Below are 226,158 nucleotides of genomic sequence, written 5' to 3' on the forward strand. Positions count from 1 at the left end.
TGAGTTGCTGTGTTAGTTTTTGGAGGAGACCAAGTTCAAACACACTATCTTTTCAATTTCCTCGTGTCTTACGTGTACACACACGTGTTTTTTTTATGGGTTAATGTCATATTTAGTATGTTTCAAGGTTTTAAAGTTTTATTTTTAATATGCTTGCAAAAAATCAAAGTAATGAAAGTACTGATACGCAAAGAATGTTTAATTTCAAAGAAATATGGTCTATGCGAAACAAACATGGAAATTGAATAAAAAATTGTGCAATGCAGTCATTCAATGCATATAAGCAATAATTCTGCACTGCCAGAAAAATTCAATTCAGAACATAAAAAATTTCACTATACATGCCTAACTGCCTAACTGTCTAAACTAAGTTTATAAAAATAATATGTTCCGTTTATAATTGGACCAGGTGCTAGCCTATTACAAAGCAGCGAATTCACAGAAATGGTAACAGTGGGTTGATATAAAAACTACTTCTGATTGATGTTATGATTATATGGGATTTAAAAGTGTCCTAACTTGTCGCTTGAATAACAGTACTATAGATAGAGTTCCTGAAGTACATTTGTCTGAGTCTTATCTAATTAAGGAGGCGGAGTGGTCAACAAACTACACATCAGATGTACCTTAAACTTTGAAATATGGTAATTATATTTGGCGATACTTACACTACTACCCGCATGAGGTTCAAGAGAAAGCATTTTATTGTTTAAGGTACCTCACTACATCAAGACTTGTATTCTTTAAGACTCTACGTCACAAGATGTTGATTTGAATTTTTGATAAACTGTTTGTATCAATCAATTTAGTTGAATATCATACTAGTAGCTCAAACTACAATGCCTGTGACCCTGCAGAGCTAATTTGACTTATGTACTTCTTATGCTTCATGCTACCAATCATAAAGAAGTAACTTTCTGCTGAATTGAGAAACTATTCAAAGAGTAGTGAACTACCTTAAATACGACATGGTTTTAATGAATAAAAACCAAGTGGAACAGAATTATGAGCTTTAACCTGAGCAAGACAGTTAACTCCATGGAACTTAAAAAACCGTTCGTAAATAGGTACCGGTATGTAAACCCTTCTATTTCGTTACACCCGATTGCACACCTGAAACTCGTGGCCGACGTGTAGTATTCCTTTCGTGGTTTTTGGATTTTATGCATTTATTTCTTATTTTATGTGCATAGTCTGTTTGTAAATAATGCATTGACCTGTTAATTTGATGTTAGTATTCTTCTTGCTTGAAGCAAGTGCGTAAAATTTGATTTGATGATTTTATCGCGACCGAGTAACATGGCGAGGTATATATGATGTACGTCCGCACAGGTGAGATCTCAACAGCAAAATACTATAAACTACATAGTGGTCTGCTGCTTCTACAGGGGTTGTAGGGATAGCTGTGATAAAGGAGAAATATGACGGACAGTGCCTATTTACGAGCGGTGATTAAACTGTGATCAAATATATTCCTCATGTAGTTTTAATATCACGAATTCAAATAACAAATATTTCTCCGTATTGTGAAGTAAGCAAAGTCGAAGTTTTTTCAGCAGGAAAGAATGATAAAAAAATAAGTTCATGGTGTATATCTACGTGAATATATTTCTATTATCAAACTTCTTTTCACATCTAATGTGGGATTTACGCCTTACACACATGCAAAATTGTTAAAAGATTAAAGGTCATATGAAAACAGCCAGATTGAATGTTTGAATGCTAAATACACCAATCAATTGCATGACATAGGTATTTAAATGAAACAAATTACACAGTAGGGGGCACATTGATTTATTATGATAACGGACTCTACCGATAACACACATGTAATACCTCTTATTTTTTGTGCATTTTTTTTTACCTTACTAGCTTATCAAAGAAATGCCGCTCTCGAAATATTAACTGCTTTTTGCATAAAAGCTAAAAAAAAAGTGTTTATAACAACTTAAAGAAGAGTTTCTAAAACCAGTGTCATCTGTTTCATTTTCATAGAAGTGATGTGTACGAATATGAAGATGTAAGAAAACACCACAAGACGAATGTTGGTAAAATTTCCCCCAAAAAAAAAATCTATTGAAATTGATTTAAAGGTTCATGTAGCATGAATATTTTATTGAGTCTCGGGATCCCTGAGTCGAGAGTGGGACAATATGAATTCTTCACTGTGTTATAAAAGCGAGAACAAAATAATTATTCTGTTGATATAAAAAGTAGTATTTTCCGAGACATTTAAATGTCCACCTTGTTACATGTATATAATGCCTAGTTCCGTACCAAAATGAATTTGTGACATAAGTGTATAGAAAAATTAAATTTTCTCTATCAAAGTTTACAATGAAACAACCTGCTTATCAGCTGGTTGCATAAAATCTTCTGTACTTTTACGATCACAATTGGCGTGTGTCAAATGATGCAGAAAGCAAACACAGAACATTAAAATTAAATACGTTTTAAACCAGGAAGGAAAAATAAAGTTCTCACAGTTAAGTCTATAAATTCAAATCACGATTTTTTTTTCTGTCATCATAACAATTCATTTCTTAACCGATCACAACAGAAAGTGACAAATCATCAGGTAGGTATGTTAAATTTACATAAATACGATGCGCGGATCCAGAATTTTTTTCCAAGGGGAAGGGTCCTCCGGTTGTTTGAGTTTGCCAGGAAAGGGGGAGGGGGGGGGGTTGAGGCATATTTTTGGTAATTTTATCATGTACAACAAAGAAATTTAATTTGTAGTGGGGTCGGAACCCCCCAACCCCCCTGACCCGCCCTATAGATCCGCGCCTGATGTGTACCTTAAAAAACCTTAAACATCACAAATACAACAAAGTCTTTGAAATACAATCATTAAAAAAGACTAAACATTGAATAGAGCATCTATACATGATAAATACTCTTTTGCATATTGATCACTTAATGTATCTTTATAAAATTAAAAAAAACAAATATTTTCGAGTTTTTTTTTTATAGCTACTTAAAGTAATTCTACACTTGACTTAAAAATGACAAAGAGTTAAGGCACAATTTTTGAAATAAAGTTGGTAAAATAGATTTATTTGCTGCAGTTATATGTTTACGTAATGAATATATATCCAGGGACAGGGACGGGAAATCAACACGGAATTAGATTTTTATTCATGCCATATCTAAGCTAAAATTCCTCCACAGAGCAATCATCAGTTCAAGATTCTGTCATGCCAACATCTCTCTCTCTCTCTCTCTCTCTCTCTCTCTCTCTCTCTCTCTCTCTCTCTCTCTCTCTCTCTCTCTCTCTCTTAAAAGAAAATAGAAGAGAAGTCGAACTGTATCGAAGGTATGTTCTGACAAAACACAGCCCCACCAAATAAAAAAGCCATGCGGTTTTTAACAAAAAAGGGAAGTTGGAATTTGCTAGATGCAGCACCTGAATTGGATAAATACATGCATCTCTCTCTCTCTCTCTCTCTCTCTCTCTCTCTCTCTCTCTCTCTCTCTCTCTCTCTCTCTCTCTCTCTCTCTCAACGTTTTACAGGTCAAGACATTAAATGCCTGATCGACGGACAGGAATCCCCTATTAATTTAACTTCCTGGTTTACCAGAGCCAGCTAAATTTAAAACCATTTCGTCTGCGGGTTAAACATTTATTCCGCAATCTCCCCTCGAAGGAAAGTAATCAACACATCTGCCGTCAGGGAGAAAAAGATGCGTCTTATTTTGTGCTTGATGTGTTTTGTTGGACTTGTCTCTGCTTGGTCAGGGTAAGTCAGTTGTACTTATGTATACATATTTATCTATATATTTGATATAAACAATTAATTTTGACAACCATTTTTAAAAATCATAAATGTATATTGACAAAGATAAAAACCCCTCCAAAAAAAAAGAAAGAGAAAAAGAGATTTTTTTTTTCGTGTAAAAAATCGAAAGACACGCATTTTATTAACATTACATGTGTATTTTGTAGATCTATAAATACTTTTCTATTTGATATTTGTTGTGCATGACAGAATCAAAACATGGATTAATCATCTGTCGAACGCATTCAAGTTCACACTCCGTGCCAAAATGTCGTCTGCTTTATTCCCCATGACACATACTGCGTACAATTCAGAACTATTTCACAAACCTGTTCTTTATTTTTATCTATTCATTTTGAATATATGATCAAAATATATTAGCGAAATTGATTGATGTGAAAGCATTGCAATATTTTACGTAGCCCGGGACAGAGAATTGGGCTTTGGAAGCCATTTAATCTGCATTCTATTAACAAAGAGAGCATGCATTTTTGCGCTCCTTGTGTTGGGTATGCATAGTGATGCAGTTCAGATGTGCAGTGATGCTATATCGAATTTTCGTTGTGCAACGAAACCTAATACACTAACTCCTCAGGCACGTAGCATCAGGGGTGGCCTGCCCCCCCCCCCCCCACTTTTTCCCGCAGCAACAAATTTTTTAAAATTTACATATAAAAAATGGAATTATCATGGAGTTGGCCCCCCACTTTTTTGGAGGATGTAAAAAATTGATATGAGAATAAGGAGTAAAATTGAAGTTATATAGTACGCCAGCCAAATTTATGGTTCCAGTATTAATGTGTCTTCCCTATTACAAGGAAATATAGGAGAGGACAATGTTGATCCTGACAAAGTTGGCACTCAAGAATTTTTATATCGTTACACAATGATAAAATTGATAATTCCGAAAACAAGGTGTAAATATTTCCCGTTCTTCGAGATAATCTAAGTTATCGCATTTTTTTCTGCAGAAAAAAGGCTTTAGGATTACCCCGGTTTGTGTTCTATGCACCCTAAGACCGCAGGCCGATAAGTGTATGAATTTCAACTCCCCGTACACCCTTGTTTGACTTGGATAATGAACTAATTTCCTACATAGGCGTCGGAACCGGGGGGGGGGGGTGGGCTAGGGGGGGCTTAGCCCCCCCACTTTTTTGGCAAAGTTAGACCTAACCACTAGGGACATAACATCATAGAGGGTTCAGCCCCCCCCCCCCCCCCACTTTTCTTCGCAGCAAAGATAATTGTTCCAAAATCTACCTTGAAAGATTGAGAAGTTGGAGTAATAGGCATACTAGCCCCCCCCCCCCCCCCCCCCCCCCTCACGGATTAGGAATTTCATGATTTTGGGGAAAAAAATTTGGTAAGTAAGATTTTTTTTGTGGAAGTATAGGTATACCCCCCCCCCCCCACCCCCCCGCACGGATTAGGATTTCCATGATTTTGGGAATTAATTTTTTTCCTCCATATTTCTGAGGATTAGTCTAGCCCCCCCCCCCCCCTCCCCACACTTTCAATTTGCTTCCGACGCCAGTGTCCTATGTTATACAAATGATAAAGAGAACCAATCAGATCTTGCGTTACAAGCGACATAGTATATATTTGGGTATATACTTGTGCCAGTGCAATCTTAGATTACTGCTTGAAAAATCACAGGCTTCCTGTTGAAACTGAAAAAAAGAATTGTATAGCATTAAACGATGCTCAGACGACGAGTTTCATACCGCTTTCGAAGACCTTTGTTTATTGTAATTGATGATTACATCCTTATTTGTTCTTGTAAAAAAAAAAGACAATCATCATCGCAGACCATAGAAAGTCCTGTGTTCTTGTCAGACGCCATGATGCAGATGTTCGAAATATTGACCCGGGGTCATTGCATAGATGAATATTTTTCATCAAGAGTCAATGTATAGAATTTCTATGCATTAAAGATCACATGTAAACAGCGTTAACAACTATTAACTAGAAAATAATTATTGAAACCCAAAATATGTCTGGTTCTACCAAACTTTCATCCATCATTTATTCCAAGAAAACTTTTCAGCCTAGTTTCGATTTCACTTGATATACTTTAAATATGCGTGGATGGACGTTTCCATTGTAACTTGAACAAATAAATTTACCACGGTGGATTTTAATCTCTCTCCCTCTGTGTGTGTGTGTGTGTGTGAGAGAGAGAGAGAGAGAGAGAGAGAGAGAGAGAGAGAGAGAGAGAGAGAGAGAGAGAGAAGCTTAACTATATGAAAAGGTAATGGTTAATATATCATGGTTTGAAACTAAACACCTGAATAAAATAGGTAAATCCAACGTTTAGTTTTAATCTAGGAAGTAAAGGACAGCAATCTCTTTGTTCTACGCCCTGCGTCGTTGGTGCTTCAAACGGTTAGTGTCAACTCAGTAGCCCTTCTCTGCGGGAGGACAGAAATAACGACAAAAGGAATATATAATTTGTTTATTTTCTTTATCATGGAATGTGAAAATATTTCCGTTCTTAAGCTACGATACGGGTATTCTAGGAAACAGCGAATTTCAGTTGCGAATGAAAGCCTTGGGGTCGGGTAGAGAGTAGAGCGGGTTATTGCGACTGTATTTGCCCGTTTATTTTAGTATCTTTATATAACCTGCTGAAAAAATATAAAACGACAACTATTATAAAATTCCATTTTGAATTGTAAGTTGACATAATGCGGAAAAATACGTTGTATATTCATGTATGCCACTACAAAGAACTCTATAGGAGACACGTTTTGTGTTGCTCTTCAATGCAAACCCCTATTCATAAGTACTTTTAGACTGTAGTATTAAAGTAGTTTGTAAATATAGTGGTAAACCAAACAAATAGAGGAGACATTATGTCAACAAAAAACTTAATGAAGCATATTAAATGATTATCTTAAGTTTTTGAAACATGCATGTCTGTTCTATTCAATGATACATATAATACTCTTTTTTTCAATCAAAAAAGGTTTTTTTAAAGAATTGCATCGGAGTGGGAGCAAATTTCATTGACATTCCCACACCACAAAAATTTTCGATTCTACTTAGTATATATCAACTTTGCAGAGACGTACGATTCCAGACAAATAAAATTAGCCAATGTAGGATTTAAAAAAGTCACGAGTGCTCTCTCTCTCTCTCTCTCTCTCTCTCTCTCTCTCTCTCTCTCTCTCCACAATTTGTCAGATTAAAATTTGGAGGGAAATTTTTGGTCGTATTTCCCCGAGTTATAGATAGGTACAATGTATTTACTGAACTACTTATAGTTTTAAACCCCCAAAAAACGTTATGGTTGGCCTATCAAGGTTTGAAATTAAGCACCTGAAATAAATAGGTCAATTCACCCTTAAGATTAATTAAAATCAGGAAGTAAATTTAGACAGTTTCTTTGTTCTGTTCGTTTCGTGTCTGGTTCCTTTGACTGGTCAGTAATATACCTCATCAGCTCGATCTTCTTTGCGGGAGGAATAAAAGAAACAAAAAAGAGAGCGAGATATTTGTTTTTAAAAAGCATGGAATGTGTAGATATGTGTAAGATAACTGAGTGTTGCGAAAGATCGAAAACTTTTGGATCGGGTAGAAGGTATAAAAGACTAATGCAACTGTATGCATGTGTGCTTTCTTAAAATCTCGATCCTGTTGAAAAAATATAAGACTACAACTATTATAGAATTCCAGTTTGAATTGTAAGTTGGCATAATACAGTATATACATGTATTTGGAACTGCATGTCACTATAGAACTCTCTGTAGGAGATAAGTTTTGTTATGATCTTCAATACACAGAACCCTATTTATAAGTTCTTTTAGAGAACAGTTTTAAGAAGCTTTTAGGTATTGTGGAAAGCCAGTCATTATGTCAACAAAGAGCTTATTGAAATATAAATATTCATACGATTTTATAAGGATGTTTATCTGCTCTCACAAATCGTATATGAATTATTCTATTCTGTATTATTTGTTCTTGCATCGGATTGGGAGTGAATTTCCCACACCACACAATTTTTATATTCTTCTTAGTATATCAACTTTGCTAACACTGACGATATCAGACATATGAAAGTAACCAATATAGGATAGTAAAAGTCATGAATGCTCTCTCCCTAAAAAAATGTTATGGTTGCTTTATCAAGGTATGACATTAAGTACCTAAAAAAATAGGTAACTATCATCAAGTTTTAAACCCGGAAGTAACATTCGGCAATCTCTTTGTTCTGTTTGTTTTGTTGCTGGATCCTTTGACCAGTGATAGGCCTACCCCATCAACTCGATCTTCTCTGCGGGAGGAATGAAAGAAAGAAATAAAGAAAGATTTAGAGGAAAAAAAATCCTGGCATAAAAAAGAATTTTCACCAACATTTGTAAGACATACTAGATATGAGATTCAAATCTGTGCACAAGAAGAACATTTACTGTCTTTGATATTTGAATAAGTCTTGTTGAAGCCTTAAAAAACTATATTGAAAGCTCTATGGTATTTGAATTTTTATATGCCTTATAAACCCCCCTTGATTGTTTGGATTTCCCTCAAGCCTGAATTATTTTTCGTGCTGATCAAGGCTGGATTTAAATACATGTCTATTTAAAGTGTTCGCGTTTCCAGAGCTGTTAATGTTAATGACTCCGGGAAATACCCTTACCTTTCCTTCTTTTTTTAAAAACCTATATAGAACAAGTAATCACTGTGATATTATTGAACTTTTTAAATCGCAGAATGTAAATATCCCACCAGATTTGTGTGCTCATTATCAGTAATTATGCATGTGCCAAAGATGTAGCGCAATAGAGAGAAACAACAATAATAAAGACCGCGAAAGACCAAGGTCTATAAATAAAGCTCTAACGATGATTTGCACAAGAAATTCAGTTCTGCATTTTTTTTTTACCTAGACGAGCAACAGTCGATCATACGCAAAATTGTAAATGGCGTAAAACAAATGTTGGTCTTTTTTAAGAGAAAACAAATATCATGATCGACATTGCTTGTTTGTGACAGGGTATAGCGATCTGTGAAGTTAATAAGTATCATTAAATTCTTCATGCAATTTACTATCTACTATTGTCGTCGTTTTACTTGCTTCTGATAATCTTTTAAAATTATCACCAGCCCAGTAAAATAAAGTGGTGCAGTTTGTTAACATGTGAAAATGGCGACTCTCGATATCGATGTAAATTTAACATACTTAATTTTTCGAGGTTAGTAGCGTGTTCCAGAGAAGGTCTGAGGCAAGTGAGGAGACGACATCAGTAGTTAATTGCATGAAGAATTTATTGGTACTAATTGTTTTCATAGAATTTGCGTATTAATAAGGTTAATCAGTCCATAACAAGCGCACGTTTTATGCGCAATTAATACACATATTTTCAATGGGTGGCACTGACAGGCACTCACAGTCTGACAGGCCTGTTTATTTACAAGATCGGAATATAGTCAGAAACATTAATAAAACTGTCTTCCACTTATGCCTTTATTTCTGAGACAAGACCAGTTGATAGTTAGCAGTAAGCAGTTGACAGTAAGCAGCTGGCAGCTGACAGCTGGCTGTCGTATATGGAATTCAATAATATATGATGGAATTCAGTATACGACAGCCAACTGCCAGCTGCTTACTGCTTACTACCAACTGCTAACTGCTCACTGACAACTGTTTACTGCCAATTGCTTTCTCTACCTCTTTATTTGGTTTAGCGCATGTGCAGATATTTATTTGAGGGTGGAGGGATTGATAAATATGTCTTTCAAAAAAGGGTACAGTCTATGTCACTAATTTTAAGAGTAATTGTAGGGACAGGAAATTGTTGAATGGTGTCAATTCACTACTTCGTGAAGACAATAACATGAATTCGCGGAAAACTGTGTTTTTATAGAGACTCTTTAATAATAAAAGAATAGAAAGATGGTTGCAAAACGTACATTTACTCCTGTAGAGCACTTTTGAAAGACATGAGAGAGAGAGAGAGAGTGGAGTTCTTGATTTGCCTGATGCTATCCATATAGGATGTCAGAGATTTTGTTTCATTCCTGTCATTCAGAATGAACTTGAAATAGTGATGGACACATTGAATATAGAATAAGAAAACAAAACACACTTTATCAATCGGGTTGTCCATCTTTTTTGTATAGCAACAAGAAGTATTTGGCTGGTGCGATTTGAAAAAGGATGTAGACTTAAACATTATTCATACGTTTGAAAATATTCAGAAAACCAAAGATGATTTTGTAATGGGCTCATCTATAGTCTGTCCAAAAGTATCGCTTCCATCACTTTTTGATGATTTTTAATAAAAATACACATACCTGTGGAAGAAGTACAGTTGAAATCGATGAAATAGAAATATCCAAGATATCTTCATTGAAAGCGTATCCCTTTGCACTCATTAATGTTTACAGAAACGAAAACAAATTTCTTTTTGAGATTTATAATGGGAAATGTTTACATCTTTTCTCCATTCGGAAGTACTCGGGACACCTCGCGCTATTTTTCAACGTTATCATCCGGGCTTATTAATGGCTGATGCAATGCAAAATCCCCGTAGACTGTCTATTTTGGGATGTGTATTAAAACCTGAAGCGGTATAGGGGGCGTTTCTAAACTGATAATTATAATCTGGACATTTTTAATATTAGTGAATAAACGTAGTTTGAGTACAAAGGTATTTATAATTATCAAAATATCAATCGAAAAGTAATGGAAGCAAGAACTCGGGAAAGAGTATAGCAAGTTTTCTGAAATTGCTTCGGTATTAATGTTGCATATACATTGTAAATCTATTGCTCCCAAGCACGTTACACAAGGGCTATGGAACTTTTTGGGAACCTTATAACCTTTTTTAAACTTTAACGAAGTAACATAACTTCTGTAAAAATAAAATCATAAAATCAATGTTTAACACACACCACACCACTACACTGTACAGTTTTAATTTAATCTGCTGAAACGAAGGTGGTCAAAACACTTTTTAAAAGCTATGGATAGTATTGGCGGTCATATTCTATCATTCCAAGTGCAAATTCTTTGCAGCAGGTTGCGCAAGGGGATACTATATAACACAAATTTGCGTACAGAGCTATGCAAATCAGGATTTCAAACTACAATAAAAACAGTGAGAAAAACTAAGGTGTAAATGAACCTCTGTCAGTCATAGCATATTTGATGTTTTCAAATCATAATCATCACATTTCTGATATACTGAGATATCGGCTGTTTACATTACGTTAACAAAAAGCACCAGATCTGTTTATTTACAAGATCGGACTATAGTCAGAAACATTAGTAAAACTGTATTCCACTTATGCCTTAATTTCTAAGACAAGACCATCTACAAGCAACTGACAGTAAACAGTTGGCAGTAAGCAGTAATCAGTTGGTAGTAAGCAAGTTGGCAGTAGGCAGCAGACTGTCTTATATTGAATTCCATCATATATTATTGAATTCCATATACGAGAGCCAGCTGTCAGCTGCCAACTGCTTACTGTCAACTGCTTACTGCTAACTGTAAACTGGTCTTGTCTCAGAAATAAAGGCATAAGAGGAAGACAGTTATATTAATGTTTCTGACTATATTCCGATCTTGTAAATAAACAGGCCTGTCAGACTGGTGCTTTATGTTAACCATTTTAAGCATGCATCTCTAGCTTTTTAATTTTGTTATCACCGTTTTGAAAGCGTCGTTACGTACATGATCATTTCGATAATCGTTACATATATGCTTTACATTATGACGGTCAATCTGTGATTTCATAATACAACCCGAAATTTAAACAGCCGATTATGATACGAAAACATCATATACATGTGTGCTATGATTGACAGAGGTTCATTAAAACGTAGTTTTTCACACTGTTTTTGTTGTTATTTGATATCCTGATTTGCATTGCTTTGTACGCGATGTTATTACTAGTATCCCCTTACAAACTTGCTGCATATAGTATTTGCGCTAGGAATAATAGATCATGAACGCTAAAATTAATGGCTTTTAGAACTGTTTTGACCACCTTGGTGTGAGCACGTTCAATTAAAACTATACAGTGTAGTGGTGCGTGTGTGTGTTAAACAATTATGATTTTATTTTTACAGAACTTGTTATTTCATGAAACACAAAAAAAACACGTTACATGTGTAAGTTCCAAAAAAGTTCCAAAGCCTCGTGCAACATGTTTGGGAGCAACAGATTTAGATGCAACATCGTGCATCTAAATCTATATCAGAAAACTCGTTAGATGAGCCAATTACAAAATCATTTTCATTTGCGTGAATATTTTCGAACATGTGAAGAATGTTGAAGTCCAAATCCTTTTTCATATCGCAACAGTCAAATACTTCTGAGTTGCTACACAAGGATGGACGACCCCTTGGACCAAGTGTGTTAAATTTTCATTTCTATGATTATTCAATGTGTCAATCACTCTGTCAAGGTCATTCTGGATGAAAGGAATGAAACAAAATCTCTCACATTCTATATGGATAGCATCAGACAAATCGAGAACTCCAATTTCTCGCATGCATTTAAAAGTGGTTAGCACGAGTTAATGTATGTTTCTTTAAGATATCTCCACCACCTTTTTATTTTTTGAGTATGAGGGAGAGAGCTCCCTGTAAAAATACAACTTTTTCGCAAATTCATCGTTATGGTCTTTACAAAGCAAAAGATTATGCCATATATTTTAAGAGTAGATGCAGGGACAGAAAAGCCCTACCTTCCTGATAGCTGCTGAATAATCGCTGCAAACCACACTTGGGTCGTTGTTTGTTTGACCCACTCACTCTGAACCATCAAACAAGGTTTCTCGACCACCCATTGACTGCAGCATGTATACAAATGCCAAATGCAAAAGGCTTTAGCTTGTCTTAAAAACTTCTATGACGTCATCTATTGTATTTAGTCAACGTTCATTTTCACTATTCAATCAGCAGTTGTTGGATATATAAATATCCAACTGATGGGCAGTTGAATATTTTTAATATCCAACCGCCCATCAGTTGGATATTCAAATATCCAACAGTGACGTGCTTAAAACAAATAAAAATGACAAAATGTTGAAACGTGTATTTCCAACATAAATCCAAATTTATGACACAGAATCTTGTCATCCATACATGTATATCTGATAAGCCACGAATGAAATTTCAGCAGAAATATCTCCTTTTTTGCTTAATATTGATAGATTTTGGATCACATACATGTAAATTACTTCCATAAACACTTTTAGACTTCGTCTTTGAACCTTGAACCATATCACTCCTTTTTACAATATAGGGATTGTTGTCGCACTTTGACTTCATAAGACCCTCATCAATTTTTTTAACATATCATTTCTGTTAATTTACGTCAAAATTTAGATTTGTCCTTTCTCCTTTCAAGTCTAAATTAAAATTAAACGGTATCTGTGGCTTTCCCGGAACTGTGAACCTGTATACTTTGCGTTAAAAAATTCATCATCTAAATTCATCTCTGCTCAGTACAGCGGAACGGTTTCTATAACATGCGCACCTGTTCACTCGTCCATGAATAAAAGGTGTGTTTGGTTAGTCTATTGTGTATGGTACTGTTGGAGTTACATGTATAAATGAGCTAGATGCTTTTGTATTACAGCACAGTTGGATATATGAATGGGTCAATGCTTCTTTGAGGTTCAATGGGTGGAATTTTTTTAAGTAAGATAAATAACTCGATAGTGTTGGATAGTTTAGAGAAAACATCCCCATCGGCCCTCGGAGGGAATGTTTTCTCTAAACTATTCAACACTATCTCGTTATTTATCCATTACATATCCATCGCAATGCCACATATGATTTGGTCCTTGCACCAATTATGCTCTTCTGCTGAACAGGCCACAGTAATGTGAACCCTTTTTAAAAAAATTCAAATGAATGTCTGCACATGCGCTTAACCCAATAAATAGGTAAAGAAAGCAACTGACAGTAAGCAGTTGGCAGTAAGCAGTTGGGAGCTGATCCATGACAGTTGTGTGTCGTATATGGAATTCCATAGAATACGGGAATGATCGCAGAATAATGTTACCGGTGACTTTCAAGCAAAAATTCCACCTGATGCGACAGTTTGAAATTAATCCAAGGTGGCGGTGATGTCTGCCTTGTGTATTATTTGATACAATGTGTATATTTTTATTTGAGAAAAAATTAAAACATCAGGTGCCTATGGAATTCCATATACGACAGCCAACTGTCAGCTGCCAACTGCTTACTGCCAATGGTTTACTGCAAACTGCATGTCACTATAGAACTCTCTGTAGGAGATACGATTTGTTATGATCTTCAATACACAGAACCCTATTTATAAGTTCTCTTAGAGAACAGTTTTAAGTAGCTTGTAGAAGCCAGCCAGTATGTCAACAAAAAGCTTATTGAAATATAAATATGCATACGTTTTTAACGACATGTTTATCTGCTCTAACAAATCGAGCATGAAGTATTCAAATATGTATAATTTGTTCTTGCATCAGATTTGGGGCGAATTTCCCACAACACAGAATCTTTTGATTCTACTTAATGTGTATATATATATATATATATATATATATATATATATATATATATATATATATATATATATATAGATAGCTATATATATATATATATATATATATATATATATATATATATATATATATATATATATATATATATATATATAGCTATCTATCTATCTATCTATCTATCTATACTTTGCTTACACGGACGATTCAAGACAAATGAAAGTAACTAATATAGGATAAAAAAAGTCACGAATGCTCTCTCCCCCAAAATGTTATGGTTGACATTAAGCATCTGAAAAATAGGTCACTTCAGCTTCAAGTTTTAAACCCGGAAGTAAAATTCGGCAATCTCTTTGTTCTGTTTGTTTCGTGTCTGGTTCCTTTGACCGGTCAGTGTAAACTCAGCAGCTCGATCTTCTCTGCGGGAGGACAAGAAAATAAGAAAGAAAGAAAAAATTGGTTTAAGAGACAAATCCTGGCATAAAAAAAAGAATTTTTACCAAAGTTTTAAAGCCAAAAATATTCTCTGATTCTGTTATCATTTTATCTTAATTTTTTTATTTTTTTTATTTTGCATTTCGACACTTCTTCAAATCAACAAAAATATAAGAATGAACAATGTTCCTTTAATACATCTCTATCACAATGAGAGAAACCCCACTGTCATTTGTAAGATATACTAGATATGAAATTCAAATTTGTGCAAACGAAGTACAATGACTGTCTTTTTTATTTGAACGAGTCTTGTTGAAGGCTTTAAAAAATATATTGAAAGCTCTATGGTATTTGAATTTTTATATGCCTTATAAACCCCCCTTTGATTATTTGAATCTTCCTCAAGCCTAAATTATTTTCTCATGCTGATCGAAGCTTAAATCTAAATACAGGTCTATTGAAAGTGTTCGTTATTCCAAAGTTGCTAATGACGCAGGGAAATTCCCTTACCTTCCCCTTATTTATTGAACCTATATTAAACGAGTAATTCAAAACAAGTTATAGTGATATTAATATGCAGTCAATGTTATTCTTAAGATTATTTATATCATTCTGGAATTTTTGTTGAATTCAAATCTCGAAATGTAAATATTGTGTCAGGTTGATCAGACCCCGATTTTAAAAAACGTGCCAAAATAATCCAACCGTTACTGGCGTGCGACCAGTTCTCGCCGAGTACCATTTCTCGCCAGTGCATTGTTACGTCATTTTTCGTATATGATTTTATGTGTTAATAAAATGACGTAACAATGCACTGGCAAGAAATAGTACTCGGCGAGAACTGGTCGCACGCCAGTATAGTTAATTTTAGCATTGGAACTCTGGAACGTTCAATTTCAATAACACAAATGGCATATAGACATAAGTTTACGTCAGCACGCGTTTTGAACATATTTATCATTGTGCGATAAAATAAAACATACAGAAGTGTTTTGAAATGAACTTTTGGAAAAATAAAAGTTAAATTATATATTTTTGATCTCAAAAAAGAGTTTTCCCGACAAAGTGCGTGGGACTTTATTTTAAGCCAAAGAGGAGCACTAATTATAGATAACATGTTTTATTACTGTTTCATCATTTATTCATATCCCTGACAAAAAAAATTATTCATCTCCCTGAAAAAAAGCGTATATAAGCGTATATAATACCTTTAAAGCGATGATAAAATAATATTTCATACAAATAGATATCAATAACTATCAAATTATATATAAATATAAGCATTATTAAATGGTTATTTTTAGATATCGTCGGTCCTATACACTGTAACACACCAAGTGTGCAGACAAATTATCATACCGTGCTAACGTGCAGTAATCAATTTGATGACTGCACGGCCTGGTGTGTTATGGGACCGATTATTTATGTATCTAAAATAAGCATTCAATGCTAAAAAGTCACATTTGTTCACATGTTTCGGATTATATAAACCAAAGTATAAATAAATGATACAATTTCATTCCTAATTGTATACTTCAATGAATCAATAACATTTGTTTCTCTATTTTTTCCCCTGTGATCATAAAGGAACAGCAACCAGTTGTGTTACAATGAGAGACTGAAGTGTATATGGGTGCGGAGATGTATATACGCAACTTGGATGGGGTAAGTCTTTAATTTCAGTACTGTTAACGCTTGAAATTTTGCTATGCATTTAATTTAGCGTTTTTGGCGGAAAACAGAATGCTTTTTTCTAAATCAAGTACATTGCTCAATACTTTTCATTGTATATGAATGTACACAAACGGATATTGTAGTTTGCGTTATGTATTATATTTCCGTTGACTAACGTTTTGCACATGCTTTATGTGATGCGTTTACAGTATCAATAATACATAAAGAAATCGTATTGAAACATTCTAATCCCATTCATGTAAAAGTAGAAAAAAAGAGGAAACAAACCGTTCGTAAAACTGTAACGCTATATATACAAATATGTAATAATAGCAAACAATTTATTTATATATTTTTTATTTACGACAAATGGTTTTAATTTATAAGTTCACAAAGATAATGTAAATATAACCTGCACATAAAAATTGTAAGTATAACACAAAAATGTACTTATTTCTTTATTACAATGGCTTTTACTTTAACATGATATTTAAAACTGTATAAAACAGGTATTGATATAATGTGATAAAACGACACTATACTGTTAAATACTGTTCATAACAAACTAGAAAGCAGAAGCTTAAAACGGGACTTTTTAAATCGTGAACATAAACATGACACGAACCTTGTGTACATTGTGAGTTCTGTCCCTATACTCCTCGATAATTGACGTTCGCATTTTGACTAACATTAAAAGTAAACCCAATGAGACATTTTTAACATCAAAAGTAGAAAACTAATTCTAAACTCAAAATGCGACAATATTAATGCCTCCTCATTAAGATATTGAATTATTTAAACAATCGGAAAGCGTATGTGTCAAGAATTTATGTAGCTATTTAAATAATAAATACGAAAATTCTTTATAATTCTATTCGTGTGATTATACCACTTAATTAGTCATGGACTCATTGACAATTAAAAATTGTTAATCAGTAAAAGACAGTTGTACAGATTTTGCAAAAAGTTTTTGTACTACATACAAAATAGAGTAACACAATAAGGATGATGTCAAAAGAGTTTACATGTACTATCTGTATTTTTATAAAGAATGGTTTATACTCAAAATTCAATGAAACATCTGTTTCTTGAAATAAAAAAAATTGAATCAAAATTTATAATAAAACATACACATTTATTTTTCAAAAGTTGTTGTGCCTGGGGAAATTTCGTTGTCGAGGTTATTGAAAGAGAATATTACTGCTGTCGCGGATGGAGACATAATGGCAATAAAGTCTGTAATATCCGTAAGTATAGTAGTTAATCCATCTCATATATCTTTTAAAACTGTAACGATTTCTACGTCTTCCTGGACAAAACCCACATGACTATTTAAAATAATTTATTCCATACGTGGGTTCAACATGCCCGGGACACGCAGATATTGGAAAAAAACCGTGAAATGTTCATATATTTTCATTTTCTCAGTACCAGCCTCATGTTGTACAAACTTCTTATTTTCACAGAAGTTTACTAAATGTAGAATGCATCTTTCATCTTTTCCTCAATTTTGTACACAATTAGGCAGGCAGTAAACAAAGACTTTGAAATGAATGCCCGTCCACGATTTACTATATAAAATCACGAATGTAGGCTGACCCCTACTATGTTGTAAAGTTACGTGCTTTTTAGATACACTAGATTCAGCGCTTAGATGTGTTGATTCTTATAGTTTAAATATCAAAACTTCGTTTTTTTTATTTTTTACCGGGGCCCAAAAGTGCACTTGTTCTTTACATATTGTTGATTCAGTTTCTAAAACACTCAGAAATAATGATTTCTTCAAACGGCGAAAACTATACAAATATCATAAGCCTTAGTTACTATACTATGTACACTATACTACATGTCGTATAAAATAGTTTCATAATTCTTACACGTTATTGTTGCAGCTATTTGCCGCTATAATTGCGGCGGTTGGAACCAAGGAACATGTGTTAGTCCAAACGTGTGTTCGTGTAAAGACGGTTACACGGGAACATACTGTACCAGTGGTAAGTGTATTACACTGATAAATTAAAGATTTTGTCATTGATTTTGATTTGTTATTTAAACTCTCAAAAAATAAACCACGCTGATAAATAGTGTTAGTTAACATCAAAATTTTGTACTTCGCAGATTTCGAAACAATCTGTTGAAAAATAACTGTTTTGAATTACAAAACTATAGTATTACAGAATTCGGGAAAGATAAAACTACAAATAGAACTTTTATCTTGAGCGATTGCTAAAAGCTTTATCGAATAATTGTAACCGAGTTTCTTTTCTTGATTTTCTATTCTTTTTATTTGCACGAGTATTCCAAATCCAAGTAATTCATATTTCAAGTAGTTTGCAAGATCAAATTTTTTTTTAAAATCAGAAACAATTACAAATTGATTACATCAAAGAAAATTGCAAAGTATTTTTACCAAGAGAAGCACGATTATTTTGTTGTTTCTTGGTATAATTGCAATACTTCTTTAAAAGTCGTAGTTATGAACAATGTTGTTATGTAAGTCTTTGCGATAACAAAATAATGTAACGTGTATATAACGTAGAAGTTTGCAGTCAGTATACAGTAATGTATTCAGTATACAGTAATGACCAGGCATTACATTCGATTAAAAAGTAATCGAAAAATTGTTAAACTCTTCAAAATTTCTTATTTTTCAGAGGCTGCCTGTTCCTATACTAGGCCTTGCTATCCGGGCTACTGCAGTAGTAATAAATGCATGTGTACCAACAGTTTCACCCCTGAAAATACAGGATCGCGGGGAGACTGCTTAAACTGTATGATGCATTCTTTGGAAATACTTTAATAGTCAAAGAGAATTGTGTATGATAGATTCCTTGAAAATAAAATGCATTTAAGGTATCTCACTCCAGAATGATGTTGTATCAAGCCTTTCTTGCAAATTTCAAGGAAATCTATAGACAATAGATACTTAAAAATTACAAAGAAAAAGGGAGGTCAGTATTCGTTCACCTAAATTATGGCGCATTTAGTTTGACCTTTTTGCACCTGAAATGCAATTTCAGCCCGATTGGCATTTGTTACCAGTATTTAAATCTAGCAAAATTGTTTCATCAAATATTGTTTTCAATTATGCTCAAAGATCTGATTGAGTAGAAAAATTACGAACAAATTCTGTACGAAGCTGTTTAGATTTTTCATTACCTTTTTGCACTTAAAATAGACAAGTTTTTAATAGTTACAATTTAATTTGAAATAAAAGCTTTCTGAATATCACGAAAAAATATCATAAAATTAACCCAATTTGCCTAGATATGTATTTATTATTATATTGATATAATAAATGTGGGGGTCAGTGATGACAAATTTTAGATAGAGGGTTTCGAAGGTAAAATTCAGATGATGTAAGATTTAATAGAAAAATAAAGTAAAAGATAAAGAACAGAATGCCTTTCCATATACGTAATGGTTTTAAGCCTCAGACTGTCGATTACATCAGATATCGTACAGTACGAGGCGCGGGCGTCAGAGACAAGGACAGTACAACATCTGACATAATCGACAGTTTGACGCCTATAACTTACTTTAAATAAACACACACACACACACACACACACACACACATTTGGGTGTTTGCTGCCCACACCAGACATATTATAAATTAATTAGAAGTAATAATTGTGTGTGAATTAAATTGTATAACTTGCAAAGTATATAACTGTTGTAATCTGATGAAAGGGCACGAACATATCTTTTTAAACCTTTTTAATATATTATTATCAGTAATCATTACTAAACATATCTTCTGTTCAATTTTGTTCTTTAGATCCACAGAACGAAATCGATTATCTTCCAATCATTGAACAAAGTACTCTGGACCTTGGATACTATCATCAAGCGAAAGCAATGTTAATATACAATATGACCATTGACTCTGCTATGAGCCCTGGTAACGTGGAAACGTTCTGGACAAATCGCAGGGACGCCAACAGGATGAACTTTACTTTTCAGTCTATTTTTAGCCCCAGCACCCTAAATCTTCCGGACAGGCCTGGTTACATAATCCAGTATGACCTTGGAATCACCGAGGCAGATGTCAAGGTCGTAGTGACCAATTTAGAAAATCAACGTAAGTTTGCATTAGAAACCACGACACGAAGTAGCAAAAGATAATATGTTTTGGGATTTTAAGTGGGTTGGTAAACATATTACCCATTTGATCTGCCTTAAACTTAAACAGGTGATATTTTTGCCCAAAATCTATTTTTCGAAACGTTTAAAATTTTCCTGTATTTTTATACAGAGTTCTTTGTGTAAAAAAAGTAAATATAATCTAATATTGCCGCAATCAGTAATCTTAACTGATTCAAAATTTTAGTCATTAGCCCGGTTACATTGAAGGTTGCCCAGTTTTGTTAGCACCAACATACAAGAAAGCCCATTGATTATATACTATTTGAATTTTGATGTAACTGTTATATTGTGACTTAAGAGCATGTCTACGAGAAAACCATGCAAAAGGTGGTGGGAGCAAGGTTCTCTGATCAACTTCATATTTTGTGTGTAACAGTGTGCATCTATATGAATTAATTTGCCACAAAATTTTTTTTTAATGTGGTCAGTCTAAGCTTGGTTCTGTAGCACTGTTACTAAAAAGAGCATTTTGACCCTTTCAAGAATAAAATTTTGTATAATTCACCAAATTATTGTTAAGAATTCTGAGTTTAGTTTAAATACGAATTCAAAAAGTCATTTAGAGTTAACACTAACAAAATATACTTGTGTAATTCATTTTGTTAGAATTCCCATATATTCTTTCTGTTAAGTGCAGATAGGTCACGAATATGGCATGTTTCCAACTTTTTGTAAAATTGTAAAAATTTACATTTTTTAAATGCTTAAAAGTCAGAAAATGGCACTTTAAATTCACTAAATCTGTTTCTAGTTATAAAAGGACATTTATCTTTACAATATATCAAAAATCTGTCTTTGGACTCTCAATAATATTGCAAATATGTTGTCTTAAAGTTGGACATTTTTCTACTTTTAACACTCTCCAGAATCTGTAGTTTGGCGTGAGCTTTACATTGTCACATGTGTATTGTGGGGAAAAAACCTGACATATTCGCGAGCCAAACAATATTTTAATGAACTAAACGGTTGCTTCAACACAATTCAGGTTTTTTTTAACATCAATGCCATTAAAACACGAGAAATCATTGGAAAATGGGAATTTGAATATACATGTAAGCTGAAGTGGACTTATTTGCCAGTGCTACACATTAAGACAAGCAGAGTGCCCATTAGATACACGAATGAATAATTACAGGTGCAATATTACAAAATTCAAAGTACTGAAGTAATTAAAGCCGGGCTCTTTTGGTGTGTAATTTTACATATTGTTTACTACAGATTGACAATCTCTCCTCTCCCCCCCTCTCTCTCTCTCTCTCTCTCTCTCTCTCTCTCTCTCTCTCTCTCTCTCTCTCTCTGCATGTATTATGCATTGATCTTTTCATTTTTTTATACTTGAACTGGTGATCTTTTAATTCAGGAAGTAGGACCAAATTTCAAAGCCCCCCTCCCCCCCCCCAACCCCCCCCCCCAAAACCCCCCCCCCCAAAACCACCCCCCCCCAAAACAAGCAAACAAACAAAAACAAAAGGATCACCTCCATGAAAAAAAAATGATTAAACATACCTTTGTTGAATTTAACAGACGATTTTTTAAAAAGTGGAAGTGGTGTGGAACCAATTGCCAATGAATGTCCATCACATTAAATGATCATAGAATCAGGTAGATTTGGTAATTATTTTTGTCCGACAGTATAAAGGATTGAACTGTTATTGTTTGAGGGGTAGAGGGACCCGATATCAAGCCAAAAAATGTTAATAAAAAATATGATTCATCATAAATTACGCTTAAAATTTGTAAATATCAGCAGAATATCAGCGTAATGTAATATAGAGACACATTTTATTAGCATTTCATTTTTTCAATTTTTTTTAATCACAAGACAATAAGAGAGTGTAAAAATTTTGACTTTTTTATTAGACTGCTTCATAACTCTGGGACCAGGTCTTCTTATGATGGGACATCCCAAAAAACAATCCCACAAAAACAAGTTATGATGTCTATATTAATATTTGGGATAACTTTTTTATAACGGTAGTTTATGTTTATATTTATATGCGGTTTTCGCAGGTTGAGATCCCCGGGGGAAAGGGTAACCTAACACCTCATTTTTTCCTTTACAACTATATTTTAATTTTAAGAAAAGGTACGAACTTTTCCAAGAGGAGATAAACTGCTTATAGAGAGGTAGGGAGTAAAGCTCTTTATTAATTTCAGATGTACTTACTGTTTTACATTTTTAAGAACTTAAAAAACCCTGGCCCCCTCCCCGTCATTTCAAGATTCCATGAAGTCTAACCTTAACATCTGAAGGGTAGTTTTTAGATGGCTAGTGAAATGTACACGTAAAGAAATGTGATGTCTGTTGCAACAGACTCCGATTATAAAGGTGAAAAATTGCACGAGGCATTCCTAGTGAATTCCAAATTATTTTAACATAGAAAGAATAATCTTAGCGTGACCAGGCTACGCTCAGGTCAAGCCAGGTCCGTAGGACATCTGTCATTTTCAACATACCCCATTGTAAATTAAATCTTTGTAAGAAATCAGTTCTCAATTTTTTGTGGATTTTTTGAGTAAAATATGATAATCTGTGAATGAGATTATCTTGGAAAACTTTCCCTCATCTATTTTAGTTGCACTTCTATCACAAGTTTGTACAGTCGTTTTACCGGTAACGAACCAGAATGCGGTTTCGTCGTGCATGCGACTAATATTAACGGAATTCCAAATGTTTTTATTTTTTGTTTAAATCACGTATCTTTGTCCTTCTAAACTGTAGTGTCAAACTTCCGAAAAAATAAAGGATGAATTATGGAGGTAGTAATTTCAACACCCCCTCCATTTTCATAGTTTCGAATTCGTTTTCCAGTGTCGAATCGAGCGCCCTATATTACTTCTGACCGAATATTTTGAGGCGAATTAATTTCAAAAATATACTAGAGGTACGTGTTAATAGACTTATAAATGAAGAAGGAAAAATAATGGTGGGAATATGTCTTTTAAATAAATAATATGATCGTTATTTTTGTCATACCTTTTTCCCGTCAAACTGTAACTGGACTTGCAGAATTTTTATTTGCGTTACTTTATGAAATTGAATTTTCATAGAAACACTCTATAATAGTAATTGATGATAAGTAACTTGCCTTTGCCTTTGTTTTGCCCGTATATCTGTCAATATATCCAGCCAAATGATGTTTCTATCGCAATGAACCGTTACTAGGAAAACGACACGTGGTTTTATTTGAAGTCGTAATTTCATTCAAAGCGCAATAACTATTTGATATGATGCATAATCTTATTAAATGGATCATAATTAATAATTATCCACTAAATAGGGGCCAATAACAAACTTATTTTCTTAGTTAGGCTTAATTGTTTTCACACTTTAGTTTTTTCTGCCTTGCACTTCCGGCAGATCGTATCAGGGTCACCTTTTTAATCTGTAAACAATACGGTAAATAATCGTGCAAATGTTCAACAACTTCACACACTGATAGAATATTTATTTCTGTTTTATAATTACCTTGCTTGGATTTTTTGAAACCTTAACTTCGTCTTCCACCAATAATTTTTCTAAAAAATATTCGTTACTAGCAAATATTCGTTACCGGTAAAACGACTGTATATTTTGATTAAAATTCGTCCAAATGTGCTGCTTAATTATATCGGGACAGAATATGGCAGTTTATAGACTAGATACAAGTCTCCATCAAACTTCAATATGTGATATAGCGAATAACACTAACAAGATGGGGCAATTTTTGTGCAATTAAAATCATTTAATATCATAACATATATTGACAACACTCACAGCATTTCTCAATACTTAGCCTGAACTTGAACTTGTATAGCTTTGTCAACATTCTGACTAGTTTACCTTCTCTACAGAAGAGCGCAACAGGGGAGACAATTCTAACAGTAGTAATGAAATGCAAATGTAATGAATAAAAATTCTTCGAGAAACAATGATAACAAGTATTTTTTTTTAATTAAAAGCAAAATAGGGTGTTTTTTTTCATTACAAATTTCATTTTCTATTACAAATATTGACTTCAGTGGATTAAAATCGCTTGTAAAATAAAATTTCAAAAACCAACAAATTTTTATTTTAATTGAAAATGGGATGTTTTTGTTAATTTATTACTTTTAAGTCCTTGAGAGTCCAAAGATGGATTTTATATATTTGTAACAATACATCAAACAGTTTCTTATTAACACGAAATTTAAAAAAATAATGTGCCATTTTCTGAGAAATTCTTTCTGAAAAATTGACATAAATGTATAATTATCATTTCTTGGCATCCTGCCAACATTTACACCCATGGGACTTCATGGTGTAAATAGAAATATGAAAAAAAAAATGCAACGCTTAAAGGTTTGAACTTCCTCCTTAAAAATATAGTCTTATTTTTTTCAAACATTGTTTATACATTTTGTAATTAATAACTGAATTTGACAATTTTTCTCTTAACTTTTCTGGATTTTAGAGGCTAATTAACCGGAATGCAATACTGGCCGTTACTATAAATAGAAACATCCAGTGCAAAAACAAACATTATATATCTGACTCTAGATGGGTATCCTTTAAATCTATGATAAAATTCTATTCATTCTTGAGACTTGCTGCCGCAGCTTTTTTCCATATTTGCATGGTTTTATCGTAGACATGCTCTTAAGACTAGTAATAAGCAAGCTTTGTGATCCTGTGAGCAAGACATTTTAAACATTTGTTACTGAAATCACATTGACGCGAACATTTAAGTCTAAATCAGAATCTATCTGCTCAAAGAATTTAGAGTACTGTAGTTAGTTACAATGAGTGTAATAAAATAGGGGAAACGACAACCAAACGTGTACGTCAATTTATTATTAATAGTAGAATACATGGATATTATGTACATGTAGGTATCAATATGATTATTGATATAAATTTTGCTATTGTTTAAAAGTACATGTATTCTACAGATCCGACTGATAAATTCTTTTATTATACTTTCATTTTAAATACTGAAATCTGATTGGTTTAGACGCAGTTGGTTATCCGTTCTATTACCCTTAGCGTTAGCAACACACTTGGCAACGAGTAACACAACGAATTGTTACATGCGCGTAAATTCGCCGTAAATACGGTTCGCCGTAGAATTCACTTCATTTCTATATAAAAGCAGACATCAGTATAATAAAATAAATGGTGCCTGTTCGGGAGGGTAACTGTTGAAATTGACACCCCTCGAAAATCATTGTCAAACTCCGCTTTGCGTCGGTTGACACTGGTTGTCTTGGTGTGTCAATTTCAACAGTTACCCTCCCAAAAAGGCACTATTTACATAGAAGAAGACATCATTTTAGAATGTTTAGCTTCAGAAAATTAAAAGAAAACCTCAAAAACTTAGTTAGTTCAAGCAGAAACCAGTGCTGCATATTCAATTTTTCATTGTTATGTTTTTAAATATATTTGTATTTCAGAAAAATTCACAAAGACGTTAAGTTGTTATGGCATCAGCAGGGATAGCCCAGTAAATGAAAAACTCTACCGCTGTGACACCCGCATCGACGATTTTAACATTCGGTTTGATTCCGGCGATACGTAAGTATATATACTGTACATATTTTAAAACAAGTAAACACAGGCAAACAGCAGGCTTTACGTTTGATCAGATAACTGAATCAGTCTCCTGCTCCCCTTACTCATACTAGCGCAAAATTCTCAATGATTTTTTGAATATATATTCTAATTTGTACTTTTTAAAATTTAAATTGTAACGTATTTGAATCTAAAAACCTGACCTTACCATCAATACCATGCTCGCACTCTCAGCAATGCTCAAACAACAGCTGGATTAAATTGAGAAAGAACAGAGGCGTACAAGGCGTTGTATATCCCCCACTCGGAGCAATGAAGACAAAAGATTTTCAATTCATGTTAGAATATTAATTTTTGACTTGTATGCATTGTTTTCATTATAAATTTTACGATGGAAGTCAATATTGTGATTACATTCTATTAACACGACAAGTATAGGTTTCCAAATTAAGCTGCACGCCGTTTTTTGCCTAAATCTTGGACCATTCACTGTTCTTAATTGCAAAATTAGGTACACTTTGTATGAATGGGTCCTGACTCCATCCTAAAGGTACTTTAATTTAAGGAATAAGTTTATATTCATTTTTATTATTGTTAAGTTAAACTGGAGTCTAGACCCATAATGGGTCAAATTTGTGATTTTCACCAAAAAGGTTTTACTTTCTTAATAATTGTCAAAGAGTTAAATTCATTCACACCTACTCCAATGTGTCAACGTACATGTAGCTCAGTTTGATAGGCGGAGGCTCGTAGTCCATCCTTCTCCATGGAGAAGGTGTTCGAATCGTATAGACAGCGTTTTATTTTTAATTCATTTGCTTCCAAATTAAAACATGTTTTGCCTTTTTATTGGATTATTATGAAAAAAAAATATCTAATACCATTGGTATAATGACAACAATTACGTAATATTCACAATCTGTACACACAATGTCGGATAAAAATAGCACTAGCACATATATGAGATCATGCTGTAATGCTAAGAAAGCATCAAATAAAACAAAGGGGATAAGTAGCAAGTGCATGTATTATTGTATATTATGTATTTGTAAGAGTGCAGTTCTATATTATACATGTACATGTACTGATGCACAGTTTCAAATATAAAGATTTTTTATATGTTCGTATGCCATTTCAAAATCCTGAGTAGAGGGGATTTGTCAGGCCTTGTACGCTGTTGTCCTTTTATACCCCATTTAATTATAACAGTGAAAGTATTGCTTACTTTTAGATCGAGATTGATCTTAATGGAATTAGAACATGGCATCAATTCATCATAAAGGTCTTCTGTTTAAACGAAAGACCTTTAAGTTAGCTTTTACTGATTCTTATTGTATTTCTTGTCATTGCCATTGTACATTTTTCTTTGTATAGGTACTCCGTAACATTCAGAGCAGAAAATGGTGGATATCGAATTGTGAATAATGGTGTTGGGAAACAGTATTATGTCGGTAGACCAACAGAAAGAAGAATTGACCTTAAGTTTGATACGGAGACACCTTACCACTGTAGTGAAAAAAGTAACGTCGCCTGTATTTCCTCTTCATCAACAATGATGACTATCCAGAACGATGTTACAAAGGTAATTTCCAAATTATCAGTTCGAGGTCCATGTTTGATATGTGAAGACGGTTTTTATAGTCTATACGGCATGATATAAACGCGTGAAGATATAATAAGTAATGCGCATGTCTAATTATAATGCATTTTTTCCTCTCAGAAATTTCAAATGAGATTTTTTTATATAAAAAATATACTTAAACGCCAGTTTTTTTCCATTGCTTCCAAAAATAATATTTAAACCAAATAAAACAATAGCAACAAAAATAGAAGCATGAAAAATTCAAAACTATTTATAGCTGAGAATTGCAAATTTTTATCAATTATGAATAAGAGCATGTATAATAAAACATAAATATCAGAAGTTTCACGTGTACATATATATAAAATTAAACTTGATAAAGATAAACTTGAACCTTCATCTGTTTAAAAATATATCATTTAAGATAAGAAAGATACGTGTTGTGCGCTTTTATTGGTAATGTCATGAAGATCGATATAAATTGTTCACCTAATTGCACCTTTAACTGCATGTATGATGTATTCTTCTTATTTCTAGTCACCTATACAAATATCATGGAGAGGGTGGAAGGATCAGTTATCAAAAGTGGCACGTTACGCCCTTGAAGTGTTTAAATTGGAGAAAGGAGGAGATGGTACATTGAAGGAACCATATACAGATTTAATTCCAAATCCCGTTCCCCTTACCATAACAGAGTTCTTAGAAACAACAGAAGAAGGGGGGCATTCCTTTACATATGAACCGGATCAACCTGGGGTCTACTCCTGGATATTGGAGATAAACGACAGAGCGAATAACTCGGCCTACGTCAGACGTTTCGTCATTTATGACCCAAATTCCAAGGTGACGTCAGATAAATCCAATCCGTTTTACGCAACATCCGGTAATTCAATAGCAAACTATGAATGGCAAAACTCAAACCCTCAAACATTTTCGTTTTCCTGGAAGAATCACTTTTTGAACAAAATACACGAAGACGGAAATTTCTTAGCCCGGATCAGATTGTTTCCAGATTCCCTTTCTGACGGCGGAGATCGAAATGGCTACAAAAGTATACCTACTAAATACGATGATACGGAAGGAACAAGATCCAGAGACGCCATACCCAATGAACGAGGAATCATCAAATATGACGTCGCCTACAATATTGGTAAGGACCAATCATCACCATCGACCTATCAGTATCCAAATCACGAAAGCACTTCGATTGAAATTTCGGAGGACCAAAATCTGCAAGATGGAAATTCTTTCACGATTTGGGTTAAAGCTTACGATATTCTTGGCAACACAAAAGAGGAAAGATTTGTTCTACATTATGATTCAAGCAAGCCATCGGTGGCATCAACAGAATTAAGGAAGAATGTCGGAGAGGACAAAATGGATTTTACCAGCAGGTAAAGACGTGATATATGTGATGAAACAATCATTTCCTGTGTACAAATATAAATATAATCAGCTTTAGTGGTTAAGACTTCCTACCCATATTTTCATGGTATTCGAAATATTAATGTATTAACACATTCACAACATTATATTAGGTCTCATCAAGAATAGTTCACCAACAAACACATTAAAAAAATGCGTAAAGAAGTGTTTTGCAGTAACTTTTAAAATTGATATTCTGTGTAGATTTTGCATATGTCATCCTTTCCTTTTCTCAAAAAAGGGTCTTAAGCATTGTGTTGGATCTAAAAACTCACTGCAAAGAAATCTTACTGTTTTAAATGTATTTTCGTTTTTGTTTGTTTTTTCCTTCAGTGTTCATATTTTGGGAGCTTCTGATCCTCATAGTGGAGTAAAGAGAATCAAGTATAGGTTTAAGGCTCAAAGTACAAGGACAGTGGTCGGTGACAAAGAATATGAATACCTCAATCCTTCAAGGGTAAGTTTTGGCTATAATATTATTGTAACCCGACGTAATTTCATAAAAACGATATAATTCTATAGAATCAAATGTGCGCCAAATATAAACGATAGGCAAATTTTAGTATAACGTCATACTTTAATCGCAAGGGCTTTTCTTCAAGTTGAAAAAAACCGGAAAATGTCTAACAGTGTTTAATCTGCATGTAAGAAATTGTATTAGTAACAAAGAAACATTTGTTTTCAGGATGGCAGTTATTGCAACAGATACCCATGCGACTCAAACCTGCCGACGGGGGAAATGTTTGGAAAAACAATTGACCTTCCATTCTCAAACTGTTACGCAATGAATGTCAGTGACGTCTCCACGGAAACTGTTACCATGGAAATAGATGTATATAACTCAGCCGGACTTTATGTCTCTAGAAGTGTGCAGGTACTTTATCGATTATCTTTTTTTTTTCATTCTGAAGTTTTTATAAAGTTGATTTGATATTAATGTGAACCATTAGAAAAAGCATTGGTTTCTCTGATATATACGTCAGATATTCTATTCAGTTTGTCATACAAGGTAATGCCCAAAAAGATGCTCTTTTTGATTTATTAGTTTTCAAATCAACGGTTGTTGACTAAATTCGTAAACATTCATGAAACAGATAGTCTTAGATATTCATTCGCGATTTGCTAATATTCATGAATAAACATTATACATGTTCGTTGACGACCAGATTTTTTTAAAAAAAATTATAATATCTATAAAAGTTTCCATGCTGTACTGCATAAAATGGTTTAAAGATTTTGTACCTTCATGTTACTTCTTTCTAAATATTCAGTAAATTCAATCAGATTCCTTCAAGATATTGACCATTTTACAATAATAGCTACTTCAGTCATTGTTTTGGTCACGAGTTAGTTTGTATTTTTTTCATACTGATATAAATAACTTAAGAACTAACGATTGTTCCAATGATCCCTTAATGCCATCTTTTTTTCAGATTTCGAATCTCACAACCTTAAGAGGAGTCAATGATTGTAAGTAACGAGAGAGAGAGAGAGAGAGAGAGAGAGATTACTTTTCCAATTCTCCGATTCACTATTAAAAGCGTTCGACTTTTTTCCAATAACATCAATGTTTTTGTTAACAAAATCTTTTCATTTCGTAGACTTTGGTCCAATGGAAATAAGAGTTGTCGAAGAGTTTGGACAAACATTAAAAACATTAAAAATCATGTGGAATCAGGCCCCAAGTTGCTACAAAATCCAAGGATTTGAGTTTATTTATTCGAGAGGTAGATAATCAAATTAGCAGTAAATAGAGAACAAGATATCCTATTTTCAAATTATCATTCTGACCAAATGCAATTCATATTTTATTTTTTCATTAAAACATTCAGCTGATGGCCAAATTTTGGAAACGGCAATGTTCCATGAGGTCCAGAACTGGGTCTTGATAAAAGACGTGGAAGAAAACACGAATTATCACCTCCGACTGCATACCCTGTATGGAAACGACAAGAATAATCCAATTCGCAGTGTTGCTTCCAACTTTACCTTTTTTTACCCAGCAAAACGTATGTTTGATGTTTCAAAAAAATTATATAGACAACATATATTTAATCTATATAATTATTTGGCCTAAATAAGGCCTACAAGGTTTTTGTTAGCTCACCTGAACTGAGCGTTCAAGTTAGCTTTTCTGAACACCTGTTGTTTGTCGTCCTTCGTTCATCCGTGTGTCTGTCTGTCCATCTGTCTGTCCTTCAGCTTAAAAAACTTTTACACTTTTCACACTTTCTACTTATTTTTTTCTAACACCACTTGGCTAAAGAACTATATATGATAAGAGTTAAATTTAGCCCCCATAATTCACCATTTTTTAAAGTGTTTCGGTTACAATAAAATGTTATGTTATAATTTAGAAGAGTTCATATAAAATATATTTTTCACATATTTGTTTGATTTATTTGCACTGACTTGCAGTATATGACGTCAGAAGTGACGCTATTTCAAAAATTCAATCAAAATCAGTCGAAATTGACATTTTTCTCATCTTTTTACGAATGGGAAATATAGAGCGCATGCTTGAACCAGGACAAATTTTTTGTCACTTATTAGTCTTGGCTAGATACATCTCTGATTAAAATATTTTGTTGGTTCAAGCATGCGCTCTATGTTTCCTGAAAGAAAATCTTCTTGAAAACAAGCTTTTTTATGCTAAAATGCAAAAATGGCGGGAAAAGGCTGTCTTAACAATGCCGTATTTCTAAATTGTGGGCACTTGAATCAAAATGAACATTAAGTTAAAACATCACATATATATCTGTACAAAGAAAACAAAGAATTACAGTAAAATAATGATATTCCTTTTAGGGGGCCATTTTAGGCCAATACCATATATAGTCCTTTAACAAAACCAAAGCATCGCTATGGGAAAGGGATTCTAAATTGTTAAAATAAAGGGCAAAACCCACTTAAAAGGAAGAAGATTGTACACCACTGGACTAGAAATGCCAATTTTTACACCAGAGCTTTATGTATAGTAAAGATTTAAAATTGCGAAAATCGTCACCTCCGGACAAATACTTCGGCCCCAAAAGGGGTTAAAATAAATGGGGAAAATATTTAAAAATCTTTTCTCAAGAACAACAATGTTGTAATTTGCAAAAAAATTAAATAATTTAGAATCTCAATTGTTAAAATCGTGACCCCTGGACTATGACTAGGGTCCTAAGAGGGGGTTCAAAGTTCAACATAGAGATATATAGGGAACATTTTTAAAAAATAGAATGATATAAAGGACTGTTGTTAGGGTAAGCGATGTGGAGCATGGACCTCTATTCTAGTTCCTTACAGTTAATGCATATATATGTATATGTGTATATAAAAAGTAATTAAATATCATTAAAATTATTTTATGATTGTTTGCCTTAGGTATTGGCTGATTCATAAATCATAACCCTTGCTTTTATATACAACTCAGATACATTTACGTTGTTTGTCAAAAATACTTTTTTTAATCTAAAAGAGATAAATTGAACTTAAAATTCAATCAAAATTCTGATTCTAAAGTTTTTAGAATCATATTAGTTATGTCGGTCAAAACGATTTCCTATTGAATAATGAGCAGGTAGTACTTGTACAATTGTTATTACATGTAAAAGTGTAGACATTTTTATAAAACTTTTTATAGAAAATGATTCAAAATTAATTCTGGTTTTCATATTTTACAGCTGAATCTCAGGTTGGTGCAGTTGCAGGAGGGGTTGTTGGTATGTTTAATTTTTGTATCAATGATAATGTGTCTTTTATTTTGTTTGTAAGTGTGTAACGCACAACACATATTTATACCCTTAAAATCTTCCTTATAATTCCGTTCGAGAAATATTTCAACAAAACGAATGTTTATTCAAACAGTCTTGTTTATCAGTCTGCCAGTCCAGCAAAAGAAAAAAAAATGTGAGACCACTACGGTTGTTACAACCGCTTTGAAAAATACGCACTTGGAAAAAACCCCAACTCAAATTGCGTTAAAGCTGGGACTATGTCAAAGCACTTAAAATATTTATATACATTTTCAGAGTTTGTCGATATCGTCGAAATTAAATTTGACTGTTTTAAAGCTTGTAAAAAGTACAATGTTGGGTTAATAGATATTCATAAAGACATTCCTTAATGATATATTAGTATGATTACAATTTTGTGATAATGAACAAAACTGTTAACAATCATAGACACAAATAAAGCTGATTAAATGAAGAAAATAATGTAGATGTTTTGATAAAAAAAAATGGCAATTTTTATATATCGTAAAAACAGTATTTGATATTGTAACTCACTTTGCAAAATACTTACGTTAGATGTTGTTTTTTTTGCTTTGCTAAATGTGCTATGTTGCTGCTACTTGAATCATAAAGTATTACAATTTGCAGGTGGTCTTTTATTCATCATCATTTTGGCGGCTGTCTTTCTCTTGTTCATGGTGAGAACTCGAAGAATGAGGAACCCAATAGAGAGATTGCGCTCAATGTCCACGAATTCCAAAGGCGGCCCCTTCATTGAGAACAACTTTGAATCAGTAGTGACGAGACCTAACAACAAGTCTAAGGCGTACAATGTGAGGCTCCTTTTTAGCTCACCTGAACCGAAGGTTCAAGTGAGCTTTTCTGATCACCCGTTGTCCGTCGTCCGTCCGTCCGTCCGTCCGTCTGTCTGTCTGTCCGTCCGTCTGTAAACTTTTCACATTTTCAACTTCTTCTCAAAAACCACTAAGCCAAATTTAACCAAATTTGGTACAAAGCATCCTTATGGAAAGGGGGTTATAAATTGTAAAAATAAAGGGCACAGCCCTTTTCAAAAGGGAGATAATTGCGAAACAGTAAGTATAGGGTGCATGTCTTTAAAAATCTTCTTCTCAAGAACCACTGCACCAGAAATGCCAATATTTACACAAAAGCTTGTATATATAGTGAAGATTCTAAATTGTAAAAATCGTGACCCTCGGACCAAAACTGGGGCCCAGGCGGGGTTCAAAGTTTAACATAGAAATACATAGGAAATTTTTTAAAAAATCTTCTTCTCAAGAACCACTGCACCAGAAATGCCAATATTTACACGTAAGCTTGTATACATAGTGAAGATTCTAAATTGTAAAAATCGTGACCCTCGGACCAAAACTGGGGCCCCAGGCGGGGTTCAAATTTAACATAGATATACCTTAGGAAAATGTTTAAAAAATCTTCTTCTCAAGAACCACTGCACCAGAAATGCCAATATTTACACAAAAGCTTGTATATATAGTGAAGATTCTAAATTGTAAAAATCGTGACCCTCGGACCAAAACTGGGGCCCCAGGCGGGGTTCAAAGTTTAACATAGAAATACATAGGAAATTTTTTAAAAAATCTTCTTCTCAAGAACCACTGCACCAGAAATGCCAATATTTACATATAAGCTTGTATACATAGTGAAGATTCTAAATTGTAAAAATCGTGACCCTCGGACCAAAACTGGGGCCCCAGGCGGGGTTCAAATTTAACATAGATATACCTTAGGAAAATGTTTAAAAAATCTTCTCAAGAACCACTGCACCAGAAATGCCAATATTTACACAAAAGCTTGTATATATAGTGAAGATTCTAAATTGTAACAATTGTGACCCTCGGACCAAAACTGGGGCCCCAGGTGGGGTTCAAAGTTTAACATAGATATACCTTGGGAAAATGTTTAAAAAATCTTCTTCTCAAGAACCACTGCACCAGAAATGCCAATATTTACACAAAAGCTTGTATGTATAATGAAGATTCTAAATTGTAGAAATCGTGACCCTCAAATCAAAACTGCAGTCCCAGGCGGGGTTCAAAGTTTAACATAGAACTACATATGAAAAATGTTTAAAAATTTTCTTCTCAAAAACCACTTCACCAAAAATGCCAATACATACACAAACGGTTGTATATATAGTGAAGATTGTAAAAATCGTGACCCCTGAACAAAAAGTGGGGCCCCAATAGGGGTTTAGATTTTAACATATATAGGAAAATGTTTTAAAATCTTCTTCTCAAGAACTATAGTGCAACTGTTTGGGATATTACTATGCATACATGTACATCCTTAAATAATGTAGATTCAAAAAATTGTAACTCCCGGACAATTGATGGGCACCAAGAGGGGTTCAAAATTTAAACATTTTAAAAAACATAAAGGAAAAGTTTAAAAATTTTCTTCTCAAGAACTACAATGTTTTTGTTTGTGGAATTTCTATGCCTTCGCTCATGTAGATTCCTAATTGGTAAAATCATGACCCCCGGACCAATACTGGGGCCCCAAGATGGGGTCAAAGTTTATTATAGAAATATAAAGGTAACGTTAAAATATCTTCTTCTCGAGAACTACAATGCCTCAATTTGTGAGATTACTATCATGCATACAACCTTGGATAATGAAGGTTCGACAGTTTTAAAATAGTGACCCCCTGGACTAATACTAGGGACCCAAGATGGGTTTAAAGTTAAATGTAGAAGTACCGGTATATATGGAAAATGTTTAAAAATCTTCTTTTCGAGAACTACAATGCATCAATTTGTCAGATAACTACGTAAGCACCCTCAAATAGTGTAGATTCGAAATTATAAAAGCTGTGACCTCAATCTAATACTGGGGCCCCAAGAGGTGTTCAAAGTTTAGCATAGAAATATAGAGGGAAAATGTTGAAAAATCTTTTTCTAGGGAACTATAATGCTTCAGCTTGTGAGATAACTATGCAAGCATCCTTAAATAATGTAGATTCCAAATAATTAAAACTTTAGCCCTGGACTAATACTGTGGCCCCAAGAGGGGTTCAAAGTTTAACATAGAAAGATATATTGAAAATGTTTTTAAAAAGTTTTTCTCGAGAACTATAATGCTACAGTTTGTGAGATTATTATGCAAGGATCCTCAAATTGTGTAAACTCTAATGTAGTGGAACCAAGAGTTATCTTTCTTGATGTTCTGTACAGTCTGAGAGTTATTTCTCTTGAAGTGGAACTCTGCTACGTTCAGTTTTTCAGGTTGTGTACGTGCGGTCCTACCGCAGTGCTACACATTTTCATTCCTATGTTACTGTTTATGTTGTTCAAGCCAACCATAAACCTCGGACCATAACTGGGTCCCCAGAAAGGGGTTCAATGTTTAAAATAGAAAAAGCATATGCTACGAAATGTAATGTTACAAGGAACTGCTGTTCAGGTGAGCGATGTGGCCCATGGGCCTCTTGTTTGAATTGCATATCTGTTGTCATCTTACCATAATGTCGACGTCTGTATAGATAAATTTGCGAAAATCAGTCGTTGCGAACTATGTTTATTCCCAGTAAATCGTGAATAAAAGTTGATTAACAGTAACCAGACCAATCTATATCTTAATAGTGTATACTTTAATAAAACTGACAAACCTGATCTTATATTGTTATAAAGAGGATGTGCCCTCTCTCTCTCTCTCTCTCTCTCTCTCTCTCTCTCTCTCTCTCTCTCTCTCTCTCTCTTAATATTCTTGAATAATATTCAGATCTTTTAGAAATTATATTTTGACATTCGTAATTTTCTTTAAAAATGCAAAATAACAATTTCAATATTTTGAAAAATAATTATTGTAGAACCGAGCATACTCCCAGGAATTCGAGGATGACGTGTATTATGCTGAAAACGAGACTCCGCTCAGGTACCAGATTGTTAGATCCAGGATCACGTTTGAGGAAGAGATCGCCCGCGGGAAATTCGCCATCATTTACAAAGCCAAATATCTGAAGGATAACTCATCGAATACCGTGGTAGCTAAAACAATGAAAGGTAAAGATACATTCAGTTGTAATTAGATTTCACCATAAAATCAATAGTAACTGTATTGAATTGCAATTATGGCAGTTGCGGAAATATACATACATGTACATGTAGTTTTAAACCAATTTTACTTTTTTTTCTTGCGACAAGACCTAAGAAGTTGTTATCATACATAAAAAAAATAATAAATTTGAATCAAGACCAAAACATCAATAGTGAAATTCCTAGCATTTACAAACAGTAACACACAATCATATTTCTTTTTTTTATACCTATCTCGCTTTAAAAAAAGTATTTCATTTGAAAATAATTTTTATGTAAATAAAGAAAACAACGTGTAATTTGCTAGAATAAATATGCTTTCCTCACAATTTATGCATGTGTTTATATGATAAGTTATTAAGCTAAATGGTTAAAGATCATTATTAAAAATTAGGTTGTATTTGCTTACATGTTTTTGCTAATCGATTCCAGCTATTTTAAGGGCAGGATTATTGAATCCTGTAGATTGATAGAGGAATTGACTGGATACTTTCAAAGAAACCCTTAATTCGCATCGTAAAACTATGAAATTAATCTTCTAAATCCTTTGCATCTTCAGAAAACCCAACACAGAGTGACATAGAGACAATGCACGCCAAAGTCAACTTCTACGCCATGAAGATAGGGGAACATCCCAACGTTCTCAAGTTTATCGGTGTCGTGGATGACGATGTCCGTAAGTATATTATTCATTGTGACGCATTTCCTGTCTTGCAATACCCTAATAGATATCAGAAAATGCCAAATTTGGACCACTTGGACGAGTTCACTTTTGAACTCGCTTTTAAGATAGAATTGGAGTGGAAAATTGAGAGCAAGCTCAGAAGTGAAAGTTAATAGCTCGTCTTAGATTTGGTGGGGTTTAGTTTTTGGCATTGTCGTTTGATGATGGTAAAACGGTAACCTTCGCAAGTAAAAAAGATAAAACTTACAGAGATATGTGACCTTCAATCTGTTATAACTCTATAATATCCATCAACAGTTTTCGTTTTTAAATTCTAACCAGCAACCAAAGCAATGATGATTTTTTTAATTCATAAAAATAAGAAATGTATTATTTTAAATCCCAAGTATGGAGAAAAAATGTTTGATGTGCGAAAAAATTATTATAACCTAAGTTTATGAAAATAATTAAGTTCATATGACATATATCAGTGATAATGGATCTTGAATGGGAGTTTCATTACGAAAGATAGAAAATGGATAAACAAGATTGAATATATACAAAGTGCATGTAGAAGTACTGTAGAAGTACTGTATAAACAAACTTTCAAAAATTCAAAACAACATGCAGGTTTCACGACCAATCTCATTAAAATCTAACTTATTTGTGCAATGTTGCACCCAAATGTTTAACCAATATCTTGAAATTAATGAAAGGATACTATAATTTAAAAAAAAATAATTTTCAAAGGGATAATATTTGTTAGAATGTTTACGGGTTTTATTCATTTTTTAGTTGGTCGTTTCATGGTCCTGGAATATTGTGAAAATGCTCAACTTAAGGAATACTTGAAAGCCAACAAACACAGAGTTAACGACGAGATGCACGAGAAACTGTACAGATTCGCCTGTGGAATCTGTAAAGGGATGAATTATCTTGCGTCCCAAGGGGTAATTTCACCATAATTTCACCATTTATATAATTATTTTTTCACTAACTTTAAAATTTATATTAAACTTTTGTATGAATTACTATTGCATTAACGCGGGTCTTTTTATACTAATCTAATCTTCTTTTATTCAAAATGTTTTAATACAAATAAACAGTTTTTAGCTCAAGTGAGCTATTCTGATCACATTTTGTCCGTCGTCCGTCTGTCCGTCCGTCTGTCCGTCTGTCCGTCTGTAAACTTTTTACATTTTGAACTTCTTCTCTAAAACCGCTTATCCAATTTCAACCAAATTTGGCACAAATCATCCTTATGGGAGGGCGAATATAAATTGCAGAAATAAAAGTTTGATCTGTATTCAAAGCGGAGAAAACCTTGAAACTGTAGAAAAAGGGGGGTGCATTTTTAAAAATCTTCTTCTCAAGAACTACCGAGGCAAATTCAACATAGTTTAGCATAAATTATCCTTATGGGAAGGAAAATATAAATTGCAAAAATTAAGTGGAAATTTTGTTTCAAATCTGAGTTATTACGAAAATAATAATAAAGGAAATGCGTGTTTCAATCAGTTTAATAGCTTCGGGTTCGGCATCCGGTAAAATGATTCCATACTTCTAAAACGAGGTTCTTTGTTTAAAGCAGCCATGACATTATACGAAAAAGGGTCGATCTGACTATGATGAATTTGCTTGTTGTGCAACAGTTCGCGTATGAAGGGAAATTTTGAAACATACAAAATATATTGGTGCCGATTTTGTGAAGTAAATTGAGGCTAAATATTTCAATGCGTTGACAGTTTTCACACATGACGTTGGTGTTAGCTTGTTCTGATTTTCGTTTCGTTCTCATTATGCTTTGTAACCTGGAAACTATCGTCTGTATTTCGTGATTTTTACGTATCAAATCAAACAGAGACTTCGGTAAATCAAACAGTTAACTGTTTACCTGCGCAAATTAAGCAAAATCGGATGTAGGGGACGGGTACTGAAATACAATTCATTCTATCGGTAATTCGGCATTATCTTTTGCGTAATGGTACATGTAGATTAATGCAATAGGTTTTGTTGAGATGCTCGGCATTTTTTCGAGTTTATTCAGTTTAAATAGAGTTTGATATCGCTGACGGAAATATGTAGGTAAATACATGTATATATATATGATTCATTTCGAAAAAATAAATTGTGTTCTTTATTTGTTATACATGTAGTGCATGTTTCTTGTGTTTAATTGTTTACAATTTCTATTTACTAACCATATTTGAGTGTTAAGCTTCGAATTATAAGCAAGATACAGCGATTTGCTCACAATTCTATGTTTGTACACAGATCTTAAAAACTAAAGCTTAAAAAAGTAAAATATTTGTCAATATTTATTAAGAAAATTTTCAAAGTCTGTTCTTCCAGAAACCAACTTTAACAACTTATTGTATTGTAAACTTAACCTTTTTAGCTCACCTGAGGGTGGGGCCACAATGGGGGGTCGAAGTTTAACAAATGAATATATAGAGTAAATCTTTAAAAATCTTCTCCTCAGAAACTAATCAGCCAGGAAAGCTGAAACTTGTGTGAAAGCATCATCAGGTAATGTAGATACAAATTTGTGAAAATCATGATCCCCGGAGGTAGGGTTGGGCCACAATGAAGGATCGAAGTTTTACATAGGAATATATAGAATAAATCTTTAAAAATCTTCTTCTCAGAAACTAATCGGCCAGGAAAGCTGACACTTGTGTGGAAGGATCCTCAGGTAGTGTAGATTCAAAGTTGTGAAAATCATGACCCCCGGGGTACGGTGAGGCCACAATGGGGGATCGAAGTTTAACATAGGAATATATAGAGTAAATCTTTAAAAATCTTCTTCTCAGAAACTAATCAGCCAGGAAAGCTGAAACTTGTGTGAAAGCATCCTCAGGTAGTGTAGATTCATAGTTGTGAAAATCATGGCCCCCGGGGGTAGGGTGGGGCCACAATGGGGGATCGAAGTTTAAAATAGGAATATATAGAGTAAATCTTTAAAAATCTTCTTCTTAGAAACTAATCAGCCAGGAAAGCTGACACTTTTGTGGATGCATCCTCAGGTAGTGTAAATTCATAGTTGTGAAAATCATGACCCCCGGGGGAAGGGTGGGGCCACAATGGGGGATCGAAGTTAAACATAGGAATATATAGAGTAAATCTTTAAAAATCTTCTTCTCAGAAACTAATCAGCCGGCAATGCTGAAACTTCTTTGGAAGCATCCTCAGGTAGTGTTGATTCAAAGTTGTGAAAATAATAACCCCTGGGGGTAGAATGGGGCCACAATGGGGGGTCGAAGTTTAACATATGATTAAATAGAGTAAATCTTTAAAAATCTTCTTCTCAGAAACTAATTAGCCAGGAAAGCTGAAACTTGTGTGGAAGCATCCTCAGGTAGTGTAGATTCAAAGTTGTGAAAATCATAACCCTGGGGGTAGGTTTGGGCCACAATGGGAGGTCGATGTTTTAGATAGGAATAAACAGAGTAAATCTTTAAAAATCTTCTTCTCAGAAACTAATCAGCCAGGAAAGCTGAAACGTGTGTGAAAGCATCCTCAGGTAGTGTAGATTCATGGTTGTGAAAATCATGATCCCCAGGGGTAGGGTGGGGCCACAATGGGGGGGTCAAAATTTAACAAAGGAATATATAGGGTAAATCTTTAAAAATCTTCTCAGAAACTAATCAGCCAGATGTTTCTTTATAATTGTTAAGACTTTGGCCCCAGGACAATTCTTTGGCCTCCCGAGAAGGTTCATAGTTTGATGTACGTTTATATCTAATATATAAACTATTGTTAAGGATCATTTTGAGAACTGCAATACTCAACATATGATAAGACTATAAAATCATCTTGTTAGAAAAGGGACTAATGATTATAAACATAAGAATATCCAGGGGAAAATGGATTTTATTTATACAGGATCTACATGTATTATTGTACATTGTCCAGATAGTTTGTATTATGACTCCATTAAGCTGATTTTATCATACCTATTGTTCCTCAGGTGAGCGATGTGGCCCATGGGCCTCTTGTTTAAAGTAAAAGCACGAATAAAAAAAAATATTATACTAATTATTGTAAATATTCAGCACTTGCCATTATTGAATTTAATAAAGATGTAAAAATTTATGTTTGGAAATAACACACGCCCTAAATTTCCCTGCAATTTGAATAAAAATAAAAACATTTCATCAATATAACATGTGGAATTTGGAAAATTCATCATTAAAATATGATAACCATTTTCTTTCATTCCTTAATCTAGGTTGTGCACAGACGCCTGGCAGCAAGAAACATTTTGCTGACGTTTCTGCTAGAAACGAAAATCACGGGCTTCGGGCCAGAGCCTCGGGAAAATGATGGCAGCGACACGAAGACGGTATATTGTTTTTTAAAGAATAAAATACGATAGCGAACGTAAGAAATAAAATATTTGAAATATTCAGTAACCCTCTTAGACGAGTTTACAAATCGTTAGAAAGTGCGGAATGGTCTTAGCCAAATTAGGCAATATCACAATAAGAAGATCAATGATGGTCAGTGATGATAAATAAAAAAATGATACAGAAAAATATTTAAATTTAAATAGAATGAAAATATCCTTACCTATTAATAGTTTTTGCTTAATATATAGTTATCTGTTTAAAAACAACTAAATTAGATGACTATTCGGTTAACCCTACCTCAAAATTTCCCCTCAACGATAAATCGAAACTCTGTTGAATAGTTTCTACAATTGTTTCCCAATTATATTTTGGTATTCAGTGGGTTGATGGACCTTTAAATAGGCTTTTACAAAGATTAAAGTTCAAAATTAGTTTTTTTTTCTGGTTAACATTTTGAAATTATTTATTACAGGAGCGAGTTCCCATCAAATGGGTGGCCCCCGAGTGTATCAAGACAACGAAACACGCCACAGAGAAGAGCGATGTGTGGTCCTATGGAGTGGTCCTCTGGGAAATATTTTCCATGGGTAAACCAACCATTGGCATTTGAAAATAAAACATGTCATAGTTCAAAATGTTTAACACTAAATTTCATGTTTATGATTTAATGATTAAAGTTTTTATGTTTTAACATCTAGTAGGGATTGTTTTTGTTTTCTTATGCTTTTAATATAGTGGCTCCATTATTTTCATGTTCTTACATTGTATTTGAGATTTTTCTGATTTGCAGGAGAGGCCCCTTATGATGGTATCAAGAGCATGGAGCTTGAATTGAAGCTGAAGAAAGGATTGCGACTAAAGAAACCAGAACATTGTGATGATGTGTATGTCCAATTTATTAGCATTCTTATATTCCTTAATTAATTACCCTTCATTAAGTTTTTAATGTTAAGTAAGCAATTTTACCTTAGTACCATTTACTTTTTTTATACTTTCATTTTTTTTAAAATCCAAATAGCCCTTTGCTTAATCTTATAAGAATACATGTACCTTTTAATAAAAACCGAAATCTTACATTTGCAGGTTCTACAAAATCATGAAGAGATGTTGGACATATGAATCAGAAAAACGTCCCAACTTCGAGGAAATCTTAGATGAACTGCAAACTCTTTTTACAGGCAACATCGATGGAGACGAATACTACTACTCGCAGAATGGACTTTACGACAACCGAAAGTGAAGAACATTCAGCTCGGTCGCTTTTACGGCACATGCAGCTCTGATCGCAGTCTCAGACAATCGTTATATTTCAAGTGTCTCAATATACAATTTTGTTTTGTACAAGTAACTCTTAAATTTTTACTCGCAGAATGACCTTGACAACAACCGAAAAAAAATCAATCTGTTTAATTTTAGTGCATAATATGAACTAACAAATCAACATCGTGTCTTTGTTATATGAACTTTTTTTACCTTTGCTGCACAGAATATACTTTATGACAAATGAAAATGAAGAAAATTTAGCCGCTCGCATTTACGGCATAAAGCCGAACTTTACCACGCAACATCAGACAAGATTTATATGCATGTTACCGTGTCTCAAAATACATCTTGGTTTTTTATTTGTACTTGTTTTTACACCTTTGTTACTTAAATGTATGCGGCTATTCTCATGTTCATGTTGATATCATTTATTGATAATGTACCAAATAGACTGATGATATAGTTTTCGTTAAATCGTTCATCAAAGTAACCAGTTTGTCCGTCACAAAAGTATACGTTTTTTAACATACCCATAAACATCCATATATATTATTCATATATTACATGTATTACTTTAATTGAATTCCATGCATTATATACTGGTACACGTATATGCTAGATATCTAAAAATGTGTATGTAACCGTGCAATTTTAAACAGAGCCCATATAAGTATTCCACTGGGGTATCTTAATATATTCTAGTATCACTAGTAGTTCCATCAGGTAAATCAAATTTTACATACTTAAATACGCTACAATGTTCTTTATTTTTTATATTGTGAAAGCAAGCAATACAATATACAATTTTACAAAAAATTCCATATATTATTCAGCAATGTTGCTAACAACTTTTATTTTATAAGGTGAAAATATATAGAGAGAGGATGGGTTAAAATTACAAATGCACTAAAAAGATTATGATAAATAGAAACCAAAAAAGAACTAATGAAAAGAAAATCAATTAATTAAAATGTAAGAGTCCATTTCTGTCAGAAAATGTTATTATTCATGAGTGATCACTGTCTGAAGTATAATTGTATTTCAAAATATTTTTTAAAAAATTGATGAATTGACAGCGGTCTTTATAGATGTACTGTTTTATTAATATTGGCATAGAACTGAATAGTTCTTATAGTGCATTCTTATTACATTGACTGAAAATAAAAGTTGCAGTACTTTTAATTTCAGGATATCTCGATTGACAAATGCTATCAAGATTTTCTAAAATCATTGAATAAAGTTAATTCAAGGGATAAAAGTTGATAGGTTTAATATTTAGTTCTTTATTGTGCGTTTTAAGTTTTGATATTTTTTCGGCAAGAATATATCTTGTATATGGACTTGAGGTATAGAAAATAGAAATTTTATGTGATCAGGAATTTTCATGTTTTACTGGGTTTTTTTTAATAAATTGTCTGTTATTTGTTCCACCATTTAAAATATGTCAACAACATGTTCACATGAAAATCAATCCACCTTTAGGAGCTAATAAACATTGCATTTGAACACATGATGTAGAATTATGAAAAGAATTGATTAAATTTTAAAATTAAAATTGTGTTTTATTTTGTTAATGTATCAGTAGAACACTTACTTTGTTGTTCTCCTTTAGTGTTCTCTTTTGCCTACCTTTGACTTTCATCTATGTTAGCTAAAGCAGAGATATTTTCTAAAATGTACAGTCAGGTTACTATATTTACTGAAACATTATAACAAATAGACACTGGTCATGGGGGCAAAAAGAATTCTAAAAAATTTTCTCTATAAAAAAAGAACCCACATGTTCATCAGCACAAAAAAGCCACAACACACACACACACACACACACACACACACACACACACACACACACACACACACACACACACACACACACACACACACACACACACACACACACAATTTCTCTCTCTCTCTCTCTCTCTCTCTCTCTCTCTCTCTCTCTCTCTCTCTCTCTCTCTGACCTGGCTGTATTAGCATAAATAAGTACTTTGTTCGATTTATATCATATTTTTTCCAACAAGAAAAAAACAAAAACTCCTAGTTATTGCTTTATTGCATTTACTCTTTAAAAAATACCGGGTTCGATCCCTACTTTGCATTTCTATTAAGATTTTGTATTGTATCTTCCTTTTATCTTAATTATAAACCACGGGGTCTATTGACCTGTTTTATTTTTCTTGGTTTTGAAACTCTTATTGTTCTAAGGTTTATTAGAATTCCTACACCAAAGATTATGGATATAAAGGGCCTATTACGGATTTTGATTGATAAAAGTAATTGATAAAGTCAAAAGGAAGGAACCTTAGTTTGTAAATTAAACATTTTTAGTAAAGCTGTAAGGGGATTTAGAATATTCAATAGGAGATTTTATGATTGAAATGTTTTTTTGTTTTTTGTTTTTTTAAATAAGGATATCTTTGGCAGCAATGGAGGAACATCTCATGGGTTTGGGTTTTCGGGTAACTTAAATGGGATAACTTTCTTTCCAAAGCAGAAAAAGATCAATTCGAGAGTGTTATAATTGTATGCTGATGGTTGTTGGCTGTTGTACTTTTGTCGAAAAAGTTGGATGTATTTTGAATGGTCATTTGATTGGTAGAATGAAGCATATAGTGATGAGATATATTACTTTTCTTGAGTTGGTTATCATTGCATTATCAGTCATGACATGGTATACGCACTTGAGTTCTAAAGAAATTCAGTTACATGTATTTATCGATAATATTGTTTTAGTTAGCATCATAAAAACCGTCATCAAGGTCCAAAAGAATTATTTCCCTAATCAGGAAGTTGGTCTTAATTACTACAAATACATTTAAAGCTAAACATAATCCTGGCATGAATAATTATGTATTAAATGGCGTCGATTGGCACCATCAACAAAGAAGGATCCGATAACAATCTCATTGGAGTTTCAGAGGCTAATCTTACAGGGGAAGCATCTATATCGGTAAGGGCAGACAAATCAACTAAAATATCATCTAAACGTAGTACATGAAAATTGACCAAAAAATTCTGCTTAACGGAATGAATTACAGCAAGCAAACAAGTAGATACATGTTAGTAGAGATTGTTACTTGAATTATTAGATATTTAATTTATCTAAACTGTAGAGTAAAATAAAACTATCATAATAACAAGCTGAACGTTGGACTTCGAAAGAGAAAATTAAAAAAGTGCTACTAGAAAATACAATATATACCGTTTACCAAAAGCATAAACAGATAATGAATTAACGTCAAATGCAGATCAAATAATCCCATCTTTAAATACTAAATAAAAACAAATGTTTTTTTAAACAAACCTGAACTGTCTCTTCTGAATTCTTTTTGTTTTGTGCTCATGCATTTCAAATACTTTCAAATATGGGGAGGAAAGAAAAGTGAAAGGGTTTAAAGGTTAGCAGTGTACCCCTACCATGGATTATGTATCAGGTATGTATCGGTATTTCGTTTGGTTGTTTTATATATCAGAAAAAAGAGATCATATATGGACATATTCAGTACATTAAAGATTTAAAAAATGCAAAAAGAAACTAAATATTACAAAATTTTTTCTTTTCACAGGGACAGTTGGTTCACATCACCCTTAATTTCCGTTTGCCACTATAATTATGAATGCAAAGACATACTTTATTTTTTTTTTATAATGTTAAAAGATAAGTTAGTGTTTATCTCCGAAAATATTTTCTTTTTAATTTTCATTTCACATTTTCTGAAATTTCATGCCTTATACTTTGTACACATGCAAAGTAGGTCAAATGTTAATGGTAATAGAAAAAACAGCCAAATGAAATAGGGGCACAAATTTCTTGAAAAAAAACATAGAGAGGATGGAAGTTCTACTTTTAAAGCGCTAAGCATAGCTAAGCGCTTTATTGTCGTTAGACTTCTACTTCCGGTGCATCAAATAACAGCGCCTATGAGCAGAATTGTACATTATTAAAACTGGTTAAAAAACCAGTTTCAGGGATTTACGCACATAGTTGCAGGGGCTATTGTGAATATAAAGTTCGGGCTATTGTGAATCCAAGGTGCTGGGCTTACGTACATCATTGCAGGGGCTGCCACGCAGTGAGGAGGAAATATATTGCCTAAACAGAAGCTGAAATATAGAAAAATCAAATCAATTCTTTCTATCTAAGCTTACACAAAGTAAAGGACTATATGCGGTATGGTCAAATATCTGCCCCCGATTTCAACCTATTTTTAAATAGTATCGTATAAAAAAAAAAATTTCACAAATCATTGTATAGAGGATGCCTATAACTTTAATAATGATTTTAGTCATCATTGCTCATTCGCTGTGTATCTATGACGTCAATTAATTGGCCCAATTCCCGCAAATTTGCAAACAAATGAAAATATTCTCATTTTTGCTCTATATTTTGCATTCGGAAGTATAGAGCGCAGGTCTGCTCAAGTGCGATTTTAACATATGTTTTTCTTCAGATAGTTATACACATTATACTAAAATATGGAACTTGTGCAAGCCTGCGCTCGATGTTTCCCAGTCGAAAAACCATCGGAAAACACCCATATTTTGCTTCAAAACATCAATTTATCAAACTAATGCAATATTCATGACGTCATTTCTACATTATGACGTCACTGTGGTGATAACCTTTTACACCTTTATTTCCAATATGATTTTAACTATCTTTCACCTTATTTTAAAGCTCTTTCTAAAACTTTGATTTTGGGGGGCAAAAATTGCATAAAACCGCACTTAGTCCTTTCCTTAGGAAACAAGCTAGGTTATCGCTTTTCAGTACTGTCAGTACTTTGATTATACAATTTATTTAAATAATTCTAATAATTACAAAAACTTTAAATATTAAATTTGAAATAACGTTTTTGATATAGATTTTTGCTTCAACTATACGTTTTGAACTTGTAATGTTCATGAACAAGCCGGGTGTACATGTATAAGAATATAGTCATCACAGAATCAGACATCTGGTCATGCCGCATTTAAGTTGAAATTTCCTCCATATAGCAAACAAGCATCAGTTTAAGATTCTGACATGCCACAATCCTTTGTAATATGTCTCTCTCTTTTATTTATCAAAAGGTCAAGGCGTTTGAAAGACAGGAATATCCTAGTAACGTATTTCCCGGTTTACTAGAGCCAGCTTATTTTAAAAACATATTTCGTTTGCGGGGTAACCGCAGTCTCCAATCGATGAAACAAAACAACACAGCTGCCGTCTGAGGGAGAAGATGCGTCTCATTTTGGGTGTGATGTGTTTCGTTGGACTTGTCTCTGCTTGGTCAGGGTAAGTCAGTTATTTAAATATATACATACATGTATCTATTTATTTATATTTATTAAAACAATTCTTCTGATCAGTCATTCTGGAAAAAAAATTCATAAAAATAAGAAAAGCGTAGACCCCTCCCCCCATTGCAAAAAGATAGAAATGTTTAACATACATTAAAGTATCCCAAATTTTATTAATTCACATTGTGTGTATTCTTTAACCCTTTGTAAATATGCGTCATACTGCGTACAATTCAGTTCAATACAACTCCGTGCCAAAATGTCGTCTGCTGCTACATGCATGCAATTCCGTCGTATTTATAATCCGTTACACATAAACAGCTGCTGCAGCGTACTGTTAAAAACCCTTTCATCGCATGCATTTTTCTTACTTCGAATATATGGTTAAATACATTGGTGAATTTAACTGATCTGTAACACTGTCACTTTTTTAAAACTTTTTACTGAACTCATGAAGATATTTTTTATGAGAAACGGGCGTTAAAAGCCATTTCATCTGCATTCTATTAGCAGACAAAGCATGGATTTTTTTCTCCTTGTGTTTGGTATGCATAGTGATGCACTTAAAATTTGCAACGATAATATATCAATGAAACATTATACACAAGAGTGTAATTCATATTTAAAAACAAAACTTTCGAATATATATTGATGCATTGAATATCAATTATGTATTACGGAATTCTCTCGTTCCCATCATTTTTTCTCCCTCTCCTTATTTCTCTCTCATGATTTGACCGACTGTTTGCCAGTCTGTATGTCTGTCTATCTGCCAGTCTATGTCTATCTGCATGTGTGTATCTTTTTACTCTTTATCTCTTTCTCTAAAGTTGATATTTTGTTGTAAAATCAAAATCAAAACACTTTGGTTGATGCAAATGAATAGATGTTTCCATATGAAATGTCTAAATATTTCCTGTTCTTAAAGATATCAAAGATAACAGCGTTTTGCAGTTGCAAAGGAAAGCTTTGGGGTCGTGTAGAGAGAGAGTAGCGGACTATTGCGATTGCATGTGTTCACATGTATCTTAGTATCTTTATCCTGCAAAAACGTAAATTTCTATTATGAAATTTGCATAATACGGAAATAATAAGGTATATATTGGAAACTATATGTCCCCATAAAATTCTTTTTGATATGTTTTGATGATCTTCATTAATAATGTAAAACCCTATTTATAATTACTTTAAGATAGCAGTATTTAAGTAGTTTAGATATAGTGGAAAGCCAGACAAATTGAAGAGACCCTCTGTTGATAAAAGCCTATTAAAGATTTAAGACAAATAAAATCAACCAAAAAAGGTTTCATTTCAAGTTGAAAGTGGAGGTTGACGCAATGCAGAAATAATACATATATTGGGAACTGTATGCCATCATAGAACTCTGTAGAAGACAAGTTTTGTGATGCTCTTCAATGCAAACCTTATTTATAAGTACTTTTAAATTGCTTTAAGTCTGTATATACTCTCGAAAGCCTGACAAAAAAAAATTAAAACAAACTTATGTAAACAATTATTGAAACATAAATATAATATCGAAACCTGCATGTCTGCTCTTAAAATCGTGCATAAATTATTCAATTATATACTCTCATGTCCAATCAAAGTTTTTTTTAATAAGAATTACATCTCAGTGAGGGTGAATTTTATTTCATTTCCCACATCACAGAAACTTTCGATTCTAGGATTAAAAAAGTCACGAATTCTCTCTCTCTCTCTCTCTCTCTCTCTCTCTCTCTCTCTCTCTCTCTCTCTCTCTCATTTTTGTCTACGATATTATTTGACGAGAAAAGTCTGCTCCTATTCCCCGAGTTTTTAGTGTCATAATGCATTATCAAATTGCTTATATCGAATAAAAACCCTAAACGTTATGGTTAAGAACGTTTTTTACTCAGGGTTTGAGTTCTCAATTTTTATAAAGTTCAATGTCATGAGTGAAATGTGTTCTAAACACAAAAAGTATATATAAAATGAGGTATTGTTGACATAACATTTGATATTTTTAATGTATTATGGAATAAGGCTTAAACAAAGTTGGACGTTTAGCATCACAGAGGAAATTCGGATTCAATTTTCAGATTTTGTTTTTCTTTGAAATATTTTTGGTAGAACTGTAATATTGAAAGTTAAGATTTTATATGTTAGTCAACATACGTTTGCATTCTTTCTATTGGTTTTAACTTTTTTTCTCATTCAGATAATAGTATGGCACACACTGCAAAAATATTGAAAAAATGCTTAAAAACGATAAAAGACACCATATTTCAAAATTTTGATCATTGACCTAATATACATTTAATACCAACAGAGTACGGTCAATATACTTAGTTAAACACTATAAATATTTAAGTATTATCATTACTCAGTTGGTTTTTTTTTTTTTTTGTTAAATTTAATGAAAAATAGGTAAAGAATTGAAAACAGGTAGAGGGAATTCGGACTGGAATATATAAATAAAAATTGTGAATGAAAACTAAATGCTTTGTGTCTATTTTGTGTCACTGCCATTCATTCATTGAATATCACTTTTATAAGAGCTAAGCAATGTGTATTATTTTTCACTTATAAAAATATTTTCAATTGCCATTAATTGAAAAGGTTGGTCATTGACCTACTTTTTGGAAAGTGAAAAATAACTCAGCCATGAAAGGTCTATATAACACTATAGATGGGTTTTCACTATCATCAGTGCAATTTTTTTTCATTCTGACTGAACGTATACTCTCAAGTACATGTATCCTCAGTATCATGGTATGAAATTAAGCACATGAAAAAGATATGTCAATCTTGCGTAAAAGGAAATTAAATTCGGCAATCTCTTTGTTATGGTTGAATCGTTGTTGGTTCCATTTGATGGTCAGTGTGAACTAAGCAGCTCTTGATCTCCGAGAGGAAAGAAAGAAAAAAAAGATGATAGATTTATGAAAGATAGAGCAAGCAATATAATTAAAAAGTTATTGCCTTGATGTTTTTAATAAAATGTTGATAGATATAGGAAAATAATATTCATTTTAAACTAAAAGCAACGGCAGAGTTGGTTTTAAAAAAATCAAATAAAAATTTCATGCATTCATTAGGTTTTTTTCAATAAAAGATAAGGGGGGGGGGTGGGGGGGGGGGGTCAAGCCCCGCTCCCTCTCCAGCTCTACTCCGTTTCGCATACAACTCCAGTGAAGTTCTAATTGTTTTTTCGAGCTCTGCCGGAAAGCCCCGAACGGCAAATAAGAAAAATATAGGAATTTCCTTTAAGAATCAACCTATAATTAAATATAGAAAATTGACTTAATAGAGGGAGCTTTACATGTACATCATTCACATGATATGAGACAAAAAAAGTATCCCAAGCTAAGTTACTTGCCAACGTATTAATGTTTTTAATATTAAGAGAGAACAAAAGAGTCGATGGAATCGCTATCCTACAATGAATGTCGTTATCATAATGAAAAAATTAAAACTTTATAATATTATATTTTTTTTTAGTTAGAAAATATACATAATTAAAATTATAGTTAGTTTATTTTTCAAAGCTACATTTGGGTTGTGATAAAACTGTATACTTTTTATGAATTAATATATTAATTATTTCTTTTTTTCCATGATCATAAAGGAATAGCAACCAGTTGTGTTACAATGCAAGACTGAAGTGTGTATGGGTGCGGAGATGTATATACCAGACTTGGATGGGGTAAGTCTTCAATTTCAATACTTTAAACGCATACATTTTTGCTGTGTATTTTATTAAGAAATTTTGGCTTCTGCAAAATCGGACGTATTAAAACGTAAACATAAACATGACATGTGCCTTGTGTACATTGTGATTTCTGTATATTTCATATTCCTTTATAAATGACGTCTCAATTCTGACTGACATCAAAAGTACCCCAATGAAACTTATTAAAATTTAACATTGAAATTAGAAAAACAATTCTAAACTCAAATCGTGACAACGCCTCTTTATTGCAAGATTAAATTATCTAAACAATCTGAAAGTGTGTGTCAAGAATTCATATAGCTTTATTAATGGTAGGTACAACCATCCCTTTAATCCTATTCATGTGATTATGTTTTGTACTCATTTTGCAAAAATGTTCGTCCTACATATAAAATGGAGTAACTCGGGATGATGGAAAGAAGTTTACTTCCTGTAATATTACAAAGAATGATTCAATAATATTCCATAAATCAATGAACATCTAGTTCTTAAAATCAGAGAAATCAATCAAAACTTATAATAAAACGTACGCATTTTTTTTAAAAGCTGTTGTGCCTGGGGAAATTTCGTTGTTGAAGTTATTGAAAGAGAATATTACTGTTGTCGCGGATGGAGACACAATGGTGATAAAGTCTGTAATATCCGTAAGTACTTTAGTTAATAATTACCCTGCTCATATTTCTTTTAAAACTGACCATTATTTCAAAACCATTACGATGTCTTAAAATTTTAAAACAATAGAATTTATTATAATAAAAGATTAGCCATAATATTTTTTATCATCAGATTCATATATCTATTTTTTATGATTATCAAAAAGTGTATGCCTTCCTTTCACTTTGACAGAGTTTTCATATTTAAATTAGTTTGAGTTAGATTTTAAAATACTCTGAATTGATTATTTATTTAAACGGTGAAAACTATGCAAAAATATCTTCATCTTTTATATTTTTCACACGTAATTGCTGTAGCTATATGCCCCTATAATTGCGGCGGTTGGAACCAAGGAACATGTGTTAATCCAAACGTGTGTTCGTGTAAAGACGGTTACACTGGAACATACTGTACTAGTGGTAAGTGTATTATACTGATGAATTGAAGACTTTGTCATATATCCAGGTATATAAATTTGTAATTTAAATGCTCAATAAATAAAATGCGATGGTGACTACTGTTACATCAACGTTTTGTAATTCGAAGAATTCTAAACTATCTATAATAAATATATTTTTTATTACACTTTTTAAGAATAATAGAATTCAAGAGAGTTAAAACTACTATTTGAACGTTGATCTTGAGCAATGGCTAAAAGCTTTATCGAACAATTATAACCGATTTTCTTTTCTTGGTTTTCTAGTCTTTTTATTTAAATGTGTATCTTTACAATCTATATATATATTTCAAGTAGTTATCGAGACTCACTTTTTATTAAATGAGAAACAATAACAAATTGTTTATATCAAAGACAATTGCAAATTAGTTGTCATTTTTTTTTGGGGGGGGGGGGGCACGATTATTTTGTTATTTCTTGGCATAATTGCAATGCTTCTTTGAAAGTTGTGATTATAAACAAAATTGTAATGAAATTATTTGTTGATGGAAAATAATAAAGAAGTTTGCAATCAGTATAAATGTATGCGGATAAGAAAGCGTTGTTTTTTTTTTTAAAGACCAGTCATAAAATTCGATTGAAAAATAGAAAATTAGTAAAAAAAAATTTAATTAAGTTTTAAAAAAATTCATACTTTTCAGATGCTGCCTGTTCCTATACTAGGCCTTGTTATCCGGGCTACTGCACTACTCATAAGTGCATGTGTACCGACAGTTTCACACCTGAAAATACAGGATCGCTGGGAGACTGCTTAAACTGTATGATGCATTTATACTTATACATTAAGACTTTTTGCCAATAAGCTAAAAAAATACCTGCACCAGCGTAATTGCTTACACCTTTGGTATTTCAACACGTGTTTTATGATGTCCGTAAGATATAGTTGAATTTTACATGATAAGTAATTAATGTTAAATTTGATTTAATACCTTAGATGGGACATCTTTAGTTAATGCAAAAAGGCTAATAAATAAAATGAAAAAAAAATATGATGCCACTTAATTTTGATCGAAAGCATTTGTTTTCAAGAACGCGGTTTTACTAATATAGGCAATGGTGGAAAGTGTTGATCAGGATATTTTGGATATTACAAATTTTGGTGTAAAAAATGCAAACTAATATTCATACACTCGCGGGTTTTTTTCTTCAAATTTCATACATTTTAATTCATCGACAGATTGGTACTGAGTTAAATTCATACATTAATTTGTAAACAAGGAACAGATTGTTTTATCAAACGGCGAAGTTAAATTGGGGGGAGGGGACAGCCTCTTCAACTTCAATTTTTCTTTTCAAAACAGTCTTTTATCCTATCTTTACATTTGGGACAGGAATAAAAAAATTAGTAAAATTTGACCTAAGAAAAAAATGTTGACAAAGGACGTCCTAAATACCACCTCACTGGTATTAATAAAATCATTGTAATTTTCCAGTTAGCTGCAACAAAAAAGAGTTAAGGCCGTATTCATGTATATATCATCCAAATCAGTTTAAATTTTTTATCCCTTTTTTAAATATCTATGCAGTTTTTTTTTTACAGCTATAAAGAATAGGTAAAGAAAACAATAAAGAAACAATTCGGACACGATATATACGAAAATAAAATGATTAAACCATTGTAGCATTATATCATTTTGATACAATAAAGTAATTAAATAAACAAGTTCCATATTACATTTTGGACATGATGACGCCCGAAACTTCTGGGGAAGATTTTGTCACAGACATTCAAACACGAAATCTAACGAAATCAAAACATCACCAGATTAACAAATTACCATGCTACCTGAACATAGTTTCAAGTTTATTATATTAATTTTTTTAACACGTTAAGAAATTTTCGATAAAAAAATTGTTAAAAGCATAAATACAGAGCATTAACAGGTGTTAACGTTTTGACTCTTTTACTTCCGGACCAGCTGATAAACTCAAAAAAAAAATTCAACTGTTATCCTCCCAAACAGGCACTATTTATTTTATTATACTGAATGTCTTAATTTTATAGATATTTTCACTGCATTTATATAGAAATGACGTGAATTCCACGGCGAACCGTACGCGCATAATTTATGCGCATGTAACAATTCGTTGTGTTACCCGTTGCTAAGTGTGTTGCTAACGCTGAGGGTAATAGAACGGATTATCAACTGCGTCTAAACCAATCAGATTTCAGTATTTAACATGAAAGTATAATAATCTAAAATGTCAACCGCGTTTTTGGGTCGACATGTTTCCTACGTAAATATTAAAAGAATTAGCTTGCGACATCACATGACGATGACTATTTTAAACTTGGGCGTTTACTGTTACAGGACAGATAATAAGTTAATAAGAAAAAATAATTGTGTGTGGACTTGCAAAGTTTATAACTGTTGTAATCTGATGAAAGGCACTATCATATATATATAAAGCTTCCCAATATTATCAATATTTATCTCATACGTGTGGTGTATATTACCAGTGTGATAAATCTTTGCTATATCAAACGGGTGATGCTTTATCAAATACTTCCGGTCCGAACTATTTTTGACACAGCCCTTCGTTTCAACGCTTCAGTGACCTATTTTCGAAGATTTGCTGGTACTTTAAACATATCTATCTATATCTCATACCAAAAAATTGATATAAAATAGATTTTGTCAAAGATTTAAATTACAAATATATGATGGAAAACACATAACTGCGAAGTATAGGCGTCGGAACCGGGGGGGGGGGCTTAATAGCCCCCTCCCCCTCCCCCACCCCCCCCCAACTTTTTTGGCAAAGTTATACATAACCGTAACCAAATTTTTTTTTTCTTGTTTGTCAAGATTTTTAAGATTTTTGATAAGTTTAGCCCCCTTTCCACTTTTCAATTTGCTGTGTGTAGTTTATGAAACTGCAAATCACATTAACAATCAAAGAGTTCATCCTAACTACGCGATGAAAACAGAACGCTCTGGTTGTGTTTTTATATAAGATCTTACCGATAAAATGTTTCTTAAGACTTTTGTTCCACCACCAGTAAGCATCCTCATTCACTATTTTCAATTTTGAATCATTAGGCTAATATTTGTTTTATTAAACCTCAACAACTGTTCCTCGTTCGAGTCAATTCAAACTGACGAGCATTCCAAACTTTGTGTATGTCAACAAACTTGATGATTTAAGTCTTCTGATCAGTATTTCCATGTAATAAAGTGAATAAGTTCTGAGAAAAATTATTGAGCTAAAAAATTATTTCAAGGTTTATTTCAGTGAAACTTTACATTAAAAAAATTAGATTTTATCTCAGAAAAGACGTACTAAATTGTATTGCGCAAGGTCATAATACATGTAACCCCATAACACAACATTGCATCATCGTTTTTAATCTTTTAAAAAATCAATTCGGTTCACATAGGGGACTGTCTCAAAAGCTTCATAATATAAATTATATTGTATGAGATAAATAGAACATCTATAATTGTGTGATTTTATATTTGCTTTATCCAACTTGTTGAAATGGTTAAATTAGCTCGGCAAGCCTCGCAAATATATACACCATTTGAACTCGTTGGGTATCACACAATATAGATATCCTCTATTTATCATTCATAGAATTATATACAAATCCACTGTGCAATTTTAATCTCTAGATCCACAGAACGAAATCGATTATCTTCCAATCATTGAACAAAGTACTCTAGACCTTGGATACTATCATCAAGCGAAAGCAATGTTAATATACAACATGACCATCGATTCTGCTATGAGCCCTGGTAACGTGGAAACGTTCTGGACAAATCGCAGGGACGCCAACAGGATGAACTTTACTTTTCAGTCTATTTTTAGCCCCAGCACCCTAAATCTTCCGGACAAGCCTGGTTACATAATTCAGTATGACCTTGGAATCACCGAGGCAGATGTCAAGGTCGTAGTGACCAATTCAGAAAATCAACGTAAGTTTGCATTTGAGACCAAGACACGAAGATGCCTGGGATGATAAAAATTCTAGGATTTTTATGGGTTTTGTTATCAAATTACCCATTTGATCTTCCTTTAACTCTTACATGTGATATTTTTGGCTGAAACCCATTTTTCGAAACGCGAAACGTGAAATTTTACCGTATTTTAATACATAGTTTTTTTTTTGTTAGGGAGGTAAAATGATCTAATATTGCCACAACCAGCCATCTTAACTTAGTCAAAATTTTAGTCATTCGCCATATTATTGAAGCTTGAACAGTTTTGTTAGCGTTTACATATAGAAAAGCTCATGAATTACTATTTGAATATAATGTAACTGTACAATTTCAACAAGTTCTGACTTAAGACAAGTAATAAGCAAGCTTTGTGATCCTAGGCGCAATATCCTAGCTAAATCACAACGACGCGAAAATTTGAGTCTAAATCATGATCCATTTGTTCAAAGAATTTGTAGAACTGTTGTTAGTGAGAATGACCTTCATTTTGAATAAAAACAAGGGAAAACGACAATTTTTCGTGTACGCCAATTTGTAGTAGAATACATGGATATTATGTACATGAAGGTTTCAATCAGATTATTTATTTTGACTTTGCAATTGTTTAAAACAATTCTACTTATTTGACAAATGAATTCTATTCCACTCGAATATTATTTTTGAATGGTAATGTTTGGCTTCAGATAAAACACCCCAAAACCAAAACATAGACAAAAACCTGTTTATCTAAGCAGGAGCTAATGATGCATATTCATTTTTTCGTAAAAGTGTTTTAGTTTTTTTTTTTATCTATTTCAGAAAAATTCATTAAGACGTTAAGTTGTACAGGCATCAGCAGGGATAGCCCAGTAAATGAAAAACTCTATCGTTGTGACACCCGCATCGACGATTTTAACATTCGGTTTGATTCTGGCGATACGTAAGTATAAACAAATTATCTAATTGAAACAAGCAAACAACAGGTTTCAAGTTTGATCAGACAATGTAATAATTCTCTTCGGGCATTGAGATACCCTTCCCCTGCTCCCCTTTATTTATACTTGTGCAAAATGTTCAAGGATCTAAAAAAAAATTGCCGATATATTTAATATCTAATTTCTACCTACTTTTTAAAATCTTAATTGTAATACATTAAGATTCATTTTTAGATATTGCTTTGTTGACTGACTCATCCATAAGAAGACCAGTAAAAAAAGGCCAAGCGACAATGAAAAATCTTAATGAATAACAAACAGATTGCGTTTATGCAACATCTAACTCAAAATTTGTCCTTACCATCAATACCATGTTTGCACTTTAAGCAATGTCAAATCATAGCTGGATTAAATTGAGAAATTTTATAGTCATTCATTCATTCATTACAGTGAAAAGAGTAAATCTTTTTAGATCGAGACTGATCTTCATTGAATTAGAACATGGCATCGATTTAATTATAAAGGTCTTTTGTTTTAACGAAAGACCTTAACTTTTACTGATTCTGATTGTATTTCTTATCATTGCCTTATAAGTTTTCCTTTGTATAGGTACTCCGTAACATTCAGAGTAGAAAATGGTGGATATCGAATTGTGAATAATGGTATTGGGAAACAGTATTATCTCGGTAGAACATCAGAAAGAAGAATTGACCTTAAGTTTGATACGGAGACACCCTACCACTGTAGTGAAAAAAGTAGCGTCTCCTGTATTTCCTCTTCATCAACAATGATGACTATCCAAAACGATGTTACCAAGGTGATTTCCAAATTATCACTTCGAGGTCCATGTTTGATATATGTGAAGACGAATTTTTGTAGTGTTTACAACATGATATAAACACGTGAAAATATAATAAGTAGTGCGCATGTCTAACTATAATGCATTTTTTCCTCTCAGAAATTTCAAATGAGATTTTTTTATATAAAAAATATACTTAAACGCCAGCCTTTTCCATTGCTTCCAAAAATGATATTTAAACCAAATAAAACAGTAGCAACAAAAATGTAAGCATAAAAAATTCAAAACTATTTATAGCTGAGAATTGCAAATTTTTATCAATTATGAATAAGAGCATGTATAATAAAACAGAAATATCAGAAGTTTCACATGTATATATATATAAAATTAAACTTGATAAAGATAAACTTGAACCTTCATCTGTAAAAAAATATATCATTTAAAATAAGAAAGATACGTGTTATGCGCTTTTATTGGTAATGTCATAAAGATCGATATAAATTGTTTACCTAATTGCACCTTAAACTGCATGTATGATGTATTCTTCTTATTTCTAGTCACCTATACAAATATCATGGAGAGGGTGGAAGGATCAGTTATCTAAAGTGGCACGTTACGCCCTGGAAGTGTTTAAATTGGAGAAAGGAGGAGATGGTACATCGAAGAAACCATATACAGATTTAATTCCAAATCCCGTTCCACTTATCATAACAGAGTTCTTAGAAACAACAGAAGAAGGGGGGCATTCCTTTACATATGAACCAGATCAACCTGGGGTCTACTCCTGGATACTGGAGATAAACGACAGAGCGAATAACTCGGCCTACGTCAGACGTTTCGTCATTTATGACCCAATTTCCAAGGTGACGTCAGATAAATCCAATCCGTTTTACGCAACATCCGGTAATTCAATAGCAAACTATGAATGGCAAAACTCAAACCCTAAAACATTTTCGTTTTCCTGGAAGAATCACTTTTTGAACAAAATACACGAAGACGGAAATTTCTTAGCCCGGATCAGATTGTTTCCAGATTCCCTTTCTGACGGTGGAGATCGAAATGGCTACAAAAGTATACCTGCTAAATACGATGATACGGAAGGAACAAGATCCAGAGACGCCATACCCAATGAACGAGGAATCATCAAATATGACGTCGCCTACAATATTGGTAAGAATCAATCATCACCATCGACATATCAGTATCCAAATCACGGAAGCACTTCGATTGAAATTTCTGAGAACCAAGATCTGCAAGATGGAAATTCTTTCTCAGTTTGGGTTAAAGCTTACGATATTCTTGGCAACACAAAAGAGGAAAGATTTGTTCTACATTATGATTCAAGCAAGCCAGCGGTGTCATCAGCAGAATTACGGAAAAATGTCGGAGACGACAAAATGAATTTTACCAGCAGGTAAATACATGATAAATGTGATGAAACAATCATTCCTTATGTAGGAATATAAATATTTTTTTCTATGACTATGTAAAGCAAAGACATTTCCAGTAGAAAAACAGTGACATTTAAATTAAAAAGGCACTTTAATTTGTATGTACAGTCAGGCTCTTTATCTCGAAATCGAATTAAAAAAAACCAAAAAATCAAAAAGAGAGAAAATTTGATATACATAGCGTTATGTTAATTACATTCAGCTTTAGTGGTTAAGACTTCCTACCCACTTTGATATATTCATGGTATTCGAAAAATTGATATAAACTTTGGCAATATAAAGGTGTGAGGGTATTTATTAACATATTCACAACGTTATAAGTCTAATCAAGAATAGTTCACCAACAAACACATAAAAAACGCGTAAAGAAGTGTTTTGCAGTAACTTTTAAAATTGATGTTCTGTGTAGATTTTGCATATGCCATCCTTTCCTTCCCTCATGAAAGGGTCTTAAGCATTGTGTTGGATCTAAAAACTCACTGCAAAGAAATCTTACTGTTTTAAATGTATTTTCGATTTTTTTTCCTTCAGTGTTCATATTTTGGGAGCTTCTGATCCTCACAGTGGCGTAAAGAGAATCAAGTACAGGTTTAGGGCTCAAAGTACAAAGACAGTGGTCGGTGACAAAGAATATGAATACCTCAATCCTTCAAGGGTAGGTTTTGGCTCTCAAATTAATTGTAACCCGATTTCATTTCATAAAAACAATATAATTCTATAGAATCAAAAGTGCGCCAAATATAAACGATAGGCAATGTTTACAAACCAGCAGAGAAGATGTACCTAAAGTATGACGTCATACTTTAATCGCAAGGGCTTTTTATTCAAATTAAAAAAACTTGACGGAAAATGTCTAGCAGTGTTTAATCTGCATGTAAGAAATTGCATTAGTAACAAAGAAACATCTGTTTTTTCAGGATGGCAGTTATTGCAACAGGAACCCATGCGACTCAAACCTACCGACAGGGGAATCGTTTGGAAAAACCATTGACCTTCCATTCTCAAACTGTTACGCAATGAATGTCAGTGACGTTTCCATAGAAACTGTTACCATGGAAATGGATGTATATAACTCAGCCGGACTCTTTATCTCAAGAAGTTTGCAGGTACCTTATCGAATACCATTTTTTTTAAATTCTGAAGTTTTTATAAAGTTGGTTTGATATTAATGTAAACCATTAGAAAAAGCATAGTTTTCTCTGATATATGCGTCAGATATTCTATTCAGTTTGTCATACAAGGTAATGTCAAAATATGCTCTTTTTGATTAATTAGTTTTAAAATCAAAGATTGTTGACTAAATTCGTAAACATTCATGAAACAGATAATATTAGATATTCATTCGCGATTTGCTTATATTCATGAATACACAATCTACATAAACGCTGACGACCAGATTTTTATTTTGAAAAATTTATGATATCTATAAAAGTTCGCATGACTATGAGCTGTACTGCTTAAAATGGTTTGAAGATTTTGAACTTTCATGTGACTTCTTTCTAAATATTCAGTAAATTGCATCAGATTCCTTCAAGATATTGACCATTTTACAATGATAGCTACTTCAATCATTGTTTTGGTCACGAGTTAGTTTGTATTTTTTACCATACTGATATAAATAACTTTAGGACTAACGAAAGTTCCAATGATTCCTTAATGCCATCTTTTTTTTTAGATTTCGAATCTCACATCCTTAAGAGGAGTCAATGATTGTAAGTAGAGAGAGAGAGAGAGAGAGAGAGAGAGAGAGAGAGAGAGAGAGAGAGAGAGAGAGAGAGAGAGAGAGAGAGAGAATCTGTGTCTAAATGTCAACAACTCCACTATAAAGCATATTATGACTTTTCTTTTTATCGATACCAATGTTCTGATTACATAAATTTTGCATTTTATAGATTTTGGTCCAATGAAAATAAGAATTGCCGAACAGATTGGACAAACATTAAAAATAATGTGGGATCAAGCCCCAAGTTGCTACAACATCCAAGGATTCGAGTTTATATATTCAAAAGGTTGGCCATTGACAATAAAAAGAGAAACGACTTTCTTTTTTGTTAATGTGATCAATGTCTGTTACAACGTATTCTCACGACTTTTTTTAACGTCATGTATATTATCAATTTCATTATTACATTTTTCAGCTGAAGATAAAGTTGTAAAATCGGAAATGTTCCATGAGGTACAGAACTGGGTCATATTAAATGACGTTGAAGAGAACACAGAATATCAACTCCGGTTACATACCCTGTATGGAAATGATCCGAACAATCCAATTCGAAGCGTGGCTTCCAACTTCACCTTTTTGATTCCAGAACAACGTACGATTGATATAGATAAACAAATTAATCCCAATAATTTTATATTTACAATTAATGAATTTATGATAACTAATTTATAAAGAATTCCATTTACATACTAGGTTAAAGAATATATATTGTTTATTCATCATACCTGCTTTAAAGTAGAGTAAACATTATCCCTAGGTTAGTCAAATAATGCATTTTTCAACTCGTAAAAATAATTGGCACTTACTGTAATGCCAAATTGCCAGACGAATGGAGAGTATATTTTTTCAAATGTTTTAAAAGGCATCTTTTTGAAATGAGTTCTTCGTGCACAATAGGCAAAAAAAAGGTTATATAAAATGTGAATCATGGTTTAATATTTGTTAACATAATTTTATTCTTTATATATTATAGCACCTACAGAAAACAAAGGAGGTCAAATTGCAGGCGGGGTTTCTGGTATGTTCAACTTTATCTTTTCCCACAATTTAAGGGGTTTGTATGTGTGATTTACAATGTAAGAGGCATTGAATTTAAGTTTTAAGAGGAGAAGTGAGAATAAGTTGTTTGTTTTAACCTTACATGAAATGGAAATAATTCGTGAACATTATCACATATATATATATATATTCACACTCAAACTCTGTGGTTCACTCAGGTGACGTATTGCTATTTTCCCATCGTCATGCGTCTTTCGACGACTGTCGTTCGTTACCAGTTTTTCACTTTTTCTTGTTGAAAACTACAAAGCCAGTTGTTACATTTTGTGTGTGAAGCAGCTATGATAAGAGTTATCTCAGTTATGAAATTCATGATTTTACCATTTCCGGGTACTCATTGGCAGGAGCAAATCTGCAAAAATATTAATTTTTTTTAAATCTACTCCTACGTGTGCTGCTGATGACAATAAACTTAACTTTTATTTTCCTTCAGAGTGTAAGTCTTTTGGCCATCTAATTCAGTTATTAGCATTAGCTTTCTGTCATTTTTAGGATAATATATTAATTTCAATTTATTTTCTAGTGCAAAAAATGCTTCGTATCTCTATTTGCATAACCGCTTTTTTATTCCTGTTTATAGAGACAAAAAATTTAACTTGTCCAAAACGGACGGTAACGTTTCTTATTTTTCTTAAAATAGTTGGAAAAAATCTAAGCTATATTTGTCTTAAAATATTGTGTTGTTTGAAAATTTCTCAAATTTTTAACCACACATTTGCTCCAAAATGAAACCGTTAAAAATACGTAAATTTATGATGCGGCGATTTCCCGAATAAATCATGTTATGAACATTCATATTTGTTTATTTATTCAAAGAAAATTAATCAAATTGATATTTTAAATTAGAACTTTGGTTGGGCAAATTTTGGTACATCATTATACAAAATAAAACGCCAACTACAATCACGGTTCGCCAAGTGACACTACTTTTGGATCAACCAATGTAGTTTGTTATATGGACAGAGACGGAAGATAATTTAAAAAATATTGTTTCTATATCTACTTCCACTTCTTCGATAAAAAAAGGATCCACAGAGATGGACACAGACAACAATTATATTTCCCTCTTATTCCTTTATACAAAAATAAATCATATAAAAAATTCCACCGGCTCAAATGAGTTCAAATACAGCATACCAGTCCAACAACATATCCAAACTACAGGAAAATCAATTGAGAGGGGACTGAGATATGGCCCCAAAAATAACCCCTACCATGAAAAATTCACTTTCACTTTGGAATTTGTGTAAACATTGGCCTCTTTACACCCTTTCTATTGCGCCTGTTAAGATAATTTTTCTAAATTTTTTCCTGCCTGTATTTTTTTTCAAACCTTCTTCTTTCCATCCATGCCATAAAAGGAACCAAATTCGACAATTTAGTACCCCTAGGAATTTTTTAAATAATACATACATTTTTAGAATGGAACTACTTGCGTGGTCAATGAGCACGGGGTAAAAATAGTGGTATGTGACCTAGATAGTACTGAATTAGACTTCTTCAAGCTTTTTTTTTAGATCTTTTTTGTTTGGGAAATGGAAAGATACAAAATTGACAGCAAATATATTTTCAAAGTAAATAAAAACACATTCATTTAATAATTATAAACGTGCTTTTCAGGTGACCTATTGCAATTGGTCTTCGTCCGTCGTCGTGCGTCGTGCATCGTGCGTTAACAATTTTACATTTTTAACTTCTTCTTGAAAACTACCAGGCCAATCGTTACAATTTTTAGTGTGAAGCATCTTTATGGTAAGAAGAATCTAAATCGTGAAATTGATGGCTCTACCATCCCTTGGGTGCCACGGGCGGAGCCAAATAGGCAAAAAAGCCAAATTTTCAAAAAATCTTCTTCTCTACTCCCACTGGAAAAAAACTGGTTGCATGGTTATGATGTCCATGAGGCCCTCTACCAAAATTGTGAAATTTATGGCCCCTGGGTCAGTGCTTCTGGCTCTCGGGTGGGGCCAATATGGCCATATAGTAAAAATGTATTATATCTTAGAAAATCTTCTTCTCTACTACCATATATAATTTTAAAAACTAAATGCATGATTATGATGTCCATGAAGCCCTCTACCTAAATTGTGAAATTCATGACCCCTGGGTCAGTGGTTCAGGCTCTAGGGTGGGGCCAATATGGCCAAATAGTAAAAATGTATTAAATCTTAGAAAATCTTCTTCTCTACTCCCATAATTATTTGTTAAAAACTAAATGCATGGTTATGATGTCCATGAAGCTCTCTACCTTAATTGTGAAATTCATGACCCCTTGGTCAGGGGTTCAGGCTCTAGGGTGGGGCCAATATGGCCAAATAGTAAAAATGTATTAGATCTTAAAAAATCTTCTCCTCTACTCCCACACATGTGGGCAAAAAACTAAATACATGGTTATGATATCCAAAATCTCCTTTACCTAAATTGTGAAATTCATGGCCCCTGGGTCAGGGGTTCGGGACATGGGGGGGGGGGGCAATATGGCAATAACGTGTTAATGCATATAATGTTTAAACATCTTCTTCTCTATTCTTACACATCTGCTTAAAAAAAACTGACTAATAATTATGTTTACCAGGAAGTCCTCTACTGAAATTTTAATTTTCATGTCCCCTAGGGTATGGGTTTTGACTCTAGGGCAGGGCCAAAATGGATGTATAGATGTTAATGCATATAACGTTAAAAAATTATCTTCTTTACTCCCACACATATGAAAAGAAAACTGAATTCATGATTTTGTAGACCAGATCTTTTAGTTTTTCACCAAAATTATAGGTTTTACAATTCTTTTTGGATTAAATGTGGTCGTCATTACAAATTTATAATTTTTCTACTCCAGTTTGAATCCTATTTAATTAGATGCATATATGAGACTCCAAGACAAGTTTGTGTATGTGATAAATGCTACTCAGGTGACCGTTAAGGCAAATTGGCCTCTTGTTTGTAAAACTCAACAAAAATAGTTTAGTAAACAACAACGAAACCTAATATATTGAGGACACCATTTATAAAATAAGATTTACATGATATTAATGTTTTCAAGGGACTTTGGAAAATAATACATGAAGTGACATACAATTATTTTTATAAAGGTATAGAAAAACACTTTTCCATTAAATGATAGTTATTTTGTCAAATTGCACAAAAAAGCTTAGTAGACAATCACCAGAATTAATATTTTACCGTTGTTGAATAAACATAATGTTCATGTTTTCGGGGAAAATTTTTATAATAATACGACTTGTCGTATTAATAGTTTTTAAAAGAATAACTCACTTTGCAAAAATCTGCATGTAGTGTTGAACATTTTTGCACAACTAGATGTGAAATGTTGCTGATATTGTATCACAGTGTTTTAATATTTGCAGGTGCCTTTTTAATCACCATCATATTCACAATGCACAATTTTGTGTAGCGTTGTTCATGGAAGCGAGGAAACAAATTGAACACCTAGCTCTACGTGTATGGTGGTCTATTCGCAGAATGATGGCCTTGACAACCACCGAAAATAAAGAACATTCATTATGCTTAATTTTACAGCATAGATTTGAACTTACAACTCTACAAAGTGTCTAAAAATAGAATTTTGTTATATGCCCCGTTTGACTACTTACTGTGCAGAATAAATTTTACGACAACCGAAAGTGACGAAAATTCCATATGTTGCATTTGGTGCTTTCGATAAGAAACGTACACTTGAACTTTAAAATGCAACAATCGGCAACTTTTATATTTTTGTGTCTTGAAATACAATTTAGTGTTTCACATGTACCTTTTTTATATCGTTGTTACTTAAATGTGTGCATAATTCTCACGTGCATGTCGATGTCAATTATTGATAATGTACCATGTAGACTGATGTTATGATTTTCCATAAGTCTTTGTTTTCCAAATAACACTTAAAAAGTTCACTTAGAAAGCATATCCAGTCGCACCTGAACATATAATGTAGTGCTAGATTAAAGAACGGAATCAAATAACTTGTAAAAAGTTTTGATTTATTTTATGAGTGTAAACCAGTAACTGGGAACATGTATTCGGTTGTAATTCTTCAGTGTTCTCTTTTTGGTTAATCTTTGACTTTCAGCTATGTTAGCCAAAGCACAAATATTTTCTTTGACCTACATATTATAATTATATACGAGTATACATAAATAAAATTTTTAAAAAAACCCAGTGATTTTATGGAGGCCCAGACAATTCTTACATGTTCTGTAATATGTTTTACGGTGCGACCGTTGGGGCGAGCACAGCATGTGATCAAACAATGAATTTTGATAAATCAATAAAAATAAAATTAACAATGTAAAATTTGAATGCAAAAAAATAAAACATTCCTATTTTTCAGTAAGTTTTCATTATTCATATTTTATAAGATTTGTTATAATTTATTTATTTATAAGTAGAACAGTAGTTTATTCTCAGATACAATGTTGTTGAATAATAAAAATTTTGATATATAAATATTCATTGCACTGTATCTCCTCTTTTAAAGTGATTGTAACGTCAGTTCATCCCTTTTTTTGCAGTAGACATTTTTTCTAAAACCTACATATAAAACTTGACTCATCATAGAGCCCCCCCCCCTCCATGTTAAAAAAAAATATTTCATTTTTTTTTCTATTTACACATAGAAAATCGACTTATCATGGATGTGCCCCGTCCACTTAAAAAAAATATTAATGTTTAATTATTCTTTTTTTAATCAACGCTTAAAAATATTAATTTTGCTTATCATATTAAAAGAACATGGTACCCCCCGTATGTAATAAATGGCAGTGAAAATAAAGAAACCATTGAACTGCTAAAGAGCTGAAGGATTAGAATTCTCATGATTTTTTTTCTTTTTGCTTGCAAAGATTTTTTGGATGAGGCTGCCATCCACCCATCCACCCACCCAGTCCCACGATGCTACGTGTACGTTCCAGGAATTTACCGTAATTATAGTGAATAAAATAAATGTGAGCATTCATCCAAACGAGTGCAATTTATCCTGTATCCTTATTCTTCAGCTGTTCTTTAGCTTAGCCTTTGCAAGATTTTGAGAGAATTTTGGTCATTTCAGCAGATTTACAATAACTTCAATTAGAGTAATTTTCCCTTATCAGTGCTTATTGTGACGTCAAAGATGACGTTGGTTAAGTGTCGCCTGACTCTATAAAACTCCCCTGAGAAATAAAAGTACGCGATGTATACTGTTTTATTTACTTAAAAAAGCATGACGTTCTTAAAATTACACATCTTATATATGCTTCTCAAAAGTTGTACTTTGATTCTCGCGAGAACATGAGGTTGGAAACCATTGGTACTATGAATTGTGGGTCAAATTTACTGACGCCGAAAAAATCTATCGGATTAATGTGTAAACCTTTGTGACGTCACTCGATTATTTTTGATTGAGAGTGTACTGATGTGAACTTTAGAGGCAGCACTGACAGTATGTCGTATACATCGTTATTGTTTTTATATTGTCTTGCTGATTCTCGTGAGAGTGTGAAGTGATAAAAATTGCCATGATTACAGGGAACTACTGGGACGATTAAAACAATGCATTACTGGTCCGATTTACTGACGCCAAAAAAATCCGTTGAATGAATGTGCAACTAGTCCGAATTTTCTATTCACTCATGCCTTGCCGGTAGAGCTCGCTATAAAATAAGAACACACACAGCGCTATATGGCAGTTTCTCTCTCTCTCTCTCTCTCTCTCTCTCTCTCTCTCTCTCTCTCTCTCTCTCTCTCTCTTTCTCTCTCTCTCTCTCTCTCTCTCTCTCTCTCTCTCTGCTAGCTAAAGCTTCATTACATTTTTTCTATTCAATGCTAGAATTTACTTCTTCCGCAAGCGTGTACAGGTAAGGCATGCATGACAACCTTTAATTTTTTTTCTAGCTTCTATATTATTTATAAAACAAAAAGTCTTTATATATTTCGGAAGAATAATAGTTGCAGTGCCAATGTTGTTTTAATTCAAGACAATAAATGTAGTAAACTTTGATACCCATGTTACGACCATTTCCGTATCCATAAGCGTCATGTTGCATGAATGAACTATAATGAATTAGGAATTGTCTGTTTAGGTTTGAATTTTTGTTTTTACCTATTGTAATATAGTTACAATGGGATTGGACACACGTGCTATAATTTATTTAGTCTTCTCCCAACAGTACTGACAATTTTTTCACATGTAAATGAAATACCAAACGTATTACATAAATATAAATCAAAGTACTGAAAGTACTGAAAAGCGCTAAGCCGGTAAGAAATTGTTATAAATATATCGATTGATATGAAAATACATGTAAAGAATCATATTGTTCGTTATTGAGAAAAATGCACTTAATATAAAATCGAAATTTCAAATTTACAATTATATAACAATCTGCCTTAAAGAGTGTTTAAAAAGATATTGCTTGATTTTAAAATTTTAGCAATATCTTGAAATCGAGATCATTTGTAGTAATTTTATAATGATATTGCTGGTTAGTTTTAAACAGATTTCGCTACTGTTTAACAGAGCTACAGAGTGCATGTTTCTTGTAAAATTAGATTGTCGCCAATAACAACGTTAAAATGATGATTAATATTTATTTATGTTTATTTGCTTATTTTCATAATTTCTTTGTTTTTACATCTGACAACTTCCAAACAAAAAAAGATGAACACTAAAAAATACAGTGACAAATTACGATACCAATATTATTGCAAAATAAAAAGCCAAAAAGTTTTGACAAAAGTAAGATAATACTTATCGCATTAAAGATCTTCCTTGCAGGGAATGCTACTTATTCTTTAAAATATAAGCTTTGGTATTCGAACAACATTTCCAGCCTTATTTAATAATACACCATGCAAAGACCCCTAATGAATAAACATTACCAGATGTTAGAATATCAAAATGGAGTCGCTTAATTCTTTTCATTTAAGCATCAACTATACGGTCTCTTCTGGGCTATATTTTAGGGTATATGATTGAATTTGGTGAAGTCTAGCTCACATCTCATCAGACGTAAAAAGTATCGTGTTTTTAACACGTATTATTAAAAGGATGTTGTCATGGACGCCTATGCAGATGTCACAACAGTATTTCACCGTACATGTAGGTTCACGTCAAAACCTAGCTGAGGCAAAACCATTCGAATTCCTCTTCGAATTGGGCCGTTTCCAACTGCTACCTTTTTATGAAATGAAAAAAATACCGGTATGTGTAAGATGTCAGACTATTCACGTTTTGTAATAATGCGAGCTAGGTCATTTTTGTGATGCGTGTTGATTTTTATGGGAAGAGCACAGGGGCTTGGTTGTTGGATAGTGAATTTCCTAATTATTTGTTCCCGAAGAAAAAAGTGATTAAAATTGGTAATCTTATGTGTATTTCTGTGTATTGCAATAAATAAATTCACTAAAACCCCCCGTTTCAGTCATGTTAAAAAAGTGTACTCAATGTACATTAAAAAAAGTAAACGGGCGACACTCGCCATCTTGGATTTATAGGGGGTCCTCGTTTCAAGCTATGTTTTAAACAAGTTCTTCCATTTCTCCAGCGATTTCTGACAAGATCTAGGTTGGAAAATATTCAAATAACTTATTCCTATCGTCTGACTACATCTGTATGCTGCATAATAAACACATCGTCCGGAATGTACTATATACTTGCCAAACTTATCGAAAGCAACGGAATTTTACTTTTGAGTGACGTAAATTCTCTATATAATCAATGAGATGTTCCGAAAATTTATGATAAATCTAGAGAGGACAAAAATTCCGCGAAAAGGTATTCCTCTTGGTTAATCCAATGCTTTCGGATCTCCTCAGTGATTATATGGAGAGTTTGCATCAACTTCCGTTGCTTTCGATAAGTTTGGCGAGTATCTAGTACATTTCGGAACGATGTGTTTATTATGCAGCATACAGATGTAGTCAGACGATAGGAATAAGTAATTTTAACATTTTACAACCTAGATCTCGTCAGAAATCGTTGGAGAAATGGAAGAACTTTTTTAAAACATAGCTTGAAACGAGGACCCCCTATAAATCCAAGATGGCGAGTGTCGCCCCTTTACTTTTATATAATGTACATTGAATACACTTTTTAACATGACTGAAACGGGGGGTTTCGGTGTATTTATTTAATGCAATACACAGAAATACATCTAAGATTACCAATCTTAATCAATTTTTTCTTCGGGAACAAATAACTAAGAACTTCACTATCCAACAACCAAGCCCCTGTGGGGAAGAGGGGTGATAGGTTCTTGGCTTGTGGTCTTGTGGTTTTCAAGCACACGTGTAACTTCGACGTAAACAAAATCTCGTTCCTTGCTGGATGTACCTGTGTTTTGCTACTAAATTGTAGAAGCTTTGATTTAAAAAATATCAAAAGGATTTTCGCAGAAGTTTGTTTTGAATTTATAACTTGTATCTAAAAATGCGCATTTATGGCAGGGATATATAGTAATCTTGAATACTGTAGTGACACCTGCAATACATACAAGGTCTGCCGGAAGGCCCTAGAAGTTGCCATTGGATGGAAGAACTGTTTTCACCAGCGTATCAGAGGTCGTATTAAAGAAAACTCGTAGCCATGTAATAGGGTACGGGTTCCTTTTAGAAAAATTGAACCCAGATAGAAAACTTTTAGTTTTTTTTCGACGTTATCAAGCACGGTTTCATTTCATATATGTCAATATAATGGGTACAGTTATCACATAATACGCGAATTTATTTAAATATCTAATGGTTACATGTATATTTAATTCATAGCAATGTTGAATCTTACAAATCACTTTCAATTTTTACTGTTACTAAGTGTTTTTATTACTGCGTAATTTGTCCAACCTGCACATAAATTAGATCATTAATAAAATCATATTTGCAAATTAAACGAGGTTAGCTGGTATCACTTTATAAAGATTATTACAGATATTCACAGTAGTATTTCAAGTAACTCGACAGTTACATTTTTTTTTATAAATAATAATCAAATCATTGGTTTTGGAAAATTAAAATATTACATATCAATGCAAATTGATAGAAAACTATTCCTGAAATATTGCATACAGAAAACGAAGCCTAAAATAATGTTTGTAAAAAGCAGCAAAAATTATCGTGGAAAAGGTGTTCATAAAAAAAATTTGTATAAAAAATTCTGCATTTTTATATAAAACATGGTGTTCATAACTGTAACATATTAAAATTAAAACACTCAAAACCTATTGATGTTGTAGAATTATTCCAATTATCAATAAACACCTAAAACACAACTTAATGCATATAAAATCCATTTTTTTCTCGAAATAAATCATCATGATATGGCTTTTGGAGCACCCGTATCTGATACATAATAATGACATTTAAATGAAACTTATTGTTAATTTAATACTTGTAGAACAAATGCATCTGCATGCAGTATAACTTCAATTTAAATAAGTCTCCCTACTGCAAAGTTATGATATTTCAAGAGTACGTCATCTCCAGGGTACGACCTCTCCAGCATCCGCCAGTAGGTGGCGGTATATAGGAAACGCGAAAACGAAAGTGGAAGTAGGTTTAGAAATCTGGCGACAAAAAAGCGCTGCAGCTATGCTTAGCGCTTTAAAAATCGAAATAATTTACATTGGGTAAGGTACGGTTTCTATTGGTATTTTAATTTTTATGGATTGCATAAAAAAAATTTATTAATAAAACGGTGTAGTAGGGGGAAAGTGTCCATTTTCCGTTTAAGTTTCTATCTCCTAAAGCAAAATATCTGTATTCATAATATTTATATCTCCTATGCTAAAAGACGTCTTAACCTAACAGATTGTTTTGTTTTTGGTAAGGTACATGTAAGGTTAGGTTTCTTCTGGTATTTTAAGAAATATGGCAATAATCAATTATTTTGTATTTTATTTTAAATAAAAATGTGAATTTGGGAAATCGAAAGTTTATTTACAGTTTGAGTCTTAAAACAAAATGTTTATATTTATGATATTTAATCTCCTATGCTATTTTTTTTTTAAAATCTAACAGGCTATTTGGTTTGTGAGTAGTAAACATTTAAAATACTTAACCGTGCAATTATATAACTCTTTAATAACCATCCTCCATTTAAAGAAAAGTTGTTTCCTTACTTGAGTCAGTTTGAAAGTCCTTCATTCGAAGATGTGTTGTTCCAACTTTGGTTGAAATTGGCCGGGTTGTTTGTAAAAATAAAAATATGAAGTTTTATGCCACAGACGACTACAAATAACATAAATTTTGATAAAAAAATGTTCACATGAAATGAAGATAGGATATGAAGTTTATTAAATAAACGTGTGTATGAAAATACTGAGGTTGCTTTGTGTGGTTGACTATTGATTTTAAAAACAGTTCAATATTGAAGAAGAAATAAACATGTTTCGGAACTTTAGTAGTTAGCTTAAAATTTTACGGTATTGTAGTGCTTTAAATTTTGTCTTTATGCATTTAAAATGCTTTTTGAAATGCTTTCTTTAAATTTTCTTAACATTTCTCCGATTTCGTATCATGCATTTGACTTTTAAAACGTCAGCCATCACCTTAGTAAAGACTCAATGCATACAGTAACCAAAATTAGCATGAAAATGAAAGTACAGTCATTGATTTACAACATGTACCTGAACTGCGTCAATTTATAAAACTGCCGCTTGTGATCTCAAAAACGACCTGAAATTTTTCCTGAAACATAGCACGAAGAAACTATGTTGGCACGACTTATAGAGGAATGTCACATTTTTCAAAATTCTAAGTTTTGATCCTGATATTTGCTGATACATTTTTTACCCCGTAGCCGAATGTTTGAGTAACCTCATAATTATTCACTTTCATGTATTTTACTTCCGGTTATGAAGTTAATCCTCGGGCTAACAACAACTCCGCTGTCCTGCCTCAAGGGTTTGGGTCTATACCGTTGTTTATAGAGCAGAGGGGATAAACATGCAATTCATCGTGTTCTGGGTGTTAATTGTAGGACTCGTCGCTGCATGGTCGGGGTAAGGAAGTCATGTTTTCAACGTATACTACTCCGGAAAAATAATCACTTCTAATGATGAATAAAAATGTACATGTATATCAATGTATTGTGTCATTCTCAACACATTCAGACAGTAGGCAGTAAGGATGTCAGAAATGTGATTCAAAAACGTTGTCTAATCTTTTATTTTCCTTTTGTATTCCTCAAAATTGCAAAAACGATTTATAACTCACATGTTTTATTTAGTATTTAGAGGTCAAAATCTAGTAGAAATGTGCTAACAGGTTTAAGAAATTTAAAATTCAAAATACAATGTCTTTTAAAAGGGCTTCATGGCAATAGCTTTTGTTTAAACGGGTGTACGGGGGGTTTAACTTTAAGATAAACACAATGAAAATTCATGTTTGAAACTGTTGTTTCTATAAAATTTGAAGAATATAACCAATTATGCTCAGAGTTTTTATCCATTTTTGACCATGAAATATATCTAGACTACAGTTTATCCAAAAATTGTATTAAGCAAGTTCTTGATCCTCCCCTCAAAATAATGTCAAATTGAATATTGTTGTCGAAATTACTTTTCCCATGATTTAATATTAAATATCAAGAAAGTGTTTCATTTTCTACATACATTAAATGCTTTAAAGTCTTAAAGACAGACACTCTGGAATCATTTACTAGATTTTGACCAAAAAGCTGCTTTAAAATTGATTCACATTCTGTTCTTAAAAAGATCTATATTTAGCTATACATAGATATATAAAGATATGCATTTTGCGACGCATTTAATGTTATGTAATGCAATAAGTCTTTCGTTGTCCTCAGCGTAAAATGTGGCATTCATTTGATTTGCGGGACGGTCAATTCATTAAACATCATTTGGCAATATACACGTAGACACATTTTTTTTTAGTAAAAAAAGTCAATTTTTAAAAAAAATTACCTTGTTCATTGCCGTTTTATTATAAACAATATGTACAGCTCATTTCAATCAGCTGTCTTTGAATTAATGAAATAAGTAGAAAACAAGAAAAAATGATTATTGAAATCAGATTTGTTTTTGTTTTTTTAAGATAATGTTTGATTTGATTCAGCTCTTTCCATTATATTGATTTTTTACAAGCAGACGACATCTATTTCTTTCCTTGTTATTCATAGCTCAGCATTGAATTTATATGTCGCAGCGATACACACATAGTGCACACATAAGAATACATTAACCAAATAAGTATAAAAATGAAAGTACACTCATCAAATGACCTGGTTTGCGCCACTTTTAATATTAAAAAAGCATATTTAAATCGGAAAACATCCTTAAAGGGGCATGGTCACGATTTTTGTCAAATTTTATTTTCTATTTTTATTATATACAATGCTTTAGAACTGCATTTCTGATGATCAAATGAAATTTGAGAGTCATTCGTGGAGTTAAAAGCAGGATACAGGGCTGCAAATTCTTTGTCAGGTAAACAAGGTTCGTGCCCTAATTGTTTAAATAGGTTCAATAAACCAGTAAAATAATCTTTTTAAACCTAATTTGTCTATCTTTTTATTCATTTTAAGCATATTTAAATAGTTCCTAACGTTTAACACATTCATTTTAGGTCTAATATTGGAATTTTCACTTTAACATTCAAAATGTAAACAAACGCATGGTTTACATAGCAAAGAATTTCAAACTCTGTAACCTGCTTATAATTCAACGAATTACACTCAAATTTCGGTTGCCTATCAAGAATGCCTTACTGAAGCATTATATATATTAAAACTGGAAAAATAATTTTTGACCAAATTCGTGACCATGCCCCTTTAAATGGCACGCCTTGAGTAGAATGTCATTTGTCAAAAATCTCTAGCCTGTGTCATCTGTGGTTTTCAATCATTATAATGTTCATGAAATTGTTTACAACAAATTTTATAAATATTATTATCTATATAAAATTTGTTGTAAACAATTTCATCTTTCTAACTAGCAGTAAATCTGATGAGAGACACACAAACAACACCGAAAAAAACCCGGAAACATTTGTCCCCACAAACTTGATTCAAACAGAGTAAATATGACAAACGCACATATGAAGCAAATTGACGGAACTGAATCATTGTCAAAATATATTCAAGTTTACCTGTGCAGCACATTTCTGAAATGTGTGGAACTCGAACTGTGTTATGTTTGTGTTAACCTTCAAACAGTCTAATGTGGAAAAACCGCACACCATCAGACGCCTTCAACAGACACTAGGCAGTATTTTGATAGTGGTATATTGAGATCATTGGATTCATATTTCAAGTGGAACAATCTACACCGTGAACGTGTACTTCACGAACGTTATTGGAATGAATATTTTCAAAGATAGACAAGCGAGCGAATTTGGATCTATTCCTTACACGTTATTTTCATCAATTTCAAAGTTAATTGACAAAATGAAATCTTTGTTATTCGTAACACCTTTGTCTCTTAACATCGTTCATAGGGGAAATGAAGAAGTTTTATTCATAAAGAAGGACAAATTTCATTTCTGGAACTTTAAAACCGTAAATAAATATTGGCTTTTTGATGATCCCAGAATGAAATTCTTCTTAAGATTGCAAGTAGTAATTTGTATTTTGATTTAAAGAAGCCAATTTTAATCGATAATAAAAACATCTTTAAATGGTACGCCTTCAGAAAAAGGTCGCATTTGTCACAAATCTAAGAATTGAGACTGAGAATTGTTTATTTGTTGTTTTGAAAACATCCAAACAATGCTTTTTCCTGAATTTTACTCTCTGTTTATTCTCGAGCTAACTCTACTCTGTAATTATCTCTCATTTATCAATTCGATTGTTCTAAGGCGGTGGGGGGAGGGGGTGTGCAATCCATTGTGAGTTAAATGTCGATTGAGAATTTGTTGCGGCTTGGTCTGTGTTGTTTGTACTTTCATATTTCTCGTTCAGCTAGATTGCATTAAAAAAAATACTGCTCCGTGTTCCAATATTTTTTTAATGAATGCACGTGACCAAAGTTATAAGCTTAACATGTTCCTGAACAGTTTCCCTTATTGTTTTTAAATGCATAAAATATCTTTAAGGTAAAAAATAGATTACTTTTAATATTCATAAATTGGTTTTAATGAAAAAAAGAAATAAATTGCATTGAATAAGCAAAAAAGAAAATATATGCCTAGGTATCCTGTTTAAGCGTCTATAATATTCTGTCATCAGAGAACGTAACGGGAATGGTAATCTCTAAGCAGGCTTTGATAGTCTAGGCAAAATTTGTTTGATTATTTAATTTAGTACAGTAAAATACGGTAAAATTTATCTTATCACAGCTATGACACGATTCAACAACCTATTAAAACGTAAACGAATGTATACATATCTAATCACAATCTTCACTCTGTAGGAACACTTGCTACAGATGGAGGACAAAACGTGAGTGGCAGAGGGGCTGTATATACAGAACGTGGGCTGGGTAAGTTAATGTACATTAAAATAATATGCCATATAAAAAATTATCACAACTTTGAAGCAATTTTGTCGAAAGTCCTTAATATTTAATAACAGTCTCGTTTTAAGTGTAGCATTTCCTCTGAAATATGATAATTTTTTTAACCTATCCAATAAGTTCTTTAAAAATGAGGCACAGTTACGTAAATGCATCTTTATTTTGTGGTTTAAAAGCGCAAAATTCTACTTTCGTATAAGTCTAAGTTGGTACACTTCATTCGAGTACACTGTGAAATGTTGTGCCAAGTGAAGCGAGGGACAAAACAAATGGCGAGGAAAAAGTTCAACTTATTACTATTTACATGTTACACACTAAATTAAGCTTTCTGTATTTCTATTTGTATTTCTACAATTTTTTTTTAACTCAAAATTTTTCAAAAATGGGATTTACAATGCTAGAAATTAGCATGTTTTAATGGCACCAAAATCCTCCAGAATTAAGAGACTATTAACAAATAGGAAACCTTATGTGGGTTCTTTGGAGCAGTTTCCATGTATGGGTTTTTGAATGCATTTAATGGCAATGACAAATATAAAGACAAAGCACAATTTTGGAAAAAAAAAAAAACTGGGTAATGTTTTCTGGAAAGATGTTTTTCATATTTACCAATTGCAATGTGTCGTGCTTAGGTAACATATTATTTAGGAAAAATTTCTTTTTATTCCAGTTTTGTACAAGACAAAGATATGTGTTGGTACATGTACTAAAACAATTTATGTCAAAAGGTAGCATGAACATGGTGAAAATAAGGGATTATCGAATAAAGATGAGTTTTTTTTATCCAAACACTAATTTGAAAAAATAGCTTGACTGATGTTTGTACAATGCACTATAAAACTTAATGTTATTAGTGCAATACTGTGAAATCATTTAAATTCGTGGGGGTCAATTTTCGTGGATTGTGGGATTTTTGCTTATTCGTGGGGATGAAAATTTGTTTTCGTCGAGAACGTAAATTCGTGGGGCAGGGCTTTCCACGAATACCACGAAAATTGAGCCACCACGAATTTAATGACTCCTCAGTATCTAAGTTTTTCAAAACCTTTATAGTTAAAAAATCTTATATGTCGTACAGATGGTTCACCGTTTGTTCCCTTTTTACTTAAAATATATATTGTTAAATGAAAATGTTACAAAGTTTTATATAATTTCATTATTAATAGCAAAGATATCATTCTCAAGGTAATTCAAAAATGAAACATTTAACTGTTGCTTCACTTGGATATAAGTATTTCTGTCAAAGGTTGTGTGTTAAGATAGCTACTAATACTTCAAAACAATGGCGTCAATACAGAGTTCTTTAAAGAACATTTTCTGCAAATTATTACTTGAAGAAAATTAGTGTTATTTTATATTATGTCTGTACTTTTTGTGAGGAAAATGTGGAAATAATTCACCATATATTTATGACTTGTTATGACATATTACCTGTATGGTTAATCATAATATGGATATGAGTAGGAAATCTCAAATAAAGTTGGCTTTAATGTTAAAAATATATTATTAGGTGAAATGTCATTCAGTGGTTGTAACAAAGTTGCTATAATTTTATACTTTTCTACTCCAACGAACACCATTATTTATATATAAGATTAGATTTTTAATCGTAATTATCCGGAACTAAAGTCCTCGGAATAATCCAGCACTGTATGAAAGGATTGTTTGATCATGATTTAGGAATAAACTGATTTTTTTGTTTTAAGAAAACAAGTTAAAGTTCAGTCACTAAATTGAATCATTAAATATTCTTTTTTTTTCAATAGATGTTGTGCTTGGGGAAATATAAACGTCGAAATACGTTATCAAGAATATTTCTGCTGTTCCGGATGGAGACACAACGGCAGTGAAGTCTGTAATATCCGTAGGTATCAGTTTAAATAATCAACATTAACTTAGTTGTGATTGTGAAAACGTGTGCAATGTAAAATAAGATGAGAACTTGAGAACTGATAATTATGTTTTAGACTGCTATGTTAGTATTGTCTACGTAAACGTGCGCTTATTAACATTATACGGTTAGTATTGTGCCAGCACAGCTAATATCTAAATTAAGACAGTTACAATCTATTTTACTGTTAATTGTAGGTTGATTTTCGAACACAAATATTCATATTTACGTTGTTCAAATGATGTATATTTCTTTCCCAATAAAATTCTATCTGTTTTTTGTTTGTTTTACTTAACATACAATTAAAATACATTGAAAACATGTTGTTTGCTTTCTATTTTAGTGTTTTGAATTATATTTCTTTATTTTAAAAAAAAAAGAATGCAGTGGTTTTTTTATTATAGATAAAAACATATTAATCAAATACATTTCATGCTAAAATCTTACTTTGTTTTGGAGGATGGGAATCCAATCGCAGATTTCAAAGAGGAGTACCATAAGCCACAATCGTAAAATTCAATTGGCAGAAATTACATATAAATGGCAACTGCATATTTCTTATTTTACGCTATTATTCAATTCCGCGATTCAACAGTTTTGCATGAACGTCTTGTTCAATTGGGAATCTACAGCATATGTCTTAATTTAGTGTTTCCAACAATAAACCCAGATTGTGTCTGTTACATGTATTATACTCTGGTTTAGTCACATCTAATAACAACACAAAAATGATGGATTTTTTATTACTGATTTAAAAAAAATCATTTACAGCTACTTCATGAAAACGATAAATGCTCTAATGTTTCTTTTTACGGTTAACCATATATCACGTATAATTTCAATTTTTATTTCTTAATGGAATATTTATTACAGCTGTATGTCCTTATGATTGTGGCGGATCCAGTAGAGGGTCATGCATCAGTCCAGGGGTGTGTAGGTGTAACGCTGGCTATACAGGGACATACTGCATAGAAGGTTAGTCTATGTTCATAAATATTAAGTAAAGCTAACCATGTCGTATTTGACAAGTGCTTTCTTGTCAAATATGACAAAATCGTATCAAGTATCGAATTTTTTTCCAAACAAGTCACAAAGTGTCGATTGTTAAAATATTGAGTTAAAATTTGTTACCTTATTATGTTAATACATGTGTCATCGCAATAATATAGGATATATAGGATTAAATAAACATTCTAAATTCCGTTTTTGGCACACACGAAGGTAAAATGAAATTTTGGGTGATATTCACAATAGAAAATTTTTGTATTATTTCGGGAATAAAAAATGATTTTTCAATAGTTAATATTCTTAGCAGCGACATTTATTTTCTCGGATAACAACATAATTTGTAGGTTACACAAAAAGGATAAGTAAAAACCATAAAATTTGGTGCACTTTTTTAAATTTCCTTCTCTTCAACTGGACATTTAGTAGACGAGCTAAGCAAATAATTATGATGAGCAAAGAAGCCTCTATCTAAGTTGTGAAATTTATGGTTCAAGGGTCAAGATCTTTATTTCAAGGATTAGGCCCCTCTGGGCATGTAGTAAATATCGTTGAATTTTTGATTTTTTTTTCTTTACAAAAACGTATTCAGCAAGCAAACTATGTAAATTTTCGGAATGAGCAAGAAAACCCCCATGACAATTGTGAAATATATTGCCCCATGGTCAGGGATTCTTGTATGTGTATTAGGGCGGGGCTATATTGGTTATATTGTATAGCTAACATGGATTAACTTTAATTATAAGTCTTTTTATCTACTTCTGGGCGTATAGAAGTCAATGACAACTACTAAGATTCAGTATCTTAATCTAATGACATTATCTCGTTATAAAAGGCTTAATATCTTGAATGACTTATCATCTCGTTATTAAGACGTACCATATCGTTGAAACGACTAAGTATTTCGTTATTACGTTAAAATGTATTTTAACTGGCACCAACAGTTTCTGTAATTATTAAATCACCTTATATGTTTATTTTCTGTTAGGCACAAGATTGACCTTGATATGAATAGTTATTTTTTCTTCTAGTTTTCAAAGAGGTTGCTACTTCGAGATGTGCATGTTTGACTGCACTATATCATCATAACTGTACATACATGCATATTTTTATGAAATATTTGATTTTGTTCTCAGTGGCCGCTTGTTCCTTCCGAAAACCCTGTTATCCGGGTTACTGCACCAATACTGCGTGCATGTGTACCAACAAGTTTTCCCCTGAGAATAGTGGAACATCAAACTGCTTAAATTGTATGCTGTTTTTTTATTTTACCTTTCACAATCTATACTACTTGAGCACATTTAACTAAATTAGTATATGCAATATCCATTCTTTTATAAGATCCGACTGACAAAGCTTATTATCCATCCATTGAACAAAGTACTTTAAACTTTGGATACTTTCATCAAGTGAAGCAAATGCCAATTTACAATATGACAATCGACTCTGCTATGAGCACTGATGACGTGGAAACGTTCTGGACCAACCGCAGGGACGCCAACAGTATAAACTTTACTTTTCAGTCTATTTTCAGCCCCAGTGCCCTCAATTTTCCGAGCAGGCCAGATTACATTGTCCAGTATGCCTTTGGAATCACCAAGGCAGATGTCAATGTCAGGGTGACGACTTTAAACAATGGAGGTTAGTATGCAGTAAGGACCAATTTTGAATGACATCTAAAGAACTTGAATATCACGGGATCATTTTCGTGTGGGTTTTAATTTTAAATTTTGTAGGTACCCTTTATCTACGAATACTTGTACTTACATATCAAATTATGCATTATACATACAAAAATTGAATTTCAACGAGTCTTATAGAAATTGACTATCTTCGAAAATTTATCCTCATAACAAATATTGCTTTGAGCTTATATCGTTTAACAGTACACTGTATGTTTGCAAGAATTTTATAAACTAAAATGGTTGATATATTGGGAATGTTCGCCTGACAACAGATTTGGTAACGAAAATTTCATTTTTATTGTTGACAATTTTATCAGTCAATATAGAATCATAAGATAAATTGTGCTCATAAATAACATGACGCACGCAAGTAACACACCTAATAATCTAATCATCTTCATTTACTAGAGATAGAAAATAAACATTTGATTTTTGGTGCTTGCAAAAGTATCCCCCTTAACTTTTATTCAATACATAGTAAAACATCTATAGTCTGTCCCAAGATGTTTTTGCCGCATATTTCTTAAATCATTCGATATTTATAAATACAATAAACCTTATGATTCAGATGATGTTCATTCAATAGTACGAAAAAATCCCAAGATTTTTCTTTGGAAACGCCCCCTCTAGCTTGTCAGGTTTCAATACCAGGCTAAAAATAGAAAGTATACGGGGGTTTTGCATTGCATCAGCCATAATTAAGCCCAGATGATAATGTTGAAAAATTGTGCGAGATACTCTGAGTGACTTCCGAATGGAGAACAGATGTCCGCATTCCCTATTATAAATCTCCGAAGGAAATCGGTTTTCGTTCTTGTGAATTTTTACGAGGGAAAATTATAATGTCTGAATCAAGTTATCTTGGAAATTTTCCCTTTAATCGATTTCCATTGCACTTCTTTCACAGGTTTGTGTATTTGAATTAAAAATCGTCCATGCAGCATAAATATCTTTGGACAGACTATACAAGTATGTGTTTCAATAGTTTCACTAATAAAATTCATAAAAAAACAATCATTTAGATAATTGTAAACGGAATCTTTCTGATTGATGAGATTCAACGTTGGATATTTCTATAGAATAAAATCAGTTTGATTTAATTACAAGCACATTGGTATCTATATATTCTTTGTAATTAATTTTTTTTACATAAAATTAGAAAAAATGATATGTGTTCATACTTAATAGTTAGACCCCCCCCCCCCCCCTCCCAAAAAAAGGTAACGTGATGCGGATTAAAAGGTTCTGAATCAATTTTCAAAGCCACCCCGGTGTTTGAATAAGAACTTATTGTTATGTATCCTTTTCTAGAAAAATACAATAAAGTACTAAGTTGTTATGGCGTCAGCAGGGATAATCCCATAAATGAACATCTCTATCGCTGTGACACGAGTATCGACGATTTCAACATCCGGTTTGATTCCGGTGATACGTAAGTACCGAGAGGCCAAGTACAAGTAAAATTAAAACTGTAAACTTATACAAATGTGCATGTAGAACAAGGCTGAGGTTAATTGTGTACAATACACAGGTACATGTAGCAGCAAGCTCCAGTCATAAGTTTACACTGCAAAAAGGTAGCAACAGATTTAAAGATCATTCGCGTTAAGCTACATGTCTACTGTATATAGCAATAGGGTTAAAGAATTTCGTTTTCAACTGTATAAAAAATCATGTAGCAACTAGATTAAGGGCTTATGGCTTTAAGTGTACAACTGAATACATGTTGCAAAAAGGTAAAAGACTATAATGTAATTTAATACAGTAGTGTCATTAAGGATATAAGCGTACAAGTGTAACACTAGCAACTGGGTTAAAGGTCATTGAATACAATTTTTAAAGTGTAGCACGACGGTCATCAATGTACATATTTTTGCTTTTTGATAGGTAATGGACGCGAGAATTGTATCTTGATTTCAATTTTTAAAATCTGGTTTTTACCTGCGTTTTAGTTGCATTTTGACAATGCATTGGTAATAAAATATATTAATTCCTGCGAATAACTACTACAGTTATGAATTTGTCAAAATATATCCCGGTTAGGAAATATTTTTTGACCTTAAGGTGAAGACATCTTTCTACATGGTTAACAAGATATTCTTTAGCACTTATTTCTACATCTAAATAATATTTCATAATACACGTTTGCTTGAGATTTTGTAGATACTCGGTCACATTCAGAGCAGAAAACGGGGGGTTTCGAATTCTTGATAATGGTGGGGGGAAACAGTATTACACTGGCAGATCGACAACAAGAAAAATCGACATAAAGTTTGATACCGAGATACCCTACCACTGCACTGAGAAGAGCGAATGCACATACCCTGTTTCAGCTATGATGTCTGTCCAAAATGACGTCACAACGGTAACATCTTCGTCACGACTCTTTTGTAAAAGAAGCAAAATTTATTAATGTTGAGGCATGATTGGTATGTTATATAAACAATATGAGGATGTGGATTTAGTTTTTCTATCAGCAGGTAATCACTATGATCTTCTAGGGAAGTCTATGAAATAAAAATTGTATTGTTTTACTTCAAACTATATGAATATACATGTAATATTCATCAACAATGGCAAAAACAATCAAACAAACAAACTTTTTTTATTATCATGATATAATACCAAAACAATCATTTAACACGAAATCATTTCGTACTCTTTATTTAACTGACGTATTCTTTTTTTCATATACCCAGGCACCCATACAAATATCATGGAAAGGGTGGAAGGACCAGTTTTCTAAAGTGGCACGTTATGCTCTGGAAGTTTTTAAATTAGTGAAAGGAAGAGATGGCACATTAAAGGAACCGTACACAGACTTAGTACCAAATCCCGTCCCCATTACTATCAGGGAGTTTAATGAAACCACGGAGGGAGGGACTCATTCCTTTACATATCAACCAAATAACCCCGGAGTCTATTCCTGTATATTGGAGATAAACGACAGAGCAAATAATTCGGCTTATGTCAGACGTTTCGTCATTTATGATCCAATTTCCTCCGTGACGTCAGATGAATCCCATCCGTTTTATGCAACATCCGGTAATCCAGCAGCAAATTACGAATGGCAAAACATAAACCCCAATACATTTACCTTTACCTGGAAAAATCACTTTTTGAACAAATTACACGGAGACGGCAACTTCTTAGCCCGGATCAGTTTGTTTCCAGATTCCCTTGACGACGGCGGAGATCGTAATGCCTACAAAACAATACAATACGATGACACCGAAGGAACAAGATCCAGATACGCCATTCCCAATGAACGAGGAATCATCAAATATGACGTTGCCTACAATATTGGTAAAGACCAATCATCACCACAGGTGTATCAGCATCAAAATTACAGAAACAATTCGATTGAAATTTTTGAGCATCAAAATCTTCGGGATGGAAATTCTTACACGATTTGGGTTAAAGCTTACGATATTCTTGGCAACACAAAAGAGGAAAGATTTGTTCTACATTATGATTCTAGCAAGCCATACGTGTCATCAGAAGAATTACAGAAAAATGTTGAGGAGGACAAAATGAATTTTACCAGCAGGTAAAAATTTGATTTTTGTGTTGAAAGAGTTTTTTATGTGCGAATAGAGATATTTTTTCTCTTTAACTATGGTAAGCAATAATTATTCCAGTAGTAAAATCAGTGACTAATAAGTGGAAGATACACGTTATATATACAGTGTCGTTATTTTAAAATCGATTGAACCGACAAAAAATTCAGAAATCTCGAAATTCATATTATTATGTTAATATTACATTACCCGGGTATGATATGACAACTCTCAGCGATCGTCACAATAAACTGCATGATGTTATATCTTATTCAAGGCACCTGTCATTTTTTTAATTTATATCTCTTGTCCAAATTATAAAATCAGTCTACTATTATGTAAATTTGTCGCTAGAAACTCTTCTAATTGAGTTTTCTCCATAGTATGAATCATATTCATTGATAACGTTACAAGCATGTTTAATAGAGAAGATCATGTCAGGAGACAAATCATCGGAATGCAGTGTAAACAATGCCGATATAAGACTTATTTTATACAGATACCTAAGATTGTTATAAAAAATAGCAATTAAGATATGATAAGTATAAAACAGGCATGGATATTGTGTTGTAACAGCGATTGTTGTAAGGTAAGCAGATAGATATTTATAGGCTTGACCGACCTTTCAAAAAAGGCAAAAGTAACACTACCTCGAATATTATGAATGATAAATTTGGCAGATATCAAAAGCTTCAAATATTATCACCTAAAATAATTTTTAAAAGCTGGTAAAATCCTTTGTAGCGTTGTTGTAAATGCAAAAAAACGTTGTATTTTCAATGAAATTAAAGAAGTTGAGAGGGTTTATGATCAATATTGTCACTATTTGTTTTATGCAATTACCAATAGTTATACTAATAAACAAGAACTAAATGCCAACCGAATTATTGTACCAGGCATAAAAATGAACTTCGGAGTAGTGTTACACTTTTGTTAAGTTAGAAAAGTATTTTTTTTTACTGTCACGTGATATAGTAGTTACAACGTTATTGTCTACAAGTCAATCGTGTTAAATAGTTTATGTACTGTGAGTTGTCATTCGGGTAACGTGCGGGATCGTGCTTGTATCAGAAAAATTAGTTTGAATGAAAGTGATCAAACTTGCCTATTCTCCGTCAAAACCTAAACTTTTCTTTAAAATGAAAATTCATGTGCGATACGCAATCCTCTGTACCATGGCACAACATCTTCAAAGAGCGACTCGATCCCGAAGTAGAAGTATAATTTCTTAGTGAACACATTCAATTAAAATCATTATATTCAGCATTGTTTTGATAAAAAAAAATCATAATTTCATCGATCCTTAAATTCGGAGGTGCCTTAACGGGACATGGTCACGATTTTGGTCAAATTCTATTTTTATATTATTTACAATGCTTTAGAAATCATTTCTAATGATCAAATGAAATTTGAGAGTCAGTCGTAGAGTAATAAGCGAGATACAGTGCTTACAATTCTTTGTTATGTACATGTAACCAAGGCTCGTGCCCTGGGCTTTTTTTTTGTTTACATAGATTAATGTACATGTACCATGCAGTAAAAAATCTTTTTCAAGCTGATTTGTCTATCTTATTCATCTTAAGCATAAATAAATACAGTTCCTATCTTTTAAACATTCATTTTAGGTCTAAAAATGGAATTTTCACTTCAACATGCAAAATGTAATCAAAAGCCTTGTTAGAAAAGAATTGTTAGCTCTGTAACTCGCTTATAGCTCAGCGCATGACTCTCAAATTTTTGTTGCCTATGAAAATGCCTTTCTGAAGCACTGTAAACGTTAAAATTCTGAAAAGATTTTGATCAAAACCGTGACCATGTCCGCGTTAACTTTAGTTAGACTTCCTACCACTTCGGTATACCCATGTTATTGGAAATAATTATGTTAGAGATACCAAGTTTAACTATAGAAAGGTGTGAGGGTATTTCTTAAAACATTCACAACCTTAAAAACACATCAAAAATAAATGCGTAAACAAGTGGTTCGCAGTAATCTTAAAAATTGAATGGTATACGAGGGTTGTTAGAAAAGTTCTTGGACAAGTTCGATTGTAAGCGGACTATTCGCATGATACCAGCAAAACTTTTCATATTTAATCTTGACGTATTTTGTAGGAAATATGTAAAGATTTGTTTATTTTAAATGCACCATTAAAAGTAGACTGTTTAATTATTTTGATAAGATGTGCTTCACGGATCATGTCATTTTTTGCTTGTTTTTTTATTTTGTACGCATTTTTCCTTATTAAGAAAATGTACAGTTTAAGCGCATAAAAATGAATGATATTTCATATGAGATCACACTAAGCAATGAAAGTCATTTGGTGAAAGTTTCAATTAAATTGAATAATTTCTGACCGTTTTATCGCCAAATATGGACAATCAACGCTAGAAAAAATGAGTCAAAAACGTTAACGTAAATGGATACCTTGGAGCACCGGGTCGTCATTAATTTTTGTGTGCACGCAGAAAACTCTCCGATGGAGACTAAAAGGTTCTTAGATGCTACTATTTTTATAGGACAAAGGTTTATAATTGGAACCACAATTGGAATTGAAGGTTTGAAAATAAAAATACTGATATATTGAGCTCTTGCAGCATCCCGACCCCCATTCAGCCTGGATCTTGCACCTATGGATTTCGCTTTATTTCCTTATATGAAGTCGAAACTGCGTGGACAGAGATTGTCGGGCCTAAATGATCTATGATATGACACAAAAGACATTATACAAAAATTTGACAAATAATTGTGTGAACATGCGTTTTATAAATGGGTTAATGCCTACTTAATAACATGGTAAGTGTGTGAACAAAGACGTGTTTACTTTAAAAAAGAGTGACAGGCTTGAATTGTAGTTTGACGTCACCTGACGTCGCGGAAACGTGAAATGGTGCTCCGTAAATCCAATTCATGCAAAATAAAAATCGCTGTATCTTTTGAAAAAAACTTCAAAATCATTTGATTTCTTGCACACTTATTTTCAATTATTAGTAGTTTTTAAAAAAATATATACGTCATCCTACAAAGGACACAGTGATTTTGCCGTAAATCACTTTGTACACGAATTTTTCAAACGACCTTCGTATGGCGTACACATTTTGCATATGTCCTCCTTTTCTTTCCTCAGAGAGGGTCATAAGCATTGTGTTGGATAAAAAATATCACTGCAAAAAAAAATCTTACTGTTGTAAAGGTATTATTTTTTTTCCTTCAGTGTTAGTATTTTGGGAGCTTCTGATCCCCACAGTGGCGTGAAGAGAATCAAGTATAGGTTTAGGGCTCAGAGTATGGGGAAAGTGATCAACGACAGAGAATATGAGTACCTTAATCCTACAAGGGTAAATTAAAACTGTCTATTTGTCTATGTACAGAATAGCTACAATGTACATGTAGTTTGAATATTACATGAAAAGCTGGTTAACTCTTCTTAGAATTAAGACGCTATGTTACTGCACTTTGATAAAAGTAATGTTTATACAGCCAAAGTTATCAACTTCTGTGTCCATTGGCAAGGAAACTCGAAATCGCTTTTTATTTAGACGAGTTACCATAAACCCGAGAAGCATAATAGCAAATAACAGACTTTAATATGAAATTGAGATTTTATTATGTTTTATTATGTTTATAGTTCTTGTACGCAAGAAACTGGAAGTAAACATGTAATCAAGTTTAATGTTAATAAAAGTTCTGCATTTTTATATCATTGGTCAATTCTTTTGCGGAAATTTTTTGAATGTAATGTATAATGTTACATACAGATGTCTCTAAAAGCAATCCTTGGCTCAATTTCGAACTTTCAATTCATAAAAAAGAACAATAAAATTTTATAGTTCTAAGCAAGTGTGCATTAACTATAAACGATATGCAACATTTACAACAATACAATCCAGCAGAAAAAGTGTATCCCAAAGTATTATGTCATACTTTAATCATAGCAAAACATAATCGAATCATTGCTGAGTCCTTTTCTTAAATTTGAGAAAAAACAATTGACGGAAAAGGTCTAGAAATGTTTTAATTAATCATCTGCATGTAAAATAATGCATTTATAGTATTGTTTCAGGATGGGAGTTATTGCAACAGAAACCCATGCGACTCAAACTTGCCGACGGGTGAATCGTTTGGAAAAACCATTGACTTTCATTTCTCAAACTGTTATGTAACGAATGTAAGCGACGTCTTCATGGAAACTGTAATCATGGAAATGGATATCTATAATTCAGCCGGACTTTATGTCTCTAGAAGTATGCAGGTAACTTATCAAATATTTATGTTTCTGAATGCTTTTAATCTACAAGAAATCTGCGATTTAAGGGGCTAATTTACCCGAGCTCAAGTAATGACAATCGGGTTAAAGGTTATACAGAGCACATGCCCAACTGACTGAAAAAATATGTAAATGAATTTTTATGTAAGAATATAATTACATGTAGAAATGTAAAATTTACTCGGTTGGATTGATCAAATAGTGTTCGACTTTAGTCGAACGATAGTTAAGTATAGTAGAGCCTCAGTTATCCGGACTCTTTTGTTCCCAAGTCTGATCATCCGGATAGGTGAGGCGTTCGCACATCTTAAATGAGTCTAATGTTGTCATAAATAATAATTTACATTTTAATGGGATTTAATACTGTTTTCTTCGCCTTTCATACTAAATAGCATGAAATTAGAGTTGTCCTTCAAACTTCGCCTGTTTTTAACACATGGAACTCTGTTATATTTTGTTTTTAGTCATGGAATATTATTTAACTATAACAATAGCCAAATGTAGCTTAATAGTATGTGTCCAAGTGTGAAATGTGCCTATTTACGTTATGTTTTGAACTATCTATATCTAGACACGTCACTTTTCCACCAATACACTTCCGACCAGTTGAAATGCTGCCTTTTTTCCAATTCTTTCGGTTTTGACTTACTGAACAATGCATTCGTGAAATTAAGGTCAAGATCTAGTTAATGATTTCATAGTGTCTTTTTGGTGCTATAACATTATGACGTCAAAATTGATTTAGTATATCTTTCCCCGTACTTTAATCATTCCACATTTGATATTTTCAGATTACAAATCTAACTTCATTAAGAGGAGTCCACAACTGTAAGTAAGAGATAGAAAGAAAGAACGAGAGAGAAAAAGAAAGAAAGAAGGGATCTTGCATGAAATACTGGTATAAAATTTACTTTCTTTACGTTATACATCTATGGTTTTTTAGATTTTGGTCCAATCGAAATTAAAATATCTGATACGTTCGGGAAATCAGTTAGAATTTTCTGGAACTGGGCCCCATCTTGTTATAGCATCCAAGGATTCCAATTCACATATTCAAGAGGTATCATGACACAAAAATACAAATATTAAATATCGTGTTGTGTAACCTTTGTTTTGTTTCCTATTCGATTTTCAGTTCTGTGAGAGTTGGATTTTAATGGATTTTCAAACGTTTTTACCAGATGGCCAAACACTTCAATCAGAGATGATCTTTAAAGTCCAGAACTGGGTTATCCTCGATTATGTGGAGGCTGGTGGGAGCTATCACCTTCAGTTGTATACCCTGTATGGTGAAGAACCGAAAAATTCAATCAAAAGTGTAGCTTCCAATTTTTCGTTTTCAACACGTAAGTTGACTGACCAACTTGCTTTCTTTTTGTTTAAAAAACATTCGTAAAAACACAAATTATCAATCTTTGAAAACATTAGTTTCATTGCCATTGGTATAAGAAATGCTTGTTACAGTTTCATCATTCCATAGGACGTCGTGACCTATAAAACGAATAATCATAATTAACTTTTTGAGTCGCTTTGAGAATTTTGGGTTAATGAAAAAAAGCAAAAGGAGGGCTCATAAAATCTGAGCTATCGATTTCGATAAAATTACATTATATTTAAAATTAAGGAGTCTCGGGGGAGAATGTTTCAAACATACGATTTCCTTTAAATTTTTTACAGTGAAATGTCAACTTATGAGTAAACTATGTGAAAAATATAAAGTAAATTGACCGGATAGTTTATCTGTTTGTCGCGCTCAAATTTTGGTTGTATGTCCGATTCATCATCGACATTTTATATAGGATTATACAGGAAAATGAGGGTTTTTATTTTCAATTTCATATTTAAAAAATTACAAACATACGATTTTCTTTAAATTTTCAGCGATTGAAGGTTAACGTATAAGTAAACTTTTTGCCAAATTAAAACGAAATTGACCGGATGGTTTTTAGGCTATTCGTACTCATAGCTTAAGCCTATAAACGTGCTGTGTCAGCCATTTTACATTATAGAATTGTATAAAACAAAAGGATGTTTACGAATCAAATTTAATTTAATTTGTATTTATTTAGAAGAAAAAATACATTTCCACTCAAACAGAACGTAGAAGGGTCGCGTATATGTTTTTATTTTGCAAATTATAGTTTTGATTTTAATTATTGACGCTCTAATAGAAAATGCACGACGTTAAATTTGTCAATTGTTACGTCAGAGTCTCAACTGACGTCATCCTAAGACGTTGACTCCGACGACAATAACGTCGATTTTGAAGAAGCGGCGAAAAAATCAAAATACTTCTGACATTATTCTAACGATTCATTTCACTTAAAATAATTTTTTGATAAGTAATTTTTCTGAAATAAAAACGTTTCATGATAACCTGCATCATTGAACATTTTACTTTAAATTTGTGTTTTACAACAGTAATGCGCAATACCCTGCGCAGAGGGCGCAAAATTTTAAACCCGCTACCGACCTTAAATCACGGTGATTTTATTTTAGATATGATAATATCACCGATAAAAAATTTTCACAACTTTATACGAACTGTTTTTTACGTAAAGATGCTTTCAAAGTTTTAAGGTTACTTTTGTATTTTATTCAGTTCTGCTTTTTTCTACAGCTCAAAGAAAATAAAGGTTAAGGTTTTACGGTATTTCTTAATTATTCTTTTACTATAAGACTCAAATTTCCAAAATTTCTTTAACAAATATATATAATTTTGTGTATGTACGGAAATAAAACTTCAAACTAGTGGTCTTAATCTTACCTCCATTGTTTCTTATTTGGTCGTTGTCGTTTTAAACTTTTCATATTTTCATATTGTTCACTAAAAACTCAAAAAAACACTGAGCCAATTTAGAAAAAACTTAACACATAGCATTATTTTGTGAAGGGAAGTCAGGTGTGTTTAAATGAAGGGTAATTCATTTAAAAATCATGAAAATTTGTTGGTATTTTACAAAACGTTTCTCAAAAACCATTTAGCCACAAAAGCTTTAATTTGTGAAGAATCATTCTTCGATTGTGTTAAGTTTGTTCAAATCATGATCCTCGGGGTTAGGATGAGCTCACAGGATGAAGCTCTGGCATTCAGTCAACTGAATGGTCTGGAAAGGTGACTGAATGGCACAAATATGCCATTCAGTCACTTTTCAGTTACCTTTCAGTCAACTTTCAATTGACTGAATGGCAGAGATTCATCCTGTTGAGGCCACAATGGTGGTCGAACTATGATAAAGAAATATTTAGAAGAACTCTATAAAGATTTCCTTCTCAAAAACAATTTGGCCAGAAAATCTTAATTGGAATTATCCTAAGGATGTGTGGATTCAAGTTTGTCCAAATCATGATCCCCGGGGATAGGGTTGGACTACAATTAGAGTAATATTTTTCCATTGCAATATAAAGAGAAAGGTCTTTTAAAATCCTCTCTTAAAAACAATAGGCAAGAAAATTTAAACTTAATATGTTAAAACATCCTCAAGTTGTATAGATTCAAATTTGTTCAAATAAAAATAGGGTGAGGCCACAAAAGGGGGGGGGGGGGATTTGAATTTTTACATCGGAATGAATGATTTTTTTAACTAATCTTATTTTTAAAAGCTGAAACAGCAAAAGAAGCCCATTGTTGAACTTATGATATATGAAAAAATGAAAATCTTTTAAAACAAGGTATACTCTGATAAGTCAAGATATTTTGCATTTGAAAACCTGAAAAGTGAAAAGCTTTTCTGATCAGTTAAGGGTGTTGTTGCTCGTGTGAGTGATGTTGCCTCTGGGCTTTTTGTTAGATTGTTGTTTTTTTACTAGTCGAATCAGTGCGTTATTCTTATTTACATTGCTATTTGATTTTACCCGTAGATTTACAAATAGTCAATGTTATCTACATTATTATTTGATTTTACCAGGATTATAAGAAGTGGTGCATGTAAAAGGCCAAAAGAGACTCGAGAAGTGACTAATGCTAGATCCCCTCCTGGTGATTTAATGTCACGCTCCGATACCTATGACACGGTGGACGATGCATGTAACACGGCATACCAAGAACTAGGTCAAATCAGTTCACCCTCTAACTACGACCAACTGAGGGGACCAAACAATGAATTGTGTCACGATAAAAGAACATCTTATAATAAAGAGGGATGGGTGGTCGTGTCCATTTTAAGACTGTAATGATCTCCTTTAGAAGAAGAAGTTTGAATGAAAAAAAGGAAAATATTGAAATTTTAAATCTTAAACATTAAACCTTTTTATCAAATAATAATGATATATACATGGCTTAAAAAATGTCTAAAATTCTAAAGTAGATTTGATTGTTAATATGTTAACAATGCAGTTAATTTAAATGTTTGTTGTTTATAAATTTTCGATTTTTAAAATTGACAGGGAATATGGTAAAAAAAAAAATTAATGCAACATAAGAAGTACCTAAAGTGTATATTATACCATGTATATAAATGTATTTCTTTAACAAACTTTGACGTTTCAATATACACTGGAATATATATATATATATATATATATATATATATATATATATATATATATATATATATATATATATATATATATATATATATATATATCTTTGTGTTTTCATTTATTTAAGTTTTATATATATTTCACCGACCACTGAGGTTTTTCTTGGATTTATCTATCTATATATATATATATATATATATATATATATATATATATATATATATATATATATATATATATATTATCATTATAGAAAAAAATTGTACTGATACAAAATAAATAAATACTAGATGAATATGACTTCTGTCTTCAATTAATTGAACAGATTATTTCTTTAATACATGTTTGTTTTAGATAAGGACGCTATAGTTTCAATTATTTTCAAGTGTATATAATATTCATAATGATTTTGCAAGTTTATTTTCAGACCATTGTATTGTGTTATGGCCTAAATGTACTGTAAAACTTTTGCTATCAGCAAAATATTTACATGATTAACTTTATATATCTCGCAGACATTAGTGGGTTTTTTTTTGTATTTTATACAAGACAGTGTTAATACAGTCGATTAAATACATAGTCATAGATCAAGCTTTGCATTTCTTTTTAACCTTTGAAATCACTATATAAGTCATTTTCTGTGGGGGGTTTCCATTAATTATTAATAATAGTATTTCCAATAAACCCAATGTGTGTTAATGAAATGAATTATAATGACACAAGGAAATGGATAAATCAATCTTCAATGATAATTATATAGAGGATATCTATATTGTGTGATTTTATATATGCTTTGTCCGACGAGTTGAAATGGTGTATATATTCGCGAGGCTTGCCGAGCGAATACAACCATTTCAACGAGTTGGATAAAGCAATTATAAAATCTCACAATTATAGATGTTCTATGTATCTCATACAATTTTATTCATATTAAGAAGCTTTTGAGACAGTCCCCTTGTATGACTCGTATTGATTTTTTTTCAAAGATTACAAACGATGATGCAACGTTTGTTATGCAGTTATTGTGACCTTGCTCAAAGCAATTTAGTACGTCATTTCTGAGATAAATCTAATTAATTTAATGTAAAGTTCCACTGAACTAAACCTTGAAATAATTTGTTAGCCCTTTATAATTTTTCTTAGAGATTATTTATTTGATCAAATGGAAATACTGTTCAGAAGACTTGAATAATCAAGTTTGATGACAAACACAAGGTTGCAAATGCTCGTTAGTTTGAATTGACTCAAACGAGGAACAGTTGTTGATGCTTTATAAAACAAACACTAGCCTAATGATTCGAAATTGAAAATAGTCAATAAGGATGCTTACTGGCGGTGAAATAAAAGTCTTAAGAACATTAAGGTGCCTCACTACACCTTGAAATATTTTCTCAAATCAGCAGAAAATTGCTTGACTTTGATAGAAAGCATGATGGATAAGAAGCATATATGTCCAATAGGCGAAAAAATGTGCAATTTTAGATAAAAAATGATATTTTCAAAAATTTCATTCAGTAAACATGAACAAAAGCCCCAGGTGGATTCGAACTCATGACCTGCGGTTCACAAGCCTGATACTTTAACCACTGAGCTATGACGGTATACATCTGAATTGATTGATGCAAACAGTTTAACAAAACATGTAAATCGCCATCTTGTGACGTAGTGTCTTAAAAAGTATAAGTCTCGGTGTAGTGAAGTACCTTAAATCCGTAAGTTCTTTTATATAAACACAACCAGGGCGTTCTGTTTTCATCGCGTCGTCACGATGAACTCCTTGAGAGTTAACGCGATTTGCAGTTTTATAAACTACACAAAGCAAATTGAAAGTTGGAAGGGGGATAAACTTACCGAAAATCTTGACAAACAAGGAAAAAGGTCTTTGGTTACGGTTATGTATAACTTTGCAAAAAAGGGTGTCTATGTGACGCAGTTATGTGTTTTCCTTTATATTTGTAATTTAAATCTTTGACAAAATCTATATTATATCAATTTTTTGTAGTAGTTGAAAATACTATAGCAAATCTTCGAAAATAGGTCACTGAAGCGTTGAAGCAAGGGGCTGTGTCAAAAAAAGCTCGGACCGGAAGTATTTGATAAAGCATCACCTGTTCGATATAGCAAAGGTATATCACACGGGTAGTATACACCACACGTATAGGATAAAAATAAATATACATAATACTCTCATGCACATAAATGTAAACATAACTGCAATTTGTTGAACTACTTCAGATTTATTCTTTGATTTCTATAGTCTACGAGGTGTTCATAATTCCACTCATCGTACCACCGACAGCTTCCTTTCTCGTACTCGTCACAATTAACCCGAGGTGTTCCGGAAGCTCGCACAGGGAGTTCCGGTTCAGGTGGCCGCTTACCCAGAGAATAAAAGTTTTTGTAGTAGTACCTGCATATACAGGAAAGTAATACCCATGATAATATAATCATACATACGTATATCGTCTCTATTGTTTTTAAAAATGACAATATATCTGATATTGAAGAAAAAAATAAGAAGGCTGAATGGTTTAGCCATTTTTATACTATATTCAAAACCCTGCAAATGTGTTCGGAATGTTTTCTTTATCGTTGCTAAGTATATAATAAATCCAGAGTCGCTTGAATGAAAGTTAACGAGACTTCCCGAGATTTGGTCAGGTCCTGTAAAATTTCCAGGGGAAATATAAGTGTTTGGATAATATTATCAAAATACGAAAGATATGGTCGGTTTTTTTAATATCATATCCTACTTTGATTTATGTTAAAACATAAAAATCTTTTAATATATATGTCTTACTTCTTCATCTCGCGGCTATTTAAACTAAACGATGATATTCAGAACAGAGTTATCGTTCGTGTTTAACCAATCTACACGTAGTTGAAAATATAAACATTGGGTTGCTTAATAAAATCATAGCCATGTTTAATGCTTTTGGTGTGCAAGACCATGCTTTTTTTAAAAAAAGACTGGGTGTACATAATGTCTGTTTTGTATAAAAACTTAGTATGTCGAGCCATTTTCAAGGAACATTCTGCATATAATAGTATAGTCTGTTTTACAATTGATGCTATTACTAGGTAAGGCGTGGATCGAAAATTAATCCTCAGGGGGGTCGCTACTTAGCATGTTTATTGTTACAACAGCAGGAACACCTATTTATTCTATTGTCACATTTATTTCTAGAACTCATTTTATCAATGAAATAATGAAGATGAAGGTAAAAATCAACAAACCTCTAGATTTTATATCTAACTACAAGTATACGAAGCCTCTAGGAAATAGACTAAAAACACGAGGCACGAATTTTACTGCGAAACTGAAAAAGTCAAATAAACCACGATGTCTTAATTGACATTAACATTTGCAGGGCTGTTCATTTCCTTAGGAAAGAGAGCTTTTTATCAAGTAAATAGTATAATAATAATTTTAGAGCTAAAACATTTGGAAAAGTTCTTTACTAAAATAGTTAATAGGTAAAAATAATCATATCTAAATATTTAAGATAGATTTGAAAAGTAATTTGTTGATCACTCAACATCCTTTATCAGAATTCATTTTTCCCGTTGTTTCATTCAGGATATCTAAGCTCTTTCTGAAATAAGAGTCTCAAATCGCAAATAAATCAATGAAGACAATTTTTCATAAGTGTATCTTACCATCTTTGGAGGATGTATTTGTGACCTTTGTTGACCTTTGCGGCGTTGTGAACAGAAAGCGCCTCACACTTCCCGTCTTCATTCATGTTATTCCAGACTAACGCTCGTCCTTTACGGGGTTTTACCCAAATACCCAATTCTAAATTCAAGAAAAAAATACCACATTTTTGTTTGAAGTTTATAATCATGATTAAGACAATAATTATTATTATAAATGCAACCTTGATTGAACAAATATAAGTGTCATATTTTGGATAAGTTGTTCAAGCGGTAAAAAACGGGTCGTAAAATTAAAGATCTATTGAAAATAATATGTTCTTGCATGCGCACAAACTTGAACAAAAATGGAATCAAGCATAAAAAAGCCTGATTTTTTAAATTTTATAAGCATCCAGTTATTGTCAACTACTAAATTCCAACTCAGGATTTTACTTAAAGTTAATCACAATTACAATTTCCACAAACTGTCAAATTAAGTGTTAATGCCTTTTTGAATAATTATTAATTTTATCTATATATAAAAGTAATTATCCTTGTCTTTCCATACCTTCCTTTTCAACAATTAATTCGGCATGCTTTTAGTTTACCTGGAAATTTCGTCTCTCCACCATCTTCCACATCTTGAAGATAAACCAAAATGGTCGCCATTCTATCCCTTTCGTCGGTGTTATCCTCTATACAGTCTGTGTGTGTCTTATAACCTGCCAAAATAAAATGTCGAAAGGTATTTCAAAACATTTGAAGATCAAACCATTTCTGACCAATTAGCTCATGTACCTTTGTCAAAAAGCTAGTACGACTCTGTTTGGTATAAGTTTCATTTAATTGGGGGGAGGGGGTTGGTGGTCAACAAACTAATCATCAGATCTGTCTTATTTAATAAACTTTAAAACATGATATGTTTGGCTGCACACTAGCATTAATAAAAGACAAATTAAAACAAGTTAGCTTCACAGAACAGAGCTCTTCGTGTAAAGGAGGTAAAAATAGCCTCAAAATGGCCTCGACCATCTAGCCATCAAAGAGTAAAACTTGGCATACCAAGTACAACTATGGTAGTTATAATACTGCAAAACACAAGTTATCAAATAAAATTTCGAGTTTCAAAATCTAAATCAATCACAAAAGCTAATAAGAACACTAATTACAGGCATTTTACCTATTCCTTGAGGATACGATGTTATTTGGAATTTCCCGCCGTTTTCTGGTTGCAGTTGGGTCGCTTCTTTGACTCGAAATTCCATTATCTTGGAGAATTTGCTCTCCCCCGGATAGAACGCCGTACTATAGCTCCAGTTGCTCTTCAACCAGTCAGACAGCTGTCTAGAAAACGTTTCGTTGACGCAAAAGGTACCTGAAAATAAATGTTCGAATTAATGCGTTTGTTAAAGCTATACACGCTATAATTTGCGTCAATTTTGAATAAAGGGGAAAATGTATGTGTTTGATTACTAATAAAAGTTACCTTTATTCTGTTAATTATAATGCTCAATTCGATCACGTAACAAATATATCAAATATTAAACAATAAAAAATGTTTATTTTCCTGCCAGGAAAGTCACCCCTGCGAATGTGTTCGGAAGGCTTTCTTTATCGGTGTTATTGTACCGTAAAATCAGAGGCGTTCGAATGTGAGTTCACGAGACTTCAACGATATTTTCTTAGTTCCTGTCATTTTTCGAGAGGAAGTGGGTGCAGGTTGGATTAAATTATCAAAAAGTGTGAGTATTTTGCAGTTTTAATGCTATCTATTAGTTTTATCTTTGTAACCGAGTTCAAATACATCTATAGGCTTTTAAAGTGAGAAGTATTTTCGTGTATTTGCATTTAACTAAAAATACACAAAAGAGTTATCGTTCTTGATTAACCACGCCTCCACGTGGTGTTGTGAAATTAGAAAAATACACCTTTTACATATATACGCCACCTAAGTGATCGTATTACAGTAAAAAAAAATAATGCATAGCTCTGGGAAATTTATTAAGCTGTATATTACAACCAAAATGTGTGGTCTTCAGCAGAGAAAATTATAGCCGATTTCTGAAAAGCGGAAGTGAAGGTGCGGATCCAATTATTTTTTTAAAGATTGTTGGTGTATCAATCAGATACTTTGAAAAATAAAGTGAAATTGGTAATTTAAAAAATGTAAAACTCACTCTAATAACAAATACAATCAAACTCTCTCTCTCTCTATCTCTCTCTCTCTCTCTCTCTCTCTCTCTCTCTCTCTCTCTCTCTCAAATCGTGTAACAATATTTACACTACAAAGTTTAATTAAATAAAGACATGTGTCGATGATTTCTGTGATCAATCTCAACATGTTTACATAAATATTAAAAACGTTAAATGGAGGTGTAATATTACATAACTATATATATATCTGTTGATCTTTCTGTCATTCCATTAAATTATTAATTGTTTTTAATTATGCATATTGCATGACGTAATATAATAGTACGTCATGCAATATACATAGATATATTCACAGCCACATGTCTTAATTATGGAGTGCTTTGGACACTAAATTTATAGACAGTACTTTATATCTCTAATTAGCTTTGTAAATTGTGCAATGGGGCTTATTGTTTGCAAATATAAATGCAAACTACAATGTTTTTATTATATAAGCCTGCCCCAAGATAATTATATTAAATGTGCAGCACATTTTGGCAATTAAAATTCACTGGAATGAAAAACAAAAAATTTCTTACTGATCGAGATCGATTTATAATGTGGAATTTTGACATCTTTTTTCCATTCGGAAGTTAAGTGAGATACCTCGCATAATTTCCATTGTTATCAAATGGGTCTGTTGCAATTCAAAATTTCTGTAGACATCACAATATTTAGATTTTAACATGTATACTGAAACCTGATAAGTTAGATCAAGGGGGCATTTCAAGAGAGAGATGTTGAAAATTGTTCATACTTTTGAATGAACATTGTTTGAACCCTGAGGTATTGACAAAAATATGAAGTAGTTATTAAGCAAAATGTATAAAATCTAGCTTTGTTACAACTTACATGTATCTTTATTGGAACAGATATTGATGAAATGTAATTTTTTTGTCTCAGATTTACATCAACAAAGAACTACTGTGTATTAATTATATTTGGACCCTCCTACATGCATGTAGCTGTTATAAGGGGTAGAAAAGTATTAATTGTGAGTACTATTAAGAGCTTTTATGACTACTGAATTTTTTTTCAGAAGTACATCTATCACTGTTTTTGAATTTTATTTACACATTTATACACATCATTTAGGACATTATAATGTTTAAAAGGAATTTTTAATGGTTAAACAATATATAAATTGCTCATAAGAGATATCTCAAAATAAAACTTCTTTTTCTGCTTTGTAATGTATTCAACAGTTTGTCACATTTTTACAATGTTTAATTAATTATGATTCTTGTACAGGTAAAAAAGAAATGTAAAAAATCAGAATAAGATTTAAATTTGATCCTCCCTAACTTATGGATATTTCATGATTTTTCAAATGATGTATATACAGGTATTAATGAAAAAATTACAATATGCCTTTCTTTAAATTTCTTACTATATATATTAATTAAATCATTATAGTAATATTAAATTGCAAACAACACTCCTGAAAGGAATAATTTAAATAATTTGGTATCAGACTGTTTGTACTGTCTGTGTTGTAGGGAAGATGTATACCCGGTATTATTGCTTGTATGCAATCTCTCCAATTTCATTGTTTTCAAGAATGGTTTAAATGCTTCCTCAAAACTTCTGAATCATTGATTTTTTGTACGACATCATGAGTCAATATATTTTTTAACCATGCACCATCCAGAATCCTCACAGTAACATAATTAAGTGATATCCTCTATACTGTGTCCCATCTTAAACTTAATGATTATAATCCAATTTAAAATTCATAATTTAAGAAATAATACTTTTTATCATGGTTCAATAGAAAAAAAACCTATTTCCATTTGTAAGTGTGTGTATGTATAGGTTAAAGTGGCATTAGGTTGAAGGGTGGGTGGAAATGAATTTCCAGCAATAACTGATTATGAGGGGGGGGGGGGGGGGGGGGGGGCTGTGACCATGCATGCAAACCTATATTTTGGCATTAACATTTGCATACTCCTGGTTTTTTTATATACATGATATATATAGTATTATATACAAATATGTGTTACAATTGAAGCTCTTGATCATATTGTATAAAGAATCAAAGAATTTGACATTGTTTTCACCTCCACTCTAGTAACAAAAAAATAAAACCTTCACAGTAAGAAACATATACAAGTGCAATATTGCACATATTGTTTGAAATATAAATGCAAAGTACCGTATATTGTTTTCATTAATAAAATCTTTTGTTTTTTCCAGGTTAACGTCTATTTTCCATCTGCTTTTTACATATACTGGTAATCTTGTATATACATAAAGATGCAGAACACTGTGAATTGTGAGTACTCTAAGAGCTATTATGAAAACTGAAATGTAAGCACTCTATTGAATTTCTTTTGTACATCTATTCATGTACATTATGATATAACATATGCTTTGTTTATTTTAATTGATACTGAACAAAGTTGTCATCATGTAATCTATAAGATACTCTAGCTCTGATATATAACAATTAGTTGTCATTAGCATTGAATCCTATCAATTAATTCATTGAACGATGTTCCAGTATGGGTCATTAGAATACATAATGTAATACAAAATGTAATTAGTGATTACATATGTCTCTCTTATTTATTTCATAAGTATGCAAGATTTGTCTCTTGATATAAATGAATCATGTTGCAGAAATGATGCATATAAGCATTCATTCATGAATGATAAAATTTCATTTTCATATGCATATTTAGAATATGCTACATTTACATGGTATTTTATGTCCTTGTTGCTCTGGATGCTATGCTTGACAGTGTTTGATATGGTAAATATATTTTAAGAATGTCAATGAAAAGAAAATTGAGTTTTGATTATAATGAAAACTTGATCAGTGGAAATAAAATAGCAAAGACATCACAGGGAAACCAAACTATTTTAATAGGAGCCTCAAAAGGGTTGCAGGTAAATCTTAGAAATGAATGTTTGACAAAGTCTGCTCAGACTCGATGGGTTTCATCTTCAAAATCCATACAATGTTCACCGTTGCAAGCCACAATATCAGTTCAGACTTCTAATGTTTCAAGGAACATTGGTAGTCAAACTGGAGAGACTGAAACTGGTCATGACAAGAATGTTTCAAAACTGTTAAATATATTCAATACCAAATCATCTTCAAACAAAAAGAAGTTATTAGATACTTTGCTTATTGTATGTGATGCATTTGACAAAGTTCAAGATTCTCAGTGTGAAAAAATTATTGGTATGTTTGCACAAAACATTGTAAAAAATGTTCCATGTATTGGAAGTCCATCTTTTAATTTGCTTTTTGATTTCATAAGGTTTTATAACTTAGAAAATACCTGTGCAATGCGATACTCAGAGTCTACGAAATGTATTTTTAAAGTTGCTAAAGGTCTCTTCGGAGGAGCAACCCTCCGATTTTTGAGCGGATGGAAGCATGAAATGCAGGTACTTAGTTGTACAGCAAAACGTGGGTATTTTAGTCCTGCAGAGTGTCAAGCTTTACTCCCTGTGCCTTCTGAAAGAGTTCTTGACCAGTTTCAACCTCTTCAGTTTGATATCCCAAAGAGACTCAAACCAGGGGTGTACCCTGACTTTATTGACATTGCAGTTAAATCAACGCCATCATCTTCATCATTAGTATTAAAGTTTGATGGCAGAAGGATTCGACCAGGTTTTGAAGATGATGAAGTTGGTGATGTTGATTTGGCTGGATGTGAATCCAGTCTCTCCTTGGTAGAACAAATTAAAAAACATTTTGAAATATTAGATATTATTAAGACCTGCTGTGAAAAAATTACTGATCTGAATGATACCATTTCATTGGTAAATTCAATTAAGACAGTTTTGGAAATAATGAATAGGTCATCATTTATTTTAAAAGAAAAAAGAGCATCAATGCAAAAGTCCCTTACTGAAAAGATGAAATTAGCTGGGAAAGACTGGATTCACTCCAAATACAAGAAAATAATTTCATACTTGACTGCTCTCATACGGAAAAGTAATGAAGTTCTTGAAAAATCTTTGAGTGTACGAGATTCTCTGTCCTCAGTTTTATGCAAGTTACAAAATTCGAACGAATTCTGGACTGATATGCCCTTTGTTCCTTTAGATTCAATTAGGAATTGCTGGTTACTGAATGATAATATAGATCATATATCTACCAATGACATTCATGTACCTGTAAAACAACGTACTGAAAAATGGCATACAATAAGAAATGAGGCATATGTAACAGGCAGTACTTTGTACCAGGCTGCAGGCCTGGATGGCTTGCAAAACAGACTATCATTGTATGATAAGGTGCATTTCTCTATTAAAGAAAAAAGTCCAAATGAACAGGTTTGCAAGGCCATGAAGCATGGCTCAGAAAATGAAATTAATGCTATAGCCACGATATGTACAAAGGTCTTGCCTGTCTATTTTCCACATTTAGATTATGTTGAGGTAGGTATCTTTCGTTTTCCTAAAGCCAAAACATGCCATTGCCATGTTGAGAACAAATGTTCTTATTCTGATTCTCAACATGAATTTTCACTGTTCTCCTTAGATGGAGTTTTCATACCTCATATTGAGTGTTTGAAATGTTTGGATATAAATCAAATTTGTATGTCAACAGAAGTAAAATGTCCATATTTTAAAAAAGAATGTCATATGGAAGTCCCTGTTAGATACATTCCACAAATTCAGGCTAGTATGGCTGTGTCAAATGCACCTATCTCTTTGTTTGTCTCGTACACTTCTGAAACTACATCTGTGTTTGTATGCAAAAAAAATGAAGAGTACTTTGATGATCTAATGCATCACATTCAAGATACATTTATTGAGGGAAGTAGAAAACTAAAGTCTTCCCAGTGTTGTGAAATAAAATCCTCCACAAAATCTATCATAGAAACATGTGAATTTCTAACAGAAGTCAAAAGTATACATGTAACACAATCAACAAATGAAACTGACCAACCTGAATCTATGTACAAAGGTCATGTTGAAGATTTATCTTTTTTTGGTTGTAAATTATTCACAGCTAATGACATCAAAGCACTCTTACTTCAGTGTATTGAAATTCTGAATAATACAAGACAAATTCAAAGAGTTAGAGCCACGGAGAGTGTTACGTATATGCTTTCCAATACAGATCGACTAGCTACAAATGAGAGAGGCTATGGTATTCAAATTGGCTATGTTTTGTCTGGTTCAAGCTTTCCTGAGAGAGATGCAAGAGCAGTGGTAGATAAATTTTACATAGAAACATTGCAGAGAGGTGGTAATGTACCAGCTGTTGCATTTGATGGACAATTTCATAGACTTCTTGCTGTTTCTAATGAAGGAAAACCTCTGACTATTTTTCAGTTGCAAAAACATTGTTGGGAATCTGTTAAGAATATGTCAAAGTCAGAAATTATTACCTATATTGAAAACATTATTAAATCTTTTTCCAAATACACAGCTGTTACAAAATCAACCTCTCCAACTGTGTTTCAAGTAAGTTGTCCAGATCTTGTTTCTTCAAACTTGAAGTGTGACAAATCTGTATTCAGTAGTGCACCAGTATGTGCTGATGCTGATTTTTCACAAAATGAAGAGGAAAATTTAAGTGAAGAATCTGTATTTGATAACAATGTCACTCCTGCTGCAGTAGACTTGATGGATTTATCAGATGAGTTAATTCAACCAGTTGATGATGTTGAGAGTGACAAAGTTGATGAGGTAGTAGAGAATGATCTTAATTCAAATTCAGTTCTTGTCAGCGACATTTCATTGACCACAGATAATGTTTCTTCATTACAAGTTTTTCTACACCAAAATTCTAAACTTCAATCTTTGAGTTGTAAACAATTATGTGAATTATTGCAAAATTCTGACATGCTCTACACAAATGCAACTTTGGCTGACCTCAAAAACATCATCAAATGGTTGAAAACAATTTATCGAGACAAAGAAGTTGTTAAAGACTTAAAACTCTCTGGTAGAAAACATGACATTGTTTCAAAATTGTCCACAATTCTCTGTGCCTCTGAACTGTCCATTGAACCAGAAAAACGACAAAAATTGAAAAATCCAAATTCTCTTTACTGTATATGTTTGAAAAAATTGAAAAAGCAAAAGAAGGCCTTTTTGAATGTGATAGCTGCTCACCATATGATGCATGATATGTATGACCAATGGAAGTCGGATAGTCCTGTGTCTTTTCAAATTGCAGAATTACCCAACAATTTCTGGTGTTCAGTTCCAGAACTGCACGACAAATCAAATGCATTAGTTTTGCATTTTATTGACTACCATCACCTTCATATTAGAATAAGAATGTGTCTGATCAAGGGTAAATTACAGTTTGTTTCATTAGAAGGTTGGAGGCATGTAAGCCAACTCCCTGATTCACCTTTGCCAATTCCTGTCCTTAATGGTGTAGATCCTCAGAGTGAATCTTTTGCAGCTCTCATGTTCTCTCCACCTGTACAAATGCTCTTGAAAAAAGATGGTTTCATTAAAGAGGCACAGTTTTGTCAGCTGGTGCGAGGTTTTATGGAGGCTAATGACATGCCTGGGATTTCTGCAATGGATAGACACAGGCTTAGATTTGATTTAAGAGGCTATTTATTGCAGTGGATAAATGTATTTTCATTTCCACCCCCTGGAGATAATGTAATGGGTATGCCATTTCAATTGTTTGAGGCACTCATTTCTTCTTCTGACTCATATTTGCAGCTTCATTCACTGATTCCATTAGGCTCTTACAATGTAAGAGCCATAAGTACCAATGATAATGAAACATTGCATGGGTTAGAGGAGGCAATGTTGAAACCTTTTGGAGGTGTCCCCAGCGTCAAACAACTAGAAATTGTGAAGTCCAAAACCATTGAAATTTCAGCAATTTTGAATGATCCCACCATGAATTTTCCGATTAGACATGCAAAAAAACCTGTGTATTCTCACGTTAATTACCTCTCTGAAACATTGCATGGACAAGGTTGTCATAATTTATCTCTTCCATTATTTATAGATAAAATAGAAATTAAAGATCATGCTTTTGACAAAAGAGAACGAAAAAGCACCAAAAAAGTTCAAACAATATCTAACTGGTGGGCTCCTCCAAAAGGTGTTCCTGGTATAAGGAAGTTGTACAAAACAAATGAAATGTCTTTTACATTATGTGAAAGAATGGGGTACCCAGAGAATGAATCAAATACTAATTAGGAAGTTGATTTATCTATATGAGTTTAATGTAAATAACACATAATTATATATTTAACATGTATCTATCAAATACATGTACATCCTTGAAGTAACATCGGTTGATGACAAGGACGGTACGTATTTGATTGAAGTTGACCGTCTCCATTTTCCTTTTCAGAACTTGGTTATCTGGTATCTAGAATGGTACATTTTAATTCTTTTCTCTCCTCATATTGTCAATACTGACATATAATAAAGCTTCATAGTATGCTTTGTTCTATGTGTATATATGTGTATTTCTAATTCATGAATGCGTTTTGATATAGATGGTACATTGCTTTCCCCCCTTGTTGGTTTTTAATTCACAAATACAAATCCTTGAAGTAACATCGGTTGATGACAAGGACAGTATTTGATTGCAAGTTGACCGACTTCATTATTTTTCCAGAATTTAACTACATCTAGAATACATTTTATTTCATTTATACTCTTCTCATATTGTCAATACTGACATATAATAAAGCTTCATAGTATATGCTTTGTTGTATGTGTATATATGTGTATTTCTAATTCATGAATGCGTTTCGATATTGGTGGTTCATTGTTTCTTATGTTAATTGTCCCCCTTGTTGGTTTTTAATTCACAAGTAAAAATACACATCCTTGAAGTAACATCGTTTGATGACAAGGACAGTATTTGAGCTTGCATGGAGTACATGTATGTAAAGGTTTTAAATGTTCATAAGTGATGATATTTAAATATTTGTTTCATGCTTATCATAGCCAAACAAAACTGTGTGATGTCTTTGCAACCTGCATTTGTTGCCTCTGATCTAAGTATCAATTATCATTATTCTCGAACATTGGATGCGGTTAAAAGAATATATCGGATACATTATGTACTAATAAATAAATTAATCTGCAAAATATAATAATACATTAAAGGACTTTGGTAATTAAAACATAACTGTACATATCCCAGTCATATTATTAAGCTAATGTTTAATTTAAGGTACTTCACCACACCTAGACTTGTACTTTTTAAGACACTATATCACAAGATGGTGATTCAAATTTTTTTTTTTAAACTTTTCTTATCAATCAATTAGGTTAAATATGGCCATAGCTCAGCGGTTAAAGCCTCCCTGAGGCTTTTGTTCACATTTACTGAATAAAATTTTGGGAAATATATCTTTTTGATCAAAATTAAATTCTTTTTCACCTGTTAGACATACCGGTATATACTTCTTACCCCTCATGATATTTATCATAATCAAGTTATTCTGGTTTGAGAAACGTTTTCAAGGTGTAGTCAGCCACTGTAAACAAAATTTTCTTATACATGTAATAATCGAAAGGTAATAAAAAGAGGTGATATCATTTAGAAAAATTAAGGTTACATTAATTTACTAACAAAAAATTCATTCATGCAATGCTGAATTATTCAAGCAACATTTTATTATTTCAGATGAAAAATTTGTAGGTCCTCTTAGCCCAAAAGTATTAATTATAGGACATAGTTTTGTGTCAAGGATAGACAGATCAGTTCTCGAAAGTTTTTTTCCTAGTCACTGGGAAATTTTCAGTGTTGGAAAGCCGGGAGGAAAAATTACGGATATGCGGGAAATGGCTCCCTATTATATTAATGTATATACCCCCGATTATGTTTTTGTTCAAATTGGGGGTAATGACATTAAAAGAAATACTAATCCCTCATTAATTTTATTTGATTTAATGGAAACCATTTATTATATAAAAAATCTAGGTCCATTTTCAGTTTTTGTTGGTGGAATTTTTCCTAGGAGTAATCCAAGGTTTATAGAATCTAATGATTATTGTAAAATTAAATCTTTTTTAAATAAGCAATTGTACTTTTCATGTGAACATAGTCACAATATTTTTTTTTGCTCAACTAGAAAATTTAAAATGTCTGATTTATGTCATGATGGTGTCCATCTTTCAAAAAAAGGACAGTCAAAATGGTTGAGGGAAGTTTCCTCATGTATAAAAAGACAGTTACCGGTAGTTAAATTTTAGAACAAACCAATTCTACATTCTTTATTGTGTTTTCCAGTGTTTCAATTTTCACATGCCCTTGTCTGAATGTGATTTGTAAAACAAATTTTATTACATTTAATTCAAGGTAGCCGGTGTAACATTGTAATGTTATAATTAGGTGCATGATTAAAATATGTGGACAATATAATAATGGTCAATATACCATGCATTTATATTGATCAATGCACTTCAGATGCTTTAAACTCTAATGGCACAATTTTAATGACAAAGTGTCATTTTACAATATTTATATATGGTCCCGTGTTATTGTTTGGTAGTTTTGAATAAATAACTATATGTACTTTTGACATATTTCAACAAGAGTATTTGCAAAATTATTTAATATATATCTTTTCTTAAAATGATATAAGTCTCTACTCCTCTCTCTCTCAGTCCTCATGGGGTAGAAAATTTCATATATATTTAGTAAACTGAATTGCAAAAAATATTTAAATCGCATTTAAAATCTGGTAGAAGTTATATATTTGTCTTTTCTTACTTGTTTTTTTTTTACAAAAAAAAAATACAAAAACAAGAAGTATTATGAATTAATGAACCATAGGCTCATTGTGTCATATATTCAATTTTTTTTCCTTTATATCAGCTGTTGTTGATCATTCTTCTCTGCTATCTTATATATCACAATTGAAAGCATCTGTTCTGCTTCATGATTCAGAAGTCATTTCACTATTTATATCACGCTTTTGAATTTTTTACCTATAGCTATATACATGTAGTAGCTATAATATATAATACATGTAGTACCTTTAAGTAATAAAATGTATTATTTATATAAGTAAATATTTCCTTGCTTAGCCTTATACATTGACTGTTAATACATTATTTATTTAATAAGTGCAACATCGATATGTTAATTCAATCTGAATATTTATAATTATGTATTTCAGGATAACCCATCTGATGTAACAACACTAACAAGCTGATATGCAGCACATCACTGGAAGCCAACTAAACAGCATTTCAAAACCTTTCACCTTTAGCACAGAGTTAGCCATGCACTTCCCTTAATCCCTCATTTAAAGTCACTTTTTTAAAGATGAAAAATAAAGTTTGTCGTTTTTAGGATTAACTGAAGGTCAGACACAGCTAACATCTTCCCTTTCTCTAATATTTCCTATCTCCAAAATGTGAATATTTCCATTAAGTAATTCCATAATTATATTTTCATGTAATGATACTTTCTTTATTTAGATATAAAGTGTTTGATTGAAAGTATATAATATGACTATTTACAAGCATTCAAATTCATTTTGCTTGCTATTTTAAGGAACATTCTAAATATTCTAGCTCTGACAAGAGCCTGGTAATGTACTCAGAATTTTTTAGAATTACCGTAACCGGTTTTAAATGGATTAATATATCAAGGAAAATTATAAAAAATATAGGAACATCTTGTGTGTCCTTAAAGCTGAATCCATTATACTGAGTATATCAATTTAAACTTGCATTGTTTTGTTTTTAGAATCATATGATTTACAAATCACATGAAACGAAATACATGTACTAAATATAATGTACTATTGTTGAATAATTATTATTTTATATTTGTACAATCAAAATGTGAAGCGTTTGATATGTATTATTCCACATGATTAATTTTTAATTAGATACAGTAGAAAATATGAAATGTCAGTTAATATGGTTATTATCAAGTGTACATTTTTTGGTATACATTAGCTAGACCCACATCCAGATAAAAGATAATCAATTAAGTTATTAGAGTGTATATTTTTGAAACTGTCCAACGATTGCTACATGTACATACTTCAATGACCACAATTAATTTTATGCTGTATTATAAGTATAGCATGTTAACACAAATGCGATTTAACTAGACATGTTGAGTGTAGAGTGTATTATGTACCTCAATGTATAAAAAGATAAATGAATTTTGTTAAACATTGGACACTTACAATCTTTGTTTACTGTGTCTGATATGCTTTGGTTTCAAAAACTATCATTTATGAAGACTCTATTTTCAATTCTACCTTTGCATCATTGGTGAATTATTCTTTTCCATGCTTTTCAATGCATAAAAAGACTGCAATTTTTTTCATCATTACATTAAATATTAGTTAAAATGATGTAGTATACTATTGTTTTGAAGACTTATGATAAATACGAAAATTAATTGTGTGTATATATTTATATGTATATTTCACCATAGCTTTTTAGTTACCGGAATACCCCTCCTTTTTTGGGGGGGGGGGATTAAATGACTAAAGTTTTGCAATGAAATGAACAAATTAATTTTTAACCAAAATCATCTGGTGAAATGCTAATAATCTAATCTTTTCTAAATGCACCTTAACATGTACTAGCTGGTACTAATCAATATCTTAATATATAACTCTATATTGCTATGTCATCAGAATTTTTTCACATCTTTTATATTATGATAGAAAGTTATTTTTGGTGAAAGACTGGAACAAACTATAAACTTTTAAAGGACCTTTGAATTCTCATGTGTATGTAAAATAATTACAATATGCTGTGATATAGTTCATATTAGAAATATATGAAAGTGTGTTAAAATTATTAGAATTACATGTTGCAAACTGTGGTGTATAGTGATGTTATTGTTTTTAGTGAATACTGATGTACAATACAGTTGGAAATATTGTTTTGATTATATGTAAATGTGATGAATCTTCTTATCAATCAATATTATACATGTATATGTAAAAGATTGAAATCTTATTAATTTTACCAGACAAATTGTTAGTATTGTCCATTGTCATTTAGAATTGTACATACAACTACATGTATTAGGTGGTCCAATCATGCTTGGATTAAAAAATAACATTATAAAATTTATTATGATTTATGAAAGAAATATTGTTGTTTTTTTTAATGAGAGAGGGAGGGAGAGAAAGACAGAGGGAAAGAGAGAACAATCAGAAAGATATATAAGAAATGGATACTGTGAAATCATTATATAAATAAATTTTGTGGTGGCTCAATTTTTGTGGAAATGGTGTGTACATCTCATCCATGAATTAACTTTCTCCCTGAATTAATAAATCATATTTCCTTTTAAGTATAAAATAATAAATGAAATTATATTTACGTACCCACAAAGCAATGCACAAAAATTGTCCCCCACTAATTTTAATGATCCAACAGTATCCTTTCATTATAAAGCCGAAGCCTATGCATGCTCTAAGGCCATTCAACTTCGACAAACTCACTTTTGGTTTCGGGGTCACTATCACTTAAGAAATATAAATTGGAAGAGTAAGCATGTCTACTAGTAGGTTTTATTATCCTGGGACAAGAAGATAAAATGAAAACAATAGAACTTGCATGTCATTTTGAATGTGGGGAAATTATGGTAAATTAAGTTTCAGCTAAACTTCTAATCAAAGTTATAATCTTCCAGCTGAGAGCTTTTGTAAATTATGGGGCCACAAAAATTTCTTTACTGCAAAAGGGTTACTTTTTAGGTATGTACTATAAAATTTAATGTTTAATATTCTGGGGGATGAACCCCCCCCATCCGCAAATATTGAATTTTATGACACCATCTATAAGGTCCTTGCAACAAATATGTTTAATCTCAGTGGGGTACATTAAGAGTTGTAAGGTTTCAAAAACGGTTATTAACATGAACTTATATTCATATTTATTACTTAACACCCCCTATCCCAACAAAACGATACTACATGTTTCACCATATATGCAATATTTTTCATTAAATTCAAAAATAATAGTGGATGCAAGGCTATGCCGATTGCGTACTTATGGTCTGAGACGATGACCAAGAATGTACTTCAAACATAGAAATAAACTATAGATTTTTCCCGCCTTTTTTTACTCCGGGTCTGTTATGACCTATGAACTTGTTACGGGTCAACGAAATCCACGTGATATGAATTTAAATGACAATAACATTCGCAGGGGTGAAAGTAATGCCTCCTCGTGAATATCAATCTATCACGTGATATCGACAGCTAAATTTAGCCTATCATACCAAAACTGGTGAAGGGTCAACATCTTCATAATTGTGATAGTTTCACAAAGGAAAGGATATTTTCAGTAAAGCATAAATTTGTCCGATATACGACTACAAACAAAAGAAAAAAATACAAGCCTGTGAGTAGATATGAATACTTCCTTTAAAAAAATGACGTAGACCTGTGTTTTTCCCCTATGTGCTATTTATAGATCCTATAAGTGTTAATGCAGAAGTAAGGGTATCGTGAATGACAAGCGTATTTTACTCATTATACATGTATGTATTTCAATTTAACAACTGTTAAGCATATTAAAAATCAAGTTGGATATTTAATTAGGCAAACAATAACGACCATCTAGTTCTCCGCGGACATGCGCAATCAGGTCGGTTTGCTCTTCCTTCATCAATATTCATGAAAAGGTATATTTTCCTGGCAGGAAAAGAAACAATTAAAAATCTATATCTTTGTAACGAGATGGAATTCACCCTTGTAATTTACAGATTAAGGATAACTTTTATAAGTAGACAAATACATGCGTTTTCACTGTCATTCAAAATTGACGCAAATTATAGCGTGTATAGCTTTAAGCATACTTTAGGCTTTATTTTTTTCTAGCTATAGTTTGATATAAGTTTTTGCGACTAAAATACGCGCTGTACAATCTGTTGAAATAGGAAATGTTCAGGGTAAACAATGTGTTACTGTATATCAAATACTCAATGGAATCGTCGTTATAACTGACATGAAATATCATTCAATACACAGCTAAAAAAATGTGATGTCAACGGGGATTTTTTACTGCAGCAGACCCGGATGATAACGTTGAAAAATTGCGCAAGGTATTCCGAGTGACTTCCGAATTAAGAAAAGATGTAAACATTCCCCATTATAAATCTCCCCAAGAAATCTTTCCGTTTCTGTGAACTCTTCCGAGTGAAAAACGATAATGTGTCAATGAAGATATCTTAAAAAATTCACCTTTCATCGATTTTAAGTGCACTTCTTTCACATGTATATTTTTACTAAAAATCGGCTAAATGTGACGTAAAAAAATCTTGGAACAGACTACGGTATATTAAATAAACATGCCAATTATATACCAACAGAATATGCATATAAAATAAGATTTACATGCAGAAAAATCAAAAAACAACTTAAGGAACTTTATACGTCGGCCACGAATTTCAGGTGTACAATCGGTTGTAACGAAATCGAAGGGTTAATATACCAGATACTTGTGTGACAGTGCCTATTTACGAGCGGTGTTCAGCTTTATGGTATGTACATATATTCACGCAGAAATGAAACAATAAATTAGCATCAACAATCGTTTCACTTAACAAAATAGGTATTCATGAGATTTTTTTATAATAAGCAACAATCAGAAAGATTTCCTTCTAAAATTAAAGTGTAATCTTGAAACTAGGTTCATTTACCAGGTATAAAATCAGCCGGAGTAACCTTGACCTTTTTACGGGCCGTCTTGATGTGTTTCCGGAGCGTCTCTATGGTATCGAAGCAGATGAGCGGGTTAATTTTAGAAGATTCCTTCACGTGACTGTCATGTGCTCTCATCAAACCGTCACATTCCTGCTCTGACAGGAATTCGTCATATAAGAAAACTCTGCAAAATTAGGAAGAGGAATAGATCATTTTAGGGGGGGGGGGGGCGTTAATCATTTAATTTAGGATCTCTCATTACATTTTACTACATAATAAGGATTCGAACCCTAGTCAACACGCAAACTCCCGTCCATCCCTGGAAAATCTAAGCTTATTGAATGCACATAGTTAAGTTACCGAATATAGACCTCAGGACATCCCCCTTCAACCCCCAAACCTTTCTCTGAAAAAAAAATCTACTTTGGATTTTCCCGGTAAAATTTCTATATCAGTGCATCATGTGGAGTAGTCAATATGTTGGCAAGGAATAAAACAACCATTGATTCTTCTCCATTGAATAACCATGATCGTGATAAATATGACTTTATTTAGCAACACGTATTTTATGAAGATATCAAATTTTATTTTTAAGAAAATCAAAACTTTAAATTGGAATGGTTATGTAGAATTTCAAATTATTATCGCGTCACATCCGGTTTACAACCATTTGAGCTGTTTCCTACCTGACACTACTGTTGTTTGGTTTCTGTGGCAACAGTTCCACAGGCGGAAGTCGCCTACCGTCCACAAAGATCTTTTTGGGGGACATCTTCTTCAAGTACGTAGCCTTGAATTCCTCCACCTCCTTCTCTATCTCTTTCACATTCCCGGATGATAGAGTCGTTGTCTTTTGTTTGTTGTTCTTCTGCGATTTGCCGCCATTTTGATTCTGACTCTTTGACAATCTAGATTTCTGTGTTTGATCGGTCTTGGACGGCTGGAGTGGTTTCTTCTCCGTTGGAGTCTCTGTCTCTGACTTTTCAGACAATTTCACCGGAATTTCTTGTTTTACAGACGGTTTTCTCTGTTGTTCTTTACTGGACACTGTTCCATCTTCTGTGTCGTCGATGTCGGAATCTAACTCCACGAAAGTGTCCCCGTTGTCTCTCTGAACGACTGTTCTACCATCTACACGTTCTGAACTCTTAGCTACACTATAACTCATATACAACCCATACACGAGGAATCCAACCAGAATAATGGCAAATGAGGTCCGAAAAATCACCAGTTCTAGGCTGACTCTATTTTTAGAATCTTTTTCACTTTGTACAGAACTGTGTTTCTCTTTGTCGTTTCCGGTTTGTTGCAGATTCGGTTTCCGGTGACGGGATCTATTCTGCTGTTTCATTGCGATTGTCTTAATAACCTAAAACATGGTTAAACAAATTTACATTAACCAAAGCTTCAATTACAATATGTCATTTGTAATTCTTGATTTAAATAAATATATCTACAGGTACTTAGATCTTTATATATATAGACACCACAATGTGTTGTTACACAAAAACAAGACAGTTGTCATATTCGCTACCCAATGGGTTTTCTATCCACTTCGCTTCATAAATGGGGAGCGGAGTGTATGAAAAATCTAGCGATGAAAACTATAGATAAATCAAGACAGATTGATAAATATTTACAGTTCAAATAAACTTTATCAACTCAAAGATTAATATACTGTCCCATCTTTCTGTTGATGTCTTACGCAGCATGGGGAATGCTGTAAGAGTTTTAAATGCCCCAGTTTCCGGATCTACACGAAGTGGATTCATTCATGCATAATTACGTATACAGTGTTTGTACGTTCATCCATTTAACTGTGACAAATAAGTATGTTTAATACAGGGATAACAAATACATAACAAAGGCTTCATAATTGTGTCGTATTAATTGTGAATGTACATGCATGATGATGATGATGAGAGAGAGAGAGAGAGAGAGAGAGAGAGAGAGAGAAATGCATGTATCTACAATATCCTATTGTAAATCTTCCAAGTTTCTAAACTACAGTCATTGCTATGGCGTGCTGTACCACTGTACTGAAGATACCTAAAGTAGGCTTGTATAATTATGTTTTTGAGAAGTTAAAATACTACAGCAATATAACATGTGACATTGCGTTATACTTACACACGAGACAAGATCCCGGTCCAAGTTTATGCTGTATGGCGGTCCGTTCTTGTCACTTTCACGGTTGAGACTACACGCACCTATCTACACCTATCTATCTACTGTGTACACAGTACATTTTTATCAGCACCTCTCGATCCAATCTAATGTAAAGCGAATTAGTAAACTGCTTTAGGTACAAGCTTGTACACGCGTTTTGACTTCATTTCATTATTTGTTTTCAAAAGTTTTTCTAATCACTAATTATTTTCGAAGGAAGTCGATTCATTGATCGACGAGCGGGGTTTTAAATATAGATTACCGCAGCATGTCCTTGTGAATATTCTATATGGTCTAAAGGAGAAGTATATATATATCTATTTGCCTTAAGACACTTTGAAACAATGCGTTTAAAGGTGATACTCGAGAGTGGGCATATATCTGATAAAGGAGTTGTTTACATTCGGAGTCGGAGATGTCCCGAATAATAGTGTGAGAGTATAATAATAATATGATAAGATAGTAGGAGTAATAATGTATATGCATGTTCTATGAATGTAATGTACGCTAGAAAATTATAAAACATGTACCTGTATGCGCGCGGTAGAGAGAGAGAGAGAGAGAGAGAGAGAGAGAGAGAGAGAGAGAGAGAGAGAGAGAGAGAGAGAGAGAGAGAGAGAGAGAGAGAGAGAGATTTTCCGATAGGCAGACTGATGGACTTGTCTATTGATGTTTGTTATATTTATTAATTTTTTTACTAAATAGTTATATAATATTAATTTTTATATTTTTCTAAAAATCATGGTTATTATTGGTCATAAAGTTTAACAATAAATACATATTTATTGCATTGTCCGGACCACCTTTTCCGAGGTCCCCCTATAGATCCATGCATGTGCTATGTCATGTAAAATGAGTGTTACTTCAGGCTTGATAATGCGTTGATCTTTAATTTTGATTCAGATTTTACGGTAATTATACAGATTACTACTGCCTTTTTTTTAATTATTATTCAAACAGATCGCATTAAAAAAAACAATATCTGTTTGGGGTTTTTTGGCTTTTGTTACCGTTCTTTTTTTTCTTTTCTTTTTTCTTTTTTTTTAAATTTTTAATTCAATAAAAATAAAATCAATGTATGATTTTTATTTTTATTTAATAAAATATTTAAAATATATTTGGATAAACTTTGTTGTATATCAACAGCAAATAAAATAAATCATAAATCACTCTTTGTTTCCGACTGTATTTTTATTTCATTAAGAAATGAAGATAATAATTTTTCTATTGATCGACGTATCAAAGAAAAAATTGACCGGAAAACTTCATCAATGCGCGTAGCGCATTGATGAAAAAGTTTTCCGGTCAATTTTTTCTTTGATACGTCGATCAATAGAAAAATTATTATCTTCATTTCTTATCATTTAATAAAACATTTTCAAATAAAAAAATGTGAAGTGTCATTGATCAAACATGTAAATAATGTAAATGAAGCGGCGCGTATGAATACAAAACAACAACAGCAACAGTATTCAAAATGGATGCGCCTTCAGCTGATGCAGAGCTATTGAGCTGAATTTAATGGATTAAACACAAATAGTGAGTTAAAATCTGAACTGGCTGAATTGAAAACGAAAGGAAAATACATGCGATAGCTTGTGATATTATTCCCTGTGCAGAAAAACTCGTATTAAAACTAGTTTTCATGTGAGATCGCTGGAAAATGCAACTGGACATAACCATCCAAGGAAAGGCGATCGTGTACGAAAATAGCCGATATGTCGACAAAGAATAGTATGTATAGGCGACTTTTGTAAACGTTGTGGTAACTAGATAGCCAGTGATGTACTTAAATGGCATATCTGCCGCTTGGAATGCGCCGAAGGAGTTGATGCATTACTCATAGCTTTTCTTTACGACTCTATTTCTGATGACCGATCATGTACGTGTGTAAATTTGAAACTTATGATTATCGTTACCAAATTTGAACAGCAGTGCAGTGTTACCGTGAAAGTTTATAGGCCTATATGTTCGTTATAATATTCCTGGAAAAGGAACAGCCAGCCTCGCTGTAAATGTTGATTGATCTCAAGCAGACGAAATCGTGAGAAGACGCTTAATTTTCTATTTCGTGAATCAAATAATGTGTTTCGTTCATTTTTGAAGGTTAAACTTTCAAGTTTTTATATTCACAAGATTGCATTTTTCTTGCTGACAATAAAACAGACACAACTTTACATTTTGTTGACAGTGTTTATCTTGGAAATACCCGTTCTATAAATAGTGTTAGATCAAAACAGTTGAGAAGAGTAGATCCGGCAAACATTTTATTGATGCAGGTATCAAAGAAATTTTTCGACCAATCAGAAGCGCCGATATCTCATCAAATGAATAAATATTAAATGATTATATTTTTACAAAAAAAATATCATTGGCGTCGGAACCGCCCCCTTACTTATACATAACCATAACTAAAATCTTTTTTTGGCTTGTCAAGATTTCTGACAAGTCTACCCCCACCCCTTCTGCTCCCCCAATTTTCAATTTGCTTCCGACGCCTCTACAAATTACAAGCCACACAAACACTAACTTTGAAAAGTAGAGTCATTTTTTTTCACACGACGTGTCAATTTTTTGACAATTAATCTAAAAAAAAATCTACAATAGTTGTTTTATTTTCGTATATATTGCATAGTCAATTTATTTCTTCGCAGTATTGGATTTTTTTCACTTGACCTTTTTTCCACTCGGCCACAAAGAGATTATCTTTGGTATCCACACATAAACCCCACAGATCATCTAAATCACAGCTGTCAATGTATCGCAGGAACTCTCCGTTCTGATCTATGATATGTATGCAGTTGTTGAGGCGGTCTGACGTAAGTATACGGAAACTACTATCCGTAGCGATCCCAACTGGAATAAATGACAACTTCCGGTTGTAGGCTTGAGAACCTGTGTAGGTAAATCGAAATTTCCCGGACTCACTGACAACAACAACTGCACCGGCCTCGTTGTCAGCTACACAAATATCACCGTTCCTGTTACTACTAATGTATAAAGAGTATTGACCAGACGAATAGAGGGGATCCACTTTGTCATTGAACTGAATTTCCTTGGACCCATATGCAAAATAACGTACAACTTTCGTTTGTTTATCATCACTAACCATAACAACTAGAATATCACCGGATATGGTACAACAGACATGGCGGGGTCTCCATTCCCGAAGCGTAAGCAACTCCTGTACCTGTGTATTCACTATTTTGTTCACAGTTCTAAACGGCGGGTCAATAATTATATAAACCAGATCCCCATTCCATGTCACTGCTATATCTGATGGCTTGATCCCAGACTTGGTTTGGACTGACTGCAATAGTTGACCCTGGAGATTATGGAGCGTGATGATGCAGTCGTTCCCAGTTGTCCATAACTCCTCATCGCTAAGTAAAGCCACGCTGGATAGATTTGCAGACCCTGTGTCTATTGCTTTCAGGATTTGAGGCACATCTAGTAGGGGTCGAAGCGGGGGAGATGGGGTCGTTTCTGGTGACTGGGGCACATCCAGTAGAGGTTGGGGCAGGAGAAATGGGTTCATTACCGGGAATTGAGCCACATCCGGTAGATGTAGAACAGGGGGAGATGGGTTCCTTTCCGGGGATTGAGGCACATCCGGTAGAGGTTGGACCGGGGGAGATTGGCTCGTTTCCGAGGATTCTATGTTGTTTGTATAATTTTCTGTTTCCACAGAAGGCAGTGAGAGAGAACCAAATTGTCTCCAAAATTTCTTTTTGTTAAGCTTTCCAGGAGTGAATATTGGTAGGCAGACTTCGATTTCATTAAGCAACATTCTGAATTCAGCATTCCTGGATATGTATTCGGAGACAAGGCATCCATCGTTGGAGTTTGACAGTTTCTTCAACTCCTCAATGCTTTGAATGACTTCGGGTACGGTTTGTTTGATTTCGTGTTCTTGTTTGTTCAGAGCGAACAGAAAATTATTTTTTACATCAACGAAATCTGAGGTTAGTTTGTTGATAATGTCGTCTATCTCTCGGATCAATTCTTCTCTTCGTTTATTCAGATCGTTCGCCAATTTTCGGGAATCTTTTTTCAGATTAGTTCTCAGACTCAAAATATAAGGTGCAAACTTCTGATATTCGGGATAGATGGAGTTTTCCAACTCTTGTAAATCTGTTGATATCTCTTCTCTTGCTTTTGCCAAGTTAACAAAAAATTCAACGAGATAATGTCCTTTATGCTCATAGGATGAATAACACTGCCCACAAGAAGGAATGTTACATGTTAAACAAAAACGTTTACACGGTCTCCCAATGTGTCTTGAGCATTTCGGATATTTAGGTTCCTTTTTTCTTTCTTTGAATGTTACAATTCGATGTTTCACTGAATAACTTGAAACATGTTTCTCAACACAGGTCTCGCAAAGATCGACGTAGCATTTGTTACAATATGATAACTGGGGGTTAGGCGTATCACACAAGGCACATTGGGGAGTTTTACTGTAGTACATTGTCCGGGGCTTATTATTTTAAACCTACAAGACAAAAATACATTAAAAACTAGGGAATATAATAACATGATAATTAAGCTCAGATATGATTATTTGGCCCTTATGGCCATTGGGGACTGGGTGGCCGTGCCCATTTCTATGATCTCATTAAGGAGGAAAGTTATGTATGAAAATATAGAAAAATATTCAAATCCTAAACCGGAAGTATGTTTTTTTACTAAATTAAATTTTGAAGTTAAATTTTTTTTCTAGCTACATATGATAGATCTGAGTGGTAATTTGTTGATAGCCCAGCCTCTTTATAGCAGTATTTACTTATAACACTGTGCCGGATAATTATGCCAGTGCCAAGGTGGCATTTTTGCACCCGCTTAAGCTGCATATATCGAAAAATTCAAATATGCCATATGATAGACCATTGCTTAAAGAGTTAACAACCACATTTGTTATCAGTGTATCTCACCTGTCAGGTAAGATATTTACCTTTCAAAAATAAATTCCTACAGGAAAATAATTTTTCCCACAGGAAAATCGATATTCCTATAGGTAATTTGAAATTTCCTATCGGAATACAAGAACTTCCTATAGGAATTTTAATTCCGATAGGATTTGATAAAATCCGATAGGAAAACTTAATATCCTATAGGAAAACTACATGTCTGAATCAAATTCCTACAGGAATTACCATTCTCCTATAGGAAATATAATTCCTGCAGGACTTTTAAAAAATCCTGTAGGATTGTCAATATTTCCTGTAGGAGAGTCAATTTTCCTATGGGATTCATCATTTTCCGATGGGATATTAATCTTTAAAGGTAAATATCTCACCTGTCAGGTAAAACACACTAAAAACAAAAGTGGTTTTATACTCTCTAGACAATGGTCTATCATTTGGTATACATGGATTTTTCCGAAACTGCATCTTAAGCGGGTGCAAAAATGCCACCTTGGCACTGGCATAATTATCCGGCACAGTGTTTTATATTTTGATTGTTTCTATAGGAAATATGTGGTTTATGACCCTATATTATTCAAATTTTTGTTTCAGTTGTTTTGGGGAAGCTTTAAAGAAGCACACTAAATTGTACATTATTATTTTGTAAAAAGAAAAAAAAAATTATACATCCAAGCACTTGCTAATGCATTCTGTATACTAACTATTAGTTAACTTTAACATAGTTTGACCCATCAAAAACTACAAACCTTCTTTTTCTAATCCAATATGGCGATTGCAGGTGTTTGTGCATTTCCTGTCTAGCAACCTTCTTTGTAAGAGCGCGCGCCGTGTGCAACAACAGAAATCGATATAAAGGGGCAAACTTTTAAACAAGATTGAAAGGGTTGTTTTTCAATAGCAGTAACGAAAAAGAGATATAATTCAGTAAAATTCATTCACTTCATAGATTCTTTTGTGGCAACTTTTCATTTACATTCATCTGGTGTTTAGAGCTATTTAAATAAGTATTATGGAAGAAAAATCGATTGATTTATTTTTATTATAATATCTGTATAGTAACTTAAAAGGGTAGATATAAGGAAATAGTTCAACATAACTATGAGTCCTCATTTTCTATGCTTGTATTTACTCGCGTACGTGTAATTTTAGTTTCACTTTTAACTCTGTACAGAATTTTAGACATCCATTCCTGTCTTTCAGTAGTAATTATTTCACACTAAGACAAAGCTTAATATTCGTTAAAAAAAAGTATTCCTCTATTTTTCAACAAAATAAAAATATATTTTTCTTTATAGAACAGCTGGTTTTTTAATTACTCTTATGCTTTTACAAATTCTTCGATTGTGGAATAAAGATTAGGTATTTGTTGAACTTTTTGTCGGCAGACTCGTCCAACAAATTCTATATAGACCGGTTCTAGTATAAATCAAAGTACTGAAGAACTGACGGGAGTTGATTTTGTCGATGTTTATTTATTTTAAAATCAATGATATGTTATTTTGCATGACAAGTACATGTAGTTTCTAATTTGAATTAGGCCCTACGCACATTTTTTTAATATGAATTTTTGGACCTTTTCGACAAGAATGTCGAGAAACCCCCACATGAATCATGTTAAATAATATTTAAAGATAAAATTAATTCAATCAAACTATGTATCAGTAATAGAAATATTTCTCGAAAATTATAAGGATCCAAGCAATTTTGAACTCTAGTCTCGTTCAACCAAACGCTCGGCTGACACCGTAAATCTCCGACAAGGATTTATGGAGACAGTCGAGCGTCGAGTTGAACGAGACTAACCTTATATTGTTGTAAACTCTGTGTTCCTCAGAGAGAGAGAGAGAGAGAGAGAGAGAGAGAGAGAGAGAGAGAGAGATCTATTAACCTTAATATAAACTTTTTAAAGCTTTGAGAAATTACTCACAAGAAAGTCCCTTTAAATTACCAATAGGTCCCTTTAAATTGCTAACAGAGATCAAATACAGATTACAAAGTTGACTAAACGGAATGCTGACAGTGTGGGGTTTTTTTTTTAATCTATACGTATACATAGGGTCACGACTTTAGTTCTATTGACCTTTCGTACGGACTGGCTTGTGTACAATACGAATGCAATGAAAGTAAGTTTCATCATTAATTAAACGTGCTCAAATGAAATTATTAAGCCTCCCTATGCATGGATCTGTTGATATGAAATTCATATAAAATTTGTCTCTGGTAATATTCAAAAACTTAATTATACAATGTCGATTTTATGTGTATTAACAGAGGAGGAACCCCGTTTTTTTTTTTTTATAAAATATTAAAAGGCTGAAAACTTGGAGGGGTGAATTCATCATGAAGTCACCAATATGGACGCCGCCATCTCAAAGACAGGGCCGCTTGTGTGGACAAGTAGTGGCAGCATCGCTAGTAGCGATTGTTCCATATATACACATAGGTATTGAAATTGATTTGTGTCAATACATGCATTGTTCATGCATGCATTGAACGTATGTACTAATATGCATTTTTTACACTAACAGTATGCACGGTTTCAGATTTTTTTTCCAAAAAGGGGTGGCGGGTTTGGGGATATTTTTTTTCTGAAGGAAATCGTGAGAGGGTCCGGACACCTATAATTTATGTTAATTTAGTAAGTTTAAATTTTCCAGGGGGGTGGGGGTGGGGCACCATCCCCTCAAGATCTGTGCATTGATCATATTTGTTTAACTTAATTATATTACACTGATTCACATGTTTTCTTTATGTGGTTTCATGAAGAAATCCTTGTCCTTTTTATACCAGAACACAGGAGACATACTGATATGCGGTAACATAAAGGCATAACTTTTTATAACATTGATCCTACATATTGATGTGTGTTGTAGGAATTGTCAACAAGATATTCTGGGTCCCTAACAAACCCCCAGTAAATCGGACACACTGTCACTGTGACTGCTTCGATACCGTCTTCAAAGGTTTGCGATTTTACACATTTTTTGCTATTATAATGTAAGTATAACTTACTGTAAACGTATTATATTTGACGTGAATGATTTTTGGCGGAAATTAGTTTTTGAACAAGTTGGCGTGGATTTGAATCAGCGTATTCCTCAATGTAACTATTCTTATACATGTACGCAATGCATTTGGCGATGTTCTTGATTTAGCGGAATCTGCATTCCGCCAACCGCGCTCAACATAATTCACAGCCAAATAAAGTACATTTACAGTTACTGTACATTGTGGATAATTGTGAAAGGTTCATGGGGTGAAGTGTAAACAGAACTGCGTAATCATGGCCATTTTGGACTATATTTATCTCCTTATGACGAAGAGTTCTGTGTAAATATATGCAGGAAAGTATTCAAATTTTAATGTTTAAATATTTATATATTTTTTTTAAAATTAGATACTTGTAATAGTTTATAATCAACTATATGTATAAAAGAATTATTTAGTAGATCAAATAAGGGACTTGTTGAGCCTTCAGCCTCCTGATAGGGAGAGAAAGGTCTTTTAAAGATCTTCATGTTTGATTTTTTTCCGTTTTAAGGTTCTTACGAAAGACTGGGGAAAACATCATACAAACACATCTACTTCAACGCTACGTTTGAAATGCTCGTCATCTGGGCCCTGACACTGGGATGTATCATTTTCTCTTACGAAGCCTTCAAGCGTCTCTATAACCTATACCACACCGGTATTCTAAGATGGAGAATGCTAGCGCTTTTTATCTTAGACATATATCCGAACTATTACTCATTTTGGATGTTTGTCAATTACACGAATGATGGATTTTACAAACAGTTTTTGCACCAACTTTTCTTCACAGTGACAGAACTATTTTCCACGTGGAACGTTTTCCAGTTGTGTTCTAAAGATTGTGACGTAGACTCTGTGAGTGCGTTAGGAATTATTTCTATGAGTCTTATTCACATTTTGTTGGGTGGAGTTGATCAATTCTTCGCACAGTTGATACTATGGAGAGACCAACCATTTCAAAGGTTTCGTAATCTGGGATTCATCCTCCCTGATGTTTTACATGTAGTGATTACTATTCAATTACTTGCCAAGGAAAGACGCACGAAGTGGACAAGGGTGTTAACTCCGACAGAGTACAAAACCTTGGCAGGAGTTGTGTCCCTTGGATTTTTAATAGGAAAATTTGTGTTTTAATTACTGTTGATATTCATAAACAGAAAAAAACAAACTCCTTATTTGTTTGCATATATAATTATCTATTATAAAATTAGAAAGCAGCTGTTTACACAAAATCAAATGAATTCATAAAAACTTGATGATTTACATGACATGCATGATTAACTTTCTATTGTTGTATGCACAAACGAATCCATATGATCACCTTTCCTTGTCTTTATTGGGTTTACACATTAAACCAATGATATTGGATAGTAGGTTTTGAATGACAGACGGAGCGATATAAGTGAAGTAATCGGGGAACTCCATCTTATTGTCCATGTTTTGCCACTGTGTGTACTGTAGGTTTCGCCACCTAGCGATTGCCTTAAAGTGGACGTTGTCAACAGACCAGTATTTTGGGTACAGCTCAATGAGTCCTGCGTGTTTTGGGAGGAACAGCGCCAGTGTTAACCCTGCACCGTGCATGCCTACTAAAATGTCAGTCCTTGCAATGACCCCAAGTTGGTCATGCATACTCATATTCTCTGTCCGCAGGCTGACGATACAATGGTTTGGATATAACTTGTGTACCGAGTCTTCTAGTTCTTTTTCGTTTTTAACCTTCCGGCTAATAATACCTCTTGGATTTCGTGGATGCGCTACATAATCGCGTCGCCAAAGAAAAGTTATATGCAGTTTTTCACAGTTCAGCCGTTTGGTAATCGGTACGTTATGTTTCGCGAGAAAGAATAGCCTAAAGATTTCAATATGCGGTATTGATGGCAAGTTATGTCGAAACATGGGACTTTTGTACCCTTGGATATTCCAAATCAGAGTCTTGAAATACTGAGGCTTCGTCAGTTGTCCAGCGTGACCATACCCTCCAAACAAAGTGGTCCAGATAGAATCAAGCCCACCTTGGGGATGACTATCAATAAACAAGATGTTAGCGGTGAAACTTTTAACATTGAAAAACAAGAGCATCAGAAAGGCATTGTACCAGTCGGTCATCGTATGATAAACATTAGCATACTCGTATCGAGTTACTGCCATGGTGATTTTGTCAACTTCCTGGTGCTCGGGCATCTTTGAAACCAGTTTCAGCGCTGCCATCCATTTTACAAGATGGTCGCCATGTTGAAACTTGTACTTCATATCTTCAGTATTGTTGTCACAACGGATTTGAAAATATCCTGGTTTTAGGGTTAGGAACTCTTTCTCTTCCGGCTGGTTGAGAACGCTTTCTATTCTCTCCCCTCCTTGTGGCCCCGCGCTGAAGGAAGGATCCAGAAGAACTCCTTTCAGTATGGCGAACAGATGGGCGAAACCGGTAAAGCTATTATTACAGATGGAGGTGTTGGATTTTGACCATGCCATTAAGGTGTCGTCTTTTGTGACGTTTAAGTTTGATAGGATTGGTGATGTTTTCAAAGCAAGTTGGTAGGACATACGGGTATCTGGAAATGATGTTGTCACGTGGTATTCTCTTTGTTGTCTGTTGTAAAAAGGGTCATTGAGGGGCACAAGAAGTCGCTTGTTGTCATTGTGTAGTAGAAAGAATAAGACTATGACGAAAAAAATTGGAATGATCAACATGTGCTTCACGTGCAATCTCATTGTGCACCCTGTAATTAAAGAAGAGAAAATATTTCCATGAAGACAACGCGACAGACAAATATTTTGTTTCAAGGGGAAATATAGCAGGTTTTACTTCATGACAAGTCTTTACGAAACGCAGTTCTAGTACATTTACTATTTACATAGGTGTAGATATACCGACATAGATGTAGACATTCATAAATTTCATATATTCATCTAGATTACACGACAAATGAATAAATGTAGAATTTCATCGATACTTGGAATTAGCTACTTGGGCAGTGTAAAGGTTAAGAAAATCGCAATAATATTTTGTCAAACTTGCATTCAATGTTACGCAGTTTACAAGCACATTACGTTATATATATTTTATTCATACTAAAAGTTACACCCTTTACCTACTTCTACACGTGTATTATTAGCAGTGGGTATATATTTTTTATAAGGAGAAAAATATAATATTATTAGATTATTATGTGATGCGAATATAAGTTTGTTTATGTACAGTATCAGTATATAGGCTTCAATAATCTGGCTGGTACGGTGGTAGTACCGCATGATGATGAAAGTTCGAACATCTTCGCTAGCCAAGGGTTTCCAATACACTACTTTCCTTATACGCCGGCAATTTACAATGCATGTATATCGGCAAACGGTTTATAAGCAAAACCATTAACCATTGACTAGCGAGGATCGAACGGCCGAAGCGAGGCCAATGTCACTTATAAACGTTACATACATAAAACCAAAAATGAATTCTGTTAATATGCAATCAACATTTTGAAGTCATTAATTGAATATAATATATAAGATAAATATAATTATGTGTGTACTTACTAACGTTAAGCTTAAAGTTCTCTACAGGCCGTGTGCGTCACTAGAAGTAAAACATTTGATGAATGAAACGTGACGTCATCATTGTGACACCAATAGAATTTCGTTCATCTCTCTCTCTCTCTCTCTCTCTCTCTCTCTCTCTCTCTCTCTCTCTCTCTCTCTCTCTCTCTCTCTCAGGAGGACAACAGATCAGTATCATTTAAGCACCGGGAAATTTGTTGTATATTTAAGAAATAAAGTACGAGTTTTCGTGAATGTTGCAGAATAACCTCCGAGGTCGAGAAATGTTGTTTTGAAATATAAAAGCCGAGGCGTTAGCCGAGGCTTTTATATTTCAAACAACATTTCGAGACCGAGGAGGTTATTCTGCAACATTCACGATAACAAGAACTTTATTTCTATTCTACTAACAGCCCAGTATTTCTACAGATCGTTTCTGCTATAGAGAGACGATCTAGGTCATTTTGACGGCTGTTCCGTGTAACCCCAATGGTTTTGTTGGTAATGTTTACATGTGTATCGATCAAAGGAATCACATGCAGACGACAGAAATTTCTTTGGTTTTTTAATATTCTTATCTTATTTATAAAATATCTTTGAATCATGTTCCTAATATTATAAAGGCAATTTAATACGATTATTACTACTACACGATATATATTTTATGTAAAAACATGCAGTGAAAAAATGCTAGGGAGGTGCTAGGAACAGCCGCATTGATCTCTTAAAAATAAACATTTGAGGCAATACACATCGTTTTGACTGGAACTAACACGTGAAACTGACACGGTTTTAAAACTTTTTACGGTTTGAAGTTGTACTTTCATAGTCAGTGCGAGACAAATAGGTATTTCTGATCTGATAATTTACTGATGACGTTCGTGGTATATTGGAGATTGTTATATTCAGTAGAATATTCTCACTATATAACTCTATATAGACGAATAGTCATTAATTGTAATATTAGCTCGTCCGAAAAATATTGACCGGTCAATATTTTTTTTATATTGACCGGCTAGGAATAATATCTAATGAACATTCCCTCTGTTTCAAATAATCGCCTCTGATTTGTTGATTTGTAAACGATGACGTAAATAACCTTTAGCGACTCCAAAACAATGTGACGTCATAATAGAGAGTCAGTCAAGGCAAGTAAACAACGGACGCGCAATGCAACTGTTTGCTATCATAACGGATATAAGGATTTGCGAATTTCTGAGAAGGAAAATCAGGTAGAACATCTGTATTTTAATTCTTACAGTCGGCGGAATATCACTAGTCACCGTTTGATGCGGCGGATATTTTGAAAATGAACTTTGCACAAAATTGAATTCGTGAATTCTTTGTTGAGCTGAGAAAATTACGGCAATCTTTTTTCAATTACTTTCTTAAATTTTGATTTGTTTCTTCATATAACAAAACAAATACTGACTGTGTTTTCGGGCAACATTGATTATATTAGCCCCCTTGGGACGAAAATATTGCCCTCCGCTTCGCGTCGGGCAATATTTCGTCCCTCGGGGGCTAATATAATCAATGTTGCCCTCAACCCCAGTCAATATTTGTATAATAATGTCCGCGGCATCTCTTTGATCTCGGCAATAACTGTAGTAGAATTGCTTTTATTACATACTTAGTAATAAATACAGGTTTTTTGCACATGTGATACAGATGACATCACAAAATCCGTATCGGCCTCCGGGGCTGATACAGGTTATCAGCCCTCCAGGGCTGATACGGATCCGTATCACACCCCTTGCAGAACTCCTCTGCCTTTTTTCGCTTCGGCATTTTTGCATGTTTACAGACGAAAAATAAAACATTTCCAGTTACAGTCGACATTTGTAAGTGCAGTTGAAAACTTCAAATGCTAGCAAATGTTTTAAAGCAGTCAACTTTTAAAACCTGAAGAAATTCCTTTCTGTAGCTTCATGTTTGTTAAAACAAGAAGAACTCATATTTTTATTTAATACATGTACAGACTACTTTCAAATATTATTTAAATTCAATTTGTTCAAGTTGATGCCTTTTTACATAATTTATTACTAATTATGTAATAAATATAATAATAAATACCCTTTTTCCATATCACAACCTGTATCAGCCCTCGACCAATATCATCCCTCAGGCCTTCGGCCCTCGGGCTGATATTGGAGTCTTGGGCTGATACAGGATGTGATATGGAAAAGGGTATGTATTATTCTCTATACATTCAACCAAATGACTTTGATTCTTTTAACGTCTAAACAAAAGAAAAGGTTGATTATGATGAGAGAAAGAGAAAAAGAGACAGAGATATTTGCAACGACCAGAATAAGGGTATTGTTTTACTTGCGTTTGAAACTTTAAAAATTGAAAACTTCAGTTTTTACTTCACTTTAGGCCTCACGCGAGACATATTAGAGTACAATCATGAATGTCGATGATATAACGTATCTACTGTATTTACATAACATGCACACAATATAAGATAATGTGTCTGTAGAGTGTAAACTACCCATACTCTATAACAGATGTATGCATGGGCGGAACTAGAATTTATTTCGGGGGGGGGGTCGACGTTAGGGGAAGTGGGGATGTTCCAAGACTTGTTTCCATTATCTATACAATGTAAATTAGAAAAGCTGGAGTCAAGACCCCCCCCCCCAATATCTTTAGAACCATCTTAACAAGACCTTTGACTTTCAGTAGGACGTATAGCTATCTATTTCTTGCGTCAAAACAAGTTTAAAATGACGTGGTTTCAAGCGAAATTTGCACCAATTGCGTAGTCTTAGCTCAAATGCCAGACAAATCTTGTTGATTTCAGAGAGCTATGGCTGAATGGCCAGCAATGAAATAGACAGTCCTATGTCGCAGTGCTGTTTAACACAACAACCCAGAGTCCAAGCTCTTGTTAAAATGGTTCTAATACTATACCTGCATGCATAAAGTTGTAACCACTACATGCAATATAAAGGTATTGTCGTTGAGACACTTTCCAGCCGTGACGTCACAAGTACCTGTCTGCCGTAAACAAATTCCCCATTCAATTTAAACCATTCATCAACGAAGGTTCATACTGATTGTATGCTAGTCGCTCTGTCTTAGATAAAACTGTTATTGTTTTACGTTTGCACATTGTTCAAAGAGATCTTATATGCAGCAAAGATCTCCAAATGTTATGTAACTACACCTGTATGTTATTCTTTATCAGTTTAGGTGGTATTATATAAATAGTGCCTGTTTGGGAGGGTAACAGTTGAAATTGACACCCCGAGAAAACCATTATCAACCGACGCGAAGCGGAGGTTGACAATGATTTTCGAGGGGTGTCAATTTCAACTGTTATCCTCCCAAACAGGCACTATTTATTTTGTTATACTGAATGTCTTTTTTAAAAATTTTAAGAAAATTTTACTGCTTTTATATAGGAATAACGTGAATTCTACAGCGAACCGTACGCGCATAATTTTCGCGCATGTAACATTTTTTAATGTTACCCGTTGCCAAGTGCGTTGCTAACGCTGAGGGTAATAGTAAATATTATTAACTGCGTCTTAACCAATCAGATTTCAGTATTTAACATGAAAGTATAACAATATATAAATAGTGCCTGTTTGGGAGGGTAACAGTTGAAATTGACACCCCGAGAAAACCATTGTCAACCGACGCGAAGCGGAGGTTGACAATGGTTTTCGAGGGGTGTCAATTTCAACTGTTATCCTCCCAAACAGGCACTATTTATTTTGTTATACTGAATGTCTTTTTTAAAATTTTTAAGAAAATTTTACTGCTTTTATATAGGAATAACGTGAATTCTACAGCGAACCGTACGCGCATAATTTTCGCGCATGTAACATTTTTTAATGTTACCCGTTGCCAAGTGCGTTGCTAACGCTGAGGGTAATAGTAAATATTATTAACTGCGTCTTAACCAATCAGATTTCAGTATTTAACATGAAAGTATAACAAAACAAGTTACTGTCCTTTAAAAAAGGACTACAATACGTGGACCATTTGCATGTGTTTCCAACGAAAACGTGAAAGTCTTATGATTATTAGAGATTCCACCCACTCTAGCCCCCCTGCTTTTAACAACTAAATGTGTATGTTGTATAACGTATACATTACGTATGTACAGCCTGACTTTTTATCTCAGAATTCAAAGGGTTCATACTTTTAAAATAACTATGATCTATCTATTAATGAAGTTTGCATGTTTAGTATCAGGCAATCGGCGAATTCTACTATTTGCGCACACAATACGATTCACACTACTTTGTTCACTATGAAGTGACAGCTTTGTGTAAATATAAAATTTCATATTTTTATGCATTTTTCTTGAGATTTAAACTTTTATACAGCGACATAATTATTCAATCATTCTTAAATGCTTAAAAAAATTATACGGAAAACAACCGAACATGGCAAATTATGCTACATGTATCTGATGCATTGATTGCAGTTTCGGCATGATAACTTATTTCATAATACTGACAGTTCATATCACATGCCGATCATTTCTTTGAAGAGAATACTTTGTTTCTGTACTGTTTATCTATAACTTTACAATCATAGCGCCTTTGAACTTTTGTGTGTGTGCATGTGGCACGAAATCCCGATCCCGATTCAGATAATCGTGTGTTAGCCTGGTTCCCTGAGCCACCCATTACGCACAGGAACCAGACTAGCTCATGCGAAGGCTGAATTTTCCCCATAGCATCCGGTTTAACCTCGCTTATATATTATCTGCGTGGACCTCAGGGTCCACGCAACTAAAACTTTCAAATCTAAAATCTTATATCAGTTTATTTTTAAAATTAGATATACAAATAATGTTGAATTAAAACAATACATTTTAAAGATTAAAATGCGTGTCAGATCTACTCAAACTGTGAATAAATAAGTTTTTCCTCTCTTTTAATTAAGTACTATTTACAATTGATACTAGAAATCACGTGATAATGATTTCTTTTTTTATTTCATGCAAGTTATAAATACCGATTATAAAGTATGAAACTAACTTTACTATAAAGTAAAATGATTCATTTTTTTATGCAAACATATACATACTGTTGTATATATCTGTGTTATCTCGTCCGATTTCTCTCTCACTCTCTCTCGCCCCTTTCTCACCCCTCTCGCCCCACTCGCTTTCTCTCTCACACAATTCTCTCTCTCACCCCCTCGCCCTATTCTCTCTCTCGACCCAACTCTCTCTCACCCCTCTCTCTCTCTCTCACCCCACTCTCTCTCTAATCCCTCTCGCCCCACTCTCTCACACCCCTCTCTCTCTCTCTCATCCCACTCTCTCTCTCTCTCTCGTCCCTCTCGCCCCACTCTCTCTCGCCCCACTCTCACTCTCGCCTCACTCATATTCTCGCCCCACTCACTCTCACCCCTCTCTTCCCACTCACTCTTTTAAACCTCTCGCCCCACTCTCACTCTCGCCTCCCTCACCCCTCTCGCCCCACTCACTCACCCCTCACACCCCACTCACTCTTTCACCCCTCTCGCCCCATTCACTCTCTCCCCCCTCTCACTCTCTCACCCCACTCTCTCACCCAACTCACTCTCTCATCCCTCTCGCTCCACTCACTCACCCCTCACTCACTGTCTCACCCCTCTCGCCCCACTCACTGTCTCACCCCTCTCGCCCCACACACTCTCTCACCCCTCTCACTCTCTCACCCCTCTTACTCTCTCACCCCTCTCACTCTGTCGCCCCTCTCGCCCAACTCACTCTCTGGCCCCTCACTCTCTTGCTCCATTCATTCTCTCTCGCCCCACTCACTCTCTCGCCCCTCGTCCTACTCACTCTCTCATCCCTCTCACTCTCTCACCCCACTCACTCTCTCACCCCTTTCGCCCCACTCACTCTTTCACCCCTCTCGCCCCACTTACTCTCTCATCCCTCTCTCTCACCCCTCTCTCTCTCACCCCTCTCTCTCTCTCACCCCTCTCTCTGTCACCCCTCTCTCTCTCAAGCCACTCTTTCTCTCGACCCACTCTCTCTCTCACCTCTCTAAACCCTCTTGCCCCACTCTCTCACCCCTCTCGCTACACTCTCTCTCACTCCTCTTGCTCCACTCCCTCTCTCTCTCACCCCACTCCTCACCCCTATCACCCCAAATGTTTTCTCTCTCTCACCCCTCTCGCCCCACTCTCTCACCCTTTTCGCCTCACTCTCTATCGTACCCCGCCCAACTGCTCTTTCCCATCTTCCCTCCCCCCTCTCTCTCTCACTCCTCGCCCACTCTCTTTTACCCCACTCGCCCCACTTTCATTCCGCTCTCTCCACTGTCTTTATCAAACCTCTCGCTCAATCTGTCTCTTACCCTTCTTGCCTTAGATAACAACAAACCAAAGATCTTTATTAACAGAACTTCAAACGTGTAAAATAGTAGATCCAAAACAAAACATTCATCATTGGATAGAGCACAGTCTTTCAGGCCAATACATATTTTTCCTTAGCTCTGTCAATTAAGACGTCTATTGATATTACTCGAAGAATTCCAATACAATAAAGCAGCTGCGTTTTAAGTTTCATGAACTAACTTCTTAATGTCTTCATGATGGATTCTTTGTACCGGTTATTCTTGATGTTCCACCATAGGTTTTAATGACCAGTTCTCTTTGGTAACTGCAATTGTAATAAACAAAAATAACAAAATATCTAGATTTCCTTTTTTAAACACTAATTCATGAAGAAAATGAATTCGCTGGTCACTGTTACCATGCGTACTAGTATTTGGCTGGTATTCAATATGGCTATATATAGCCCAAAGGAAAACCAAAATGGAATTTACCTTACATGTAGTTTTATTTAACTTCCTTTTTTCATTAAAAAATAAAAGATCATGTTTCAAAGATTTCTGTAAAGCAGGGCTACATGGTCGTAGTCATTTCTAAACTATATAAATCTCATTGTAAGTTTTAAATATTTGTTCATATTATACGGTATATCAATAAAATAATATAAAATACAATATTGTATCCTATCATACTTACAATATATATCATATAATACAATAAAATACTCTAATAAACATTGATGAAATTTGATATTTTAACATATGATATGACATTGTATTGTGTTATTCAGATTCAGCATTCAAGCCTGTCCGGTGCATCAGTATCATAAGACACACCATCCATGCAAGTTTGGTGAAGTACGGACCAGCAATAACTTAGATATTGCCATCAAAGGGCAGCTGCAACAAAAACTTTCAACTGCTCCAAAAACCTTAACCTCCTCCAGCATCTGAAATTTAGGACCCAGATTCAGCATCCAAGTCTTTCAAGCCCACAAGTAGGTCTAGATGCATCATCCATGCAAGTTTGGTAAAGATAGGACAAGTATTAACTTAGATACAGGACCTGCAACAAAAACTTAAACCAGGTCCGGACGCCGACGCAGAGAGTAGCATAAGCTCCCCTTGACTTCGTCTCGGTGAGCTAAAAAGTGAGAGATCGCAAACACCACGCATCCCAATTACTTAATTGACAATGCTACACATAAAGAATGGCAGGGTTAGCATTAAATACACAAAATTTGATTTAAAACGAGCATAACTTCAAAACAACCATCATACCAAAACGTCCTGTAAAGTATGCACATATATGATCTACGCTTTTGTCAAGATTCTAAATTCAATAAATTGCCGTTGGAAAATAATGCAAAAGTGGCGCTTTCAAAATGTTCATGACTAGCTATATTCTATATATATATGTTCAGAATTCTAAGTTAAAAAAGGGCCGAAATTCCCAGAAAATTAAATTGTTAAATTATTAATTTTCTCGCGATATGCACATCTACACATTGTGAGTTAAATACCTACATGTACAAAGTTTATTGAAATTCCGTGCAGCAATTTAAAAGAACTTGCGCTTACAAACTGTGTAATATTACTTTATTCAATATAGGACCAAAGTTTCTAAGTTCAAAAGAATCGAAATTCCCCGAAAAAAAATAACATAATTTAAATTCCCTGGTAATATGCATAAACTATCTACACATTAAGTCCTAAAAGCCTACAAAGTCCTACGAAATTCCATGGTGTAGTTTTAGAGAAGTTTTAGTGAAGTTTCGCTTACAAAATGTCCATTACTTTATTAATATATGGCCGAAATTCTAAGTTCAAAAGTAACGAAAATGGAACTTAAATTCCCTGGTTATAAGCATATCCAAAATTGTGTCCCAAATACCTGCAAAGTTTTACGAAATTCCATGCTGCAGTTTAAGAGGAGCTGCGCATGCACTTACAATCAGGACTGACTGACTGACACACTAACTGACTGACTGACTGACACACTTACTGACTGACTGACTGACACACTTACTGACTGACACACTAACTGACGGACTGACTGACACACTAACTGACGGACTGACTGACACACTTACTGACTGACACACTAACTGACGGACTGACTGACACACTAACTGACTGACTGACTGACTGACACACTAACTGACTGACTGACGGACGGAGGAGGAGTCAAAATCATATAATACCCCTGGTAATTTGTTGCGTGAGGTATAAAAATAAAAACAGTATATGTTTAATACAAAGAACAACAAGTCATGATCAGAGAAGCGATTTTGAATTTACTACATATAAAGACTGTCTCGGTTTCTCCTTTCCTTCTCAATTTCATCGATAGTTTGGTTACCCCAATTAATAACTTTGAAAAATGAAAAAAAATGAACTTTATTTATTTTACAACGATTGATAAGCAAGTTCTACAATTTATATTTATATCTCTCGTTGGCACGGATGTAAGCGCGAGGAGGTCATTGGTGTGGAAAGAATTTAAGCTGGAGTACCCGGAGAGAACCCAAATGTCCAATCGGGCTACCGCCAAACCCTATCATGATCACATACAACCACTGTCCATCACGTGAATCGAACTCGGGTCGCAGCAGTGCATTGCCCACTACGCTTAGATACCTTTGTGTCAAAACTTAACTCATTTAATATGACATGAAAAAAAGTTTAGTTTTGTTTTGTTGTATTTTTTCAAATGCCCTATTATATTTTCAAAATAAAAGGCATGGCTAGAATACAGTTGGTCTACTGGAATATGCTTTGCAAACGACAAAAATTATGTTGAAAATTTAAGAACAGTGTTCGATTAGGGTCCAAGCGAATTTAGAGTTGCCAGTTCTGTCAATTTCTGTAAAAAAATTGTCAACAAGAACGTGTCAAACATAAAAATATAGGACTAATTGAGTTAACGTGATTTCAGTTTTTCTTCACTGGCATAGCCTATGCGTTTCTTTCAGAAAATCGGCAGAAAGTGATAGGAATCCGAATACATGTAGGAGCCCGAGGCAGGTAAAGCATAAAATTTTTTCCTAAAACCATACTCACACAATATAAAAGAGCATGTTGCAAGACTTTGATGTTGAAAATGCTGCTACTGCTGCTGCTTCTGCTGCTTCTGCTGCTGCTTCTGATGATGATGATGATGATGATGATGATGATGATGATGATGATGATGATGATGATGATGATGATGATGATGATGATGAATGGTGATGAAAATGAAGACATGATGATGATGATGACGATGATGATGATGACGATGATGATGATGATGATGATGATGATGATGATGATGAGGATGAGGATGATGATGATGATGATGATGATGATGATGATGATGATGGTTGTATTTTTTCATTTAACATCTTCATTTATGTAACTACAAAAGAGAAAAAGTAATGAAAACATTATACATGTATATAGAAAATATAAGCAGTATAAGGCCTTTTTTGTGATTTATACATTTTAAATAACCCATGACAGCTCATACATGTACCAAAACAACTAAGAAATCGTTTTACTATTTAATTATTTATTACAGTTAGTTCGTAAACAATACTTAACAATGTTTCAAACGCTATATCAAGCTGGATTAATCTAACTATCATCATTTATCTTTTAATAATTAATATATTTATTTATCTATGAATTTATTTATTTAGTTTTTGAGTTATTCATTAATATTTTAGAAGTTAGAACAAATAGGCTAAGCATCAATAGGCTAAGCATTAATCTATTGCATCTTCGGTATTTAGAATCTGTAAATATTTGCAAGTAGCCCCCCCCCCCCCGGGTGTATCCATAAACGAAAAAAGTAAAATTAAAGGAATATGATTATAGTTAGTAAAGGGATGTAGAACCCCACTAATTTACAAGTATGTGATCCAACATCAATGATATTAATGAAGTGCTTTAATCAAAGACTTTTGATAATTACATAGCATTTATATTAATAAGAGAAAAACTGTCAATGTGATAGCAAACCGGGTTTCCTTCGCGTTTTGTGAGAACAGTACCCATAATCCATTTGTCAACCCTGATTTGATAAACACTAGCTATCCGGGGAAATGGGATACTCTATATGCAATACTTTGCCAAACCAACTTCGTTCAACAGCTTGTATTTTTTCATAAATTATCAAAAGTCTTAATCCAAGTAATATCTATGCACATCTCTGATATATGAAAAATTGATCTGCGAAACAACAACTTTCTATCTTGAAAACTGTAGTAGGAGTTATCCGTATACAATAGGGTATCCTTTTGGTAGCCACCCACCCACCCGTTCGACCGCCATTTTCACCATTTTGATAACCGGATTTTTCTTTTGGAAAACCCGGTTAAAAACCATCTATTACGTTTCATTTAGATATAATGTTTATTTCCTATGAATGAATCAAAATAAAAAAGAACTTAAGTTAATTATTGATGAGTTATCTAATACTAGTAATAAGTAATTATATAATTGGTGATCACATTTGGATCAACAAACATTCAAACTGTAGATATTGAGAAAGAGGGGAAAGAGTGATGATAAGAAGGCAGGCACGTAGCATCGTTTTGAAAGTTTTGGAGGGGGGAGGGCGGGGCAAACTCATCCAAAAAATCTTGATAAGCAAGAAAAAATAGATAAACAAAAAATATAAAAATTAAAAATTTCAAAATCATATAAATCCTAAACCGTTGGGTGGGGGAGGGGGCATAAGGTACCTATAAGTTCATTAACTTCAATTTCCTTCCTATCAATTTAATTTTTAAATGCTCCCAAAAAAAGAGGGGGGGGGGGGCAACTCCATCTTATTTTTTTTTAATGCAAATTTTAAAAAATGTTGCTGCGAGAAAAAATATGGAAAAGCGCCCCCCCCCCCCCCCCCCCCCGTCCCTCTGATGCTAAGTGCCTAGAAAGTAATGACTTAAAATGATTTCATAAAAACATTTTGAAAATTTGTTTTATCTCTGTTACGTTTTGATTCTGCGCAGTTGCAGCCATTTGAATATGAATATGAATTGATTTAGATATTGGTGGGTGTAGTAATGTCTATTTGCAGGCGATTAATGATAATTTTAATTCACATGCGAACGGATTTCTTACAGCTCCCAACACATTTTATTTATAGTAGGTGCAACATGTACATCAATACCTACGGGGATGTACATGTAGATTGGGTTACCCCCACCCACCCAGTTTGATACTTATTGAATTTACACAGTAAAATTATTGAAAATAGCCCCTCCACCCCACCCGTCGGCAAACAAACGTATCCCTCGGAGCCCCGCCCACTTCAATTAAAAAAGATAAATCTGGATCCGCGCATACAATGTCGTTTTTGGAATTCTATTTCATTTTATTTCATTTAAAATGCATTCCCTACAGTCAACATAATCATAAAATTAAGGGTCTATGACAATCCCTACTTGCATGTATATGATAGCCTAAGGATACATTTGCAAGTTGTAATTTTGTAAATTTTTATTGATAAAATGTAACTTGAGTAAGCATATGGTACGGAGTCAGTGATATAATAAACAAACTTAGTGATATTTAAATTTTGAATCTCCGAATTTTTTGTATCAATCCAACATTATAGGTATCAACATAGGCATCGGAACCGGGGGCTATGAAGGGCTGGAGGAGGGGCTTAGCTTGCCACTTTTTTGCAAAGCTAGGCATAACTATCAGACACGTAGCATCAGGGAGAGACCAGCTCCCCCCCCCCCCCAAAAAAAAAACAAAAAAAAACCCACTTCTTTTTGCAGCAAATGTCATTTTTTAAACTTACATAAAAAAATAACTGATACATGAAGTTTCCACTATACTGTTTGGGAGTATGTAAGGAAATGAAGAGTGATAAATTGAAGTTATAGGTATACCTGTTGATCTGTTGAAATTTGAGCATAACTCTATTGATTAAATTCGAAGATTGCATGTACATGCACATATATCCTAAGATATAAAACAGAAGATACACCGAAGACCGTCAAATTACTGGGGCATCACTAGGGTTCAACGTGGTAAAAAGACGCGCTATACATGTATAGCATGCATTTTATTAAGGCGGCTGGATGGTCAATGAATTAACCATCAGATCTACCTTAAAATTTCAAAAATAATTTAATTGGTGATTAACTATTATTTAGTAAAGAAAATACCCTAATAGTTGAGCTTTTCCTACTTCGTTCTACAGAGCTCTCCTTGTAAAGAAGATAACTATAGTCCAAAATGGCCACCACTGTCTAGCCCTCTTATTACATTTGGTTTTTGTTACTATAGTAATGGCATACATTTGACTTAAAGGATGCTGGGTAAAATGTCTACAAATTAATCATCAGGTTACCATAAGTTTTTAGAAATTATGTCTTAAAAACTTTTAATTTGTAAAGTGAAATTCGATATAAAAAATCTTTAAAATTTGAATAGTTTCCTATATCTTTATACAGAGCTCTTCTTCTTAAGGAGATTAATATAGTCTAAAAATGGCCATGACCAATCGAGCCCGCTTAATGAATTAGGAGGTTTTATCACAACAATTTTTTTTTTGGTTCTTCGTCGTGTTTGCCAAAAGCATTACACTGACTTTTATTCGAACAAATGAGAATCTTGCTTAGCTGGTCTCAAGTAAAATATGCACATAAGCGTGCACACAGGCACCAGAGTACCAATCGCAACTTCTCGGGTCTTTCCGTCAGGCTCGGAAAAACCGGCCTGAGAAGCTGCGATTTTCCAGAGTACATGCATTACATAGAAACAGCAAAATAGTTCGACTAACCTTGTCGATTACCATGACTGAATGACCGATATTGAAGTAGACAGATTGCTGTTTAACACAACTACTTAAGAAGGCTCGATGATCGTGGCAATTTTTAGACTTTATTGATCTCCTTTAGAAGAAGAGCTCTGTACGAATTATAGAAAAATACCCAAAAAATCGAAAGGTTAAATTAGTTGATTTTTTATTTTCAAAATAGTAATTTATAGCTAAACAAATCATACCTTAAAATTTTAGGTAGATCTTATAGTTAGTCTGTTTACCATCCAGCATCCATCAAGAAGGCTGGATCATATATGTCTGGGCCATTTTTATGTAGTAAAAATGCTATGTATATTAATCGCCTTAATAAGGAGAACTCTATATAAAGATATAAGAAAACATTAAAATTCTAAAGCGAAAATATTTTGGATAATTATTAACTTAATGACAGTTATTGGCTACAAATATTAAGTGGAGATAAATTTAAGATAAATCTGGCGGATAAATTGCTGACCATCCAGCCTCCTTAAAGTCCACGCTCTTGTTAAATTAGATCAAATTGAAAATATGAATAAAAATGAAATAAGGATTATCTTTTAAATTTCAGAGTCTTTTTAATCAATACAGATTGTCTTAAGATTTCTGGTTTTGATTGCACAGGGAGAGAGAAAGAGAGAGAGAAAGAGAGAGAGAGAGAGAGAGACTGACAAGGATTCAAAGACTGATTTTTATTTGTTTTTTTTCCAACATAATTATATCAATTTAACATGACATTGTATCTGACAATATCTTACTCATAAACATTATCTGATTTTAAAAGATATAACTCTCACACATACACTGCACATGTACATATCACATTCCAACACAATTCTAACAATCATAATTATAGATGAATATTACAGATCTTACTATATATTGTCATGCATGGATCTAGGGTGGGGGGATGTCGAGTGGGAGTCTGGACCCCTGGACCCCCCCCCCCCCCCCCCGGTTATAAAAATCAAATTTCTTAAATTTACATGGTAAAATTACCAAAATATTCATCTGACCCTCCTGGGAATTTTTTCTGGATACAGCTGCTCATGATATCGTGGTTTCACTAATTTGTGAGCAGTACCAATATCCATAGATTTAGTGAAAAATCAGTTTGTAATAGCTGAGATTGCTGATCTTATCAATACAGTATACAGGGTTTATTTTCACCCTGTGTTATTTTTACCCTTTTACATTTGTAAATGGTTTTGCCCCTTCTTGAATTCTCCCAGATGCAGTTGTCGATAACAATGAGGAAAAAAAGAGCCAAAATAAATTGGAGACAAATATTTCCCTGCCTGCATACAGAATATGATGGTTTAGAAAATGCACTTCAGTGAACATTTAATTTTTGGATCAACTAACCAACAAAACCCACAAATATTGGTATTCAGCGAATATTGTTGAGTCTGTACATCTAAATGTATACCTTCATACATAAACATTGTATAACACACCTATCTTATTTACACACACACTAGCACTCCTGAGTACAAGTACATGTATGTCATAAAATCCTGTCTTTACATCACACATACATACACATCATGTCTGTACATCACATACATACACATCATGTCTGTACATCACATACATACACATCATGTCTGTACATCACATACATACACATCATGTCTGTACATCACATACATACACATCATGTCTGTACATCACATACATACACATCATGTCTGTACATCACACATACATACATACATACATACACGCATCACGTACAACATTGCATACCGGTACTTTACCATCTTAACCATCAAATGAATAAGATGTGATATTAAAATTTGCACTTCAGTAATCAATTAATTTCATACATAATCTCAATTACAGAATCTAGTATAATACAGAATTCCATGAATATTTGATAAAACCACAGTCTCACCCAAAACACACTAGAACACATATTGTACACATGAATACATTTCTTCTTAAATCTTAGTCTTTTGAGCGTTTCTTCTTCTTTTTGTGTTTTTCAGCAGTGCTATTCTCTGTACCAACACTCGCAATACTTTCTTCCGCGTCCATTTTTTCTGATTTGTCTCTAATGTCATTTGTATCTGAACAATGGCTGCTCTTGGATGTTCTTTCTTTTCTCTTTTTTACAGATCTTTCCAGTACCTCTTCTTCTTTTTCTTCTTCTTCTTCTTTCTCCTTCCCCTTATCTTCTTCTTTCCTTTTGACTGGTGTTTCTTCTTCATACATATCTCTCTTTCTCTTCTTGCTCTTCTTCTTCTTTTCCTTCTTCTCATTTATTTCCATCAATTCTTCACCTCCTTCCTCGCTGGATTGTTTTTCTTTCCGTTTTTTCCTTTTCTTCGAACCTTCCTTTTCCTCATCATCCATTCCATTCTGCTTCTGACTTCCTTGATCGTCTTCCGAACTTACTTCTTCCTGATCCATTCCACTTTCCATGCTGCCCACTTCCTGTTTCATTTTCCTTCGTTTGAAGCAGGCGACAAAGAAACCGTTGGTCAGTGTTGCGGTCGGACTTGCTCGTAAATAACGGTCACTTTTCTGGTAGCCCTCCCTCCCCCTTTCTGGCCAGTTTTTCATAACCTTTTTTATCTTGAATCTGAAAATAACAACAGCTTAGTATAAATAATGTAGAAATCAATCTACTTTTTTAGTCAAGAATTAATACCCCTCATGCTGATAGATCATTACTGATATCACTGAGATCAAGATAAAAGTTACTTTTTATCAAAAAATCCTCGTCCACATATTTACACGGGGTACATATACTTGAAAATATAATTTTCATTAAATCTTTTGATGCCCAAGAATATTGAAAAATTAGGATGGTATGGGACACCTGTGGATATTAATTTGGATAAAAGTACATAATAATCAAAATACTTTCACCTGTTTAGAATTTAAAAATTTTACATTATTTGACCAAAAAACTATGTTCGAAAATTTTGTGGAAACTAAGGTAAAAATAATAAAAGCCCCAGCAGGATTCGAACTCATGACTTACAGATTTATTTAGTAGTTAATGGTCTAACCTATAGCCTTAAGCTGTTTGGTAACAATTTTGGGAAAAGAAAACATTTATAAAATTAGACTTGATTTTATTGTTTATTTCTATAGGAAGTACATCACAATATAGAGCTGTCCCATACCACCTTATACCACGGTAGGTAGACAGAAAGACATCAAATAATTTTTTAATTTCTCAGATTCTGCAGTCCACTTTTGATTTTTCAATATTTTACACAAGGAATGTAAACCATACATTTTAACTGTACTGTACATGTATGTAAATTAGACTTGGATCAAAAGTAAACTTGTCCAATTTTTTATACTTTATAAAGGGTCCTCTACCCACATCTTTGGCAAGAGCTTTGCATACAAGCCCAACTTTCTATATTTCTTAGAGGAATTGACATCTAACATTAATTAGACTTGAAAATTAGAGAAAAAAAGGTTTAATTTTTTTTTTTTAAAATCAACTTCTAAAATATTGGTATATTGTAATTATTAAAACAAAAGTCCCTGCAGTATTTAAACTCTGGACCTGCAGGTCAGTAGACCGAAGCTTTACCCACTGTGCTATAGAGTTAATTATCCAAATTTGGTGATATAAATACCGGTAGTTTCACAATGGGTTGAAATCGTCCTGTTGTGGCGCACTGTCATAAAGAGTAAAAGTCATGGGGTGTCAAGGACCCTTAACGGCACCAGCTCCCCTTGGGTCATCTTCAAACTTTGATCATGCAGGTGTAAAATAATTTACCTCTCTTTGAACTTTTCGTAGATTTCCTCACAGACTTGCTCATTTTCTTCCTCGTTGATGGAACACGTGGAATACACAATCTTTTTAACCTTTGGAAAGGAGAAGGCATGCCGTAAAATCTGGGCCTGCAGCTTGTGGAGTTGGCCAAGACGGTGCTGTGAGACAGACGCATCGTCATTCGTCAGGCTGTCCAACCGGCTTACTATACCTGTAAACAATACAGATTTGTGTAGTCATTCACCTCACACAGTGAAGCTTTATCAAGAGGGCTGGATGGTCATGGCCATTTGTAGACTATATAAATCTCCTTAAAAAGAAGAGCTCTATATAAAGATATAGGAAAACATTCAAGTGAAAATAAATGAATTTTTTTCTTTTTTGAATAATAGTTTATAGCTAACCAAATCATTTTTTAAAATTTGAGATGGATCTGTTTAACCAAATGCAAACTAGAACTGTCCTAATGGGACTAATACCCCTGAAAGGCTAATTTCAAATGGGACAAATAAGAATTTGATAAAAGACTCTACAACATTAATTGAATCATAAAGGTTTGTGAGACCAAAAAAAAAAAAAAAATATTCTAGAATTGGAGAAAAATTTGTTTAGTTAACAAAGAAAAAAAAATCAAAATTGTCTGAACTTCACTGTAAATACCCTCCCTCTGCAGTAAACAAAAATAGCCATGCAAAGCTCTTCTGTTGATAAAACCTTGAATATGTTTCTAATCTGAGTCTTGACAGATGCAATTAGTTGTTTAAAAATTTCCTCACTTTTTCTTATGTTCAATCCAACTCCCTATCTCAGAAAATTGATCTTATAGGACTATGATTTTCTTTTATGAACTTCCATTTTGTTAAGATAGAAAAACTTGCAAAACTTTATCATAACTTGCATGCTTCCATTATTTAAATGTAAAAAAGGAGAATTTAATTATCACAAACAATTTTGAAAATTGCCAAAACTTTACAGTTATATCAATGATTTTGATTTTGATTTACTTTAATGCCCTATAGAGTCAATTTTTTTGACTAACAAAGGACTAAGTGCGGTTTTATGCATTTTTTGCCCCCAAAATCAAAGTTTAAGAAAGAGCTTTAAAAATAAGGTGAAAGATAGTTATAATCATGTTGGAAATAAATGTGTAAAAGGTTATCACCACAGTGACGTCATACTGTAGAAATGACGTCATGAAGATTGCATTAATTTGATAAATTGATGATTTGTGGCAAAATATGGGTGTTTTCCGATGGTTTTTCAACTAAGAAACATCGAGCGCAGGCTTGCTCAAGTACCATTTTTTAGTATAATGTGTATAACTATCTGAAGAAAAACATATGTTAAAATCGCACTTGAGCAGACCTGCGCTCTATACTTCCGAATGCAAAATATAGCGCAAAAATGAGAATATTTTCATTTGTTTGCAAATTTGCGGGAATTAGGTCATTTAGGTGACGTCAGAGATAAACAGCGAATGAGCAATGATGACTAAAATCAACATCAAAGTTATAGGAATCCTCTATACAATGATTTGTGAAGATTTTATTTTTATACAATACAATTTAAAACTTGGTTGAAGTCGGGGCAGATATTTGACCATACCGCACATAGTCCTTTAACAGCTTTTAAGTATCATTATTCAAAACTAGAATGTTCTCATTGCGAGCAACGAGTGGGTCTTCTGTCAGATTTTTGAATAGATGATATTAAACCCATCATGTAAATCTACACAAAAAATGAGTGTAATTTTTTCGTGTGTCGGGGCTTGAACTCGGGTCGCCTGGGCACATGTCCACGACTCTAATGACTGAGCTACTCGGACTCTCTTCAGGACTTTGATGCTTAATATCTCGAGAATGCTTTGATTAATTTTAAAACAAATTACATATTCTGAATCATCAAAAGAATCACTATCAACTGTACAAAAAATCAAAACACGAATAAGTTGAAAAAAATGATTTTTTGTCTTTCCTTATGGTGACGACCGGAAGTGACGCGGACATTTCTAAGACCATGTTGCAACAGAAAATCAAGATATCTACCATCACTTAAAATTTCAGCCCTCTATCTTTACTCATTTTTTTAAATCTCTAGCCAGCAAAATTTACTTTTAAAAAGAAATTTTAAGTTCATTGAAGTGCAATTTTCAATGACATATTGAAATGATAGGATCATTGGCCATGAATTTAGAATTTACATATCATTTTTCGCTAACTTAATGTGGGTAGGTTAAGGAAGCATTTGGTCAATTAAGCTCCCCCCCCCCCATGGAAATTTTGAGAATGATGAGTGCTCAAGTCCTAAAAAATTATCTGACGTTATCCTGGCTTTTTTTAAACAATTTTGATATTCACTTGTCAGGAAAGTAAATATAAAAATCGTTAAAAAGCCAGGAAAACGTCAGATAAAAACGTCAGATATTTCCGACTAAAGCCAGCACTGACCTGAGCCGCTACAGGACGGGTCCACCATTACGTACTCCACATCTCTGTAGGTCTGGCTGTCCGTCTTGACCCTCAGGAAGTCCATACAGCGGGCCACTTTACAGCTGACTCCTGCTCCCTCCATCCGCTCTTGTAGAACTTCTATCCTGTCCTCCTTGTGGTCAAAGGCATAGATTGTACTGAAATACGGCATTGATTATTTGAAGCATTGCAGTATTAGATCAAATGCAGCATAATGCATATATAAACAAGAATAGAATTCCAGGGTCCCCCGCCTGTCAAGCAGTATACTAGTATCGAGTCTATCGACCAAGGCTGATTTAGGAACTTGACCAAGGTATTAGTGATATAAACAATTGGTATAAATTTAATGAAAATCCGTCAAAATTTGTAGGCATGAGCGCGCTTACAAGGTCAATTTTTGGAAAAAAATGGAGTCATTATTGTAGTCAAAGTCCCATAACTCCAACAAAAAGTATCGACCAATGCTGATTTTCGAACTTGACCAAAGTATTAGTGGTTTAAACATTTGGTATAAATTGAATGAAAATCTGTCAAAATTTGTAGGCATGAGAGCGCTTACAAGGTCAATTTTTGGATAAAACGGAGTCATTATTGTGGTCAAAGTCCTATAACGCCAACAAAAAGTATCGACTTACGCTGATTTTCGAACCTGACCAAGGTAATAGTGGTATAAACATTTGGTATAAATTGAATGAAAATCCGTCAAAGGTTGTAGGCATGAGAGCGCTTTCAAGGTCAATTTTTGGATAAAACGGAGTCATGATTGTGGTCAAAGTCCCATAATGCCAACAAAAAGTATCGACTAATGTTGATTTTCGAACTTGACCAAGGGAATAGTGGTATAAACATTTGGTATAAATTGAATGAAAATCCGTCAAAATTTGTAGGCATGAGAGCACTTACAAGGTCAATTTTTGGATAAAACGGAGTCATTATTGCAGTCAAAGTCCCATAGCTCCAACAAAAAGTATCGACCAATGCTGATTTTCAAACTTGACCAAGGTAATAGTGGTATAAACATTTGGTATAAATTGAATGAAAATCCGTCAAAATTTGTAGGCATGAGAGCGCTTACAAAAAAGTGTGACGGACAGACGCATGGACACATGGACGCCCGGCATTTCTATGTCCCCGCTCCGCATTGCGGCGAGGGACAACAAATGACTGACATGCTGACAGACATATGGGTCAATAGTGTGGTCAAAGGCATAGATTGTACTGAAATAAAGCATTGACAATTTTAAGCAATAATAGTATGTATTAGATCAAATACAGCATATAAAAACAAATGACCTACACATTGACAGAGAAATTGTTGTTACAGTTATACTTCGTTATACTTCTTTCCATCTATACTACTGTCCTTCTTGTGGTTTTACGGTATGACTAGTAAACATCTACCTTGTATTACTGGTGTAAGGTTTCTCTAAAATGATTCTTAATACGACAAAAAAGTACATTTAAAACCACAATATTTAAAAGCATCATAAAAAAAAATTCTGTCATTATTGTTGCAAATAAGTGTATGGTTTCATTAAATATTTAAAAGATCGACTTTAAGTACTCTCAATACTTTGATTCATCATAGGTAGCACATGGAGGAAACTCCCGGATTGCGTAATACATGTAAGTTTGGTTACATTACAAAATCTTTTAATAGTGAATACGCTTAAAAAAAGGGTAACGTTGTACATGCATGCCTTTGCTATTTAATTTGAAGGCACAAAAATTAGAAGCACATGGTCACGATTTTGTTCAAAAATTATTTTTCTGATTTTTATGTAAGTGCTTCAGTATGTCATTTCTAATAGGCAACCAAACTTTGAGTGTCATTTGTTGAGCTATAAGTGAGTTACAGAGCTTACAATTCTTTTCTATGTAAACAAAGCTTTTGTTTACATTTTGAATGTTGAAATAAAAATTTTCAGTTTTAGACCTTCAATGAATATGTCAAACATTAGGAACTGTTTATTTATGCCTAAAATGAATAAGAAAATACACAAATCAGCTTGAAAAAGATTTTTACTGGTATATTGAACCTATGTTAACAAAAACAGGACATAAGCCTTGTTTACATGACAAAGAATTGTGAGCCCTGTATCTTGCTTTTAACTCTACGACTGACTCTCAAATTTCATTTGATCATGTGAAATGCATTCCTAAAGCATTGAAAATAATAACAAGAGAAAAGCTGTCAATGTGACAGCAAACCCTGGTTTTCTTTTGTGTGAACAGTATTCATAATCCATTTGTCAACCCTGAAATGATACATGTAAACACAATCCATCAAGAGAAATGGGGTACCCTATATGCAATAATCTGCGTGAAAATGACTAAATACAACAGCTGGTATTTTTTTCAAAAATTATCAAAAATCAAAATCCAAGTTACATGCACAGCTCTAATATATGTACAATTGATCTGCAAAACAACAACTTCCTATCTTGAAAACTGTAGGCGGAGTTATCTTAAAATGACCAAGTTCAACAGCTGGTATTTTTTTTCAAAAATTATCAAAAATTAAAATCCAAGTAATATGCATAACTCTGATATATGTACAATTGATCTGCAAAACAACAATTTCCTATCTTGAAAACTGTAGGAGAAGTTATCCGTACAATTAGGGTACCCTTTTGGCAGCCTCCGTCCCGCCCACCATTTTCAACATTCAAATAACCTGGTTAAAAACAGAGAAATAGAATGTGATCAAAATCGTGACCCTTGAATTACCCTTTGTTTCCCATTAAACTGGCCATGTGACTTGTCTTGTTGCCGGGGGCAGCACAGCTGTCTACAACCACAGCTCCCTCTGGAGGTGACAAAATATGAGCGGGGAGACAACTGGCCTGAAAAAAATTAACATTCGTGCCAAAAAATATTGATGCATTAATGCATGAAGTTACATGAAGTCACATTGATTGATTTCATTGCAAAGAAATAACTCAATTTTCAATTTTGATTCAAAATATGAAAATGGATTTATTCTCTTTGGCAAACCAGGCAATGAAAATAAAATACCTGCCTGCAGCATTATATTTTAAATTTTGTTTTACCTAAGAACCAAAATTTTTGTTTTGAACTAACCTGAGGATGCTTCGTCACAAGTTAAAGCATTTCTGAGCATAGTTTTTTTTAGATGAAAGTTTTCAAAAATATTCCTCCATATATTCCCATGTAAAAAATTTGACCCCTAGCCCCCATTGTGGCCCCACCATACCCCTTGGGATCATGATTGGAACAATCTGAGTCTATACTACTTGAGGATGCTTCCATACAAATTGCAGCTTTTTTTAGCGAAAATGGGTTTTTGAAAAGATTTCTCTCTTTATATTCCTATGTGAAAATGCAATCCCCAAATGTACCCCTTCCCCCAAGGGGTATGGCCCTATTCGACCCCAGATCATGAATTTAATAAACATGAATCTAGATTACCTGAGGATGTTTCCACACTAGTTTCAGCTCTACTGGCAATATGGGTTTAAGACGAAGATTTCTCTCTTTATATCATCGTTTTAAAATCCACTCCCCCCATTGTGGCCAACCCTACCCCCTGGGGATCCTGATTTTCACAAACATGTATAGACACTACTTGAAAATACTTACATATAAGTTACAGCTCTTCTGGCTGTATAGTTTTTGAAAAGAGGATTTTTTAACAATACCATGCAAAATTTTTTTTTTGATAAATTTTGATCATCTCCTGTAAAAAGAGGGCATGGACGGGGCCTTTATCTTAATAAACCTGAATTCCCTTTACCCAATGATGGTTTGTGTCAAGTTGGGTTGAAATTGGTCTATTGGTTCTGGAGAAGAAGTTAACAGTTAACAGACAGACAGAGGGAAGGACAGACAGATGCAGACACTGGAAAAAAAGTGATCAGAAAAGATCAGGTGAGCTAAAAATACTATATGCAAAAATTTTATGCTATATTCCTCACTATTCAAATCACCAAATTGACGCAAATAAAATAAGTTACATATGTACCCAAATACTGTGACATTCTTTTTATGAAAAAAAACCAAATCTACAGAAGTCCAACTACTGTAACAATGAAATGAAATGTCTTGATTTTTTTTCAAAATCAATTTTACCTTATCTTGCAGAATGACTCTGCCGTCCTGGACAAGTCTTGAGTCATGAAAATCTGTGTGTGCAGGGAAAACTAGCAGGTCGTCAAGATGGAAATCCCTCAAAAACTGGTTCTCATCCAAATTTTGGCAAACCTCTTTGAAGCTAAAAGTCAAAAACTTTATATTCGATTACAGTTTGAAGCTGGAGGACAATTTAAGCATCATGAAAAGCTGTGATTTCATCAATATTTCAATCAATACCATAACCGTAAATCTGGAAATCTATATTTAAACTTGATTAATTTTTGCGAATCCGAGTCATTAAGCTATAATAGATAGGCTTGTAAGACCTGTAAAGCCCATTACTGTATATCCATTTTTTTTCGCGCGTCACAAAATTTGCGAATATTGGGGAAATATGAAACAATTTTAATTTGCAGCAATTATTTTTTGCAATATAAAAAGTTTCTTATAGAAAATGATACAGGGTATAATTTCTGCATATTCCAATATTTGCAATCTAAAAGGGGTCGTGAAAAAAGCGAAAATGAGATCATCGCAAAAATTACTGGATATATGGCAATTCATTGGGTTCTAAGGCCCACCATCATCTAATTTAACATTTCTCATTGCTTATTTCTATGTTTGTAAATTTCTCTAGAGCGCTTGCGAGTTCTGGGGAAAAAAAATCCAGATAAAGGACCGCATTTTAGATACTTAAGTCAGTAAAATGCTTGACTTTATGAACTTATGATCGCAACCGCAATGATTTTAGTTTAGATAAAAACAGGAGTTTCTGAAGCTTTTGCTTTAAGACAGGGCTTTTTCAAACCTCATGACTTTAATATTTTCTGAAGAACACAATGATTTGTTTCTTAAGTTAGGCCTAAAAAAATTAATAACTTGGTTCTCAGGCCCGCCCGCATGTCTTTTAACAATGCGCATTACCCATTTTTATCATCAAATGAATAAAATAAAAATTCTCTCGTGCGCAGATCGACTGAAAAAAAAAATTCCGGAATTCGCCGACCGCATCCCGATCGTATTTTAGAATCACTAAAACTCAATCGGTAATCCTCGGCCGACTCCATTACGCTAAGGTAAAGTGTGCGACCTTGGAGTTCCGAGTAAACAGATAAGCATTGCAATGCAAATGGCGGTCAGATCAAAAGGTTTGTTTCAGTTTGACCACGATGGCATTAATTTCGGCCCAAATTCGGAAGGGATCAACTGTTTTGCTTCCCTGGCATATAGTTGGTGGGTTTTCCGAGGGATGTACTATGTTAGAACTCTTTCAATCCATAAAGAACGGCTCCATTGACCTCGGGACTTGGGTTTTCCCGGAAAAACTGCGAGATTTGCCGATAACAGTTTCTGTTGGAAAATCAAAGACTGACGCGTTTGACAATGTGATGGCAAATATGAATGTTGTCCAAACAGTATCGTTGTTTGGTCATTATGTGAGATTCAACCTTGTAGAAGATAAAGACCAAAAGAGAAGCACCGCTTGTGAAATGCCTTCGGAATCGGGAACGGAGGATTCTGGCGCTGAATCTGGTACGTACAGTACTATGTATTTAGTTAGTGTGAAAAATCATATTTTATATATATGCTTAATATTTCACGATATTTTGGGCATATTTTCACACCATTGTAGTTGGGTATTTTCCTGATTTTATGTGATGATTTGAGGCAGAAAAGAATATTCGTATTAAATTTTAGAAAAAATATAAAATTGAATAGCACCACTATTAAATATTCATTGAAATATTTGCACCACAAGAAAAAAAACTGATTTTAATAGCGAAAGTTATGAGTACATTCTCTGTAAATGTAATTTACAATGCCATATGTAAAGTTTTTAAAAATCCTTATTGACAGGTAAGGCCAAAAGGAATGCATTTGAAGTTCTGATATCTGGTGCTCGAAAGCTGTCTTTACCAGAACCATATGCAGCAGATGGAGATATCGTTAACAACAAGAGGGTGTTATACAACAGAGTTTTACAAATGCTGCAAAAGGCAGGATTAGGGTTTACACCAACCAATTTCGACCAAGGCAAAACACTGATTCAAACCATAACAAACTGCATTTGGACCATTGACCCACATATTGATACTTTGAGAGAAAGAAGTTTTTATGTTCCTTTTCTGTTTGAACATCTCATAGGGTACAACATTCCTGAGAATCATAAACACAAGAAACTTCAATTAGAAAATTCTTCTGTTCTTCATCTTGCTTCATGCCTTGATAGATGTATTGAACAGCCATATATGAGTGGACCAATGTGGTTTTCATTCAAAAATGCCTTGACTCAACTGTCTGAAAGTCTCCACAATTATTCAGATTACTTGGAAAAAAAAAAATAAAAAAAAAAATCCCTCGTCATTTTTTTATTGGATAAAAAGAAAAAAAAAAAAGCCTCCCTCCCTCATTTAATTTTGACAAAACTGGCCTGAGAACCAAGTATTTAATTTTTTTTGGCCTTAGTTTAAGCTACCGTAAAAAATCTAGGATTGACACAATCACTGAAACGGTAACTATTTATGTGCTTTCAAACAATGTTTTTTTCTGCAATATGAATAAAAATTCCAACTTGTAAAAATAAAAGAAAAAAATCCCACTTCATTTGTTTTATGAAATAAAAAGACAGATTATGGTACACATCTCCTAGCTGCTTTTGCCTGAGAACCAAGTAATTAAATTTTTATAGCCTAAACTTTAACATTTTCAGGTGTAACATGTGATATCAATTTCAATTTTTTTAATCATGCCTTTTGAATCAATTTATGTACTTTTAAAGTTCTATGTACTTTAAAATTAAACAAAATGTGATTGGTTAATAAGAGATTGCATGAATTAATTAAGTGTGAACCTCCAACAATGCTTTGCTTGCACTGATCAATACTGTAGATTCCCAATTAAACAAAGATTTGAAATCTCGCTTTTTTTTTCCGGACAGGACTACAAGAAATTATAACTAAAATTTGCTGCTTGTGATATTATATTCTTGCAATTTGAAAAAAAAATTTGATACAAATCAGCATAATAGCATATAAAAACTCAACGTCTGACTGACCAAAGCTGTTAATATCTGTTTCTCCTGAATAAAAATTACCATTTAAGTACTCACATAAAGTAAGGAATCTACAGTATTCAAATGAGCTATGAGTTATTTTCTTCTCATGCATGCAATCAAGGTCAGAGGATCCTTACATTTTGGTTGTGGTTTGTAACGATGATTATTATTTTGAATGCAGTACCTGGAAAAATCTGTCGGTACATGAAGCAATGTCCATCCCTTGTCCACAAAAGAATTAATGACTTCGTCCACGGAAGTTTTGATCAGGTTAACTCTGACATAACGAGGCAGGGCTGTAGGTAAAAAAATTTAACACAATTATATACAGGTACGATATAGAATAAGCCTTTGGCTCAGGTGAGGAAAAAAGCAATAATATGTTAAAATTTGATACATGTGGGATTTTGACATGTTCCCTACCCTCTGTTGTTGAACTTGGCAGCTCTGAGCACTCATTTACTCCATACGCAGTCAGAAGTCGGTCAAATTCGCTGGTAATTATCTCCTTGTTTTTCACCATCACCACCTAGTACCAAAATAAAAAATAAATAAAAATTTTGGGATGCTTACATGTATTATTCAATCTTTTCCTTGGGCAAGGAAAAATGTTACAGACATATGCGCAACATATAAACCTTAAGATGCATTAGGGCTATAAAGTCATATTTCCTTTTGCAAGTATAAGAGAATACTCAAAATTACGTCCCTTAGAACTTATTAAACTGAAGCAAGCAAGGCCCCCACAAATTTTAATGCTTCCAAAGTATTGGTCAATGATGTTCTTCTTTTTGTACCTTTAACCTTCCTGGTTTGTAAAGACCTGGCCCAATCATGAAATCGTACAGTAGAACTCTGGCCAGCATCCCATCATTCCAAAGTAGCCTGTTGTTCTCCAGAAGTTTCGTCCGCTTCACAACCGTTTCCAAAACTTTCGCAAACCTCAAGGTCTGACTGACCAAAGCTGTTAACATCTGTTTCTCCTGAATAAAAATTACCATTAGAATGCAGTGAAACTTGCTCAAGAGGATGATTTCGGGATATATATACATGTAAAAAACAGTAAAATACATGTACTGTAGGTTCCTTATTATACTTGAGTACATAATTCCCAAATTCCCCCGTTTTTATCAAATCGCGAGAATATGAAATTGCAAACACAATAATTTTATTATTACTTATTTCTTATAGTTCTCAGCTCTCAAAAAATGAAAGCGAGATTTTTAAATCAGTGAGGGGTGTTTCTCTAATTTTTTCGTGGCTATAAATTGCTTTAAATTGTTATCTACAGTATGTAATATTCAGTACTTCTTACCTGACACTTTTTTCCACATTATTCATTAAATATATTAAGAAGAATGGGTAGTCAATAAATTGCCCACAAGATGTAATAATTTAGGATTTTAGATATGGCCAAATATTTTGAGGCAAATTAATTTCAAAAATGTACTAGAGGTGCATGTTAATAGACTTATAAATGAAGAAAGAAAAATAATTGTGGGAATATGTCATTTAAACAAATAATATGACCGTTTTCCCGTCAAATTGAAACTGGTCTTAAACAGTTTTCATTTGCGCTACTTTATGAAATTGAATTTTCATAAAAACACTCTATAATAGTAATTGATGATAAGTAATTGTCATTTGCCTTTGTTTTGCCCGTAAATCTATCAGTATATCCAGCCAAATAATGCTTCTATCGCAGTGAACCGAAACTAGGAAAACTACACGTGGTTCTATTTGAAGTCGTAATTTCATTCAAAGCTCTATCATTATTTAATATGATGCATTATCTTATTAAATGGATTATAATTACTAATTATCCACCAAATAGGGGTCAATAACAAACTTATTTTCATAGTTAGGCTTAATTGTTTTCACACTTTCATTTTTTCTGCCTTACACTTCCGGTAGCTCATATCTGGGTCACCTTTTTAATTTGTAAACAACATTCGGTAAATAATAGTGCAAATGTCAAACAACTTCACACACTGATAGAATATTTCTTTCTGTATTATAATTACCTAGCTAGAATTTTTTAAAAGCTTAACTTCTTCTTTTACCAATAATTTTTCTAAAAATTATTCGATACTGGCAAATATTCGTTACCGGTAAAACGACTGTACCCGGATGATAACTTTGAAAAATTGTGCGAGGTATATTCCAAGTGACTTCTGAATGTAGAAATCTCTGTAAGAAATTTGTTTTCCTTACTGTCATTTTATCTGATTGAAAAATGATGTTTCAATGAAGATATCTTCATAATCTTGGGTTATTTTCCTTTCATCGATTTCAATTTCACTTCTTTTACAGAAATGTGTATTTTAACTGAAAAACGTCCAAATGTGCTGCATAAATGTCTTGGGACAGACTCTTTAGATACCGTGAAAGATAAAACTGCAAGTCCAGTAGCCTATGTAAGTGATATCTATAGGCCCTAGCACGGGCCCTGGAAGTTATTGTAAATATATTGCATGTGCATGTATAAAAAAGTAAGGGTAGGACACTTTTTGGGGGGCGAAATCGGGTTTGACAAAGTCTGGGCGTTCCTCAAACGAAATTTCGCGATAAATCGTTCAAGTATACTTTACTTACGACATATGTATACATTCGTTCCGCTCCAATGCTGTTACGTCGAAGAAAAAGGTGTTTTTATACACCCAAGTGCCTAAGAATTTCGCTAGACTGGTTTACATCCGGTTTAATCGCAGTGAATCGAAAGGTAAATTGAAAGGTAAGTTCTGATTGGTCAATAATGAAATAAATTCTTTAATTTCTTATCGATATTTGTCAATCTTCTTCATTATTCTCGCATTTCATTGTTGAAAGGCCAAACTACCCAGTATCTATATACATAACTCCTTTCAAACATCTGATACATACTCACCATAAATTGTTATCAGTTTCGCCACCTTATTGACGAGCAGATTTATTTTATTATTAACCAATCAGAACTTATCTTTTGATTCACTGCGATTAAACCGGATGTAAACCAGTCTAGCGAAATTCTTAGGCACTTGGATGTATAAAAACACCTTTTTCCTCGACGTAACAGCATTGGAGCGGAACGAATGTATACATATGTCGTAAGTAAAGTATACTTGAACGATTTATCGCGAAATTTCGTTTGAGGAACGCCCAGACTTCGTCAAACCCGATTTCGCCCCAAAAAGAGTGTCCTACCCTTACTTTTTTTATACATGCACATACAATATATTTACAATAACTTCCAGGGCCCGTGGGCCCTAGTGTACAATATAAACCGCTTACCTGATAGGAAGATCTGTGTACGCAGGTTTTGATTGATCCTTTTTTCTCATATATATCGTGTAAAACTCTCGCTGCTTCTATGTAGAGATTAGAATTTCTGTTCATATCGCCCATCGTATAACGGTGCTATAAAAACAGTCAACTGGTCAACATGAACAATGTGGTCGCAAAATCAAGCAGGAAACAGGTGATGCAAAGTAGAATAAAACTTTACGCGGTTAAACGCTCTGTTTCCGAGATGAATTTTAAAAATAGTCAAGGAGTGTGTCACAGTGTGCCTATTAGATTGTTTTGCAAAACTCATTACAGTGTATTTTGTTTTTAAGTGCATCGATCCAGACCAGATAACGTTAGGCCTAATACTTTTTTAAAAAATATCACATACACTCTTTCCGATCCCGATTATTTGGTGGTCTTTAGATATTTTACTACGAGTTTAACATATATTTATTCCGCATTTATTCTTATCCGTCTAAATATGTTGCACTTATTTTCAAAGCTACGTATGACTTCAATTAAAAAAATCTATGTCTAACTATACAATACGATAACCCGCCTGAACTGTTAAAGCATTATGTCGTCACTTGCAAGGATATGACGTCATATTTCAGCAGACGAAGAAGATATCCATATTCGAACGGCAGGCGCAGATAGAAATTACGGTAAGAAAAAACTCGTTTATATAGATACCAGCCCATTATTTGACACTATAAAGACAAATATCTGTACAAACATTTGTAAAATACATGTAAATTGATAGCCTATAGGGAAATTTTCTCTTCAAATGTTCAACATACGTGTACCGTGTCATGGTTTTTTTTACAGTACGTATTGTACTGTAAACAATACACTCACTCAATCAGGTACCAACATTATTTCGATTCTATATCTTTTCACTTAAGGAATGAATTCAATATTTATTTGTTTTATACGATAAAAAATGGTTTGTGGCAGTTTACGCTTTATAAACCGCGAAGCGGTTTATAAAAAAGCGTAAACTGTTTCAAACCATTTTATATCGTATAAAACTAATGAATATTGAATTCATTGTTTTTAATTTAATTTATTTACTCTTCATTGTAGATAAAAACGGTCATTTGACCTTTAAAATGACGTAAAATTGTACAAAATTCAAACGTAACGTCAGGCGTATTGATACGTTTTTGACGTTAGTCTTACTATGGCGTAGGCAACATTCTTTAAACGATATAAAATAATTTTTTTTAGCCAATCAGAAAGCGCGTTACAACCAAAATTAAATTTTTACATATCTAATTGAAAACCAAGATTTTCAAAGAATTGTTAAAAAATAATCCCTATATAGACTAAAGACCAATTTTGATAAGATTTGAATGAAAAATGCACAATTCATTTCTCTCCCTTTTTTGCCATACTATATAAATTTTTTCCCAGTCATCAGTTCCAGAGATTTGATATAAACAATCCAAAGTAAGATCATTTGGTTCGCATTTTGCAAAAGATATACCCGGTATATAGTACAGCTCTAAAACAATACATGTATTTTGATGTTGGCATGCGTTTGAAATACCAAATTTTAAAATTGAGTTATTAAAACTATTTCCAATGCCAAAAAGTGCATATTGAATCTGCATTAATCGATATAAATTTCATCAAAATCTGTCAGAAAACCTTTGAGAAATAAGCCCTGTATTCAATGAAATATGTAGGGAAAATATTGAAATTGACAAACTTTTGGCATCCGACTGTACTCTGTAATTGATATTGAGTCATGGTGGTAAAAAAAAGGCGGTTTTAAAGTGTCACTTTTGAAACAAACAAATCTGAGCGCATTTATTACTGCACTTTAGCCTATGTATAACGTAGAATCTGTGGCCGTGGTATAAAGTTTGATACTGAATTTAGCCTGTAAACGACTTTTATTTGTTATTCAAGTTTTTTTAATTTCATACAGATACAAGGCACAATGAAAAAAGATATAACCCCTTATTTCAACAATAAAATGCTTTCTTTGGTGATTCTTTCGAGATATGAAGGTATAGTGACATTGCAGAAAAAATACATAACCCGCGTTAGCTGGTTATGTAAATTTACTGCAATGATCACTACCTTCATAACCCGAATGAATCATCAAAGAAAGCATTTTATTGTTTATATTAACATCTTTCTTTAAGCTAATCGATAAATTGATTAGGAAAAGTAAGTAAAATTCACTAAATTACTGTTGATGTACGTAAGTAAGTTAGCTAAAAGAAACAGCCAAATCGTCTCCTGTGAGACTTTGAGTCTGACATCATGATTATTTCGTCCAATCCGTGATTTTTCCTAGGTCGCTATAGGTTTGGGCCAATCGATAAACAGGGCGTGTCGATATCTGTCCTGTCATTTTCTTGTCAGTTTCAGCCGCCAATCGATAAATGGGGCGTGTTGATTTCAGTGTGGCTGTTTCTATAGAGCTATAAATTAACTATAAGTTTCCGTAAGAAATAGAGGGAATAATACTTGGGAGATGTAAATATAAAGATATAAGATTTAGCCAAATAATATTATGGCACGTGTATATTTGTTGTTAATATTTATGACATATATTAAAAAGAATGAACATTAAATATTGGATTGCATAAATAAGAACTTTATTATACGATGAATTAACAATTTATAATCTACCCCAAAGTTTCGTTTCCGTTACATTTTATTTAAAATTTAATTTTAATATATATACTTACTCACTTCGCAAAAGTTTGTCATATTTTATTTTCCTCTTACTATATACATGTACTATATAGTATTTAACTGAAAACAAACCTTGAGTTTCAAAGGCTCTCTGACATCATATATTGTTTATCGGGTTTTGATTTATATATATTATTTGATAATTTAATTTTATGCAGATTTTATAAAATTTGCACTTGACTTTTTGATATCCGTTAAAATGATTTTTGATGACTCATTTTAAAATTGGTATTTCAAACACAGCGTTAATACAATGAATTTCTTTAAGTGCTCCACTATAAATGATCCTTAACTTTGTTAACATCACATCTCTGAAATTAAGAGTTGGAAAAATATTTTGATAATACATGTACTAAGTAAACAAGCATATTTAGCATAAGAAATTCAGTATTTATCAATATAGGGGTTTTGGTTAAGAAATGACTCTGGAACAAGTCAAAAATTAATTGGACAAAGACAAAATTCTAGAATTTCTTCTTGACATGTCCTAGATAGGCCCTTTGTTTTATGATAACAGCTAATCCACACTTTGCAAAAGTTATTTTTCTTTGTGGGGTCAACCCAAATGTCAAAAGGGGGAAAAATGACTTCCCCCCTTCTTTATGCAACCAAATATTTGGGTTCCTGTAATAAAATTAAAAAAAAAAATATTTAAAAAAAATTCACAACGGAAACGGAATTCTAATGTCAAATGACACTTTAAAAAGTTACAACCCTCTAAACTACAAAGGCTGCTGTGAGAAATATATGGGTTTCCCCTCAAAGATGGCGGCCACAGAACAAAAGTTTTGGAAAGTGAGGATCGGTCTATACCTGGACAATCAAAGTACAAGGCAGAGACGCGTTTTTATTGACAAAATTACCAACCCTTAAGCCACAGACTACTTTGAGCCCCCCCCCCCCCCCCCAAGAAAAAAAAAAAAAAAAAAGATTGCGACAAAGGCCAAGGGGCACAACTTTTTAAAATGTGGATTCATAAATGATTGGTAACTTTTTTTTTTTTCACTTTGATAAATTTATAATTCATAAATCTGACATCATCATTCACTCGAAAGTTCTATGCACGGCTTGCACGATTTTCAACATCTTGAAAACATCAAATATCGAGCTAAAATCGATGGAATCGGGAAAGGACGTGTTTATATAGAGTTCTGAATATTGTTGATCGACTGGCCAAAGTTTTATGAATAGGCCTAATGGAAAAATCTTTAAAATTGTATTACTACAATACGTTGTATAGCGCCATGCGAAGTTGTATGACAATGATTCAAATGTAAAGCTTTGCACACAGTAAAAGGAAAGTGCATTGCAATGTTATAACATTAAAGTGCTCAGTGATTTTTTTTTGCAAAATTCATATACACTACAGAAACCAGATATTTATATATTTCTTCTATTCAGAATCTCAAGGTTGAAAATGGGATACGATTACTCTTTTTGCTGATATTCCTGTATAATTATTGTTTTCTTTTATTTCAGTAAAGCTGACCACAGAAGTTTACCAGAATGCTCGTGGACTGGTTGTCTGTGCTCTTCGGGGCGCTCTGTGTCTATTTACAGACCAGTATAAGCGATGGAGCGTTGCCAAACAAAAGTAATATATTAAAAATTTTAATATTGCATTATTGATTGCATATATATAAAGTTGATTTTCAATCTTCAAACTTTGTGTATGAATTCTATATCGTTGAATAATTTGTTTTTGACGTCGTCGTGTCAGTAACTGCCGTCAGGTGAGCAGACAAATTGAATAACGCGCGTCAGCGCCTTATGATAATTTGTCTGCTCACCTGACGGCAGTTATTGACACGACGACGTCAAAAATAAATCATTTAATGCTATATTTACATTCCCTTACTGAAGAAATCAATTGTTTACTTAAATAAATCGATATAAAGTGCAGATCACGGAGGGAGTGAATAAGTAACAGCAAGAACAGCTGTTTTGTAAAACCGGTTTAAACTGGTTTTCACACAGACTGTTGAGATGAGATCGACGAGTCAACTTTTTTGTTGAATAATTATAAAACACGGTGTTTTGACAACATTCATGAAATGCATTTTTTAACCGATAACATAGAAATCACTGTTTGAGAACTACTTATGTAAATTACTCGTAAATTTATACGCAGTGAATATGTGTTGCATTTAGAGGCATTTAAACATCGCGGAATTTCATGGGAAAACACTGTAGAATATAAATATAACCGTTTAAATTTCTGCCGTATTCCGATCCCTCTTTACCGTTGAATGAAACTTCCCGATAAAAGAAAGTCACTGGTCGGTAATCCCCCCCCCCCCCCCCCTCCGCTGAAAAAGTTGGATTTTATTATATCAGTTATATAAATTATATGATCCTATATGACATATATGATATAGATCTGATAGATTCTATTGACGTTGTTATGATAATAATATATTTATTTAAGATAAGCGCATGAAATTGCCGCCAAAGATAAACATAATTATTTTTTTCTTTGTACATGTATATATACATCGATATACCTTGTAAATGAATTAGGATTGCTTGTCTCTAAATTAATAAGGTTGGAGAAAAATCATTATGTTCTTGAATCTGATTCTGCGGTAGAATTTTCTCTGAAAGTTCCTCAGTGGACTCTAACTCAGTTTTCAATCGCAATGTTTTCAAATTTCTAACCGCTCTGTGACTTAGTAATATTCCGCCAAGCTTCAATCGTTTTCTTTACTGGTCCACTTTATCAAAATCAAATAAATGTTGTCCTATCAGGCCCCATCGCCACCAATTTTCCCTCAGTCAATACTCAGCCTCAAGTCTTAAGCTTTCACCTCAAATATATGCACTGGTAAAAACTGTTGCCAATTAAATTAAATACCAATTTTTAAAAAAAACCATTTAATGATACATATATTTATTTTTTATTTTTATTTTTTTTTATTTATCTTTTTTTTTTTTGCATTTGCAAATCCAGGGCAAATGGATCAACTGATCAAAGGAGTGAAATGGAACTGGGAGCACCAGAAAACTTATGCAGTAGTGAAATCTGGATCAGGATATATTGATGTTGACGTCGTTTCTAAATATAGACTAGATGGACGATCGAAACTACCTACAACTAAGCCACCCCGACCGCCAACTAAGAAAACAGTTAAACCACCACGACCGCCAACTAACAAAAATCCACCAAAACCGCCACCAAGACCGACAACCAATAAAAATAAAAAAATTAATCCACGACCGCCCACTCAAGGTAATTTTATAAAGGGGCATGGTCACGATTTTGGTCAAATTTTATTTACTTTGTTTTTATTAGTTATAATGTTGTAGGAATGCATTTCTAATAAACAAATGAGTGTCAGCGAGTCTAAGAGTTTAAGCAAGATACAGGCTTCAAAATTCTTTGGAATGTAAACAAGGCTCGTGCCTTGCTTTTGTTTACATAGGTTCATTGTACCAGTACGAAATCTTTTTCAAGCTGATTTGTCTATCTACCTTGTCATTTTAAGCATAAAGAAACAGTTTCTAACGTTTAACACATTCTTTTTAGGTCTAAAACCAGAATGTTATCTTGAACATTCAAAATGCAAACTAAAGCTTTGTTTACATAGCAAAGAATTGTAAGCTCTGTAACTCGCTTAATGCTCAACAAATGACACTCAAATTTTGGTTGCATATTAAAAATGCCGTACTGAAGCACTGTAAACATTGGAAAAATAATTTTTGACCAAAATCGTGACCATTCCCCTTTAAAGGTTTAAGCAGGAATTATTTTGTTTCTATTATATCAAAGTTCTAATACAGATACACTTCTGTGGTATCACAGTTCTCCAACCACTTGTCAGATAGTTATGCCCTATGTTATGTCGTCAGATATCATGATGAGAAGTAATGACAGTACTGTAGGTGACAAAGGCACTTTTTAAGTCACCTGTGTTAACTGTTTTCATCCATCGTTGTGCATCGTCCGTTAACAATTTTACATTTTTAATTTCTTCTTAAAAACTACAAGGCTGATTATTACTATTTTTGGTGTGAGAAATCTAAATTGTGGAATTCATGGCTCTACCACCCCCGGGGCGGCACAGGTGGGGTCAAATACGCAAAAAAAAAAGCCAAATTTTCAAAAATCTTCTTCTCTTCTCCCACACATGTGAAGAAAAACCTGGTTGCATAGTTATGATGCTCATGAAACCCTTTACAAAAATTATGAAATCCATGGCCCCTGGGTCAGGGTTTTGGCTCTAAGGTGGGGCTAATATGGCCATATAATAAAAATGTATTAAATCTTAGAAAATCTTCTTCTCTACTCCCATGTATATTTGTTAAAAACCAAATGCATGGTTATGATGTCCATGAGGCCCTCTACCAAAATTGTGAAATTTATGACCCTTATGTCAGGGGTTCAGGCTCTAAGGTGGGGCCAATATGGCCATATAGTAAAAATGTATGAAATCTTAGAAAATCTTCTTCTCTACTCCCATATATATTTGTTAAAAACTAAATGCATGATTTTGATGTCCATGAGGCCCTATACCAAAATTGTGAAATTCTTCTTCTCTACTCCCACACATGTGGGCAAAAAACTGAATAAATGGTTATGATATCCATTAAATCATCTACCAAAATTGTGAAATTCATGACCCCTGTGTCTGGGGTTCAGGCTCTGGGGTGGGGCCAATATCGCCATATAGTAAAAATGTATTTAAAATTAGAAAATCTTCTTCCCATATATACTTGTTAAAGATTATGATGTCCAAAATTGTGAAATTGATTACTCCTATGTCAGGGGTTCAGGATCTAGGGTGGGGCCAATATGACCATATAGTAAAATGTATTAAATCTTAGAAAATCTTCTTCTCTACTCCTATATATATTTGTTTAAAACTAAATGCATGATTATGATGTCCATGAAGCCCTCTATCAAAATTGTGAAATTCATGGCCCCTGGGTCAGGGGTTCAGGCTCTAGGGTGAGGCCACTATGGCCATATAGTTAAAATGTATTAAATTTTAGAAATTTTCTTCTCTAGTCTACTCCCATATATATATTTGTTAAAAACTAAATGCATGATTATGATGTCCATGAGGCCCTCTACCAAAATTGTGAAATTCATGGCCCCGGTGTCAGGAGTTGAGGCTCTATGATGGGGATATGGCCATGTAGTTAAAATGTATGAAATCTTAGAAAATCTTCTTCTCTACTCCATATTTGTTAAAAACTAAATGCATGATTATGATGTCCATGAGGTTCTCTACCAAAACTGTGAAATTCATTACCCCTGTGTCAGGGGTTCAGGCTCTAGGGTGGGGCTAATATGGCCATATAGTAAAAATGTATTAAATCTTCTCTACTCCCATATATATTTGTTAAAAACTGAATACATGGTTATTAAATCCACTAACTCCTCTACCAAAATTGTCAAAATCATCACCCCTGTGTCAGGGGTTTAGGCTCTAGGGTTGGGCTAATATGGCCATACAGTAAAATGTATTAAATCTTAGAAAATCTTCTTCTCTACTCTCACACATGTGGGCAAAAAAACTGAATACATAACATGGTTATGATATCCATTAACTCATCTACCTAAATTTTGAAATTCATGGCCCCTGGGTCAGGGGTTCAGAACAATGATTGGGGGGAGGGCAATATGGCAATATAGTGTTGATGCATGTAATTTTTAAAAATTTTCTTCTCTATTCTCCCACATCTGTATGAAAAACTGACTTATAACTATGTGGGCTATAATAATATTTATGTAAAACAGAAATTTGTTTCATTCCGCATGCTATTTGACGAATTTCTGTAGATTTTCTTTACATTATGATACTATCATATTAACGCAGATAAAAGGCAAGAATTGAAGGTTTTTTTCCAGTTTTTGTTAAATTATATCAAAGCTTTATGTCAGTGGTTTAGTCTTAAACACTTGAGAGAGAGAGAGAGAGAGAGAGAGAGAGAGAGAGAGAGAGAGAGAGAGAGAGACCCACCTTCTTTTGAAATACAAGATTGATGTCATCCTTTTTTTCTTTTTTGTTGCAGTCGGTGGTTCTAAAAATCTTGCATTGGGAAAAAAGACATATATGAGCAGTGTTTATGGCAGATTCGGAGGACAATATTGTGTCAACGGAAATACAAAAGATTTTTGTCACACCCGTACCCAGAGGAACCCATGGCTTCGAATTGATCTTGGTGCTGTTAACAACGTTGACAAAGTGGTCATCTATAACCGGAACGTTCAGGGTAATGAAGTTTGAAATTAAATGAAATGTCGTTAGAATATGGGAATCCACTTCGAAATCTGAACTAATTTTGTTTCCTGGCCTGACTTTTTCACAAATTTTTTTTTTGGCTGCATTGAGAAATTATGATCAAGGCTCAATTAAATTTAGAGATTTTATACATTGGTTCTGAAAATATGGAAAATGAACGAATTAATTTATCAAAACAAATAGTTTTATATTACACTTGCTTATCTGCTTACAAAAGAGATAAAATAAAACAAATTTTTAAAGAGAATTTAGCTCTTGTAATTTTATTAAATTTACGAACAGATTTCTATGAAATAGTGATATTGTTTACCCCTTAACGCCGTTGATCAATTGGAAATAATATTACCCAAAGGACAGGTCTTTTCAGGATCACAATAGACGTATTTTTGGTAAAAATCATCAAATATATATTTTGATAAAAGGTTCCTTTAAAAAAAGTGTGCATAGGTTTATTATTTCATCACTCTAAAAATATGTTTAGCTTATTGTTAAATAGAAAACATGATTTAAACAAACCGTTGATTAATTTTTATTCCTTAAATCACAGAAGATGTTTTTGGGGTGTTTTTTTTTTTATCTTGAAGTATTATGGATCGAGATCGGTATTTAAAATTTGCAGTCGCATACGTGGATAACGCTAATTACCTGATATGTTTTCAAAACAAAACCTCTATTCAACTATTTCTTATAGTTTTAAATTACTTTTCTTCAGCGTATAGTTTTAATTCTGAAAACAATTTTTGGGGGAAAATATCTTTATGCTCGTTCCTAAGCGAATAGAATAAAGATAATATAGCGTAACAAGAAGGTCAAATTATTTCCCTTTGTGTAATTATCTCCCTTATGCACTGGAATAGATTTCGATCAGGATTTTATTTTAGTTGTTTATGGACTTTCAGGGATTAATGTTCAAAGATTCGGATTAATTTCAACCTTACAACGCATTGATATATATTCCGGACAAAAGTAAGCGGTCTATGTTTTCATAGGGAGTACGCAAGTGACACAACCCAGTCATGTTTTCATTCAGTCGATTAATTGGCCTAATTGATTCTCAGGGTTTTAAATAGATTTATTTTGAATCAATTTCTAGGTCAGCTTGAATTTTTTGTTTTAAGATACACGTTTTAACCGTAGGTCTTAATTAGGTCGGACACGGAGAAGACGTAATAACGCGTGAATTACGTCAGGTGTTGTTTTGTGACGTTTTACCTGAAGGGGTTTCTTTATAAATGTCCAACAATTAGGCTATATTCATTTGATGGTAAGATTTATTAGGACAGAGTACAGCTATTTCAAATTCACAACAAATATACCATCGTTGCAAACCACGGTTTTGAGTCCACAAGTGGAGAGAATCGATGTAAATCACACGTGGGTCACCGACGATGCAATATACATACATGTATAAATCTGATTTCAGTAGTTCAGATACAATTTGTACCTTTCGTTTACAGTTGATAATTTTTTTTTTCATTTCTATTTCAGGAGGACGTTTTAGGAATGCATTCATACATGTTGGAGTATCAATAAATAGACTGAGGAAATGTGGGTATTTCAGAGGACCCGGAAAAAACAGTCAAAAGATAACAATCAAGTGTCCTGGTGGAATGAAAGGACGTTTTATTCAAATACAAGCCAGGGCGAACACAATTTTACAACTTGCCGACGTGCAAGTTTTTGGAAACCCTGGTGCTAAGGGTAAGGGTTAGTAATTAATGATACAGTTTAAACAGTTGTTATTAAAGCTGACATGAATTCATAAAAACATTTGGTCGCCATATTAGTTTCGATCGCTCCTCTAATGCCACTGGGGTATATATATCGGTTGAGAAAGTTACGGTCGGTTGCTTTCCGATCGAGGCATTCAGGTTGCACGGACTTCTAAATGCATGAACTACACATTGTAGTAAAATGTTTGTAGTAAAGAATAAAGAACACAATGAAATACAAAATATGTTTATTCTGTGAAAGGATTTTCCAGATATCTTAATTATTTTGCACATACAGTGCTGCCTCACTACGCATTCACATCGAACACGTGTGTCGTTCATACAGAGTGAATAACGTCTGCGTCTTTTTGAAAATCCCGGTGGCACTACATCGAACACAGTAGATAAATGATAGTAAATCCAAGAAAATGACAATGTCACATCGTTTCCATCCGTTCCACCGTTTCTAAAATCCATGCGATCATTGACATTGCTCGATCTGCCACAGTGTGTTGTTTGCGCATGTGTGATGTTATAACATACATAGGAAAACGGTCCACAATTATCGAGGAATTTTATAAGTATCTGCGCCTGGATTTCAGTCTGTCTTGTTCCATCGTGTATTGGATATATCTTGTCAGTGCAGTGGTTGTCATTTTATTTTTCTTCAAAACGCGTTTCTACACGTCTTTTCGTCCAAGGCAACGTGTTCGGGTGCATGAAATACCTGAATGCGATGAAGCATGAACAGTGCTCTCAGTTTATATAGGGGGTGTGTAGCGATGAACAGAACAATAGAAATCGACAACTAATATGGCGGTAGTCGGAGATAAAAGGGAAATAATGCATATTTATGAATTCATGTCAGCTTTAAGGAAAGATAACTATACTGATACTGTACCAATTATCGGCTAAGACCAGTTATCGGCTAAACTGAGGTTTCGGGTTTATAGCACGGGACAATCCAAGATTTTTTAATTCAGTCGTCTTTTTCGAATAAAGAAAAGTAGGTTTAATTGAAAACTTTCTTGAATATGTTTTAAACATGAGCTTAAACGATCATTGTTTACTGCTGATTTTACATCTTTGCACTTTCAGCAGTGGGGAAAATGACGTAATAAGTTAAAAATAGAATATTACGTCTTTGTGATAGGTTATTATATCCCTTCTTTGATTTGACATATAATATCAATACATATAACATGTATAAACAAAAGGAATTCATTAATTTCCGAGAGATTCGTAGCGCAGTTGAACGCCTGATTGCACAATTATGTATTGAATACGTGTACGATTTGGTGAATTACCGTATGATAATAAAAGAATAATTGAGTTTTGTTTATAATGTATCACAACCCCGACTACTTTAGTCTGACCCCACAAGGGACATAATTCAAATTTTATTCAGCAGAGTATAAAATCAACATGTACAGGGATTTTACTATGTTATTATCACGAAGCCGATAACTGGTAAAGTAGGTCGTAAAAACTCGGCAAATTCGGGGCCTGATAAAAATCACAAAACAAGATGTTTGCGGTTCTTAAAAATGATATAAACTAACAGATTGCTGAATAAGGAGTTCATTATTTAAAATGTGGCAAGTTTTATCCAAAAATATCAAGAAAAAAGAAAAACGAAAAGAAAACATTAAATTTTAGCCGATAACTGGTACAGTGCCAGTAGAAACATGGGGTGATTTCGTGATGTTAATATTGTTCCATCCTTGGCAGGTTGACTTTTTGCACAAAAAAGAAAATTACATTGTTTAATTTAGTTTGTTTTTAGGTAAAGCCCCATACATGCACCTCTCAAACACGAGGAGATTTCCTTAGCAAATTTAAGCCAGTTAACTGGTCCATCGGCTTTATCGTTACGATAGTTATACTGAAAAGTCTCCTCCACATCGACCGAAATTTAAGGATGACTCCTTTTTGCAAAGGGAGATCATCAGGAATTATTGAAAATTTTCGAGAAATTTTTTAAAATCTTCTTTTCACGAACCATCAAGCCTGGAAAGCTGAAACTTTTGTGGAAGCATTCCCAGGTAGTGTACATATTCAAAGTTGTGAAAATCATGACCCTCAGGGATAGGGTGGGTCCACAATGGGGAGTCGGCTTTTTACATAAGAATATATCGAGTGAATCTTTAAAAATCTTCTTCTCAAGAAGCATTTGGCCAGGAAAGCTGGAACTTATATGGAAGTATCCTTAGGTAGTGTTGATTCAAGGTTGTGAAAATCATTACCTTCGGGGGTAGGGTGGGGCCACAATGGGGAGTTGGCTTTTTACATAAGAATATATAGAGTAAATCTTTAAAAATCTTCTTCTCAGAAAACAATCAGCCAAAAAAGCTGAAACTTGTTTTAAAGCATTCACAGGTGGTGTTCATTCAAGGTTGTGAAAATCATGACCTTCTGGTAGGGTGGGGCCACAATGGAAGGTCGACTTTTTACATAAGAATATATAGAGTAAATCTTTAAAAATCTTCTTCTCAAGAACCATTTGGCCAGGAAAGCTGAAACTTATATGGAAGCATCCTTAGGTCGTGAAAATTCAAAGTTGTGAAAATCATTACCCTTTGAGTTAGGGTTGGGCCACAATGGAGGGGGGGGGGGGATTTTTTACATAGGAATATATAAAGTAAATATTTAAAAATCTTCTTCTCAAGAACAATTTGAGCAGGAAAACTGAAACATGTTTTGAAGCATCCTCAGGTAGTGAGTTTTTAAGTTTTATCAAATCATGATTCTTGGGGGGTAGGACGGGGTCACAAGTCACAATTGGGGGGAGGGGGCACATTTGTACATAGGAATATATAGATAAATATCTTTAAATCTTTTCTTTAAAAACATTTGCCTAGAAAAGCTGTAACTTTAGTGAAAGCAACATCATATAGTGTAGATTTAAATTTGTTCAAATCACAATCTTTAGGAGTAGTTTGGGGCCACATTGGGGATTCAGTTGTACAAAGGAAAACATCTTTAATTATTTAAAGATTTAGAAAAGTATCGGTAAATAAATCGGTTGTTTGATAAAGATAGTTGTGAACAAATGTGAAGATAATCAACAGATTTTATTAAGAACAAGGATCAATAATGATAAAAAAAAACGAAAGAAAAAATTGCGGAAGAAGGATCTGTGAGTAAACACCGCACATACACGTTGTAAAATCAAACAACGCACACATAAGTACACGTTTCAAAAACAGAACATTTGAAGAAATTTCTCTTAGACTAAAAAATGATTAAATTGTAACATATTTGTGAATTTGAAAGCGAAACAAACAATATAATCGTGAAGCGAATGAGGCACCACGAGGCCTATAAGTTGTTTAGGGGAAACAAATCTTAATGAATTGCATGAACGGGCAAATGGGAAAAAAGTTATTTTTGAATTTGTCAATTTCATTAAAAAGATCAAAATAAAACATATGTACATGCATATATTAAAATTATATTATACTTGCATCTGGATCTATGAAGATTCATTCTATGTTTCATTCTATTCATTCTCCGTGCAGTCTCGAAACTGAATATGTACACGCTATGAAAACGCTATTAAATATAAACACACACGATTTCATTTCTTCAGAGAAAAAATACTGTCGTGGTTGATTATTGTATAATTATACAAGTTTTTATATAAAATAGTATTTTTTTTCTTTTAAATTGCTGCAAAATGACATGGATTTTTGTATTCACAACAGCTTTATATAAGGCTATTGGGTCTTACTGACGTCATAAGCAAGGGAGGGAAGCCGCTTAAGTCATTGTTCCTTTTCCCGATTAAGTGATTTTTATCGACTGTGGCGCTCACATTTTGCATAAAATATTCAAAAAACAATGTCAGTCTTATTAAATAGGCACTTATGAACTCATTCCCGTATATAACTCAATATGGTCAGGATATCGTTTCATATGACCTTTAAGGGTCTTTTTGAGAACTGCAATGATGAATGTGATATGATTATAGAACCATCCTGTTAAAAAGGGACTTGATTATAAATATAAGAATATCCAGGAGGAAACAGATTTTTTTATATAAAGGATCTATTCTTCATGTTTTATATCACACTGTCCAGACATTTTTGTATTTTGACTTCCTGAAGCTGATTTTATGATGCCTATTGTTGCTCAGGTGAGCGATGTGACCCGTGGGCCTCTTATTTCAGTTTCTTTTAAATTATATCAAAGCTTTATGTCAATGGTTTAGTCTTAAACACTTGAGAGAGAGAAAGAGAGAGAGAGAGAGAGAGAGAGAGAGAGAGAGAGAGACCCACCTTCATTTGAAATACAAGATTGATGTCATCCTTTTTTTCTTTTTTGTTGCAGTCGGTGGTTCTAAAAATCTTGCATTGGGAAAAAAGACATATATGAGCAGTGTTTATGGCAGATTCGGAGGACAATATTGTGTCAACGGAAATACAAAAGATTTTTGTCACACCCGTACCCAGAGGAACCCATGGCTTCGAATTGATCTTGGAGCTGTTAACAACGTTGACAAAGTGGTCATCTATAACCGGAACGTTCAGGGTAATGAAGTTTGAAATTAAATGAAATGTCGTTAGAATATGGGAATCCACTTCGAAATCTGAACTAATTTTGTTTCCTGGCCTGACTTTTTCACAAATTTTTTTTTTGGCTGCATTGAGAAATTATGATCAAGGCTCAATTAAATTTAGAGATTTTATACATTGGTTCTGAAAATATGGAAAATGAACGAATTAATTTATCAAAACAAATAGTTTTATATTACACTTGCTTATCTGCTTACAAAAGAGATAAAATAAAACAAATTTTTAAAGAGAATTTAGCTCTTGTAATTTTATTAAATTTACGAACAGATTTCTATGAAATAGTGATATTGTTTACCCCTTAACGCCGTTGATCAATTGGAAATAATATTACCCAAAGGACAGGTCTTTTCAGGATCACAATAGACGTATTTTTGGTAAAAATCATCAAATATATATTTTGATAAAAGGTTCCTTTAAAAAAAGTGTGCATAGGTTTATTATTTCATCACTCTAAAAATATGTTTAGCTTATTGTTAAATAGAAAACATGATTTAAACAAACCGTTGATTAATTTTTATTCCTTAAATCACAGAAGATGTTTTTGGGGTGTTTTTTTTTTTATCTTGAAGTATTATGGATCGAGATCGGTATTTAAAATTTGCAGTCGCATACGTGGATAACGCTAATTACCTGATATGTTTTCAAAACAAAACCTCTATTCAACTATTTCTTATAGTTTTAAATTACTTTTCTTCAGCGTATAGTTTTAATTCTGAAAACAATTTTTGGGGGAAAATATCTTTATGCTCGTTCCTAAGCGAATAGAATAAAGATAATATAGCGTAACAAGAAGGTCAAATTATTTCCCTTTGTGTAATTATCTCCCTTATGCACTGGAATAGATTTCGATCAGGATTTTATTTTAGTTGTTTATGGACTTTCAGGGATTAATGTTCAAAGATTCGGATTAATTTCAACCTTACAACGCATTGATATATATTCCGGACAAAAGTAAGCGGTCTATGTTTTCATAGGGAGTACGCAAGTGACACAACCCAGTCATGTTTTCATTCAGTCGATTAATTGGCCTAATTGATTCTCAGGGTTTTAAATAGATTTATTTTGAATCAATTTCTAGGTCAGCTTGAATTTTTTGTTTTAAGATACACGTTTTAACCGTAGGTCTTAATTAGGTCGGACACGGAGAAGACGTAATAACGCGTGAATTACGTCAGGTGTTGTTTTGTGACGTTTTACCTGAAGGGGTTTCTTTATAAATGTCCAACAATTAGGCTATATTCATTTGATGGTAAGATTTATTAGGACAGAGTACAGCTATTTCAAATTCACAACAAATATACCATCGTTGCAAACCACGGTTTTGAGTCCACAAGTGGAGAGAATCGATGTAAATCACACGTGGGTCACCGACGATGCAATATACATACATGTATAAATCTGATTTCAGTAGTTCAGATACAATTTGTACCTTTCGTTTACAGTTGATAATTTTTTTTTTCATTTCTATTTCAGGAGGACGTTTTAGGAATGCATTCATACATGTTGGAGTATCAATAAATAGACTGAGGAAATGTGGGTATTTCAGAGGACCCGGAAAAAACAGTCAAAAGATAACAATCAAGTGTCCTGGTGGAATGAAAGGACGTTTTATTCAAATACAAGCCAGGGCGAACACAATTTTACAACTTGCCGACGTGCAAGTTTTTGGAAACCCTGGTGCTAAGGGTAAGGGTTAGTAATTAATGATACAGTTTAAACAGTTGTTATTAAAGCTGACATGAATTCATAAAAACATTTGGTCGCCATATTAGTTTCGATCGCTCCTCTAATGCCACTGGGGTATATATATCGGTTGAGAAAGTTACGGTCGGTTGCTTTCCGATCGAGGCATTCAGGTTGCACGGACTTCTAAATGCATGAACTACACATTGTAGTAAAATGTTTGTAGTAAAGAATAAAGAACACAATGAAATACAAAATATGTTTATTCTGTGAAAGGATTTTCCAGATATCTTAATTATTTTGCACATACAGTGCTGCCTCACTACGCATTCACATCGAACACGTGTGTCGTTCATACAGAGTGAATAACGTCTGCGTCTTTTTGAAAATCCCGGTGGCACTACATCGAACACAGTAGATAAATGATAGTAAATCCAAGAAAATGACAATGTCACATCGTTTCCATCCGTTCCACCGTTTCTAAAATCCATGCGATCATTGACATTGCTCGATCTGCCACAGTGTGTTGTTTGCGCATGTGTGATGTTATAACATACATAGGAAAACGGTCCACAATTATCGAGGAATTTTATAAGTATCTGCGCCTGGATTTCAGTCTGTCTTGTTCCATCGTGTATTGGATATATCTTGTCAGTGCAGTGGTTGTCATTTTATTTTTCTTCAAAACGCGTTTCTACACGTCTTTTCGTCCAAGGCAACGTGTTCGGGTGCATGAAATACCTGAATGCGATGAAGCATGAACAGTGCTCTCAGTTTATATAGGGGGTGTGTAGCGATGAACAGAACAATAGAAATCGACAACTAATATGGCGGTAGTCGGAGATAAAAGGGAAATAATGCATATTTATGAATTCATGTCAGCTTTAAGGAAAGATAACTATACTGATACTGTACCAATTATCGGCTAAGACCAGTTATCGGCTAAACTGAGGTTTCGGGTTTATAGCACGGGACAATCCAAGATTTTTTAATTCAGTCGTCTTTTTCGAATAAAGAAAAGTAGGTTTAATTGAAAACTTTCTTGAATATGTTTTAAACATGAGCTTAAACGATCATTGTTTACTGCTGATTTTACATCTTTGCACTTTCAGCAGTGGGGAAAATGACGTAATAAGTTAAAAATAGAATATTACGTCTTTGTGATAGGTTATTATATCCCTTCTTTGATTTGACATATAATATCAATACATATAACATGTATAAACAAAAGGAATTCATTAATTTCCGAGAGATTCGTAGCGCAGTTGAACGCCTGATTGCACAATTATGTATTGAATACGTGTACGATTTGGTGAATTACCGTATGATAATAAAAGAATAATTGAGTTTTGTTTATAATGTATCACAACCCCGACTACTTTAGTCTGACCCCACAAGGGACATAATTCAAATTTTATTCAGCAGGGTATAAAATCAACATGTACAGGGATTTTACTATGTTATTATCACGAAGCCGATAACTGGTAAAGTAGGTCGTAAAAACTCGGCAAATTCGGGGCCTGATAAAAATCACAAAACAAGATGTTTGCGGTTCTTAAAAATGATATAAACTAACAGATTGCTGAATAAGGAGTTCATTATTTAAAATGTGGCAAGTTTTATCCAAAAATATCAAGAAAAAAGAAAAACGAAAAGAAAACATTAAATTTTAGCCGATAACTGGTACAGTGCCAGTAGAAACATGGGGTGATTTCGTGATGTTAATATTGTTCCATCCTTGGCAGGTTGACTTTTTGCACAAAAAAGAAAATTACATTGTTTAATTTAGTTTGTTTTTAAGTAAAGCCCCATACATGCACCTCTCAAACACGAGGAGATTTCCTTAGCAAATTTAAGCCAGTTAACTGGTCCATCGGCTTTATCGTTACGATAGTTATACTGAAAAGTCTCCTCCACATCGACCGAAATTTAAGGATGACTCCTTTTTGCAAAGGGAGATCATCAGGAATTATTGAAAATTTTCGAGAAATTTTTTAAAATCTTCTTTTCACGAACCATCAAGCCTGGAAAGCTGAAACTTTTGTGGAAGCATTCCCAGGTAGTGTACATATTCAAAGTTGTGAAAATCATGACCCTCAGGGATAGGGTGGGTCCACAATGGGGAGTCGGCTTTTTACATAAGAATATATCGAGTGAATCTTTAAAAATCTTCTTCTCAAGAAGCATTTGGCCAGGAAAGCTGGAACTTATATGGAAGTATCCTTAGGTAGTGTTGATTCAAGGTTGTGAAAATCATTACCTTCGGGGGTAGGGTGGGGCCACAATGGGGAGTTGGCTTTTTACATAAGAATATATAGAGTAAATCTTTAAAAATCTTCTTCTCAGAAAACAATCAGCCAAAAAAGCTGAAACTTGTTTTAAAGCATTCACAGGTGGTGTTCATTCAAGGTTGTGAAAATCATGACCTTCTGGTAGGGTGGGGCCACAATGGAAGGTCGACTTTTTACATAAGAATATATAGAGTAAATCTTTAAAAATCTTCTTCTCAAGAACCATTTGGCCAGGAAAGCTGAAACTTATATGGAAGCATCCTTAGGTCGTGAAAATTCAAAGTTGTGAAAATCATTACCCTTTGAGTTAGGGTTGGGCCACAATGGAGGGGGGGGGGGGATTTTTTACATAGGAATATATAAAGTAAATATTTAAAAATCTTCTTCTCAAGAACAATTTGAGCAGGAAAACTGAAACATGTTTTGAAGCATCCTCAGGTAGTGAGTTTTTAAGTTTTATCAAATCATGATTCTTGGGGGGTAGGACGGGGTCACAAGTCACAATTGGGGGGAGGGGGCACATTTGTACATAGGAATATATAGATAAATATCTTTAAATCTTTTCTTTAAAAACATTTGCCTAGAAAAGCTGTAACTTTAGTGAAAGCAACATCATATAGTGTAGATTTAAATTTGTTCAAATCACAATCTTTAGGAGTAGTTTGGGGCCACATTGGGGATTCAGTTGTACAAAGGAAAACATCTTTAATTATTTAAAGATTTAGAAAAGTATCGGTAAATAAATCGGTTGTTTGATAAAGATAGTTGTGAACAAATGTGAAGATAATCAACAGATTTTATTAAGAACAAGGATCAATAATGATAAAAAAAAACGAAAGAAAAAATTGCGGAAGAAGGATCTGTGAGTAAACACCGCACATACACGTTGTAAAATCAAACAACGCACACATAAGTACACGTTTCAAAAACAGAACATTTGAAGAAATTTCTCTTAGACTAAAAAATGATTAAATTGTAACATATTTGTGAATTTGAAAGCGAAACAAACAATATAATCGTGAAGCGAATGAGGCACCACGAGGCCTATAAGTTGTTTAGGGGAAACAAATCTTAATGAATTGCATGAACGGGCAAATGGGAAAAAAGTTATTTTTGAATTTGTCAATTTCATTAAAAAGATCAAAATAAAACATATGTACATGCATATATTAAAATTATATTATACTTGCATCTGGATCTATGAAGATTCATTCTATGTTTCATTCTATTCATTCTCCGTGCAGTCTCGAAACTGAATATGTACACGCTATGAAAACGCTATTAAATATAAACACACACGATTTCATTTCTTCAGAGAAAAAATACTGTCGTGGTTGATTATTGTATAATTATACAAGTTTTTATATAAAATAGTATTTTTTTTCTTTTAAATTGCTGCAAAATGACATGGATTTTTGTATTCACAACAGCTTTATATAAGGCTATTGGGTCTTACTGACGTCATAAGCAAGGGAGGGAAGCCGCTTAAGTCATTGTTCCTTTTCCCGATTAAGTGATTTTTATCGACTGTGGCGCTCACATTTTGCATAAAATATTCAAAAAACAATGTCAGTCTTATTAAATAGGCACTTATGAACTCATTCCCGTATATAACTCAATATGGTCAGGATATCGTTTCATATGACCTTTAAGGGTCTTTTTGAGAACTGCAATGATGAATGTGATATGATTATAGAACCATCCTGTTAAAAAGGGACTTGATTATAAATATAAGAATATCCAGGAGGAAACAGATTTTTTTATATAAAGGATCTATTCTTCATGTTTTATATCACACTGTCCAGACATTTTTGTATTTTGACTTGAGCGATGTGACCCGTGGGCCTCTTATTTCAGTTTCTTTTAAATTATATCAAAGCTTTATGTCAATGGTTTAGTCTTAAACACTTGAGAGAGAGAAAGAGAGAGAGAGAGAGAGAGAGAGAGAGAGAGAGACCCACCTTCATTTGAAATACAAGATTGATGTCATCCTTTTTTTCTTTTTTGTTGCAGTCGGTGGTTCTAAAAATCTTGCATTGGGAAAAAAGACATATATGAGCAGTGTTTATGGCAGATTCGGAGGACAATATTGTGTCAACGGAAATACAAAAGATTTTTGTCACACCCGTACCCAGAGGAACCCATGGCTTCGAATTGATCTTGGAGCTGTTAACAACGTTGACAAAGTGGTCATCTATAACCGGAACGTTCAGGGTAATGAAGTTTGAAATTAAATGAAATGTCGTTAGAATATGGGAATCCACTTCGAAATCTGAACTAATTTTGTTTCCTGGCCTGACTTTTTCACAAATTTTTTTTTTGGCTGCATTGAGAAATTATGATCAAGGCTCAATTAAATTTAGAGATTTTATACATTGGTTCTGAAAATATGGAAAATGAACGAATTAATTTATCAAAACAAATAGTTTTATATTACACTTGCTTATCTGCTTACAAAAGAGATAAAATAAAACAAATTTTTAAAGAGAATTTAGCTCTTGTAATTTTATTAAATTTACGAACAGATTTCTATGAAATAGTGATATTGTTTACCCCTTAACGCCGTTGATCAATTGGAAATAATATTACCCAAAGGACAGGTCTTTTCAGGATCACAATAGACGTATTTTTGGTAAAAATCATCAAATATATATTTTGATAAAAGGTTCCTTTAAAAAAAGTGTGCATAGGTTTATTATTTCATCACTCTAAAAATATGTTTAGCTTATTGTTAAATAGAAAACATGATTTAAACAAACCGTTGATTAATTTTTATTCCTTAAATCACAGAAGATGTTTTTGGGGTGTTTTTTTTTTTATCTTGAAGTATTATGGATCGAGATCGGTATTTAAAATTTGCAGTCGCATACGTGGATAACGCTAATTACCTGATATGTTTTCAAAACAAAACCTCTATTCAACTATTTCTTATAGTTTTAAATTACTTTTCTTCAGCGTATAGTTTTAATTCTGAAAACAATTTTTGGGGGAAAATATCTTTATGCTCGTTCCTAAGCGAATAGAATAAAGATAATATAGCGTAACAAGAAGGTCAAATAATTTCCCTTTGTGTAATTATCTCCCTTATGCACTGGAATAGATTTCGATCAGGATTTTATTTTAGTTGTTTATGGACTTTCAGGGATTAATGTTCAAAGATTCGGATTAATTTCAACCTTACAACGCATTGATATATATTCCGGACAAAAGTAAGCGGTCTATGTTTTCATAGGGAGTACGCAAGTGACACAACCCAGTCATGTTTTCATTCAGTCGATTAATTGGCCTAATTGATTCTCAGGGTTTTAAATAGATTTATTTTGAATCAATTTCTAGGTCAGCTTGAATTTTTTGTTTTAAGATACACGTTTTAACCGTAGGTCTTAATTAGGTCGGACACGGAGAAGACGTAATAACGCGTGAATTACGTCAGGTGTTGTTTTGTGACGTTTTACCTGAAGGGGTTTCTTTATAAATGTCCAACAATTAGGCTATATTCATTTGATGGTAAGATTTATTAGGACAGAGTACAGCTATTTCAAATTCACAACAAATATACCATCGTTGCAAACCACGGTTTTGAGTCCACAAGTGGAGAGAATCGATGTAAATCACACGTGGGTCACCGACGATGCAATATACATACATGTATAAATCTGATTTCAGTAGTTCAGATACAATTTGTACCTTTCGTTTACAGTTGATAATTTTTTTTTTCATTTCTATTTCAGGAGGACGTTTTAGGAATGCATTCATACATGTTGGAGTATCAATAAATAGACTGAGGAAATGTGGGTATTTCAGAGGACCCGGAAAAAACAGTCAAAAGATAACAATCAAGTGTCCTGGTGGAATGAAAGGACGTTTTATTCAAATACAAGCCAGGGCGAACACAATTTTACAACTTGCCGACGTGCAAGTTTTTGGAAACCCTGGTGCTAAGGGTAAGGGTTAGTAATTAATGATACAGTTTAAACAGTTGTTATTAAAGCTGACATGAATTCATAAAAACATTTGGTCGCCATATTAGTTTCGATCGCTCCTCTAATGCCACTGGGGTATATATATCGGTTGAGAAAGTTACGGTCGGTTGCTTTCCGATCGAGGCATTCAGGTTGCACGGACTTCTAAATGCATGAACTACACATTGTAGTAAAATGTTTGTAGTAAAGAATAAAGAACACAATGAAATACAAAATATGTTTATTCTGTGAAAGGATTTTCCAGATATCTTAATTATTTTGCACATACAGTGCTGCCTCACTACGCATTCACATCGAACACGTGTGTCGTTCATACAGAGTGAATAACGTCTGCGTCTTTTTGAAAATCCCGGTGGCACTACATCGAACACAGTAGATAAATGATAGTAAATCCAAGAAAATGACAATGTCACATCGTTTCCATCCGTTCCACCGTTTCTAAAATCCATGCGATCATTGACATTGCTCGATCTGCCACAGTGTGTTGTTTGCGCATGTGTGATGTTATAACATACATAGGAAAACGGTCCACAATTATCGAGGAATTTTATAAGTATCTGCGCCTGGATTTCAGTCTGTCTTGTTCCATCGTGTATTGGATATATCTTGTCAGTGCAGTGGTTGTCATTTTATTTTTCTTCAAAACGCGTTTCTACACGTCTTTTCGTCCAAGGCAACGTGTTCGGGTGCATGAAATACCTGAATGCGATGAAGCATGAACAGTGCTCTCAGTTTATATAGGGGGTGTGTAGCGATGAACAGAACAATAGAAATCGACAACTAATATGGCGGTAGTCGGAGATAAAAGGGAAATAATGCATATTTATGAATTCATGTCAGCTTTAAGGAAAGATAACTATACTGATACTGTACCAATTATCGGCTAAGACCAGTTATCGGCTAAACTGAGGTTTCGGGTTTATAGCACGGGACAATCCAAGATTTTTTAATTCAGTCGTCTTTTTCGAATAAAGAAAAGTAGGTTTAATTGAAAACTTTCTTGAATATGTTTTAAACATGAGCTTAAACGATCATTGTTTACTGCTGATTTTACATCTTTGCACTTTCAGCAGTGGGGAAAATGACGTAATAAGTTAAAAATAGAATATTACGTCTTTGTGATAGGTTATTATATCCCTTCTTTGATTTGACATATAATATCAATACATATAACATGTATAAACAAAAGGAATTCATTAATTTCCGAGAGATTCGTAGCGCAGTTGAACGCCTGATTGCACAATTATGTATTGAATACGTGTACGATTTGGTGAATTACCGTATGATAATAAAAGAATAATTAATTGAGTTTTGTTTATAATGTATCACAACCCCGACTACTTTAGTCTGACCCCACAAGGGACATAATTCAAATTTTATTCAGCAGAGTATAAAATCAACATGTACAGGGATGTTACTATGTTATTATCACGAAGCCGATAACTGGTAAAGTAGGTCGTAAAAACTCGGCAAATTCGGGGCCTGATAAAAATCACAAAACAAGATGTTTGCGGTTCTTAAAAACGATATAAACTAACAGATTGCTGAATAAGGAGTTCATTATTTAAAATGTGGCAAGTTTTATCCAAAAATATCAAGAAAAAAGAAAAACGAAAAGAAAACATTAAATTTTAGCCGATAACTGGTACAGTGCCAGTAGAAACATGGGGTGATTTCGTGATGTTAATATTGTTCCATCCTTGGCAGGTTGACTTTTTGCACAAAAAAGAAAATTACATTGTTTAATTTAGTTTGTTTTTAGGTAAAGCCCCATACATGCACCTCTCAAACACGAGAGAATTTCCTTAGCAAATTTAAGCCAGTTAACTGGTCCATCGGCTTTATCGTTACGATAGTTATACTGAAAAGTCTCCTCCACATCGACCGAAATTTAAGGATGACTCCTTTTTGCAAAGGGAGATCATCAGGAATTATTGAAAATTTTCGAGAAATTTTTTAAAATCTTCTTTTCACGAACCATCAAGCCTGGAAAGCTGAAACTTTTGTGGAAGCATTCCCAGGTAGTGTACATATTCAAAGTTGTGAAAATCATGACCCTCAGGGATAGGGTGGGTCCACAATGGGGAGTCGGCTTTTTACATAAGAATATATCGAGTGAATCTTTAAAAATCTTCTTCTCAAGAAGCATTTGGCCAGGAAATCTGGAACTTATATGGAAGTATCCTTAGGTAGTGTTGATTCAAGGTTGTGAAAATCATTACCTTCGGGGGTAGGGTGGGGCCACAATGGGGAGTTGGCTTTTTACATAAGAATATATAGAGTAAATCTTTAAAAATCTTCTTCTCAGAAAACAATCAGCCAAAAAAGCTGAAACTTGTTTTAAAGCATTCACAGGTGGTGTTCATTCAAGGTTGTGAAAATCATGACCTTCTGGTAGGGTGGGGCCACAATGGAAGGTCGACTTTTTACATAAGAATATATAGAGTAAATCTTTAAAAATCTTCTTCTCAAGAACCATTTGGCCAGGAAAGCTGAAACTTATATGGAAGCATCCTTAGGTCGTGAAAATTCAAAGTTGTGAAAATCATTACCCTTTGAGTTAGGGTTGGGCCACAATGGAGGGGGGGGGGATTTTTTACATAGGAATATATAAAGTAAATATTTAAAAATCTTCTTCTCAAGAACAATTTGAGCAGGAAAACTGAAACATGTTTTGAAGCATCCTCAGGTAGTGAGTTTTTAAGTTTTATCAAATCATGATTCTTGGGGGGTAGGACGGGGTCACAAGTCACAATTGGGGGGAGGGGGCACATTTGTACATAGGAATATATAGATAAATATCTTTAAATCTTTTCTTTAAAAACATTTGCCTAGAAAAGCTGTAACTTTAGTGAAAGCAACATCATATAGTGTAGATTTAAATTTGTTCAAATCACAATCTTTAGGAGTAGTTTGGGGCCACATTGGGGATTCAGTTGTACAAAGGAAAACATCTTTAATTATTTAAAGATTTAGAAAAGTATCGGTAAATAAATCGGTTGTTTGATAAAGATAGTTGTGAACAAATGTGAAGATAATCAACAGATTTTATTAAGAACAAGGATCAATAATGATAAAAAAAAACGAAAGAAAAAATTGCGGAAGAAGGATCTGTGAGTAAACACCGCACATACACGTTGTAAAATCAAACAACGCACACATAAGTACACGTTTCAAAAACAGAACATTTGAAGAAATTTCTCTTAGACTAAAAAATGATTAAATTGTAACATATTTGTGAATTTGAAAGCGAAACAAACAATATAATCGTGAAGCGAATGAGGCACCACGAGGCCTATAAGTTGTTTAGGGGAAACAAATCTTAATGAATTGCATGAACGGGCAAATGGGAAAAAAGTTATTTTTGAATTTGTCAATTTCATTAAAAAGATCAAAATAAAACATATGTACATGCATATATTAAAATTATATTATACTTGCATCTGGATCTATGAAGATTCATTCTATGTTTCATTCTATTCATTCTCCGTGCAGTCTCGAAACTGAATATGTACACGCTATGAAAACGCTATTAAATATAAACACACACGATTTCATTTCTTCAGAGAAAAAATACTGTCGTGGTTGATTATTGTATAATTATACAAGTTTTTATATAAAATAGTATTTTTTTTCTTTTAAATTGCTGCAAAATGACATGGATTTTTGTATTCACAACAGCTTTATATAAGGCTATTGGGTCTTACTGACGTCATAAGCAAGGGAGGGAAGCCGCTTAAGTCATTGTTCCTTTTCCCGATTAAGTGATTTTTATCGACTGTGGCGCTCACATTTTGCATAAAATATTCAAAAAACAATGTCAGTCTTATTAAATAGGCACTTATGAACTCATTCCCGTATATAACTCAATATGGTCAGGATATCGTTTCATATGACCTTTAAGGGTCTTTTTGAGAACTGCAATGATGAATGTGATATGATTATAGAACCATCCTGTTAAAAAGGGACTTGATTATAAATATAAGAATATCCAGGAGGAAACAGATTTTTTTATATAAAGGATCTATTCTTCATGTTTTATATCACACTGTCCAGACATTTTTGTATTTTGACTTCCTGGCATGAGTTTTACTAAGCTTCTTAAGTTTAAGATTTCATCGTAACCGTAAGTTACGATGAATATATGTTTTACCAAACTTCTTAACTTTAAGTTACGTCAAAAATATCGTCGTAACTTACGACAGCCTATGGGCTACTCTAAGTTAAGAATTTTTCGTATTTTTCTAAATAAATGAATAAAAATGGCCGCCTGCTTATTGTTTATTGAAGTTTTGAGAGAAAATGAAGACAAGGCTTTGCGTCGTGAACGCGTTTTCAGAGACAGGAGTCAAGTTCTTTTAAAATATGTTGACCGACAGCGAGCTAATTGGGCGATATAGGTTTCCAAGGCGAGTTATTCTGCAGCTGACAGACGATGTCAAAGACCACATACAACCACAACCTTTGAGGTCGCATGCCATTACAGCTCACATCCAGATAATTTTATGGATATGACCTTTAAAAAAATAACAGAGGAAATTCTAAATGAAGCTGGACTTATAAAGCATCCTATCAATCAAATTCTTACAAAATATTAATATCATAAAACATCACACTCATGATATTGATAAAAAAATACACTTACTATGTTGGTTATGTTCAAAGAATGATTCCGAATGATATCCTTACAAACATTTCTATTTGTCCACTATTTTGAAAGAAGGATGAAGAGTAAACAAAAGGGCCACAACTGTATTATTACTTTATCGAGTTGTTCCCCTTTAACAAGATTGTGTGTGATGAACCATACAAATTTAAAATACAATTTAAAATAAATATTGCCTAAAAGATATATAAATAATTTTTTGATTTATTGTGTAAAATTCATATCATTTCATGTTGACAGTCAAGAATAGTTAGAATATATTTCCATACCCATACTAAGCAATATTATAGTTCAAGTATTAATCATTGTATAGTAAAATGGTGATCAAGGAAATAAATGAATACATTATTAAAGAATTAAAGAAATAAAAGAAGATAGGCTTTTTTGTCATGGACTTTTTTTTAACTAAATGAATATAGACCTATAAAATTGTGTTAAGCCTAATGGGGTAGCCGATATAAATGTATATGACACTTTTATCCGCTACTTGTGTTAATGTCTGGTTAAAAAATTCTGAACCTTTTCGCCCCCCCCCACCCTCCCCCGCATCAAATAATCTTTTTTTTTTCTTTCTTTGAAAAGTCTTTATTTCATTTAATTATTAGTACATGTATTGTAACCGGGTCTTGATGCAGATGACATAATAACACCAAGTCAATTTTATAGGGTTCGATTCCTTTTTCAATAAATTGTAGGAATATGGTAATTGCAGGAAATCACAATAGAACAACACATACATAAAACATATAAGCACACGACAAAGACAATACAAACACAAACATCGCACAGACATTGACATAAAACATATATTTAACCTATTAATATTATCAGCAAAGAGCGATAATTTAATAATTTATATTTAAACTATAAATTCCAAATGATCAGAAATATTTACGGTAATAAATATCAATAAACCTATTTACAGCAAGGACAGAAACATATAGTTACCAATTTATGGAACTGAGTGCAGGTCCTATTTACTGGATTTCATATCATGAATCGATCACCATATTCAGTATACAATGAATATCGTAAATTTACTCTACTCCATTTAATTATATTCCTTTTTTCATTATAACTTCTATCAACTTTGTAACTCATGTGCTGTATTTATTATTTGTGTTAAAATGTTATTCTTCATGCAATCTACTATGGGAGGAAATAAAGATGATTAGAATAAATGAATGAACAGTCTGGGCAATTTAATGAATAAAACATTTACATGTAGCTTTTCATGATAATTCATTACAAAGTTACACACATATACTTTATTAAAAACATTCACTCCCCACACTCATACGGGTTAAACATATTTATTTATCATTTCTTTATATTGTAAAACTATTCTTTCTCCATTGTTCAAAACAGTTTCGCAGACGATAAAATGTAAATAGCCGCGAAAACGAAAGTGCCCTCTGCGCTTGCGCAGCGTTCATAACTACGAATATTCACACCTCCGTTATTAGAGAGTTCCATTACGGAAACTTGCGAACGTTTCGTAAGTTAAGGTTACGAATAAAACTTACGAACATGTTAGTAAAACAGAACATTCTTATCTTAAGGACATGTGAACCTGACATGAAACTAATTGAATAATTGAAAAAATTGTTTAAACAGACTCTAATCCATTTGTTTTTGTCAAAAAAGACATTTTAAGCATATGTTCGTGAGTTCGTTTCCATGGCAACGACCTTCAAACTTACCCATGTTCAAAAAATTAGAACGAGACAAAAAACCTTAAATGCAAATTTAAAATGTCATAAAAGACATATTTACAATTAACTAGAAAACTTTTCTCACCAAAATATTAAAAAGGTTAATAAAATACTCTATTTATCTGAAAATGGATTATAAGAATTCCTTTTATTTAATCCGCTATTTTAGTTTGAATTTCCTCTGACCACTAAAAAAGTGACATTTTTTGACGTGACCCGAGCTAGAAAAATTGCAAAAAATACAATTTCCTATAATTACACTCTTATTTTTTTTATGTACTTTTGAAGAAATGATAAATAGCAAAAAATTAGTAATCAATAATTGGCATGTTCGTGAATTAGAAAAAAAGATAATAACGTCTGAATTTCCTCTGACCTCTATTGAAATAGATGCTACAAACCCTACATGCTGTTAAAAAAAGATGTATAATTCAGTTTTAAATGGCGATTTCTTTCAACTAGTTATACTGTGAACCTGCATAAGTTCTTGTCGAACAAAATTAAAGGAGTTGTGTTGTAAATACTACAACTAATTGAATTAAAAAGGCTGAAAATCCGAATTTCCTCTGATCTGACTGTTACAAAAAATCACTCTGCGCGCTTCATGAAAGTCAACACTGCCATAAATGGTAGTATTTCTAAAAACCAATCATATAAAGAGAAAATGATTCTTTAATTTAACAATTTTTTCACTTCCTAAAGAGTTTATTTTAATGGTAATTAACAGAGTGTCATAGTTGTGCATCTGATATAATCAAGAAACTCTAGTCTCTGTACACAAAAAAGAAAAACATGCATGAAAACTTTAATACACACAATCTTTATTAAGCCTTTGTTGAAAGATTTAAAATACAATCAAACCAAATAAATCACAGGTTTCATAAAAATCATATACTGATTGTAATTAATTTGAATTTCCTCTATCAATCTTTAAAAGTTTTGTCTGATTTGTAAGGTATTGCATTAAAATGGGTGTCGGAAAATAGGAGAATCTTTCAAATGATTACAGGTATAAAATGAAATTTGATACTTAATCATGATAATTCTTTAAATCATATTATCTGAATGGACTAAACAACACTGCAGATTCTGAAATGATTCATGATTTGTCCTTATGTATATACATGATTGTATGCAATCCTATAATTCCTTTGAACTTTGAACCCTTCCTTGGTCCCCATATTGGTCTTGATGCTATTTATAAGGTATGATTGAGACTTTATCAGAATGATTATGCAGGGTAATATATTACAATGGTTCAGCCTCAATTTGAACTAAAATATAGAAAATGTGGAAGGCCACACCAATTAAATTTCTTTTTTATCGGATCCTGCATGCTCGTGTTTAAATAAAACTTTACAAATCATATCATTATGGACCGCCTCAAAATTTTGGCTACAAAAAATAATAATCTTATTATTTTATCGCTAGCCCGCTTGTATCCTTTTCCACTTAATGTCCGACAAGCAAGAAATTACATTGGTGTGGCCTAACTAGGATATGTATATTTTTTTCATGCAAAAATGATAAAAATATAGATAAGGATAAGTTATAACAAAAATATTCTTATTCACAAAAATCATTTCAAAAAATATTTAAAATAAAAATTTTACTCAACCATACATTCATAACTCATTCAAAAACTCTGTAATTTAAGAGGACTGATATTTTCTGTGAGGCTTGTTGTATATAAGTGTCATAATGATGATCTCAACTTGATCTACATCAGTAACCTCATCAGGGTTATAAAATAAAACAGACTTCATACAGATAAATGGATGGACAGACAGACACTAATAGACAGAAATGATGATTTGATATACTATGCAATCATCAAATTAAACATAATTATAAACATAAGACATATATTTTAAAAACCAGTTTCTCCACATGAACAGTATATAGCCATTACAAACTTCATTACTGCACTTGGTCAGTATAAACACCTTTTGAATTGATATCTATCAATTGTATTTCTTATAGCATAGGCATTATCATAATATATATTCTTTTACAATACTAATTCTTAATTGTATGCATTATATGTCCAAATTATTCATGACTTTTGGAGTTTCAGAAATGGTTTTCAAATCCAAGTAAATGTAATAAATCATAAATGGTAGATTATCACTGGTTTGGTCCAGTTTCATATTTCAGGATATGTTGTGCTGCTTATTAATTGTCTTAATATTATATCATAAATGTTGAAATAAATATTGTCATCCTTAAATTACCAAATAAATGATCCAGGGCATCAATCGTGAAAGGCTTTATCAGGATGAACATAACAGAGACAATAATCTGATTATCAGCTCTTCTCTTCATCACTCATGGTTTCAGTTCTTTACATTAGTCTTATATTTTTCCGCATTGTGTCTTGTATTAGGAATGACCTCGTTAACACATACCAGTGATGTTCTCATCTCTTGGAGGTTTGAAAAGTCTGTATTAAAAAAAAAACAAAAAACTGATATTACTGGTACTATTACTTAAAGTAATAGTACCAGTAATATCATATAACATATAAGAAGGACTTATATGAAAGGATGATTTTAAGAATCTACATGTAGAAAAATATATAAAATTCATATAGGCATATCATGAAAGTGTATGCAACATAGACAGACAGAACCTTATATAAATGGATTATTCTATATAAAAATTTGATATCAGGTGAAAGTTGTCAACATTTTATTCTAATCTTGAAAATTTAAATTAATGTTACTTAACTTGACAATTTCATATCTTATATAACTGTGTGTATTTAGAAATCTTGCGTTTTAATGATTTGAAAATAATGGGAAAAAAATAAGAATTTGTAACAATAATGAACCCAGCACATGAAATCTAAATATGATGTGAGCAATTCTATCAACCGATAAACCATGATATACTAATTTTTCTTTCAACTATACTTTGATTTTTACAGTTCAATAAAGGTGAATATCAGTCAGCTGTTCAAATGTTTTCACAGTACAGAGAATCAACATTATCAGTTATTGATAGTGAATAAAAGATTAATTCTTCATGTTATGAACTATACTGGCGTGCGACCAGTTCTCGCCGAGTACCATTTCTCGCCAGTACATTGTGACGTCATTTTATCAACACATAAAATTATAGACGAAAAATGACGTCACAATGTACTGGCGAGAAATGGTACTCGGCGAGAACTGGTCGCACGCCAGTATGTGCTAAAAAAATCATCAATACAAACATATAACCTATTCCTTACAAATATACTGTTCAAGCTAATGTGCATGAAAGTGTTAGACTAAAAATATTTTGTGAGTAAATGTTGGTAAATAAGCTTGTCATATGCTAGAGTAAACTCAGGGCCCTCTATGCGGTCAACCTTACCATTTATCATCAGATGGTTAATTTCATTTAAGAAAATTCGAACTAAAATTGTGATTATTTTAATTACAAACACTGACTGAATTAACAATGAATAATGTTTATGTTTGAACAAATTAGGATTATTGTGTAGCTATTCTGCATATAGGCTAGGCGATATTGTTTTCACGTGGATAATATACGAGCATAATAATCTGTAACGTTAACATAATACAATATAGCACATGTCATGATAAGACACCTACCATGCTTACTGCTTGCAAATGGCAGGTTTAGATCACAGGGAACTGGTGTGTGGTCTCGTCCTTTTTTCCATTCCCTTTTTATGACACCCGACATCAGTTTGTGTTCGCAATATTCGTCATACACTAATAATATCCATCAGTTTTTGTCATTCCGACTTGTTGTTTACATCGAGATTTGGGAAATTACCGGAAATCGGCGCAAGTATGTCGTAAACTTTAAGTTTGTAAATGATTAAAAAAGTAAAACCTTTTGATGTAAATGTTGATATAAATTATATTTTATGCAAATTCATAAACTTACACATTTTATATCACTGTTTTAAACCTTAAATTAAGCAAATAAACCGTCGATGTGAAATACGATTGCTTGTCGCCAGACGACAGTTCGCGTTGCGCAATGAACTTGTTTTTGTCAGGTTCACATATCCTTAAGTTAAAACCTACGAAGTTCTTAAGTAGTAATATTTTTGCGTAAGATAAGAAGCTTAGTAAAACTCATGCCTGAAGCTGATTTTATGATGCCTATTGTTGCTCAGGTGAGCGATGTGACCCGTGGGCCTCTTATTTCAGTTTCTTTTAAATTATATCAAAGCTTTATGTCAATGGTTTAGTCTTAAACACTTGAGAGAGAGAAAGAGAGAGAGAGAGAGAGAGAGAGAGACCCACCTTCATTTGAAATACAAGATTGATATCATCCTTTTTTTCTTTTTTGTTGCAGTCGGTGGTTCTAAAAATCTTGCATTGGGAAAAAAGACATATATGAGCAGTGTTTATGGCAGTTTCAGAGGACACTATTGTGTCAACGGAAATACAAAAGATTTTTGTCACACCCGTACCCAGAGGAACCCATGGCTTCGAATTGATCTTGGAGCTGTTAACAACGTTGACAAAGTGGTCATCTATAACCGGAACGTTCAGGGTAATGAAGTTTGAAATTAAATGAAATGTCGTTAGAATATGGGAATCCACTTCGAAATCTGAACTAATTTTGTTTCCTGGCCTGACTTTTTCACAAATATTTTTTTTTGGCTGCATTGAGAAATTATGATCAAGGCTCAATTAAATTTAGAGATTTTATACATTGGTTCTGAAAATATGGAAAATGAACGAATTAATTTATCAAAACAAATAGTTTTATATTACACTTGCTTATCTGCTTACAAAAGAGATAAAATAAAACAAATTTTTAAAGAGAATTTAGCTCTTGTAATTTTATTAAATTTACGAACAGATTTCTATGAAATAGTGATATTGTTTACCCCTTAACGCCGTTGATCAATTGGAAATAATATTACCCAAAGGACAGGTCTTTTCAGGATCACAATAGACGTATTTTTGGTAAAAATCATCAAATATATATTTCGATAAAAGGTTCCTTTAAAAAAAGTGTGCATAGGTTTATTATTTCATCACTCTAAAAATATGTTTAGCTTATTGTTAAATAGAAAACATGATTTAAACAAACCGTTGATTAATTTTTATTCCTTAAGGAGGCCGACTTTAGTTTGCATTGCGCATGTTTTTGCGCATTCTAATATAATACAGTTGTTTTATACTTCTTATGAATTTTTTTCGATATCATTTATAAAATTGAACACAATAAACAAAATACAGATAAAAATATTTAGATTTTTAAAGGAAATTTTTATTTTTAACACGATTTTTACGTTGTGCGGTAGGGGGGCATTGCCATTGCGCTTTTATGACGTTATGATAAAATGAAGCTTTGTAGGAGTACGTTATAAGAAATAATATAAAAGAAAAAGTAAAAATTGTACGCTGTTGAAATTTTACATACAGAATGATGCTATCCTCGAGGATATTTTCCTCATTTTTGGAATGAATCCATTATACCAATCATCATTCGTGATGATCCAAATATATAGCCAAATTTTGTGCATTTTAATATTTTGAGATGGCCCCCACTAAAAACCAGACGGTAGAATTTTGTGTTTTTAACATATAAGGTAGGAAATGATATTACTTATCAAAAAAACCCAAATCGGCCTCCTTAAATCACAGAAGATGTTTTTGGGGTGTTTTTTTTTTTTATCTTGAAGTATTATGGATCGAGATCGGTATTTAAAAATCGCAGTCGCATACGTGGATAACGCTAATTACCTGATATGTTTTCAAAACAAAACCTCTATTCAACTATTTCTTATAGTTTTAAATTACTTTTCTTCAGCGTATAATTTTAATTCTAAAAACAATTTTTGGGGGAAAATATCTTTATGCCCGTTCCTAAGCGAATAGAATAAAGATAATATAGCGTAACAAGAAGGTCAAATTATTTCCCTTTGTGTAATTATCTCCCTTATGCACTGGAATAGATTTCGATCAGGATTTTATTTTAGTTGTTTATGGACTTTCAGGGACTAATGTTCAAAGATTCGGATTAAATTCAACCTTACAAAGCATTGATATATATTCCGGACAAAAGTAAGCGGTCTATATTTTCATAGGGAGTACGCAAGTGACACAACCCAGTCATGTTTTCATTCAGTCGATTAATTGGCCTAATTGATTCTCGGGGTTTTAAATAGATTTATTTTGAATCAATTTCTAGGTCACCTTGAATTCTTTGTTTTAACGAGGCCGGGTCTAATTTGTTCTGCCCTAGATTTTTTGATGAAACTTTTGACATGAATTTCTACTGATATAATGATTATTTTAAGATTAAATTAAAGTACTGAAGTACTGAAAGCGGGGCTCTTTTGGTGTGTCTTTATGCACATTGTGTAGTAAAGACTGAAAATCTCTCTCTCTCTCTCTCTCTCTCTCTCTCTCTCTCTCTCTCTCTCTCTCTCTCTCTCTCATGCTTTTAATGTCGGCAAAGCATCAGAGAGCGACCAAATTTTGTAAGCGGCTATAAACAAAAAATATGTCTCTCTAGTAGAAGTTGAAAAGTTTAACAGTTGGTGCCTTGAATTTTGCAACAAGCATTATATATTCAATCCCCGGTACTTCATCGCGTAGCAAAGTAGTTCATGGAAATTTATGCGCATTGTATGTGTCCAAAATGCATAGTAATGTTTTAAAAGCACGTTATTAATAAGAAAACTAAAAAAGATAGACAATTCATTCGAAATTTTAAAAAAAGAAACAAAATGCCAACACTTTTGACAAAACGTGGCTCTTTGTGTAACTATTTGGAATAGCGGAAGCTTTACCTTGACGCTGTTTGGTTTTTTGTTTATTTGTGCTATTTATAGTAACATTGGCGATTTGCCTGCCTATAGCCAGGACTCTGCTTTCAGCAGAGCCCGGCTAAAAATAAGACATTTACCACACCGTTTGTTTAGGGGGTCATCTCAACGTTTGTTCATCTTTAACGCAGGACCCTATGGGATTTTGCTTGAAATGTATCAATTTTGCATATTTTTTACATTTTTTCAAAACTTCTGCCCTAGGGATTTCTTTTTCTGTTCTACATATTAAAGTTATTGCTAAAAGGAATCAAATTGTCAAATAAAAAAAAAACTTTTACCTCCTGGTTTGTTCCAGTGGTCTTATCAAAGTTGATTTTTGTATGCCCAATTTCCCAGATTCGTCAGATAATGGCTATTTTTTATTTGACAAAGGCAGAAAAGGTGATCTTCTTAGTTTTATTAAAACATTCAGACATATTTAAGTAATAAAAAATATATAACATCACATATTAAGGGTCATTAATATAAAATACATGGTTACTGTCTTGAAATATATGAATTAAGCTATATTTAGGCGGGTTAAGAAAACGTGACAGAGGGCTAGGCTTGCTGAACCCTCTTCACGTTTTCGACCCGAGCCCAAATAAAGCTAGATTATACTTCGAGATATGTATGTTTATTCCACAATATAACATTATTTTTACCAATCAAACGAGATATTTTCAACAATTTTCGCTGAATATCTGCAGTTGAAACTATCACGCCATGGCGTCAACCAAGCAAAAAGATGACGTCACAATACAAATGAAACGCTGCGCGAAAGCGTGCGTACTCGTTCTCTACTCGGCCTCGTTAAGATACACGTTTTAACCGTAGGTCTTAATTAGGTCGGACACGGAGAAGACGTAATAACGCATGAATTACGTCAGGTGTTGTTTTGTGACGTTTTACCTGAAGGGTTTTCTTTATAAATGTCCAACAATTAGGCCATATTAATTTGATGATAAGATTTCTTAGGACAGAGTACAGCTATTTCAAATGCACAGCAAATATACCATCGTCGCAAACCACGGTTTTGAGTCCACAAGTGGATAGAATCGATGTGAATCACACGTGGGTCACCGACGATGCAATATACATACATGTATAAATCTGATTTCAGTAGTTCAGATACAATTTGTACCTTTCGTTTACAGTTGATAATTTTTTTTTTCATTTCTATTTCAGGAGGACGTTTTAGGAATGCATTCATACATGTTGGAGTATCAATAAATAGACTGAGGAAATGTGGGTATTTCAGAGGACCCGGAAAAAACAGTCAAAAGATAACAATCAAGTGTCCTGGTGGAATGAAAGGACGTTTTATTCAAATACAAGCCAGGGCGAAAACAATTTTACAACTTGCCGACGTGCAAGTTTTTGGAGGTTAATTAGACTCTGTTAACCAAGAGCATATACTTTGCTTTTTAGAGAGAAAGAGGCTTACTATTTCTAGATTTAAATGTATTTTTTTTACATTATAATGTTTAGCCTTTTTAACCCAAAATAGAGAATTTTCAAGTATGTTGTACCATTGACAGGTGTAAAATGGTATGTTGATAGATAATTTTGTTAACTGAAAAACTCTGTTCTTTTTTAGTGTTTCAAATCGATAAACATATTCCATAATCCATACTTGAAGTATACTTGTTATTACCCGATAGTTAATACAGTTTGAGTTTAACTTTTGTTGTCAGAGCAACACTATTGAAACCGCTGCACCGAATTTTGTAAATCTTTTAGATAATGGTATTAAGGATGTTGTTTACTCAGGGTTTGAGTTCTCAAATCCGGATTGTTAAAAAGTTCAATTTAATGAGTAAAATTTGTTTTTAATACAGAAAGTATTTATGAAATGAACTATTATTGACATAACAATCAATATTTTTACTAAATCATTGAATTAGGCTCTGACAAAGGTTGACTTTTAGCAAAGCAGAGGAAATTCGGATTAAATTTTTCAGATTTTGTTTTCCACTGAAATATTTTTGATAGTACTATAATATTTAAAGTTAAGATTTTATTTGTTAGTCAACATAATTTTGCATATTTTCTGTTGGTTTTATCTTGCTTTTTCGCTAAGATAATCGTATGGCACACACTACAAAAATATTGAAAAATGCTTAAAAATGATAAAAGACACCATATCTCAAAATTTTGATCATTGACCTCATATAAATTTTATGCCAGGAGAGAAAGGTCATTATACTTAGTTTAATACTATAAATGTTTTAGCATTATCATCATTCAGTTTTTTGTTATATTGAATCAAAAATGGGTAGTAATTTGAAAACTGATAGAGGAAATTCGGAATAGAATACCCTAAAAAATTGTGAATGAAAACTTAATTCTTTGAATCTATTTAATGTCACTACCATTCATAAACTATATTTCATTTGTCAAAGAATTAAGCAATTTGTATTATTTTCACAATTAAGAAAATCTCAATCATAGAGTAAATTTTTTATGGATTTTTCTTAAATTTTCAAAAAATATTCAATGGCCATTAACTCAAAAAGTAGGTCATTGACCTACTTATTTGAAAGTGAAGAATAACACTACCATGTAAGGTCTACAACACACAGTAGTTGGTTTTTCATTATCATCAGTGGAATTTTTTTTCATTCTGAGTAAACTTCATCCTTAAGGTAATTTTCCCTACCACGTGAAATACACGTCATTACTGAGTCCGTGCCCGACGCTTTTGCAGTTTTGCTTTCGTCATCAACTTCTGTACGCAACTTATTTATAATGTGACGTCACAATTAAAATATATCACACACTTTACATTATATAACTCCAAAGGCTGTACCTTTATACCTATATACCGTTTATTTCTTTGCTTTTTAAAATTCACGTGTTTCTGTGTGTGGAAAACTTTCCATGTTCGACAATTCAAATAATGCATAATGAATTATCGTTCATGGATGTTATCCTACGAAAACGACGTTCAATATCTTAAGGATCGAGTACATGTAAGCATTTTCTTCTCTTGATTTTTTAGAAAAAAATGTATGTCAATTATCTCTTTTTTGCTTTCAAATTATCCCAAAACCCACTATCATTATTTTAAAAATATATTCACGTCATTCATTTTTAACCAGTTTACTGTTCATAAACACTCATCTATAAAAAAAAAAAGACTTTTACTCAAATGTTATAATTCAATGAATGTGTATTTATACTTCCGCATTTCTTAAGTCTTTTTTGGGCCATATTAATGCAAAAGAGAAATCCGTGACATTCTTTAAATATGAATCTTTCAAAAAGTTATACAGCTTTAACAATTCTAAATCTAATTTACTTGTCAATCTTATAATGCTCCCTAAGGAGAGAAAAGGAATAAATCAATTCAAATCTTATTAAAAAAAAAAATTCATGAACATGTTAACGGATGTTGACTTTGTACTTATGACGCAAAATACGGACACGCGTCACTTTTTTGTTAAAAAAAATTAAGAAACATAAAATTGAATAGCAGAAAAATTTAGCGAGAGCGCATATCATTTTTTTAGCTAACCTGAGCTAAAAACTCAAGTGAGCTTTTTCTGATCACAGTTTGTCTTTCGTCCGCCTGTTTGTCTGTCTGTCTGTAAACTTTTCACATTTTCAACATCCTCTCCAGAACAGCTGAGTCAATTTCAATCAAACTTAGCACAAAGCATCCTTAGGCAAAGGAGATTCAAAGTTGTGAAAATTAAGGACGACGCCCTTTTACAAGGGGAGATAATTAGGAATTATTGAAAATTTCCGTGAAATTTTCGAAAATCTTCCTTTCAAGAATAATTCGGCTTTTCTCAGGATGTGTAGATTCAGGTTGTTAAAATCATGACCCCGGGAGTAGGAAGGGGCCCAGTGGGGGGTCGAATTTTTACATAGAAATATATAGAGTAAATCTTTAAAAATCTTTTTCTAAGAAACTAATCAGCAAGGAGAGCTGAAACTTGTGTGGAAGCTTCCTCATGTAGTATAGATTTAAAGTTGTGAAAATCATGACCCCCAGGGGTAGGGTTGGGCCACAATGGGGGAGATAGTTCAGAGTTAAAGTAGGTTTATATCCTTTATAGTATTTAGAAAATAGTATTTAGGATCTTTTTGAGAACTGCAATGCTCAACAGGCGATATGACTATCATCCTTTTAGAATAGGGACTTGATTATTAACATAAAAAATATCCAGTGTAAAAATTGGACTCTGATTTATACAGGATCTATATGTTTTATACTACAATGCCAAGATAGTTTGAATTGTGACTCTGATAAGCTGATTTTATCATTCCTATTTTGCTCATGTAAGCGATGTGGCCCATGGACCTCTTGTTTCATCAACGCTTTGCATATATAGTTACATGTACATATATATTTATTTGAGCACCATCTTCGCTAGCCAAGGGTTTCTGATCCGCAGCACCATTCCTCGTGTGAGGTTCAGAAACCATTGGTTGAGCAGATGCATTCGTATTTGAAATTGTTTACTTCAAACTTAGATCGACTTTTCTAGTTAAAACACTCATAATTGTGAACTGTGCTAATTTATATAGCTGTAGTAAATGTGTACACACATAATTCGCAATACTTAAAGCTATAAGTGGTCATCAACTCTGACGATAGATTACTGGGATGTAAAATAAAACGAAGTTTTTATTAATGCATGATGGTCGAAATAATAGGAATATTTAGGAAAAAAACTTTGATATTTTTCAAAATATGAAATAATCTTTAATTGTTGGTTTAAGTTGCATTAAGATTGTATGTTGCTCAATTATTTTAAAGGAAAAACCAGGACATCTGCATATGGAGATGAAGATTAAATAGATTCCATTTATAGGATGTATGGACAGCAGCATTATTTATCATTTTATTTGTAAAGGACACAGTATTAAATGAATCAACGATCGAGTACTCGACTATCGCTCGACGAACTGCTAGGATTTTGATTTCCAATAATTTATGAAAAAAATACCAGCTTTTGAACTTGGTCATTTTTTGGCAAAATATTGCTTATAGGGTACCCTCATTGTATGGATAACTCCTCCTACAGTTTTCAAGAAGTTGTTCTTTTGCAAATCAATTGTACTTATATAAGAGGTGTGCATATTGCTAGGATTTTGATTTCCGATAAGTCATGAAAAAAACCCAGCTTTTGAACTTAGTCATTTTTGGCAAAATATTGCATATAGGGTACTCCATTTCACTGGATACGGGTTGAGATGGATTATGGATACAGTTCACATAAATGAAAATCCAGTTTGCTGTCACATTGACAGCTTTTCACTTGTTTTTCAAAGTTAGACCTAACCATAAGGCACATAGCATCATAGAGGGTTCAGCCCCCCCCCCCCCCCCCCCCCCCCACTTTTTCTCGCAGGAAGGAAAATTGTTGCAAAATTTACCTTGAGAAGACGGAAATATTGACCCCAACCCCCTCCACGGAATTGGAAGTTAAAATTTTTCTTTGGTTCTATAGGTATACCCCCCCCCCCCCCGGATTAGGATTTTCCTGATTTTGGTGGAATTAGAGGGGTTTTTTTTTTTGGTGTTTTTTTTTTTTTTGCTTGTCAAAATATCTGAGGATTAGTCTAGCCCCCCCCCCCCCCCCCACTTTCAATTTGGTTCCGACGCCACTGTAATACGTGAACTTAGTAAATATATTATCGCTGAAGTACATATGTAGTTCCAAACAGACAAAAACAAAACAAAATAAACAAACGGTATATTTAGAAATATTTAAGCATTGAACCATATTTTTTTTTAAAGATATGTCTGCTTATGTAAAGCTTTGTGATTGTACATAGAATGAAGAAACCATTTTGATTTAAAGAACAAGTAGATTTCAACTTCTACAAAGACTATTACAATGTGGTGACATAATCCAAAAATTTTATTTCAAAAACCACTTTGAAGAGCTGTAGAATATTTGAAAAAGAGAGATTTGGTCTGTGCTTTTGGCTGCTGAAAGAATAATCATTTATCTACTAAAGATCACAAACAAACTTTGTTTGCGCAAGTATATATTTGTCGTTGCATTAAGAAATTTAGACTTACCCACGTTAAAAAGCAATCATCTTTCCTTGCACCGAATGTCCGATAACAACTGAATAGCTGATAACGCGTTGAGCAGTGTGGGCCACAGAAAATCATTTTGTTTTTTTAGATCCTCATCCCCGCCCGCCCCTCTGAAAATGACCTGCCCCGATGTATTTTATTTAATTTTGAAAAAAAAAATTTGTGGAAAAAAATTTCCGAACATTTAATGGCTGCATGCTTGACAATTTGAATTATCGACTGCACACCACTATTAATTTTTACTATAAATTCCTACCAAATTTAAGCAAATTTTTAATTTAAAACAAACTTTTTTAAAAATCCCTCTTTACAACTTTAAAAATAATAGTTCCCAAACAATTTAGTAGCCAAAAAACACAGCTATCAACAAAGACTCTAGAGTTTGTATACATCAAAGTTACACATGTGCTTGAAAATCAAGTCCGAGCCTTATAATTATCATCCCCATGCCGAAACAACTGGCATCAAATATTCAAGTGACCTAGTATTTTTACAAAAGTGGGAAAATCAGGCGTTTTACACTTTATTTTTAATCTCATAAAAATACAGTCCTGTTGCGGGCGGAAAACCCCTAAAACTGAAGGGAATTCGGGATTATTTTGTCGCAGTCTTGTTTTGAACCATCGAAAAAACACTATTGTGAGATCTACATAATTTATCGTTTGATTCCGGTCCTATTTGTTATCGTGAGGATACAAATATCTTCATACATTAACAGTAAAATTGAAACTAGATACGATCTCGTTACGAGTAACGAGTAGGTCTTCCTTGCGATTTCTGTTTTAAATCATACCATGAATATTCGATATAATTTCAGAATTACCCCCCCCCCCCCACACACACACTTTCAGATAATGTATACACATCCCTAATTACGTAATAAATGGGTGTTGCAATGAGTTTTCTAGATAGATATTGCTACAATTAACAACTTTGCTTTTATAATGCATTACGAAATCTTAATCGTTTTTATGTAATTTGTAATAGACTTTACGAGTTTCTTGCCCCCCCCCCCCCCAAAAAAAGGGGCCAGCCCCTTTTTCTTGATTTCTTTGAAAAGGTTTAAGAATACTAACATTTTTTGTTCTTACACCCATTTAGAATTGTTGATCATTTTTGAGATACAAATGTTTGAATATTTTAGGGGCCAGCCCTCTTGATCCTTAATGGGGACAGAAATTCGTGTTTTGATAAGTGGAATCAATTTAAATTATTAATTCAAACATTTTTTCTTCTATGATGTCTAACAAAATATTTCTACTTCTCTAGTTATATTGCGTCAAAGTTTAAGTATTTTGGCCCCTAAAAATCCCCAATTACGTAATAAATGGGCGTGATAATAATTTTTTCTAATAGATATTGGTACGATCAACAACTTTGCTTCTATAATACATTACAAAATCTTTATCGTTTTTAAGTTATTTGTAATAGAGTTTACGAGTGTTTTGGCCCCTAAATAAAGGGGCCAGCCCCTTATTTTTGATTTTGTTGGAAAGAACTTTTGATTATCTACCTCTTTTGTTATATATGTCTTAACAAAATATCAACTGATAAAAAGATACAGATGAAAACGTATGAAAATTTTGAATGAAAATTCGTACCCAATTTTCGTGCCTAGGCGAGCTCCAAGAAATGGCGCCAGTGGCGTAAAACAAAATAATAGTGCACAACTTCAGACGATAGACTACCTATCCTGAAAATTTCATAGTCATATCTCTGATAGTTTCTGAGATCAGCTCTGCACAAAATAGGTCGTAAAAATGTACAAAATGGCCGATAAATCGGTACCGGAAGTGCCGACAGGAAAAATCTCAAAAACGTATGAAGTTTACATCAAGACTCATCTTCTCTGAAAAAATGGTCGAAATCGGTCGAATAGTTTTCGAGAAATCTCGTGCACAAAATTTGTGGAAAAAAAATAATAATAACTAGAGCAAAGCTCGTTGCAAAGCAACGAGTGGGTTTTCCGCTAATGTCGAAAGCAACGCTAGAAGTACGTCTAAGAAGCAGAGTTCTTTATCTAGTAACAAAGAAACCTAAGTACAAAAAGATAAAAAAAATCGAATGATTCTTGGTACAACTTAACATAATCCGAATGTTTTTAAGTACGACTTAACCAAAAACCCTTAACCATTTCAAGAACGACTTAACAAAAAAAACCAATGTGTTTAAGTACGACTTAACAAATTTGACTTCATTTTAGGTACAAGTTTACTTTACCTTGAACTAACATCTTTTTTCTTAACCCAGAATGCAAAATTAAAATTTACGTAAAAAATCAATTTTGTTTAAAACATAATTCTGAGCAACTTTTTCTCTTCACTGCTTTTCAAAGGGTTGACCTTTCGTACTGTGTGCTCGTTGCGTCATTAATTGTCAGAAACTTAACGATGTTAAGTTTACTTTACTGTACCTCTGTGAATATTTTCTATGTAAAATTACTATGAACCAGACAACATTGAAATGGTGAACATTTCAAAGGGCCCCGCTTATGTAATTTCAGAGAATTCTGCTTTGACCTTGAGCTATAACTTGAAATTTTTCCAGCTGGCATAGAACTTTTAATTCAATTTCATTCCTCCTAACATACATGCATTTTTGTTCAATCTGACCAAGATTAAGCATATTTGGAAAATAATCTACTGTCTTAAACTAATTTTAAAAAGATCTGCTATGACCTTGCTTCACATTGACAGACTTGGTTCAAGGTCACTGCACGCCATTAACCAATAAACTCTGTAAAGGTAAAATATTAGCCAAATTGGGGCTAAAAGGAGACTGAGTATATCTATGCTCTTAAAATATGGATTTTTGTGTGATCTGATATGACCTTGACTCTTCATCTACAAATATCATTCGAGGTCATTGCATATATTTTGATCAAAGGCATCATGTGGGTGAAGTATGAGGCTGAATGGAGCAAAGGGAGAGAAGATATACTCCGGACAAGGATTTTTAAAAATATAATTCTGCTATGACCTTCACAGTTTCTTTTCACTGAAAATAGGTTCAAGGTCACTACACACCCTTTCACCCTTTACTCAAATGCTCTGCTTATGTGAAGTCTGAGCCAAATAAGGGTTAGTAGAAATTATATATGCTCTCAAAAAAGGATTTTTGCATGATCCGATATGATCTTCACCCTTTAACTAGAAATTTCATGCAAGGTCACTGCACATCGTTTAACCATAGAGACACTCTGTGAGTATTAGCCAGATTGGACCAAAGGGAAAAAAGATATGCCCCAGACAAGGATTTTATATATATAATTCTGCTATGACCTTAACCTTATACCTAAAAACATGGTTCAAGGTCACTGCACATCCTTCAACCAAAGGAACCCTGTGGATGAGGTATGAGCCAGATTGGGCCAAGGGGAGAGAAGCTATGCTCCTGTCAAGCCATCTCGGATGGACAGACGGACAAATTGATCACTAGAAGGCGCCCGCATAAACATGCCTTTTTATCTAATTTAAAATAGTATCCATGCTATCTGCCCATGGTGAATAGTCATCAATATTTACAATATTTAACCAAAAAATAGCTTTTAAAAATATTTGAAAAGGTAAAAATTGTAAAAACCCCAGCGGGATTCGAACTCATGACTTACAGGTTCCTAGTAACCCTCTAACCCACTGTGCTAAGGAGTTATGTGACCATTTTTGAAAAGAAACTACATGTACTTATATAATTACACTTTATTTTATTGTTTATTTCGATAAACAATACGTCACAACATGGAAGTGTCCCATATCACCTTAAACTCGGAACACCTCTGACCTAATAAGATCGCATCATTAAATACAAAGTTTGATTTAACTCTAATTTGTTTATCATCAAGAAATTGTGCATCGCTGACAAATAAAGTTTTCTTCTGTATAATGAAATACCAATTAACTGACTATTCGGACAATAGCAAGTTTATTGTCCCACTCCACAGCAACTATTTCCCTTGGCTTTGCCTCATTAAATAGTTGCTGTCTTTGGGGACAATAAACTTGCTATTGTCCTCATACCCAGTAAATACTAAATAGGCATATAATATCCCATCCACCTACATTTCATGTTATATAACCTCCCGTTTGTAACCTTCAATTTCACTGTAAAGTCAACATATCTGTCATAGCCGCAAGTTTCACAATTTATTTCTGCTTCTCATGTACTTAAAATCAGGGGCCTTAATATTGCTTACCAATTCCAACAAGAGACACCCCTCTAACTATTGATAATCATTAAAATTCATTTCATGAATCTACGCAACAATGATAAACCTTCAAGTACAGTCACTCTCAATTTTACAAAAATATTGACGGTACTTTATCCGAAACTGTTCCTTGTACCTTTAACTTAGTACACTAACATTTTTATGAAAAGACTAAGAAAGCTAATGCAATTCTGAGAAAAAGAATACAACATATTGCCAATTCCATTGAGGTTTAATAAAAATATGGCCATTTAAGTGAACCCACCATTTCCAATTTCCTTTAGTAAACACAGATTTACAGGGTTCTCCATAGTAAAACATCTTTACCTGACCTTTTAGAGGTCAACTTTTGTTCAACCACCTTTAAAAAGAAACCTTATTCAATACAACATACCCCTACATGATATAATCATGATAAAAGCTTCACATCACTTAGAAATACCCTTACATGTATACCCCCCACCCCCCAATCTTTTGATTTTCATAAAAAGTCATGGTTTGAAATGTTTTACCTAATTTTATGAAACGTGTGGCAATTTCCTTGAGTAATTTCTCACACATATGAAAACAATCATCAATGATTCTAAAATTTGATCTTTATTTGTTTATTGTATGATTTGTACCATTTTAATAGACAGCTGTCCTGCTTGTGATTTCTTGTTTTCATGAAAAAAATAAGCTAACAATCATATTTAGTGAATATATAATCTATTCTGATTTCTAGTCTCCTTCTAACCATGCTAAAACAGTAAGTTACAACCTACAAGTTAGACATCTGCCTTAAATTAAAATTAAATTCAAACACACCCATGTAGCTGGAGACAGATCGAGTTGATTTCAATGAAAAATTTTCAAATTTGACATGTTTTTCTACTTCTTTTTATGCATATATACCTTAGAAAGGTAGAAATAGGTTGTTTCTTGTTCATTTCAAAAGTAATTATCATAGCAGATGTTATTTCAAAGTCAAATGTACATTTACATATCCTACATGTAAACTTAATGCAGACAATTAAATAGAGGGGGGGGGGGGATTTTTCAATTATGTAAACACATCTAAATATCTTTATGAAATAAAAAATAAAGGAAACATAATTGCATACTTTTATTGAAAAACAAATTTTCACAGCAATTATGAATTTCTTTATAAACAGCCTTAATTTTGTTTTCATAATTTCTTATCAAACACAAACCACAACATGGCATGATGCTTTCTTCAAGTTCCATTATTGTTTATGCATTATCGGATTTAATTTGAATTACCGGTAAATAGTCTATAGAACACAAGGAATATGCATGTGGATAGAGGTGACAGGTTAATCTCAGCAGCTGACCCACAAGAATCAACAGGTACCGGTAAAAGCCATGTGGTAACAAGAGTCTGTTTTGAGCTGAAATAAAAAAAAAAAATAATTAGCTGTGTTTACATACATGTACTAGTAATAGCTGTGTTTACATTAACATATGCATAGTATTTCTGGAAAAAATACACTGACCATGCAGTGTAATAGGTATGACATATCCCAATACATTACATAACATTTAGGCAGTACAAGATCAAAAATTTGCATATCAAGTCATAATATAATATTAAAAAATTTTCATAGGTATAAACACTTATCAAATTGAGAGAGAGAGAGTTTGAGAGAGAGAGAGAGTTTATTACCGTACTTGTAGTGCAACAGTCAATATTTCAATTCATAAATTACAAACGAATATTACCCACCGAACAGCGTCAAAGTACATGTACTGGTATTAGCTTCTGGTATACCATTTTTTATCAATTCTACTGTGTTTTTTTTTTTGCAAATAAATTTAGCAAGGGTTTTTGCTTATTTTCTTATAAATTACATGTTTTAAAAACAATACTATGTGTAATAAGCATAAATTAAACATGTATGAGTAAACTTAATGAAGAATTTTTAATAGATTATTTTTCACAGAATGTGGTACATTACATGTATGTCAATCTTTATAAAACTAGCGTATATTTCGTGCGCCATAAATTGCAAGTTTTTTGTAAATATCATTTACTTGCATGATAGGTATATATGGTCTAACCAAAATTTTCTTCACAAAGCTACAGCTGTATGTACCACATATATGTTTTGTCACAAGTATACATTTAAAAAAAAACAACCCCAAATTCCAACAGTTGAAATAATAACAATTTTTATATTAATAATAAACTCAACTCATTCTCTGACAAGTTCATTGTGTTTTGTGCGTGCATATCTTATTTGTCTGCTGCAACAGCAGCCAATCAGCGGTAAGCTGAATCCACAAAAAGAAAGTTTGTGTTTTAGGAGCGGGTAAATTGTTTATGCGACACTGTCAAGAAAACCACACCAAATAATAACAGGAAACATAAATATTCACTTATATGTATTGTGTTGTAAAGTAAAGGTTTTTAACACTTATTGCATCTTGCAAAACATGTGATGACCCTTAATCATCTGTCATATATCTGATATACATGTATATGTAAAAGATGGGAGAAATAACGACGGAACAAACTGGGATTCGAACCTGGCCCTCTGAATCTCTAGTCAAGTGCTCTACCAACTGAGCTACATGTATCTGGCACCGGTATTCAAACCAGTCTGACCATCACATTCCTTCCCCCTTAAATGATCTTCACCCTCGAAGATCACCCCTGGCAGGAGTTAACCTGTTAGTTCCAGGGGTTGGTCACAACACCAATATTGTAACAGGATGGGAGAAATAATGAAGGACCAAACCGGGATTTGAACCTGGGCCCCCTGAATCTCTAGTCAGGTGCTTTACCAACTGAGCTATCTGGCACTGGTATTCAAACCGGTCTGATCATCACATATATAAAGAATTATTTTAAACAATGTTGTTCAATAAAAAATAACACGCGCAACCTTCAGTTTTTGTCTGTAATTAATCAATATTGGCGTGCGATCAGTTCTCGCCGAGTACCATTTCTCACCAGTGCATTGTTACGTCATTTTATCAACACATAAAATTATATACGAAAATATGATGTTACAGTGCACCAGCGAGAAATGGTCCTCGACGAGAACTGCTCGCAGGCCAGTACTGCCAGTAGTCAGATTAAAAAAAGAGAATATAAAAATTACATTTAAAACATTAACAAGGACAATTTAAGTACACATCATAACTGCTAAACAAGAAAAATTATGTGAACTGGTAGAATAGTACGCATAGTTCTAACTTGTAACCTACATGTACAAGTACATGTACCGGGTACCCGTTGGTCTGCTAAACCTTTCTAATGATACAATAATTGGCATCATAAAGATATTAAAGTCATGTTTTAACTCTGAAGTCTGAAGTATACAATTTTATTTACTTGAAGTTATGTCTACAGGATATTCATGACTACATTTGGAGTCTTCTGCACAAGAATATATGATATGTTTCTAATTAGACCCTGCTTTGAATTTTGAGTTGAAAATTCACAATCTGTTATTTTTTTAAATAGATAAATTCAGTTACCCTTTCCAGTCCCCCATGAACTGATGAACCTCGAGCGAGTCTAAACATCCATGAAACATGTAAAAATTACACGTTAGCCTAGTAAACAAACACCCACACCATAACAAAAACAAACAGTGTGCACGTACTTACATGTACATCTATACTATATACTAAATTTTAACTTTAACTTTTTTAAACTTTAAAAGGAGTAAAAGCCTCACCTTCTTCAGTAACATCCACATAAATCACACACTTTAATGTCCATCTTTTCCCCTTTATTACTCGTAGCTTATCAACGGCTGATCGTCGACAGAAGTGTGGCTGTCAGAATTTCCTCGTAAACGATTCACACGAGAAAAATATCCTCCTTAAACAAATATGTAGTATTGTTCCCTGTGCATGTTCATATGTTTCACAGTAAATTGAAAATGCATTTGTACGTCGAAAGAATACACAACTTCTCTTCTGCATTACGGCTCTCTCTTTTCTACAATGCCGTTCGTTACTGTTTACATTCGGCGCGCGCGCGGGGGTTACAAACAGGGGCGCCCCGACAAATAGTTGCACATAGAACGTTAAAATAATGTGTGTTCATTGAATTCATAAATGATATAGATGAAAAAAATGAAATTGAATCACAACTATTTATCTAAGACGCAACACAACGTAATGCAGTATATGCCTGGGCCTTAAAGTGGCATTTGTTCGCTTGTGTGTCTATGTAGACAAATTAACTCGTTCATGTAACGTTACGATTCACACATATTTGTTTTATGAAATTTGAAAAAAATAGGGCACAGAACTTTTTAAATTTGATACCAAATGACATTATTTAATATATTAACAATAACTGAATTAATTTTTTTTTTCATAAAATGATAACGATTTTTGCTATCAGAAAAATACGTGTATGAGCTGCTGACCCCTAATTATAGGGGCCAGCCCTTTTTTCTTAATTTTAAATGAAAGCTCTTGTTATTCTAAACAACTTTTGTTCTATATGTATTAACAAAATATTTTTAGTTTAAAGGTTATAATACAAAAAGCAACAAAATTTCAGCCCCGAAAAAATCTTAAACTTTGGCGACAAATAGCTCAAAAACTAACAAAGAAATTACCAAAATTTTCATGCCAGCAAAAGTATAAAATGTTACCGACAATTTCGCCAAATTTCATGCATCTATCATCTGTAGTTCCCGAGATCAACTCTGGACAAAAGACCCCCCAATTTTCAATTAAAGGGCAATAACTCATAACCGGAAGTGAATTTTAAAAATTTGAAAAAAACGTCCAGAGATATTAATATCATCTACATACCCTGAAAGTTTCATAGCAATCATACAAAAAATGTTCGAGAAATCTCGTGCACAAATTTGCGGGAAAAAAAAAAAAATAATAATAAGAAACAGTAGAATAACAGAAGGGTTTTCCGTTGAAAAACGGAAAACCCTAATAACTAGAGCAAAGCTCGTTGCAAAGCAACGAGTGGGTCTTCCGTTAATATCTGAAGTAAAGCTGGAAGTTCCTGTATGAAGCAGAGCCCTTAAACCAATAACAAGAGTAACTAAAATAAAAAGATGAAAAAAATCGAATTATTCCTGGTACGACTTAACAAAATACGAATGATTTTACGTACGACTTAACAAAAACCTTTCTGATTTCAAGAACGACTTAACAAAAAAATCCGAATGTGTTCAAGTACGACTTAGCGATTATTTTTGGTACGAGTTAATTTTACTTTGAACATTACGCTATTTTTTAAACCAAGGACGCGGAATCAAAATTTCCGGAAAAATCAATTTTTAACCCCCGATATCTCTGTAATGCATCGTCCGATTTTCAAACGGATTTCAGATCTGAATTCACCATGGCAAGTTCTATAGGACTGTAGTATTGTCTAATTTTGTTCAAAAAAATGAAAATTTCCAAAAATTGGAACTGCTTCCGGTTTTGAGCAAAGATGATGAACAAAATTTTAAACCCCCCAGTACATTATAGAATTGATACATCTATCATCAGTAAAAATTTCTAAGCGATATCTTTAAAGTTTACGGAGATTTTTTCCGGACAAAATCACTTTTTTTAAATATAAAAATGGCCGCCAAATTTGAACGGAAGTGACGTAAGTGCTGAAACTTTCTAATCTTTGAGGCACGGTAACTGTACAAAAGCTCTGAAAATTTCATTGAAATCGGATGAAAACTTTTTGAGATATAAAGCTAAGAAGGAGTCAGAAAAAAAAATAACAAATAAAACTAGAGCAAAGCTCGTTGCAAAGCAACGAGTGGGTTTTCCGCTAATGTCGAAAGCAACGCTAGAAGTACGTCTAAGAAGCAGAGTTCTTAATCTAGTAACAAAGAAACCTAAGTACAAAAAGATAAAAAAAAAAAATCGAATGATTCTTGGTGCAACTTAACATGATCCGAATGTTTTTAAGTACGACTTAACCAAAACCCCTTAACCATTTCAAGAACGACTTAACAAAAAAACACAATGTGTGTAAGTACGACTTAACAAATTTGACTTCATTTTAGGTACAAGTTTACTTTACCTTGAACTAACATCTTTTTTCTTAACCCAGAATGCAAAATTAAAATTCATGTAAAAAATCAATTTTGTTTAAAACATAATTCTGAGCAACTCTTCCTCTTCACTGCTTTTCAAAAGGTTGACCTTTCGTACTGTGTGCTCGTTGCGTCATTAATTGTCAGAAACTTATCGATGTAAAGTTTACTTTACTGTACTTCTGTGAATATTTTCTATGTAAAATTACTCTGAACCAGACAACATTGAAATGGTGAACATTTCAAAGGGCCCCGCTTATGTTATTTCAGAGAATTCTGCTTTGACCTTGACCTATAACTTGAAATTTTTCCAGCTGGCATAGAACTTTTAATTCAATTTCATTCCCCCTAACATACATGCATTTATGTTCAATCTGACCAAGATTAAGCATATTTGGAAAATAATCTACTATTTAAAACTAATTTTAAAAAGATCTGCTATGACCTTCACATTGACAGACTTGGTTCAAGGTCACTGCACGCCATTAACCAATAAACTCTGTAAAGGTAAAATATTAGCCAAATAGGGGCTAAAAGGAGAGTATATCTATGCTCTTAAAATATGGATTTTTGTGTGATCTGATATGACCTTGACTCTTCATCTACAAATATCATTCGAGGTCATTGCATATATTTTGAACAAAGGCATCATGTGGGTGAAGTATGAGGCTGAATGGAGCAAAGGGAGAGAAGATATACTCCGGACAAGGATTTTTAAAAATATAATTCTGGTATGACCTTCACAGTTTCTTTTCACTGAAAATAGGTTCAAGGTCACTAGACACCCTTTCACCCTTTACTCAAAAGCTCTGCTTATGTGAAGTCTGAGCCAAATAGGGGTTAGTAGAAATTATATATGCTCTCAAAAAAGGATTTTTGCATGATCCGATATGATCTTCACCCGTTACCTAGAAATTTCATGCAAGGTCATTGCACATCGTTTAACCATAGAGACACTCTGTGAGTATTAGCCAGATTGGACCAAAGGGAAAAAAGATATGCCCCAGACAAGGATTTTATATATATAATTCTGCTATGACCTTAACCTTATACCTAAAAACATGGTTCAAGGTCACTGCACATCCTTCAACCAAAGGAACCCTGTGGATGTCGAGGTATGAGCCAGATTGGGCCAAGAGGAGAGAAGCTATGCTCCTGTCAAGGCATCTCGGATGGACAGATGGACAAATTGATCACTAGAAGGCGCCCGCATAAACATGCCTTTTTATCTAATTTAAAATAGTATCCATGCTATCTGCCCATGGTGAATAGTCATCAAAACCATTCATCAGCAGAATTTGATTTCCCTCCTTTTTAAGGTGGTATGGGACATCTGTCGATATTAATGTGGATTAAAGTACTATATAATTGAAAACTTTTCACCGGTTTAGAATTTTCAAATTTTACAATATTTAACCAAAAATACATGTAGCTTTTAAAAATATTTGAAAAGGTAAAAATTGTAAAAACCCCAGAGGGATTCGAACTCATGACTTACAGGTTCCTTGTAAACCCTCTAACCCACTGTGCTAAGGAGTTAGGTGACCATTTTTGAAAATAAACTACATGTACTTATATAATTACACTTTATTTTATTGTTTATTTCGATAAACAATACGTCACAACATGGAAGTGTCCCATATCACCTTAAACTCGGAACACCTCTGACCTAATAAGATCGCCGCATTAAATACAAAGTTTGATTTAACTCTAATTTGTTTATCATCAAGAAATTCTGCATCGCTGACAAATAAAGTTTTCTTCTGTATAATGAAATACCAATTAAATGACTATTCGGACAATAGCAAGTTTATTGTCTCATTCCACAGCAACTATTTCCCTTGGCTTTGCCTCATTAAATAGTTGCTGTCTTGGGGGACAATAAACTTGCTATTGTCCTCATACCCAGTAAATACTAAATAGGCATATAATATCCCATCCACCTACATTTCATGTTATATTACCTCCCGTTTGTAACCTTCAATTTCACTGTAAAGTCAACATATCTGTCATAGCCGCAAGTTTCACAATTTATTTCTGCTTCTCATGTACTTAAAATTAGGGGCCTTAATATTGCTTACCAATTCCAACAAGAGACATCCCTCTAACTATTGATAATCATTAAAATTCATTTCATGAATCTACGCAACAATGATAAACCTTCAAGTACAGTCACTCTCAATTTTACAAAAATATTGATGGTACTTTATCCGAAACTGTTCCTTGTATCTTTAACTTAGTACACTAACATTTTTATGAAAAGACGGTTTGTCTTAGAATAAGAAAGCTAATGCAATTCTGAGAAAAAGAATACCACATATTGCCAATTCCATTGAGGTTTAATAAAAATATGGCCATTTAAGTGAACCCACCATTTCCAATTTCCTTTAGTAAACACAGATTTACAGGGTTCTCCATAGTAAAACATCTTTACCTGACCTTTTAGAGGTCAACTTTTGTTCAACCACCTTTAAAAAGAAACCTTATTCAATACAATATATGCCTACATGATATAATCATGATAAAAGCTTCACATCACTTAGAAATACCCTTACATGTATACCCCCCACCCCCCAATCTTTTGATTTTCATAAAAAGTCATGGTTTGAAATGTTTTACCTAATTTTATGAAACGTGTGGCAATTTCCTTGAGTCATTTCTCACACATATTTGAAAACAATCATCAATGATTCTAAAATTTGATCTTTATTTGTTTATTGTATGATTTGTACCATTTTAATTAACAAATAGACAGCTGTCCTGCTTGTGATTTCTTGTTTTCATGAAAAAAGTAAGCTAACAATCATATTTAGTGAATATCTAATCTATTCTGATTTCTAGTCTTCTTCTAACCATGCTAAAACAGTAAGTTACAACCTACAAGTTAGACATCTGCCTTAAATTAGAATTAAATTCAAACACACCCAGGTAGCTGGAGACAGAGTTGATTTCAATGAACAATGTTCAAATTTGACATGTTTTTCTACTTTTTTATGCATATATACCTTAGAAAGGTAGAAATAGGTTGTTTCTTGTTCATTTCAAAAGTAATTATCATAGCAGATGTTATTTCAAAGTCAAATGTACATTTACATATCCTACATGTAATCTTAATGCAGACAATTAAATAGAGGGGGGGGGGGGGGGGGGGGGGGTTCAATTATGTAAACACATCTAAATATCTTTATGAAATAAAAAATAAAGGAAACATAATTGTATACTTTTATTGAAAAACAAATTTTCACAGCAATTATGAATTTCTTTAAACAGCCTTAATTTTGTTTTCATAATTTCTTATCAAACACAAACCACAACATGGCATGATGCTTTCTTCAAGTTCCATTATTGTTCATGCATTATCGGATTTAATTTGAATCACCGGTAAATGGTCTGTAGAACACAAGGAATATGCATGTGGATAGAGGTGACAGGTTAATCTCAGGAGCTGACCCACAAGAATCAACAGGTACCGGTAAAAGCCATGTGGTAACAAGAGTCTGTTTTGAGCTGAAATAATTAAAAAAAATAATTAGCTGTGTTTACATACATGTACTAGTAATAGCTGTGTTTACATTAACATATGCATAGTATATCTGTAAAAAATACACTGACCATGCAGTGTAATAAGTATGACATATCCCAATACATGACATAACATTTAGGCAGTACAAGATCAAAAATCTGCATATCAAGTCATAATATAATATTAAACTAGAACTGTCCTAATGGGACTAATACCCCCGCTAGGCTAATTTCAAATGGGACAAATAATTGAATTGAATAATAATTAAGGTTTGGAACACATACAAAAAAAAAATCCTAGAATTGTAAAAAAAAAAAATAGTTAACAAAGAAAAATTAAAATCAAAATTGTCAGAATTTCACTGTAAATACATATCTATAACAGTAATACATTTACAAATGTATGTATTTGATGATATATTTTTTTAATTTAATTGATTTAAAGAAAAACCAACAAAATGACAATAACCCCTCCCTTTGCAGTGAATAGAAATACCGGTAGCCAAGCAATGCTCTTCTGTTGATAAAACTTTCAATATCTTTCTAATAAGAGTCTTGACAGATGCAATTAGTTGTTTCAAATTTTCCTCACTTTCTCCTATGGCACAATTGAACTCCATATCAGAAAATTGATCCCATAGGACTATGATTTTCTTTGATGAGCTTGTTAAATTTAATAAACTCCCAAAACATTACCATAATTACCATACTATGTAAAAATATGTAAAAAAGAAAATTTAATATTACAAACAATTTTAAAATTGCCAAAACACTACAATCATGTCAGTAATTTTGAATTTCATTCAAATTAATGCCCAATAGGGTCACTTCATCAAATTACTTGACAAATAAATTTAAACAACCTTTAAAAATAGTTTAACTTCTTTATTAATAATTATATTATTTATTTCCTTATAATGATAGACCTTTTGGTTTACATGAAACAGTTTTAGAATAGCCCCAAAACCATCACCCATTTTACAGATTATCAATTTCCCCTAAACACATGCTCCATCTGAGCCATGGCTCAGATAATGGCTCCCTTGGGACAAATGAATTCAGCCACACTTGTCTATGATGTTCTCATTAGCTCCTAAGAATTTATCATTGACAAACAAAAACTTTGCATTGTCAGTTGATAGAATACTTATAAAAAATAATTTTTTTTTTTATTAATTAAGACATAAAGACAAAAAACTCCATCTGGATGTATTTATATAAATATATTTTAGAGTGTTTTCTATTAATTAATTAATAAAATCTGTAAGGATTACCTCCCTTACTTTTCAACATTAGTGTACAATATATAGAATAAGGAAAATGAATACTGTCATAAAATCATTAAATCTTGTCTGATCTTAAAAAAAATTTGCAGGTGCACATCTTCAGATGGTGTTCAACATATGTACAAAATTTCAAACTGTTCCATGCAGTAATAAAAAATTCTATAGGGGGGACAAAGTTGCGTCTACAGACAGACGGACAGACGGACAGACTGACGGACAGACAGACAGACGGACAGGGTGAAACCAATATACCCCCCTAAACTTCGTTTGTGGGGGTATAAAAATTTTCATACTAGGTATAAACACTTATCAAATTGAGAAAGAGAGAGAGTTTGAGAGAGAGAGAGAGTTTATTACCGTACTTGTAGTGCAACAGTCAATATTTCAATTCGTAAATTACAAACGAATATTACCCACCGAACAGCGTCAAAGTACATGTACTGGTATTAGCTTCTGGTATACCATTTTTTATCAATTCTACTGTGTGGGTTTTTTTTGCAAATAAATTTAGGGAGGGTTTTTGTTTATTTTCTTATAAATTACATGTTTTAAAAACAATACTACGTGTAATAAGCATAAAACATGTATGAGTAAACTTAATGAAGAATTTCTAATAGATTATTTTTCAAAGAATGTGGTACATTACATGTATGTCAATCTTTATAAAACTAGCGTATATTTCGTGCGCCATAAATTGCAAGTTTTTTGTAAATATCATTTACTTGCATGATAGGTATATATGGTCTAACCAAAATTTTCTTCATAAAGCTACAGCTGTATGTACCACATATATGTTTTGTCACAAGTATACATTTTAAAAAAAAATACCCAAATTCCAACAGTTTAAATAAACTCAACTCATTCTCTGATAAGTTCATTGTGTTTTGTGCGTGCATATCTTATTTGTCTGCTGCAACAGCGGCCAATCAGCGGTAAGCTGAATCCACAAAAAGAAAGTTTGTGTTTTAGGAGCGGGTAAATTGTTTATGCGACACTGTCAAGAAAACCACACCAAATAATAACAAGAAACATAAATATTCACTTAAATGTATTCTGTTGTAAAGTAAAGGTTTTTAACACTTATTGCATCTTGCAAAACATGTGATGACCTTAATCATCTGTCATATATCTGATATACATGTATATGTAAAAGATGGGAGAAATAACGACGGAACAAAGTGGGATTCGAACCTTGCCCTCTGAATCTCTAGTCAAGTGCTCTACCAACTGAGCTACATGTATCTGGCACCGGTATTCAAACCAGTCTGACCGTCACATTCCTCCCCCTTAAATGATCTTCACCCTCGAAGATCATCCCTGGCAGGATCGAGTTAACCTGTTAGTTCCTAGGGGTTGGGTCACAACACCAATATTGTAACAGGATGGGAGAAATAATGAAGGACCAAACCGGGATTTGAACTTGGGCCCCCTGAATCTCTAGTCAGGTGCTCTACCAACTGAGCTATCTGGCACTGGTATTCAAACCGGTCTGATCGTCACATATATAAAGAATTATTTTAAACAATGTTGTTCAATAAAAAATAACACTCGCAACCTTCAGTTTTTGTCTGTAATTAATCAATATTGGCGTGCGATCAGTTCTCGCCGAGTACCATTTCTCACCAGTGCATTGTTACGTCATTTTATCAACACATAAAATTATATACGAAAATATGATGTAACAGTGCACCAGCGAGAAATGGTCCTCGGCGAGAACTGCTCGCACGCCAGTACTGCCAGTAGTCAGATTAAAAAAAGAGAATAAAAAATTACATTTAAAACATTAACAAGGACAATTTAAGTACACATCATAACTGCTAAACAAGAAAAATTATGTGAACTGGTAGAATGGTAGGCATAGTTCTAACTTGTAACCTACATGTACAAGTACATGTACCGGGTACCCGTTGGTCTGCTAAACCTCTTTAATGATACAATGATCAGCATCATAAAGATATTAAAGTCATGTTTTAACTCTGAAGTCTGAAGTATACAATTTTATTTACTTGAAGTTATGTCTACAGGGTATTCATGACTACATTTGGAGTCTTCTGCATAAGAATATATGATATGTTTCTAATTAGACCCTGCTTTGAATTTTGAGTTGAAAATTCACAATCTGTTATTTTTTTAAATAGATAAATTCAGTTACCCTTTCCAGTCCCTCATGAACCTCGAGCGAGTCTAAACATCCATGAAACATGTAAAAATTACACGTTAGTAAACAAACACCCACACCATAACAAAAACATCTAACAGTGTGCACGTACTTACATGTACATCTATACTATATACTAAATTTTAACCAGTTAACAAGAAACTTTAAAAGGAGTAAAAGCCTCACCTTCTTCAGTAACATCCACATAAATCACACACTTTAATGTCCATCTTTTCTCCTTTATTACTCGTAGCTTATCAACGGCTGATCGTCGACAGAAGTGTGGCTGTCAGAATTTCCTCGTAAACGATTCACACGAGAAAAATATCCTCCTTAAACAAATATGTAGTATTGTTCCCTGTGCATGTTCATATGTTTCACAGCAAATTGAAAATGCATGTGTACACAGAAAGAATACACAACTTCTCTTCTGCATTACGGCTCTCTCTTTTCTACAATGCTTTACATTCGGCGCGCGCGCGGGGGTTACAAACAGGGGCGCCCCGACAAATAGTTGCACATAGAACGATTAAATAATGTGTGTTCATTGAATTCATAAATGATATAGATGAAAAAATGAAATTGAATCACAACAATTTATCTAAGACGCAACACAACGTAATGCAGTAAATAGACTGGATAGCCTGCCCTTGATTCCATACGCTGCCGCTAGGAAATTCAAGGACAGGTAACCACCACCGCCATGACAGTGGGAAAACTCACTGCGGCCTCGCGCACAGCATATGCGCACACTAAAAATAAATCGGTAAAAAGAGGAGGCGGGCGGATCAAAGAAAAACGTTTAAGAATTTGACAATTTTATTAAATTGACACGAACAAATTAATATTTTGACACCGTTGACTACGGTTATGTGGGTATTGTAAACATTTTAAATATAATCGGAAATGTTGTATAAATATATCAGTGTAGATCGAGTACGTAAGTCATCATTGGGTCAGCAGACTCTGAGACCGTTCCTAACATTCTAATCCATGCCTAATAAACTTGATTTATGGGGCTGCTGAAGATGTTAATGGTCTGATTTCGCACCATTCTCGCAAAGGTCTGATAAAAATAAGCACATAGTTCTGAAATTGACAGATTTATTTTAATTGAATGCACCGCACAGGCTACACACGGAACACACACCTTTGAAAAATCAGGCAGAAATGGTAAAGAATGGAAAAATGTACACCACGTAAGTTAGGAACTACTAAAAAATGTTTAGTTTGCGGAAATTTTCCAAAGGAGATTAGAAAAGTTGAATCGGCTAAAATCCGAGAACAAAATTTAAAGGACCTTTTATTAAAATATGGAGGTATTAACATAGAAAGCGGGATCGTGTGTAGAAATTGTTTTTTAAAGTTAGATAATTTGGATAAAAAATGCCATGAATTTTATGAAAACTGTCAAAAAAATGCCACTAGTTCAAAGTTACGATGCAAAAGGATGGCATCTTCTCCTGCTGTCGAAAAAAGACCTCAAAAGAGAAGCCTCGGAGACAGTTTTACTAAGTCGGCACATACATGCCTGTTTCCGACGGAACAAGGAGAGTCCGGACGTGAAAAAAATGCTCATGTGTTGAGAGGTAATTAAGTGGTATTAAATTTAAATTTAAACGCATTTACACTGAATCACTTCATTAATATGGCACTAATATATATAAGAATTAATTTACTTGAATCCACTTTTACAGATGAAATCATCGAAACAGATACTAGCACGACGGCTCACGATCATGGAAATTATTGTAGCAGCAAAATTCCCAGATTCAAAAAAGCAAAACCTGCTGTCTTTCAAGAAGCATCTAACATAATTCATATAGAACACAGCTATACAGGATCTGTTCCTGTTTCAAATTTATCATATCATCCTAAAATCGAGGATCTCTGTAAAGGCATTTGTCCCTTCAACTGCTGTCTGGACATTGTATCTGAGGAAGATTTTGACTTATTGCTAAGTGCCTGTAATACCAAATCCATACAAGAAATTTCAACAACATTCATGAAAATTGACAACTTAAAAAATGCATTCATAGGAATTCTGATGAAAAATGCTGACCAGTCTGTGAGAAGTTTAAGTAATCGCAAACATTTATTTGTGAGTAAACTCATGCAAAAGTCGACAGATGATTTGAAAAATTCCCAATGGTGTGAAATTGTTACGGAATTTCAAAAGAAATTTCCCGAAATATTTAGTCTAGTCATTTCCATTATGCTTCGTCCAGAGGACTTACGCTGTTTCACAAAAGTCCAGTCCGTGCTTCCAAAGGTAGCCATGATCTATGGAATAATAGCGCAAGCAAGAAATGTAGAGCTGAGTCATGTGCAAAGAGTGATGTCAATGGTTCTCGTAGACAACATTTGTGATCAAAAGGTATTCAAACTGCAAAATTATTAATCGGGGGGGGGGGGGGGGGTGGGGGCTCTATGCCTATTTTCGGTAACTTAACTTTTAAAAACAAATATTTAAGTCAGTTTGCTAATATACATGTTTGAGATTGCATTTACAAAACATTTTGATAAACTTGTAGGTTTTCGATCGTCTGCAGAGGGTTGGAATCTGTCTTAGCTACGCAAATAGCTTAAGACTTGTAGATCAAATAGGAGGCCATTTCAACGACGAGTTGATTGATCTGATCAGAGAGGGTAGAAGATTTAGAATTGTGGGAGACAACATTAATTGGAAAGTAGGTGTCCATGACCAGAGATTAGAGAACAAGGACAAGTTTCACCATGCCTTCGGTTCCGCGATCCTAGTACAGAACATCAAATTCGATCATCTCAGTAACATTTTCCCCCAAAGAGATTTTAGAACAACCCCCGTACACTGCTTCTTGCCATCAGAAGCAGATATGCTGGAAACAAAGAAGGACTATGTTATTCTAATATCACGAGTTGCATTCAAGTTTCTACCTTACTTTGAACAATTCAAGACCGTTCTTCAAAAAGACATCAGCAAGCCATGCAGTTTTCAACTAAAAGAAAAAACACACGTTATCCCAATGCCAGTCTTGTTTAGAAATGAACAATATTATCAAGATGTAGTACATATTCTTGAATTTTACACCAATTCAATAGTAGAGGCCTACCACCAAGCTGGCAGGGAAGTAAGCGAGGAAACAACAATTCATATTGGGGGAGACCAACTTACCCGAGAAAGATTTTCTGGAGCAAAGGCCATGCGAGCTCATGATGAAAATCCGCAGGACAGGTTTCAAATTTTAACACCAATATCATTTGAATTTTTCCATATGCACATGAATTATTTGAAAATGGTTTACAAAATTCTCTTTAATGCAACAAGTGTGCAGGAACTCGGGACACTTAGATCTTTACAGAATAGATTAAGTCGAACGAAAATAGGGGAAAATCTAAACGACAACTATGACAACAACAAAGATTTTTTCATATCAGTTGTGGACGCCTACATCATTGAGTGCCTAATGGAGTATTTTGGAATGGACAATCAGCTTTCCGTCCCTACTAAACATGTTCCTGTAGAGTTTACATGTGACGAGGAAAAACAATCTTGGTTTTATTCCTCGGTCATGGAAATGTTGAACAAATACATTTTCCCTAAGAGGCAGTATCCCAATGAAAGCGAAGAACAGGTCATAGGTATGGGATGAATTCTATTATAATTGTATATCAATTTTACATAATAATAATTAAAAATCAAAACAAGCAAAAAAATGACACAAATATCTAAAACATTTATTTTTTATCTTAACTATTTTTCAGTGGACGGAACGGTCATTCAAATAAAACTTCCAGATGGTAAAGAACTTACGATCAAGATCCCTAAAAAGCAGCAACCGAAGCCTGATGGGATTTACAACTATGGTTGCCAATTACTGGAAGTGGGCCTTCTTTTTAAAGACTTGCTAGATCTCGCTCACATGCCAGAGAGAAAACGTGGACTGCGACTACTGAAAATAGCAATGCTCTACTTGAAGTCCCATAATAATTTGTCAAAGTATGCATACGAAATAATGCGCTTTTTGGTGTATCAAGAATGCCTATTATCAGAAAAGGCCGCTAACGAAATGTTTTACGGTCTCTTTGTTAACATAAGCGGAAAATACGATGGTCATATTCCAGCAGACCGGAGAATGGAGTACATGGTAAAGGAAGTCAAATCTCATATCAAGCACATGTGTTCAAACAAAACGGAGAAAAATATAAGTAATCGAACCAGAGCCATTCCTGGAATTAAAACAATTTGCTCAAATTTTGATCAACAGAGTTCCGTTTTAATTCGTGCTAAAAAACATTCAGACAGAGCTTCGACTGGCGACGAACTAACTCTCATACAAGATTTAAGAAAAGTTCGCCCTTTTCACAGTCAGCCAGGAAGGTTTCACGATTCATTCCAAAACATTTCGTCATCATTACTCAATAATCTAGACATTGAATATATTCAAAATTGGATTAAGCAAAAGAAAATTCACTTTGCACTGGACTCTGGCAATTAGATACAATACATGTATCACTCTGAACCAAATTTACAGTGTGAAATAATTGCCCATATATGTGACAGATATTTCGGATCTAAATGTGGAAACAATTTTGTTATGTCCATTTCTGATTCAATTTGATCAACAACTGAAGCTATTTTATCCGCAGTCTTTTTTGACAATCCTGTAAATAGTTCGGGGTATGTAACATCATGAAGTGCATTCTGTTGGTCGAAAAATGCCATTAAAACTGTTGAAACTTGATTTGCATTTTTTTTCTTCTGTTGTCTTTCTGTTAATTCTTTGAAACTTTCGCACTTCTGGACTGCATTTACTAAACAAGTATCGCATGGGCAAGAAATTTGGCATATATCGCAACATTTATGAGGTAAATCAATTTTTTCAAAAGTGAAGCCAAAATGTTCCGAGATATACTTTCGGCGACATGTGTTGAGCAAACAAAAGTTCTTGACTTCACATTTAACATGAGGTGCCCCAATGTCATTCATGTTGAAATATAACAATGCCAAACTCTCCCGTCCATCACGTCCGGCTCTACCAATTTCTTGAAGATAAGCTGTAAATAAATTATTCATACTGAATTATGTATTCAAATAAACTTAACTTTCCTATTAAATTGACAACTTGTTAGAGAAAATACAAACTTTCAAGAGAACTTGGAGGGCCAATGTGAATAATTTGGAGAATATCAGGAGCGTCAGTCCCCATTCCATAGGCCTCGGTGGCAAAAAGCAGCTTGATTTTTCCATTTTTCACGGATAAGTCGTTGGCTATCTCAGATTTGGTCTAAATGGTTTAAAAACAAAAACGGTAAGGACTTCAAAGACTATATAAGATAAATCGATACATAATATGAATAATTTCATTCATACAGTATTTCATACCCTTTCAGTGCACGACGCATGAAACTGTGATACTCTTTGTACCAATCGTGGGTTGTTTAACTCCAAAGCCTTTCTTTTTGCCAGAGAGTATCCGTACCCACACCATTTTAATTTGGTATAAACTATGGTCCTGGGGTACCTGTCAACATCCTGATATAGCTGATCCAAAAAAGGTCCCATGACATTGTCAAAAGCATCTTCTGGTGTATTTTGTCCACCTGTTGATGGTAACCGCCGTGTGACAACAATTTTTACATTTCTTCGATCTACATTAGTAGATATAGTGGAAAATCTTTTCATACAGAGTGCTCTTGATATTTCTTTTTGCATGTTGACAGTGGCAGTGGCAGTCATAGTAATAAAAAAGGCTGAGGGAAATATAGATCTGAGTTTTGCAAGCTGTTGAAAGTCTGGGCGAAAGTCGTGGCCCCATTGAACAACACAATGTGCCTCGTCAATGATGATGTGCGACACACTTCTCCAGACATCTCTCTTTAAAACTGAGCACGCGTGCTTGTTAATAATGTGCTCAGGGTGCGAAAAAAGATACGTGGCAGCTCCACTGATAAATCTGCTGACATTTTCATTAGCAGATTGGGATTCTGTAAATGTAACAGTAACAGTGGAATGTTGATTTATTAAACACGGTTTAAAATGTCTTTCCCATTGAAACACATAAATTTAACGTTTATGGTAATACAGATTTTAGGTTTACTGTTTTAAATTACCTTTATTCCCCAAAGGACTGATTATTTTCCCGTCTATTTTTAATGCATGTTGTCCAAACTTCTGTACTTGCTCCTGGATTATTGCACTCAAAGGACTCACAATTATAATTTTGGAGTTGCAAATCAATGGCAAGAGTTGAAAAATTAATGACTTTCCATAACCAGTTGGTAAAATAATCATACAATCGCCTTCCAGAGATTTCTTCAGAGAAACACTTTGTAGCGGTTTTAAGTAATTGAAATATGTTTCTTTTTCTTTGTTTATATCTATTAAAGCCTTTTTAGTTTTGAAATAAAACTCTAAACTCTCTGCAAGATTTTTTCGTCGGCATTCCATCGCAAGCGTGCGGGCTAAAAATAGATTTTCTCGTCACTGCTATTTCCTATGACGCGTTATCATGGCTGGTGGTTACCTGTCGTTGATTATACGAGGCGCGCTCGTAATCAGTGACAGCGAACCAGTCTATGCAGTAAATGCCTGGGCCTTAATGTGGCATTTGTTTGCTTGTGTGTCTATGTAGACATATTAACTCGTTCATGTACGATTCTCACATATTTGTTTTATGAAATTTGAAAAAAAATATAGCACAGAACTTGTTTAATTTGATACCAAGTGACATTAATTAATATATTAACAATAACTGAATTAATTTTTTTTCATAAAATGATAACGATTTTTGCTATCAGAAAAATACGTGTATGAGCTGCTGACCCCTAATTATAGGGGCCAGCCCTTTTTTCTTAATTTTAAATGAAAGCTCTCGTTATTCTAAACAACTTTTGTTCTATATGTATTTACAAAATATTTTTAGTTTAAAGGTTATAATACAAAAAGCAACAAAATTTCAGCCCCGAAAAAATCTTAAACTTTGGCGACAAATAGCTCAAAAACTAACAAAGAAATTACCAGAATTTTCATGCCAGCAAAACTATAAAATGTTACCGACAATTTCGCCAAATTTCATGCATCTATCATCTGTAGTTCCCGAGATCAACTCTGGACAAAAGACCCCCCAATTTTCAATTAAAGGGCAATAACTCATAACCGGAAGTGAATTTTAAAAATTTGGAAAAAACGTCTAGAGATATTAATATCATCTACATACCCTGAAAGTTTCATAGCAATCAGACAAAAAATATTCGAGAAATCTCGTGCACAAAATTTGCGGGAAAAAAAAAATAAGAAGAAGAAACAGTAGAATAACAGAAGGGTTTTCCGTTGAAAAACGGAAAACCCTAATAATAATAAAAAGAAACCGAAGAAAAACAAGAGGGTCTTCCGTTGGAAACGGAAGACCCTAATAATAAGAAATCGTACGAAAACTATAAGGTCTTCCGTTGGAAACGGAAGACCTTAATAAAATGGAATTGGAAAAATACAAATTGGTTTGTATACTCATATTAGCATTAACAAATTTAGAAAATAGAGCAGTTATTAAGGAAGGAGCCTTGTCTGGTTTTTGAGTTGTCAAACGTAAATTTGATTAATTGTTCATTAAACCAAGATGAAAGGAAATTAAAATAGTACAATTTTATTTCTTTTTTACTATCATACATCTTGGCATGGAAAAATGTCTAGAATCTAACAAGGACCATATTTTTGGCGTGATATTGGCGTAGGAAATTATCACATCTTTCGCAATTCGGAATTGCTTTAGATTAATGAGTCTGTTTTAGCATTTAAAAACAATAACATTAATGTTGTATTTTTTTTTACTAATGAGAGCTAATGATATGATACTTGTGTTTCACAATATGTTTTTAAAATATGGTTTGCCTATCAAATTACATTTGTATAAGCTTTTTAAAGCGCCTAATCTATACATTGATTTTTGTGAAAAAATTACTAAAATCAGTTTTTCTCTCTTATTAAATGGTCAATATATTAGATTTTCTGCCAATTTATAGCTTTAAATAAAGTCTTCATAACACATAAAAATCAGAAATATTTCATTATTGGAAGAATAATAAAATAATCAAAATTTCTTCAAAATTGAAGAAAATTAGAGGAAATGCGGGCTTAGCAATATCAATTTTAGTATAAATATTTATTCCAATTTAGTAGTTAGCTGATAGACATTCTGATATTCTA

General features: G+C 33.3%; 11 protein-coding genes and 2 long non-coding RNA genes across 20 annotated transcripts; 7 read left to right on the plus strand and 6 right to left on the minus strand.

The window, feature by feature from the left end:
* Window positions 1-3,585: 3,585 nt before the first annotated feature.
* Window positions 3,586-44,703, plus strand: LOC105347506 (uncharacterized). The gene is made up of 23 exons (XM_066073673.1): window positions 3,586-3,743; window positions 16,302-16,379; window positions 17,538-17,635; window positions 18,281-18,382; window positions 19,043-19,159; window positions 20,170-20,472; window positions 25,950-26,070; window positions 27,442-27,649; window positions 28,187-29,043; window positions 29,408-29,531; window positions 29,760-29,948; window positions 30,508-30,544; window positions 30,676-30,801; window positions 30,907-31,083; window positions 32,743-32,781; window positions 33,442-33,626; window positions 36,644-36,836; window positions 37,429-37,545; window positions 38,329-38,483; window positions 41,765-41,878; window positions 42,358-42,472; window positions 42,676-42,769; window positions 42,969-44,703. Exons 1-23 carry the CDS (start codon window positions 3,688-3,690, stop codon window positions 43,123-43,125), a joined length of 3,762 nt encoding a protein of 1,253 aa, XP_065929745.1. The 5' UTR covers window positions 3,586-3,687; the 3' UTR covers window positions 43,126-44,703.
* A 3,578-nt stretch (window positions 44,704-48,281) lies between these two features.
* On the plus strand, window positions 48,282-67,132 carry LOC105347505 (uncharacterized). The gene is made up of 16 exons (XM_066073674.1): window positions 48,282-48,429; window positions 52,042-52,119; window positions 52,693-52,790; window positions 53,118-53,219; window positions 53,899-54,015; window positions 56,875-57,177; window positions 58,000-58,120; window positions 58,725-58,932; window positions 59,472-60,328; window positions 60,897-61,020; window positions 61,283-61,471; window positions 62,041-62,077; window positions 62,258-62,374; window positions 62,504-62,680; window positions 63,062-63,106; window positions 66,513-67,132. Exons 1-16 carry the CDS (start codon window positions 48,374-48,376, stop codon window positions 66,557-66,559), a joined length of 2,676 nt encoding a protein of 891 aa, XP_065929746.1. The 5' UTR covers window positions 48,282-48,373; the 3' UTR covers window positions 66,560-67,132.
* A 6,842-nt stretch (window positions 67,133-73,974) lies between these two features.
* LOC105333550 (uncharacterized) lies at window positions 73,975-94,305 on the plus strand. The gene is made up of 15 exons (XM_066073675.1): window positions 73,975-74,135; window positions 77,505-77,573; window positions 79,373-79,470; window positions 80,371-80,472; window positions 81,639-81,752; window positions 81,844-82,143; window positions 83,499-83,619; window positions 84,351-84,552; window positions 84,887-85,737; window positions 88,960-89,083; window positions 89,809-89,997; window positions 90,804-90,840; window positions 90,956-91,072; window positions 91,194-91,358; window positions 93,921-94,305. Exons 1-15 carry the CDS (start codon window positions 74,080-74,082, stop codon window positions 93,926-93,928), a joined length of 2,553 nt encoding a protein of 850 aa, XP_065929747.1. The 5' UTR covers window positions 73,975-74,079; the 3' UTR covers window positions 93,929-94,305.
* Window positions 94,306-96,711: 2,406 nt separating this feature from the next.
* LOC105333549 (prolyl 4-hydroxylase subunit alpha-1) lies at window positions 96,712-117,267 on the minus strand. The gene is made up of 7 exons (XM_034454782.2): window positions 117,060-117,267; window positions 115,616-116,298; window positions 114,926-115,113; window positions 99,314-99,508; window positions 98,742-98,855; window positions 98,155-98,293; window positions 96,712-96,904 (listed from the first exon to the last, which is right to left on the minus strand). The coding sequence occupies exons 2-7, from the start codon at window positions 116,278-116,280 to the stop codon at window positions 96,721-96,723; spliced, it is 1,485 nt and encodes a 494-aa protein (XP_034310673.2). The 5' UTR covers window positions 116,281-116,298; window positions 117,060-117,267; the 3' UTR covers window positions 96,712-96,720.
* On the plus strand, window positions 99,718-112,354 carry LOC117685983 (uncharacterized). Its single transcript, XR_010710262.1, has 4 exons — window positions 99,718-99,875; window positions 101,230-101,320; window positions 102,523-102,601; window positions 110,418-112,354. It is a non-coding gene; the product is annotated as an uncharacterized lncRNA (long non-coding RNA).
* Window positions 117,268-119,564: 2,297 nt separating the features above from the next.
* On the minus strand, window positions 119,565-122,850 carry LOC105333688 (uncharacterized). The gene is made up of 2 exons (XM_011436776.4): window positions 122,773-122,850; window positions 119,565-121,593 (listed from the first exon to the last, which is right to left on the minus strand). The coding sequence occupies exon 2, from the start codon at window positions 121,567-121,569 to the stop codon at window positions 119,734-119,736; it is 1,836 nt and encodes a 611-aa protein (XP_011435078.3). The 5' UTR covers window positions 121,570-121,593; window positions 122,773-122,850; the 3' UTR covers window positions 119,565-119,733.
* A 1,449-nt stretch (window positions 122,851-124,299) lies between these two features.
* On the plus strand, window positions 124,300-126,231 carry LOC105333713 (uncharacterized). Its single transcript, XM_011436843.4, has 3 exons — window positions 124,300-124,469; window positions 124,900-124,989; window positions 125,568-126,231. Exons 1-3 carry the CDS (start codon window positions 124,367-124,369, stop codon window positions 126,188-126,190), a joined length of 816 nt encoding a protein of 271 aa, XP_011435145.3. The 5' UTR covers window positions 124,300-124,366; the 3' UTR covers window positions 126,191-126,231.
* A 142-nt stretch (window positions 126,232-126,373) lies between these two features.
* LOC105333687 (uncharacterized) lies at window positions 126,374-127,531 on the minus strand. Its single transcript, XM_066072624.1, has one exon. The coding sequence runs from the start codon at window positions 127,529-127,531 to the stop codon at window positions 126,374-126,376; it is 1,158 nt and encodes a 385-aa protein (XP_065928696.1).
* Window positions 127,532-143,015: 15,484 nt separating this feature from the next.
* Window positions 143,016-158,526, minus strand: LOC105327705 (28S rRNA (cytosine-C(5))-methyltransferase). Its single transcript, XM_011428318.4, has 9 exons — window positions 158,328-158,526; window positions 155,855-156,040; window positions 155,481-155,586; window positions 155,242-155,353; window positions 152,000-152,141; window positions 150,638-150,753; window positions 147,884-148,062; window positions 145,440-145,647; window positions 143,016-144,275 (listed from the first exon to the last, which is right to left on the minus strand). Exons 1-9 carry the CDS (start codon window positions 158,439-158,441, stop codon window positions 143,639-143,641), a joined length of 1,800 nt encoding a protein of 599 aa, XP_011426620.4. The 5' UTR covers window positions 158,442-158,526; the 3' UTR covers window positions 143,016-143,638.
* A 342-nt stretch (window positions 158,527-158,868) lies between these two features.
* LOC105327695 (uncharacterized) lies at window positions 158,869-196,342 on the plus strand. 7 transcript variants are annotated; one of them, XM_066072601.1, is made up of 11 exons: window positions 158,869-158,989; window positions 162,519-162,633; window positions 163,990-164,268; window positions 167,058-167,258; window positions 168,776-168,994; window positions 173,332-173,532; window positions 175,050-175,268; window positions 179,564-179,764; window positions 181,282-181,500; window positions 192,235-192,435; window positions 195,896-196,342. In XM_066072601.1, exons 2-11 carry the CDS (start codon window positions 162,546-162,548, stop codon window positions 196,096-196,098), a joined length of 2,031 nt encoding a protein of 676 aa, XP_065928673.1. In that variant the 5' UTR covers window positions 158,869-158,989; window positions 162,519-162,545; the 3' UTR covers window positions 196,099-196,342.
* Window positions 188,716-191,954, minus strand: LOC117690763 (uncharacterized). The gene is made up of 2 exons (XR_010710527.1): window positions 191,517-191,954; window positions 188,716-190,357 (listed from the first exon to the last, which is right to left on the minus strand). It is a non-coding gene; the product is annotated as an uncharacterized lncRNA (long non-coding RNA).
* A 22,267-nt stretch (window positions 196,343-218,609) lies between the features above and the next one.
* On the plus strand, window positions 218,610-222,451 carry LOC105345535 (uncharacterized). Of its 2 annotated transcripts, none has more exons than XM_066074106.1 (4): window positions 218,610-219,562; window positions 219,671-220,350; window positions 220,508-221,594; window positions 221,718-222,451. In XM_066074106.1, exons 1-4 carry the CDS (start codon window positions 219,154-219,156, stop codon window positions 222,449-222,451), a joined length of 2,910 nt encoding a protein of 969 aa, XP_065930178.1. In that variant the 5' UTR covers window positions 218,610-219,153. The 2 variants fall into 2 exon arrangements, with proteins under 2 accessions (XP_065930178.1, XP_065930179.1); XM_066074107.1 differs by having other exon boundaries at window positions 221,751-222,451.
* A 14-nt stretch (window positions 222,452-222,465) lies between these two features.
* LOC117680575 (probable ATP-dependent DNA helicase RecS) lies at window positions 222,466-224,407 on the minus strand. The gene is made up of 4 exons (XM_066074108.1): window positions 224,067-224,407; window positions 223,339-223,940; window positions 223,099-223,240; window positions 222,466-223,010 (listed from the first exon to the last, which is right to left on the minus strand). The coding sequence occupies exons 1-4, from the start codon at window positions 224,401-224,403 to the stop codon at window positions 222,466-222,468; spliced, it is 1,626 nt and encodes a 541-aa protein (XP_065930180.1). The 5' UTR covers window positions 224,404-224,407.
* Between the last annotated feature and the right edge of the window lie 1,751 nt (window positions 224,408-226,158).

The sequence above is a fragment of the Magallana gigas genome, chromosome 10 (genome assembly GCF_963853765.1).
Source record: "Magallana gigas chromosome 10, xbMagGiga1.1, whole genome shotgun sequence".
In the NCBI taxonomy this organism is placed as follows: domain Eukaryota; kingdom Metazoa; phylum Mollusca; class Bivalvia; order Ostreida; family Ostreidae; genus Magallana; species Magallana gigas.

Excerpts from the sequence above, each read along its gene's own strand:
- LOC105333713 (XM_011436843.4), top strand. The coding sequence starts at position 124,367 with ATGAAGTCACCAATATGGACGCCGCCATCTCAAAGACAGGGCCGCTTG. Across the intron at positions 124,470-124,899 it reads TGTTCCATATATACACATAG|GAATTGTCAACAAGATATTC; the intron begins GTATTGAAATTG and ends TGTGTGTTGTAG. Across the intron at positions 124,990-125,567 it reads CTTCGATACCGTCTTCAAAG|GTTCTTACGAAAGACTGGGG; the intron begins GTTTGCGATTTT and ends TTCCGTTTTAAG.
- LOC105345535 (XM_066074106.1), top strand. The coding sequence starts at position 219,154 with ATGGAAAAATGTACACCACGTAAGTTAGGAACTACTAAAAAATGTTTA. Across the intron at positions 220,351-220,507 it reads ACAACATTTGTGATCAAAAG|GTTTTCGATCGTCTGCAGAG; the intron begins GTATTCAAACTG and ends ATAAACTTGTAG. Across the intron at positions 221,595-221,717 it reads AAGCGAAGAACAGGTCATAG|TGGACGGAACGGTCATTCAA; the intron begins GTATGGGATGAA and ends ACTATTTTTCAG.
- LOC105347506 (XM_066073673.1), top strand. The coding sequence starts at position 3,688 with ATGCGTCTTATTTTGTGCTTGATGTGTTTTGTTGGACTTGTCTCTGCT. Across the intron at positions 3,744-16,301 it reads CTTGTCTCTGCTTGGTCAGG|GAACAGCAACCAGTTGTGTT; the intron begins GTAAGTCAGTTG and ends GTGATCATAAAG. Across the intron at positions 16,380-17,537 it reads ATATACGCAACTTGGATGGG|TTGTTGTGCCTGGGGAAATT; the intron begins GTAAGTCTTTAA and ends ATTTTTCAAAAG.
- LOC105327695 (XM_066072601.1), top strand. The coding sequence starts at position 162,546 with ATGCTCGTGGACTGGTTGTCTGTGCTCTTCGGGGCGCTCTGTGTCTAT. Across the intron at positions 167,259-168,775 it reads CTATAACCGGAACGTTCAGG|GAGGACGTTTTAGGAATGCA; the intron begins GTAATGAAGTTT and ends TTTCTATTTCAG. Across the intron at positions 175,269-179,563 it reads CCCTGGTGCTAAGGGTAAGG|TCGGTGGTTCTAAAAATCTT; the intron begins GTTAGTAATTAA and ends TTTTTGTTGCAG.
- LOC105347505 (XM_066073674.1), top strand. The coding sequence starts at position 48,374 with ATGCGTCTCATTTTGGGTGTGATGTGTTTCGTTGGACTTGTCTCTGCT. Across the intron at positions 48,430-52,041 it reads CTTGTCTCTGCTTGGTCAGG|GAATAGCAACCAGTTGTGTT; the intron begins GTAAGTCAGTTA and ends ATGATCATAAAG. Across the intron at positions 58,121-58,724 it reads CGGTTTGATTCTGGCGATAC|GTACTCCGTAACATTCAGAG; the intron begins GTAAGTATAAAC and ends TCCTTTGTATAG.
- LOC117680575 (XM_066074108.1), bottom strand. The coding sequence starts at position 224,403 with ATGGAATGCCGACGAAAAAATCTTGCAGAGAGTTTAGAGTTTTATTTC. Across the intron at positions 223,941-224,066 it reads CAGTCCTTTGGGGAATAAAG|AATCCCAATCTGCTAATGAA; the intron begins GTAATTTAAAAC and ends TTACATTTACAG. Across the intron at positions 223,241-223,338 it reads ATGCGTCGTGCACTGAAAGG|ACCAAATCTGAGATAGCCAA; the intron begins GTATGAAATACT and ends TAAACCATTTAG.
- LOC105333550 (XM_066073675.1), top strand. The coding sequence starts at position 74,080 with ATGCAATTCATCGTGTTCTGGGTGTTAATTGTAGGACTCGTCGCTGCA. Across the intron at positions 77,574-79,372 it reads ATATACAGAACGTGGGCTGG|ATGTTGTGCTTGGGGAAATA; the intron begins GTAAGTTAATGT and ends TTTTTTCAATAG. Across the intron at positions 83,620-84,350 it reads CGGTTTGATTCCGGTGATAC|ATACTCGGTCACATTCAGAG; the intron begins GTAAGTACCGAG and ends GAGATTTTGTAG.
- LOC105333687 (XM_066072624.1), bottom strand. The coding sequence starts at position 127,531 with ATGGCATGGTCAAAATCCAACACCTCCATCTGTAATAATAGCTTTACC.
- LOC105333549 (XM_034454782.2), bottom strand. The coding sequence starts at position 116,280 with ATGAAACAGCAGAATAGATCCCGTCACCGGAAACCGAATCTGCAACAA. Across the intron at positions 115,114-115,615 it reads CCAAACAACAGTAGTGTCAG|AGTTTTCTTATATGACGAAT; the intron begins GTAGGAAACAGC and ends CTAATTTTGCAG. Across the intron at positions 99,509-114,925 it reads TCCGGCTGATTTTATACCTG|GTACCTTTTGCGTCAACGAA; the intron begins GTAAATGAACCT and ends ATTTATTTTCAG.
- LOC105333688 (XM_011436776.4), bottom strand. The coding sequence starts at position 121,569 with ATGTACTACAGTAAAACTCCCCAATGTGCCTTGTGTGATACGCCTAAC.
- LOC105327705 (XM_011428318.4), bottom strand. The coding sequence starts at position 158,441 with ATGGGCGATATGAACAGAAATTCTAATCTCTACATAGAAGCAGCGAGA. Across the intron at positions 152,142-155,241 it reads GTACCGACAGATTTTTCCAG|CTTCAAAGAGGTTTGCCAAA; the intron begins GTACTGCATTCA and ends TTTGACTTTTAG. Across the intron at positions 144,276-145,439 it reads TACGAAAAGTTCAAAGAGAG|ATTCAAGATAAAAAAGGTTA; the intron begins GTAAATTATTTT and ends TGTTATTTTCAG.